At 42.3% G+C, this 207818-nt stretch overlaps 4 protein-coding genes and 1 non-coding gene across 7 annotated transcripts; 3 read left to right on the top strand and 2 right to left on the bottom strand.

Annotated features, from left to right (window-relative positions):
* Positions 1 to 32545: 32545 nt before the first annotated feature.
* ARMH4 (armadillo like helical domain containing 4) lies at positions 32546 to 91539 on the bottom strand. Its single transcript, XM_054400810.1, has 8 exons — positions 90228 to 91539; positions 88622 to 88834; positions 87216 to 87434; positions 73047 to 73286; positions 37676 to 37707; positions 36610 to 36714; positions 33303 to 33437; positions 32546 to 32614 (listed from the first exon to the last, which is right to left on the bottom strand). The coding sequence occupies exons 1-8, from the start codon at positions 91537 to 91539 to the stop codon at positions 32546 to 32548; spliced, it is 2325 nt and encodes a 774-aa protein (XP_054256785.1).
* Positions 91540 to 109769: 18230 nt separating this feature from the next.
* Positions 109770 to 123446, top strand: ACTR10 (actin related protein 10). Its single transcript, XM_054400220.1, has 13 exons — positions 109770 to 109875; positions 112720 to 112792; positions 113285 to 113367; positions 114377 to 114485; positions 116106 to 116213; positions 116587 to 116654; positions 116953 to 117032; positions 117207 to 117242; positions 118772 to 118851; positions 118943 to 119016; positions 120149 to 120230; positions 121698 to 121899; positions 122962 to 123446. The coding sequence occupies exons 1-13, from the start codon at positions 109799 to 109801 to the stop codon at positions 123141 to 123143; spliced, it is 1254 nt and encodes a 417-aa protein (XP_054256195.1). The 5' UTR covers positions 109770 to 109798; the 3' UTR covers positions 123144 to 123446.
* Positions 123447 to 129212: 5766 nt separating this feature from the next.
* On the bottom strand, positions 129213 to 129285 carry TRNAK-CUU (transfer RNA lysine (anticodon CUU)). Its single transcript has one exon. It is a non-coding gene; the product is annotated as a tRNA-Lys (tRNA).
* A 182-nt stretch (positions 129286 to 129467) lies between these two features.
* PSMA3 (proteasome 20S subunit alpha 3) lies at positions 129468 to 142877 on the top strand. Its single transcript, XM_054380661.1, has 11 exons — positions 129468 to 129521; positions 130630 to 130712; positions 131911 to 132034; positions 133706 to 133807; positions 133928 to 134001; positions 134635 to 134707; positions 135365 to 135430; positions 138836 to 138882; positions 141896 to 141963; positions 142111 to 142175; positions 142701 to 142877. The coding sequence occupies exons 1-11, from the start codon at positions 129501 to 129503 to the stop codon at positions 142743 to 142745; spliced, it is 768 nt and encodes a 255-aa protein (XP_054236636.1). The 5' UTR covers positions 129468 to 129500; the 3' UTR covers positions 142746 to 142877.
* Positions 142878 to 154832: 11955 nt separating this feature from the next.
* On the top strand, positions 154833 to 200580 carry ARID4A (AT-rich interaction domain 4A). Of its 3 annotated transcripts, none has more exons than XM_054400821.1 (24): positions 154833 to 154898; positions 156140 to 156250; positions 158749 to 158814; positions 159757 to 159847; positions 169894 to 169973; positions 170085 to 170179; positions 170786 to 170918; positions 172759 to 172838; positions 174477 to 174553; positions 176346 to 176512; positions 184526 to 184598; positions 187062 to 187156; positions 187289 to 187386; positions 188903 to 189131; positions 190970 to 191220; positions 193062 to 193259; positions 194420 to 194504; positions 194689 to 194821; positions 195090 to 195152; positions 196309 to 197439; positions 197615 to 197719; positions 198754 to 198969; positions 199197 to 199343; positions 199788 to 200580. In XM_054400821.1, the coding sequence occupies exons 1-24, from the start codon at positions 154893 to 154895 to the stop codon at positions 199889 to 199891; spliced, it is 3834 nt and encodes a 1277-aa protein (XP_054256796.1). In that variant the 5' UTR covers positions 154833 to 154892; the 3' UTR covers positions 199892 to 200580. The 3 variants fall into 3 exon arrangements, with proteins under 3 accessions (XP_054256796.1, XP_054256794.1, XP_054256795.1); XM_054400819.1 differs by having other exon boundaries at positions 194689 to 194890; XM_054400820.1 differs by lacking the exon at positions 195090 to 195152 and having other exon boundaries at positions 194689 to 194890.
* The last annotated feature ends 7238 nt before the right edge of the window (positions 200581 to 207818 follow it).

Here is a 207818-nt window from a genome sequence, read left to right as displayed (position 1 = left end):
ATCAGAAAAAATTAATTCCATAAAAATATGAACAGCACATGGGTACTGTGCTTTATATCACTCAAGGTGGGCTGAGACCTGTTTTTGTGAAATACTGACCATGCCTTTTGTCTTCCTTCTTTGATGGCTAGAGTTCAGCTGATAGACTGATTTATACCTACTGCTCTACTTTTCCAAATCCTGCTTCTTCAGCGATATCTGAGAATGATGAATGGCCACAATTAGGTTCTTACACTGTTTTCAGTCAGACTGTGACCGTGTACATCAGCAGAAGATCTTTCTTGGGAGCAATGAGTATTGGGGTGAACAAAGTCTGGCTGGGCTTTCAGATTCTAGTCTGACTTCAGTGGTGGGGATAGAGAAAGGAAATCATTACTTGTAGAGAGAAGATGACACTTTTAGGAATAAATCTATGATGGTATTTCCAAAGAACCACCTTCCTGCTAATGCCTGCCCTTCCCGTTCAAGCCAAGATTTGGTCTCCAAACAGTCTTCAGGAGGCATGGAAGAATTTGAGTACCACACTATGACTCAAGATTGAGCTGTCTGGAGACCTACACTTATTGCTTGAGCACCTGGTAAGATTTTGTGTCCCTATCCCTGGATTTGGAGGTTGATGTCATTCGAATGTGAACAGGCTGATGCACTGACATGGAAGTGTCCAGATGACTGATGGTCAGGACAATACTGAGCTCATGATGCACTGTCAGAAATCTCCTCTGTCTTGTGATCATCTATGCTTTTGACATCAGCAGGAAGCTCCATTAGGATCAGCATTCTTAGTAACACACAAGAAATATACAACACTGGATAGCTTTATAAATTAGCTTTCTTGTGGATAATAAAGTCTTGGCTCTTTCAACATGTCTCCACCTAGGAAGTGTCCCTCATGGTGTTTGAAGGTTCATGAAAAACTCAAAAATCTCTACTACCTCCTGGTGGCAGAGATTTGCTCTCTGTGTGCACAGGGAAAAAATGCTGATGGAATGATTCCTGATCATCTGACATCAGAGTAAAAACTTTGGTACCTTCAGATCAGTTCTACAGCCCCTTAAGACTCTCAGTGATACATAAGGGATTACCTGAGCAGCTGCAGTCCACTCAATCCTCAGCCTTTTCTTCCCACACTTCTCTCTGCTTACATCAAATCAATTCCTTGAGGATGCTCCATGCTCTGGCAAGTTAAGGCAAAATGAAAGATCTCCTCCTCTACCTCCTTCCTTTTCATATATCCTATGCTCTTGGAGAAAATTATCTCCTCTCCAGACTCACTCCCAAAAGCATGGAGATCAATGTGACTTAGTCCAAACAACAAAATGAGTGCAGTCCCCTGGCTTTCCTTCAGATTAACGTGCTATAGAAGTATGGAGGTTCAGCTCCTTCTGGTGTCCTAGACTGAATCTGTACCTGGTGTCTAAAGAGAGGAGAATCCTCACTGATCATCTCCTGCTCAGGAATGAGCAGCTGGATGATACAACCATGTGTGCCCCTATGACTCTCCAGTCCCAGCACTTAAGAGAAGAGCTCACACTTACTTGCCAAGGACCCTTTGTGCTCAGTCTTCCATCACACAAGTTGCACTTTCACTCCAGAAGGGTTCTATTAAGAGTGAGTCCTTTAGCCCTTCTTAAAGTGAGCTGGGACTCAGTTAACTGAAGTGAACAACAACAACAACGATCTGGTGTCATTTAAGATGACATGGGGCACCTGAGCACTGGCAGGTCTAACAGAGGAGCTAAGGAGATGGTGTGTTTCTGTGCTTGACAGCTGGAGGCCATGAAATGTTTCACAGCACATCTCACTTGAGATGAAGTTTTGTGCAAAGCAAGCCCTCAATGTCACTACTAAGTAACTGTGTGACTTGTCTGGCAGGGGGGAAGTCATCCTGATGCTCCTGAAAACAGGGATGCTTCATCTGGAGTCACACATACTTTCAGAAGGCAGGAGAGCAGACTGTTGCATTGTTCCAGCATCTGCTGACTGCATGCTCTGAATTATCTGTATTGCACCTGGGAGGGTATAGGGCAGCACAACTCAATAGAGGCCAACAGCAAGCACTCAGATGAGCCATGTGTGTCTGTCTCGCCCCTGAAAACCAGCTGGCCAGTCAGGAAGATAAATTCTGTGCAAAAAGCAAAGGCCTCCCAGGTTTGGGACAGTACCTTTAGCTATGCTCTGCTTTCCCTGCTAGCCTCAGGAGGCTGGCTGCATCACCCATTGGAAAAGTACATCTACAGGCTGAGCCTTTTTGCTTTTGGAAATGAGGTTTTCATGGTGTGAACTGTCTGTGAAGGTGAGGCTGGTTTTTGTCCTTTTCTTTCCATCTGTTTACTGTTCTGGGCTAAGTCAAGCAGATTGCAATTGGTCTTCACTGCCCAGCCTCAGCACAATGATTTTGTCATATTGCCAAGCAGTGTTGATATATCTGACCCCTCTTCAGAAGGGCCTCAAGAATTCAGATTCCCTGGGTTTTCTCCAGTCAGGTTTGTCCTGGTTTTTCACCTTTACCATGAAACAGGTCTGGCTAGAGTTGCACGTGCTCTCCCCCTTGGGCTCATACCTGCCACAGCTGTAGCCCAGCACTGTTAGCTGTTAACTGCCCACAAGGGGACCCACAGGATTTGTGATTTTCTGCTGATGCTGCACATATAGTCCCTGCAGCAGCACTGCATCACACCCAGAAAGTCTGCCAAAGAAACCTAGTCACCTTCCGTCAAAGAGTGATGAGCTTGAGCCAGCCATCTTATCCAGGTCTTACGCCATATTGTAGCTCCATTACCCAAAGTATTCAGTCCTGTTTCTGTAAAAGGCCTCAAATCTGGGGTCTTTCATGACAGGACATTAAGATCGAAACAAGAAGGGTCTAGCCAGTCCCCTAGAAACATAGAATGGTAGGGGTTGGAGCTTTGTGAGCTTTCCCATAATATTTGCTGCAATGCATATTTGGAAACTTCATTTTTGTGCCTTTGCAGCTCCTTCATAGCCATGGGAGAAAACTTACATCAACTAACACTTTCTCTAAAGGGTCAGTGGGTGAAATGTGGTTTTTAACATCCAGTTTCTCACTGGAAAATCTTTGGATTAGATACACATGTAGGAAAAAGAAATCTGGTGTCCCACTCCCTCTGCTGGTACAATTTCTCAGCCTTTACTTTGTACCAAAGAAGATGTTCAGGCAAAGCTGTTTTCCAATGCCTAACCTGGCTCTTCTATTTGGAGATCTATCACTTTGTCCAAGGAGAAAGCTTAGGAAGGACAGCTGATCTCTTTTGCAAACAATTTTCCAATTAAAACCAGGTTGCTCCCAGATGGCACTGCAGGTTTTAAGGCTGTGTCTGAACTGTCAGCTTGAGCTTTGCTGTTTGGAGATTTATTTCCATGTCCTTAGAGACACTTACTGCTACACAATCTTTTCTGCTTCTATTTTGTCCTGCTTCCATAAGCATTTCAAAATTTGCATGCATCACCACATGGTTTTCTTCAAGATCACCTAACCTGCTGCTGGGTTTATTTTCATGCTTCAGCCCTTAAGATGTAGGATCCCACAGGTACACCTCATGTTCCCATTCTCCTTGATATTGTACTTAAAGAGCTTTCCAATTTGCTAACAAGCGCTGGGCAATCCTTTCAGTTTGATATTCTTATTTTATCAAGTACCATGTACCTGTTTAAAATCAAGCAGAAAATGAGGTATGTTGCATGTTACTATGAAGGACAGGCAGAGATGTGTCACCCAGAGACCTGGATCAGGTGTGCATCTCCAGATACTAGCATGCCAAGGGATTATTCCCATCCTCACAAGACCCAGGGATCATGAAACCATTGAAAGCTACACCTGAAACAATCTCAGGCAGTCACTGCAGCCATGGTTGGACAATCAGCTCTACCTGTAGCCACTCTGTTTCTAAAAAGACTCCCACAGCAAAGACTCCCTCCAACATATATCACGATACCCCATTACAGTTCCAGTTACTTCAGTTTTGTTATGCAAGATATAATCAAATATGACCTATAGAATCATAGAATGGTTTGAGTTAGAGGGGACCTTAAAGATAATCTACTTCAAACCCCCTCACCATGGCCAGGGACACCTTCCACTAGACCAGATTGCTCAAGATCCCATACAAACTGGTCTTGAAAAATTTCAGAGAGAGCATCCACAACCTCCCTTGGCAACCTGTTCCAGTGTCTCACTATCCTCACTGTAAAGAGTTTCTTCCTAATATCCAGTCTAAATCTACCCCCTTCCAGCTTCAATCCATTCCCTCTTGTCCTATCACTACAAGCCTTTGTGAAAGTTCCCTCCCCAGCTTTCTTGTAGGCTCCATTCAGGTACTGGAAGGCCACTGTAAGGTCTCTCTGAAGCCTTCTTTTCTCCAGGCTGAAAATCCCCCAACTCTCACAGCCTATACTCACAGGGGAGGTGCTCCAGCCCTCTGGTCATACAGGGACAGAAGGAGCACATCAGTATGGTTCATCCTGTGATAATCCCATACATTGCATTGAAGTCATTTAAACATGGTCCTTGGTGTTTATATGATCAGAGTTTGGCTGAGGCTTGTCAAATACCAGCACAGACCAACATGTTCTGCAGCCACAACAAACTGTCTTATTGAAACACTGACCCAGATAATGTCAAAACTATTTGATATTCATTACATAAGTTATTAAATCTTTCATCAAGGTCAGAGACAGCTCTTAATGTCTTTAGTGAATTATATATTTTTTTTTATTGTGGCATTTTTTTCCCTGATTTTCAAAATGCTGCAACTTGCCACAAACAACATTTTCAGTGTCTGATGGTGATTAAGATTCTGCTGCTCCCTCTTGCACTATTTGAATTCTTATTTTCAGTAAGCCTGGTATTTTTCTTTGCTCAAAAAGAAGATATGCTCAATTCATATCAATTACTGCTGGCAGCGTCCATTTTCAATGACAAAATTGGTACTTGGGATAGCACTGAGACCTACTTGAAAGAGTGCCACAGAGCTCTGCAGAGGGGCTTTTAATTTTGTTTTTATTTTTTGTATGATAGCCCAATGGTATTTGGTAGAAATCATGCTGCAGGGCAGGAAACCTTCTCTGTCACAGCCAGGACAGTGCTGGTTTGCTGTCTGAAGCGTGACATGGAACTGACACATTTGCCAGCATAATCTCTGAAAGAAATAGATTTGCTAATCCCAGGGCTGTGGCTTTTATACAATTGAGATTTAGAGCAGTAATAACCATTTCCTATCGTTTGGTGTGAAGAATAGAGCCTTTCAGTCATATTCCTTTGTAATAAATTACCACCTTGCTAACTATTTGACTGTGGTATAAATCAAACGTTTCCATTTCAAGATGTCATGTGTGTCTGAAACTTCTGTTGCTACCTCTCAATTTATTACATTGAAAACAGAGACCATTACTGTTAAGGTTACAAAGTCAAGCACTAGAAAGTTCAGAAATGCCAAACTAAAGGCTGTCTGTGCTGGATGAATCGTAGAATCATAGAATCATAGAATCAAGAAGGCTGGAAGAGACCTCAAAGATCATCGAGTCCAACCTGAAATCATGAATGAAATCATGCCCCATACCCAAACTGCTGGTTTTGAAATGGCTCTGGCAAGCCTCTCCACAGCAGCCCTATTTCCAAAAGCTGTATCATTCATGCATAGTCCAAATGATGGCTGTTCCTCCCCATCCTCCCCCTACCCCTTGACTTGGACACAGAGCCATCCACATTCTTCCTACCATGCTCATGTCCTCTCACATCCCTAGGACTTGCTAACTAGCATAACATCAAAGCTAGCTTCTACTTATTCCCTTGAATCCAAGCCCATATTCCACAAAATCATAGAATCATAGAATATTTTGGGGTGGAAGGAACCTTTAGAGGCCATCTAGTCCAACCCCAAATGACTGTGTATTATTTTTCCTCAAAGTCTCTTACCTTCTAGAGGTACTGCCACAGTGGGGACACCAAGTCACTATATTTCACACACATTACTGTGTAAGAGCTGAGCCCCTACATTCTGCACAGCACCAAACCTCTGCACAGAATAGAACATGAATAATTCCCTCTGGGACTTTTCTGAGCCACTCATCAGAGAAGAAACTGAGAGTTTTGCAAACAAAGTGCAAAAGTCACTTTTTCAACTTCATTTTCCCAACAGTAACATCAGAAGGCCTTACTGCCCTCATTTTGCTCACAGAGAAGTAGGTGCAGAGACAGACACCAATTTTCCAAATGTTCAGCTGTGGTTTAGCATTTTGTATGTTCAAAACACAGCTCCCAATGGCTTCAGTTGTAGCTGGGAAAGCTCACAGATCAGGCCCAGAGGGTATCTGAGTGGATCTCACATAATAAATCACTGATAACCACTAACCACATGGGGAAGATGTGGGATAAGAAGCTTGCTCATCACTCCCTCCTCCTGATTTGGTTGCTTTGCCATAGCATGCTTGGAAACAACTGGTTGTTGGTTTGGCTCTATCTTAGAAGTCTCTTCCAGCCAAAATGATTCTATGATTCTACAAAGGTTTTGCTCTCTTAGAGCAAATCTCAACCTCCTTTAACAGAATTGCAGCCCGCTGCTTACTGCATGTAGCCTTTGAAAGCATTTGCTCTGTGACAGCATTGCTCAGCAAGACACAGGAGGAAAGCCATAGGCAAAATGATATGCTACAGATGAAGACACATCATGACTGTATTAAAAACCAAAGAAACAAACAAACCAACCAAAACCCCCAAGGCTTGCATTTAAAGCAACTACTTTGGAAAGTAGCCTCCAAATGCAACTTATGTGATTATAAAACCATCAGAACAGACCCAGCTCAATCTGTAATACACAAGATTATCATCATAGCTGATGTAGTTCCCATTCAGTGTAAGCAATGATTGATGCCAGTCATGTGCTGAGGTCTTGAGAGCTCGTGTAGCAAAGGGCTGGACTATCCTCCTGCCCCTTCTGCACTCAGAGCCACCCCATCTTGCCCTGCTCCTTTCTGGATCTGCTTCTTAACTTTTCAGGATACAGACTGCTGTTCCTGCGCTTTTCCAGCACTGAGCCTCAGAAGTTGGCTTTTTGCTGACTTGATCACAAGCTGAGCTTGTACCTGAAAGAATTTATCTTCCTACAAGACTTGCACAAGCCACTTCCAAGGAGAACTTGTCAGAAAGGGTGAGAAGAACTATCACACCTTTCTTTAGCAGTCCAAACATACACATATAGCCTAAACTGAACCTTTATGTTGCTGCTTTAATCAGTGAAGGAAGATAACCAGTTCCAGAGGGTGCTACATCTCATCCTAGTCCAAATGCCTCAGACAGGTGGCAGGACATTTTATCATATGATTGCAAAAAGGCCTCTTCTTCCCTGATTTTTTTGAATGCCTGTGGACTTTTCTATAAACAATGTCTTATAACAACAAGTTTCATGCATTAAAATTTGTGTTTTGTGAATTCAAAATCTCCCACTTGATTTGTTAGTGCCATTTAGTCTCTTCATTGTGAGATACACTGTTTAACCATTCCCATAAATCTCCATTCTACAGCTGATTTGACAAATGTCCATCATATCCTCTCCCTGTTCATCTCTGTTCTAGGCTGAAGGTTCTTTTTATTTCACTTGTCCTTGTACAGAGTTGTTCCATATTTTTAGCTATCTATGATATCCTTCACTGTGTTTCTCTAGTCCTGCCTTTCTTATTTGAGATGGAGAAGCAACACTGCAGACACACTGTGGATCTGCAGAAAAAGCAAAGTGATAGTTTCTGTTTTGTTATTTGTTCCTACTTAATAACCCCTTCCATATTCTTTTCCTTTTTGGCCACTGTGGAGTCTGGAAATGTTTTCAAAGGTATTGCCACATTTGAAGATGTCTTTTCTGGATGGTAGCAGCTAACTTAGAGTTTCTCCTTATGAACGTTTGGTATCAATATCTACAACTGTATTTATCACCTTTGAAGGTAATTTAACATTTAGCACCTCATTAGAAAATAAATGAAAATAAAGGAAAATAAAGCTACTAACTGTACTTGCTCAGCATTTTTACCACTCTGAAGAGAAGGAGCCTTGATAACACCCCTAGCAGATGCCTACCCTCTAGGATTATATCCTAAAAGGTAGTTAAAGGAAAATTAAACAAAAACCCCCAAAACAACAAACAAACTTTGCAAACAAAAATCTCTGAAAGCAAAACAATTTCCATGATATGTTACTCAATGGAAGCATCTGGCTGCCAGTGTGACTTTAGGGCAAACATCAATTCTCTTGCCTCAGGCTTCCTCAGCTGTCAAAAAGATACATTTATAGTGCATGGTAGGGGACAGAAGAGTTCCCCCAGCCATTTCCACCTGCAGCCTCACAGGCTGCTAGAGTTCAAGTATGTTCTTAGATTGACACCCTGCCTACCTGAGATTTCTCCTGATGGAGGATACCAAAGTGACTTTTCCAAATAAATAGGTACTCTTACCATGGAGGGAGGAAAAAAATAAAATTAAATAAATAAATTTTAAAAAAAATATATAAATCATCAGTTTATAAAGTACCTTAAAACTTTATTCACGTCTGTAAGTAGCTTATAGGTCTACTAAGCCCTTTAAATGCTCTGAAGGACAGCCCAGTGAAGGTTAGCCAGGTTTTCTTGTAGGCAAATACTCCCTCCAGCCTGATCCACAACACCCTACATGTGATACAAATACAAAGCATCACTTCTAGCTACCTGTAAAAAAAATAATCATTCCACATTTCCTCTATAAATATGTCCAATATTTTTTATCCAGAGCCTCCTCAAGAGTTATCTCTTCACTTGTGAACCCTCTATTCATAGCCCAATCCTACAAGAAAGCAAATCCCTACCACTACAGTTTGGGTGCTAGACAGCAGAGATTACCAGTTGTATGGGCAGAGAATGATTTATATCCATTACAGGTTTTCATTTTAGATCTACAAGGAGTAAGCTGCTTACTCCAACAGCCTGGACAGCAAAGGGTGATGCTGTATGAACAAGGTGGGGGATGTGAAAGCAGAGAAGACCACTGCATCTCCAGGCCAGCTCCAGTATCTAGCTGACACTTTCTCTTGCCCAAGAAGACATTTTTTTGTGCCAGCCACCACCGAGGCTCCTAGCAGCTGAAGCAGCAGTAAAAGGAGCAGCCAGAAACTGTCAGTTCCAGTCTGCTGGCCACAGGATGTGCCCCAAGAGTAGCAGGTGAACAGCAGCATAAAGTGATCAAAATCATCATCTGAAGGCATAAAAGCCTCAACTGCTAGACAGTCACAGCCTTAGTGAAGACAGTTATCTCTGTGCAGGGGAAGGAGAAGGGGCCCTGGAGTTCCATTTTAACCCTGATTTTGTCCGAGTGATCAAAGCTTCCTTGTCATGCTGCAAGCAGGAACTGTTTTGTCTGCATCAGGTGATATGTAGACAGCAAGGCTCAGATGCAAGGCTGTGCTTCTGACCTGAGAAATGGTGTGATGAAAAGAGGGATGATCACAGGACCATTCCAGAGAGTTCTGACACAACCAGTTTGCTACAACTGGACACTGAGTCTTGCTTCTGCTCCAGAAGCTATCTGGAGTGAGTATGAGGGTGCAGGATCCTCAAAGCTCATCAGTACCTCACTGCTAGCCACACTGCCACCACACAAAGTCCTCATTATGGCATAGAGCTCCAAGGGTCACTACACAGTGCACAGGGAGAGCTGATGTTGAGAGAGGGGATTGCTTAAAAAGCAGGTGTACAGCATGAGGCTGTGCAGAGACTGAGCAAGCTTGGGACTGACACATTAGTTTAGTGCTTTGCCCACCCTAATCAGCCCAACATCATATGGCTGCATCTGTCATCTGACCAAGCTTCACTTAATGCCTTTGCAGTACACTTCTTGTATGGACAACAAAAGGACCTCCATAGGTCAGAAGAGAAAAGGGAAAGAAAAGATTGAATTACAGGGATTAAGCAATGAGCCTGGTCAAAGGTAAAACATAATCCATGTAAGATATCAGGACATGATCTTTTCCTGCCCAGGATTAATCTGTTGCTCCCAACAGAGAGCAATTGCTACACCAAAAGCAGGCAACAAGGTAGTTAATTGATCCTGGACATGAAAATCCTCTCCCCAATTTGCTGTGGGAACTTACACTTCCATCTCCTACATCCAAAGCAGAGCATCCTGACTGCCAGGACAGTGATATGACTCTTGGCCACTCTCATCTCTTGGAACTCTTCTCTACAGGTTAGTAAATGTTTACAGCACTCCAACATTGAGGTGTTTCTGATCTAAAAGACTTTATTTAGAAATAGTTTGTTAATGGACATAAAAAAGGCAACTACTTATTGCAAGCTCCTCCTGGGGAGATCCTCACTGCACACAAGAGAACAATCTGCCATTGGAAAAATCTCCACAGGGATGTGGTGGATTCCCCAACACTAGACACCTTTAAGATTCAACCAGACAAGGTGCTGGGCCATCTTGGCTAGATCATGTGTTTCCCAAGAAAGCTTGAACCAGTTGATTCTTGAGGGGCTTTCCTGCCAGTTTGGTAGTCTATGATTCTAGGATTCCATACAGAGGGCAGCCAACACCAATTTATTCCTTCTCCAACTGTGACTGCACCAAATGAAATCCACCACAGAAATTCTTTACAAACAAAGAATTTAGCATATAACTGAGAGAAAACATCCTAGCACTGACTGGGGAATGGTGGAAAACATAAGTAATAAGAAAGAGCTATACTACAGCATCATTCATGGAGGGAATTTGTGAATCTCTCTGTAATCAGCATCAACATTTCTACTAGCACAAGAAAATGAACCTACTCTGAAATCATTAGTCATAGCTGAATGTTGCCTTACTGGAGGCAACAGGCCGGACACCTCAAGAGGAACCCCAGCACTCTCTTTCTTACCCAGCAGTCATCCAGTCTTTTCTGGGGATTATTATTGGTACATCTTCATCATATCAAACCAGCCACAGCCTATGTCCTGTTTGTTGTTCATATATCAGGAGGGCTTGGCAGAAGCTGTGAATAATATGCTCAGACATTTTGAAATGTACAAAAAAACCCTTCAGTGAAAGTCTAATAGAGGTCTCAAAACTAAATGTTTTAACAAATTGAAGAAATCTCACCCCTACTCCATCACTCCACAGCACAGTTTGACAAAGTCCATCTTTCTAAGCCTTTGTTTTGTGCTGAGGGAGATTTGGGAACAATTGCAGAGACTTTCCCAAACTCACAATTTTTATATTTACAGTTCAGGTACTGATAGCAAATATGACAAAGGCACTAAAACTTTGAGTAACTCAAAATATTGCGGTGCCCAGAGTAAGGCAAACTGAAAGAAAAGCCAGAAGAAACCTTATGCAGACCATGTTATCAGAAGCATTTTAGGAGACTGCATTTATAAAGAAAATTCTTACAGTCAGTTATTAGCCAATAAGTGGAGCAGTTCATTGGCAAAGACACAGTAATACATAGCAGGTTGCTGAAGCTCTTAGGGAAAATACAATTAACTTGGTAACAAAATTAAATATAGTAGATCTATAATAAGTGTGAGCAGCTTATAGTAAACCCAAAGGGAGTATTAAGAATTCAGTCCATCAATCATCACAGCATGTAACCACCCCTGTACAATGTTTCCAAAAACCTGTTTGTAATTTTATGTCTCTTCCAGTTACTGTATGAATAGAGCTAATCCTTGACTGATTTTAACTGCTACAGAGCCTTGAATTTCAGTACAGAAATACTCCTTCACTCTTGTCTATCATTTTGATATTCTTGATATTTATACACATATTAACTGTTGCAAGGTTGTAGTCAGACTACTTCACACTAATCTGTCATTTTTATATTCTTGATATTTATACTCCTCTTAACTGTTGCAGGGTTGTAGCTAGACCACTGGACTATTTCCACCTCTGCCAAATGATCTCTGACAAGATTTTCACCAAAATACAACTCCCTTGACATTAGTAATGACATGGCTTTCCTTTATGCATTGACTGAAGACCTAAGGCTGCTTAATGGAAATGTGTTACTAGTGCTGCAGCCAGCTTTCCTTTTATCTAACTTAATCATGAGGATTGCTACAAACTTGGTGAAGTTATTATGGTAAAATCCCAGCACAAAAGAATACTTTATCTCAAATAATTCCAAAGAAAATAGCATCAAGAATATTACTGTAAAAAAAAAAATTGCTGCTGCTCTTACTATGATAATCAAGTTTGGACTTTGCAGTGGTGGTTTGAAATTACAACATGTCCACTCAACAATTTGTCATTCTTCACAGCCTCCCTTCTCCATTACAGGGACAGAAAACAACTCCCTGCCTCAGCCCATCAAGGAGGAGGGAACTGCTCCCAGCGCATCTCCGACCTTGATAGTGATTTCAAGGCAACCCTGAAATAAATTCAACTGATTTAACTGCTCTCACAGCCATGGATCCATTTGCTTCTCTCACTCTGGGTGAAGCTCAACACTGAGAGTGCTGGTACATGAGTGCTCTGGTACTCCTGCCAGTCCAACCTTTCACAACCCTGGATAATGCATTGTTCCATAAAGTTCCCCTGGAAAATATAATCTTCCCTTCTTTCTGTTCAAGATTGTATTATCCCAGGTATCTTTAAGTGGTGTCTTTAAGTGGAAATCTCATGCTACCCTTCCAAAGGACACTGAAACATCAGTAACTGTTCATTCATAAGATCATTTTGCATGTCCAAAGACCCTCCTGGAGTATGTAGCTGTAGTGTGTGCTGTCTCCCTTGCCCCAAAGAATCATGGAATCACAGAATTATTGAGGCTTGAAGAGACCTCTGAGATCAAGTCCAGCCTATGACCTAACATCACCACGTCGACTAGACCATGCCACTAAGTGCCACATCCAATCTTCCCTTAAAAACCTCAGGGATGGCAACTCCACCACCTCCCTGGGCAGTCCATTCCAGTGTCTAATTGCCCTTTCTGTGAGAAAGTGCTTCCTAACATCCAACCTAAACCTCCCCTGGTGCAGCTTCAGGTCATGCCCTCTCGTCTTGTCACAAGTTGCCTGGGAGAAGAGCCCGACCCCCACCTTACTACAACTTTCCCTCAGGTAGGTGTAGAGTGAGATAAGGTCCCCCCTGAGTCTCCACTTCCCCAGGCTAAACAGCCCCAGCTCCCTCAGCCTCTCCTCATAAGACTTTCCCTCCAGTCCCTTCACCAGTCTCATCGCTCTCCTCTGGACCTGCTCCAGCTCTTCAAGCTGTTTCTTGAAGGGGCTCAGAACTGCACACAGTACTTGAAGTGACTCCTCACCAGTGCACAGTACAGGGCAGAATTCCATCCCTAGACCTGCTGGCCACATTCCTGATACAAGTCAAGATGCCAGTAGCCTTCCATGCCACCTGGGCACTGCTGGCTCATGTTCAGCCGTTCTCAACCAGCACTCCCAGGTCCCTCTCTGCCAGGCCACTCCCCAGCCACTCATGCCCCAGCCTGTAGCTCTGCATGGGGTTATTGTGGCCAAAGGGCAGGACCCCGCACTTGGCCTTGTTAGATATCATACTGTTGGCCTCAGCCCAGGGACCCAGCCTGTCCAGGTCTCTCTGAAGTGTCTTCCTATCTTCCAGCAGATCAACACTCTCATCCAATTTGGTGTCATCCACCAACCCAGGACCTGCAAAGCTGCAGAAAGCAAGAGTGTGCACTTGACAGCAGAGGAACACTGGTTTGAGATATCAGCCAGTGAAACACCTGGTGTGAGCCCTGTCTGAAAAGTTCTCAAAGCCTGCCTCTCAAATAAAAATGCTGCTTCCAGCTGGAGTGAAGTTAGTGCTGGTAGATGCAGTGAGGGCAGGCAAGGAGTGTCTGTCACATGTAGCTCTTTGAAATAGAATTATAGAATCCATTTAGGTTGGAACAGACCTCTAAATCATTGAATCCAAACATTAACTGAGCACTGCCAAGTCCACCACTAAACCATGTCACTAAGCAACACATCTACACGCCTTTTACCCATCTCCAGGGATGAGGACTCTACCACTTCCCTGAGCAGCCTGACAACCTTTTCAGTGAAGAAATTTTTCCTAACATCCAACTGACACCTACCCTGGTGCAACTTGGGGCCATTTCCTCTTGTCCTATCTTTTGTCACTTGGTAGAAGAGATGGAGTCCTACCTCACTACAACCTCCTTTCACGCAGAGAGAAACAGGGTCTGCCTTGATCTTTCTTTTCTTCAGGCTAAACAACACCGTTATTCCCCATACAAAGTAGACAGGGAATAGCTCTTGTTATGGGCAAATATGGTTTAGTGGCCATGGTGGTGTCAGGTCAATGGTTGGACTCAACAATCTTAGAGGTCTTTTCCAAACAATTCTATGGTTCTACGTATGCTGATGCCGACACTGCCATGTCCCTGGCAGCTTCCAAGCTTCTCACCACAAGCTGTGTCTGTTCCAGGGAGCAGCAAATCTGTCTGACACAGAGTGAGAGGAGACTCTGAGGACAAGGACACAGCAGCCTCTCACTATGCCCAGAGCCCTGTGGGGCAGCCATGGTCTGAGAGCAGGTTTGAACTTCTTTTCTTATCCATCTCCATTCATAAATCAGGGAAGATACTAAAGCAAAAATTCCCACAGTCAGAGCATTTTAAACTCAATCTCCACCCAAAGCAATTACAGAGAGTAGCTGTTTTCACCAGCAGACAGTCTAACCTTTGAGAACTGTGTGATGAGAATTTGAGGAGCTGGAGTGAAAGTGTTTGCCTGAAATATTTTGGTTTCAGCACTACATTTCCTTTGGAAATACCAAAGATCCACCTCCCCGTAGTCTTCTCTCTAAGTCTATTCAGCAACTATCCAGAGAAAAAGAATAATCTCCATATCCCACTAACCATTACTATTATGAAACCTTATTCAGAGAGAAAGTCGGCACCAGTTTCTTCTCTAGAGAGATGAACCAAATATTTCTAGTCTTCATGCCCTGTGCATTTGGAAAATGGATGTGTTGACTAAGCTCTGTGCAAAGACCAGGGGCTGCTTGTGTCTCAAACCAGGGCACAGAGTGAACAGGGCTGCTATGGGTAAACCTCCATCAAGACTCTCTAGCACTAGGAGCATGGTACAGATCAGTGGTGAGAGCAATAGGGGAAAGCATGGACCTCGAACAAGAAGTATGTTTACAACCCACAGGATGAGGCTCCAACTCAGGGATTGCAGAATGTCCTCCAGGACAGCCCAGAGTAGTCCTTATTCACCTGAATTGTCCTGTGGAATCAAACCCTATCCTTAGTGGAATCAAATACTACCCTTCCTCCCTTCCCTTTTCCTTCTGCTGTCACCCTCAACACTCAGTCCAAGGATCAGCAATAGATCCAAGGCAAGGGGAGAAACCTGCAAGCACAATTTTCTCAGGTTGTCTGATGGCTTACTTCTTACCCTAATCCAAACACAGCAGCCGAGGGGCCATTACTGCTGTTTGAGGCACTCAACAGAGACTTGTTGGCTGGTGGTGTTGAAGGTGATCCACCCTTTACAGGAAAAAACAGACCCTGGAAGCTGTGCAGATGATACAAAACCTGGAGTAAAGTGAATTGAAGCATTCCCAGGCACCACAGACCTTCCTTGATCCCAAGATGGCCACTGCCATGGTGGGTATGGAGATATTCACAAGCAGTCTGATCACAAGCAAGGAAGGTCTTTACTGAAACACAATATTTACTTCAGGAAATGGAAGCAACTCCATTTTTCTGCCTCTCTAAGCAATGCTTATTCCAAGGGGCAGAGAGAGTGGCACGTGCCATGAACAGTAATAGCAGGAGGATGGATAATGATGCAGAGCCTGAGTGAAACAGCAATTTGTCACCTGGGACTGTTCTTCAGAGTTCAGCTCAGGTAAAATCTTTGAGCAGAGCAGCCTTCAATGTTTAACAGAAATAGTATCTTAATCACCAAGGAGCCCCTGGGCCTCACGCATGAGACATTCTGATTTGAACTGCAGCAACTGAGCGCTGCACCTCGCTACTGAGGTTTATAGGGGACCTTCCTCTTACTGCCAGCCATAAACACTTGAGCCAGTGGCCACTTGGAGGTGCCACCAGAGATGATTCTTGTGCACATGAGAGAGGAGGTGACACGGATTCAAGCAGTGGATCATCCCCTCACTACACCTAGTTAAGCTGGCTGTTCTATTGGGTCCCTTTGCCAGCACAGGTATGCATGGATTGTGACATCTTAGGAGACATTAATTTTTGATGTGGAGCTGCAGCTTCACTGATGGAGCACCACCTGTAACACTTAGCAGTGTTGCCATGTCACAGCCACCCCAGTAATGTCTCACCAGCTATCACAAATAACCTTTCTGATTAGGAACTTGCATGTTTGGTGAATTATTCATCTACCCGCAGAGCAGTGCCAGCAACCTGGGTAGTGACAACCATGGGCATTCAGTCAATATGGCAGGAGCTGAAACCAAGAGCTACTTGTCCTGTCACATGTTATGGGTCTCTTCATTGTTTGTTGCTGGCAAGTTTGCGTGTGCCTAGTGCAAAATTCTCAATCCTACACTAACAAGACATTTAAAAGCAAGGAGCAAACTTCTCATTAAAACTGTGGTTACTTGCATAGCCAAAAAGTTCTTTCATAGCCCAACAATCGCTGCCTTTTCAGTGTTTCTCCAATGTATTCTCTATAGGCTGCCCCAAAATTATAGAAAATCATGCCCCAAAAAGTTCTGGAAAGCTGTGTGGATCCTCTTTGGCACAAAGGTGTTTCATAGATAAATAAAGTCATGAAACATTGCTACTTACGAGCTTCATTGCTGCTCAGAGTATTGTGGTGTCTCTCCTGATACTTGGCAGGCTTCTGAGATCAGTGACTCCAACAGTCCTGAGAACACCATCTGATTTCAGTGCCTTCTCAGAGATGTCTCTTGTGCTTGTTGGAAGAGCTGGAACTCATGACAGAAGCAAACAGTAGCTCAGAGTAAAATTAAGAGATGTTCCTCTTCTGAGTTTATCAACAAAACTACAGTATAGCTCAAGGCATGGCCATCAATGTGTGGTTGTTGCCCAAGCTGAGCATCATAGCCTTCTTTGCCCTGGTAGCCAGGATGGTGCTGTGATGCTCTGCCACAGCACAGATCCAGAGGAGCATACACACAACACATGTCATGAAGCATCTCCAGACTTTCATGAGGTAATGTTTGTATTTTAAATACAATGGCAAGTTCCTGTGTTAAAACCCATCCTTCACCCAGGGTGCACTAGAATCACCTCTAGACCAGTTCCCCTCCCAGGCCACAGCTGCCACCATATCTCTTTTTTTTCTCCCTTTAATTCCAGCCCTGCTCTGCAACCAGATCAAACAGAACTATATTTATTCTTTGCCAGAGTGGAGATACAGAGATCGGTTTGTGAAGAACTTACCACAGGCTTACAAATGGGGCTTAACAAAAATCCCCCTCTATTTTGCCTGGAAACCAGGTGTTCAGCTCTAAAATCCTCTTCATGAAGGAATAGGCACTGACCATTACCCACAAGGTCACACACTCCCGTAAGCATCCCCTTGCTCGCTTTGCTCTAAGCAAAAACTGATGAAACCCTTTTCCATAAGAAGCTTTCATCATCTATGAACTTTTCTGTGGCAGAAGAGACATGATGGTATACCGTCAAACTACACTTCCTTACCCCACCTCACTGCATAAATAGCCCAGCTGGAAGTAAACAGACAACTCAGAGGGTAATGGGCTTGCTGGCATGAAGGCAGAACCATCTGCCCATAGTGCATTTGGGACAATAATACCCACTTGAATCTTTGCTGGTGTGAATTGGGCCAGATCCATCACAGCTGATGAAGCTGTGACAATTAACAAGGTGTGAAGAGATTGAGAATTCTTAGTTCATAGAATCATGGAATCATAGAAGTGGTTTGGTTGGAAAAGACCTCTAAGACCATCAAGTCCAAACACTTTCTAACTCTAGCAAGACTGGTGCTAAACCATGTTCCTCAGCACCACATTTCTGCAATTTTTAAACACCTCCAGGGATGGGGATTCAACCACTTCCCTGTGGAGCCTGCTCCATTGCTTGAGAACACTTTCAGGGCAGACGTTTCTACAGGCAGACGTTTCTTCTAATATTCAACCTAAACCTCCCCTGGTGCAATTTGTGGGCATTTCCTCTCATCCTATCACTTGTTACTAGGGAGAAGAGACTGACACCCACCATGTTACAGCCTCATTTCAGGTAGTTGTAGAGAGCTAGTAGCTGTGTTGTAGAGCTGTAGTTGTGGATAAATTGCTGGGGTAGAAGATAAATCCTAGACTGGAAAGGCTGAGATTGCTCAATAGCTACCATGCCTTCTAGGCTCCAATTACCTTCCTCACTGCTTTCAGTATCAAAGTAAAGGAAAAGAAAACCCCAGAAAACAATTACTTCCTTCATGCTAAATGAACCACAAACTGGAGCCAGATGGGCAAAGAGACTCAGAGAAATTATCACACGCCAACCCCCTTATTTTCTCCTGGCACCTTTTCCTCTTCCTTGCATCCCACAGATCCTCTCAAACAGACATCACCACTTTCTAGTTATGATCATCATTTGAACATGTCAGTATGACTAGGCTTCCATCCCCCTTTGGGGGAAGGCCAGTAACTGCAGCAGAAGGTGGCTTGAGCAGTTTGCCCTCCAGTTGTTTTCAGCCGAGAAAGGCTTCTTGAAGGAAGATGGAAAACCATTGACTGACTAGCTCCCATGTCCTGTGCAAAGCACTTAGCTTCAGGGATGTCTCCCTGTTGGGTGATGGTTAGCAGCAAAAAAGTCAGCTGAGACTCAATTTATTCACTGAATCTGGTGAATTTATCCACCAATTTACCAACTCAGATCTAGATGATTTTCACCTGCATTCAGCCAAGACCTCTCCATTTTCACCTCCCCCAGGACACCTTCTGAAGGATAACATGTTACCACCCAAAGCTGTTTCATGAAAGAAACCCATCAAGCACCTGTGGCAACCACTTTCTCACTGCCTCCACACCAAAATGGATCCTGTATCTGCCCCATTTGCAGTGGAGTGGAAGATGCTCAATGTGCCAGGCTGAGAAGCAAGAGGCAGATCTGCTCTACCTGCTCCTCAGGTGAGACTCAGCAAGTCTGTGACTTGCACTTCCAACGCTGAGCAAAGGAAAGGGTCTTGCTTGCCTTGAAGCAGTGGGAGTTTGGGTTATATACAGCCCCTCTTTTTCTCTTGAAAAGCATCTGCTAATAGAGAGGAGTTGGAGGGGAGCATCAGACAAAGAGACATCACAAGTACAATCCTCCCTGTCAGTTGAACTGCCACTTGCCAGGAGAGTTTCTCATGCAGCCTACACCTGTGATGTGCTATTATAGTTCATGAAAAGAAGGAAAAATGTCAAGTTTAGAATGTGTCAGCTATTTCCAGAGGATTAATGCTATTATGGCTCTGAGATGACATGCAGTGGAGACTGCTCTCTGCTCCCAAGCAGCAATTCAGGGTCCAGATCTTTTGGCTCAATTCGAGCCAAAGTAAAACTGATTCTAGACTAAGGCAGGAATTCCTCATTTGGCTCATTTTGTCCATCAAGGCTCTCCAGATCTCACCTTGAAGTGTCAGTCATTTATCAGGGCATGCTTTGTTCTCTATGGACCAGGAAGGGATGGTGAAGGGCTTGGATCTTGTGTGATAGTTCCCAGACTCTGGCATCACAAATTCAACACACCACAGGGCAGCCTCCTTCCCTGTGACCTGAGCTGAATCCCCATGGAGCCCTTTCAGAGACAGCAGCTTCTCGCTGGCTCATGCTGCCTGCACTGTGCTGTTCCTTGGGCAGGTGTGTTTAATCATGGAGCTCTTTTGCATGCAACACCTGCCCTAGGTGATCATCCTAGGGCTCTACCTCAACTCAAGCCACCACCTAATCTACTGAATTTGTTCTCCTTGTTGAACCTCTCATTTTGCTGTTGCAGCTGCAGTAATGTGAAGAACTGAAGCCTTATCTCCTGCATCCTAAATCAGTCCTCAGCTACTGAATCATCATTCCCCCTCAAAAGGAGCTTAAAAAAGATCCATTAAACCATTTGCTTTGTGGTCCTTTATTAGACACTCCAAGCTTCCAGTTCAGTGTCCTATTTCACAGGGCACCAGCACTGCAACAATTCCCTTCTCTTCAGGGATATTACTTTAAAAGGCAGGATAATCAAACATCAGACACAGGTTTTTCCTTGAAGCATTTGAAAAGATAGTCCCTGAGATATGACACAACCTGATCAGGTACAGGGCAGCAGGGAAAGGAAATCAAAGAGATTTTGCTTTCATGTGGCTGCAAGATAAATCATCCTCCAGGACAATGGGTAGTAATTGTAACTCCTCGTTGAGCTTTACCATACATCACAGATCTGGAAAGGCTGAGATTGCTCAATAGCTACCATGCCTTCCAGGCTCCAATTACCTTCCTCACTGCTATCAGTATCAAAGTCAAGGCAAAAAACCAAAAACAAACAAACAAAAAAATTACTTCCTTCATGCTAAATGAACCACAAGCTGGAGCCAGATGGGCAAAGGGACTTGGAGAAATTATCACAGGCTCTGCTGTGCCCGGGTCTCATTTATTTCTTTTAGCTCCTTCCAGAGGAGGAAAGGTTGTGTGGAAGGTGTGGGACTGAGGTGCTGCTTTCTGCACCTTGTGCTTTCTGTGATCAGTTGGTTATTGGCTTCGGGGGAAAAAAAAAAAATCTGTGCTCAATTTGTTCATTGGACACTTCAGTACATCAGCGAGGAAGACCCAAACTGCAGAGAAAAACCTTTTTGTCTCCTCACACTGCAGTTTCACTTAGGAGAATCATCTGCCCCTGCAACAGTGTCTGCCATCAGCAGATGGCCTTGCACATTTCCACAGAGACACTTGGCCTCTTTACAAGGGGAAACCAAAGCTGATGAATTTTGATAGTGGATCACCCAGCAACCTTGCTTCATGTGAACTTCAGTCTCTGTTGTCCCAGCCAGGGCTCAGTCCATCGCGGCCTGCAGAAGCTGAGGCACCCATTTGCCTGCATCCTGAAATGGGTTCTCCTCCTCCCACGCAGCACAAGACCTGCCAGAATGCTGGGCCATGAAGCAAGTCACTGCCAAGCACCTGTACTATCAAAGCCACATCCTCCCCCTCTATTAAATCCACATACAATAACTTTGGGCACAAGCTGGCTTGGCCCAAGCCAGGTTTTAGCTCTACTACACACTTACACAGCCATGCAAATAGCAGTCTGCTACATCATGCTGTGCTTCAAGCACTTGGTACTTGTAGTGCCCCATGTAGTTACATGGTTGTGCAAGTGCTTCCATCGCTGCCTAAAATGCTGCAGGTCCAGCCAGCTCCATTATAATGTCCTGGGTTTTGCTGGTTGCAAGCTTCAATTAATCAGCAGGATTGGGCAATATTTTCAGGCTCGAGTTCACTTGCAAAATCTACACAATTTCCCTGCTCCATTGTGCCAGTTCTTGATGACATCTGTAATTATTTACTGTTCACTGGATCCAAAATCACATATCAGATTTCTCTTACAAGCCATGGCCACTGGTGTTTCACCTCAAGGACAGTCAGGCAAGCAAGGGCCCTTCCTTCAACTTCACCATTCTTCAGATCAGATGTTCAGTCTATAAAATAGCAGCAACTTTTCATTTCCATAGTTTCAGCTGAGGTCCCTCTTCTGCAGAAAATTTCTAAACTGTGGTTTTCTCGTGTGCAGCTCTGTGAGCATGAGCATTAGGACTCAGGGTTTGCTATGGCAGTGGAGATCACACACGATCCACTTTAAGATTGAGCTCCAGATTTCTTCAGAATGAGGTATGTAGAAGAAAGTTTCTGTGCAGACTCTCAGGGTCTAGCAGTGCTTGGCCCATACGAATTTCACAAAATCACAGAATACTGGGGGCTGGTAGGGACCTCTGCAGATCATCTAGACCAGCCCCCTGCTAAAGCAGGGTCACCACAGCAGGTTGCCCAGGATCTCAATGTCCAGGCAGGTTTAGAAAGTCTCCAGAGGAGACTCCACAACCTCTCTGGGCAGCCTGTTCCAGTTATCTGTCACCTTCACAGGAAAGAAGTTTTTCCTCATGTGTAGATGGAAGTTCCTGTGTTCCGGCTTGCGCCCATTGCCTCTTGTTCTGTTGCTGGGCACCACTGAGAAGAATCTGGCCCCATCCTCTTGACACCTGCCCTTTAGACATCAATAAGATTTGAGAAGATCCTCTGTCAGCCTGCTCTTCTGCAGGCTAAAGGCTCCCAGGTCTGTCAGCCTTTCCTCAGAAGAGAGATGCTCCAGACCACTCAACATCTTCGTAGCCCTCCATTGGACTCTCTGCAGTAGTTCCACAACTCTCTTGAACTGGGGAGACCAGAACTAGACCCAACACTCTAGATGTGACCTCACTAGGGCAGAGTAGAGGGGAAAGAGAGCCTTCCTCAACCTGTTGGTCAAACTCTTCTTTATGCACCCCATTTCCCACCCCCGAATTTCCCAAACCACACATGCTTAAAATCCTCTTTGGACATTTGCAGATTTGACCCTACACTTCCAGTGGTCTGAGCCACCAGTGCCCATGGATGTTACCCAGCACTGCAAGCCCCAGCGTGGCTTGGGGCACTTGGCTTTGCTATAAGGTCAATGTTAAATAATAAGCTGTTTTTCTTCTTTCTTCTCTCCTCAAAGTCTGTACTCTGCCACCCAAAATCTGGATCTTCTGGCTTAGTATCTTCTGGCTTAGTATTTCCCCAGCCTTATCTCCTGTCTGCACCCAGGTATGATCATTTAAATGTTTCAGGGCAGTAGCATGAATTTTTAAGCCCAGCAGGCAGACTGCAAAACAAACATCCAATTAAATACTCATTTTTAATAGATGCTGTACAGCTTGCATGCAGCCAAGTCCCTTTATTGGCCTTTTATTTTTAATGCTATTAAACCACACTGTTCAGCTTCAGTTTGGAGGAATGTCTCCTCTAGCATTCACTCATCCACTGCTGCTGAGACTTTAACAATCCACTGCCCTGTTTCCTGCTTTGCTGTAAATAAGGATGGACTCGAGCTATTCCTGTTGGATTTTCATTTTACAGGAGACAAATTCAATTAGAAATTATGAAAGTCACCTTTGACTTGGAGCTAGACATGCAAAGTCACCCCTACATATCCCAGAGTTGTTATTTTGTCAAACCATCTGGAGAAGTTAAAAGCACAGCATCCTCTGTGCCTCTAAGAAAACATGGTCTTCACACATGAGCCAGCCTCCACCCATGCAGCATCAGGGTCATCACCAGGTCCCTCACTGAAAGACCTCACTGATGCCTCACTGCTCATTTTATGAAGGTTACAAGATGATGAAGGTGACACTCATGTGATGACACCTCCTATGGCATCACGATAGATGAATTCACTTTTCCTGAGGTAGTTTCCCCTCCCTAGGTGGGCCTTACCTGTGCCTTCCCATCAAAGCTGGCAAAACTTCAGGGATCATCACCATGTCACAGAGCAGTTTTGGAAACTGTCATTTACAGGAAGAACAAAACACTCTGACAACTCTCCATCACTGTTTTTATTACAATTAATCTACAGGTATGGTCCAGAGGAGCTGGAGACCCGACACCCTCCTGCCCATGAATGCTTGTCACGTAGCCAGCAGTAACACACAGCGCAGTGTTCTCTCATTCCAGCTCTGATTCAGTGATGCGTTTTACTGCCTCTCTCCTTTTCATTTTACACCCAAGACCAGAGTAATTTTTACACTGGTCTCCTTGCCCACGGTTGTGCCTTGAATATAATATTGATCTTCTCTCTAGTTAGCTCTTCATGCCCAACTGTGCTAAAGTGGTGGCAGCTCCAACGTCCCCTGGGACCCAGGAACCAAGGTTGCTGGCATGTTATTTACTGTCATAGACTCACAGTCACAGAATGGTGTGAGCTGGAAAGGACCTTTAAAGGTCATCTAGTTGAACCCCACTGCACTCAGCAGGGACATCGACTAGACCAGGTTGCTCAGAGCCCCAATCCAACCTGAGCTTGAATGTTTCCAGGGATGGGGCATCTACCAGCACCCTGCCAGTGTCTCACCATCCTCAGCATAAAAAACGTCTTCCTTCTCTGTAGTCTAAACATCTCCTCTCTTAGTTTAAAACCATTACTCCTTCACACAGGCCCTGATAAAAAGATTGTCTCCATCTTTCTTATAGGCTCTTTAAAGTACTGAAAGGCCACCACTAAGATCTCAGACCTCACAAATGACAATCCCACAGCCCCTTGTGTCCGTAGGCAAGGTTTTGTCACTGCAAACCGTTCTTGAAGTTATGGCAAGAAATAAAAGCACAACACCATGGGCAAACAATCTCCAAAGGCAAATCAATAAGTTTTAAAGGGCATATTGACCAGTAAGGACTAATCTTGGGAAAATGGCTAAAAATAATTAAAAAAAAAATAGTTATTTGACCAGTAATTTAAAATAAGGATCTTCAGCTTCCTGATATGAAGTATCAAATCCAGTAATTTAACTTATTTTGACTGCAAAATCCTAGGTGAAATTACAGCCTGATGCTGGCAAATTATTTCACTATCTAGACTTTGCTTGTGGAATAGCAAATGCATTAATTTTACTGCAGAAATTCTTCATTTATTGCTGAATATCCTTTTCTATGACTAAGCTCACATTTTTGCAGGGATTTTCTTTTCTTTTTTTTTTTTTTACAACATTACCAATTTGTTCTCTATTACAGGAAAAGAAAGAAGATTGAAACTGAAATGCAGTGAACCTCTGTTAATATCAGCCTTTTTCTTGTCACCCAGTTCCTTTTCCTCTGCTTCAGATGAAATTAATTAATTAGTGGAGAGCCTCAGTGACTGCAGTTTAGCCTTCAAGTCATTTTGTATGTAAGGTTTGAAAAAATTCATCTTGCTTGAGTGAACTCCTGCTTGGTTTGGGTGATGCAGTAGTGCCCAAGCAGCCTTGCCAACAACCACACCAGTCCCTTTCTCACCCACTACTGGAGATTTAATTCCTGTCAAACCCACGGGTTTCACAACAAGGATGCTGTGACCAAGAGCTGGGAACACTTTTGCAAAGGATCAAATGAGCTTGTCACACCAAACTGGTATCCTTCCCCAAAGTGTCATGTATGTCCCAAGCACTGAATTTGGAGCAAAACCTTTATTGCTTTCCCTCCAGTGCCTTCATTATCCATCATACTGGAATCAGTACTTTGCCAGGAGTCCCTGGAAACCTGGGGTAGGGTGGGTAAGCTTCCATTCCTGAATGCTGGTTCCAACATAGAGGTTAACATTTCTCTTCTTGCCCAACATGCAGGATCCAGGATGCTTCTGTGGACATTTTTGGAAAGGGGCATTCAAAAGCTGCTCTTAACTCCCTCTGTGTCCCTCCACGGAACCCTGCATCAGTAGCTGAACAATGCCAATGGTTGTTTAGGCCTCTGGGGTAAAATCTGCAGGAAATCAGACTGAGAAGAGACAGAAGACAAAGAGACTTAATCAAAATGACCCCACTGTAGCTAGCAGGTGGAGAGTCTTGTGTTGCAAATATCACATGGTTCTGTGTATAACTCACTGTATGTGTATGTTAAACTTCTCTCTCTGCATACACCTTCGTATATATGCATGCTAATAATGTCATGTGCTCACATTTGGTCATCAGTACAGTGGACCACAGGGTGCCCAGCAGTTACCATTAAGAAGGGACTCAGGGTTGGAATTGTTTTTCTAGTGGGAAACGTCACCACCATCTCTGCCAACTCCCCACTGCTGTCTCAGGCCCAGACCCTTTCCTTTGCAAGAAAGGGCTGTCCTGCTCCTGGGAGAGCACTGCTGTTGGGGAAAAAATAAGGAGAAAACCAGTGTGTGCAACATTTCAAGCCCTGAGTGCATAACACCCTTTGCACTATATTTTTACCCACTGAGGTCCAACATCACAGTATTTATAACCCCCACATCCACTGGAGGTTGCACAGGTGGAGGGTAAGATGTGCCCCAAAGTAAAGGAGCTTTTCATGCCTCCTGGTAAAGCCACCCAAACACAGACCCTGGTGGGCTCAGAGACAGCAGCAACACCACCTTTGGGTAGTTTTATCATCAGAGCAAGTAGAGAATGCCTTTTGGTTTGTCCTTCCAAAACATGTTGATGAAAACAAGCCCAAGCTGGGCTGTCTGCGTGGCTCTGCACGGATCGATGCCTCACAGCTGATGGCCTGCTTGTAATTGAATCAGTCCAAGCCTTGTGACAGACCCATCTCATGCTTTGCTCAGCCCCAGGGAACCCAATCAGCAACCCTGATGGGTATCTGGGGCATCCAGCTTGTCCCTCCATCAGGGCATTTATGATCTTTGTTTACATGGGTTTTCTGTGGTGTCAGAACATCTCCACACATGATTTTCTTGTAGGGGTTTAAAATGAGCTCTCCCCTCTCCCTCGTTCTCACTAACCCAGGGCTTGGCTGGCAGAGTCAGGGACGTTAGGAGGAGAATGGTTGATGGACAGAGACTCTTAGCAAGGCAGCGTGATCCCAGAGAGTCATTTCCTTGAACCAATGGAAAAAAACCCACTGTCATTGTTTATCTTCTTTCAGCAGGTTTTGTTTTGTCATTGGAAAAATTCAGCAATGCAGCAGACAGCTTCAGGAATATACAGATTGGTTTTGGCAACTACCAATTAGCAAAGAATGTGTTCATGCAATTCCCAAATGGCCTTTTCCCTAAGAATTTCTTGTTTTGAACAAGACATTTCTTATCAGAGTAAACACACACTTGGACACCGCAGACAAAGAGTTCTTGCTGGAACTTACAACTTAAGGAAGCCTGAAGAGGGGCAGGAAACCACTGCCATGGCCCAGCTGTGTGCCCCACCAGCTCACAGCCCTGCACCAGGACCTCCAGCTACAGACAATACAGCAAAGGGGCATGGCCCCAGCCAGTGTATCACAGAATCACAGACTGGTTAGGGTTGGAAGGGAGCTTTAAAGGACATCCAGTCAAACCCCCCTGCACTCAGCAGGGACATCTTCAACTAAATCAGGTTGCTCAGAGCCCAGTCCAACCTGAACTTGAATGTTTCCAGAGATGGGGCTTCTACCACCTCTCATGGCCTCCTGGGCCAGTGTCTCACCACCCTCAGTGTAAAAAATGCCTCCCTTCTGTTTAGTCTGAATCTTCCCTCTTTTAGTTTAAACCCATCACTGCTTGTCCTGTCACTACATGCCCTTGTAAAAAGTCCCTCATACATCATGGTATGCACAAAGAAACAACTGGCTATACGTAAAGGTCAGTGGTATGGGTTCATTCCAGCTACTTGAAACCCAGCCAAGGAAATTTGGGGTGTTACTCACCACAGCCTACAGCTGACACCTACCTCCAGGTAAATCCCACCCCAAAAGTCCATGTTCCTTGCTGCTTGTATCACCCTGGCAAACCCAGGCTGAGTTATTGCACCAATCGCACAGCACGGAGACAGAAATGCAACACTCAAGTCTGCCATGTCATCACTTCATGACTTTACCTCAGAGACAGTGAATGCCATGAACCACAGATCAAGAAGATGAGGCACTTCAAGTCAGATATGATGGACAGCTTTTTATTTCCCAATGTTTTCATTTAACAAAGTGCTACATTCCATAGTTACAGTATGAGAAGTTGTTCTTGTCTGAAATTGAAAACCACAAGGAAAGCACAAGGACTGCTAATAGCACTCTATGGAAGCAGTGCAGTCCAGAGAAACCTCACCTAGGATGGACATCTGGCAAAGGAGACACCTTAAAAAAATCAGCAGCTGTATAGTGCAGAAGATTTCATCTGGCCAAGAGCTGCACATCAGGCAGGCTGGGTCCTCCCACTGGAAATGGGGCTGTAGATGCCAAAGATCTTGTGTGATGCCTACAATAATTTCCAGCTTGTGCTATCAGGAAAATCCAAACTAGAGGCAAGCAACTTGTCTTGTGCCAAGTTGAGAAATTATTATCGCTGCAGCAAAGTGGCCATCACAGCCATGCCTGTGCATGGGGCCACAGCTCCATTAGACTAAATTAGACATCCTGCTCAGGATGCCCACCTCTGCATCCAGGGAATTGTGGTTCACCTAGCATGGAGGATGCAGAGGGCATTTCTCAACTGCTTTTCTCATCCTGTCTCTGTCATAGGAATCTGCTTGTTTAGCACTGCAGAGGTATAGATTAAATGAGCAGAGCATTAAGAGACTGAAGGCTTCGGCTCCTGCCTGCAAATCTCCTCCTCCAGGGGCCTGCAATCTTACCACTTCAAGCAAATTAATCAAACTCCAGAAGTTGTAGAGAAAACATTTTTAAGAACCCAATCCAAAGTCTACTGGTCTTGGATGAGAAGGGAAAAACCTCAATGATGCTTGTGCTTGAAGGGCTTCCGGAAATCACACTGATATCAGGGGCACTGCAGCAAACTGCCTGTGGCTCCAAAGGCTCCTACAAGCTTCACTGTGCCCAACGGCTGTTTTGACTCTCCATCTTACCTCCACACTATGAACAGATAACCTGGAGACATGGGGAGCCTCCAGGTTCTGAGGCAGGTGCCAACTATTCAATAAATACCACTTCAAATCAATACTGTCTGGGATCTCTCTGCACTGCTGAGCAGCTCAGAAAGTTGGCCAACAGTAGTCTCCTGCCAACGAGCAGCTCACAACAAAGGCACCTTGGTTGATGGTGCTCAGAGCCAGAGGCAGGCTTAGTAGTGAAGATGGACCACAAGCAAAAATTTCTGGGCAACCCTTCTAGCCTGCAAGTCTGTTTCCAGCACAGACCAGAGAGCCAACACAGAACTACACATGCAGCTGGACCTCCCTTTTGGCCACAACTCTCCTGCTTGCCTAGTTTGTCCCACCATACCTGCCACATAACCACTCCAGTATTTGCAATCCTTTGTCAACCTTGCTTGCAGCGCCAGCGATTTCCAGCATCCCAGCTACCCATGCCATGTCCTTGCCAAGTGAAACCTGGCTCTTGAGGACACCAGGACACCCAGATGATGCACATCACCATTCTGACTGGCAGCACGGCCTTTTGTCAGTTCATTGTGCTGGGGAGGTGGAAGAGAGTGCGCAACAGTAGAAACTCAGTGTCTCCCAAACTGTGGCTCTGTCAGCACAACGAAGGGCCACGGCACCTCCCCACAAGCCTTCCCAATCCACCAAACAGATGACCCAATCATAAAGCTCCTCCTGTGCTGCCAGAACTGGGGTACTCACACTCAGACCAGCAGCCTTGCTCAGCCATCCCCTTTCTCATCCTCCCGACCAGCCCAGGAGCTGTGTTTTCTCAGTTACTTAACTTACATTGTTACCACAGACTGCCCAGGCTCAGGACCATAACTGGGAAGCAAGAGGAGCCTGTCCCTCACAGACTGTTAGTGCACAAAACCCTGCTCATCCCCAGCTGCTTGGGTCCTGCTGGCATCTCTGCTCTGTTCTGCAGTACCACCACAGCTCCTCTTCTCCAGTGCTATTTCAGGTCTCTCTTCCAGGTTGCAGGCAAAGGACTCAGCCAGCCCAGCTACCAACCTTTCTGCTCCAAGACAGACTCCCTCTTGCAGGGAGGCCAACAGCCTTTGTCACTGCTTATTCTCCATGTCTCCCTGGGTAGGCCAGGGTAAAGCATTTCATGAACACCTTGCAGCTGCCTGTATAGTCCTATTTCCAGCCTGCCTGGTGCTGTAGCCAAAAGATGACCCTTTCTGGGGGTGATCTTCAGCAAACTGAACTGGAGGAGAAGTCATTCCACCCTGCAATCTCTATCACACCTTGCCAGGAACAAATAATCAAAGAGCCTAAGGGACAGCAGTTTCTGATTCTCAAAACTGCAAGACAGCCAGCAAAGCTCAGCTGGACCATTAACACCTCCCAAAGCAGCTACAAGAGACTTAGAAATGAAAAGGAAATAGTAAGAGATCACTATGGAAGGAAAACTCATCTTTAACTAATGATGTATAACAGAAGAAAGAGACTCATTTTGGGTAGGGGCATCCAAGAGTGGACTGCCAGATGGATGCTGGCAGTTTTTAGCAAGGCAAACTTCTCCTGGTCAGAGTTTCAGGACTGAAAGGAGAAGCACTTGAAAGCCAGGATGGTAAAGCCTCTCTGAGAGGGATAGGAGTATGAAGACTCCCCAACACATTGATGGATGAGGTTTTACTGTGTCTCCCCCAACCTGCTCAGCATGATGAAGGTGTGAGGGACCAGCCAGCTATTCGACTGGAAGACTAGCAACAGTAGCAGCATTTTGAAAACAGGTTGTTCCACCTGTCTTCTCCAGGTGATTCAGTAGATGTGTGGGTAAAACCTACAACAAAGTGTCTGGGCTCTGAAGAGCACTGCTTAGAGTTGAATGTCACATCTGATAACTTAGTGTTCAGAGGAGGCCCTGACCATCTTAAGAAAGAACTCAGCTTCAGGAGGGTCTTCTGAATGTTCTCTCTACCTTGCAAACACACTCACATACCCTTGAGGTATGTGCTTACCATCACTGACATCTACCCTTCACCTTCACAAAGAATGAAATCCTTCATCTGCCCCTCCTCAAACTTCCACTTCTTTGAAGCCTCAGTGGGATTTAACCTCAGCAGATGTGCAGTCTGGCCATATTTGTCTAATCAGGTCTTCTCTGGCAACAGTCGCTGTTCCCTATATGAAGGATGATTCCCACCTCAGAAACACAGATGCTTTGCATACATGTCAGATCAACATAATGTCATAACCAGAAGCAGAGATGAACACAGCTCTTTTTCTAGCTATTTTGACAGCATTTTCGTGCCAAGCAACATTACTTTCCCCATGTCGGTTCCCAGAACATTTCAGACACTGGCTGTCCTAAGCAACCCGGTGCTAGCAGCCCAAGCAGCACTGCACCTTGTCTTCACCTCGTGACACCCTTGGTCTTCATCTTCACAACCCTCTGCATCCATCAGTCCTAGTGCTTCACATTTTCCCACATAGTCACGAGTTCCCTATGTGACCATTTCACCTCCCCACAGCAGACATCTTCCAAGCTATGACTGTTGCTGCTTTCCAACTATAAGCCACAAATCCCTCTACACTGACAGCAACCCATTCCACAACCCTTAGTGCCTTTCTGCATTTGGTAGTCTGGAGACAAGACACATCCAAATTCCCCAAAGGTGCTGCTATTCATGCAGCTTTCAGTGAAAATGCAATGTCCAATGAGTAAGGGAGACAAAAGCTCTGCTTTCATCTTTGTGGGAATCATAGAATTGTTTAGGTTGGAAAATCCAATCATTACCCTAGCACTGCCAACTTCACACTAAACCATGTTCCTCGGCATCACATCTATGCTTCTTTTAAATACCTCCAGGGATGCTGACTCCATTATTTCCCTGGGCAGTCTGTTCCAAGGCTTGACAATCCTTTCCATGAGGCAGTTTTTCCTAATGTCCTACCTAAACTTCCCCCAGCACAACTTGAGGCCATATCCTCTTGTCCTATCACTTGTTCCTTGGGAGAAGAGACCAACCCCCACCTTGCTACAATTTCATTTCAGGTGGTTATAGAGAAGCTCTCCCCTGAGCCTTCTCTTCTCCAGACTAAACAGCTCTGGCTCCCTCAGTTGCTCCTCATAAGACTTGTTCTCTGGACCCTTCACCAGCTTATTGCCCTTCTTTGGACACATGCCAGCACCTCAATGTCTTTTTCATAGTGAGGAGCTCAAAACTGAATGCAGTCTTGTGAGACATGAGCCAATAACTAGTGTCATTCAAATGGGCAGCAGAAGCAGAAAGAAACACTTGACCTGCCTCTTTCTCTTGCCTACTTGCACACCAAACAAAAGCTTAGAGATCCATGCAAGACTACCCATCAGCAGGTGAGTGCTAGCATTTATTGTGCTGTAACACACAGTGCTGATTGAAAACGGAGCAGGATTTTTAGTGTTGAGGCCATTCCTGTGTGTCTCCAAGAAGCGTGGAGCAGAGCTGATGGAAGAAAGAAGGGGTGAGAGTTGGGGAACCAAGTACAGAAATGTGCTTCAAATTGTTATCAACAACACTGTACATGGGTACTTCTCAGGTGGCAAGGGATACAGTCCAAGTGTCTAACTCATTAATTAAGCAGAGCAGTTAATCTCAGCACTAATGAACTCTAGCTCAGGTAATGTAACATTTAAAATTAATTGGACAGAAGTCATTCACAGTAAAGATTTCCATTCCCAGGTTAGGTGAGAGCTATTGTTATGGTTAGATTACTGCCAGCCAGGACCAAAACAGTACTCCAGGGTACCAGGAAAAGAATTGTCTGTATGGATAAGCTCCAGCTGTGGATCTCAATGAGGTGCTGGGTGGGAATGTGAAATCTCACTAGGGCATCAAAACAAACATCACTGCGCAGGACACATAGAGCAGAGCATGCCGTTTGGCCGGGCTGGTACCGACCGCTGCTCGGTGGCTTGGGGTGGTAGAGAGCAGCAATGCAGCAGAAAGTTTCTTGTTCTTTTCTCTCCCCCTCCGTTCTTTTAAAAGTCACAGGCTGTCACAAGGGCACTGCAGTTTGACTCAAAATTCATCTTCAGAGCTGTCGGCTAAGAGCATGACTCGGTCTTGCATGCTGTTAAATTCCCTCTGCTAGGGGAAGAAAAGAAACATGAAAGAGCTCCACATGCAAAAAAGACTCTAAGAACATTTAGATACCTTCCCATACTCTAACTGAGAGGAGGTCCCAGGCACTTCAATCCAGACAAACCACAATCAGAACCAGGCTGCACTCACTCTACAGCCAAAATCATAGAATCAATAGAATGCCAGTGGCTGGAAGGGACCTCTAGAGATCATTGAGTCCAACCCCCCTAGAGCAGCATCACCTACAGCAGGCCACACAGGAACATATCCAAGGTGGGCTTTGAAAGTCTCCAGAGAAGGAAACTCCACAACCTCTCTGGGTAGCCTGTTCCAGTGCTCTGTTGCCCTCATAGTACAGAAGACTCTCCTTATGTTGAGGTGGAACTTCCTATGTTCCAGCTTATACCCATTGTTCCTTCTCCTATTACTGGGCACCACTGAAAAGAGACTGTCACCTTCATCTTGACACCTACCCCTCTGATATTTATAGATATTAGTAAGATTCCCCCTTGAGCTTTCTCTTCTCCAGACTAAACAGCCCCAGTTCTCTCAGTCTTTCTTCACAAGAGAGATGTTCGAGTCCCTTAATCATGCTCATAGCTCTCCATTGGACTCTCCAGTAGGTCCCTGTCTCTCTTGAATTGGTTACCAGGAGAGTGGGTGGGATTGGGTTTTTCCTTTGCTGTTGCCATACCTTTCTTTTGTGTCTCTTTGAGCCATTTCTCCTTCTGCGATTCATGATCTTAATGCTGTAGAGTGCTCCTAGGATAAAGAGGGCTCCAGCTATTCCGACTCCTACAGGAACCAGCATCCCAGACATGTATCCTGCCTAGGAGGAAAAGAGAGAAGCAGAGCAGCACTCACAAGACCATCCTGTCAGAGTAATTTTTCACCACTCTAGGACTGTGACATATCCCTACACTGCTTTCATCAGAATTCACTGTATTTGGGTCCTTATCACCTGTCTGCATAGGATGAGCTCTATTCCAGGACTGCTCCACAAGCCCCCAGCCAGCCCCATGCCAGGACCAAGCTGGTAACTACTGCAGCTCACTCACCATCAGCTTTTGCTAACAAGACCTCCTTATGACAGCTGAGGCACTGCAGTATTTGTTCATCTTTAGGAGAGGGAACAATTCTGGTGCAGAGCTGCCAGTGCTGGGTGAAGTGTCTGTTAATATGGGTGCATGTGTGAAGGAAAACCTCAACCACCAAGGCAAGCAATCCCGAGCCACAACAAAGACCTGTGACCATCCAAAGCTTCATGCTTCACAGCTGCATGCTGTGTAGAGCAGGCTGAGTGCTTCTCTGACCTCCCCAGGTACCACCTGCACAAATCAAGGCACAAGTGTATGTCTGGCCATGTTCAAGGGAGCTCAATGCAGACAGCCCAGAGCTGGTGCTAGGCTTTTCATCATGAATTTGGACTAGCAGCAGACTAGGACCAACATCCTCCTGGCCAGCTCTGATTGCTGGAGTGTGTCTTACCGTGGCCAAACTGCTAAATACACCTCCTGTAAAGAGCACTACACAGCTCCCATACTTCCCAGAGACACACTGGCTTGGGGAAACAAGTGTTCAGGGACACTGTCATATCTCAGCACAGGGAGAGCAGAAGTTGCTCCCAGCACCCACAGCTGGGTCTCTGAAGGACCTAAGTGCAAAGCCAGGTCATGCTCAACTGCAGGAAGAAGCAGTTTGCCCTCTCCCTGGCCAGCCCAGCCTGAGCCTCTTTGACTTTGTACTCAAAATATTTGAACCACTTTCACTTAGCATGGAAAGGGTCATTTGGATGAGCAGGACAATGATGCAGAGGGAGGTCATACAGACCTTCAGCTGGCTTTAAGGGAAGCACAGCAAATATAAATTAGCTTTAAATTCAACTGCTGTGATCTCTGTATGTTTGCACTGCCCATCAAAAGAAGATATAGATAGCATGACTAATTTAAAATTACACATCTAAACATTTAAAGTCCTTTTGAAAATATTCCCAAGTGCTTGCTATTTGATATTTTATTGATTGTAATTAACAAACTAAGTTTTGAAGTGCCAGATTGCTTCAGCATCTTCACCTAAATCAGGCTGGGGGGCTCAGTGGAGTAAGAGAGGTAGGTATGGCCTGGTTCCTCCACCATCAGTGATGCCTTTGCTTTTTCCTTCCTACAGGGTTCTATAGCTTTACCCTTTGACATTTATATTCCCTTAAACAGATTTTTTATACCTGCCAAGGGACTTATGCACAATTCCAAGGACTATCAGACAGCTCTTAGCAAGCCTCAGTCCATTGTTTACAACCACACATCTTCATCTACATTCACGACCTGCAACACAGCTTAAAAAGACATGCTTACACCATAACTGCTTTTCTTCCATAATCCCACAGAGTGTGCAGGCAGTGGGGGGAACCTATTCAGCATGTGCTGCCCTGGCTTCATGCACTTAGCTGGAGAATTAAAGCAACTGCTTTCATCTAAGGCAGATACAACACTAGCAAGGGCTGGTTTGCTCTCCTAAACCCCTCCAGATCCTGCTCAGTGCTTTAAATAGCAACATCTTTGTGCTTAGATCCCAAGGCCTGAGAGATCTGTGGCTGCATTGTGCAGGTTCCCTGAACACCATCCCAGAAAGCCCAGCCCTGCTCAGCACAGGCACTTGGAGAGGGGCTGTGTGTCTGCACCCCAGTTCCCAAAAAAGCTAAGAGATTGTATCTTTGTGAGGCAATTAAGGTGTCTTAATTGGGTGACCTAATTACTGCAGCGTGGGTTTTACTATTTCTGGAACTTTGCCGCTGGCACAGGCGGTAATGGGGGACTGGAAATGGCTTTTTAGCTGCTGCCCAGCTGCGTTTCCATATCAGAAATCGCTAATTTTAACATGATGAACTCCCTGGCCTGTCTGTAAGCCTTTATTATACCCAGCCAGCCCATGCCCTTTACAGGCTTCCCCCAACAGCCAGACCAATGGTTTTTACCCCAAAAGTCTACAATGTGAAGCAGACCCAGAATTGTTCTCCTAGCCCTTCTGTCACACAGCCCAACTCATGAGGGCTTCTGCATTTGCTTGATAAAAAAAACCTATTTCACAGGCAGCTCTGGAGCCATGTTTTTACCCTTTGCCCAAGGGGAAGATGCAGCTTCTTCACAGATCCTAGGAATGCTTTTAAGATACCAAATCCATGATCATGACCTTCCTGGCTCCACTGGACTTTTAGGTAACAGCAACACAGGACTTCAGAGGAACCTCATCTCCATTATTCAGCACACAAAATGCAACATTTGCTCAGTGCTTGCAGGAGATCAGACATAAACCCGTCCCACACTCCCGCCATCTTCTGTCTCCCAGCAGGGCAGTCCCTGACATAGAAGGACACACCTCTCAGAGATGGGGCCATCATCTGCCAGGATCCTCTTCTAGAGGGATTTTAGAATTGAGAGCACAGGGCTCTGCCAACAGGAAATGAGAGGAGCACACCATTGGTGTGGATAAACTCAACAAGGAAGAGGAGGAAATGGGCTGAGCAGATTTATTTGCAAGTGACTTGCTACATCAGCAACTGGTTGGGAGTAGGGGAATGTTTTTCTAAGGGAAAAATGTGTGTGAGATGAAAGATCTGCCTCCACACATCTGTCATTCCCCAGAGGAGGAGATGGCTCAGGGCCAAGTCTCTCTTCTAAGCAGACACTAGCAGGTCCTCAGCTAGTCCCCTGCTTGTGCTGGGCACTGCCACGAAGTCCAACATCTACCTGCAAGAGGTTCAGACTCTACAGAACAACTTTCATGAAGACTGGAACACACTCCCCTCCTCTGCAGTGGGGAAGGACAGAGGTAGTCAACAAGGTGCCCAGAGGAAAGAAGTGAAAGCTACAGCTTCAGTGAGAAGACAGCTGATGCCACCAAGCTTGTGTTGTGATGGCTGGGGTAGGTGTGGCAAACTTAGGTGACCCATGCATACTACATTCACTCCAGGCACTCAACCAGTCTTGGTGTCTGCTTTTTTTTACCTTTGTTGAGAAAACCATTCTCTGTCCCTTCATCATTCGCTCTGGCTGAATGCCCGGCCAAGGTGCTCTGCTATGAGCATAGATCGCACTAGACACGCCTCCTTCCTATCACAGGCAGAAAAGCAACTCAACAAGGGCTGGGCAGAAACCCATCTCAATCCCCTCCACTCCCTAGTCCTGGAAAACAGAGAGCCAGACCTCATCTCTGTTCAGCCTTGATAGCAAGCTGCTGCTGAAATTTGACGAAGATCATGTGAAAAAGCTGGACTCACTGGGTGACAATCTGCTTAAGCTTAGAGAGGTGTTTTCAGGGGCTGGAGTTTCCTACTGGGTCTTTATTCCTTTTGGTGTATTTTGTTTGGTTTCTTTAATCTGTTAACTCTGATCCTGTTCAAGAATTTTCAAGCCCTGTTGAGTTAAAAAATGTTCTTGTCTTAAAACACTGTCATCTCATTTCTGAGATGCCATCATCAACAAAACAGTCCTCTCAAAATGTTAATATTTGCTCTAGGCACAGCTCTTGATTCCATGCACCACCACCCTGTAACACCAGGCAGAAAAGATCAGGATCTGTTATCTTTTCAGTCTTCTTGTGTTTGCTCTTCTTCCTTCCAGGAACTTGCAGCTCTCCTTGCATGTGCAGGCAGGAAAGGTCTTGTCCAGAGGTGGTCGCATGGCATACAGCCTCTCACCAGAGAGGATCACCAGATCCTCTTGATTTGGCTTGAAAACCAAGCTTTGGACTTACAGAAAAACGGTGGAGGTAAGTTAAAAGGCAATAGAAATGTAACCTGGGTAGTCTGAAAAGAAGGTGCCCTAGCACAAACACTATCAAATATCCCTGTCCCTCCTTCTGCTCTAAGTTACCACCCACCAGGGATGAACTGTGGATTTACACCACCACCACACACAACAGCAGCCATCAGGTTTATTTGCCTCCCAGAGAATATTTTAAGCCCTTTCTCAGTTTTCTTTGTAGAGATAAAGAACTACACTTTCAAGAGTATTTATTCCTGCAAGTAAAACATTTTTGCATTTAAAGTAATTGAAACACTGAGCCTCCTACCTTATCTTTCAGCTTCTCCATCCAGCTTCTCACTGAAAAATAAGACAAAAAAGCTGTAATCATGTTACTTATATTAATTAGTAACAAAACAGTAGTATTAAAATAGATACTAATTAACTTGACAAGCTGATAACACTTTTCATTAGATTTCCTCTCTTCTCATTCATGAAAAAAAGAGCAAATGCAGCAAATCAACTTGAGAGACATTTCAAGTGAGCTGGTAGGCAAGACCCTGGCTTTCATCAGTGCAATGCAAATCTTCACAGTGATTTGAAAAAGATGATGAAAAACACCATTTCAGGTTGTGAGCTTTCAAGCAGCACTTCTCATACACATTGGGATGTCTGAGAAGGAGAAAACAAAACAGCATAGCTATCCCCTTCCATTGGCCTCATCCACAGGAGTATTCTTCCCTTTATTTGGCCTAGCCTGTAACAATGCTTACAAAAGTGTTATTCCCTGTCTTTTATTCCCCTGCTTTTCTGGAAGCATCCATTGCCTGCTCTGCGAAGTCACCAGAGAAATGGGATAGCATTGTAGGTGCTAAATTACTAAACCAAGTGAATTTATACTGTTCTCACAGAGGTCTTAATTTCCTAACAGTTAATGTAAGTCCCATGCAATATGATAGCTGAGAATTAAAATCCTTTTACAGGATGTGCTTTGGGATGAAGCACTCAGCTCATCTCAAAGCTGCAAGCACTTAGCAGTAGGCTCACAACTCATTAACTGCACAGGTGACTGGATTTGCCTGCACTGCACCAGAGACAGCCCTTCAGAGACACCCAAATACTTAACAAAATCCTGCTCAGAGGTAAGAGGCAAAGAAACAGATAATTGTTGGAGGTTTTTCAGGTTTTGACAACTGTGTTTTAAGCCTTGAACAACTCCCATTTCTCCAGGAGGACAATGCTACACACACAAGGGAACAGGTACAATGGGATGCACCGATGTTCTTCTGAGAGAGATTTCTGCCAGGATGCATCAAATCCCAAATGAAACACACCATTTATGGAGCAAGACCTTATTTCCAAGCCTGCTTTCTCAGAGAAACTCACATCAAAGCTCATGTTCATAGAGTTACAGATTCATAGAATGGTTTCAGTTAGAAGGGAACTTGAAGATCATCTAGTTCCAACCCCTCTGCCATGGGCAAGAACACCTTCCAGTAGACCAGGTTATTCAAGACCTTCAGTATCTCACTACCCTCGCTGTAAAGAATTTCTTCCTAACATCCAGTCTAAATCTGCCCTTTTCAAGCCTCAATCCATTCCCTCTCACCCTTATCACTACAAGCCCTTGTAAAAAGTCCCTTCCTGGCTTTCTTGTAGGCCCCGGTAAGGTACTGGAATGCTGCTATAACCCTTCTCTTCTCCAGACTCAACGGCCCCAGCTTTCACAGCCTGTCCCCACAGGGGAGGTGCTCCAGCCCTCTGATCATCTTTGTAGCCCTCCTCTGGACCCACTCCAGCAATTTGATGTCTTTGTTATGCTGGGGGCACCAGAACTGTATGCAGTACTCCAGGTGGGGTCTCATAAGAGCAGAGCAGAGGGGAGGATCACCTCCCTCATCCTGCGGGTCACACTTCTTTGGATGCAGCACAGGATACAGTTAACAATATTAGAGTCTGCACATGCACATACACCACTCAGGGCAATCATCCTTCTGGAATGACAGCCTGTGAGCAAGGAGGGTGCATCAGCAGAAACAGCAATTTCATCTCTCAGACACAATAGAGAGAAGCACAGCAGCTAGGAAGGATCTCAAGTTACCCAGATGTGAAAAAGTGTGAAACAGGCATAAGTGCACACACACAAATTCACTTACCTCTGACAGGTAGCTATGAACAAAAATGAGTTATTCAGGAGACAGACACCCACAGTACTAGAAGAGGACAAGGGGGCTACCATAATCAACTCTTCCTTATTTCTGACCTTCATGGACTAAGTTATAGTAAACTTAATTTATGAAGGTGACATCATAAATTGTGATGGTCATTGGTGAATATAAGGTGACAGGTGAAAATAAGGAAAAACTTCTTTACTTTGAGAGTGACAGAGAACTGGAACAGGCTGCCCAAAGTAGTTCTCGAGTTTCCTTCTCTGAAGACTTTCAAAACCCACCTGGATGTGATCCTGTGCTACCTGCTCTAGGTGCCTTTGTGTTTTGAGTGTCCTTCCCAGTGGAAGAGCTGAGAGGAAGGAAATAAACAGCTTCCCTGGGCTAGATTTCTCTGCTTGGTTTCCAGATGTTACACTAACTAGACTTTCAAGGAGAGCTCCTATGCTCTTGTCTTGCTGACAGGCATGGGAGAGACCAGACACTGAGAAAATTCTGCTTAAAACACAAATATTGCAAAACAAACCAATTCATCCCAAATTCTTGAAGGGAACCTACAGGAAGGTTGGAGAGGGACTTTTCCACCTCGTCTTGTCTAGTGACAGGACAAGGGGGAATGGTTTGAAGCTGAGGAAGAGTAGGTTTAGACTAGGTCTTAGGAAGAAGTTCTTCAGTACGAGGGTGGTGAGACTCTGGAAGAGGTTGCCCAGGGAGGTTGTGGATGGCCCCCTCCCTGGAGGTGTTCAAGGCCAGGCTGTATGGAACCGTGAACAACCAGGTCTAATTGAGAGGCATCCCTGTCCATGGCAGGGAGGTTGGAGTAGAAGATCTCTAAGGTCCCTTCCAACCTAAGCCATTCTATCATTCTTACCAAAAAGATGACTTCTGACTGTCATGGTTAGAGACACTATTGTGTTTTATCCCAAGCTTCCAAGAGGAGTGGTGATACAGCAACAGCCACAGCTTCAGAACCTCAGCACATACTTTGAACTGTTGGACTGTTGTGCACATTCAAACAGCTACTTGTGTGTACACAGTGTGTGAACATCTCTTGGCCCTAACTCAGGCTAAGCACAAAGCCTATTTTCCACATTTTTCACAATAATTATATGGGATCAGAAATCTTATCAATAGTTGACCCACTTTCTTGTGGCTGAACAATGATGCCTCTACAGCAGCAACTAACTCCAGAGTGTTTCTGACAAGCAAAGCCAATCTAATAATATTCTACTACCTATTTCCAACACACACAAATTCTGGCTTCACTCCCCTCTGCTCCACAAGACAACAACAACATGTCTGTTGGGACCCTACAGTACAAATCTTTATTTGCTATTTATAAATTGCTTATTATTAAACCCAACCTGGTTTTCAGCCATGTAAACACATGTCAGACGCCTTTGTGCATCAACCCAAGCCATGGGAAAAACAACACAGTGGGATTCCTCCCAGACTGTCACCTCTCTGAGAGATGCTCTAACAACCACAAGCTGGCTGGCTGGCTGCGTGACAGCCTCTGACCTGCGGTAGAGGGAAATAAAGGTCCCAAATTTGGGAGGTCAAAAACCTGGCTGGCTCTTCAATGTCCTGGAAGGACTGCAGTGGTGTGTGAAGCAGCAGGTCCAGCTCTCCTAGAGAGGAGAGTGTGGAGCAGCCAAAAATGCAATCCTGGACACTGTAGCTAGGCAGCTGGTCAAGCTGGGTCATGATAAATCAATCAGCACTGGATTACAAAAATTCAGAGTCACATAATGGTAGGAGTTGTAAGGGACCTCTAGAACTCATCTAGTCCCAACTTCCCGTTAAAGCAGGGTCACCTAGAGCAGGATGCACAGGATTGTGTCCAGAGTTTTGAAGGAGACTCCACAACCCTTCTGAGCAGTACTCTGTCATCCTCAAAGAATTTTTTTCCTTACATTATAATAGAATGATTTGGGTTGAAAGGGACCTTCAAGATCATCTGGTTGCAACCTCCCTGCCATGGGAACAGGTTGCTCAAGGCCTTGTCCAATCCAGCCTCAAACACCTCCAGGAAGGGTGCATCCACAACTTCCCTGGGCAACCTGTTCCAGTATCTCACTACCCTTACTGTAAAGAATTTCTTTCTAATATCCAGTTTAAATCTACTTTCCTCAAGCTTCAAACCATTCCCTCTTGTCCTATCATAAGAAGCCCTTGTAAAAATTCCCTCCCCAGTACCATCATGTTCACCTATCACTGTCATAATTCATGATGCCACCTTCATAAACTGAGTTTACTACGGCTTAGTCCACACAGGTCAGGACTAATGGTGGGAAGATGTTTAGATGAAACTTCCTGTGTTCCAGTTTGTGCCTGTTGCCCCTTGTCCTGATGCTAGGAACCTCTGAGAAGAGTCTGGCCCCATTCTTTTGCCCCCCACCATTTAGACAGCTACAAGCATTACCATGAATTGCATTTTGACATTACTACTGTACAGAATAGTTTTAACACCTTTGAGGGAAGGACAAACCCCTGTGTCATTAAAACCGAGCGCTTACTGCTCCAACTGTTCACCCTAATGTGGACACTATGGGCTGCTGGGTAGTAGATAAAGCACTTTATCACCATAGAATCTGTATCTATACTACATGGTTACCATCAATTAATTCTGGACTTCAGATGCTAATTATGCATCATTATCTATAATTAATATTATGAACTTGATCTTAGAAGAGAAACACTGTGGATGGCACCTCCTTATAAAAATGCAACAGTCTGAGAACACCAGGTGACTTCCCAGTCAGGCCTAGCAACTAATTAGTAACAAATACTCTATTCTATCTATTTTTCATCATCCCATTTTTAGTTCTTTCCCTGATCACTGAACGTCCTGAACAAATGACAGTAGTCTAGGGGCATGAAATTCCTAACGAATGCCTGCAGTGCTGGCTCATCTTCCATGGCATTTCAATGATGGTGACTAGTCCAAACTCTCTGCCTCAGCTTCATTTTCATCCCTTGGTTTCATGGGGAGTGTGGGGCACTCCTGAAAATTACATACATAATCTGACATTTCCCCAGTGATTTATATAATATCTGCTTCTCCGCAAATTAATTTAAATAACACATAGCTTAAGATTAAGCAGGCAAGAGCACAGAGGAGGAGCATGGTTGTCTGGAATCAGAGCAGCCCAGGATGAAATCAGACAGTTACAGATGCACTGTGCTATTTTTAGCCATGTTAACCCAGCTTTCCCTTTCTCAATGTGCAGCCAGCTATTAAGAAGCCATAGTATCAACTACAGAAGTTGAGCTAATTTGCAGAGGTAAGTAGCAGCCTGAGGGACCTGCCTGGTCCTTCTTTGAAGAAACCTGGTCCAAAAAGACAGTCAAAATGCCCCATGAGGAAAACCTCTCGAAAAGTTCAGGTTCTGCCAGATGCAGGCTGAAAGCTCAGGAGAGGGGCAATAGGTGACATTTGAGGGTCTGCAGTATATAGCACTGGAAGGCCCAACATCTCCTTTCACCACTGAACTCTTGAAGGCTATAAATCCAAACTAACCCTGGTGGAAAATGACTTGTTCTCATCCCTCTCTTTTCCACTGTGTCCTACAGCTGTGCATCCCCACAAGAGCAGATTCAGCAGCTTACCCAAGCTGCTCATTTGGTTTTTGGTGGAGCTTCTCGTTACCAAGGGAGTGATCAAATATAATTTACTATGGAAGACTGAAGAGAAACAGGTTTGGAAACTGCTTCCAAGTTCAGCTGGAAAAGTATCTGACAAGCAAATATTTGCATGATTTAAATCGGAGAAAAAAGCAGCATTTGTCACTTCTGACCAAAGAAAATTAAATTAATGTAGCATGACAGAGCATATTCACTACTAGCCTAAACCACGGTCTGACATTTTCCTCCTAGGGAAGAATCTGACCTCTTGATGCTTTGCTCAGGGACCTCACAGCACCCTCAGCTCATGGCCATGCAAAGTCTTGCTACAAATCACTCACCTGAAAGGAGACGGGTTGTTAACCGAGGACAAAGATTTGGAAGCAGTATATAGAACATTTACTGTGCAGTAATTCCCATGGCTACTGTGCATCCCCACCACAATAAAAAAGTGGGGCCACCATGCACTGTTATTAGAATCACAGAATGTAGAATAACTCAGGTTGGAAGGGACCCACATAAGGATCATTGAATTCAACACCCTGTGCTTGCCTTCCCTACACCCTTATCCGTGGCCTTCACTCATAATCTAACTTCTTACTGCTGTTTCAAGGACAGTCCATCTTCAAACAAGTTCTTTTTTATTAGTCAGATCTCTTGGACTCCCTTTTGTTCGGGAAGCTGCAGGGTGCTGGATGCCAGAGCCAGGCTCTGCCTTTAAGCCTCACCATAATACATTATCAAATCTCTCACCAAAGGCCTTTCCCTTCTTCCCTCACTACCCACCTCTGAAATCAGAAGCACAAGTCATCTGGGCTTCATGCTTTGCCAACTTTTAGTAATCTTAATTGCCTAATTATCCACTCAAATGCAATGATAAAGTTGCTTAATAATTCTGTTCTCTTCTCATTCTTTCTCTCTCTTCCCAGATAAGAAAATGTGGAGCCTTTACCTTCTGGTGGAGATTTCAATCAATAATTCATGCCCTCCTGCAATCAGTTTCATCTCCCCCTTCCCCTCTTGGATGCTTTGCTGCTTTATCTTGTTGCTTTAGTTTCATCTTATCAGCTCGTTTTAATCATATTCCCTTTTTAAATCATCATCTAAAATAATTCTATTTTTTTCATGGCAAAACAAGACTCTTCTCTGTGCATCTCACTGTATTTTCAAATCCATCCTTTACATCTTCATTCCAGAAGTTAATTTTAGCACTGATGAAGCATCTTTTCTTTTAATAATTCTCCACCATAACTACCAGACCAGTGGTAAAAATGTGGCCCCCAAGCTCCTATACACTCTCCAAAGGGCAGAGAAAAGAATTGAAGAATGGTTTTATGGTTAAGATCTAACCTGAAGCTCAGGTAACCTGACTCAACCACTACATCTGCAATTCCTTAAATGCAAGAGCTGACAGAGCTGCACCAAGCTTCACTCTCAGAAATCAGAAAATATCAGTCACCCCAATATGCTAAGAGCATGACAAGATTTTCATCCAACAGATACTGTTAATCACTTTCACATCTCTCTGAAATCAAACATCTTTATCTCAGGAACCAGAGAAGCTGTTTAAGGATAAGGCCTCTGCTGCAGCAGATGACAGCCCCCACTACAAGCAATCTCTGCATCAGATAAGACACAGGAGGCAAAGGTGGATGCAGCAAAGAGAGCAGCTCTCTCTGAACACTGGCAATGCCTGCTGTGGACATTGGGTTTGCACTGCCTTCCTCTGGCCAGGACAAGGTCTTTGTCCCACTCACAGCTATGGCTGTTGTAAGTAAAGAAGAGGTTGGCTTGGCATATTTCCAAGTGTGGAAACTATAATTGCATAGTGAGGAGCTTTTGTGAAGGTCATAGTACCACGAAACATAACTGCATCTTGCAGCTGATGCGGATCCATCCACCCCTTCCATGCCTGTCCGCTGCCCAGGTCTTCCCATTTCCTGACATGAAATGGCTGGGGTTTGGTGCTGCTTCTGCTCAGGGCTTACAACTGGTGGTAGTCTAGAGGAGTAAATTTTGTCCTTGATGTCTCTGCTTTGGCAGAGACTGCACTGCCAGGGCAGCTACTTGTGTAAGCCTCTGCAGTGAGAAGATGGGATGTCATTGTCCTCTATATCACCTGTTCAATCTCCCTTACAGACATCAGACCAAGACATTTGCTACAGTTAGGTTTCCTCTTCCCTCATTTACACACACAATTTCCAAGCTCCATTCCTTGTTACAGCAAAGGAGAGCTGGTTAAGGTGTAAAAACTAACCAAAAGATCAATTACTTTAAATCAGTCTATACAGACCAGGCAATCTGCCCTCTTACATTACAGATCTCACCCCTTCTCCTGCAGGTGAGACTTCCATTTCAAGGAGACTAGAGACAACAACCCTGCAGAAATGCTCCATGCTTCACCTCCTCAGCCCTGATGAGTTAATGGCACAAGGCTGCACAAACTCCTTTTCCTTAAAAAACACAATTGCCAGTTTACTCACTGGCACAAATAAATAATAGAGAAAATGGCATTTGGCTGGAAGGCAGCATATTTTTTAATTCTAGAAGAAAAACCATACTGACTTCACGGGAATTTTGATGAATGCATGTCCCCAGCATGCTCAACTGAAGCAGACCTGAACAGCCAGATAATCAAACAAATGTCAAACTGACAATTACCATTTAGTTTTCAGAACAAAATTTTGGTTGGTTGAACTTTGAATTAAGGAAGTGAACTTTAATAGTTACCATGTAACTGTCTGGTTTATTAACTGTACCAACTACAACCTTTTCTTTGCTACTACTCGAGCCCAGTTGCACACCATTGCCTGCCATAACCTACCCAAACCTCTTCATGAAGAAAGGGAGAAGGAGTACAACTCACCACACTCATCCAGAAAACAGAAGCTGAAAGGGGCTTCCTAACTCCTTTCTTGACCTTACCAATCCTTTTCGCACTGCCTTCCCCACAGCATTAGGTCAGGTTTCTCTTTTTTCCCTTTTCCCTGCACATTTTAAGCTGTTTTACACTTTGATTTGCACACACCCAAGCAGCCACTTGCTGAGGCTGGCAAAGGCACTGCCTTTCTGCCTTTGCATTTCCCTGTAAACTCAGTTCTTCTGTGGTGCCTTCAGAACACGTGTTGGCATAGACAAAGTATTTGTTTCTCCCTGAGTGATCAAGATGTTAAAACAAAGCCAAAGTAGAAAACCTCTTGGTATCCTAAGAGTAAAAGGCATCAGTAGGACATTGCTGTGAACTGGCTGTCACATTTTATGGTAGAATTAAATATTTACTGGATCACACCTTGTCCAAAAGCTGTGTGTGCTCTGGGAGAGGAAATGCAAACCTTGCATCTGGAAATGCCAATGCCTCCACACTGGACCAGCTTCTCCATCGCTCTGGCAGAACTCCTAAAGCAACACACAGACTTACAGCAGCAAGAGTTCACCCTGCTTTGGCTAATGGGTTTTTATGAAAATGTTCATGCTCACCAGCTTTCAGTCATGACGTAGTCACAGTGTCCATGTTGGGAATATAAAACATTCCTAAAAGTTGAATAGGGATGCCTTAGCTGCCAACTGGCTATGCTACTTGTAGCTAGCCCTCCTTCACTGCCAAATGCATGTCATCGCCTGAAAGGCATAGACTGCAAGACTTAAGATACATTCCATCAAACTTCACGTGTTTATTTGAGACACCCAAATGAACTGTCTATCTAACATCAACTCCCAGAATCACCAAGAGAGAGACAACAACCTGCACAATGTTACTCACTCCACTCCAGATGTGATTTTTTCCTCTGAAGAAGCCTTTCTCTTCTGCTGGATACAGGCATATGATGCCTCACTTCGAGAGGAGGCTCCTGCACCAAACTACCTGGATGTTTTCAGACAGAAAGTTTCACTTGGGAGAAGTGCAAAGCAGAGAGACAAGATGGGCGAGGGTGAAGGAGGAAGCACAAAGGTGGTGAAGCCAGAGGACCTGGAACAGAGCACACATGATGCTACTACTGACACGTATTGATTTATTGCACACAGAAGGTGCCCTATTCCTTCTCTGATTGTGATATTATCTTCTGTTCCTCTCTGTACTACAGCCTTTTTACTATTAGTCTTACTGAACCAAATACAGAAAGAGAAATACCCCAAAAACTCTTAAAAATACCTGAAATACAACAGCCAGTCTACAAAACAAATGTGCCACGGCTGCAAGATCTAATATCCTGAGGCTAAAAGCAAACAAAGTATGGTCTCATAGGCAATGGCGAAAATCTCCATTCAAAAATCCAGACCCTGGGTTCCTTGCTGAAACATGACAAACAGCAAACGCTGATTTGGGTCTCAAGGACTTCCAAGCCTGCTAAAAGGTCTTCATTCTACATTTCTTCTTCAGCTCCTCTCTGAGAGAAACAGCATGAATGAAGTAGGGTAGAACTTTCACATCAGTTTTGAGTTCTTCCTGTTGCTCTTTGGGGATTTATAAGCCATTGTCTAGGTTATACAGGGTTCCAGGTTAATAAAACTCATCTGGTCCTTACAGTGAACAAGAAATACACTTAGAATCTTAGATTATTTTGGGTTGGAAGGGACCTTTAAAGGTCATCTAGTCCACAGCCCCTGCAGTGAGCAAGGACATTTGCAACTGGAACAGGTTGCTCAAAGCCCCATCCAACCTCACCTTGAATCTTTCCACGGATGAGGCAACTACCACCTCCCTGTAAACCTGTGTCACTGTTTCACCAATCTCATTGTAAAAACCTTCCTTATATCTAGTGTAAATCTACCCTCTTTTGCACAAGTCTACTGCAACCCAGCGCGTGTTTGGGCTGGGACAGTGGGAGCTGCAGAGCGACTTCTGCTGGGTGGCAGAGTAGAACATTTTATGGCAAAATTTTACAAGAATTCAGAGTGCAAAGTTTAGCACAAGCTCTGGAAGAGATATATTAATGCCCTGAAAAAAAAAATAAAATCAAACTGAAAGAGCCCATGAAATCTTCTTTTCATAGGACACATGGGTCTTCATTTGCTGCTTTGATGTAGCAATATTTAGATAGAGGTATGTAAATAAATGGCACACAAAAGCTATCTTAAAAAGATTATCAAAACTGAAAAGGCAAGACTCATGAGCAAAGAAACACCCCCTTTTGCATGCTCAGCAGGATACTACCTCTAATTGCCCATTATTTTATTCTCAGAGGTTGCCAGTCAAACAATTATTGATGGTTTATTTTTCTTCTCTCTTCATACACTGCAGCAGGTGACCTCCTTTAGCCAAACGTTAGCCAAACTTTTCATTAAAAGTCTGGGGAAACACCATGGAAAAATTTCAGTCCAAAGAGCTAAAATTCCATAAAATTACCAAGATCTAGAATACAATGGAATATAAATGCAACAAATTTAATGATTGGCCTGGCTATTATTGCCAGGCATGCCCCACACATGTGCAGACTCATAGGGCAATGCCTTACAGGGGAAGCATTACCACTCCACAGTAAGCACATCTCAGCCTTAAGGACAGATGTGTTAAAAAGCTTTAAGGTACATCGAGGTTCTTAGTTGGCTGTTTCCTGATTTAGAGCAGCTGAGAACATACATGGCCCTAGAACATAAATTCTTCCTACCATCAACAGGGCCTGTGTTGTGTCTGCAACCTGTTCAAATCACCTTGGGGCTGAGAAAAAAATGAAGTGTGATAAATAAGGCCCTTTGTGGTGGTTGGGAAGCTGTGCCATCTGATACCACCAACAATGAGAAATCTTTAGGCTCTTTTTGGCACCCAGTCCCTCTGAGATCACTGGTGGTTTTGCCTGAGCTACAACTGTAGGCTTTGACCCTGCATATTTGTAGAAAAAAACACCACAGAATGGAAACCGGTCCCCTGCTAGCTTTTCATGCACTTTATTCAACAAGGCTATTTTCTGCTCCATAACCCAGCACCTTTTTCATAATCTGGGAAAGACAGATATGTTTTTGCAAAACAAAACTAAATGTCAAATCACTGTGATGGGAGGAGTGAAAACACCAGAGAGAGACTGCAGATGGAGAGTGCCTCTGCAGGACAGCAGCAAAACAGTTGCTGTTATTTGACTAAGTACCTTCCAAATCTCCAGCTGAAGCTATGTGCTTTACCACTCTACAGAGAGCAGAGTACATTTCTCCATGCTGCTACTCAACCCACTGATTTATCCCTCTCTAGATGCAAGCCACACAGACTTCCCTGTCCTCCTGACAGAGCCCACATCCTTATCTAAAGGATCAAGAGCTACAGTGGAAAATCTATTTCTGTACTTTGGTTAATGTCTGCTATTAATCAGGTTCAAAAAAGATTCTTGGTTTGCTTTTTTTCCTTCCATAAAGAGCAAATGTAATTTTAACAATCATTTTTCCTGGGGACACTTGTATGAAGGATTTGCCTGCAGCAAGCAAAACCGAAATGGAGTATTCTCCGTTTTTGTATTTAGGAAAAATAACCTATTTTTTCTTCTTTCATGTTTCGGCCTTTATTTCAGCTGGCAAGATGCAGCACTCTTCATGAAATGACATAAAGATCAATAAAGTACTAAATGGTTGGAAATGAAAATTATGGAGCCAACCTTTAAAGGAAAAAACAGATATTGAACTATGTTTTCAGCAAACAATTATTCTAGTAATTAAGCCACAAAGCCCTGAGCATCGATTAGATGCTAGAAATAAAATCTGATTATCTCAGAGGCTCATTTTCATGCAAATATTTATAAACATGAGCAGTGCCCAGTGTCAGAGGCAGGAGGAAAATGCACTTGCTTCTATTTGCTAACAGAAAAAGCCTGATCCCACATTCCTCTTGCAAGAACTGAACATCGATTCCCACTGTGATTGAATGCTTGTGATGAAACGCCAAAATGAGGACTTAAGGTTCCTGACACTGCTTCAATAGCTTTGCAATTGACTTCTTGTACAACCACAGGCAAATAAATTCATCTCTGTTATTCCATTTCCCATCCCTACCGTGGGAGTATTAAGGGTATAATATATAATATTTAGTAGGGTTTTTCTGTTTCTGTTGCAAGGTGATTGTGTCAGAGCCTCTTCATACATAATTTAATAGCCCCTGTTGTAACACCTCCATCTGGATCTGATGTTCTAGAAGCTAACAGAGTACAAATATTAAATCACATAAAAAGGTCTTATTCAGAAACAAATGCTCTTTAGGAGGCCATTATTTTAAGCATCAAAGTATCCAGAGTGCTAAGGAAAACAAATATATTCTCTTTTCCCTACCCTCATTAGCATCCACTCAGCCTGTGTTACCTCTTCTTGAAGAGAGAACATGCAGAAAAAAATCTTAATGAATGCTTGCAAGGTAAAGCAAATTGTCCAATAAATATAAGACCAAAGAGGGAAGAACTCTACTGCCTAGAAAGCTGCTCTGAGCATGTATCTGTGACAGAAACCAAACTTAATCTTACTCCTGCTCCATGAAGGAAGATGAAACACTAGACAACAGATCAAACTCCCCCTTTCCCTTCATGATGAAACTCCACTAGCTTCAGCCGTTGCATAATTTTCACCAACGAATGTGCCTTGCCCAGGTATGCTGCCACATTACACACCTGTACTATCATTGATACCTTCAATAACATCAGGAAAATTTTGTGTGCTGTCAAGAGAAGCCCAGCTCCAGGAAGGTGATACCTAACTGCTACCCATAAACCTGTGCCTGCCTGAACTGAGCCCTCAGTACTAATGACGGTGAAAAGATGCAGTTTTATTTAATTGACATAATTCCTTACCTACTGTCCACTAAGGTCAGCATGAACCTGGCCAAAAACTTAGACACACCATAGATTAAATCCAAAACGACCAATACCCATCCCCACTTATGGTAAAATCCACAACTCTGAAGGCTGAAAATCTGTGGAGCAAAACATTCTAACCCCAGCTAGTGAAGCAGGTGAAACAGGGAAGATGAATTAATTAGTTTCATTGAGTAAGTGAAGAAGGTGAATGCATTTTCCCCAACTTCTCCTAACTACCTGTAATATTCACAGCAGACCTGTGGGAATGGACCCTAGGGAAATCACAAAGAGGGGAAAGGGAATCAGCAAAGGGCAAATGAGCTGGGAGAGAACATGGAAATGGTAAGAGCTTACTAGCAGCACAGCGATTTGCCAGGGTGCTTACATTTCCCAGTGATTTATTCCTGCTGTCTACAAATGGCCTCTGTCACTGGCAGATTTTATCCCCTAAAACCAGAAAAAACTCCAGAAATTATGGCACTCTTTAGAAGACAGGTCACTGAGAAGGTCACAGGAGAGCCAGGTACCAGAAGACTGCTGATTAGACTCTGAGCTCCAGGAAAGTGACGGCCCAAAAATACTTGATGCCTGGAAGGGAGGCAGACAGGGAGGTAATGACACTCAGCATCACGCCAAGGCAGTTTGAATGATGCCTTCTACTTGCTGTAAAGCATCTGGAATGAACACTACCACCCTAAATTTACAGCATATGAAGTGGGGGAGGGAAATCTTCTGTGTACATCTCATGAAGTCATGTAAGACCAAGCTGACCTAGAAACCGAGCAACAGGATCTGATGCCTCAGAAAGTGTTACTACAGCACTGATTAAAATGAAATACAAATTATTCTCATTGTACCAGACTGTTTGGTGCTTACAGGAACCAGAGAGACCATCCACCTACAGGTGCCTACAGGAACCAAAGAGACCATCCATCCACAGGAACTGGGGTAGTAGGTCCATTCATATGAGCAATCAGCCCCTCCAGTGGAAACGTGCTCCACTCCCTGCTGCTGGTAAGCCACATGGAATCTGGTGAGGGGGCTTGTATCCCTTGTTTGGTAGCCCAGGTGAAGTGACTCAGGATAAGAAAAGTTTTCAAGCAATTTTGGAGTTGAACAGCCACCTCCTGGATGAAGGGTCTGTGCCTCTCTGTATGCTGTGCCCAACACTGCAGCAGCCTGAATGCCAGAGCAGCATCCCTATGACAGGATGAAGGTCAGCACTACAAGACTTTTTTTTTTTTTTTGGACATTGTGACATCTTGTAGCTCTTTTGTTACTGGGGACTGCTGTCTCCATGGGAAACTATGCTCTTTGGTCTTTTGTCACAACATGGCCTTCACATGAACGTGAGCTTATCCCATGCCAGTGCTGTGGTGTCAGATCAGATGCTGCACAGCCTCCCCTAGTCAGAAAGCTCTGTCTTCTGATTTACAACTCCAGACCCTGGAAATTGTGCAAGGGAAAAGGCAGCTCCTGGGACAGCAGAGGTCTGAATTGCCTGAAGAGTCTGTGCTTGGCAACAGTAAAAGCCATTTATAAAGTGCCACCCCATTGTAACAACAATCACATCACTGCTCCAACATACCAAGGCACAGAACATTATCGTGGGAGGATGCTGAAAGGCTGGCTAAGCCAATTTTAAAGCCAACTTTAGCTGCCTCATTCACACCAAAAATCACAAAATTGTTTAAGTTGGAAAAGACCTACAAGATCATCAAGTCCAACTGTTAACCCAGCACAGCCAAGTCCACCATTAAACCATACCCCTCACCACCACATCTGCTTGTCTTTCAAATACCTCCCAGGATGGTAACTTCACCACTACTGTGGGCAGCCTGTTCCCAGGCTTGACAACACTTTCAGGAAAGAAATTGTTCCTAATGTCCAACCTAAACCTCCCCTGAGGCAACTTGAGACCATTTCCTCTTATCTTATGCTTGTTACCTGTGAGAAAAGACCAACCTCTGCCTCACTCCAACCTCCTTTCAGGTAGTTGTAGAGAGCAAGAAAGTCTCCCCTCAGCCTCCTTTACTCCAGGCTAAACAACCCCAGTTCCCTCAGCCACTCCTCATTAAGTCTTGTTCTCTAGACTCACCAGCTTTGTTGTCCTTCTTTGGACACACTCCAGCACTTCAATGCCTTTCCTGCAGAGAGTGGCCCCAAGCTGAACACAGTATCTGAGGTGCAGCTTCACCAGTGCCGAGTAGAGTGCAACAAGCACTTGCATCATTCATGTCATATCTACATCAGCTTCCCTTTAGAAGGTTTCTTTGGGCCAGAGGAGGGTTGCAGACAAGACTCTTGAGCTACCTGAGGCACATCACAGTGTACTCAGGGAGATGCATGACCAGCCAGTTGTCTGGTCCACCCAACCAGACCTCAGCAAGCCACTGGATGGACAGTCCTTCTGGGCATGCACATATTCTCTGAGCTCCAACACATATCCAGAACAGGTCATCCACTGCAAATAAAGCAGTTTTGCTTCCCAGCACCCTGATCCAAATCTTAGCCCAAGGCACCCAGTCAAGTATGATGAACCACACTTGTCATCCACATTGTAAGGCTGGAGTTAAACAAAGGGATTTGTAGTGAAGTGAGAGCAAATCCTGATTTGATCCACCACCCACTTTCCCCTGAGATGTACAAGTTCAGAACAAGCAGCAGGTACATCTCCCACTCCTCAGCAGTAAGCGTGCAATTAGTTTGCCAGCTGTCTGGCTGATGCTACAATCCAGGAACAGTGAAGCAGAGGCATGCTGTGGGGTGGTGTTTCAGACACAGCAGTGTCTACCTTTGCTTCTTCTGCACTATATTTTTTATTGCTGTCCTTTGGCCGAGTGCTTGAAAACATAAAATTGATATGCTGCATCACTACAGGCTCAGGAATATGCACTCCCCTCCCATTTCTCAGGCTCACAAGAGCCATGGCCAGCAGTGGAGTGAGCATAAAGAAAAGTGGTCAGAACTCCTCGATCAAGGCTATGTTGTGGTTTGCTGGTGAATGTAAATTCATAGCTGTACCAAGACAATGATGCAAGGAAGAACTGGCAACAGGGGAAAAAAACAGCACAAAGGTCTCTGGGGACATGGTGCAGAGAGGGAAGAGGCTGCTCTGATTGTCCTCAAGCACTCATATGGTGAGATTCCACTCTCAAATGGCTCCTAGGTGCCACCATACTAAGAAAGAGTAAAACGGAAGAAGATTTTTTTCCTGTCCTTTTCTAGGCTGGCCTGGACATAGGACAGGTCTCCTCGACAGTCAAGTCCACTGAGGTACTTAGGGATCTTCCCATCCAACCATAGATAGTAAGGAAAGATATGGTTCCAGAAAAGCTGAAAAGCTGCTGGTAAGACCTAAACATTGCCTTTCTAAGCTTGTTTCTGAGACAAGGTGCAGTTGCTCTGGCACTGCAAATGCACACTTACACCAATATAAGGTCACTTACACCAATATAGGCTGAGCAGGAATCACTGCATTATTTGAATGGCAGGAATTTATCACATCTCACACCACAGAAAACAGGGTCAAGCTAGGCAAGTCCCTCTTGCCTCAATGCTTCACCTCTGTGAGCCATTCCTTCCTGAAGATTTCATCACAAGAAGCTGAAGACTCACAACCAGGTGACAGAAGAACATCACTATAAGAACACAACAGAGAGAGCAAATTCTTCCCTACTGCTGTCCCAAAGTCTCTCTGAAGTTTATGCTGAGCTCTTAGGGACCCTTACATAGTACAGTTCTCTGTTGTCAGCCCTCTTCCTCCAGGAGCTTGCAAGTACAAACAAACAACTTTGCCCAAGATTTGACAAGTGCCAACCACTGCATGCATCTCTTCCCACTGGCCCACCTTATACCTACCATGGGTATCTAGATCTGCAAGACAGGGAAACCATGGATGTCAAGGACAGACACTCTCTATTAACCCCTCTCTTTTCCCAAAGGAGAAGAAAAGGGAATAAGAGAGAGACACTGATGGGATGGAAAAGCAAACTAAACCAGCTTTATGTGTTCATGACCCTCAACAATGGTATTACTCCATGGGGCAGTGTTTTTCTTACCACAGTGAAATGAGTGGCAACACCACTTTCAATTTCAATTGCTGGCTTGAAACTAGCAGCCCAGGTACCTCATGTTTGAAAAGGCTAAAGTGGCTCTACTGCAGAAGCTGCTGAAGGATCTCACTGATGGCATGCTGGCAGAAGTGCACTTCAGAGCTCTCTTTCAGCTCCCTCCCCTGCATGCAGCCTCTCTGTATGAGGGCAGCTGGAGCTGTATCAGGCAGTACAGGCCTGCAGGGATGGTGACTTGTGACAGGCACTCTGCTGATGCCTGCCTGCAGGTCAGCTTTACTGCTCTGGCAGCTCTCACACTTGCTCAGTCCTGCCACGTCTCACTGGCTGCCTGGTGCAGTGAATAAGCCTGGGTTGGGATAACTGAAAGCAGTGCCACTGGTTTATTCCACTTCCATTTCATGTCATCTCCTGGGCCCTGAGCCTGCTCTACAAGAGGGAAGAACTTAGAATAGGGAGAGGAGTGAAAAAGAAACAGTCTGTTCTATTTTGAGGTGTTGGAGGGAGGTGAATCTCTAACTCATGATAATATCCTAACACAGAGGATCATATCTTCATTCTCAGCACTGGAACATCTGTCTAGCCCTGAAGCTTAGCACATGCCTCTGGCCCATACTACTTATCAGACCCTTAAGAACTTTGCAAACCATCTCACTGTTGCTGGTGTCCCAACATTTTTCTCTATGTTGCATCCACCTGCCCTAAGGAGTAATGAAAAGCCAGATATAGGAGTTGTTCATAAGAGATGTGCTCAGACCATCTCAGTGGTAGGATGCAAACCCAGAACCTATCTTAAAAGGAAAAGCCAAAGAAGCTTGGTTCATTCAGCTACTGCAAAGGCTGAATAGGTGCAGCATCATGCCCTGTAAGCACATCCTAGTGTGCAAGCACCAGGAAGAACTCAGGAGATGAGGTAAATAACCATATTCTCCAGGGCCAAAGGGACCATGAATACTTGAGTTTGGAAAACCAAAGGCTTCTCATTATCAGAGCAATAAAGCTCCTCTCATAACACTGGCCAAACATCTACGTAGCTCTGATAGAGCCAGCAGGTAGAGGAGGTGCTGCCATCACAGAGAAGCAATGGGTGTCAATGTGCCAAGACCTCTCCCTCCTACTGCTATGCATCAGAGCTTCTCAGAATTGCCTTTTGCCACCCCATGAAGAGAAGCCCAGGTTGTGCTGTACCTGATATTGGACAGGGCAGAACAACAACAGGAATGTAGCTGAAACACAGGTTCATCAGGAACTATCTTGCTTACCAATGCAATGGAAATCCACAACCATGGTGGGCACAGGAACTCACAAATATACAGTACTTTGTACCAGAAAAGCAGTTATGGCTTCCTAAAATACCAGGACTTTCCAGGCCTTAGATGAGATACTCTCAGAACCCCATGAAACTCTCCCATCATCACCAATGGGAGTCAAACCCAGCCTTAATCAAGCAAAATCTCTGCAATATGCCAGTAAATGCAGCTTGAGAATCATCTCCCTGACTGTGATAACTGGTATAAACTGGGAAACTTAGTGCCCAAAAAACAGTGGTTCTGGCCACATTCTACACTGTGAGAACAATGAAGATGCTGTACTGAAGGGATCCAGGAATCAGGAGCACTGCTGAGTGCCATGGGGAAGTTACTTCATGGCTCTGAGTCTCAGGTCCCCAAATGCAGACAAGAGTTAATGAGCTCATCCACCTTTGAGAAGCATCTTGCAAAAGAACTGTTCTGCAGAGGGAGCTGGACACTATTATTTATAGAGCCCTCCCTGGAGCAACACAACCAGGGCAATTATTCAGCTCTTCTCTTTCTAAAGAAGCCAGTGCTTCGCATGCGTGGGAAAATGATGTGTTGGTTGCCATAAATGCAGTAATTATAACTAAAACTCTTCATTAACATGGAAATGACAAATAACAAATTAGAATCAAGCATCTACAATTAAGCTAAAAAGCCAAGGCAATTTGTTACTCCTTGCAAGAAATCATTTTTCACATCATTTGCTGTGAATGAGGTCTCATTATGTAATGATAGTTAGCTCTTCCACTACTTTTCAGCTTTGGAGCTTTATTAATTGCACTCACACCAAGTTCTCTCATGTAAGCAAGCAGTGTCATCTATCAACTGGGAATCAAACCTGAAAGCACCAACAGGATGTATTTACAGCCAAATAGAGGCAGGAAGACACAAAGCCAGTGAAAAAAAGCAAGAATAAAATCTGCAGATTATCTCCAGGACAGATATAATTCTGTTCCAGCTGAGCAGAATAATTTTCATTTCATCACAAAGAGGTTCAGACCAGCACTGGGTTCTGCCAACTTCACCCAAAGTCCTATTTTACTGTCATAACAAAAAAATTATCTCAATGACACTTCCCACTCAGTTAATAGCAAAGCTGCTTCTTGAAAGTTGGGCCATGAGGCAATGAGTATTCAAAGCCAGTGGGTATTTCTCAGTAATAATGACTTCAGACATCTGATGACAATCAAACCAAAATGATTTCACCCACTGGCTGAGGGCAAAGTGAGTTTAAGAGGCAAAAACTCTCCTAGGAGGCAAAACATGACAATTTGATGCTGGGCTATCCAAATGAAAGGAGGCACAAATACATTTGGTAGGCAAAAAATGGAGAAGACAGCTCCCTTTGTAGCTCACAAAGGGGGACGCAGCTGATCTCAAACAGTTCAGCACTGGAAAGTCTGAAGGGAAACAATTTGAGGAAGAGGAGGAATTTTGGTTGCTGGCAACATTGGCAACTTCAGGCTATTCACCCTGGTAGGACTTGGCTTTTTTTTGTTCTCCATGAGGCCAAATGCAAACCTCAAGGGACTCAGCAGTGTGCAGCAAACCAATACAGCACCTGGCTATCACCTGGCCCCTACAACTCCTCATTCCTGCTCAGACTCTTCCTACACCAAAGACAGGTGGAGAAAGTAAACTCCAAACCAAGCACCAGCCCTACCTCCACATCCCTTTGGCCTTTTGTCTTCAACCTAGGTCCTCATCTATTAAGTTTAATTGATGTGGATTGGCTATTCCAGGGGCTGAAGAGAAGCAAAACTTCCCTTTTCTCTGTAGCATCTGTTAACACTTATGAGTGAGACTTTGCAGACGAATACTCCAAAATTTTGTTGAAGTTTGCTGCCACCCACTGAATCTTGTAAAATCATCAGTGCCTCTCAGCTCTGCATGGTGCTGCAAATGAAAGAGTTAATTTACCCTCAAATTGTCTGTTCTCTGCATTTTCCATTTATTTCATAGAGTAGAATCACAGAATAGTTTGGGTTGGAAAAGACCTTTAAAGAATGTCTAGTTCCTGCACTCAGCAGGGACATCTGCAACTAGATTAGGTTGCTCAGGGTCCTGTCCAACCTGACCTTGAAAGTTTCCAGGGATGGGGCATCCCCCAACTCTCTGGACAATGCATTCCAGTGTTTTACTACCCTCATGGTAAAAAATTTCTTCCTTCCATGCCACAAAGTAGCAGCAAACGTTCATTATCTCAATGCTCAATGAGTACCACTCATAGTGCTCAGCTTCTGAAGTGCACAGTATGGACCAGAAAGTTTTCTGTCACATTGTGTCCTCTACAAAGATAAACTCTGTAGAGACAGGCATATAAAAAAGGCACTGACAAGGCCCAAGGAAGGAATAAGCACAGGACACCTTTTAAACTCACTTTTGTAGTGGCCTGATAGCACCCTGGTTTTAAAGGGGCAGCAAATACACCAAAGAACTGATTTCACATCTACTGGCTTTTCAAACACACACAACCCGTTTTCTTCTTGACAACCACCTTCCCAGCTTGACTTCATAGAATCCTAAAATGTTTTGGGTTGTAAGGGACCTATAAAGGTCATCTAGTCCAACCCCACATGCAACAGAGTCAGAGTTCAAACAGAGCCTTCCTCAAGGCCATGTCCAGTTGTGGGGCGGCCACCTCTCCTGAGACTTCCATGTTCTTGTCAAGTGATGGGATATGTGAGGCTACATGCTCCATCTTGCTTGTATCCCAAGCAAATGGGGAGATGGGAGATCTTAGTCCAAAATCACTGCAAGCAGCTCTCACCTTCAGTCTGGAAGGTCTGTAGCATCACCCATGAAGTAAGAGAGGATGCAAAGGTCAAAAAAGATAGAAGCAGCAGAAGGCACAATGAAATATTCGGAGACCTTTACCAGGTTATATCTCCTGGTGTGCAGGTAAATCTGCACACTACATGCTAAAAGTAAAAAGCCTAAAAAAAGACACAGGCATCCCATCAGAGTTGAAGCAGGGGGGTGATCACTAGTCTTCCAACAGGTCTTGCAAAACCCTGCAAAAAAGTCAGTGAGCAAGGTCTGATCTCAAAGGCAACATTAATAGCTTGTCCTGAGAAGGAAATCATTACTCAACAGCACATTTCAGAAATACACAAAGCCAAGAAAAGGTTGGGAATCAGAAGTTTCTTTTGGCTGTTTTGGAAGTATCACAGTCAGTTGGTCAGGAGATCCCTGTGCCTGAGTAGCTTGCAGGGTTTTGGTTTCTAACTGCAAATATTCTACACAGGGAATTGCCATAGGAGAGGCTCTGCATTTGCCACAGCACAAACAAAACATCTACAGGCAACCCAGGATCTGCAGTTCTTCATAGGTAGAGAAAACAGTGAAACAGCAAAGCACTTCTGAAATTTAGACCTAAATTACTAATTTAGACCTAAAATTACTAATCTTATCCTATAATGTTGTGAAACAGTTAAAATATTTAGGCAATTACTGATCAAACCTAGTTAGAAGTTTGATCAATGGACCAGAAAGACTGTTAACTCAAACCTGTTTCTCACAACATCCAGATGCATAAATTTGTCCCTTGGCTGAAAAATGCTATTTGTCCACATTTACTTGAACTCAAAGGGATATAAGAGCTAAAGCTTCATCTTCAAAGCCCATTTCTAAGAGATAACAGGCAGATCTTCCAAAGCCAAAGGAGCAACAAACCACACATTTCCATAATAGCTGCTGGACCCATAATCCAGGCACAGCTTGGACTGGTTTTAGGGCTATGCCTTTAAAATTTTTCACAGATGTTGAGCAGAAAGTAGTAAGAATGTAAATAAATCACTATTGGAAAATCGTGATTACTCTAAACGATTCCATTGGAGCAATAGCACCCTTTAAGATCTTGTTCCCAAAGTTCAGTCTGGTCTCTTCTGCTGCAGCAGTCTAGCTGGGTGTTTTCTTCTCTTCTTGCTTCCTTTGCTGGGGAAGATAACAAACCTGCGAGCTGACCTTGGCAAATTCTAACAATAATCTCTGCTTCTCTCTCTCTTTCTTTCCTTTGGACAGGGCGGTGGGGAGGCAGAGAGCCAGCTTTCCTGGCTTTGGCCAGGAAGGGTTTTGTGCTGTTTCTGTTAATTGTGAATACCTGTAAATACTGTAAATACTGTATATTTTGTATATATTCATTGCATTCCATTGTAGATTGTAGTGTTGCTTGTAAAATACAGCCTCATTTGCTTCTGAACTGAGCTAGTCTGGTGTAGTTAATGTGGGAGGGGGGAATTTCAACCCACCACACAGCTTTAGGCATTCACAGCCAGTGTGTGCATTTAAGAAAATTTCCATTTCTGTATCTGTGAATAGCAAGCAAGACCCTGTGAAACAGGGCAAAGTAAACCTTGCTGAAAATGCCATTACCTTCTATGCTACTGCACCAGCTTTTCTGCACTGAGAACTTGAGATAAGATCCTCCCTGTGCTGCAAGCGGGAAATTAATTCAGCCCAACAGCAAACAACAACTGCAAGGCAGACTGGCTGCAAAGGAAAACATGCAGAGTCCTCAGCAAAGGAAAGGGCTGATAGACTTACACTGATGTCTGTACTCCACTGCCTGTCTTTGGTTCCCAAGTCAAACTATCAGCAGGGTCACACCTCTGATTTCAGTATATAAATGTCTTATGTGGAGCCTGGTACACCTGAAAGATACCATGCAGATAAGCACCTTGGAAGGTTCCTTTACTTACTGAGTCACATTTCCCTGTTGGTGCACAAAACTGGACAGTTTCTGGGGTTCCTGTTCCTGGCATATGATTAAGGCCTGCAGAGGGAAGCTTCTGTTGAAAGAAGAGAACGTAAGAATGGCTGCACTAGATCAGCTTAGCCCCTGCATCTCATCTCTGAAGGCGGAAGCACACAGAAAAGCATAAAAACCATTCAGATGATGAGCCATAACTTGACTTAAGCCTGTGGCACAAGACCATGAGTCTCCCAGAAAGGCTGCAGTCAGGAACACATTTGCTGGCTACAATAAAGACAGCGAAGAGTACAGATGTAGGAACGAATCACAGAATGGTTGGGGTTGGAAGGGACCTCTGGAAATCACTAGTCCAGCCTCCAGCCTAGATATCACACAGCTGCACTGTTACAGGCAGATGATGTCTATCGGAAGTCTATATCCTTTCCTGACAAATCCCAAAATGTCTTCTAAATCATCAGAATGTTATTTGTACTTGGTAAAGTCTAGCCATCATGAACAGCACTCATAGGAACATGTTCTGGCTCTGGGAAAGCACATGTAACCAGAAAGCACTGCTTCACTATGTCCATTCATTTGGTCTGTTCCTATACCTGACCCTCTACCCAACACCCCCTACAACCTAAAAATAGAAGGAGACTGCATTTTACCAGTTCTTAAGAATACAGAAATCCTCATCAGCCTCTGGAATAATCTCCACAGGGAAGTGGTGGATTCCCCAACATTCAACATATTTAAGATTTATCTGGACAGGGAGGTGGACCGTCTAGGTCATGCTTTTGCCAAGAAAAGTTGGACCAGATGATCCTTAAAATTCCTTCCAACCTGGTATTCTATGAAAATAAAATCTAAGAGGACAATATTTCTGACACAATATTTATACTAAATCCTATATTATTTTCCAGAACTTGCAATGAAAGCTAGAACTGAGCACGGCAAATCAACTTCCCTTATTCACTGGGAGAAATTACCTCTGCTTGGACTGGAAGGGCAGACACCAAGATCTCTCTTCAATCCCAAATCAAACCATATACTCAAACATGTTTTTTGGTTCAGCTTTGTTGAAAGGTGGGGTAGAGAAGGCCCTGGGGAGACCTTCTCATGGTCTTTTAGTACTTAAAATGACCTAGGAGCAAGATGGAGGTCTGCTAGCGGGGCATGTTGCAACATGACAAAGGATGATGGTTTAAACTAAAAGAGAGAAGATTTAGACTAGAAAGAAGGGAGAGGTTTTTTCATGATGAGGGTGGTGAAACGCTGGCCCAGGTTGCCCAGAGAGGTGGTAGATACCCCATGCCTGAAGCCATTCCAAATCAGGTTGTATGAGGCTCTGAGCAGCCTGATCTAGTCAAAGATGTCCCTGCTCACTGAAGGGGGATTGGACTAGATGACCTTTAAAGGTCCCTTCCAACCCAAAACACTCTCATGATTCTGTGATTTCACTGACAACTTGCTAAAAAACAAGCAGAAAACTGAGCATCCACTCCGGCAAACCAGCCTGCAAACACCTGAGCAAGAAAATCATCCTGAGTGGTCAGAGAAGGTGGGGGATGTGAGAAAAGCAGCCTAGGAAAGGAATAAAGCTAGAGAAACTCTTGGCCTCACTTCACATTAATAAAGCCTCAAGCACAGATGGTGTTGCCCACATATTAAAATAAATGATAGTCTACTGGGGAGCAGCTTTACTGAAACCTGTTATTACTTCCCAAGCTTGGATGAGGCAGTGATTAGAGTTAGTCAAAAACAAAGCCAAAAACCCCACCAGAAAGCAAAAGCCTTTAGTCATTCTCACCGTATCAACCCCCCTCTGTGATTAATGCTGATACCCAGCTTTTTTGCAAAACAACAATTGCTGGAGGTTTGAGATAATTATTTTATTGCCAGTCAAAATCTGAGCAATTTAACTTATTTCCAATATATGTTCCTAACTTACTCTCAGGCAGAACAGGACTTGTGTGTATATATCAAGAGAGCATCCTTCCAGGAAGGAACTTTGATCTCCTTTGATCCTCAAGTGGGTCTTAATTTGAGCAAGCACCAGAGGGGAGGTAGGTGTAGCATCAGTCATTTGCAGTCTGCACTGCCCAAGCAGAGAAAAAGCACATCTACATTCTCATTAGAAAGGAATATTTTAAAACTATCTTCACAATAAATTACCCTCTTTCCCTGCTACTCATCACTGTGAGCTCTTTTCCTCTATTTTTCTCTTACCAGCTCTGCAATGGAGCCAACATTTTAACCCAAAAGATTAGCCTCTGACGCAAATCCCCCGAAGGACAGAGACGATTCAAGGCCGATGAACTTTTGCATTCCCTCTCTCCATTTCTGGTTTTTATTTTTTTCTTTGGAGGTCTGAAATGCCATGAAATTTCAGACAGATCATTTGCACCATAGTATAGATCACTGTTAGAAAATAAATGTGATTTCTCCAACATAAGGACAAGTCTTTTTTTCACAAGGCAAAGGCCACCCAGACTAGCACAGAAAGGAAAAATTAATAACTCTCACCCTGGGAAAGCTGCTGCCCTGCCTGTGTTCTTCAATCAAACTAAGTGACTGCTAAAACCCAAAAGGGAAAGATGGCTGTAAACCATCTCCTCTAAATGAAGCCAAATTTTCTGATACGTACAAACTGAAGGAAAGAATCAGAGAATGGTTTCAGTTGGAACGAACCTTTACAAGTCACCCATTTCAACGCCCCTCCAGGGAGCAGGGACATTTTCAACTAGATCAGGTTGCTCAGAGCTTGTCCAACCTGACCTGGAATGGTTCCAGGGATGGGGCAGCCACCAACTGTTTGGGAAAAATGAGCCAGTGTTTCACAACCCTCACTGAAGAACAGGCAAAGCACACAGAGATATGATACATATAGAGCATACTGAAACTTGAGACATGAGGGGGGAAACAAGAGTAAAAGCAGAGCAAAGACACTACAAATTTATATTACACTAGGGCTGACAGACAAGGGGACAGACAGTGCCAAGGCAGCTGACAGTCTAGAAGGATGACTTCCTCATCGTGCTGTGCAGGAACCCAGATGGTGCTTGGTTAACAGATGCAGACCAGCCTTTGCAGCATGATGCTCTGCACAGGCTAATGGACCCCATCCTTTAATCCAGGAAAAAAAAAAAAAAAACAAGATAAATTACTTGGAGCAGCAAACATCAAGCTGTGCTCCAAGGCAGACACATCCTAACTCTAAAGGCTATAGCAAAAGGATGGATAGAACCAGACAGGTGAAGAAGGTCAGAAACACTCAGTCATGTGCTTGAGTTTTCCAGCTTTGTTTTCTTGGTCCAACAAGGGCAACCAGGGTGCAGGTAGAAAGTCTGGTAAGAATCCTCCTGGGCTAGGGAGCTTGCAGGCTCCCCAGCAAGCTGAAAACAGTAAATTTGCTCTGCTATGGTCTGCCAGGCAAATTATAGGCAACCAGTGGCCCAGGCTTCAGTTCCCTTCAGTAAAGTTTCCCTAACACTCTCCACACAAAATCACCCAAGGTTCCTCTGCCCCAAGCTGAGGAGACTCACCCCTTTCTTCTACAGAAGGTGTTGCTCCGTCGCAGGTATTTCAGGACATTTTTGCATGGCAGAGTAGCATGAGTAACAGTAGCCCTCAGGCTTGGATTCATCCATGCCTTCCACCATCCATTAGAAATGTTCCCTGGTCAGCCAGACCTCAGCTGGGACCTCTCATACCAATCATATCTGCCACAGTGACAAACGTCCTCTCTCTCCTCTCATGGAACCAACAGACAATTTCACATTGTCTCACTCCAAACTGAAGAAAAAGAGGCAGAAATGCTGTGGATGGACAGGACCTCTTCATTCCCTCCCCCAGCCAGAGTCAGTAACTCCAGATCTTATCTGATTGGATTCCATCTTCTTAACAGGCAGGGAGAAGGAAGGCAGAGCCCAAACCAAGCAAACACCTCTCCATCTGCCCCCAGCCCCTGGAGGCAGCACTTAAGGGCTGGTAACAAATGGGCTTGGCCAGTCTTCTTCTGACACAGGTTTAACTAGATGCATAAACCTTATGTAAGAGCTGCTGTTTCAAACTAATATATCTGAGGATGTTATAGTGCTGCTGCTTCTCAATATACTCCATCAAAAATGTCAGGCTAAAATATTAGTCCAAGTTTCCCACTGCAGGTTTCCATGTAGAAAGGTCCCTGTTGTCTTCCCTTTCTTATGGCAACCTGCAAACACCCACGTATATTTTATCTCAAGCAACAGCTTTATTACACCTATTTCTGACAGCTGCTTGTTTTCAGCGCTGGGAATCACCAGAATACTCTCCAACCTTCTGTTTTACTCATCTCTGTTCCCTTCTCTTGGTCTTGATTTCTGCTTTGAGGACAAAAGTTGTGGTGCTTCCAAGAGGAAGGAAGTGGCCCCAAGACATTAGTGGTTCATACTCTCTGGCTAGAAACTCGTTATCCCAGTTCACAGCTGAACAGACATATTATCAGTTTTTCCCACTTGAAATGGGAACCAGCCTGGTCAGGGCCTTGAGCAATCTGGTATAGTAGGAGGTGTCCCCACCTATAGCAGGGAAAGTTGGAATTAGTTGATCTTTAAGGTCCCTTTCAAGCCAAGCCACTCTGTGATTCTATGATAAATGCATGGGTCTCATTTGCAAGAGCACAGCAGTCTTGTGCTAGATGGGAAAAGAGAAGGGCAGGGTGGTAAGTCATAGAATCATAGAATAGAATCATAGAATCAGTCAGGGTTGGAAGGGACCACAAGGATCATCTAGTTCCAACCCCCTGCCATGGGCAGGGACACCTCACACTACATCAGGCTGTCCAGAGCCTCATCCAGCCTGGCCTTAAACACCTCCAGGGATCGGGCCCCAACCACCTCCCTGGACAACCCACTCCAGGCTCTCACCACTCTCATGCTGAAGAACTTCTTCCTCACGTCCAGCCTGAATCTCCCCACTTCCAGCTTTATTCCATTTCCCCCTAGTCCTATCACTACCTGAGATCCTAAAAAGTCCCTCCCCCCAGCTTTCCTGTAGGCCCCCTTCAGATATTGAAAGGCCACATAAGGTCACCTCGGAGCCTTCTCTTCTCCAGACTGAGCAGCCCCAACTCTTTCAGTCTCTCCTCATAGGAGAGGTGCTCAGTCAGCATCATGGGACTCAAGACTCATCAAGTTTTGTATCTCTTGGAAAATCCCATTGTCCAAGGTACTAGTGACAGGCTGCTTCTCACCATACCACCAAGCACAACACACTGTAGAACAAGAGCAGGACTGTTCTGTGAGGCTTGTTGTATCAGCTGGCTTCCAGAGCAGAAGTAGGAACAAGTCAGGTCAAAGAACAAAGCAATATTGAAGAGGGAAAAGGGGCACAGTCTCCAAAACACCTTGGAATAAAGTCTGATGAAAAGAAAAAGCCATCTCTGATGTGAACTGTTCCCTTCTGGGAGCTGCTCTGTCACTACAGCAGCGCAGGTCACACCAAGCTAGCAGAGATGATTGTTGTTGACAGGGATGCAAATGAAAAATTTCTTCCAACAAGGTAAACTGACTAAATATGAGCCTTCCCCAATATTAAGACATAGCAATGAGCAATTTTTAAAAAGAAGTCATTCCACGCAGAGTGCACATCCCTCATGAGGAACAGAAACTTGACTTAGGCACAGATTGATGATGGGAGCTTTATTACTGCTTGGGAGAGAGAAGGGGAACTAGCAAGGGAACATATGGAACTGTATAAATTATTTGGAGCACCCAGGAAGACAGGAAAAATAATCATCTCTATTTCTGAGGCTGCTCATTTCAGTCTGCAGCTGTCTGGAACACAGACCTCATGTGGCCAACACGTTGTGCACCAAAACTCCCATGAACACATACAGGGCAAAGCTGCAGAGGGCAGGACTGCTGCAGGCAGCAGCACTGAGAAGAAAAATTTGCTGGCTCTTCTCCTGCTAGCCTCTCTCACCTGGGTTTTCTATGGTCTCAGTCCCTTCTGTTGGGATGGTGACTTTGTATGTGATTCTTTGCTCCTTTTGCAGGGAGAATTGCAAGTGTGCATGTCTTCCTTCCATCACAAAAAAGGAAATGCCCAAGTGCTCATTTAATTACTCTCATTCAAATCCCTGCTCTGCTAAAGGCTCTCTCATGAAACCAGGGGGCTCACTTTGCCTCTCTTTTTGCTTACCACTGTAAAACATGGATGCTCTTTCCAAGGTAATTAAGAAGATAAATACATTAAAGATTAAAAGGCACTCTGATGTTCCAATAACATGCTGTAAGAGTACTTAAAATAGATCCATTTTGGGTAGCAATTAAAGAACATACCACTAACTTCTGAGTCTCAGCTTTTGCCTTCCTAATGCTGGTTATTTTTGCCCACAAAAGCATTAATCCTATCTTCCTGTAAAAATGACACTTCAAATATTCATCACCTTCCACTACTCTGCCTCTGCTGCTCTGCCTCACCATTATTAACCAGTGGCAGCTGTTTATGGTTTACGGAGCGTAATTTGTGACCACAGAGCTGCCATACAGCTAGAGCTATTTTCCCTGTAAGTAACAACTCAGAGCTGCAAATATTTTCTATCTGTTAAAAAAATAATCACATTCCAAAAGTGTGTTTATTATGCAAGTCATTACCTCAGTGAAAAAGTGGTATGACCTTGCATTACTGCAAGAACTAAGATCCTACACACAAAAATACACAAAACAGACATGGTATATATCTTGGAAACTAAATGTTGAAAATTACATTGTTGCACTTCAAAACACCTTTCTAAACTGCCATTTTACATTTATTTTATCTTTAAGTCCCATCTATAGGGATGGTCCAAACTCCACAGTGTACAATATCTCCATGGCTAGATGGAACTCTATAGTGAATGATGTGGAACAAGGTAATTCAGGTGACTTCTTACAAGCTATAATGTAATCATGTAGCCCTGTATTATGATACTCCATTGCCCTGAACAGGTGGCTATCAACAACACACCAAAGGACAGTTGAAGAAATGCAGACATGGATAAAAATGGGTTTAGGGTAAACAAGAGAACAAAAAGCAGTTTCAAACATACATTAAAGCCACCACCTTTAAGTAAATTCAGATGTAAAATGGAAGTGTGGATGAATGAAGAAAGAGCAAGGTGTGAAAGTGTGCTGCTAGAGAACATACAAAAATTACTTCAAATGAACTCTAAAGTGAGAAAGAAGGAACCATCAATGTGAACATTTTAGTAACCCTTGCAAAGGAGTCCAGATCTTGATGAGTTACCCTGATAAACTCTTCACAAACGCCTGAATGAAACCACCAGCCTCAGGACCCAGAGAAGCAAGAGAAGGACAAACGTAACACCAGGATAAAACACAGAAACTAAGAAGTATGTGTGTATGTAACAAACCAAGCTGTATTATTATTTCTTTTAATAATTAGATCTGGAATAATAATGATTAGAGTGTTCAGATTTCAATTATATTAGCAAGAAATTCTTGAGTTTATCAATATATGAGATGTGCATCCTCTTTGCCCGTAAAACAAGACTTTGAGCCTAACGATGGAGTTCCTTCTGCTAAGGTTTAAGGTTCAAATCAGTCTCTCCTCTACTGCTGTTATCATATTAGTGTTGGCCTACAATAAGCAGCTGGTGGTTTCAGCCAACATCTTAGAGAACCAAAGTCTACCATAACAACCTCTGCTTAGAGAACTGGAGCCACACATTCAAAACATCACAACCCTACATGACTCAAGATTAAAATGTCATTGTCACTCCAAATAGCTCCATATGTTACAAATGCACAAAGCAAAGTACTGCACGCTCCAAAGCAGCAAAATTGAAGGCTTGGTAAATTGCCCTGGAACTCCTGCTGCTACTGTGGATAGCAGAAGCTCTTCATCTTGGGATGAGGAAGATAGCCAAGGCACTATGGCATTAACAAATAGCTTGGGAACCTGGGGACATTTTGGTGCTCTACCACAAAGTTCCCACACCAGTTCAAGCTAAGTTGCTGTGAATCAGCTCAAGGTTTGTAAAATAAGGATTCTCCCAGACACTGGGAAAATTAAGACACCTAAGAAATGGGAGCAGAGCGCACACACAGCATCCACCACCAAAAGAGAAGTGGAGAGGGCCTTGATCTCTGCAGAGGTGTACAAGACCTTTAATATTCATGAGGAAACTGGTCATTTGGTTTGGACCCATCTAAAACAACTGCAGTTCTCCTTGTGATGCATAAACAAACACAAAAGATGAAGATATCGGGGGAAAATTATGTATTTTTATTAATTCCCAGAAAGCCCAAGTTTCCTACCCCTGTGATGCTCTCCAAACAGTTAGTGTTTACCTACCACACACCACCTACATACAGATCAAGAAACAAGCAGATTAAGGTCCAAGTTTTCTCATACACAATGCAGAAAGGTCCCAAAGTACTGCTTTGTCCTCTACTTGTAATCTCTGAAGATATCTGGACAGGACACCAAAAGAGATCCCAAAGCATATTCAGACTTTCCTTCTCCAAAGTTGCAGGCCATCAGAATGGCTTTTAGAGGATCAAATTCTGTTTCATAAAGACATGTAATCTTCTGCTTTAATTTCTGTCTAAATATTGCTGGTTACAGAGTCAGCTGATGAACTGTAAAACTGACAGCCTTGTTACTGGCGCTTATAAATTGTTTTTGCCCAGCTGGAGTTAACGTAGGACCATCTGACTTCCCAGAATTGATATTTTTAATGATTCTGTTTCTCCAGCACTTTCTCATTGACCACCACAAAAAATCCAAATTGTCTTTTGCTCTGCTGAGCTGTTTGCAGATCAAGTTACTCGTTCTTTAGGGATCTGCAGTGTGTCAGCCATCAGACCAAGCAAACTCAGTAATAACCGACTTAAGAATAGCTCAAACACTTCTGGGCTCTTCTGTACCATAGATTGTACATTAAACGTCAAAATTCTGAAGGCCAGAGGACAGATGCATCCCCAGGCAATGGACTTATGTGCTAAGTATTACAAAAATGGAAAATGCCAACTGTAAAAGCTTTGTGCTTAGCTGGTGTACCATTGCCTTTCTTCTGGTCTTCCTTTCCTATGCCACGTCCCAGGTCAAGCAGAATAACACCACCTTCTTAAACCACATTTCACTGACACAAGAGGGGAAATTCTTTACATCTCAGCACTATTTGGTGAAAGAATGGAAGTGCAGAGCTCTACCCTGGGATGCCCAATGACACAAGCTGTGGGCTGAGTCAGGCAGGAGCACAGCACCCCTGACCCAGCTGCATTCAGAACTGCAGCTCCTCCGACCCAGGGGTTGTGTCTGGGGACATCCAGCAGTTATGAACTCATCTTCAAATTAAAGTCAAGTTAATTTTAGCTTCAGAGGAAAAGCACTTAAAGAAAATGGATTTCAAAGAGGCAGCTTTAGATGAAAAGCACTTAGAGAAAAAGAGTTTCAAAGATAAACAGTCCATGCACATGTCCAGCAGATGCCCATCTAAAGCTTTACAAGCCCTTCACAGTGAGTCTGTTCTCTCCAGGCACTCCAGCAGAACAATGTGGGCAGCTCTTCTGGCCTCCTGCCAGATTTGGTGGATTTCTTCTCTTCTTAAGGCTCCACTTTCTGCTGACACTAGCTATACACTTTTGCAGTCCTTCCTGTTCTGCCCATGTGGCTGTTGCAACAGGACCAGGGGTTACGATTTTAAACTAGAAGAGGAGAGATTCAGACTACATAGAAGAAAGGATTTTATGATGAGGGTAGTGAGACATAGGCACAGGTTGACCAGACAGGTGGTAGATGCCCCATCCCTGGAAAAATTCAAATTCAAGTTGGACAGGGATCTGAGCAACCTGATCTACTTGAAAGTGTCCCTGCTTATTGCAGGGGGGTTGGGCTAGATGACCTTTAAAGGTCCCTTCCAAACCAAACCATTCTGTAATGTTATGATTCTATTTCTACAAATTAAATGCTCTTAGAGCACTGTGGGCATCAGCACATTGCAGATGAGGAAGGAAGCAATACTAGAGAGCCAGTAAGGTTGTCTAGACAAAAAAAGACTAAATAGCTCTTTACATACTGTTTACCTGGTGGAATAAGAGGAGTGAGTCACAAGTAGAGAGACTGATTCCACTACATGTCCTCTTTTCTTGACTACAACACCCCTGCATGGAACTTCCACCCAACTCCTAAAGATGAACTCAGCTTAGCCAGAGCCTCATCCTTCCCCTCACTGCTGCTTGCACTGATTGAAACAGCTTAAAAATAAAAAGCATTCCAAACCAATTGAATCTGGTGACACATTACCCAACCAGGCACCTCCAGAGAACACTGAAATTCATGTCTGCCCAGTCCTTCAAGTGCCTGGACTCAGTGCTCTGCAGCTGACCCAACTTCACAGGGAGCTCCTCCAAATTGAATGAGGGTCAATAAAACATAAGTTAAGTGAAAAATCCTACCTTTTTCCACATAGTCAATTTATACCATGTCTGAAATATCTTGAAAGATGGCCTTTCCAAGGTACAGGAACAAGAGAAGGTGACAGAGGATGAAAGCTGCAGGATGGTGCAATATTAAACATCAGAAACTGAACTACACCCATATGTTTAGAAGCAGATGTCTGGAAGAGATGCTGCAAAATGCATCCTCCAGCATGGGTCTGTGCTAGAGCAAGGATCCCTCATAAGAAATGCTATTACACAAGGAGTGTTAAAGCTCCCTATTTTTTTCATAGCCCAGGCCTACTTATTACAGCCTCTCCAGCCAGAGAAGTTTACTGCACACTGGAGACTGCTTTCCCACGTGCCTAATTTACCAACACATCTGACAGGCATCTCCCACCCTGAGCCTCTTCTTCCAGTAGCAAAGGGCTGGAAACACAGCCATGACTCCAGTTCAGACCTGCATCAGCTATGAACACAGCTGTGCCTGAAGAGTTATGCAGAACAATCCCCTCCATAGTCCCAAAGTTCCTGGCAACAGCCTATGTCATATACAGCAGAATTTTCAGCAGTCTCTAGACACCCTTCTACAGAAACTACGCACTGCCAAGCACCCTCTTCTAGGAACAAGACTCCTACTAGAGCCCTCCAGGGACATTGTATCAGCCAAGATGCTTAAGTGAACCAAGATCCTTGAAGAGCTATCAGTGCCATCTTCCTCTGTGCTGCAGATGATGTCTGGTGTGTGGGGACACACCTGGGAGTCTGAAAAATGATGCTTCTCTTGAACACATCACAAAGCACTGGCACCCTGAGCCAGGAATGAATGATTCAGAGACACAGCTCTGGCAAGCCACTCCCTGTGGTACTTAAGATACTGAACCTGGCAAACAGCTTCAGATGATTAATGGAATCATAGAATGCTAGGGTTTGGAAGGGAATCTCCAGAGACTGAGTCCAGCCTCCCAGAAAAGCAGGGCAGGTCATACAGGAATGCATCCAGGCAGGTTTTGAAGATCTCTAGAGAAAGAGACTCACAAATTATTTGCAGGTGGAATACATTAGTTCAGACATTAAACACAGGGCCTATATGTACAGGAGGAATAAACTGTATAAAACTTTATAGAGACTTTGTAGGCTTTTTTTGTCTTGCTTTACACCATCAGCAAAGGGTCCCATGGCTAGACCACACACCTCTTAAAAATGCCAGAAAAGTGTCACTTATAAAAATGCTGCAGAAGTAGCAAATGGATTGAAGAGCAACTACCCAAATAGCCTACTCACTTTGTCCTCACAGGGCATATATCCTTGCACCAACCTATTTCAGGCAAAGGGAATTGAAATTTCAAGAAGTTATGCATCAGTCTACCCTTGGAGCAAGATAATACTAAGCTCTAGGAACACAGGACGAGGTCTGGAGTCTTCAGAGCAGCTCTCCCCAGAATGAAAACTAAGGTCACACTGCCTAAGTTCCATCCTAGTTCAACCAGTTGTCACTGTGGATGGGGTTTCCTCAGAAAAGAACCTGCACTGTCTAGCTTGAGAGTCAGCCTGGGAGACTTCACAGCAGGAGGGACTATCCCATGCAAAATGAAGAGCAGGGGACGTGGTCTCTGTAAGGCTAAAGAAAAAGGCACTTTTTCCTCTTACCCAGACCCTGGTTCTGTTGCTCCCACTCAATGGTATCAGGAACCTGGTAGGACACTCCAGCCAGCTGGGCCACAGGGTTTTCCAGGCCAGCTATGGGCTCCTGGGAAGTCTCGCCTGGAAGCGTGAAACCTGGCAGCTCCGTGTCACCCTCCATACTTTCATCCATCAAATCCATGTCTTTGTCCTCCTCGTCTTCCTCCTCCTCCTCTTCTTCTTCCTCCTCCTCCTCTTCCTCACCCTCTGGCCAGGGAGACACAAAAGCAACATAAGTAAAGATCCCACAAGACAGTAGGTTCACACATCTCTCCAGGTGAGCACCAAGACAGACAGTTGATACTACTTCTCCAAAGGCAGCCCAGCCGAATGAACCTGGGCCTGTTTTCTAGGAGGTAAGGCAACCAAAGGGAAGAGTTCACCACCATTTGAAGTTGCTAAGTAACAATGAGATGTTGTCTTAGGCTGTCAAATGCATTAGCAGGAAATACTGTTCTTTTGCTTCCTAACAGCAGAATGCAGACAAGCAGGTGTACAAATACCTGAGTATATATAACTACAGCACTCTGCTCAACTAATTTCAGCTCAAGTGAGGCCCATCTCCCTGATTTCCAATCTTGGAGGCAGCAATAAGTTGGTTCTATTCTTAACATCTATTAAGCCATTCACAGCTCTGGAGAGGATGCTGCTTTCCAGCCCAGTTAGACTGATACAGCCCTCCTCCAGAAAAAGCATCTTGCTTTGATGTGCGCTGGCAGATGGCTCATGGGTGAGGGAAAAGAGTAGTGATGGTAGTGATCCTCAGCAGGTTTATAACAGTGCTCCTGTCACAATGGATTTACACCAAAGCTATGACCAAGGAAAGATTAACTCAGTACTGGAAAGAAGGCAGCACAGCCAGCACTTCACATGAGAGCACATAAACGTGGCACTGAAGAAATTATAGTCATAGAAAAGTTTGGGTTGGAGGGGACCTTTAAAGAATATCTAGTCCAAACCCCCCTGAAATGACCAGGCTGCTCAGAGTATGACCCTAAATGTTTCCCAGGATGAGGCATCCACCACCTCTCTGGGCAACCTAGGCCAGTGTCTCATTACTCAGTGCAAAAAAAAAAAAAAAAAAAAAAACAAAAAAACAAAAACCACCAAAAAAAACCACCCCAACCAACCAAACAAAAAAAACCTCTTCCCTCTTCCTTCTATCCTGACTCCCTCTTTTAGTTTAAAACCATCACCTTTTGCCCTGTAACAACAGGCCCTGCTAAAACGATTGTTCCCATCTTTCTTCTAGAGCCCTGTTAAGCACTGAAGGTCTCCCCAGAGCCTTCTCTTCTCCAGGCTGAACAAGCCTAACTCTCATCCTTTCCTCACAGGAAAATTCTTTGCAGGGCTATTTCTGTGGCCTCAGCTAGACGTGCTCCAACAGGGCCATCAATCTAATCTTATCCCAAAGCTGATGGAACTGTCAACATATATAGAGAGAAATATTTAAGCCATATTTCATTGCTGGAATCTAAAATGGCAACACAAGAATGACTGTATTGGATCATATCAAAGACCCTTTCTGCTCTCATCCTATTTCTGACCACAACTAGCCACAGATGCTGAAGAACGGCTAGAACACGACACACAGAGCCAGCCTTCCCACAGTCTCTCTTTCCATCTTTTAGTTCTTAAAGACCCAAAGACTTCCTGATCCAGAATTTGTATGTGAGTTATCTAAAAGCAACAAATGGAGCCACCCATATGAAAAGACAGCACCAGGAATAACGACATGTTCTGAATTTCTGATGGTTAGTTTTTCAGAGTTGAAAACTACAACACAGTATGTATGCACTTTCTGTAATTCACATGAAGCTCTGCTCAGCCCTGTACAAAAATCTCTCCCCTGATGTACACAGACTGTGAGCACCTGTCACCCTGCATCTGACCAACTAGTTTAACCAGGGGCCTAAGACCACGTTAAAAATTAATGATCCAGCCAAACCAACATTTGTCATTTAGGTATCCCTTTATCTCTGTTGGAGTTGTACCACACACAGGTTAGATGTTGCAATACGATGGAGCAGCTGGAACAGGACACCTCATATCACACCCGCTGTAAGTAAAGCAGGTGATGCTTCACTCTTCTCCTTTCAGCTGTGGGATGCAATGGCACTCCAGCACAATCTTTCCACTGTAACACCTGGGAAACAAACTGGGGAACTTGAGGGAAACTATTTAGTTGGTGGTTATCTGCCTTAAATTAACTGGGAAGAGCTAGCCTCCTTCCTTTGGCCTCTACGTCACAGATAGGAACACCTAGAGAAATCAGTGCACATTATAAAGCCACAGTGATCACTGTGCTGTTACACTGCATCTCCTTCCATTCCAATTCAGGAATTTGCTTTCAAACCTTGCATGTTTTTCCCAGCTCACCAGATGAGACACTCCCACTTACCACCTCTCAAATTCTAGTCCTGCATTTCCTCCAAACAAGTTGCTGTTTGAATTTAGCTGCATCACCCTGCTACAGCCTGGCTTTAGGTACCTGGAAAGGAGTGATCACTCCTGCAGAAAATGATACCTCACAGAGCATCTAACAGAGCTTACAGGGATGCAGTTAGTCCTTTACGTTCCCATTACATTTTATGGGCAGTTTCTGTCTTATAATTGTGCTCGTCATCTCAAATCAACATAAGAATTTTCCCTATCAAACTGCATGTTTTCATACAAAATGCACAGCTTCTGTTAATTGAGAATGGCACCTGGAGAGTGCTTGCAGGAAACCTGCAAAGACAAGTTAGTGCAGGCTTTTGCCTGTATTGCCTCTACTGAGAGCAACACAGATATAAACGTTTCCAGACTTTAATAGCAAAGATACTAAACAGCTAAGCACGCAGGAGAAAAGGAACGTGAACAGATATTTTCCCTACATGGAAAGGGTGAAAAAACAGCCAAGATTAAACAGGGATCAGATTTTTATCTCTGAAAAACTAGTTTGAGACAAGGTCTTTAGAAGCTTCTTATGATTTTAGCAAACCAAATCCAAGACACCTGCCAGGATCTAGTTTTGCAACAGCAGATAGCTATCTCTGCATCTCCCAAGTCTAGCAGGCAGCCAAGCTGAACACCCAAATTCAAAGTGCCAAGGCTACTTATCACATCTGATTATCACCAAGGTACATCAATCACCACATTTTTCTGCTGTGGCTGCATGAATAACGTGGTCCTTGCAGCACAACCACTACAAAGAGAAATGAAAGGGCTCTTAGCTTGTTTCATCCTCCTCTCCAGCAAGTTGCTACTTCTGAAAAGAGCTTTGTAACCCCCCCATCCCAACAGCTTGCCTTGCTGCAAGGTACAGTGCAGAGCACCACTTGGTGGTCACAAGGAGGAATCTACATTTTGAAAAAATTCACAGACTTCACAGATGTTGGATTTCGGAAGCAAATGTGCAACAGGAGCCCAACAGCTCCTGGGCAGGCTGTGCAAACAGAGATGTGAATCTATCCAAATCAGGCATTCACCTGGAACCCAGCTGTAGGAACACTTTCGAAGATCTGACAGTGGTCAAAAGAGCCCCTTGCTCACTGAAGCAGACATCAGCACCCACAGCAGTTTCTGCTGTGAACCATCCTTTTTCTATAGATCTTCATACTTTACACATAAGCAGATCCTGTTACTATGTCTGCATGCACCATGGATGGAGCAAGGAGGGATGGTATCCTGTCTGCTCTCCTGGGGACACCAGGAGATTTCAGCACTGAAACAGCTGCAGTCCAAGCAAGTGCTCATATTTTTTTACTGCATTAGGGTAACACAAGAGTATTCTAAGCACAGTTAAAGCCTAAACAGTGAAGAAATCCAAAATCTGCCACTCTGATAGACAAAATAAGCACTGTCCTCTCTCAAGCTAGCTCTGCTTTGCCTTCACTGAAACAGGAAAGCCAACAGCTAGCTCCCTGCTGTGACAACCATATAACCTAAGAAAAAATGCAAGCAGCAGGAAGCCCCAGGAAAATGAGATTCTTAGTTCACCTATCAAAGATTTTAGTTTTGAATGACTTGACAGCCTTGTAACAGGCATGAAAACTTGCAGGTTTGGAGAAGCTGTACGAGAGCACCAAAAAAACAATTCTGAGACAAAATAACAAATTTTTAATGTAATTTAGGGAGGTTCACAGCTTTATTAATAGTCATCAGAAAGAGCAATGGTTGGGTTTTGTCATAGGACTCTGTATTGATCCATTAGCAACACTGGTGATAGCCATAGATTTGTCATTTTGGGGTAACAAAAGCTCCCTAAGTTTGCTTAAAAGAAAAGGTTTTCCACTACAAAACTGTATATATGCATAACGACTTTGGTGGCTTTGAAGAGAGAAATAAGCTCAGCTCACCTCTCCTTCATGAGGCATTTCCCTGACCCAGCAAGAATACACAAACAGCAGTGTCTGAAGCAGCTGGACAACAGCCAGCACCTTGCAGATAAAAGCTTCAGCCCATGATGACAGCCAGGCCCTCACAAATCAACTGCAACAAGAGACCTTAGCTCCTTCAGACTGTCCCGTGATGCAGAGAAGAGGAACACAGGCCCAGCTTTTTCTCCTGAAAACTCAAAGCACCAATTGCTCCTCACAGATGGCTTCAGTCATGTTTCACACAGCTGTAGAACTCTGCACCCCTGAATCCACAGAATCACAGAATTGCATTGCAATGGTTGAAGGCAAGAAGTCAGAATCTAGAGAACATCTTGTGAGGAGCTAGGGTTGTTTAGTCTGGAGAAAAGAAGGCTGAGGGGAGACTTTACTGCTCTCCAAAATTACCTGAAAGGAGAGTGTAGTGAGGTGGGTGTTGGTCTCTTCCAAGTAACAAGTGATAGAACAAGTATAACTCAGGTTACACCATAGGAGGTTTACGGTGGGTATTAGGAGAAAAATCCTTCCCTGAAAGAGCAGTCAGGCATTGGAACAGGCTGCCCTGGGAAGTGGTGGAGTCACCATCCCCAGAGGTCTTAAAAAAAAAAATGTGTGGACATGGCACTTCAGGACATGGGGTCAGGGTAGTGTTGGGCTGACAGGTGGACTTCATGATCTTAGAGGTATTTTCCAATCTTAATGATTGTATGGTATGTTAGAGCGGGGCCTCTGGCATTTTTTGTTGCTTTGATCTCTGCACCAGCCCCACAGACACCAAACTAGCCCTCTAAGAGGTACTGTTACGCTGCCTCTCAAGGCAAGGGTTTGGTCAAAGCCATCCTCTTCTTTTCATATACAGGTCTTGCCCTGCAGCAGAGCAAGGGGATGCGTGTTAAATTACAGACTTCAAAAGGCTGGACAGAGTGAGCAACAGGAGCAGTCAGGTATTAACTTATGTTCCAACTACAACCATTCTGCAGTATGAAATCAGGAATGATGTGAAGTAAGTCCCACCCTCACCCAGAGCTACTGCACCAGGGTGAGAACAACAACATTCATCTGACAGATGGGCTATGCATCTAACTTCTCTTCCTCATTGAATGTAGTGGAGCCATTCACAGAGGAACAGGAGAGCAGGGGCAGAGTGAAGTGTCTCACCCAGCATGCACCCCCTAGCTTATCTCTACATCCATACAGCAGCACTGGGTCTCAGTCACCCATGCCTGTATAGTGTCAAGGGAGCCATGGAACAAATAAGAATACAATTGGGAAGCGAGCTCTAGACCTACCTCCTCCTGCCAGAACTGGAGGAAGAGGCATTGAGAAGCCTGGCTAATGCTTTCTTCCAGCAAGGAACAGTTTCTGCTTCGTTTTTACAATCACAGCTGACTGTCAAGGCAGGAAGGCCTTCCTAGGACAACTCTTATTATTAATCTGCTGCTTCCACATGATCAGTGATAACTTCACCATCCAACATCTCCAAAACACTGCCAAGAACAATCACTCGTGACAGCCTGGAAGGAGATGGCTGGTAGGAACGTAGATGGGCTCTTACCATACAGACAGCTTTATGGGCCAAGTACTATACCATGGCGTGTTGAGATACCCAAGGAAGCCATGGATTCAGAAGCTATGCAAAATCATCATGGTAAAACCTCCACACTGATGAGATCAGCTAAACCCAACCATGCTCACTGCAAAGCTCTCCAGGGTATTTGCAGAACTTGCTGTATGAACATAGTCTTAAATGATTTGCTCTGGAAGGGAAGCCAAATCCAGCCTGGCCTTTTATGGGAAGTATCAGCACCTGGTGTACTGCAGAGCCAAGAAAAAGGACTACACAACACAAGGTAACTTAACCATGTAAGTTTCAAGAGAAGAGAAAATTACATCTCCAAAGCTTTTTTACAATAGAAGAAAATCCTTGCTACATCTAAAAGAGGGAGAATGGGAACATATCCCTGGTAGCTGAGTTGAGCTGCTGTTTGAGCTGCAGAAAGCCTTCAGCCTTTGCTTACTAAAGCCCAAGCACTGCAGAAGCCACTTCCCAGCAAAGGGCTCTTCAACATTGCAAAGACAATACAAGGAGAGATTTGGATTCTGATCCTATCCTACTTCTCCCCACTAAATCTGAGGGGATTCACACTTGCTTTTTCAGTCCTGGCTCATCACTTGTTACAGAGGATCTGACACACTGAAGAGCTTTGTGTGGGGGAGAAAAACAGATATTCCAGTAGGGACCACAGATTTGCTTCTGAATTAAGATCAGAAATAATCATTCTTAAGAGCTGCATGTCCAGTAGTATTCACCACAAAATTGCTTTCACACTGAGTCAAGCTAGAGAGAGTTGGTTGAGCATCACAAGCCTATTTTAAATAGAAGGGAAAATAAAACAAACAAAAAACCCACACAAAAACCAACCAAAAAACCCACAAAACAGAATGGTGCAGAATATACAGCATTGACTTTAAAGTCTCATTCCTAGTGTGCTGCAGAACTGCTCTTCTAACCTGAGATAGGCACATGAACGAATCAGTGTAAAAATCAAGACAAGAAATACGATCGAGTAAAGGCATTTAAATCAGTTCAGATTTATGTACCATGACCTGCAAGAGAACAGGGCAGATGAAAGTAAATACAGAACTTACTCCTCCCAACAAAATTATTTTGTATGGAAAAGAGCTGGGGGCATTGTTACTTTTTTCCAGTCACAAAAAAATAAGCCCCAGAGACATCAGTTTCATTTTCTCTTGCAAAAAGCTGTTTGAAGTGTCTCTTAAAAGTATCCAGTTCAACAACACTGCCCAAGAAAGAAATGACCAGCGGCCGAGGAAGTAAGAAAACATTTGATTCAAGCTTCATTTTCTAGACAAACCCAGCATGGATCCATCACAGATGGCACAGATTAGGAGGTGGATCTGTTCTGGGTAGCAGGCTCCATGGTACTAAGGTTTTAGTTCAGGTCCTGTCAGGAGCCAGAACAGATGATGACTGCAAGCCCACTCAGCTCACTTCTAGTCACAGCTTCTTCTTTACAAGTCCTTGATCATCCTCCTGCAGCCTTCACTGTTTTTTGTCAAGATAGTGTTCCTCTCCAGGTTAATTTCATTAAGAAATTCAGAATGACACTGCTTGTCCTTGCACCTGTCCAGCCTGAAGTGTTGATATCAGCCAGGAAGAAGCACTATGAGATCTCCTTACCACTTAAAGATGCTCATTATTAAAAATAATTTAAAAGACCCTATAGCACTTCCCAGAAGACAAAGAAAGCAGCCAGTGCTCTAGTCACTGCATCCTGTGTCAGACTGACAGGAGGTACAGCATCCCACCTGCACAGGGCAAAAAGCAAAAATGAAAGAGCTAAACCAATCTGCTGGGGGATTCGTCCCAGTCCCAATGCCCAGAGCTTCCCAGAGCAGCCCAGTGAGGCACACTACTCCCATATGCTGGGCAACCCCAGCCACCAGCAGCTCTAGAGGACAATGTTCCTTGCAGAGCCTTCAGCAGAAACTGCCACATAGGAAAGTGGATTCAGACAAGCAGCTAACACCTCAAGGGTGAACTACTTAAATCCCTAGAGCAAAATAAAAACTCATTAAAAACTTTCACCTGCGCACTCCCATTCCCTTTTAATAGCAACTCCATTTCAAGAGAAACCAAGATTTCTCTTGGTTTTAAGTTTGAGGATAAGCATGGGAAAGCTATGATATTAAAGTGATATTTAAGTGAAATCTAATTTTGAGGGACAAATGAGAAATTGGATACAGTTAAAAATTCATGCATAACTTAGTCTGACCTACCCTGGCTGCTGTTCTGGCTAAGAAATGTCATCTAACCTGCTGAAGGCAGAACAGTGCCAGAATATCACAAAGAACAAGATTTAATGAAGCTTTATTCTCATTTCAAAAAACAGAACAGCTGCACAGCTCACCCAGAGCAGCTGGACAAGCAAGCAACACTTCTCAGACACCTAGGAAAGACAATGCAATGATGCTTTAAACCACTCCCAGATATTCTTGTAGGAGCTGCTGGTGGGAGACCATAAAACACAGCAGATATGGTATTTGAGTGGGAAAGCTCAGGAGTGCATCACCAGGCACAGCCAGCCACTGGAGAGTAATTTGAGTTAAGAGCTGCTACCATTTCCACAGCAGAGCAGCCAGACCACCTTTTGTCCCACTTCATAAGCAAGCATGGACAAGGCTGAGCTCAGCACACTGGCTGCATACAGCAGGAGTTTCCTCATCATTGGTGATACTTTAATTAGCCTAGCACCCTCTTAGCTGTTCACTCACAAGCTCCTAACTCATGATCACCTTCCCCCCTCCTCAACTCTCAGATGGATTTCATAAACCAAAACAAAACACCACCAGATTCAGCAGCAACAGAGATGTTGTCTGGTCAAACATTTTCAGGAATAGGAAAAAAAGCTTGGTCTTGATGCACAATTCTGTCACACATTCTTTTTACAATTTTCTGCTACAAAGGAGGAGAACCAGAGATGAACTACCACCTACTGTGAAGAACATGAAGGTCAACCTGCACCAGAGGGAAAGCAGTTCCCATTTCAGTGGTAGCAATAAACTGGAAGGAAGACAAAAGTGTTTACCAGGAACATTTAATAATCCATTCATTTTGCATGTGCTTTAAATCTTCTGTTCCTTGCCAATTTAGTCAATATCCAAAGAGCTGGTGAGAAATTACAGTATCAGGCTAGTTAACCACATTGGGCTAAGTGCCTGTCATCTTTACACCCCTGCAACCTCATTTAAATTTTTAATGGAGTTTTAGAGATTTAATTTAATCCATACAGCCAGGGTCTAAACAGCAATCCCAGTCGGAGCCTTGATTTCCAGCAAAAATACTCCTCACATCTAAAAAAAGGCAGTTCCTTGTACTGTGACACAGCTCAGAAGAAAAATGTAATAAGTTGAAAGGTCTTTTATAAAATTATGTAAATGGCTACAAGTCCTGAAATATTTTGAGGGAAAAAAAAAAAGGCAGCCACTGCCTTCATTTCTAAAGTCTGACATGTAGCTTAGATGACTGTACAAGAGCAAGAAGCAGGCAAATGGACAGAGAATGGGGAACACGGAATTATTGAGGCTGGATTAGATCTGAGATCATCAAGTCCAACTTATGAATTCACACCACCAGCATGACTTCTTCCCACTGAAATTAAGATAGTTTCCTCAGAAGGGTAAACCTGAGTGTGCAGGTCAGCAAAGAATGGGTTTCAACAGTTCCTGTTAAACACCAGTAAGTAGTAAAATATCATTAAAAACATTAGGTCAGAGAGCTTAAAGCTTCATACTGGCACTGTTCCGGAACAGCCTTTAACACAGTAGACAGAGCAAAGGCAGTGAAGCCCACAGCCAAGGTTCAGAAGGGAGGTGCCTCATGTCTGCAAAAACTGGATCTGATGATCCCAAGGATGGTGCCAGCTGTGTTTCAGCATCACTGATGGGTTTCTCTGCAGCCAAACACTGCATTAGATGGGGACACCAGCTTACCAGGGTAAGCACTGGAAATAGCACTGTACTGGCCCAGGCAGATGTCTGATACTGTTTTTCCAACCCCTGGATGACTCCTCCACCCTGATAACTATCATTCTGCCAGCTGCATGTTGAGAGCCAGCCTGATTAATCAGAAACACTTCACATTCAAGAGCTGCTATATGGCTAAGGTCTCCCTCTAGAGCAGCTGAGTTTAAGCTACCCATTTTCAGAGCTATTGAGTGTTCCTGACACCAAATAACAGGTAGATCAGCTCCTGCTTTTACAAAAGTAATATGAACCCTCCACATCCAGCAGCCCATGTGACAGCTCACCCCCAGCAACAGCTTGAAGCAAGCCAAATGAATGAACATGAACCAGCCTTAGGACTTACACAGCTGGAGTAGTTTCAGATTTTGGAGGGCATAAAGGGTTCACACATGAAAAACAAAAGGATATGCACAAACACTAATGTATAACATTTTAGTTCTCTTCAAAACATCTAATGGGAGAGTAGCAACAGCCAGATTATTCATTCATCCTTCCATATAAGAAATAACCACAGGTAAACAGTCTCTAAATCACAAGGTAATGCTGAAATGGGTCCAGCTGGAGCTTACTGGGGTGCAGGAATGGGTAGCTTTGAGCTTAAACTGTTTTCTTGATGAGCTTGGATGCAGCAAGGACAGCATGTGGGAGTCTAACATCTGAAGGGCTTCTATGGACTTACGTTGAAATGGGTACACCAAGAGGCAGCCACTACTGATGCAAGTGGGCAGCCTTGGAAGACAATACTGACATCAGCCCTGCACATCAAGGAAAACTGTAGCATGATGTGATGAACATTGAGACATCTTCCTATTCTCCATCTCATGTGTTTGCTCCACAGTTACCACCTCCAGACTTTTCATGTGAATTTTTGCCATCCAGGCAGAGAAACCCAAAACCTTGAGTCTGCATTAACAGATACAGACCCACTCTAACCAACAGCCACAGGCAACAGTGTTGTAAGCTGTTTACACTGAACTGCCTCGTGATGCAGCTGTGATGGATCAGGCAACACTCTTGGCAGCAAGCTAGTCCTGTACTAACCACTGGTTTAGGGTTATCTTGTAAGGATGATATGACCTTCAAGATTGTCATAAGGAGGTGCATCAACTGGCACCCTGCTTCACCTCAGCGCATCCCTGAATCACATCCTGTATGGAACAGCAACAGCAGCTGCTTACAGGAGAGCCAAGAGGAGCCAGGTGCTGTTTGCTATGTCCACCAGGTTTCAGCTAAACACTGCAAGGGTCTCAGAGAAGAGGGAATGTGACAGACTGCCTGACACTTTGAAAAGTTACACCTGCCAAATATTGCCACGCTTAAGGACAGCTGCCACCTCTAGCCCATACCTACCATGGCAAATATGCCAGCAAAAGAATCTAGTCCAAAAAGAACATGGTTTCTTTTAAAAGAGACTTCTCAGAAGGCATTGGGAAGCTTCCACAGCAGTCCCAAGTGGGCAAGCTGAGCTGAACTAAACTATCTCTCTTCGGATCCTAGAAGCCCTGAAGAGAAAGCTGCAGTGTTTTAACTTGTTAGAGACAAAATCTGGGCACAGGAACAAAATACATGAAGTAAGTCTCCCCAACAAGTAAGTTTCATCCTCTGCTGGGTCCTGTCCCCATATCCTATAATCCTTTTATAGGATTTCTCTGGCTGGGAAGGGCAAGTAGAACCAGTATCACCAGAGTCAAGGTAAGAGGATATTTGTTACCCAGCTAATCTCTCCAGAGTCTGCTACAGAGGATAAGCTCATTTAGGAGACACATTCAAAGCACATGTTTGCCTGTGCAATTTGATTTTTAAGAGTTCTGCATCCTAGTGAGATAGGTGAATATACTGATGCAATTAACTGCAGGCAGCTTGGCACAGATGGCCCCCAAGAAACAGAGCTAGCTGAACAGCAGGGGTTTATATTTAATGATGAGCCAGGCCCTCCGTGAGGCAAGTCAGCAAGGCCTCACTGAAGGCAACGGAGACCAGCCAAACTCACTCAGCTCCTTACGCTTCTTTTACTGGTGAGCAAAGGGCAAGATCCTTCATCAGGCACTCCAGCATATGCCTGCAACAGTGGTGTATGACCTTGTATCTCCTACAAGCTTGAGCACCCTGGAAAGGAGCTCAGTGTAGCTTTAAAGGAAAGTATATATAAGCATATCCAACATCTAGATGCTGAGACTAAGCACTAGGAGCTACAGTTTTGGGGGAACAGAAACCAAGCTTCCCAAATGCCAGTTCACCATGTAGTACCTCCTAACTGCCAGTACAAAGAAAAGATATGAGAACATCACAGCTCAAAAGCTTTTGAGTTTAAATAGAGCAGTAGCAACCCCAGACAGAAACCCTGTCCCCAAGTAGTACTTGTCCCATTTTACAAAACGTGGATTGGTGATCCCCAACATCAGGAAAAAGTCTGGCTCACTGCACTAAGGTCTAGGTGGATCAGAAGAAATTCAGTCCACAAAAGCTGTGCCAGTTGTCAAACACACAGCACACTGGACAACACCATGTCCCTTGGACAACAGGCACCAAGAGAGCCAAGAAACCCACAGCCTTCTAGTTGAGTCATCCGCATTTGGGATAACTAAGCTTAGCTAAAGCCCACATTTGCCCTTAGAGGAGTTCAGAGAAGAGAAAACAGCCCTGTGGTTCTGAAAGAGACTTCAGTAGGAACCCAAGAAAGTTGCAGCAGTCCTATATCAGAGCAGAAAGGATTTTTTTTTTTCAAATGCCTATGCAGAAAGTCATTAAACAGTGAAACCAAGGCTCAGCTGAAACAGAAATCCCTCTTATCTTCCTGTGCAGGAAACCAGACCTCTAAAGGAGATCCCAGAGGGCTCAGAAATATTTAGCCTCCTGAATAACACTGCTCTTGCTAAGTAAAGACCTTATTTCCCAGCTTGAAAGATTAGGCTTCCCCACACATAACATGCCCTTCTTCCCCTGCTGCCACTCTCCCATCACCAGCACCATATCCTTGCGTTGTCAGATACATGCAAGATTCATCCCAGCAAGGGCTGAGGGCTGTAGCTGGGGACCCACAGAGCTCATGGCAGGCTTCAAAGCAAGCAGCAAGCCTGACTGTAGGCAGGAGCTGCAGCACCTCACACACAGTGGGAAAGGCTCCCAGCTTCTGCCACCCTCTAAAAACTTAACAGGAATGAGAGTTACTGCTTCATGCAGAGATAAGATGCTGATTAGCTGTTGTCTATGGCACCCCACCTCTAAGCAGAGGAGAAATACCATCTGGCATGCCACCCTTGGAGGGCTGCCAACCTTTGCAGTAAAACACAAATGCAAGAGAAGGTCAAGATGAAGAAAGGGAAGCAAAAGAGGCAGAAAGATTAATCCCTGCCAGGTGGTGTCAGCCCAGACACTGGAGGTACAAAACTGGATGGATCAGCAAGCATAGCAGAGTTTAAGTAGGAGAAAGAACAAGAAGCAACAGTGAAACAGTTCTTTGCAAAAAAATCATGGATCAGCTGAAGAGATAAATCTGAGCTGAACACAAACTCCAGAGTAGGATCTATGTCAGTTAAACATCTCCAGTTGGGTGTCTGCATCACTGAGTTGCAAATGTCTGAAGACAATCAGGGAGCAGAGACTCCAAGACTGGCAGTGGGCAAAAGCATTAAAAGAGCAGCCCAGGGGTTGAGGCAGGACTGAAGAAGCCAGCAATAGGACAGCAGCTTTGCAGGTAGCTTTGAGTTGGAAGACCATCTCAAAGGGGATGCCTCTCCCAGCAGTGTTGCATACTGAGTGTAAATAAGGCTTCACTTGTTCTGGCAAGGTTTCAGCCAGCTGGACACTGGAGGTAGCTATCCTCCTGCATTACACGTGGTGAGGATTTCAGCAGTATGGTAGCAAGGGCTCTCCAGCTGCCTAAACATGCTCCCATCACTGCTACCTGGTAGAGACACACTGCAACAGATGCACACACCAGCAGCTACAGGTGCCCAGCACCAGACTCTACTGCAACAGCAATACTACTGCTGCTCCCTCTCCAAGAAGGAAACCCTTATCCCTTCTACCACAGCCACTTGAACTTCAGACATCCTCCACAACACTGTTCACTGCTTGCTTCCTGGAAGGGGACAGGGTCTTCAACAACTTTATTAGGAACAATATATGCACACAACTGTGTATCAAACAGACAAACTGGGGACTTGGTGTCAAGGCAAGCATGCCACTCCACAGGAAGCTGCCTGCCTCTTAGCCTTGGGATCAGTAGTACCTTCTGACTCCAGGCGGTCCAGCCCATAGGTAACAGCTGTACTGATCTTCCTCACAGACGGCAGAGCTGTCCTTCTGACAGAGGATGCCATTGATGCTGGAGTTACCAGGACCATAGTTCTGCCGGATGGTTCCTCTGTCTGTCCAAACTGAGTAGCAGACAACTCACCAGGAGCCAGAACAGCCTTCTCACTGGTGACCAGGACCACATCTGTGAGATCTACAGAAGACAAAGCAGCAGCAGTATGACACAATATTAAAAACCTCACCATTTAAGAAGGAACTTAATGAAAACTTCACTCAGGCTGAAAGAAATTATTAAACTCTTGCCTCTTTCAAAGATGTGCAAACAACTCTGCTGTAACAAAAACTTCTCCTCCAGGACAACCAGCACAGGAGGTTCCCCTTAATGAGAACTCATCTAGGTTTTACTTTCATTGCTTTGAGGACTGGTAGTCACCACCCCACAGCAAGATCAGAGCACTGAGACACTGGTTGAGATTCAAACCAAGTGACAGATCCAATTTTAGAGTGCAAAGAACAAAATTAGTTGAATTTATAATTAAATCCCAGAAGCAAATTAATTAGTGGAAACTGCTGGAAGAGCCTTCTCTCCTCTACAAAAAGAGCTTAATTTAAGACATAAAAGAAAACAGCTCTTTGCATTGTGATGCCCTGCAAGATACAAATTACCAGAAAAGCTGCCCAGCAGCAGTTTCATTACAGTTGTACCTTACTAAGTACAACAGAAATACACTCCAGCTCAAAGTCAGCTTTGTGCTGAGGGAATCCTTGCTGCACTCCCATCAAGGAGGCAGGCTCCTACACATACATACCAAGGTGACATCAACCAGAAGACAGCAGCTAGATGAACACAACTGCCTAAAGCATTTCTGTGTGAGCTACATCGACCTGATAAGAACTCACTTTTCCTCAAAGTAAGTGAATCAGTGCAGGCTTCAACATTCTTGCAAGAGGGTGTTACTTCCTCACCACTGCTCCCTTGTTAGTCTGAAACACCTTCATCCTTTGGAATGATTAACAGTAATCTGTGACTGCCTTTGGCTGCAGAAGTAAAAGCTTCCCCTCCATAAATAACTAGTTTATATGTTTAAGACTGAAAGTTGCTAGCAAGGATGGGTGTGGGGAGTTACATTTGGTTTGGGGTGATCTTTTTTGATCTCTACTCCACTGTTACACAGGACAAAAAACATGCTGACATATTTCAACATGGTGAGTCTGGTAGCATAGGCAGAAATGGGCTACAGCAAGCCAGCAGAAGGCTAGAAAACACTTCAAATCAGATGCTGTGTTGAAAATTCAGTGTTCAAGCACTGACACTGATTTCAGATGTATCATCTCCTCTTGAGGGGAAATGAACCTGCAGTCCTCAAAGCCGTACCCTACCTTCGATATCCGGAGTGTTTGCCAGTGATGAAGTACCAGCTGCCACCAGCACCTGGGTGGCACTGGGAGCAGTTGGCATCTGTGTGTCCTCCCCACTGTTTTCCTGTGGAAGACTTGCAGCTCCTGTTCCCTGGGTAGCACCAGGATCCAGTGTCACAACTGATAGAGCAGCATCAGCCTCCTGGGCAACTGTTATCCCCTCCTGAGTAACACCTGAGTAACAGCAAGCACACACATCAGTACCAACTCAGATCAGCTGACTGCAACAGAACAGAGGTCTGAAGGAATATAACTTCATGCACCACTATTTCCAGAGCCACAGCACAGGGAGCATGTCCAGCCATCATGAGGGTAGTGCTTTGTAAAGACCAGTGTGAGAAGAATGGAAGCTGCAAAATCAGTTCTCATTTTCTTAATTGCCCCTTAGGGACACATGGACCCATGGGGAGCAACACCATGGGAGTACAGCACTGCAGGCTTCTGGTGTAAAACACCATCTGAGGCACATGAGGCTGACAAAGTGACCAACTCTCATGACTATGAGACTTCAGCCTTGCAGAAGGGTTTATTTTTCTTGCACAAGTCTATTGACAATGTTGTTTCCCCAACATCTGGGAAACAGAAAGGGAACACACTGACAAGCCAAGTGCTTATAAATTAATTTAGGAATTAATCAGTCAATTTTCAGCAGCAGCATGCAAATAACTTCCCTTCTTTCACAGCTACAGCTCAATCTTTTGGATGTAGTGAGGGAAAGTTGTCCTTTCGCCTCTGTAGCCTAAGAGCAATTAAAACAAAGTCCTAAATCCCAGCTTACATTACTCAGCCTAGGAATGTGTCATCACCCAACACCTGATCAGACTTCTTTTTCAGCATTCCCTCTATTTTAAACAGAGTAGAAAGTCTTTAGGCTGAAGGTGCCATCTCTGCGGGCAAGTACAATCCAGGGTGACACCATCAGCTGTCTAGGAGTAAGCTATCTGCCTGCTGGCATTACAGAGCTGGCACAAACTCCGGGCAATCACAGCCTGGCTGCATCTTCACACTAGGTTGGGAAGGCAACAGCAGGAATTTTTGTTAAAGGACAGAACAGAACTCTAGACAAGATCTTTTGATCCAAGCACCCTTGTAAAGTCATGGAAGTATCTGTAACTCACAGGTTAAAAGTACAGCACACATATTCCTTGATTTAGGATACATTTACAGCTTTAATAGATTGCAAAGAGGAGGTGGCTGCCCTTCAACTCCACTCTGTTCCCACAGCCTTTCAGTCTCAGCTTTTGTTTATTACAACCACCTCCTCAGCCTGAGGAGCCAAGGAGGCAGTTCAACCCAGTTCACAGGACATTACCACCCAACAGACCATGCATACTTGTCCACAGGGAGATCACATCCAGGAACAACCAAAGCTCAGCAGTAGTTTATGGATGTGAATGACCTGTGCTGTTACCCCTCCAACAGTCCACAGCCCTTCCTGGGTGGGAAAAGGTCTCCAGTCTCTATTGCAGGTATCAAGATCACACCTTTATCTCCCCAAAAATAAGCACAGATTCCCAGGGACATCCCTCCTACAGTCCACACTTAAGTTTCTACTGGAAAGTTTTACCTTTCCATGAGCTTTCTGGAGTAGGAGAGAGATCAGAGTCTGTATCTGTCACCACAGCAGCTTCTGGTTGCGATGGCAGGATGCTTTTCCCCTCTGCTGTGACTGTGTTTATGTTTTTCAGTGAGTTGAGATCAGCTGTGTCTGTACCTGTCACATTCACAGTGTGGAGAACATCACTGTTGCCTCTGAAAGCTGCTGGTAACTTCTCCCCTTGCACTGGTACTGTGCAGTTGGTCTCCCTGGCAAGCTCGGGAGTTGGAGGGGACGCTGGGGATGGCAGCAGTCTTGTTGCATCCTCTTCCTCTCCAATGTTTCCCTGTGAGGTCTGGGGTGGTTCTGTTGCCTCCAGGTTCTTTGTCACCTCCTCATGAGATGTGCTTCCCCCTTGACTTATGTCCCCCATTTTTGTGTCATCCCAGTCAGGTGGCACAGTGTCCACAGCATGGATGGTGACAGTGTCAGTTGTGACAGGCAGCTCTCCTTGCCTGATACTTGTCCCCATTTCCAAAGAGTGAGAGGCCTCAGTCACTGTGGTTAGATGTTTCACAGCAACAGATGCTTGCACAGCCAGGGACTTCAGAGGGCTCCCTGTATGAGCTCCAGGCATTCCCACCTCAGAGGTCATGCCATGATGCTGGGGAGCTGGGATGACAAGGTGCTCACCTGCTGTTTCCCAGCTGGGAATGCTGGGGTACAGTTTGGGCTGGGGGGCAGCTGAGGGATGCGAGTTACTTTCCAACTCCACAGCTGTCCCAGAAAGGGGCTTTGCCAAGAGGCCAGCAGAGCTGTGCTCTACTTCAACACCACCCTCCACAACAGTCTCACTAACAGGGCCACCAACAGACGTCTCCTGGACAGGATTCAGCGTGGTAACAGCTGTGGTCAGCATAGCCTTGAATGCACCATCCTCATCCAGCTCTGACTTCATGGGACCCAACTCCTCCTCATCAACAGCTGCCATTGCAATAGGAGAGGTGTGAGCTCCCAGGCCCTGGCTACCTGGGATAGCATTGCTTGGGCTTACAGGTGTTTCTCCTGCTATGAAAGCTTCATTTGAGGGTGTTTCAGATGGCTTTGCTGACACACCACGTGGCTCTTCAGAAACAGTCTGCTCAGAGGGACCAAGGCTATTTTTCAAGTTCAGCATACTTGTTGTTTCATCTTCTAACCCATTCCCTGTCCAGGGTCCATATTGAACCTTTGTCGTATCTTCCTCCTCCAGTGGCCGAGATGCAAGGCATGGTGGACTGGAGGATAAGAACAGGATGCTGCAGGTGACCACACAGATGTTAAATTCTATTGATCTCCTCATAGCTGAGAGGAGATGTGCCCAGAAGTCTGCAAGTCTGACAGGTCCAGAGTGCAAGGTACAAGACCTAGGAAGGGAAAAAGGAACCAAGATTACACATACCCATAACAACTTATTGACTCGGCCTTAAATAACTGGCTGGTAAATTCTAAGCATGCTAGCCTATGGCCAGTTCTGAATAGACTCCTCCTGCATATTGCAAGCATTAAATCACTTCATCTATTTTATTGTTCCTGTCTTACCTAATCATAAGTCTTATGCCAGACAAAAATCTTGATCTGAAGCCCAAGACAGACCTTGCTAAGCTCTCACCACCAGTGGTAGAATGCTATCCTCTACCCAGCAAGAATCTGACTTACAAGCATATGAGGATCAACCACCTTGTCCTTTACCAGGTTCAGGACTGATGCTTGTCAAGGTGAATCAGACTGAATTCTCAAGCTTATCGCAAGCCCTGTTCTGTGCATTGACATGGAAAGATACCATGGAACTTGCACAGAGAACAAGGTGGGTCTATAGGGTGCAACACAGGACCAGAGCCAACAGAGGGATGGAGGGCTGCATTAATATCAGACTCTGGAAGGGCTCCTTGGCCCCACAGAGAAAGGCTACAGCCCAGAGAGCAACACTGCTGCATTAGCACAGTGTTTATGCTGCACTGCACCATGGAGGCACTTCCAGAAAGTTTCATGTGTATAATCATTGTGTGCTTCAAGAGACTCCAACAGAGCAATGAACCAGTAGCCCAGCAGTGATCCAGCCAGCTGACAGCCTGCTCTTGGCAGGCTCTGTCAGCCTAAGCTGTGTTACTGGAGGCAACAGAGGGAGAACCTTGCAGCAGCAGTCTGATCCCAGCCACCTCCCTCCACACAGGAGTCTCAGTCCTGAGCTTGCTATGCCACAACAACAGATGACCATTCTATCCAAGGCCCCATTCATCACATGCATGACAGCTGGTCACACAAACCTCATGCACACAGCAAATAGTCCTCTGTCACATGGCAGATCTGGTAAACTCCTCCCTCCACTTCTACAAGGCAGCTTGTCAGCAGCACAGTCAAGCCCTACTGCAAGGAGCCTTGAGTTATCAGCAGCTTCACTTGTTTTGGTTGGTATGTTCTTAGTTTCACAAGTGAACTGCTCTTGCCTTCAACCCAGAAGACTAATAATTATTAGCAGGGAAAGGTTGGAGCTGTCAGAACCATCCCTCAGTCTTCCAAAGAAGAACAAAATTGACCCTCTGCAGTCTTGCTCACAGGCACTAAGATCAGTCCATTAGGATGAGTACAGTGTTGGACTCAATCTCAGAGGTCTTTTCCAACCAAAATAATTCTATGATTACAAGAAGCTTCTTCCCTGAAAGGGTTCTCAAACAGGCTTCCCAGGGAGATGGTTGAATCCCTATCCCTAGAGCTATTTTAAAAGCCACAGGGATGTGGTGCTGACCAAACTTGGAGACTTTAAAAGGTCTTTCCCAACCAAAATAATTCTACAGTTCAATGATCTGCAGGACTGTCTGTAGCACAGAAGACAAACTCAGCATTTACCAGCTTAGACATACACTGGTCAGAGCCAATCACTGCAGGCTCCATTATCTGAACCTTCAGGGCACATGAAGTCACCTTTTTCCCCTTTCCCTCCAGCCCCAGCCCTCAGCAGTTTGAGCTGCTAGACTAACTCCCTATCACAGGCCACACACATGCACCAGGTGTCTTGTTTGTCCCTGAGCACCAAGAAGCTGTTCAGCTGCATAGGTATCTTTCATTTTACTTTCTACCATTTCCTCTCTCAGAAGGATGGGTGGCTTCCCATCTATCTCCCTTACCCTCCCTGCCAAAAATAGCTGAAATCTGACAGCACTGAGCTATTCTTCCAGACTAACCCTTTATGCCCTTTTGTAATTAAAAAGCACTAGGAGTATATCTCACAAGCTAGATTGATAGTGCCCAATGACATGCACCTGCCTTGCCATGCTGACAAATATAAATTATAGTCACTTTACACCCCTTTAGCAAGTGCCAAACATAGTGAAACATCAAGAGGTTGTTTGGTTGGGGTTTTTTTTTCAGAGAACAGTTTGGATCCAAATACAGTTTCTCTAGATGTCAGGGGTCTTTTTAGTTTATGCAAGTAGGTTTAGCAGGGGTTAAACCTAATCAGCTTCAGCTACACTTGAAAGACAGCCACAGCATTCATCTTGCAGTCCTATACATTAAGCATGGATATATACACATATAGAATAGTTGGGGTTGGAAGGGACCTTCAAAGATCATCTAGTCCAATCCCCATGCTCCAAGCTGGGACATGTTCCAGGTTGCTCAGAGCCTCATCCAACTTGACCAGGAATGTTTCCAAGAATGGGGCATCCAACCATATCTCTGGGCAACCTAGGCCAGCATTTCACCACCCTCTAAATTCATCCTTTAGTTTCAGACCATCACACCTTGTCTTGTCACAACAGGCCCTCCTAAAACATCTGTCCCTTGCTTTCTTACAGGCCTGTAAGTACTGGAAGGTCACGGTAAGGTCTCCCAATGTATATATATATATGTAGGTTCCTAGCTTTAGGTTCTCAAATCACCCAAGACATTCAGGAGGTAGTTAGCAGAAGTAACAAAAGATTAATCTCCCCAGCAATCTTACTTCGTCTTTACTAGGATCAGGACTATGAGTGAATGAGGAAAAGCTGCTCCCTAAGATGTTGGCTTCTAGAGATCTATTGATTAAAATGTTTGGAAATGTAGCATTAAGAGCCTCTTCTTTTTTGTGGCTAGTAGATTACATGGGTTGTCAGTACTAGCTCCATACAAGGGTAGTCAGTGCTCTTTGGGCAGGTTCATACTGTTTTCCTAGCCCAGAAAGCACAGCTGGCCACAGTCCTACATTTGTAGAGGGCAACAGTAGTGTTGAAGAGTTATTTGCTCAGGAAATCCACAACAACTAAACCTAAGCTAACCTAGACTTCTACATTTAATGAAAGCTGGAGATAGCAGCATGGCACTTGCTGCATGATAATGGCACAAGTTTACACCTGAAAGATTAGTCAGAGCTTAAGATCTACTTAGCTTTTGGAAGAGACTGGATTAGGCAATGTATAAACAGCATTGACCTGGGGATCTTTTTAAGCAGAGTTTGACACCTTGCTGTAGCACTTCCACTTAATGCAAAAGCAATCCAGGTTTTAGCACATCACTGGCTGCAGAGCATTTTGTTACTCAAGCTGCATTGGGCTAGACATTTATCCTCCCATCTGGATGGTTTTATAGTCAGTCTGCTCTATAGCCTCAGCCAAGCGATAAGAGCAAGCTGGAACGTGCTGCTCTGACCAAGCACCTCTGTAGTAAACGTCAGCTTTTTCATTACTAGCTTGAAGCTGTGTAAGTCAGTACCCCACACCACAGGAACTCTTCATGCCCAGATTTCACCTGGCATTCTTCAAGCTGAAGCCCTGGAGGACAACTGCTACACACTGGCTGGCTTTGTAGAAAACTAATCCTTGCTTCGAACGGGAAGCACAAAAGGGCAAGAGACAACACCAGCCACCTCCCCTGCACTTAATAACAAATCCCAAGAGACACAGTTTCTCCCAGCTGCAAAGGCAGCACAGATGCAGACAGCCAAGGAGCTTTATCTTCAGTATGGAAAAAAGTTTTCTTTTAACACCTAGAAACACAGGTTTCTAGGCTACAAACAGGTGCCAAAACCAGGCATCTCCAGAAGCTGCCCATCAACATAAGAACCATCCACTACTGTGGACAAGTCACTAAGTTGAGGGACAATAGAGACAAATTGGACACCAGCTGAAACAGTCTTGCAGACCCAGCTGGATCTTTCTGAATAAGGCTGCTTCCTTGCTCCATACAATAAGCACTAGAAATAACTATTAAAGCATTAACCCCCTCTGAATTTTAGACTTGTTTGAAGAGTCAGCTCTCAGAAACTGATGAAAGGAATCCCAAAAGGAATCCCACCCTTAAGCAAGTTCTGGCTGTGTTTTTTTCCTGAACTGTTGAAACAGAAAAAAGCATCAAGCTTTTAACTCATTTGAATTAACAGCCCTGTCCCAACAATCCCCTTCCCACAGAGAACACTTGTGCTCCACAGCTGAAGTGGCTGTGTGCATCATATAGCAAAGAGCAGAGGAAATTAACAGGTCAGCTTCAGACAAACCACTGTCTAGCCTTTGCAGACCACAGCTTTTCACACCTCCAAGTACAAACTTGATTATGCCACTTTTGACTGGCTTAACAGTCCTGGACATGCTCAGCTCTACAATTCATCCACTGATTGATAAGCAAAATGGACAAAAAATACTGCAAAATCTTTTAATGTGAAGATTTAGCCAAAACATACAAGTCGAGCAACTGCCAGCAATCAAATGCTATGTTACCAGAGTGCTAATGTAGGCTACCCAAGCCTTATTACTTGTGCTGAATACAAAAGCCAGCAGATAACACACTGCAGAGCTCCAACTCCTACTTTTGCATACAAGCTGAGAAAAATGCCTTCATTTCATCTTACCTTACGTCCTCACCTAGTTCAACCAAGTGGATTGTAGAGCTGATGTTCTTACAGCACATACTTCAGATAAACCTCAACTAGTTCAGCCATCTCCAACAGCTCACAGTGAATTCCCAACAGAGAGACAACTCTACACAAGCCAGCAACATAGCCCAAAAGTCAGATGAGAAAAAAAACTGCGTAGACAACGACCACACATCAGAGGGGAACATCTTCCTTTGCCTTTGAAGACAACTCCTTACAAGCAGGCAAATGAGGTATTAACATTCTGTAAGGACAGCTTCCTACCAGTCCTAGTAAGGCACCTTAATACATAATACATCACCTCCACTTCCAGCATTGGTGTTCCAGCAGTAGTTCTTTGAGCAGCAAGAGACACGACATGTTTTAGGCATTATTCCCCCAACCAGCAAGAGACTGCTTGCTTTGTTCAGAAGGGCACAGACCACCTATGGAAATCCCTACTCAGATTTGCAGGAAGAGCCACATAGTTCCTCATGGCTTCCGACCCACACCAGGTCCCCCAGCACCACACAAGTCAGAGGTCTACCAAATTCCTGAGGGATTAAAAAGATTGGGAGGAGGGGGTTCAAGAATGAGGCCAACGGGTGCAGCAGTTTCCAAACACCAGAAGAATGGAAATGTTGATCTCCAGATTCACTGGGAACAGAGAGGTAGCATTTGGACTCCAATCAGCAAGAGACACTTTGAAATTTTTGTGCCTCACCTAACGCAGACAGCAACACCACACAGCAGATCTGGAGATTTCCACAGGTGAAGGTTTAACATGCTGTTAGATACACTTTGTCTGGCCCTTTTAGCTTGGGCAGAACCTGCTGGTTGGCCAGGGAATAGGATTAAAGAGAGCTCAATACTTGATTACACCCAGTACACCCGCTTGCAGGGCACAGATCCATCTCCCTGTCCTCCTTAGTCATATTTACAGGTGAGTTTAAAGCCCCAAGAAGTCCATTCTTCCCCCACAGCCCTCCACCACGCCAGAAGACCAAGTGCAATCAATGACCCGGGGCTTTCCCTAGCCGAGGCCCGCAGCAGGACAGAAGGACAGCAGTGCCGTCCCCCCCCCCCCCCCCCCCCCATCCCTGGGAGAAGAAAACACCCTCAGGATGCTCCAAGGGACCAACTTCATCCCCGCAGGACGGCATTCCTTCACTTTCCTCCCCACCCCCCCCCCACCCCCCTCCGCTTCCATCCCTCGGGACTGCAGGGACCAGCCCCGCTCGCCGGGAACAAAGAGCCGCGGCGAGGATGCGCTGCCCCGCGGGCAGCCGAGCATCATCACCAGGGGGAAAAAAAATAAATAAAAAAAAAAAGAGAAAACCCGGGAGGGGAGGGGGTGTGCAGAGGAAGAGGGTGTTGGTGGTGTTTCCCCTTCCCTTCCCGGCCTCACCTGCCTCCCGCCGCCTCCGCCCGCTACCTCGGCGCCGAGCTCGCCCCCAGCGCCCCGCGGCCGCACGGGCGGAGCGGGCCGGCCCCTGACACCGCCCCGCCGGGGGCCGGCTCCGCTCCGCCCGTTCCCGCCTTCCCAGGGTGGGTTCCCTACTTCCAGCAACCTTCGCTACAACGCCCATCGCGTGGGAGGGGTGGGCTGCGGTCGGATTCGGTCGCTCGCGTTCCCGAAGGAAGTTTTAGCGGGAGAGACGGAGCCTCAGGCCAGGCACCCAACTCCGCCTCTGAGGCCAGCCCAATTTAGAATCACAGAATCCCTTCGGTTGGAAAAGAGCTTTAGGAACACCAAGTCCAACCATTATCGACTGTAAAAATCTGGTGCTAAACCACGTCCCCAGGACCACCCTACATCTCTGCTCTTTGATCACAGGAAAATGCAGAAGTGAGGCCTAGGGAACCCTTAGTAGATTTCCATCTGTTACAGATTCTTCTCCAGCAATTTCAGCTGGAGAGGTCACCTTCCTCTCACACTTCCTCTACAAAAGAGGTGTCCCTAAAGAGTATCCCATACATGTTAGGAGACTACTTTTCAGTTGCCCCCTTTTTAATTGAGAAAAACATTACTCCTTATTTCCTTCTACCCTTTTTAGAGAATTGATTTGGTTGAACAGGATCTTTAAGATCAAGTCCATTAGCCCAGCACTGCCAAGACCCTCCTAAACCATGTCCCTCAGCACCATATCTACATGTCTTTTAAATCCCTCCAGCAATGGTGACTCCACTTCCTTGGGCAGGCTGTTCCAGGGCTTGACAATCCCTTCTGTGAAGAAATTTTTCCTAATGTCCAACCTAAGTCTCCCCCAGGGCAACCTCAGGCCATTTCCTCTGATCCTGTCCCTTGTTACTTGGGAAAGCAGACCAACCCACTCCTCACTACAAACTTTCAGGAAGTTGTAGAGAGCAAGAAAGTCCCCCCTGAGCCTCCTTTTCTCCAGGCTAAACAACCCCAGTACCCTCAGCCACTCCTTGTTAAGACTTGTGCTCTGGACCCTTCAGTAGCTTCACTGAACTTCTTTGGGCATGCTCCTTCAGGAGCCCCACAGCTAGTCTAACACAAAATCTTTACACAATCAGGTCCTGGAGTACATATCAACTCATCTCATTAAAAGGCAGCTCAGAATCCCACACCTTACCCCCAAAACTAAAGATGAGACCAGCTTAGTTGCCTCTTACCTCCTTTTCAGTCAGGTGTCAGAGACAACACAAGCTCTGCATACAGGATTTTATACCCTTGTCTTGGGCAATGACTCATTCAAAGCAGTGCTGCAGCAGGTGCAAAGTGTTTGTATTGGGCAGGGATGGGTGAGAAAAGACCCAAAATAATGCTCTTTCACAAGAGGAAAAGGCTGGGGTGGAGGTAATTGGAGAGGGCTGTGGAATTGCTAGAAGTTAATAGAGGAATGATGTGGGAGAGTCAAAATCTTGATTGTGCTATGAACTATGAATTAGTTCTACAATTGAAGCAAATCAGTGACTCCTTATGTACTTCCAGTTACAAAAATCTGTAAAATGAGGCTCTCTGTTTTTTTTTTTTTTTCATAAGATTTTATCTGCTACCAGTCAGATACTGGGCTTGCTAAATAAGCTATCAACAACAAGGGGTGGTGCTCATAAACTACAAGAGGGGAGATTCAGACTAGACATAAGGAAAAAATTTATGATAAAGGGTTGTGAGACAGTGGTCCAGGTTGCCCATAGAGGTGGTAGATGCCCCATCCCTGGAAACATTTCAGGTCAGGTTGGATGAGGCCCTGAGCAACCTGATCTAGTTGAAGATGTGTTTGCTTACTGCCTCAAGGATGGGTTAGATGACCTTTGAAGGCCCCTTCCAACCCAAACCATTCTATGAACATAAAAGAACTGAGTGAGGAAAACTGAGTTACTCCTCATCAAGAAACTGTTCTTTGTCTGTTTGTTGTGCTACTGGAAATAACATTTACATTAGTGGTTTGTTCTCTTCATGAGACTCACCCCATTGTTATAACTGTCTAACTTTAGAGAAGTTAGAGTGTGTTCTACTGGTTTTCAAGCAAACTGGAATCAACCCAATTCATTTTGGTAACATTCTGCATCCAACATTAAAATTTTTAAAAGATGGATTTGTGGTAGGTCAGGGCAATTTCTTTCAGGGCAATATTGCTAACCTCTGCGTAAATTGAAAATAAAGTGTACAAATGCCTGTATCAGCAATAAGGACAGACGTTGGCAAAAGACATCAGAAAGAACTTCAGAGTTAGGCTTGGCAGAGTAAACAGGCAAAACGGTGGGAATAGTCCCTTCTGGCTTTGCATCTATGAATTGTAAAATCTGGAAAGTTATTAATGAATCACTATTTCTAGTGCAGCAGCATCTTTCTAAAAAATAAATACAAACATGTGAAAAGGATGTCTACCCTCTTCTCTAAGGGAGACAGAGAGGCAGGAAGAAGGAAGAGATAAGAGCTGCATTTTTATGGGTGTTTTAAACGCTATAAATTCCTGGAGTAGGGACCCAAAACTCACTGTAGGTTCATTTTCTGTTCCACTCATTTTGTTTCTGAAATTAACAGAGTAGCCAGATTTTACAGCAAAACAAAATCGATAAGGGCTTATTTTTCAATGCAGTGCTGCATGTTGTAGCAGGTCAGGGACTGACTCCCAGGCTGCTCAGTCATCCATGTGCAGGGAGAGAGGCAGAACAACAGAGGACCCACACGCACACACCAGAAATGAGAACCATCAGCAGTGAGTCTACCTGGTTTAAACCAGAGACTTGGCTTCAGTTCACCCCTAACATCTGTGATTCAGAATTAAGGATATTGTTTTCAACCCTTTTTCTAACATTTGAAATTATCAGGAAAGTTATTTAAAATGTGAAGCATGTGTAACTGATGCTCTACTTTTCTCTAAGTCATGCAGAGAGCTTGACAGATTGAAGAGGTTTTCGCTTTCCCCATGTCTTTGACTCTGGACTTGCCTTGGCACTGTGCCCTCTCAAAGTTCAATATTTCACTGATAATCACTGTATCCAAAATAGATGGTTATCTATGTTTTCTTCCCTGCCTGAAACTGAAAATTCCCCATACAATGCAAGTTTCTGTACCCCGCATAACCTGCCAAAATCACAGGCTTCTGCATTATCAACAAAAATCTGCAAAGTGAAAGAAGGAGGCATGATGAAAGAGGCAGAAATCAGAAATCAGCAGAGAGCACTTTTGTTGTTAATTTCTATGTTGTATTAATTGGAAATAATAATTTTTAACTGTGTGCTGCACAGCATATACAAAATCAAGCAAAACAGATCCCACTTCCACAGCATGTTAAGAAACATCCAGTTCTTTCTCTTTTCACCAGTGCTCTGTTTTGAGACATGCTAGGTCCTGCACCTGGGTTGGGGCAATCCCCTGCATCAGTACAGGCTGAGAACAAAGGGATGCAGAGCAGCCCTGTGGACAAGACCTGGGGATGCTGCTGGATGAAAAGTGGACATGAGCTGGCAATGGGTGGTCACAGCCCAGAAGGCCAAATGTACCCTGGTCTCCATCCAAAGCAGCGTGGGCAGCAGGTGGAGGGAGGGGATTCTGCTCCTCTGCTCTGCTGAGACCCCACCTACAGTGGTGAGTTCAGCTTGGCAGTCCTCATAACAGGAGAGACATGGACCTGTTGGAGTGGTGAAATTTAGAGATTTAGATTCAGATATAAGTTGGTTTATTCTTCCATGCAGGTAGCATAGCTGGTAAAGAGCATGGAATGTCCTGTTCCTAGCTCTGACTTGTGAGATGACTTTCAAAGCAGAACTTCACTGCTCTCTGCCTTCATCTTTTCTTCTGTAAAATGGAAATAACAATACCTAATTTTTGTAAGAGTCCCTTACAGGATCTGTGTATCATTGTAACAGCAAACTCTATTGTATAAAGTAATAGTATAATACAGTGGATTACTTCAAAAGGTGACATTCCTATTGTAGCCTTATTAGTCAAGCCAGGAAGTATCAGTAATATGTCCTCATTAACAGACTTGGGTCACTTAAAAATTTATATGAAGACACATTTTGTATGTGAAAAATGAACTAAAAAATATCATTGTCCTGACTTCAGAATGCTGCATCTTATGATACTGCTCCTGGTATCAGTAATGAGATGTTATCAGCTATCCTAAGTATGTCAGGACATGCCACAGAAGGTAAAGGCAATTTTAAAATAGTTAACATTAATTTCTCTGCTGAATCACTTTCCCAAATTGACTATTTGGGACATCCAGCACATAAATCAGTGCACATCTCCATCACACAATTCACCTTTACATCAGCTGGTAGCATCTGTTTTAAGGGGACCTGCTCTTGCCATTAAAGAGCAGTTACTGAAATGAAGCAGCAATGAATCTCAATCAGGGAAAGTGAGAACAGCATCCCCCCTTACACAGGGGGATATATGTTTAAAATGAGCCCACTTGGAAAAAGGTATCAGGAAATTTATTGCAAATTAATTATTTCATATGTAATCACATTACAGATTAACAGATTTATTTTTCATTACATTTACAGACCAAATAAATGTCATCTGCAATTAAAACTCAATCAAGAAAATTAAGTTGGATTCCTTTCTTCCATGTTTTTCACTGCTGGCACCAGCAGAAAAGCTGTGCAAAGCCAAGTGATGCCAGTGCAGCCCTATTGCTGGCTGTGATTTATAGTAATTAGTCTTACAAGGAGGCACAGGCTCCAGCTTCTGCTTTCACAGCTCTCGTGATTCTGCAGTGTTCACAGAGTAGGAAAGCCATAAAACCTTATTTTTGCCACTGAAGTCAGCAGATGTGACTTGGAGAGCACACAGAGGCCAGATCTGCTGAGTATGACAGTGCCATTTTTACACAGTCACTCTTCAGAGTAGAACCAGGCTCTCGCTGACTGGTCCAAGGTCATGGGAATCAGTGGCAGTTACTCTGGAATACAGCCCAGGAGGACCAATGTTCACCTCCATAACTGAATCATGGTAAAGCCCTTGCTCTTCTCCATAGCCTTTAACACAATCAATGCAGTTGATAGCAAAGCACACCACATATTACAACTTTCCCAGAAATAAAGTGCTGAGGAATCCATCCCCATGCATACTGGAGTCACAGCTAGAACGTGAACCATCTGTCAGTTCCCTCACCTCCCTCGTCCTACACACTCTGCTACAAAATTAGGCTGACAGTAAAAAGCACTTGACGCACCAGCCCAAAGCAAGCTAATGCTAAGCACTGTTTTGACATGAAACCCTCAGCTTCTCGAACATCTTAAACAGAGTCACTCAAATAGTACCCAGAGAGACTCTGAAACTTCAACTTTATCTTTCTTCTCAGAACTTGAGGTTATACCAAACCCCAGAATCCACAGGTTTTACAGAAGTGCAGTTTCAACACTGCCACTCCATCGCTCACAGGATAGCCCTTTAGTAAACTAGCACAGAGGGGCTGAAAGCCCCCACCACAGAATCACAGGATGGTTTGGGTACAGGAATGAATGGGGTCTTCAGCATGGATAACACAAGGTATCGGGACACCTGGGTGGGAGGCGAACTGTGCTTTAGTGTGAAACAGTAATCCAGACATCACCAGTGTTTTCATTATTCCCCTCTGGGGGGATTTTTAGGGCAGGATAGACAGCTTTTTGGAGAGTTATGAGCAAAGAAATGCTCATTTTTATGCTGAAATTATTCAAAGCAATTAAGATGAAATCCTACAGCAGGAACCAGGTCCAGCTGTCAACAGAACCCCAAGACACAGAAAGACTATGGTCTTTCCTCCTCTTTCCCTTTCTGAGCTGGTAAGTGGACCCCCTTGAATTCATGTGCTGGCAAAGGTGAGGAGACACCCTGCATGGTCTAGAAGCTACAACAGAGCAATTGCTCTTTTATTGTGTCTAAAGCTTGCTCTAAATATGCAAGTATCCGATTTTCTGAGAAAAAACAGGTACATGCCTCAGTTTGTCTGTATGTAGGGATTAAGGAGGCTTAAAAGTGAATACACAGACAAAGCCATCCAAGCAGGGACACAAAGGACTGACTGTTTACTTTATGTCCAAGAAAAAAAATCATAATTCTTTGCTGTTGAAATATGCAGAGGGTTCAGCTGAAATCTGAGGCTCTGCAGGGGTCCAGAGAGGCATTTTGGCATTAAAGGGGAGAGAGTATTAGCTGGCTACACTGCCTCCTTGCCCTGCCCATTCGAGCCTGCAGTGTTTATGCTGCAGGATACATTCTTTTACGTTTTCAATGTTTGCAAGTGCAGTGAGGGGATTAATTCAACTGAGAGCCTCTGTATTTCAGGACTTGTACAGAAAAAAATAATTTTCTTTATGAAAAAAGTTCCCTTTTAACCCTCTGGGATAGTTCTGTAGCTTGCCACCTCGAGGCACCAGCATCGCTTTCTCTGCCACTCCTTGCAGATGAGTGCACATTGCTGCTCTGTGACAATAATCTCTGCATGAGACTCTAAAAGATTCTTTGCTGCCAGTGGCTTGAATACCAACAGGGTCTTGGAAAAAAAAAAAAAAAGGAAAGAATAAAGGACTGCATTAGGCAAAAGGAATTGGCCCACAAATTGATATAAATCAGAGAGTTTTGACTGGTTTCAATGAGCTAATGTTAATTTCTTATATTTTTATCACAAAATCATAGAATAGTTTTGGTTGAAGAAGACCTTTAAGTTCATTGAGTCCAGCTGTTAACCCAGCATTACCAGGTCACCACTAAACCATGTCCCTCAGCACCACATCTACACAACTTTTACATCCCTCCAGGGATGGTGACTTCACCACTTCCCTGGTCAACCTGTTCCAGGGCTTGACAACGCTTTCTGTGAAGAAACTTTTCCTAATATCCAACCCAAACCTCCCCTGGTGCAACTTGAGGCCATTTTGTCTTTTCTTATCATTTGTAACTTGGGAGAACAGTCTTACTACATCTCCCATCTCACTACAACCTCCTTTCAGTGATAGGGTTCCCCTTGAGACCTTTGTATTTCTATGTGGCCTCTTCCTTGCTTGTCAGAAGATACCACCACTCCCACAAGTTGCAGGAACTGGCTGCTTTCAGGGAATCATTTTTTATTGTTAGGGAGATCCAGCTTTTTACTCCACTCAACTTTCCGCTTACTAGCTGGCTTAATTGTCCTACAATCTCCTTAGACTGTGAGTAATTATCTTCATTTATATTGTTATCTTGAATGTATTTGTAGCCTGATTCTTACGGGCTAGCATCACCATCTGTTTTTCAACAGCTACATGTTTGGGAGCACGTGAATGCTTTCCACATTATGCGAGCAGCTGCCTTGATTGAACCAGCACAGCGTGGATGGATTTTGTTATGAAACCCTGGCACATTTCTAAGTCTCTGGCTTCTCTTATCAATAACTGCTAGGCTCTGGAAAGACCATCCATTAAATTAAGCCACTTTTAAGCTGAAGCTTGCATTTCAGAACTCATGTTAACTGTGACTGATTAATGTAATTTAAGAAAAGATTTCCAATGGGTTATCAAGATGGTGATATGATTATCAGTAAACTCTGACCTTTCCTAACACAGTGATAATACATTTAGGAGGCAGTGATGGGCTGTGTATTTGAAGCAGAGCCCATGAAGGTAGTGGAACACTGGAACACATTGCCCAGGGAGGTGGTTGCAGCCCCATCCTTGGTGACGTTCAAGGTCAGGCTCGATGGGGCTCTGGGCAACCTGATCTAATGGAGGATGTCCCTGTTCACTGAAGGGGGGTTGGACTAGATGACCTTTGGAAGTCCCTTCCAACCCAAACCATTCTATGATTCTATGGATCTATGATTTTTGTAAAACATATCTAAGTCATTATTTTTACACAGAACATTGAATTTTAAACATACACATAGGGCTGTAAACATGTAATTATGATGTGGTAAGATACCATAAACAGGTGAGATTTGGGGATGAAGCGTTGTGCTTGGACTTTAAATTAATCATATATTACCTAAACATTTACTCCAATTTTCAGACGTAAGTATTTCAAGAGCAACAACATTCAGTGTTAGTTCTGGTTTGAGTTAGAACAGAACTAATTTTGTTTAGTAATTTTACTTTTCAGCTCAGTCTCTTCTTAGTGATGACACTTTCTGCAGTTAACGACATGTTTTAACAGACAGTGGTTACTTCTGGTAGTGATAAGGCTTGATGTTTCAAGTTAGTACCAAGGATTTGGGTGCAGACCAAAGTCATTGCTAAATCTTGTGTCCTATGCTGGGCTGTAGAGTAAAAGGTCACACCTTCAGGGAGGACCAGACAGTTCAGGTGACCCTAAATTTATCAACAAGAGATTCCATTCCATACATGTAATTCAGTATAAAGCTGAGGGATCATAAGGGTCAAACCTCCTCTTCAGCGGCCAGGAGGACTTCTGCCTTTGATCCAAAACTGAATCCAGTTCTAAAATCCAGCTCCCGAATCTGGTTCCTGTCTGCCACTGAGTTCAGACTGGGACTTCTGCCACAGCATCAGTGGTGGCAGTAACACGGGGGTTGGATTCAATATCAATTTTATATGCATTTGTGTATATTTTATTTTATTATTTTCATTAAAGTAGTTTCAGTTTTAGTTTCTGATCCATCAGTTTCTCTCCCTTACTCCCTTTCTTCTTCCTTTTGGGAAGGGAGAGGGGTTAACAAAGAGCACCTGTCACTGTTTAGTGGCGAGCCCAGCCCTAACCCCTGACAGTATGCTATATCATGTCTTTATAAGCCCCCTATCACAGGAGCATTTAATAGAATTTAAATACACAGATCAGAAAGAGCATATTCTCACCAGGCACAGTAACCATGCAGCTGTCCTCCTGCTGTCCTTGAAAGAACCAGTGATGGCAGATAGCACTCCAGGTAGCAACTTGGGAAATTCAGGACCATTTCCCTGACAGAAAGCCCAAACAGAGCAAAACTGCTTGAACATTAATTCCTAGCTCAAGTCAGGTGTAATTATAACTGAACACATATTCTCGGTACACTGGGGTATTGCTCAAACATGGCAGAGTTAAGGTTCTGCTGTTGGATGACATTTAAACATATTTTTGAGCATCGTTGCTTTCATGTGCTTTAAAGTTCATCTGTACTTCCATATTCTGGAAGGGCATAAAATACTAACCATAAAAAAGTAATTAAAAAAACATTAAAAACATGAACCCACACAAAATCATAGGGCAATTTGAACTCTTTGTCAGAATGTGAAATTGCTACAGGCTTTTGTTTGGTTGTTTTTTTAATGTGTTGGCATCCTCTGATGCTGCCTTGGCAACGTTTTCTCCTCCTCCAGAACCCACTGGTTGCATGCTTGTCCCATCACTGTTTCTACATCTCACACCACCACTACAGCCTTATTCTTGCTCCTTGGTTTTGACCTTCAAGGAGAGGTAGTCAATAGGATGGGAAGCTGGAGATGGGTCACATGAAAAGCGTGTGGGCTCATATTGAGAGGTGGGATGGCATCTGAAGGACGTGAGGGCTTTGCGAGGAGTTGTCTCCTGACTCTGTCACTGCAGAGTTCCCCTTATTCACACCTTTCTTGCATTCCCTCTGCACTGATGGGGTTCATAATGCCCTCCGTATATATAAAGCCCTTCCAGGATGCCCTATATGCTGCAGCTCCCCCCAGTCTGTACTCCTGATCCACACACACATGGATGTTCTCTTCTGAGCTCCACAGTCCTTACCCCACTTTGTGACCTTTGGGGAGACCAGAAGAGTGGCAGGTGACAAGGCTGTGACAGGAACAGAAGAGAAAGTGGGTTTGTAAAGCCCCTAGTCCTAACAATGGGCCAGTGCAGAGGTTTGCTGAGACAACCGAGCAGATGGTGACAGCAACAGCTGTTGGTGTCTCACATGATTCCCACTCATTGTTCAACTCTCCCACACACCTCCACCTCCAGAGATGTTAAACAGAAAGTGTGGATGTGGGACAAACAAGCACTTCTGCAGAGTACATGAAAAGCACAGCATTTACAAACTGCTGCAGCAGCTCACAGGGAGTTTGGGTGCAGCAGCAACAGAACACATCAGTGTCACTACTGAAGAGAGTCCAGCAGAGGGCTGTGAAGGTGATGAGGGGACTGGAGCATCTCTTATGAGGAAAGGTTGAGAAACCCAGGGTTGTTTAGGCTGGAGAAGACTGAGAGGGGATCTTATCAATGTCAATCAATATCTAAAGGGCAGGTGTCAAGAGGATGGGACCAGACTCTTTTCAGAGGTGCCCTGTGATAGGATGAGGGGCAGCAGACAAACTAGAACGCAAGAAGTTTCACCTCAACACGAGGAAAAGCTTCTTTACCACAAGGTGCTGAAGCCCTGAAACAGGCTTCTTAGAAAGGCTGTGGAGTCTCCTTCTCTAGACATTTTCAAGGTCTGGATGCCTTCCTCTGTGACCTGCCTTAGGTGATCTTGCTTTGGCAGGGGGGTTGGAGGTCTCAATGGTCTCTGGAGGTTCCTTCCAACCCCTACCGTTCTATGATTCTATGATTTACCCCAGAACAGAGGCTCATACTGATGTGTCAATGGCTTCTAAGTGGGTGTTTGTCAAGGCCCTCAATGGGTGCCATGTTTCATCCAGTGTACAGATAATCCTCTGGTCTCTGTCAGCATAGTGCAGCCACCTTTGGAAGCAGTCAGTTAAGACAACCCATTGCTCATGCTGTTAGCCTTGCACTGATGCGGCAAACTCTTGGTATCCTATTTCCAGCAGATTCAGCAGGATTGCTGTTCTGTGGAGCTTATTAATTCTTGGGGAGCTTTCATGTGCTGCATTGTGGCATGTACTTTTCCTGCCTTCAGTCTGTTTCCATCAACACCCTGAGGTTCTTGTAGAACCCATTCCCACAAACTCATGCTAAGGGGCTTTCATGAACTGCTATTACAGACCAGAGATATCAATACCATCTAAGCATGTAGTTCCCACACTTCGAATAACTCACTTGTAAACAAGTGGTGGCTGACCTCATCCTTAGCAGAGCAGGTATTTAGCTATAATGTAGACATTAAGGTTATTTAGGAAAACTTAACAGTTTCCAATTTTGATGGGGTTAAAACCTCAGCACTGAGTCCAACTTTTTTATTGTAGCATGTGGGCACATACACTCTTTCATACAAATGTAGGGTTTTTTTTTTGCTCTGAAACTGAGTAAAATCTTGGTTTCAATGGCCTGTTGTATTCTGATAGAAGATAGCATAGAATCATAGAATCGTTTTGTTTGGAAGAGACCTTCAGAATCACGAAGTCTGTTAATCCAGCACTGACACTGCTAAACCATGTCCCTCAGCACATCTGTGTGTCTTTTAAGCCCTCCATGGTGGGGTTTATCACGTATATCCTGACTGTATTTGGAAGCTCCTGCCTTTACTCACCACATCACCACTCTCTTGGAGCTGTGATGAGATGGGGCTTTTTTGCCCCAAGACATTTTATTTCTGAGAGGACAAGGGGCAACGGGTGGAATTTGAGGCATAGAAGTTCAGTGTAAACAGGAAAATTTTTTTCACTGTGAGGGTGACAGAACACTGGAACAGGCTGCCCAGGGCGGTTGTGGTGTCTCCATCTCTGGAGATACTCAAAACCTGCCTGGATGCGTTCCTGTGTGATCTGGTGTAGGTGATCCTGTTCTGGCAGAGGGGCTGTACTAGATCATCTTTCGAGGTCTCCTCCAACCCCTAACATTCTGTGATTCTGTGGCTATCCCTAAGGGTACCTATGCATTCAGCCTTGTATTAAATGTCTCTCACGTTAAACGTCGCAGCAGCCATAGCACGCACCGCAAGGCCCTTGGTGGGTTTAAGCTTTCATGAGGGATATAGGAGGGCAGATAGTGATAGACATGAATACACCCCCACGGCACGGCTGCTTCAGTGTAACTTTACACTCGTCTAGTTCTCGGCACCAAGTCGCTGCTGCCATTTCGCTCGGGCAGGCCAAGCCCCTGGGCCGGGGCGAGGCCACCCTCACAACCCTCCCCGCGATGCGCCAGCCTGACCGCCCTGCCGCGCCTAGAAGGTTTCAACCAATCCTTCTCCTTCACAGAAGCCCTGTCCGCCGCCGTGGGCGGAGCTAAGGGAAGGCCGCATTGTTCCGCGTCCTGGCAGCACCAGAGCGCCGCAGGGCGGAGGGGAGCAGGCGCTGTACGGACAGGCGCCGCAGGCAGCCCGGCGCGCCGGGGAGGAGGAAGGCCCCGTCGTATCGCGCCCAGCTTGAGGAAGGCCCCTTCGCGCCGGGGAGGAGGAAGGCCTTGCCGCTTGAAGGGGAGGAGGCCGCGATGCCGCTCTACGAGGGTCTGGGCAGCGGCGGGGAGAAGACCGCTGTGGTAATAGACCTTGGCGAGGCCTTCACCAAGTGAGTGGCGTCGCGCTCCCTGCCTTGTCTGCCCGCGTTCTGTCGCGACACGCTTCGCCGTGGAGCTAGTGTCGGGGCTGCGGGGCGGGCCTGCTGTCGGCGTGAATAATTGTGTGGGCTTTTTTCTCCTCTTCCCCTTTGTGTGGTGATCTGCGTGCTGCAAACAGACAACAGCAGCCTTTGCAGCCCGGAAGGCCAAACATCGTGGGCTGCATGCCTAGCAGCGTGGGCAGCAGGTGGAGGGAGGGGGTTTTGCCTCTCTGCTCCGTTGAGACCCCACCTGCAGTACTGGGTCCGGCTCTGGAGTCCTCAGCACAGGAGAGACATAGATCTATTGGAGCAGGTCCAGAGGAGGCCACAACAATGATACTAGGGCTGGATCCTGTCTGCTCTGAGGCGAGGCTAAGCAAGTTGGAGCTGTTCAGCCTAGAGAAGAGAATGCTCCAAAGAGACCTTTTTGTGGCCTTTCAGTACTTAAGGGGAATTAGGGGGCCTTTCAGTACTTAAGAATATCCCTGGAAGTGTTCAAGGCTGGGTTGGATGGGTCTTTGAGCAGCCTGGTCTAGTGGGAGGTGCCCTGCCCATGGCAGGGATGTTTGAACTAGATGATCTTTGAGGTCCTGTCCAACCCCTGCAACATTCTATGATGTTTCTGTAAGAAAGATACGGATAATCTTTTCAGCAGGGCCTATTGTGACAGGACAAGGAGAAGTTTACACTAGGTGTCAGGATTGCCAGATAACAATCCTGTCTGCTGGTCTGCTGTTACGCAGTCTTCTAAAACAAATCAAGTACAGCTTAGTACAAAACCAAGTTTCATAGAAATACAAATGGAAACCCAACAACTCTTGCCTCTTTAGAGAAGCAGAGACAGTGTCAAGGTGTCAAGAAGGCATTGTCAAGGTGTCAAGAAGGCAAATTCATCCACGTGGAAAAAATCAGAGATATGGGCCTAGCCTAAAGCCAACAGCATTTGTGTGAAAGCTGCCTCTCCAGCTCTGAAACTTGGGAAGCATTTCTAGAGTATTTTAACACTGAATGTGGGGCCAGATTGCTTCAACAGTCTCTTTTCCCAGAGGGCTGCATGTACCTGGGACATGAGTGTGTAGGGAGTTGATGGTTTCTAACACTACGAGGTATTTTTGATTTGTGGTGGGCAGAGGTATAGTTACATTTTTGGCCTATGACATAAATCACTAGATATTGAGCATATCTCCTTCCCCCTTGAGTTGCACTACTTTCAGTGTAAAACACAAAAATGAAAAATAGAATCATAGAATCACAGAATGGCTGAATTAGAAGGGACCTTTAAAGGCCATCTACTCCAACCCCTTGCAGTCAGCAAGGACATCTTCAACTAGGTCGGGTTGCTCAGAGCCCAATCCAACCTGACCTGGAATGTTTCCAGGGATCTGGTGTCTACCACCGTAACCTGTGACATCCAGTACTCAAAGTCCAGCAGCTGTACAGTTTTCTACTAGTATCTTCTACTGTTAGCTTTCATCTGAGGCTTTTACTTAATGTGGGTGGCAGTGGTGAATGTCAAACGCTTACGTTTTTTAAAATCAAATCTTGAATTTCTTTTGTTTTTTATTTGGCTTCTTCAGCCCATTTCTGTCTTTTAAGGTACAGTTGCTTTATGAAAACCAGATGCGTTTCTGAAAAGTTTGTTTCAATGTTGCTGCTAATTTCATTATGTTGCATCTAAGTTGGATGTGGAGCCCTCTTCTTCTTGTCAGGAAGCCTGAAGTAGTAAGCAGTCATCTTGAGGCAGTAATTATAGAATCATAGAATGGTAAGGGTTGGAAGGGACATCTGGAGATCTTCAAGTCCAACCCCCTGCCAAAGCAGGACCACTCAGGGCAGGTCACACAGGAACATATCCAGGTGGGTTTTGAAAGTCTCCAGAAACCTCTCAGGGCAGCCTGTTCTAGTGCTCTGACATGCTTACAGTAAAAAAGTTTTTCCTCGTGTTTAGGTGGAACTTTCTGTGTTACAGTTTGTGTCCATTGCCCCTCATCCTATCACAGTGTACCTCTGAAAAGAGTCTGGCCCCTTGACACTCACCCTTCAGGTATTTGTAAGCATTAATAAGATGCCCTCTCAGTCTTCTCCAGACTAAACAGCCCCAGGTTTTTTAGCCTTTCCTCATAAAACAGATGACTTAATCCTCCTTGCAGCTCTCTGTTGAACTCTCCCTAGTATTTCCCAATTCCTCTTGAACTGGGGAGCCCAGAACTAGACATAGTACTCCAGATCTGGCCTCACCAAGACAGTGTGGACGGGGAGGAGAACCCAGGATGCTTGTGAAGGGGTTGCATTTCAAAGTTAGAAACAGGGAATTAAAAAAAAAAAGAAGTCTGTGGAACAGTGCTGATGAGCAGTGAAATAGGCCACAGGACCTGCATGATGATCATCATGATTTTGTCTTTTGTTTCCTATAAATAAGTGCAACACAAAATGAGGATTTAAAGAGGACATAATAACTTAATCTTGCCTGTGTTTACTGAGAGTTTCAGTCAAGGACTGAAATTTCTCTGGAAATTTAATAGGCTGAAAGGAAGGATGCAGGGAGATGACTGTAAAGAGAAAACTCTGCTCGGTGGAAAGTAAGAGGTGCATCAGAACTGAATATAACAGTCCTTAAGTGAAGAAAACTTGTTGAATGCAGCTGAGAGGGAATCAATAAAACCATACTAAATCTGTCTCATTCAAGATGGCTGTGTGCAAAACACCTCTTTGCAGTCAGTGAAGTATCCCTAATCAGTGCCTCTGATGGTTCCTAGGCCTAGTATGTTAAATAATGATTTCAAATTATTTAAGTTTTTCAACATTGTCTTTTAGGTGTGGGTTTGCAGGAGAAACTGGACCAAGATGCATTATTCCCAGTGAAATAAAGAAACCTGATGTCTCAAAGGTAAACTATTTTACTTTTACAGTATTTGATGTGTTATGGTACAGAAAGAGTTTGCAGATATCTTTTCTCTCAATTATAAGCTGGGTTTCATTATCTTACAACTGCTGCTGTTAATGGATTGTAACTAGATACAACTAAGTGTGCTATGAGTTAATGGAAACTCATTACCAATGTAGCTTACGTTTGGGGCATTAATTGAGACATTTTTTGGCCTGGCTCTGTTTATTTGTTTTAGTAGAGAATGGCAACTTTGGAAAACTAATGTTGAGATAATTTTTCATATTGGTAACTTATCTTGAATAAACTCTGGAGTTTAATTAGAAGGTGAGTTTATGAAATGCTTTGTGAGCAGGAGTGAGTATTTCTTTATATGTATCAGATTATATATGTTCAGATATAATGTATTATCATATATATATTTCTTTATGCACCATATCTATTTATATGTAATCCCTGCCTAGTACATAAGCTGTGGATATTCTTACTTTACAGCCTGTCAGAGTTGTTCAGTACAACATTAATACAGAAGAGCTCTATTCGTATCTGAAAGAATTTATCCACATGCTGTATTTCAGGTAAGAAATACTTGGATATTAGTTATTCATGCCTTTTGTGGCTCTTTTTCTGAGCGTGGTGAGAGGTGTTAGAAATGTGAAGAAAAGAGAAGATTTTGCAAGTAGCTGCCTGGCTGTGTTTTTGCAGGAGGAATTTTGTGGTGCTGAGATTCAGGTTACATTACAAAGTGTTAGTGTCCTGCAGCATCAGAAATAAGAAATACTTAATGAGTTGCCATTTAACTGTGGCACTCATAAAGAACTTGATAGGGGAAGATCATTACCTAAGTTAGACTGATTTTGGCAAAGCTGAACCTCATCATTTATCAATGCAGAGCTCTCTCCATGTGACAGTGGTCTGGAAGGAGGAATCTTAATCTGTGGAATATTTTTGCCTCAGTAATACATCTTTTTATTGTATTTTTAGTACCATTAGTGAATCATGAAGTTGAACTTATTCTATCTTTACTTCCAATCCTTAATTTCACACAGTAAAAATTATCACAGGGAAACCAGTACTTAATTTCTGTGCCTGGGATGATCTGGTGTGGGTTGGGTTTTTTCTTTCCTTTTCCTTGGTCATAGTGTTGTAATTGAAATCAGGACAGTTCCATCCTTTTCCACTGAAATCAGGACATTTGTATCATCATTCTTCCTCTTTTATGGGCACACTGACGCTGAACAAGCCATTAATGGCTATTATCTGTGCCTTTTTTTACATTTCTTTATATTGATTTTGAAATGTGTAATGGATATTCGGAACTGCAGACTGCTGGCAGATAGCTCTAGAACTCGTTTTCTGTAACTCTGTTTTCTGAACTCGTTTTCTGTAACTCTGTTTCCTAACTTTCTTATAGGAAAGTGTTGGGTTTTAAAGTTTGGGAAAAAGATTTCAGGCTCTGCTGTAGAAAATGCTATCTAAATGCAAATTGTTAGGATTTTGGAGGAGAATGAAGTATGAGAAATGATAAGTCTTGTGATATGTGCATAAAGCTACCAGTTTTGTTTTACACATCTTGCATTTTTTTAGACATCTGCTGGTGAATCCCAGAGACCGTCGTGTTGTGATCATAGAATCTGTCCTGTGCCCTTCACACTTTAGAGACACTCTCACAAGGGTCCTTTTCAAGCACTTTGAGGTAAATATTATGTGTAACTACGTTATATGCTTAGTGTAGCCCTAGCTGGTAGATATTTTACTTATAATCACTAGTGGACATGAAGAAGACAAATTAAAATAACCCCAAAAGGAGAGAGGCAGAAAGAACGTGAAAAACAGCTGATAGTTCTTTGGGGATGTAGGGCTTGGAAAGTGGACTAAAAGTTGAGTTTGTTTCGTTCTGTCTCTGAGGACATGAAGCAGGAGCTGTTAACAAGACTCCAAAGAGTTTCTCTGGCTTGTACAAAATACAGCTCACATTGTGCTGTTACAGACAGATCCAATAATCCCCATCCAGCACTGCCTGAAGCCAGAATTTATATTTAAACACTTGTTAGTGCTCTGTCAGCAACTCTTATGACTTCTACCAGAGTCAATATCTTTGTCTAGCACGTGATCTAATCTTTGGCTGTACTCATTTAGGGAAGGGATTAACTGAAATTTAGTATTATCTCTGCTTAATCAGTCTTCTAGAAGAGAAGTCTGAACCTAATTCCTGCTTAGTTCTGTCAGAAAACATTTCAGAAGGTGAATCCATATTTCTTCATTTCAGAAAGAAGAAAGGTTAAGTGTCTTCTGTAAGAAGTGGTGACCTACTAGTTTGTGTGCAGAACTTCTTCACTGTGCTTCCACAGTACACTTTAGCAGCTAGTCTTCTGCATAATCCTTTCCTGGTCCTGATGAAATTTTTGGATTTCTTGAAACTGCTGAAAGATTTGAATGACTTGGGTTCTTTTTCTTAGTCCCCTTACAGGAAAAAAATACATCTCAGATAAAACACTCGCATGCAAAACTGGTTGTTGAAAAGGACTCATCACTTGGAAAGTCATATTTTAATGAAGACTCTTTGTCACTTGTTAAGAATCTAGCTAATAGTGATGTGAGGATAATTCTCTGTGGCTCATATTTGCATTCAGTGCTAAGAGTAAGAGTTAATGTTTATACAGCGCTGATAGTACAACTTGGATCTCTGGCCTAGATATCAGTAATGCTGCCCTTCTGTGCAGGATTTACTGAAATTAGTCATGTAACTCACGCTTCAGGATGTTCCATTAAAGGAACTGTTGCTATGTAGAAAGACTGAATTATAGAATTTTGTGAAAAAGAAGAGTTTCTTCCATAATTTCGTCTTGAGTTTCCACATTGGTTTGCGGAGAGTGTTTTAAATAGCCTCTCCTGTGAGGCTGTGTGCAAGTGTGTTGTCATAAGGCATACTTTTATGGGTTTTCTGGTGCATTTGTTTGCATCTTGAAGTCTTTATACAACATTTCAAGTAGTTGTGATTTAGTTTCTGTACTTTTTTGACCATGACAATAAGAAACCTGATTGATGACTTAAGATGAGCTCTATAGTTAACTCTTGCTTTTTTTACAAGCCCATGCAAGATTCCTTATTACTGAAGTCACTGGTATGTCCCACAGATAAGATGAATGTAGAATTTAGGATCCTGTTTTATTTTGTTCATTACTACACTGCTTAAAAACCTCAAGACACAAGTGTTTGGGTTTTGCTCTTAATATGACATTCAAGCATCTGTGCTTTGGGTGGTTTGTTTCTTTTTCTCTCCTCCTGCTAATTGTCCTTTTGTTTTTCTTGTTAGGTACCTTCTGTTTTGTTTGCTCCAAGTCATCTAATGTCTCTGCTGACACTTGGGATCAATTCTGCCATGGTGCTAGACTGTGGATATGCAGAAAGCTTGGTGCTGCCTGTATCCTTTAATAATACAGAGACGACATTTTCACCATTAAGGCTGTCATGACAAGATGATATCTTTATAGACTTCAGGTGTGCTAAAAAGTGATAGGAACAGATCAGACAGTCTGGCTTTTAACTCTAAGATACCATGATTTGGGGAATCTCTTCACAGCTGACATGCTAAATCTGTGTTGCCTTAAAACTTGGTGTAATGGTTCATAACTTCAAAAATTGGGAAGCGTGGTTCATAACTTCGGCCTTTATATGCTAGAAATGAATGTTGGAAAAAAGCAGTTTTCAGGGATTTGTTGAGGGAAAAAGGCATTTAGTTCCACCAGACTGAAAACTCTAAAACCAAAAAGGAGCTTTTCCTGATCTTCATGTAGATATATGAGGGAATTCCAATTCTGAGCTGCTGGGGTGCTCTTCCTCTGGGAGGAAAGGCTATCCACAAGTAAGTTCACAGTTATACCTTCCAACTTACTGATGATTTATTCATGAAAACTCATCTTTGACGAATGAGTAAAGGTTCCTGTTGAGCATGACTTAAATCATAACTTCTGCTGTCACAGCATCTGATTTTCAAAGTTAGCACTCTGGTTTTTGCTGATGTAAAAGCTGTGGAAACTAGATATGCTTCAGTTTAGATTTAGAAGAATATAACTGAAAAGAGTAAGTACTGTCCCTAAAGCATGATGCTGAGTATCAGCCTGAGTCAAGAGCTGTCTTTAACTGAATGTGCCATGTTTCAGGGAGCTGGAGTATCAGTTGTTGGAGCAGTGCACAGTTGATACAGGATTAGCCAAAGGACAAAGCCTTCCATCTGTGATGGGTAAGGTCTGTTTGATGTAGCATGTGTGCTGTGAACTTGCACTGGGGGAAGTGAATTAATACCATCAGTGAATAAAATAATTTTCCTATTCACTGCATCTTATGTGACCTATTTTCATGATTTCTTTCTCTTAAGTTCTCCTTCTACTTAAAAAGCTTTTTTTTTTAATTTCAGGCTCAGTTCCAGAAGACATAGTAGAGGATATAAAAGGTAAAATTTTCTGCTTCACAAAACTCTAGGTTATTAAATTATGCAGTGATACTAACAAGCATGCAATACTTCAAAGTTAGGAATTTATTTTATCTTCTCTGTTTACCATATTACTGTAAGAACTTGCAGTGTTCTTCATCTGAAATCTACAACTAAAACCATGCTGAATTCCTCTTTCAGGCCCAGCCTATGGTGGTCAAGGTGTAGGTTGTAGATACATATGGTAGACAAGTTCAGAAAGGGTATTACACTATTGTATGTCTCCTGTAATCAGCTTGCCAGCTTAACTTGCTGCTGCATATTTCAAGTACTGATATTTTGCTTGCTGCCTGTGAGTATGTACAGTGTGTGCTCTGTGGGACAGAGTTAGTAGATCTCATGTTCAAAACCTGGTATCAGAGATCCATTTTAGTTGCAAGTGCAACATTTAAATAGTCCTAACATCAGGACATAAGAATACTTTAAGGTGATTTTGTTTATAAATTAACTAAGGAGGCTCAGTTTGCTTTAAAGTAAATTCTTCCAAAAAAAAATTGTAGAAGGCATTTTGACATGTTAATGGGATAGGCAAGATGAGTCAAGGACTCCATTTACACCAGAAAAAAATAGAGGGCATCTTTGAGTGGAATTTGGATGAATTCCTGTGTGACACTTCATGTGTCATATGTATAAAAATACAGATAATTACAGAAGTTAGCAACTAGAATATCTCTCTTGGTCCAAATTGGGAAGAACTCCATCAGTCAAATGCAAAATAAATTAAATGAAACTGGAATTCATTAAATGGAAGTTGCTTCTCGTAATTCCTAGATGTGAACACAATTTTCTAATCACTTCTGGTTTTATGCAGTCTTTTGGAACCAGATATAGTAGGGTTGACATTATGATTGCCTGTGTATGGAAGGGTTGTTTCTGTGAGATCCATTTGTGAAGATACCTCATGTGTGCCAGATACAAATAAATGTACACTAACAGCTGAGATACAAATGAAGTTGGGTTCTTGTCAGTGTTGCTAAACACTGGAGTTAAAAATGTCCCTGCTCATTGCAGGGGGTTTGAACTAGATGAAAGGTCCCCTCCAACCCAAACCATTCTGTGATTTTGAGAGTGCTGCAGGAAATATATTGCATGGTTACAGCTTGTTTGAAAAATTAGCAGTGTCTCCTTTGAAGCCATGGCAAGACCCACAGTGGTGTGTTTGACAGCAGAAAACAACCTGGCACCTTGTAACCGAAGGCATGATTAATAACATCCTTCTCTTTAAATCTTACATAGCTTGTCTGAGAAAGAAATCTTACCTTGGCTAGCACAGTTTTGGTGTCAGCTTCCTTTAACTCATGGTCTAGATAACATCTGAACTCTGCTGAAGCACAGAGACCGTTTTTCTTTACATTTATTTGATAATGGCTTTGATCAGCAAGGGTCTGAAGTGTGTGTTCTGCTATAAATTAAGCAAAATTATTGCCTTTATTGCTGATGAAAGGATCCAACAAAGTCTCTCTTCTGCCCCTTTCTGTTCTTTTATGAAGTGCGCACCTGTTTTGTGAGTGACCTCCAGCGTGGACTGAAAATCCAAGCAGCCAAGTTCAACATTGATGGCAGTGCTGAGGTGAGTGGAGAGTGGAACCTATGTTAATCTTTTGAAGTGGCTGTAGCCTTTTTGGCCTCTTAAAATAATGCCCATATGTTTTTATTTCTAGCGTCCTTCACCTCCTCCAGATGTGGACTATCCACTAGATGGAGAAAAGATTCTCCATGTAGTTGGCCCCATCAGGTGAGTAATGCCGTAGCAGAGGAGTTATCTTTACGAGGATGTATTTTCAACTCTAAAAGGACATACATTTTTGTAAAATTGCATTTCAGTGAAACTCTTGCATGGCTTGGGGCAAAGTGGCTGGAAGATTGCCCAGCAGATAAAGACCTGAGGGTGTTGGTTGACAGCCAGATGAATGAGCCAATGCATACTTGGTGGCCAAGAGCCCAACAGCATCCTGACCTGTATCAGCAATAGTGCAGCCAGCAGGACTAGGGTAGGGCTTGTCCTCCTGTACTTCGTATTGGTGAGCCTACACCTTGAGTAATAGGTTCAGTTTTGGGCCCCTCACTGCAGGAAAGACATTGAGGTGCAGGAGCATGTCCAGAAGAGGGCAACAAAGCTGGTGAAGGGTTGGAGAGCAAATCCTTATGGGGAGCAGCTGAGGGAAATGGGGTTGTTTAGTTTGGAGAAAAGGAGGCTAAGGGAAGAGCTTCTTGCTCTTTATGACTACTTGAAAGGAGGTTGTAGTGAGAGATGGCTGTCAGTCTCTTCACCTAAATAACAAGTGATAGGACAAGAGGAAATGGCCTCAAGTTGTCCCAGAGGAGGTTTAGATTGGATATTAGAAGAAACTTCTTAGCTGAAAGGGTTCTCAAGTGCTGAAACAGGTTCCCCATGGAGGTGGTTGAATCACTGGAGGTGTTTAAAAGACATGGAGATGTGGTGCTGAGGGATATGGTTTAGCACCAGATTTGGTAGAGTTAGATGATGCTTGTACTCGATGATCCTGTAGGTCTTCTCCAACCAAAACAATGCTATGATTCTATATGCTTGTAATGTCTTGTAGCTGAAGGCTTTGTGCAGGGGCACAGTGCATGCCTATGGAGGAGTCAGCATCACTGGAGAGCTCACAGAGACAGATGAGAGCAAACAGATGGGAGAGATGAGAGAAACAAACAGAGTATTAAATCATGATGATGAGACAGCTTCAGTGGAGTGAGCAGGACATTGTCTCCTCCCTGTTGGCACTGCCTGGTGCATGAGTTGTCAGCAGGAAGTCTGTAGTTATTTCCAGTTCTGCAGTTGGGGAGTGTGAGCTCACAGTGTAGTGTTGCTTCTCATTAACACTCATTTCCTGTCTTTTCAACAGAGACTCTGTTGTGGAAATACTGTTTGAACAGGATAATGAAGAGACATCTGTTGCCACTTTGATCTTAGATTCACTCATTCAGGTATCTTTATATTGAAAACAATTTACTGAATGCCTCCAGCTTTAGAGAACCTGGGGTTACAAACGACTCCACCTAGAGTTACACCCTTCTGACTGCGGGTCACCATTGGTTGGAGAAGTTGAGCACAGGATGACTCCTGGGGTTCTGCCACATGATGAGTTTCTGAGGGGTGGCAAGTCGCCATATGTCATCCACTCTCTGATTTTTTTTTTTTTTTACTCTTTGGTACACTGCAGCATGTCTAGGAGAGTCTTGTAAGAAAGGCGGTGCTTGCTTCTCAGCCAGAGGAATAAAGCAGCTGGTGTTTATCTAGGGGTGAGGCTCTACATAGAGACAAAGGAGAAGCTAACACTTGGTGTTAAAGGAATGACAGTGCTTGAACTGAGATGACACAGATACTCCCTTTATTCTTTTTTTCAAGGTGTTTTGCTCAAAGTCAGACTTTGAGTCCTGCAGGCTGCTGGCTTTCCTAAAATAAAATTAATTTGGACATCTCAATTACAGGCAGTCTATTAGATTTATTGTGGAAAATTTTTTTTGGCATATCCAGACATTTTATTTCTTGTTATGTTTAGGAAAAAAGGCATTAGAAAACCACTATAAATGGAAATTTTCATTATGTGGTGGTGCATGTGTGTTAATTAAAGTTGACTTCCTGTAGTTACTGATGCCATTTAAATTAGTTTGCTGAGATGTAGCTTATTGGAGAGCCATAGGCTTGGATGACAGGACAAATATTCCTATTAGAATTTGTTATGAAAAGAAGTGGTTTAACAAGATCTGTGCCTGGACTCCTGACCTCTCTATCTCTAGGTGTTTACCTTATATGCTCTTTGGCCAGAGGGAAGACAAGTGTTACATTTGTAAGTGTTAAATAGCATCCAATTACTCCTCTGGACAAGAGAAACATGGCAGCCTGAATTTTTTTCTGAAGAGACAGCACAGGGCTGTTTCATAAGGGGCAGAACTCACTAAGATTGGTCTTCTCATGCCTTTGTGTCATCTAGTTGGATTATCTGATGCCTAAGGCAAGCTCCAGCAGATACCTTTTGTGCCCCTGTGTCTTGTGTAGAACTTCATTTGTACATGCAAGTAAAAAGAGTCAGTCACATGCATAAGTTTTCCCTCTCTGAGAGCACTGGTTGAAGCTTCATCTCTCTCTGGCACACCTCCCAGAACCTGTGGGAATTGCTGTCACTAGTAATTCTCTCCTCTCTTGTTTTGGCCTCTGAGCTGAAGGGCTTTACCAGAACTGAGTTTGTCGATGAAAGCCTCCATTGGGCAATTCCTTATGCCTGGTTTTCTTGGGAAGTCTGGTGGAAAAATTATGTTGGTTATGTTTCATCTAAGTGTGAGAAAACAGCAACTGAAGTGCATAGAAAGTCTGACTGGATATCTAACAGGGCTTTGAATGCCAGTTAAAGTGTTGTTTGTTTGTTTGTTTTTTATTCCTGTTTATTACATTAGTGTCCTATAGACACCAGGAAGCAGTTGGCAGAGAACTTGGTAGTTATTGGTGGCACTGCCATGCTGCCAGGATTCCTTCACAGGCTCATGGCTGAAATCAGATACCTGGTGGAGAAACCCAAGTACAAAGAAGTCCTTGCCACCAAAACCTTCAGAATTCACACTCCACCTGCCAAACCCAACTGTGTGGCCTGGCTGGGAGGTAAGAATGAAAACAACTGTTGAGCAAAGATACAACATGAAAAAACAAATCTTCCAAGTAGGCTTTGGAATGCATCAGTAGCAATGAGAGTGAGGTGAGCTATTGAAATCAAGCTGTCTTGGAGCTGTGTGGAGTTTCCTCCTGCAGGAAACTGTGGAGGAAAGCTCCCTCAGCGACGTTTGGAGGGCAGAAAGGCACTGCAGGTTGCGGGAGCTTTAACCGGGTGATGATGTGATGAAGTTGGCTCAAGTGCAGTGCAGGGCTGGCGCCATATGGTGGCACCAGAGGGACCTGCTGCCAGTGGGAAAATCTGCTTGTTGGTAGCAGAAGTATGGTCAGTGGCAGGAGCTGTGAGCTGTGGAGAGCCCACAGGCTATCCTACCTTCTGTGCTGATCGCCAAGTGCAGTAAATACAGCAGCTCTGCCATGGATCTTGAATGCTGTTAGGGGAAGAGAAGGGCTTTCTCTTGCTGTCTTTTAAGGAAGGTTCTGTGGCTGATAAGAATTGATGCTTTTCTAAACTTTCAGTTATTCAACAGGGTCCATCTGGTGGGTATGAGGAACTAACTTTTATTTCCATACACTTTAAAATGCAAATGTTTGTAAAATTTTAGTCTTTCGAGTCTACTTTTAGGATTAGAAACAAGAACAAATTTCCATGTACCAAGTTCTCTGATGCTTTTCTTCACTGGCAGTGCTAGTGAGTATCGTGTAACACTTTTTGGAGAGAGATTTCCTTAAACACTAGTTTTGTGTGAAGTGCTTAAAAATCAAAACTTCTAGGAAACTTGGACTAAGAAGCAGGTCAGCTAGGCCAGTTTTCTTCTCAGCAGAGACTAGGTGATTCTTTGTTTTCAGTTACTTTCAATGAACATAAATGGAAGCAATTTGTAAGTAGCTTGGGCTACTGAAAAGGAATGTGGTGAGATCCTGTCATTTCTTTAATTCTTGGGAATGGAAAAAGGATGGTTTTGATTCTTGATGGGAAGAAGTAGAAAAGGGCATTCAATACATCAAATTAAAGCAATATTTTGTTATTTTTTTCCCCCCTTATTAATGTAGGAGCCATTTTTGGAGCGCTTCAGGACATACTTGGGAGCCGATCTGTGTCCAAAGAATACTACAGCCAGACAGGCCGCATACCTGACTGGTGCTGTCTTAATAATCCTCCACTGGAAATGATGTTTGATATTGGAAAAGCACCCCCACCACTGATGAAGAGGGCTTTTTCTACTGAGAAATAAGTCCCTGAATGCTAGGCAAGGATTTTCCTCATCTATTTCAAGTAGATATCCCTGCATTGGCACCTTTAGGTTTTTGTATTAAGTAATATGCGTGTAACATTGTTAAATATCAACCATGTGGATGTTTGGGGGGAGTATGGGGGTAGTTACTAATGCTGTTTAAAATCACATCCAGTTCTACCTAAAAAATTTAACTCTGGCAACTACTATGCTGTTTTGTCCACTTCTGAAGAAATTCTGTACTGTCACTAGTTGCAGCCTATTGAGTTGTTTGTTATTTATCTGTACAGTAAATGATGTTGTTGAGAGAATTTGGTTTAAGACATTTTGATTTTGGATATGGTTAGAAGAATGAAGGATGGATTACTGCAGGAAACATTGGTGGAAGCTTTTCTGCCAAATTCCATATTAGAATATTCCACCCATGCATCACATGTGAAGAAATTATTTGGGACTGTTTAGCAAAAGTGCTGGAGCGGTGTTCCCCTGTGTACTGGTTTGAGGCCAGACAGATCCTCTCTTGCCCTGAGAGGGACAAAAGAATGACACTCACACAAACGGACTGAAGAGTGATGGAAAGTTTAAATGGAAAAGCAATTGGTGAAACTACAAAAAGATACAAACAGAGTGGCAAAGAATCCCAAAAGCATACAGAATCCCTTACACAACACCCAAAGGCCTCCCAGCTCTTCCCTTCTCTCCACTTGAGGGTATACCCAAAACCCCAGGGCTTTTTCTCCCCACCCCCTTCCAGGCTAGTCTGAGACTGTGCCCCCCCACACCCCTTTCTCCTCCTGGCATTAGGCCTAGACAGGCCCAAGAGGCCTTGAGATACTCCCCCACTGTTACCCGATAAGAGAGCATCTCCCACGGGAGCAGAGGGGGAAGAAAGAGAGAATGACTTTGCAGATGGATTTATAAGGGCGCAGGATTTATGGATAGGAATACATCGTTTCCTGTGTCCACCTGATTGGGTTGGACACTTGGGACACCGGAGGTGTAACTCATGTGGCAGTAACAGGAGGCACCCAGCCTGAACTGCCACAGCCCTGGACACAGTCTTCCTTGGAGAGTTTTGGCGGAGAGCTCCTCTGCATGTAATTCTCACATAATGGTAACAACTCTTACAGTATCTCTCTTCCAAGAAGTAATTCAATTGTGGTTGAATCCCTCTTCCTGCAGGTGTTTAGAAGACACAGAGATGTGGTGCTGAGGGACCAGACTTGGTAGATTTAGGTAGTGGTTGAACTTGACGATCTTAAAGCTCTTTTCCACCCAAATGATTCTATGTAAGAGCTATAAACAGGGGTGGAAAGAAGTCTGGAACCTCTTACTGAAATAGCAAGCTCAAAAGCCACTCCTTTGCTGTCCTTCTCCTATCAGAAATATTAAACTTCGTTGTCCCACAACAATATGTATTAAATGAAACTGCAATTTCACTGCTTAAGGAAAACAAAATGTACATTTGGATGTTAACACTGTATTTAGGAATTGCTGGCTAGTTAATAGGCTTTTAGCAATGCTGTAACTTCACAAACTGAAGGAGAAGGAGCACTCCCATGGGAAAACAAACACAATTCCATTCTGCTGCTAGTGCTGCTGCTTTTGGTTTGTCATCATTCTCATTATACTTCCTGATACTGCTGTGAAGTCACTTTGCACATGGAGCTGTGACTCCGTCTGAGTGCTCCAAGCAGTGCCAGGGCATCCCAGCAGCATCCTCTCTTGGAAGAGGGGTTTTCCTTGGCCTGAAATGCTGCTGGACTTGCCACCAGTGTGCCATACTTGACTCACTGGCTAAATGGTGACTCTGCTGGTATCTGTTGGTTGCTGAAGTTTAAATCCTGCTCTGAGGAGTAATTACTTATCTTAGATTTGGGGAGACACATTGTAGTAGTTTGAAAATTATTTGACGTGGTGGAGTTTTCTATTTCTACATCCTTTTTGTGACTGATTTCCCTGTGTTGTTTACTAACTACCTGCTGTGGTTCCTGAAGAACGTTTTTTGAAGTTAAGCCTGTATTTGAACTGTGGAGAAAGTTCACACAGGATAGCATGCTCCAGCATTTAATTGAGCTTCTGCACAATTTTTGTCATTCTCTTTCATATATGCATTACCTTAATGTGTGCTGGTAGTTGGCACATGGTAGGAGAATACTCCCTTTTTATCTTAATGCTTTTCAGGTTAAAAGCTACAAAAAAAACAGGAGGTATTGCTTGAAGTGTGAAGTCTGTCATAGGTGAGACTTTGTTGATTGGTAGCATTGGTCTGACAGTACTTACACAGATTATTTCTCTCCAGAGCTGCTGGCTGGTGTATTTTTTAATTGCCTTCCTCCTACTTCAAATGAGCTGTGTGGCTGTAATGTAGAAAGCACAGAAAACCAGACAGACACAGCTGTGAGTGGTTGTTAATGGTTCTTTTATAGTCCTGGGATGAGATTGGTCTTTTAGAGACTATTTCATAAATCACAGATTCATTTAAGTTGGAAAAAAACCTTTCAGATTGTTGAGTCCAACCATGAACCCAGCACTGCCAAGTCACTAAGCACCACATCTACACAGCTTTTAAATACCTCCAGGCATGGTGACTGCATCATTGCCCTGGGCAGTCTGTTGCAGGGCTTGACAACCCTTTTGGGGAAGGAATTTTTCTCAATACTCAACCTAAATCTCCCTTTGTACAACTTGAGGCTGCTTCCTCTTATCCTATCACCTGTTACTTGGGAGAAGAGACCAATCCCTACCTCACTACAGCCTCCTTTCAGGGAGTTGCAGAGGGCAAGAAGGTCTCCCCGGAGCCTCATTTTCTCCAGGTTAAACAACCCCAGTTCCCTCAGCCACACCTTGTAAGATTTGTGCTCTAAAATGTTCAACAGCTTCATTACTCTATGTGGACACACTCCAGCAAGTTCTTAGACCTCAAAGCACAGTGAGGCCTGGACAATGTTGCTTTGCAGTGATGTGAGAGTCTCCAGTCCAAGCACTTTCTGGATTTCAAGGTCAAAAAATTTCATATTGCTATGCACAAAAGCTTTCCTGCAGCACCCTGAGGAGAATGATGTACTGTGACAGAAAAAAACAGGTTCCTCAACACATACTGTGTTGTGTTCTATCTGTCAGGTCTGGACTTGGAAAAATGGATTAAGCATTATATCTGGACACCTCTGTAAATGTTGTATCTGGTATTTTGAGTTCTTTAACGTCTTGGGGTTCTTCTCTTGCTTGACTGCTTCTGTAAGTATACAGTTACTGGTTTCATTTCCTTCGTGGTGTCCATTTCCCAGCAGATTCCTCAAAAAACAGCATTTCCCTTGTTTTCTTGAGTGTTCAGGACCTTCATTCTGGTTGCACTTGTTCCCCCTTAACAAACCATAAATTCTGTTTAGCCTGGAGAAAAGAAGAGAAGGAATCTTATGAATGCTTACCAATATCTAAAGAGTGGGGATCAAGAGGATGGGGCCCAGACTCTTTTCAGTGGTGCTCAGCACCAGGACAAGAGGCAGCAGGCACCAATTAAACACAAGAAGTTCCACCTAAACATAAGGTAAAATCTTCTTTCCCATGAGGGTGCAGGAGCACTGGAGCAGGCTGCCCAGAGATGTTGTGGAGTCACCTCTGGAGAGATTCCAAACCTACCTGGTCATTCCAGTCTTGTGCAACCTTCTGTGGGTGACCCTGCTCTAGGATGGGGGTTGGACTAGATGATCTGCAGAGGTCCCTTCCAACTCCCACCATACTGGGACTCTGATTCTGTAACTATGGGCTTACATGAGGGGTGAGAGCATCCCCTCCAGTAGGGCCCTGCTATGGGGTGTGCTGCTTAGCTGCACTGCTCCACCATCACCTGTCTTCTAAGGATCCAACTGCTTCTGGCAAAGAAACCTGTGGGTTAGTTCTGGTTCTCCTTACAGGGCTGAGGAGTGATGGAATCTTAATAGTTAGTGTATGAGGTAGACCTGTCTGGAGCGATCTTTGGCAAGGATCAGGGATATTGATAGTTTTCTAAGTGACTTCAGGATTTATTTATCATTGCAACAATTATGATTAATAAACCAAAATGGATAAAACTGCAGTTTTTGGAGACAAGGCTGCTACGTCCCTGTTCTTAACATGTTCCCAACCTGTGATGCAATGACAAGCTTGCTAAATGGATTCTACTTCCATTGCAAGGCATGGAGAGCCGTCCTTAGGCCTGGGAAAGAACAGTCAGACCCAAGATTTGCTCATTTTCCTTTATAATATGAATAATTGAGAGGCAGCTCAGTGACCCAGATTGTGTCTTGCCACAGTAAGAACTGAGGCAGAGCCTACTGAGGCTGCCCCTGAAAGAAGAGTTTGCCATCAGCACAAGTCCCATGGAGCTGGAAGGGATTACTCATGTCTGTAAGGATCCACATGGGAGACTGAACTCCTGCAGAGCTTGTGCTCATGGTGGTGCAGTGATGTCATTTTCCAGAACTGCAGCAGACTGCAGCTGAGGAAATTCAGAATATTCTTAACCCTTCCCATTTCAGGGGTGTTTCTGTATGGCTGTACATGTGTACTCCGTGAATTTCACAAGCCTGGCATGTTCTGCCACCTCTACTTCATTCTGCCCACTCTTCTCCTGTGGGGTCTCTGCCTCAGTGAACAGCTTCAACAGCTGCTGTTTCATACCGCACAACCAGAAATCCCAACTCTTCTGTAACTGGCAGGTTTAAGTACAGAATCTCATGATCTGTTAAGGACAAAAACAGGATTCTTATTTCATCACATGGGTGAGGAAAGAATATTATCTGCTTTGCAGAACAACTAACCCTGGAAAGCCCTGAGACATAACACCTTAAATGTGTTACTGTGTTAAAAGGGATTTGGCTTGTTTGTTCATAAGTTTTTTATAAAACAACCCCCCAAAACATGAATGTTGTATTTCTTCCTTCACTGGCATGGCAGGGATCCATGGATCCTCACAGCGGACACATTCATGGTGAACTCAAATGTTTTATCAGGAATGACAGGACACAAGCCCCTGCAGTAAGTGGAGAAAACAGAGCTCAAGGTAGGGCTGTAGCAGTGCAGTGTGGAGTGTGCAGTCATCTCCCTTGACTGGCTAGCAATGCTGTACTTGATGCACTTCAGGCTATGGTTGGCCCTTTTGGCTGCCAAGGCTCACTGTTGATTCCTATTCAACTTGCCATCAGTCCAAACCCCCAGAGCTCTTTCTGTGGGGCTGCTGTCTAGTCTTTCATTCCCCAGTGCGGGTGTATAACTCTATCCCAGGTGTAGAATCCCACAGTTTCTTCTTAAATTCCATGCAGTTGGTAATTTCCCATCTAGTCTAGGACCCCACATCTCCTGCTTTATTAATGTGCATTTGTTTCCTGCATCCAAGTCACAGAATCATAGAAACATTTTGGTTGGAGAAGACCTTTAAGATCATCTAGTCCAACCATTATGCAACTCTACCAAGGCAGGCGCTAAACCATGTCACTCAGCACCACACCTCTGTGTGTTTTAAGCACCTAATGGGATATGGATTCAACTACCTCCCTGGGAGCCTGTGCCAAATGCTTGAGAACCCTTTGATTGAAAAATTTTTTTCTAATATTCAACCTAAACCTCCCTGGTGTAACTTGAGGCCATTTCCTCCCATCCTATGACTTGCTACTAGGGTGCAGAAACCAACCTCCACCTGTCTCCACCTCCTTTCAGGGAGTTGTAGAGAGTGGTGTTTAAATATTTTGGGTTAGAAAGGCCTTTTAAAAGTCCTCTAATCCAACATTGCTGTAGTAAGCAGGGACGTTTTCAACTGCATCACGTTGCCTCAGAGATCTACTGATCTGGCAGCCTCTGTCAGGCCTTCAGGACTGTATGTGCCTTTATATTTGTATTCCAGCACCATTTATAAAGTCTCTCTTTTAATCTCTACTTCATAAAGTCATTATGAAAATTATCCATGCAATAGTTGCAAGAGGGACATTGGCTTCAGGATGTAGGTGGTGATGAATTCCCTCCAGAATTGCTGAGGTAGTTGGCGGTTGAGTGGCGTTCTCCCGACAAGAGACGTCAAAAAGCACAAAACACTCACGCCCAACGTGGGGCTCGAACCCACGACCCTGGGATTAAGAGTCCCATGCTCTACCGACTGAGCTAGCCGGGCGCTCTCTAAGCACTTTCTACCACGTGCTGTTCACCATATGAGCACAGATGTCAACGCCCCACTGCGGAAACTGAAGGATTGCGTCTTGTTCTCGGCCAGTGACGATTGGGAGATGTGGAAACCAATGGGAGCGCGTGTTGTTAGGTTGGGCGGAGCGTGAGCGAGGCAGGGCGGTAGGGGGGCTCTGTCCCGCTGTGGCTGAGCGCACCGCCGCCATGAGCTCCATCGGTACCGGGGTGAGTGTGGCCCGGCCGCCTCGGCGGGTCCTGGCGGCAGCGCAGCCAGCCAGTCTTGCTAGACTCAGCGTGAGGGTCCAGTTTGCGCCGGCGGGGAAGCAGGGAGCGGGGAACGGCCCGGGGCAAGCAGGAGCCCCTAGTGCGCGCTCCGCCAGGGAGCGCCGCTACCGCGGAGGCTGGCGGAGCAGGGGCGGCCTGTCAGCTCGGCCGCAGCGGGGTTCGAGCCGGAGCCGCTGCTGAGTCACTGCGGCCCGTTAGGCCGAGGAAGCCAAAGGCAGGAGGCGGGGCCGCTGCCAGGGACCTGGGGGACGATGGGAGGCGGGAGCTGCGTGGGGGTCCCAAGGTGGCCCCCGGAGGGACTGTACCGCCGCGTCCCGCCAGGGGCACGGCCTGGGCGGGGATCGGGTGTTCCCTGACCGGGTGGTGCCGGGGTGAAGCCGTCCCGAAGGGATCTACAGCCGCTGAAGCGGCCCCGGGGCGAGCCTGTACTCTGGGCGGGCGACCGTGGAGAGGCCGCTTTGTTCTGCACCCCGAGTGGGGGGGGTCTGCCGAAGGTGGCCCTCGAGCCGACTATCATCTACGGCTAATCGAAGGTGGCCGCCGAGCCACGGGTGCGGGCTGCCAGCATGAGTAGTGGAGGGCTGTGCTCTCTTGCCTTTGGTGCCAACCCAGAGCCCTGTGCCCAGGTGGTACTCGGCCAGTGAGCCTGCTTCTGTGCGTGGTACAATTAAACACTATAAATATACCCCTGTTAATAAATACGTATGGTTTAAAATCCCATAAAATAAATTTAGAAGGCACTGAGAAAGTTCTCACAGGTTTTAAGTGTTGCACAATGCATGGTGATTTCAGTCCTGTGCAACGTCAGGATTGATAGGAGTTTAGGTTTGGGTATATGCAACACTGATGCAAAAACTTAACTGTAGTTGTTAGTGTGTGTTTGCTGCTGTTCATGCATATTATCTAAGGGGGCAGCCTGCGTTTGGTACTTCAAAGCCATCAATGGCATGCAGGTTACAGTCTTGCATTTTTAAACAAATAGGCTTCTTCTGGAAATACTGGGATATAATGTTTTTTTTTTTCCTAAGTGGTGTGTTTTCTTCTTCAGTATGACTTGTCAGCTTCCACGTTCTCTCCGGATGGCAGAGTATTTCAAGTTGAATATGCTATGAAAGCTGTGGAAAATAGTAGGTAAGATACAAATATCTGCCTGTGTGGTTATTGGCCTCTTTTAAAGCACTGTAACTGGACTAGATGAGCATGATGGCATTGCAGATAAAATTATGTTGTTAAAATTACTTCTGAGCAACTGTGCCCTTAGGGTAATTTTAAGAGGTTTCAGATTAACAGTAAAAGTTATATAATCGCTTTTGCTTGCTAGAAGTTACTTTTCATTCTTACTAAGAATTACTTTTGCTTGCTAGAAGCAGATTTGTTGTGGAGAATACAGAGGAAGGCAGTAAACTTACTTGTGTGCTAAGGGCCATGAAAATTCTATGGTTTGGGGAAAAATCTGATTGCAGGTTTTATTTTTTTGAGTAAGGTGCTTAGCTCTTGTGTCAGTAGAGCTGCCGAAGCAGTATATAAAAGCCCATTTTATCGATGTGAATTGAGATGCTGAAAAACTGACATGCTCAGGGCCTCTCAAACTTTAAACAACTTCATACGTATTCCTCAAAAAACTGAGAACATCTGACTTCTGCTAAAGCTACACCAGCCTCTCTGTATCTCTCTTCCCTCAAGTATATACAAAGGAATGCTGTAGAGTCAAAATCCCAACTATGCTCCAGAAGCAAGATGATTGATCAGCAAGACATGGACTAGATCAGTGAAAGCATTTTGTGTAGGACATGGCTTAATGATGCACTGTTTGAGGTTTAGAGAAAGAATCGCAGAGTCAGTTAAGTTGGAAAGGACCTTTTTAAGGTCATTGAGTCCCAACATTAAGCCAGCAAGACCAAGTCCACCACTAAACCATGCTCTTAGGTGTAACAAGAGTTGTCATGTCTCCTGGATCAACAGTGGATTTACCCAAAGGAGAGGTTAAACAGTTTGTGGTTTTCATACTAGTGTCATCGCTCAGCTCACTGATGAGGCAGCAGTTGTGCCATAGCTCCAATCAGTGCCACCAATGCATATAGTCTCTTCAGAGTTATTTGGGTAGGGACTTCAGACAGTCTCCTCCTCCTTTGTTTAAGAAATGTTTGTGGGTTTATTGAGCTTTTTTATCTCCCTTTGTTGTCCTCTGCGCAGTTGTAACAAATCTACTTCTGGGGAAATTAAGTCATTGTTAGTTGTATTTTGTTAATTCTCTGTCACATATTTTACACTACAGTTCTGTTTCTGTGTGAGAAACTTGTATTTATGTTGTATTTATGTTGTCTTCCAGTACAGCAATTGGGATAAGATGCAAAGATGGTGTTGTCTTTGGAGTAGAAAAACTAGTTCTGTCCAAGCTTTACGAAGAGGGTTCCAATAAACGTCTCTTCAATGTCGATCGACATGTTGGAATGGTAAGAGGCTGTTTCATTATACTTTTTCATTAACTGAAAGGGAGTCCTGTCAAAAGTACAAATCTGTGAATCAGAGAATCAGTAAGAATATGAAGAAAATGTTAATGTTTTTGTGTACAGTCAGAAATGCCATTGGACTTTTTAGCGTTTTCTGTAATTTATACGCATATATAAATAAAATCCAAATTAAAAATGGAAGACAGACATATTTTGAGGCTTTTTTTTAATGCTTTTGGCATTCCAGTTGTTTACACCTGAATGTAAATATAAACACAGGTGTTAAAAGTAGTATTCTTTAAACACAGTTAACAGTTAAGATGCAAAGCATAGAATCATAGAATGGTTTGGGTTGAAGGGACCTTAAAGACCATCTAGTTCCAAACCTGCTGCACGGGCAGGGATGCCTCCTACTAGACCAGGTTGCTCAAGGCCACATCCAACCTGGCTTTCAACGCTTCCAGAGTTGGAGCCTCAACCACATGCTGTATACAAGATTCTCTCCTCAGTAGTGTGTCAGTCTGCTGAGTTCTGTGAAGACTGGCCTATAAATTAGTGGCTAATCCATAATAATGATGTCAGGATGATAAGAAATAGGGATTACAACTGCCTGAAACTATCTGCTGGTGACATGGTCAGTATCAGACAAGAGAGTTGGATGTGTTTCTAATTCAAGTAGCCATACAAAAGGAAAAAAAAGTATATTGCTATGGTTGTCTTTTTTGAAGTTTAGATGAAGTATTATAATTAAATGTTATATATAGAGAGAATGTATATATTTTCTGTACATTTTTTAATATTTTATAAAGATACATAAATAAAAATTTTACAAAGGTGGGTAGTGATGGGATGAGGGGTAATGGCTTCAAACTGGAAGAAGCTCCATTCAGATTAGACATTAGAAAAAATTTCCTCACCATGATGGTGGTGTGGCACTGCAACAGGTTGCCCAGAGAAGTTGTGGAGGCACCAGCTCTGGAAGTGTTCAAAGCCAGGTTGGATGGGGCCTTGAGAAACCTGGTCTAGTAGGAGCTGTCCCTGCCCATGGCAGGGGGACTTTGAACTAAGTGGTCTTTAAGGTCCCTTCCAACCCAAATCATTCTGTGATTCTATGACAACAAGCAATACTTCATATATAATATGAATATTTATAATAGATATTGTTTGGGTTAGCATAGTGGGAGCGAATCACAGGATGCTATTTAACATGAAGATGCTTTTAGATACTGATTTTACTAGAGAAAAATTCTATTCATAGAATCACATAATGTTAGGGGTTGGAAGGGACCTCTGGAGATCATAGAGTCTAGCTGCCCTGGCAAAGCAGGATCACCTAGGGCAGGCCACACAGGAACACATCCATGTGGGTATTGAAAGTCTTCAGAGGAGACTCCACAGCCTCCCTGGGCAGCCTGTTCCAGTGCTTCAGCACTCTCACAGTAAAGAAGTTTTTCTTTATGTTGAGGTAGAACTTCCTGTGTTCCAGTTTCTCTATTAATATATAATCACATTGACATGTTTAGAGCTTGCTAGTAAATGGATAGATGATTGAATTCACGTGTATGTAAAATTCAGTAAAGATCTCAGTAGTCATATAATTGAACTTTTTTCCATTAATTTTGTTAAGTTACTGGCAGTTATGTTTGGTCTAGCTAACAACAATTCTCATTTCAGGCAGTAGCAGGACTTCTGGCAGATGCTCGTTCTTTGGCAGACATAGCTAGAGAAGAGGCTTCTAACTTTAGATCTAACTATGGCTATGATATTCCACTGAAGGTAAGAAGCTGGTGCAGTTCACCTGGGATTTTTTTGTTCTTAGTCTTGATATGAAGAATTAAATTTTACTGAGATTTACTTATTTCTATAAATATTGTTTTTTTCTTTTTTTCTGACTAGCATCTTGCAGACAGAGTGGCTATGTATGTGCATGCATACACACTGTACAGTGCTGTCAGACCTTTTGGCTGTAGGTAAGTCTTTCAGACTTAGCCTTATTTGTAAAGGATACTTTGTTTCACAGTTGTTGGAGCTATTTAGATTGTTCTTTTTCTTCAAACTTGGAATTAGCAACTTAGAATTCATCTTACAAACAGATTCTCTTCCCATTCTTTTTTGTGTGCGTAAAGCCTCAGGTGAAGAATTCAGATTTTCATAACAGTATGCCAGGCTTCTATGTAGCTGCCAGTTTGTACCCGATTTTTAAAGCTGAAAAATTGATGCTATTAAGTCTGTGACAGTGATGAAAGCAGAACTTTCCCCTGCAGTCATCCTGCTTGCATCAGTAGCTAAACAGCAGGTTACAACTACTGCGCAATTCTGGTACAAAGGGGCTAATAACTGACCCCTGCTGTCTAGTTCGTGGAATGCTTTGGGTTGGAAGGAACCTTTAAAAGTCTTTTTACAGATAAGTAAAATATTTCTGGTGCCTTGCAGGTAGTGGGCTATGGTGCCAACACTGAACTGTTCAGACAAATTGCTTAACAGAATTTAGCAGGATAATTAGTTATGCTCCAGGAAGAATGCAGGAAGCATGAGCTGGTGTAGTCTGTAATTCTGTGAGTGTTGGTTTGAAGAAACTTTCTAATTTCATCTTTCCCCTCCAGTTTCATGTTGGGGTCCTATGATGAGGATGATGGTGCTCAGTTGTACATGATTGATCCATCAGGAGTTTCATACGTGAGTGTGTCAGAAGTACTTCTGTCTTGGCAAATGTTCACCTTTTACCAGTTCCCAGTTGGGATATTCAGTGCAATTTCAAAAGGGCTGTTCTTCTCTCTCTCTGCATGGGAAGCTCTGCTTGAATCACTGTTTGCTATGAACAGGGATGGGTTTTGTCCATGTTAAACACATGTTGTTTATTTCTTAAAAGCACAGTCTCTCAGAAACTCATTTTAAAACTTGTCTCAGAAATTTGGGAGTTCATTCCATCTGGCTATGTCTAATGAAAAGTCCCATGTGCTGTCCAAAAAGGGCAAGTTTTGTAGAAATATCCCATTGACTAAATACTTCAGGTAAGACAGATAAGAGAACGCTCTAATTTATAGTTTGCTCTTCCATGTACTGTAGAAACAAATTTAAAATCTTCTGTTGCATCAAATGGAGCAGATCAGTTTCTGTCCAGGACCTACTGAGCACTTCTGTTTTCTGTCAATAGTGGCAGCACTGAATCTAGTCAGTCAGTTCTATTCAACAACTTGTCAGAGAACAGTACCTAGGTTTATTTTATTTTCTCACTATGTGAGTAGGGGAGGAGTTATCATATGCAAAGTGACAGGAAGAACTGTAGAGGCCCCAGAATTTAATTAAATTTGCATCTATTTGTTTCCTTTTTAGGGTTATTGGGGGTGTGCCATTGGTAAAGCCAGGCAGGCTGCAAAAACAGAGATCGAGAAACTTCAGGTATGATGTTACAGTTTTGTTGTGCTATTTTGAGACAAAAAATTCTTATGATGTTTCTTTTTGGATACATAAAATATATAAAACACAAGAAAAGCAGCAGATGGAATATTCTCTTGTATGTTTTAGGAGGTATTGTAGCCTCTGCAACAGCAGTATTTCTCTAGTCTTGGACAATGGGTAGTCTGTAGGGAGTGAACATTTAAAACAGGAAGCATGAACACACACTCCTGTGTGTGCCACTGAGCAAAGTACTAGAATGAATGTAAAAGTAACCAAATTTTTGTGAATGAAAACCTTAGGGCATGTCTGATGAGAAGGGCTTTAGTGCTGTGAACACTAGGAAGAAAAGTACAGCTATGCAGCACACCATCACTGATACAAAAAAAAAAAAAAAGCTGATTTTGTCCAGCATTTCATGCTTTCACAAGAGTGTAACTTGTCAGTGTTACAAGGAGATGCTACAAATGCACACCAATAAATTGTTTTGTAGTTTCTGGAGGAGCACACAAACGGTTGTGTAAACCTAGAGATGGAGATGTGCCTTAAGCTGATTCAGAATTAAGTTAAAATCCAAAAATACTTCCTTCTTCCTCTTACGTTTTAATATGACACTCTAGGAATTGGAGACAACTAATGTGGGACAAAATCCTATTCCTGGTCTGTCTCATGTAATACTTGATAGTCTGCTAGCCTCTTATTTATGGTTTCAGGCTGCAGGACATCACAGCTGTTCATGGAAAGGTTTGGAGTTTATATGGTTGTTACACATTAAAGTCTGGTGCTGTAGCATCATAACTGAACAATGGCAGGAAAAATTACAGTATTCCTGAACTTGATTCACTCAGTCTTCAGTCTGGTCAGATGCTTGAATGCTAAATTAGAAGTAAGAAACCTACAAGATGATCTGATCTTGATACTGGGATTGTGGCATCTGGCAAATCGTAATTTCAGTTTCCATGTGTGCAAACTGGCAGAAAGCTAGTAATACGTTGGTAACACATAACCTGCCCCCAAAAAGTAATTTTCTGTGCAGTGCTGAGATTTTCAAAAAGTTCCTAAGAAGAATGTGTATTGCATGGACTTCACAGTAGAGCCTGTAAAATTGAGTACATGAGAACAGTGGTGCGCTGTGTGTTCTAACTGCATTCATTTATTTAATGCCGTGTTTGCAGAACATCTTCAGGAATGCGTATGATCTTGTCACAGCAATGTGCAGCAAGTCCAGTCTTGCGTGCTGATGCTTTTTGTTAAGCATAGACTGGGCAGGTTTCCAGCTCAGAGTTAACTTTGACAAGATGGATTTGTCAAAACTGAAATGGAAAGAAAGGCAGAAGTACAAAAGCTTTTAGGGGATGATACCGCCTACAGTAGACTGTCAGCTAAGGTTTGCTCCTGTCAAAGAGGTAACTACAGGTGGAAAGTAAGAGGCAAGTGGGCAGTCAAAACATTAAACCCACCTGGCAGGTACGGCAGAGCAGATACTGTACTGGGGAGGGGGACACACTATGCAAAACCTTCATAGGTAGCTGACGGTGCAAACTGAAAACACTGATCACATCCATTGCATCTTGGCACCGCTGAGGCCACACCTTGAATACTGGCTTCAGTTTTGGGTGTCTCACTATAAAAAGGACATTGAGGTGCTGGAGCCTGTCCAGAGAAGGGCAGCAAAGCTAGTGAAGGGTCTGGAGCACAGGTCTTAAGAGGAGCATCTGAGGGAACTGGGGTTGTATAGTCTGGAGAAAAAAAGGCTAAGGAGAGATCTTCTTACTCCCTACAACTACCTGAAAGGATGTTGTAGTGAGGTGGGAGTTGGTCTCTTCTCCCAAGTAATAGGATGAGAGGAAATAGCCTCAAGCTGCACCAGGGGAGGGTTACATTGGGTATTAGCAAACATTTCTCCACTGGAAGAGTGGTCAAGCCCTGGAATAGGCTGCCTAGGGAAGTGGTGGAATCACTGTCCCTGAGAGTGTTCAAAAAACATGTAGATGTGGCACGTGGGGACATGACAGCGTGTCCTTACAGACATGAAACCACCAAGTCCAGGTGGTGGACTTGGCAGTGTTAGGTTTTCCAACCTTTATGATTCTATGATGTTATTCCAACTATATGGTATTTTCAGCTGTGGGAAAACTTGTAGTCATATGGAGAGCACTTGGATCTCTTCTACAGTGCTTTTCATGCAGTGCACAACCTTTTTTGATGTATGGACATAATTGTAATTAACTCAATGACAAACTGTTACAGTGTTTCCTCTGATTGTCTGATGAATAACAGGGATGGAAAAAGGATAATGGCAAACACCAAACTTCTGTTTTCTCTCTTGTGAATGTGTGATAGTAGCAGACCTCTGGGTTTTCCTCTTTCATTACAAACTTTATATGCATCAATACGCAGTAATTTAAACGTCTTTGTGACACAAGTTATACTTGTACACAGCAAGTATACAAGCAAGTATAGAGTGCTCTGTTTATGGATTTAGTGTCACAAATATTAAGGGCTGGGACAATGGGTCTTTGTTGAAGAAACTTCTTAGGAAGTGTGATGGCATGTCTGTCTAACCAGATATGGGCACTTCTCCGTCCCACTGCTTCTGTGGTCCTTTACAAAGTGCCACTCAACATGAAGAAAGGAGTGTTGTCACCTTAATTCCATCACCAGTGTCCCAAAACTAGTTTCTATGCTATGGTTTTGAAAATACTTTGAGATTTGGACAGAGATGGTAAACTGCATTACTGGAATCTAATAGAATATTTTAATGCTTCATAGTCCAGAAGAGTTGACTGGCAAGAGATCTGACCTACACAAACATGTCATGGAAATTGGCAAAAGACATTGTTTTAAACTATGTGAAACTGTCACAAGACTTAGAACAGTGAGAAAATACAAGATGAGATGCTGATACCTTGCTCAGGCAGCTGGTAGTTAACACTGGAACAATATTCTCTTAAGACATTAGAACTCAAAATTCCTGGCAGAAAATGTTGGTAATACCAAAAGTATTACTGCACTCCCTAGAAAGAACATGAATATTAAACATGAGAATATGCCTTCCCCCACGTTGTACATGTGATTATTTTATGTCAGTTGATTATAAAGCATCTAAGAACAAGTCAGACTTTCATAGTGCTGCAGTTTATCTGTTCAGCTGCTAAGCTTCCAGCTGGTGAGTGCTTTAAGTTGGGGGAAGGTTTCCACATAACAGTGTTTTCAGTGGCAAAATTCTTCACTCACATGTAGCAGGCAGGAAGACTCATCACAGTGAATAAATTTGGTTCTGGTCTTAGCCTTTTGTCACTCTTCTCACTGCTGAACAGTAACCTCATTAGGCATATGCACAGCCACTTCTGTTCTGGCCTTGTGGAAACAGTATCTTTTCTTCATCTGTGTAATTTTTGTCTACAGATGAAGGAGATGACCTGCCGTGATGTTGTTAAAGAGGTTGCAAAAATGTAAGTCTCCAACTTCTTTTTCCAACTCAACAAAAATCTGTACTGGTGAGTTAGCTGTGGTTTCAAACTGAAGCTGTTAAATTTGGTACCACATTTCACTTATACTAGATGAGTCCTCATGCTGACTGTAGTATCTTCTGCTACTAGTATTTTTTCCCTTGTTGTGAGATGAGATATGCAACTCAGTACTGAAAAATGCCAAAGAATGTGAAAAATAGGCGTTTTGATCTCATCTGCTACTTTTTATAGATGCAACTTGTAACACCAGTGGATTAAAGGTTAAACTCTCTGAATGTAGTCACTGGTTTAAAAATACATAAACCAGATGACACAGGAAACATCTTAGTGTCCTGATTCTGAAGAAAGAGCTGTGCACTTTAGCTATGCAGATTGAACTGATGCTTTAGAAGTGAAGTAGCACTCCATAAATGGAGCTGAGATCTTTGACACAGCCTTCCTATATGCCTAAAAAAGACTGAAGTGCTTAGGAAAGAAGCAAAGTGTAAGTCCTTGTTTAAGTATATGTATAGGGTATAGCTGGTCTCATATAAGTGAGATACCACATGGAAAGACTAGAAATATTTGGTTTTCTATTGATTGATGCAGTTTAGGTCAACACATCAGTAACATAGTCACCTGTAGTCACTAACAATAGCCCACAAACTCTATGTGAGGACAGTATTTACAGGGGAAAAAGGTACTATTCAGTAAGCCATGTACTAGCTGAGGGGGAAAAAGATACCAGGAAGAGAGGTTTTTTGCTAGGCAGAGTGTGAATTGGCCAGTAATAAACTATCTTGAAAATACTTGTCCATTAATATTTCTTCAACACACACAAGTATCCTTTCAGGTATCTGCACGTTTTGTGCTTGTCAGATTTAATAACCTGCAGCTACAAAATGGTAATCGCCAACGTTTTGTGGCTTATGACCACCTTGCTTAGAAAGTTATAAAGAAGTAATAAATTTGCTTCTGTGATTGGTGTTGAAGCACTTGAGCTTATTTGACAGTTTGTGTCTGAGGCTGTCATGGCAGCAGGTAGAGGAATGTGTGGGATCTAGGTTCTTGAAATCTAGCAAGGACTAGCAGTTCTAAACCGCATAGATAAGGCATGGAGTTTCAAATAATGAAAAGACTTCCATTCTGCCTCAGCTCAAAACTTAGCTATAGATGCAGTTCTGTTTTTTCAGCTCAAGTTCAGCTTCTTAGTAGCATTTAGTAAGATAGCAAAGATTTTAATCGCTTCTTTTAACAAGAGTCCAGAGTAATAATTTTTTCTGGAGCTTGTAATGGTGCTTGTAACCATCTGAACACATAGAAAGGCCTATAGATCATCTTAGACAGTGACCAGTAAGTCCAGTCTAAAGGTGACAAGAGTGTCAGAAGAGCATAAGGATGTAGTGTCATTTTCTAGGACACCAGCATTAACTTTGTATTTGTTTCACAATACTTTTATCAAATTTTAATTGAAAGTACTTAGGTGCATCGTTTAATAGTGGACTTAGTAGTTAATGGTTGGACCTGATGACATTAAAGGTCTTTCCCAGCCTGATCAATTTTAGTGTGGTGCTAAAGGCATCTTTCCTTCCTTCACAGTCTCCAGGCTGCCTGTGTTAGCTATAAATAGCTTCTGACTTAACCATGCTTTCTGAAACAAACTCAGGAATACAACCTTCTCAACAAGTGAAGCCACAGGTGGTTATAAGTTCTGCTGCTGTTTTGAGTGTCTGGCTCAACTCAGAGGTGTTACAGTTTGTCTGCATGCTCTGCAGCTGAGGACTGAATACTATGGTGCAGAATTGCTATTACAGTGTAACATTTTTTTATCCACAGACTGAGGAGTGATTTCATTAGGCCAGATGGTACTGCCTATGCGGTAATACCACTGGTGGTCTACATTCTGATCACCATCATGTATGCCATAAATAAGCATGGCAGTCTGTATGGAGATCTATGTACAGGCTTCTAATTAGATAATCTGGTGTTGGAATTTATTCTTAAGTATAAACTGAAGTAAGATGCACAGAAGAGTTCAGGAGAGACAGGGAACTACTGGAGAGAGTCCAGTGGAAGCTACAAAGATGATGAGGGGACTGAGCATCTTTCTGATGAGGAAAAGCTGAGAGATCTGGGACTCTTTAGCCCGGAGAAGAGCAGACTGAGAAGGGCTCTTATCAATGCTGATTGATATATAAAGGGTGGGTGTCAAGAGGATGGGGCTGGCCAGAGGCAACAGGCACAAATCAGAACACAGGAAGTTCTACGTAGGCATAAGGAAAAAAACTTCCTTCAAAAGTGCCAGAGCACTGGAACAGGCTGCCCAGAGAGGTTGTGGAGTCTCCCTTTCTAGAGACTTTCAAAATCCACCTGGACATGATCCTGGGCAACCTGTTCTGGGTGACCCTGCTTTAGCAGGGAAGTTGGACTAAATGATTCCCAAAGGTCCCTTCCAACCCCCACCATTCTGTGATTCTGTATTCTAACTAATCTAGCAGAAGCAGGCAATGATGATGTAGCCTTGGTTCTGCAGTATGCTACAAGTTACCTGTGGGAAGATTCCAATTAGACACAAGGAAAATGTTTCCAAATGAGAATAACCAGCCATTGGAATAATCTCCCCAGAGAAGAGGTGGAGTCACCAACACTGACCACTTTCAAGATTCCTTTGGGCAGGGTGCTGGGCCTAGACCATGCTTTTGCCAAGAAAAATTGGACCATGTGGTCCTTGAGGCCCCTTCCAACCTGGTATTCTATGAGTAGCTGAAACTTAATGTTAAGTTCTGATTTAGATAACTTGAACATCTTAGTTATAATCACTTCATGCATTGTACTTGCAGTCAAGCCTCAAAAGTATCACGTGGGGCTTTTTTTTGTGGGTCTAGGCAGGGGAGAAAGCATGGGGAGAGCTTCTGTTAGCCATAAGAAAAGTACTAAAAGCAGAAATCGATGAAAGGAAGTATATTTAGCCTATTGATTAAACTGTTCTAATTTGTACTTTCTCTGTTCCTTCCAGAATCTACATAGTTCATGATGAAGTAAAGGATAAAGCTTTTGAGCTGGAACTCAGCTGGGTTGGAGAAAGTAATGCATTTTTGTAATTTCTATAAACAATAGGGGGGAAAAAATAACTTTATGTAACTAAAGTAAAACATTGCTTTTAAGATTCACTCTGTGTGAAGATCTTTGTGTGAATTTTACTTAAGATGCGATTTTTTTTTTTATTGGCAGTAACCAATGGAAAACATGAAATTGTTCCCAAAGACATCAGAGAAGAAGCAGAAAAATATGCCAAGGTAAGGTCTGACTTCAGTATCATCTCAGTCTGGTGTAGAAGGAAGTAATTGAAAATCAGGTTTCTAATGTAGCAAGGGCTAGGAAATGTAGTTACAGCACACATCAATTCAGCATTAGCTGCTGTTATTCCATGGAGAGAATAGTGACATTTACAGTGTAATCCAGGGTTAGTTCTTACTGTCAAAACCAGTGTGAGAGGGCTTGCACAAGTGGCATATTTCTCTTTCCAGAATAAATGTATTAACTCTTCAGCCGTGGTGTCAGTGGGAAGGGGTGGTAAGTCTTGTTGCCTAGAAAAGTTAAAGATAACCAGCTGGAGAAGTTTAAAGTTCCAGCATTTAACAGCTTTGCATTTGCTCTAAAAGTAATGTTGGTGCTTAGTATTACCTCCTAACATACAAACAAGTCTGCTGAACACAAAGCTTTGGACAGGTTGAAAGGGTTGTGAAGCTACAGCAAAACTTGTTTTGCTTATTATATGCCAAACTATATTTTTTGTAATTAAACTTTTTTTTTTTTAATAGGAATCTTTGAAAGAGGAAGATGAGTCAGACGATGACAACATGTAACATATTGTTACTACAAGACAAGTCGAACTTTTCTTAATTTACAGCAGGTTTGTTTATAATGTATTAAGCATGGGACACTTATGTACTTGTTGGGAGAAACTGAGCGACCAACTTGCACTAATAAATTTTCCATTTTACTGTCTGTTAGCTTTTATTTCAAAAGAGCAAAAGGCCAGCATCATCAAGAATCAACTGTACTCTGTATCACAACAGACATTAAGAAGGAAAGGTATCAGGAAGGTGTTGCAGCTTCTTACTACAGCACTCTGACCCACCATAAGTACAGAAAAAACAATCTGCCTAGAAATGGGACAAGTCTCTTGTCTGCTCTACAGTTTAATAGTAAAAACTATTACTTGATTATTCCTTGATTAACTAGTGCCACAGTCTGCAGTTCATTCATATGGAAGTCTGTGATTGCTTTTGGCAGAAATAACATACCTAACCTGTCACCAGATGGTTTACAGTTAAGTGACAATTCCAAATTCTGTAACGAGCAATAGTTCAGGAAAAGGAATTTTAATTGGAAATATTAAGCCTGGGCTTATCTGAACAGTAGGAGAAACTGAAAAGTAATTCAATTTAAGATAGTGCTTAAGTTCTATTAAGCAGTACAACTGCAATTAATGCTTAAAAACCTTAATTATTTTTTAACAGCTTCATTCAGATGTAGTTTCTTAAATCACTTCTGAACAAGCTTTATCATTGGCTGACCCTCTCAGGAATTAGAAACAAGCTCTCCTGCTTTCTTTCTCTACTTCCTAGGAAAACTTCTAGTCACTTAGAAGTCTTGAAAGACAAGATAACAAACTTCTGTTCACCACCTTAAAAACACAGTTAAAACTGAAGTCCGGTTTGTACATGCAATTAAAATACTAATGATCATCTTAATCTAAAATGCATACTTCTTTAATGAATCAAACTCCTCAGCTTTAGTGCTACACACCAATGATCACCAGCCCTTAAAGACTCTCCCTTGCAGGTTTGGGTTTATTTTTTTAACCTGTAGAAAACACCTAGCCACCTACTTCCTCTTTTCTAATGGGATTACAAGGTACTACTTCCTTTTTGTGACAAGGGAAAGTCAGGAGAGAGAGATGGGTCTCTCTCAGTGATTCTCAGGCTTAAGCCTTCAGGTAGCTTGACTCCAGCTAACTCTTCCATCTTCAGCAGAGAAGCTTTCAAAGGCTGCTGGAACTCCTGATCAGGCCTGCCTGAGCCAACATTCATCATGAACATGACAGCCTGTCTCCTTCAGTGTTTCTTCCTGAGGCAATAGTATAGCAGTTGCACTGAGTCAGCCTTTTGTCCTGTGTTGCATTTCTCCAAACTGAATTTACTACTTAAGTTTACTGCTCATTCAGCTGTTTGATTCATTAGCAAGTGCTAGTCAGGAAACTCTCATCAGCACTCTAAAGCATTAGCTGAGGATTGAGTTTTCACTCACTGGATGTGACAACAGAGAGTCTACTTGATTCTCTTTGTCTTCATTCTGTACCTAAAATGTTGCTGTCAAACTGCTAAGTGGAAATTGAAAGCCAGTGACAGCCATTCAGAACTGGGGACAGAAGTATAACAACAATTACAGAAGTCAGGTTTCAGTGAGACGAGCAAGATCACTCATGTATAGTTACATGCTAAAGTAGAAGGGAGATGTTCCACAGCCCAAGAGATGTAGGGTAGAGAAGTACCTAGTTGCTTATTCAAAATTTATAAACAGCTCTTACTACAGAACATGGCAATCTAAAAAGCTCCTTTGATGAACCTTGCTCTAATCTGTGTTGTGGAAAATTATATTAGAAAGTCCAAGGAGAAGCAATTTAAAAGTCTGTGGGCAGTCATACATACAAAGTGCTGTACAGCAATCTTGCCTGTCATGGCAACATTTTGTTAAACACCCCCAAGGTGACTATTGCTGTCAGGTTCTTTTCCAAATTAAATCACTAAGTTACCAGAGTATAGGCTTAACCTGGTTTTGAGAAGTGACCTTAAATCTATAGTTAGAAAGAGGGAAAAAAAAAAAAAAAAAAAATCAATCTATTACTTCATTTCCATTGATTGCAGAGGGGAAAAGAGAAAAAAAGAACATGCGAAGTGGGGAAAAAAGGTCTGCATGTGTTCCGGAGAGGGAGGTCAATGTTTATAATTGGTTTGAAAATAGCCCAGTATAACTTCAGTGTCACACTGAAATATGGAAGTGCTCTGCAAGGCTAACAGATGGGGCAAGGTAAACATTCCTGAATTGGAGATTTTGAACAACAGGCATTTTTTAATCACCTCATTTTGATTATTTCTGCCCAAAGCACTGGGAAGCTTCAGTTCTAAAGTTATCAGAACAACATAATTAGCCCACACAAGCAGCATTTCTTGCTTTCAGGCTCCACCTGTAACTTAAGTCCGGACTCTGGCCATTTACAGGAATGCATAATAGAGGAGAAAGTTGCATAGCCACTTGGAATGCAGAACTGTAGTTCTTGCAATGCCAAAGAGTTTTAATGGTACATTCTGTTGCTCAAGACCCAAAGCACAGGCTTTAACAGAACACCAGAAAGTAAGACTGTATAGACCAACTTGTCTCTTAAGTCATTCCGCCCCAAAGAGTAGTGAATAAACGCAAATCCAACAGTGACACAAGAGCAGGCTGTACAGCAAGGTGCTTCCTCTCCCTTTAAGTATCATATATCCAGTGACTTACTCAGCACCTGATGAATCACTACTCTGATATTTAATAAGACTGGGTATGTCACATTCCCTGTTATAATTATTTAGTCAGCAACTCCACAGATAAGCATTGTTGAAGATAATCAAAGAAACTGTGATGAACTGCATAGGACAAGAAAATAGGCTACGCTCTGGTTTACTTACATACATCTCTGTGACTGCAATCAAGACAGGCTTTAGAATATCCAACTGGACTAGCAGGCTTTAAAAATCAATTTTGGCCTACTGCATCAGGATAATTAATTTTAGTTGTTTGTACTACACCTTTACATGGTCATAAACATCACTGATTTGAATAACAGCTTCATTACCATTGGCTAGTGTTGCTGCTGAAATTATGCTAAGACAGAGCTGTTAAACCATTCTTCTATGAGCTTCTATGTAAAACTTCCTGTGTGGCAGATACGCACAAGGGTATCTCCAAAAGAAATACTACTAACATGTATTTGGTGCTGACTCTCAGAAAGGAAACATTTAGGACAGAATTTGTCTTGTGCAGATCTGAGTATGCCAAGCATCAGGTCATTTCCTACTTCATTTAGCTTTATGGCCTGAGGTGTAACACCCCACATGCTGAAAGTGTGACTGGCCCTATGGACGTGATACTGCTCGAGATGCTATCTGGCTGTACAATTCAAGACACCATCCCTAAGGAAGGGGATTTGGAATAACTACATATGCTGTTTTTAAAGTCTCTTCTGCAAGATAAAAGTATAACCATAGAAGGGAACACAAATGATTTAATTCAACAATGCAGCTTAAGCATTTATCAGCTGGAAGACAACCATGACCTTAAAATAAAGGGTACAGTGTCAAGATTCTGAAGAGAAAAATAGTGTTAGTTGTCACGACAATTTGGAGACTGTGCTAGCACCAAAAATACAGTAGAGACTGTTCTCTCCCCCTCATTTTCTTCCTTCAGTTGCATATGCCTGTAAGACAAGACTAGTTTTTTTTCCACCCACCAGTTTTTCAAGTTGCATGCAGCAAGGAAATTACTTTCCTTAAGAACTGAGAGCTATTTTGAGACATCAACTGCTCCTGATTTTCCATCATAAAAGATCTTGCTACTTACTAGGTCTTATAATACAGAGTTGCAGAGAACAGGTGGTAGAAGAGGTAAGAGTGTAGCACTACTATCTGTCTAGTAAATATATTCCAGTGTTTGAGAACACAGGATCTACAGCCAAGCTCAAACCAAGTCTATTTCCAGATGCAGGAAGCAACCACTGTGCACTGTTCTTTCATCCTCAGTACATTGCTATTAAAGGACTCTTAAAACGGTTGTTTAAAAACAGTTCTTTCAAGTTGCTGTGCCAACCAAAAATGGACAACTAGAATAAAGCAGGCAGCAGCATCACATAGTTTATAATCCAAACAAGTGCATATATTTGGATACAGGAAAACCAGGAAAATCCTCTGAAGTCTCCTCTAAAGAGAGTGTTAAGAACTGCCCACTGAAAATGCCATTTCAGGTGATGTGGTAATATGAGCCAAGTAACAGTTTAGAAAGAACATGAGGTACTTTACTGCTGCATAAAGTTGGATATCCTTTGGTTAACTAATTCATTTTGGATACGCAAGTAAGATTCCAATTTCAGCAGGTTATTAGTAGATTCAATTACAGTAAATTCACCCAGAAGCCTATACGTTCCAAATGCACACATACAAAAACAAAGCCGAAACCCACCCAAGTGATGCCTAAGTTTTTGGAAGTGAAATTTATCTTGTTTGCAGGACTCTTAGAAAAGCAGGAAATCTGCTAATTTCATTATTTCAGGGAAGGACAGAGACCTATTACATCAGACTGCATTAACAGGTGTCAAGAGCAAGGGAAGCACTAAATGACTTTAACAGAATGCTTACATAAAGCTCCATTTCAGCCCTAATTCTGGGTATTTCTACAGTCTACAGAGCACACCACTTGAAAGGCTGTTTTTTCCCCTCAAAATAGTTTTCTATATGCATCAGGAATAGAAACAAATCTGAAATGCTGTTTTAGGAGGCAGAATCAAAACATCGCTCAACATGTTTCTTTTGTCAGTTTAACAAGCAACTACTTCCCTCAGCCAAATGCTTGTTTCAGCTCATACCAGTTTGTCCCCCGTCGTGATGCTTGTAATGAGGAAATCACTCCCACAGATCTGTCATTGAACCAGAATAATTCAGCTCTCCAAAAAAGGCATGTATTCTGTGCTTCTAGAGTTCTGGATGTGACAGCACAGCTCGTTTCAGCATATTGCTGTAGCTAATGGGATGATGGACTGCACAGAAGCACTGCAGGAGAAAGCATATCCCTGAAGGTACAAAACTCCTACATACAGTACAATCTTGCAATTAACTCACAGGTTTAGTGTGCACTGCACAGTGATTGGCTACCTGGAAGTCAGCTACTTGTAATATCCTGTGCCTGTAGTAATACTTGCGGGCAACAATACACACAAATAAAAGGTATCTTTTGAAAATGGTGGCTAAGTAGGAAAAAATCCAGAATTTAATCACTGGGCAAACTGTAGATCCTCACCACCAGCAGCTACTTACAGCTAAAAAGAATTAATTCAAAAGACTGAGATCATGAATACTTTTAAAAGAGAATCAATACTGACCAACTGCAGTCTTGCTAGCTGAGGCTGAAAAGTAAATTAACCCTAAGTGACTGGAGTAATTTGAACAGCAAAAACCCTAGAAAGAAAGGCCATGTAACCATCTAAAGTGCCTTCACATGCTGCTTTTGCTGAGCAGTCATGCTTTGCTGAAGCAGTGCTTATTCCTTTGTGCTAGGCTGCATACCATTAGTGGCACACATGGCTTTCTGGAGACCAGTTACAAGGAAGGCCCATGCATCTACAGGCCTGGTTCAGTCAGATCATGTTACTCTAAAGCCTGCATTGGCAAGCATCTGGTATTTTAATCACCAGCTTACCAGTGCTGACAAGCTTGAATGACACCTATGCTGGCAGGTGGACCACTTACTAGAACTCACCATTAGAATTAGAACCCTAATTTTATATCTGTGCAAGTACAGAAACATATTTTAGTAAAAACTCAGCAGGCAGCTTACCTGTGTCTGAAAAAGCCTGTGTATGTGAGAACATAGTTTTAAACTGCTTTATTTCCTTCTTGTACTTCTTCACATGGATACTTCTGTTGCAAGAAGTCTCATCAAGGAGAGGGGGAGAAAAAGCCTTTCAAGATACAAACTAGCAACAGCCTAAGTGATGAAGATTCCTACTTCAGGTTTGCCATAACAGATCACTCAAAACTACTTCTGGAAACCAGGGAAACCCAGAATCTACCAACACTGCTACTGATAAATTAATCGCATCCCTTGGCTAGGCAACAAATTTAACATCTGTATTCAGGTAATTTACCAGCATGACAAACTACAAAAACTGTCTTTAGAAACCAATTCTAAGTAAACCCCAGCAATGGGCACCCTTCTCCCATAGTTGCTAAATTAGCTAACGTTAACATTTGATACAAATGTGTTAGTTATCATAACAGAAAATTACATACCAGAAAGAATAAAAATAGTCTCTTACACCACAGCTCTTCTGTCCAAACACACTATTACCAAACAGGTCTTCAAAAAACAGGAACATTTATGTTTGGAATGAAAAGATTGCATGACGCATGCCAAAACTCCCACACACAGTTACCAGGCTAGAAGGAACGCAGCAGTGACATCAGTTGAGAACTAAAACCTCTTCCCTTGCTGTTGGGCTGCTAATAACACATCAGTTAACGCATCGCTGACTTCTGCACACATTTTCTAACACGTGGGATTGTAGTTAAGATCTGTAGCCACAAAGCACAACAAAGTCTGGACATAGTTTATTCAGTAAAAACGGGACTACTCCCTGGAAATTCCTGAAGCCACTCTGACATGCTGAGCATGTAACATCATTTTACCAGTGCTAATAGAAAAGGAAGCTACAAATTGAGGATTATTGTTAGCTGCAGAACTGACAGAAATTCCTATTCTGGAATTTTTCTCACACAAATATTTACACAGTCCATTTTCATGATTATATACATCCAGAAGAGATGCTGCACTGCTGCAAAACAGACCATGCCAGATTCAAGAAACCACTGCTGAACTTCAGTGACTATAATGCACTGATTCAGGCTTGCCAAGAGTGGCTAAATTTGGTGTCTTCTCAAGCAGCAACATTCACAAGGAAATGATGAAAATTAGCATGCATGGTTATGCTTAAGTAGATATCCATTTTCTGAACATGGGGACAGGAATGTGCCAGAGCTGGGGAAACTGTAGGGAAGCATTTAGTATCACCAGGTGGTTTTGTTTTCTTTCACACATACACAGTAATAATAAACATAAAAGAACTTATTGCTGATAGTTAAAAGCAAAGCACAGGTTTTACTACATGACTAGGAAAGGAAGATTGACTTTTCATTTTTTGTAATCCAGCTATTGCTGACAGAACTTACTGTTGTCAACTTCACATTCGTTGGGATATTTTTGTTTATACCTGCAGACTAAGTACTTTGCAACGTTTTAACCATGCTCATCTGAGCAATCTGCAATCACTTAGATAATAAAGCTTTCTGCAAAGCATACAACTGACCTTCACTTGTACAGAGAAACAGCAGTTCCACACAGGCAGAGGTTCTGAACCACAAGGCCGAGGCTTGCTCAACCACCACTGGAAAAACTTTGCCTATTTACTTACGGAATAGAAACAGCGAGAGGAAAAATGTTAAAAGAACCAACCAACCAACCCACTCATCCTCCCTCCCAAAAAAACCCCAAAACACAACATTGCAGACAAATAAAATAGAATTCTCCTGAACATCTGCAGTCTGACACTAGTAGCATAGTATTTCAGTACATACAAAGAAGCTGAGAATCCAAATCAGTATTTTAACTATTTCTAAAATATTTTAGCTGTGACTATGCATGTTCTGACTTCTTTATCTACATGTAAATGCAGTATGTCATGAACAATACGCAACTACTGAACAGATTTAAACCTCTTACGTATTTATCCCAGAAATCTCTCATTGTTTTTCCTACTACTCAACAAAGCCACATGATAAATTCACCAGTTTTATTTGGCTGCTACTTTGCTCTGGTTATAAGTAATACTATGAGATACAGACATTTCCTATACTTACTTTTTTTGTACTGAGCAACATCTGTGGATGACTTTGGGAAAAAATTTGGTATACTCCAACACCAGTACACCAGCCACTTTTAAGTACATTATTTTTTTCCAGTTTCCTTAGAGCCATCACCCAAACTCTAGAATTACATATCACCCAAGACTAGCATTATGTTTAGAGTGGTTTGATGCTTTTGTTTACTGTTTTTGAATTACAAAGCTTCACTACGCTAACGTCCACAAGCCAAGACCAAAATCCCCATCCCTAGGGGAATCTGGTACTACATCTACAAGAACTTTGGTACTGAGCCAACGTAGCACAAGTACTGCTGCTTTGAACAATCACGTCAAACTACAGCATGTCTACTTCAGAGAGATTAGATACCAAAATGATTTACTACAATTGTCTTACTCTAGAGCTTCTAGTGTTGATAGAGTCTTAACTTTATACAGTTTACAGAGTAGCTTATGATAAAGCAGCTCACCACAGCAGTCTGTTGCTCATTTCTTCCACTCATTTCAACTGTTTCCCTATAAGGGATTGTGCTGGGGGATGGGACACAGCTGCAATGATCCAGTATGAACAATCTGTCTTGAAGTCTCAGGGATAGCTGACACTGACAAACATTTAGGATGTAAAATTTCAGTATACTGGCACAGATGAGTCCTGAAATTCACGTTCCAATGAAAAGTTACTTTAACCCCAAATCTGACCCTTTCTCTGGCTTGCGAAAAGCACAGCTTTTTCATTCCATTATACTAGACGTCATCCCTAAGTTGCGTGAAAATATTTGTGCTCTTTGTGAAGCTGCCTAGTTTGGCACTTTTAGCTGCTTTAAATACCATAAAAGAACAAGTCACTTCTCCTGCTGACTGGCTATGCAGGAATAGAGTTCTTTTACTCACAACAGGTAAGTGATGTGCCATGCATTTCTTAATCATGCTGGCTGTAACAGATATATCCAGGTAGCCAGGGGTCTTCTGCTAGAAATCAGAAACAAGACTGGTTAGTTTTGTCACAAAATGTTATTTATTGAATGGTACTAGAGATACAAATTGTGCCTCAAAAAGAGCTTACAATCTAAGTCATGATTTGGCCAATACATTCTACAGAGAGATCAGAAGTCACAATCAAAGCGAATTTTTAGTTTTGTTAACATCTCGGCAAAATTTAATATATTCTAAATAATTTGTTCTTGTTTATTTGCTGCATAAAGTAGAACTACAGTACAGAATCAAAATTCCCTTACCATTAAATGCCTCAAAAACCTATATACATTTTATAGATATCCTCAAAAATATTTGTATTTATGACCCAGATTCACACATCAGACCTCTAAAAGCTACCCTTCCCCCAGGTTAGGCAATTCTGACTCCTTAAACTCCCTAGAGAATCCTTTACTCACTACTTTATAAAACATGAGTTTAGTAAGAATCAAAACAACAAAAAAACACCACCTTTAAAGCAGAACTAATATGGAGACTAGACTTAACCAATCCATTTCTGTCAAACTAGCACAATGGATCTCTTACTACTAACAGGTCCCTCTGCTGTTGTGTTAGATAAAAGCTGAGGTACGACTTGTAGCTAAGAGTGAACACTGTCAAACAGATGCTCGTTACTTTGTGGAATAAAAATGGACTTGCATTAGTCAACAACAGAGCAAATTTTATATAAGCAAAAATGTTAAAATTGACGTTAACAATATAATTTTACTATAGGCTTCAATCAGCCTACAGTAGCGTAAAAGCGAGTCTCTAAGAGGAAATTCTCCTTAGCAGGCTCTTGAAAGGTGCAGATAACGCTGCTTTGTAAAGCAGCGCCTTCAGAGCAGCCATCACAGCTAGGGAAGGACCGGCTCACAATCGCCCCCGACACACGCGGACAACCACTTGGCCCCCCGCAACGCTAGTCTTCCCCGTCCTCGCTGCGTCTTCCGGTGCAGAACTACCTCAGTCGCCTGGCTGGAAACGAGGCCCCCATCACAACTGCCAGCACCATGTACTGAAACGACCGAGCAGCAAGAGATAGTCACGTTCCCCCTCCCGGACTTCACCCCAAATGCGTCATGGGCAGCAGGGGATAACTAATGGTGACATTACAACGCCTTCCTCGAGGGAAGCGGAGTCACCCGTGTCCCGCCCCCAGCTGCTGAGAGACCGACTTGACAGGAAAGCGGCACAGGCGGCGCCTGCAGCCCCTACCTGCAGCCCCGGCGGCGTCTCTGCTGGGGCACTCAGGCCACTTCAGCACCGCCGCTCGATTCCGACGGACTCCACGAAGAGAGCAGCGGGAGACGACCGCGGGCAGGTCCACGCCTCACCGGACCACTGGCCGACAGACTCCTCCGCATCCTCCCGGCAGGCGATTTTTCCGCGTACCGCCAGAGGCGCCGCTGCCGCCCCTCCATGGCTGCCGCTTCACTTCCGGGTTCGGCCAGGCCCCCTCCTACGCCACCGAGCGCGAGAGGGGGCGACGCGGCCGCCAGCACCACCCGACGAGAAAGAAATGAGACGCGGCTTCTTCTGAAGCGCGAAGGAAACTTCCCACCAAGCTCGTTGTTGCTGTCCACAGCTGCCCTCCAAGAGAAGAAACAGCCACTCCCGCTCCCTTCCTCCCGCGGCCTAAAATGGGACAGAGCCTCACACAAAATGGCGCCGGCAGCCTGACCGCAGCGCATGCGCCTGACGTGCCCCGGGCTGCCGCCACCGCAGAACGCCGTCTCCGCCCCTCCACCGCCCCCCTCACTCCCTCTCGTCCCCGCCCCACCGCGTCTCCAAGAAAGAGCTCTCGCCAATCACATCACGCCGTTCCTCTTCCTGGCTCCCCGAAGCGACCAATCAACGTACTTAAAGCTACATCCGGATCCAACTCCTACCAATTATCCATGAGAGAACGCTGACTTCACTTCAACCTCTACCAATCATCTGGCGCGTCAAAGGAAAACCAATCAAAAGTCTCTATGGCTCTACCTGCGTCGATAGCTGGCCAATGCACTCTGTCGCCCACCCTGTGACCAATGAGGGTGCTGTCCGCGGCGCCCAATCCGGGCGGGGCAGAGCCCCCGGGGCGTCACGAGGGGGCCAATGGGAGTTCAGGCAGGACAGATTCTGCTCAACAGCTTGTTATTGGGCTCGTCGCTGGTGATTCGGTGCGAGTCCGGGCTGGAGGGGGTGGAGCGGTGCCGCACTCAGCCGCCGCCGCTCGCGGGGCTGTCGTCGTCTCGGAGGGGGCCGCGGCGCTGGGAGAGCGGCGGGGCCGGGTCGGGCAGCGCGGGGCTGCCCACTTCGCAACGAGTTTCCAGGTAGGAGGTAGCGGAGGCGGCGGGAGCCTTGGTAGCCGCAACTCCGCCGCCGTCCCGGGGGAGGGGGCGCGGAGCGGCGCCGGCAGCTCCCCTTTCCCCCCCCGCCCCCTTCCCTCCTCCGCACCAGCGCGTCCTTCTACCTTGTGAGGGAAGGGAGATGCTCGCCGCTCCTCTCTCGGCGGGGACAGGGACTCCCTTCCTCGCCAAACTCCGCCCCGTGTGCCCTCCGAGCGCCCCTGGCCACATCCCCTCGTCGCCGTTCCCGAGGCTGCCCCGGCGCTTGGCGGTGGAGACCACCCGCCCGCGCCGTCTTCCCTCCATCCTCAGCCCCCTTCAGCAGCGCAGCGCCGGCCTGCCCCCGCTGCAGCCCCTCCTTCTCCCCCTCGTTTGCCCCGGGCCGAAGGCTGCGACGTCGTGGGGATTGCTTGGACGGCCGGCCGCGGCGGTTGTCCGGCGGAGCGGGAGCAAGAAGTCCGCCCGGCCGACCGGCGGGTGAGGGGGACGGGGAGGAGGGGCTCAGCAGCGCGTCTCTCCATGGGCCGCAGAAAGTTGTGAGGGCCGGGTAGGGGCGGAGAAGGCGGCGGCGGGCCCTGCTGCCCCCCCTTCAGAGCCAGTGAGGAGCTGCCCGTGTGGGCCGGAGGGTTTCCCTCCCGGGTGGAACGCGCGACCCGGCCCCTCCGCCCTGAGGCGGGGAGCGGGAGCAATGGCGACGTGACACACCGAGGGGCCGCCGGGCGGGAAGCGGCGGGCGGCGGCCGCGGCCCCGCTGCCTCCGCGGCCCGGCGGGGCTGGGACGGACGGCGGCTCCCTCCCTTCTTCCCGCCCGCCTGCGCTGGGCTCCCCCCGCAGCCCGACCACCCCCTCACAGGGAGACCCACGCTCGCACGGCTTGAGCCTTCAGCCTCTCCCTCCCCCTCTTGTTTTGCAGTGTTTTCCCGTGTGCTGGCGAGGAAGAGAAGTCTTGGGAGCTGGAATCCCTCAAATAACCTTTAAAGATGAAGGTAGGCTAGCTCCGGGGCGGGGAACGGCTCCTTTTCCCCTCTCAGTAGCTGCTCTGATTTCATTTTTAATCGCACATCTCGGCTGAGCAACTGTAGGATCACGCCGGCTAGGGCTTAGGTACATGCTGTAAATCCTGTTTCTGCTCTCCAGCTGAGGTGTGGGTGAGCTTTAAGCTCTTATCATGTTGCAGTAGTAGCATGAAAATTCACAGCGTCTTTGAGTTGTTGTCCTTTGGGCTACTGTCTTTAAATGCTTCCTGTATCAGCAGCTGCTATTGCAAGTTTGCAAAACCGCAGCTTTTGTCCCGCCTTAGCTGGTGCCGGTTTTTTCAGTACAAAAGCTTAACAATTGCTGTATTATTTACAAAACAGAAAAAAACTTTTTTATTTTTTTGCCTTCAGAGTTGAAGAAATAATAACAATATTTTAACGGATGGGGGGGGAAGACAAAGAAAAAACAGTTATTTTGTATTCTGTGCTGATTTCCTGTCTGGTTAGACATGTTCAGTGGGGTAGTTTTATCCTTGTTTATCCTTTGCTTAGAAGCACAGCAAAGTGAAATGTCAAGTAATAAAAGTCCAGATGAAGAAAAATGTGATGAGAGGTATTTTTCTCTTTAAAATGCAGAAGCAATTAAGCTTTGATCAAGGCATTTCAAGAAAGAAAAATATTAATTAACAGCTGTGTGAAAGATGACAATAAATTTCTCTTGAGGTCTCCTTTTAGTCAACAGGGAAGGAATATCTTATTTATAGAATGTTACAGATTTAATTGTAAATATTGGGGATGATATTTATATGATAGGTTTTAAATACGCATGCCTTTGGATTACTAATAGCTGAAAAAAGTACAATTCTTCACTGACTCTTAACATTGAAATACGTTCTTTTGTATGTTGTATAGAAATTACTTGAATTAATAGTTACTTTTCCTTTTTATAACAAGATATTCCAAATACCAGTCTAGTACTCTCAAAGATAGTTCTGAGATAGTAATTAGGCAGACAAAACATAAGAGGTGAGGTAGTCAACATCACTAGTAAAACAAAACTTCCTGTAAGTTGTTTGTTGGTTTCTTTTTTTTTTTCTTCTTCCTTTTAAAGAACAGTCTGATTGCAATTCCAAGTACAGGCACTGTTGATCAGTAGGTTTAGAAGTTTGGCTGTAAAATTAGGTATGTAATGATGTAGCTGTAAAAATAAATACGAAGAACTAAACTTTGTATTTTTTGTTTCTGAACAGGCAGCGGATGAGCCTGCCTACCTGACAGTGGGAACTGATGTCAGTGCCAAGTACCGTGGTGCCTTCTGTGAGGCAAAGATTAAGACAGTGAAAAGGCTTGTGAAAGTCAAGGTAGTATACTGTGGTTGGTGCTGGTATTACTGTGTTGAAAGACTGTCAGAGAATATCCCAGTCCTGAAGACTAAGAAATGTTCATCGTCACCTCACTGTATTAATTTTAGAGAGCACCTGAATGTTGTTTTTCATATTTAAGTGGCTCTTGATTGGTTTTGGGTTGTTTGGGGTTTTTTTTTTTGGTGGGGTTTGGGGGGGGGAGGGGGGGGGCGTGTTTTGATTGTTTCTGGAGTAATGGTGGTGGGTTTTTAAATCTTTCTAGGAGGGTGCTGGAACAAGAATGAGCTTTCAGATTATCTATTCTTGCTAGTTCTTTCTGATCACAGTTGTTTTCTCCTTGTGAGTGCATCAGTTTCACAGAAATCGGTTTTAATGTCATAAATAGAGGATTATGGCTTTACATGAGTAATAAGGAATAAACACAACCTTTTCAGAAGGAAAAGTTCCCATTTCATTCCAACTGACATTTTCAGTTTTAGAGCTTGGAGCTTATGAGGCAATGCCAAAATAAATCAAAACAAACAAAAAAAAAAAAAAGGCAATTAGTTCTTTAGACTAGGCTTTAGGAATGTTCAGGATAACATTTGTTACATTTTGAGAATTTTGCTGCTGCTTCTAAACCAGCGTGCTCTGGCTGTAGCTAAGTTTCCACATGTGCTTAATGCTGGCACATATTTTTCATTAATATTTACAGGTCTTAGGCCAAAAGAACCAAAAAAGCAAGTTGTTATTTTGGTGTTGCAGTCCTGTTGTAAAGGCAGCTATGGGAAAACAAGAAGGAAATAGTTAAATAAGAATCCAAAGTAAATATAGAAATTGGTTTTCTGCTTTGTCAAAATCTTCTCAGTTCCTACTTTCTTGTCTACTGTCCAGGATGTGTAAATAAGGCATTAGTGAGCCATAACCCCCCAACAGATAGAGATGAAAGCTTCTTTTTAGAGCTAGGCATCTTAAGTTTTTGTGTGCTTTAATACTTAGATCAAGCAGAACAAGCTATCAGCCTCTTCAGTTAGTTACACATATACATCGTATCTCTTTATCAGAGAGCTTTTCATCAGTGGAAACAAACCTAACAGTACACATATCGAAGTCTTCCCTTAATGAGTACTTACAGAATTTGTGATACTCTTTGAAATCTGTGTTAATGAGAAGCTTCATAGGAAGCAGCATGCTGTCCTTCCTGGTCTGACATCCTTGATTTTGTATTGGTATCTTTGGTCTAATGAATGATATTTAGTTGTTGAATGATGTTTGTAGGCGTGAGTTTCTTTTTCTTATTAGCATCACATGTTTTAGTTCTCCAAAGTAAGAGTTGAAGTCACTGATTTGGTGGAAATTCCTGTCACTGTATCTCAATTAGAACAATTGAAGTTCTAACAAGCTAAGCATGATACTGTAATGAAGAGCATGTAGGCACACCCTAGCATGTTTGCCAGGAGCGCAGAGAGTCCAAAAAGTCCAGTAATCTTTTCCTGAGTAGCAGGACAACCTGTATTCATCTCAACGGTGATACAAAATGTTGAATAAAAACTGCGTAAAGTGCATTATTAGCCTGACTGTGTGCTAATCCCAGCCCTGTTGGAGCATGCCACTAGTGCTGTATTTATAAATACAACTGCACTGTAGACTCTGATTGTGGAATAACTGAAGGAGCTGGAAAACTTGTAAGTCTTTATAGATGGGAAAGGAAACTCCTGGAACTTTTAATTCCTTTAAAGAAATAGGAATTTTTGATGTTTTTCATTAAAACCCCTCAGATGCTGTAACAACCAGCAGTGAAGCAGTTGTGTGGAGATCTAAATACTCTTGTTTCTAAATGGAGTCTCTGCAAACTCAGGGATTCAAATTGCATAGGCTTACACTCACTCTGTGTCATCAGCATGACCATCTCAGGCGTAGGATTTTAAAGAAAGAAGCGTAGTTTACTTACCCTGAAACCCGTACTTATTTTCATTACACTTGCAGTGATTCACATCTTTACCATAAAAACTTTATTTTGCTGAAGGTGACAGAAATGATGCTGTTGTGGTCACTTTGGTGATGTTTTGATGTATGTGTAATAAAGAGTTTTTTATTTTGGTTATGATTTAGTACTCTTTGTTGTCAATAAAGTGCTACAGTTGAAGTAAAAAAGAGAGGTAAAAAAAACTGCTTAATCTTCTCATCAGGAAGCCCAGTCCTAGGTATGCCCTGGCTTACATCAATATCCAAACTCACATCAAAGCATAGTTTCTTTGCCTTGGAACGGCTGATGTTTGATGTGCCCTGTTTTTTAATTACAATGTTTCAGATTAAATATTAAGTGGGATAGTTGGGGTTTCCTGTCAGTGTAACCATGTATGCCAAGTGCTTCGTGTTCAATGATGTTTGAATCCATTTGACTGATAAAGGTTTTGTTTTCCAAATGATGATGATTATTGTAAATACAGATTCATTTGTTTTTGTGAGCTATTGAAAGCAAGATGCATATTAAAAATTTCATTAATATGTTTCAGGTGGTCTTGAAGGGGGATAATTCTACTCAGTTAGTGCAAGATGACCAAGTGAAAGGACCTCTAAGAGTATGTATATTGCACGCCTTTTCGGTTTTGAAATCACATAATTGATTTGTAAAATTCTGTGTTTTGATACTGTTTAGGTGGGCACCTGTTTTACAGAATTTTCATAAGCAGAAGTTCACTGCTTTAGATCAGCTTGATTCTGAGTAATTAATCTTAACTTTTGTAGATTTTAGAGGTTGTTTACGGTTCTACATATAGTATACATAAGCAGTTTTAAACACAGTGATTTTTTTATAGTTTTATAAGATACAGAACTTCTTAAAAGTAATGAAACTTTGAAACTTGTAAGTAATTGAGAACTTAATTATGAAGTTGAAGGTTCAAGCCTGTTGAACAGTAATAAATACAGTTGCTCTAACTGCCTTTTAAAATATTGGATGTATTTTATATAAAAATACATAGTGATTTGTATTTCTATGATCTGTAACAGTTGTCTGCTAAAATATTTTACTGCATTATTAAACCACTGAATGCAAATAAAGCCTTTTAGAGGAGAGAATCTTTTTTGTGTTTGTCTTTTCTCTGTAGCTGCTGCAGGAACACCAATGCATGTTGTAGTCTGCTACTGAAGTTCTGATGGTATAACAATATACTGCCAGAAGTAGTAGTAATTTCATGCATATCAGTAACAAAGTAGTAATTACTTTAAATGTTTATTTCCAATTAGCCTTCTATTATTTCTTATGATGCTGTAAGTCATGCTGAAATTGGATATTTTGAGTTTCTTACTGTTTTACTGTCTCCTTGCAGTTCAGCTTTCACATTTAAGGACCTTTGTACTTACCATCTAAGTAACTGCATTTTACAAAGTAATATTTAGCTAAACTGAGTCTTTTAAAAAGAATAAATCTAGCTTGCTGGAAGAATTAATTTTTATGTGTATTTTTCCCCCAATATATGTGTCTGAGATTACATTTAACTTTGGAATGTTCTTTTTTGCAGGTTGGTGCAATGGTTGAAACAAAAATGCCTGATGGATCCTTTCAAGAAGCTGTTATCAGCAAATTGACAGATGCTAGTTGGTATACTGTAGGTGAGTAGCCACATGCTTTCATTTGTGGTCTGTAGGTAATAATGTAAGTGATTGTATCTTGTACTTCAAGATCTGAGATTTTGGAGGGGAGTTTTTTGAGGAAAAGGTCTTGTTTCTATTTCTATTTAAAATAGGGTAATAATTATTTGTTGTTCAGGGAGGCTGTTGCACAGGTGATTGTAGGGCGCAACTGATGTCAGTTTCACTGACTGTAATTCAGGCTAAATTTTGCAGATTTTAAGACAGAAGCCTTCTAGCTTGAAAAGCTGTGGCCCTGACTGAAAGGCAAGCCTTCTTTGAACCCTATATGCAGTCTCGCACACAAGAAAAACTCAGGTAGTACCACTATGCATCCTGAAGTCAGTCCTCTGTTTTGTGAAGAGTTGAGGATAGTGTTTTCATGAAACAACAGAAGATGATGAGGAAAGGCAGGGTTACTTTGAAGTGCAGAAAATGTAACATCTACCTGTGTTCAGTACTATGATGTGGCATGCTTCATGAAGGCCTTCATGCTTGACACTGACTTCGAGGTTCACCATTCTGATACAGAAAAGATAGAAGCACAGTCTTGCACTCCTCATTTCATGGTTTCTCTTTGAATCTGGACCAATAAACCAAGCCCAACATACTTGTGCTTCAGTGCTTAAAAAGGCTTTAAACTATCAATTGATAAACATTTAACTTAACATTTGACAGGTGAAATTTAAATCCCCTGTTTTGGGGGTGAGTTTTGTCTGGGATTTTTGTTGTTTTGTGATTTGGGTTTTTTGCTTTGTTTTGTGGGTTGGTTAGTTTGTTTTTGTTTGGGGGGTTTGATTTCTGTTTGGGGGGTTTTGTTTTTTGTTGTTTGGGGGGGTTGTTTGTTTTTCTTCTTTTGAGCATTACCCTTCTGACAATAATCGTTGCTTGATCATTTGAAAAGTGAATACATGCTCTGCCCTGTATTAGTGGATTGTTTAGAATTAACAGGTTGTTGAACTCTCCCCAGTAATAGAAGAGGTAAAGCATCCATGCTGTAGTTTTTACTTTCTATATTTATTAAAATGCAGGTTCACAGAAATGTGAACCAATGGGCTAATTATAGTATTTTTTGACAGGCAGAGTAGGGAAAGTACATCCATGTTCTTCACATAGAAATCTATTAAGATTGCTAGTAAAAATGTGGAACTTGTCATGTGTGGGATATTTAGGTTATGGTATGATAAGTTAACATGCAGTACTGGTATATGGCATGTAGAATATACACACCTATGACAGTACAATTGTAATAAGTTAGAAAGGTATTTAGATTTTTACCAACATACTTAGGAGTTGTATGTGGTGGAGTACTTAGTGGTACTGAAAACACAGGTAATATTTGCAAACAGATTGTAACAGGTTTGTGTCATATAGAAAAGTAGTATTTTATTTTTAAAATTGAGATGGTTTAAGTTGAGCACAGAAACACCAAGGTGAGAAAAATAAGCTTTATCTTTTGCCTGCTGCTTTCATTGTGTCCTTTTTTTGTTTGTGGTGTTGTGAAGCAGAGTTGAACTTGTTTGTTTTTGGTAAGTGATGGGCTGCAATACTCAGCAGTCTCAGTGACTGATTCAGTCAAAGCTAAACAGTTGAGAAGGAAATGGATTAAATAGCCTTCAGATTTCTAGAATTTTTTCCTGAATGTGGTCAGGCTTGAGATGGAAAGTGCAAGGGAAAGCTTGTGTTTCACTGATGATTTTCCTACACTATTTATTTGCTCTGTTACGTAGCGTCTTTCTCTGTGATCTGAAAGTAGACTGATTCAGATAAGGAAAACAGTAGTACATACAAATACTTTCAAAGTATTAAGTACAAATATAATTAAAAAATTCACCAAAACAAACTGTGCCTGTCTAGTTAAAAGTAATTATGCTCACTTTTGCAAATCAGGTTCTGCTTATGACAGGAATCTAAAGAAGAAAAGTCATCTGAAACAACTTTGCTTTGTTCATTAAGACAAACCAGTAGAAATAATGTTGAGGCTGCTGTATTAGGCTGCTTTACCATCAACATAATGAAAGAGCCACAGTGATGCTCAGTTTGTCTGTTTTAAAAGTATCTCCTGTCTGTTAGTGGTGTTCACGTACACAAAACAATTAAGGATTTATTTCTGTTGCGTCTGCCATGGAATCACCCTTTCACATTTTTTTCCCCACATGATAATATTGTTATTATTGTTGCCATTTAGTTGTATTGAGATTTTCAGCTGTGATTTGGGAATACTGAAATTACCCTTTGAAATTCAACTTTTGGGTATAAGTAGGTGAAGACAAGACACTGCTTGGAGTGAAAGTTAGCCAGTCTGGAAAATGTTGTTGCACAAGTCAACCCTCTCATCTGCTCAATTGAAATTCAAGTGAGAGGACAGTAATAGCAGTTTAAGCGCTTTAGATAACAAATGGTTCAGTTGAGTGTTTTAATCTTTCAAATGCAATTATTTAAGATGAATTTACCAATTTATAAATTTTGAAGTGCTGCATTGATGCTTTTGACATGCTTAATATATTGGTAGGTGATAACTGCGTACTGTTAGAATTTTTTGTCAAATCTCATTTCAGCTCAGCCAGGTTTGAATTCTGGCTTATTTAGCATACCATCCACCTGATTTTCTGTTAGCTTGTAAGGGCTTCAGGTAAATAGTGAAATAATGTCTGAAATTACTTCAAAAAATCACCCACAACTCAGACTGTACCTTACAAAGTGCATAGTTGTATTTTCCTTCTTTCACATTCTCTAGAATCTTACAAACGCTGCCAGAATTTCAGAAGACAAATCCTTACCTATCTGTTCTTTAAGGAAACACTTTTGTATTGCTTCTGTACAGAACTAGGAGCAACATAATGTCAATATAAAAGTGAGAAACAGTATTTTAATTCCTCAAGCAGCCAAAGAATTCCTGTTAGAATGTCCTTTTTTATTGCCTCATGAAAATCAGTTTTGCCAAAACTCAGGTCAATATCTCTATCATATCTAGATAAATAAAAGTGTATGTGATTTAACTGTAGCTAGAATTTTAAGCAAAGAAAAGTAAACAGAACAAATACATTGAGCCTTGTTCCTTGTGTTTTGGGAGATAAAATCATGGGTAAGTTTTTCTAAAGAAAGAGAAAGCATGTATTAACTTTCAGTAGTTGTTTCTCTGAAATGAGTAGGACATAAGGAGAAAGAACAGTGAGAAGCATTTGCAGTTTCTGACAGACCTTGCTGCCAACAGTAAGGTTTTGTATACTGTTTAGAGTGAAAACGAACATGAATCCTTTTTTTTCTTGCTTTTGAGAATTAAGGCTTTTAGGCTTTATCAGTACTTCTATGTAAGAGAAAGATACATCTTTTCTTCTTTTAAACAGTTTCATGAAGTAGCAGAATATTTTAACATAAATGGCAAAGAATTTGTTTTTCTCACTCTTTTCAACACTGCATGAGGCTGCAAAGCCAACAGAGTTTTTCCTTTTTGGCTCTGGTATGGTGGTGTACATCAGCGTGGCCCAACTTTGGCACTGCTGTAAGCCAGGCACCACTCTGACACACTTCTGTGAGGAGGGCAGGTGACAGAACTGAAAGGTACTAACTATTCAGTTCCAGTCTTCTTTCGTGTTGCTTGGAGTTTGAAAATTCCAGTTCATAATGCTGAGAATATTTATCAGAAAATGAACTGACAGTGGTATCCTGGGATTGTCAGGAGCAGGGTTGCTAATGAGCTATTTGTAGTTGCATTTTCCAATTTAAATAAAGTTTTCCTCTTCTGATGTTTTGTGGATATATCTATGCTAACAGGAAAAATTTACTTATTTCTGGCTCTTTTACAACTTTAAGGTTCTAACATCTTCTTGCTGTATGAAGGGTGATTAAAATCTCCTCAGTGCCACCAGTTAGTTGATTTAATTCATGATAGAGTTTCTAACATTTGTGTGGCTGATTTGACCAGTTCTTCCCCATGTCCTGTTGAGTTCTACATCCCAGAAGCATCATTTCATCTTCAGTCCGTGTCATTCAGGAGCCTAAACCCAAAAGCGTGGCAGAGGAACTGTCCAGTTGTTCCAACGCAGCTGGTGCTCTGTACCACCTTCACCTATCAAATTTGCTCTTTTCAAAGTGTTACTTGAGTGGATTTTGAGGAAACCCTGTAGTTGCCTGGAGTCCTTTCATGGGATATACTGTTGTTTAAATGCACTTGTGACACAGAAACAGCGCAGTAGCTGCGTGGGTTGCTTTCTGAAGAGTGTCGAAACAAAGAATAGCACCACATTTAGCACTTGGGTGTGTTTAGGGAACCTGCAGGTAGGGAAGTAGACTTGATGCTGAAAAGGTATGTTAACTAAACCTTGTTACAAATCAAGTGGATAGATCCCTTGTTATGTATCCACCTTTGTTACAATGTAGACTGAGTTTTAACTAAAAAATTGTATACAAACAGTAAGGTAGGGAAAGCAAAGTGGTAGAATGTTTTTTCTGATCTCTTTATGTGCAATAGTAAGATTACTGTGACATCTCCAAAAAAATGAGTTTCAAACAGGGTTTTGTTTGTAAGGTGACAGTGGTCTATGAGTAGACTTGAAGGTCTCAAGTCTGTGTTTTCAGTGATATTTCTGAGGAACTGAAGCTCTTGTAAAATGAATGTTGTTTTCTAAATGTAGTTCAGTAGCCTCTCCAGTAGCACAATACGTTGTAGTATCTTGCTCTTAAGCCCTCTTACAGTGATGAATCAGTTAGTACAGTCCTTGTCTACAAGGTCATTCAACAAGTGTTACATGACTCTTAGTACTTTCTGTATTGTTTCCACAGCTGAAAAAAAAAAAAAACAGTCTGCAAAACTTGCACTCATTGATCTAGACAATCATTCATAGACAGCATCACTGGTAGTTCACAGATGACTGCTTTGTCAGGCAGCCAGTGAAAATAGCTAAGTATGTATAATGACACTGTAGCAGTTTCTACTTCTTGGTACACATTCTTCTTGTCGCAGTAAATTTGAAAGAGGGTTTGGGGAGTAAGGAAAAAAATGTTTACTCGCTGTGCAATGTAGAATCTCTCTTCCTTTGGGCAACAGCAGTACCATAACATAGTTGGACCAGATCATCTCCAGAGATCGCTTCCAATCCCTACCATTTTGTGGTTCTGTGATGATGACTTGAATCTGAAGTTAGCAAGCAGATGCAGCCTGGAGGGTTGTTTTTCCTATTCACTTCCCTATTACAGGACTGCCTTGTTCTGGTAACACTGATTGCTCTGTGTATAAGTAATATAGCTATTATGAGGATGTTATTGCTCATATTTGGCTATGTTCTTCTTTTTCTTGCCTTTTTTTAAAACATCTTAGGGATATTTATGAAGAAGATACAATTAAACTGATTCACAGTATTTTGTGGCAAATTTCTTCACAGTTCATAAAAATTATTTTGGGCCAGCTTGTTAATATTGCTTATATAAATAAATGCAAGCCAGTGTTTGCAGTGTTTTTGTGAGCATAAGGTTCCTATTATTTTTGTTAATGTCATATATGTGCCTGCCACAGACAGGGAAGGGATGATACCTGCTCATCCTAGTTGAAAGTTACATCATTTGGTACACTTTTGAAGTATTCAGCTTTCAATCAATATTTTTTTTTCTGACTTTTTGGAAGTATTGCACTGATTCCCAATGGAAAGTTTTGGTTTTCTGTCTTGGCTTTGGCTTGCCTAAGCTTCCACAAAGAAAAAAAAAAAAACATTCTGTTTCTTCCCTGTTATTAGCAGCAAGGTTGGGATGCAGCACAGTTCTGAACATTCCTGTTTTATTCTTGTTGTTTAAATATGCTCCATACTTTGAATTTCATTCTTGGGACTAGAACAAGCATTGTAACAGAGCCTGCTTCTCCAGGCTGTGCTGCGTAGTCATCTTTTTTTCCCCTTCTGTCAGTGTGGGTCATTAATGAACATATTTGAACGAAAGGGCCAGCAGAAACATTGCTTTTCTTTCTGTCATTCCTACTATATTAACTTCTAAACAGCAGTATATAGGATCCTGGCTAGGGTATGTCATTATTCTTCCAGAAGCAGTTACTGAAGTGGTCAGTTGGTACTCTCTTGTTTCCCCAGGAAGTAGATGCCCATTAAAAGATGTGGCATTGGGAGTAGTTAAAGGGCTTCTGCTTTTTCATGCTAGTTTCTTTGGAAAGACAGGCTTGGAGTTCTCCTTCTAAGAAAAATATTGTGGCACTGTCTGTGACACACATCTTTTGACTACGTTACATGTGCATGAGGAAATCTGTCTGTCTTCCTCTTTCCTTCCCTCATTAATAAAACTGATACTGTTCAGTAAATTCCAACCTCTGGAATTTCTGCTGTTGGAAAATCTGGAGTTGTATCAATAACCTGTTTAAGGAATGATTAATTAATACAATTTATTCAACATTAACAGGCTTTAGTTTCTGTTTGTTAGTATTAGGCATCTTACCTAGAGTTAAATAGTCCTCTGGATGAGATTAAAAGTAGGAATGAATTTGCAGCTTAGAAAGTTTTAAGTTCTTGTAACATTACTTCAGTTGTATTATCAAAGTATCACATTGCCACAAAGTTTGCTATCTGCCCTATATTTATTTATGAAATCCTTAATAGACGATCCTGTACATTGAAAAAATGTTAATGCTAGTATTAGAATGTCATGCATAGACACAGACCATAGTAATATGAATGGTACTTCGGTGATGTAGATGCTCTTAAAAGCGAGATGGAAATTGAGGGCCTGCTTAGTTTAAGAAAGGTGCTGAGACTAGCACTGTGTGTTTCTGATCACCCTTTCAGAAAGGTTTAACAAAGTGTTTTCCCTAGTAGTGAAGGAAGTTTAACATAGCTACAATTAAATAGTTCATGTGTTGTGGTTAATTTTTACTTGACACCAGTCTAGAAATTAAAATTGATATTTTTGTATGAAAAATGGTGCTATTCTTTCTCCACTGACACTTTATAAAGTGATAACTAATTTTGCTAAGGAATCTTTCTTTTGTTGCTGCTTTGTTACACACTTTGCTGTTTTACAAAGATGGTTTGTTTAAAATTGTGCAGCTCTGCTGTTAGTCACAGGTGCACATGTCCACCACATAAATTGCTGTAGATTGAGCAGACAATTTCTTCTACTTGTAAAAACCGTTACAGGGTCAAAGTATCAGTTTGTCCTTGAAGCAATTAAATGACTTTCAAATACCAAAAATATTATAGTGCCTTCTGTTTCTGCATTCATGGTCCTTCTGCCTCTACAGGTCCCCATCAAGATGGAAAATTAAATGTAACTGTTAGTTTGCTATTAATAATTTTTAAAAGGCCAAGTCATTGAAGTAGTGATAATGCTGTGGTATTTCTTTATAATACCATACCACGTTGTTTTCATTATTGAGAATGCTATTGTCTAAAAGCGTTCTCTGTAGTGAGCTGATGATGTCTGTTGGGTAAGCACACACAGACTGAATAAAAACTTTAGTAATTTCTGTATGTCTATGTATATTTACATACATTTATATGAGACTCTTGGCTGTTGGATATGTTGACACTCTCCACTCTTTTAACCTGAATGAGGGGTGAGGGTAAGAGAAACTTCAGTTCTGGAAGAAAATTACCTAGGTGAAATGGAACATACTGGATTGGATTACTTTGAAGGAATCACACACTCTTACATTCTTAGCGTGAATTTCCTTTTCTCCCAGGCAGGACACTCACATGGCTGCAGAACTGAGATATTTTTCTATGCTTTCATTTAACAGTCACACCAATTGCTTGCCCTGCTGAAATTCAGGAAGGAGGCCTGAGAATTTCTGCTCTCCACCTTCCTTTCCTGAAATTGTGTGATAACTGCTTCTCGTATGAAAGGAAGTACTGAATCCTATTGGAAAGAGTGGCTTTCCTTTCAGGGGTGAAAGAGGGGTTTCAGAAAGGGCTTTGAGGTTTTTTGTTTACTTTTTTTGAGGCCAAGTCTAGTTGAGAAGTATCTCTGCCCATGGTGGGGAAGTTGGAGTAGATGATCTCTAGAGTCCCTTCTATGATTCAGTGAAAACACGGTGGCCTGGCAAGGGACAAGCAGTTGTTGTAGAATAGGCCAGTTTTGTACCTTCAATTAGGGAAAATAAAAATAGCAGGAAAATTCATGTAGGGAGAGGCATGGGGTAAACTTGCTTCCATTCAGGTATGAAACTAGGAATAGGACTGAGAGCATGACTGCCCAGCTCTGAAAGCATATTCAGCAGTCATTGTCTGTGGGTCTGAGGGCTGATCAGGAATACTTAATTATTCAGCATTTATCTTTTTGTTTTATCCATGGAAGTGAAACATAAATTTATAAAGTTGACACCTCTGCAATGGCAATTATGTTTTTCAGTCTAGAATTACCTTGTATTAGTCAGGAATATCTATCTAGATGAGTTTCAAAGTTCTAAGTTAGCTTGCATGTTTGTTGTAATTGAGGAAATCAGGATATCTCACACAGTTCTTAATTGTCTTAATTTCCTTATGGATCCTAATTTAAGTAGAGTCTAGTGAGGTTTTTTTTGCTGATCTGTTTTACTTGAAATTCAGTATTTATAGGATTTTTATCTTTTAGAGATGAAAAAATGGTGTATGTCATCTGGTTTATGAATGGTTTACTCGATTATTTTTGGTTTTGTGGTTTTTTTGGTCAAGTGTGGAGTTGCTGGCTGTTTTCATAAAGTTACCTGTTGCTCACAGAAAACCCCTTTTGAAAGGGGAAAAGATAATTAACTTTGTGTGTACAAGTATTACAACGTAAGCCATTATGACAGTGCAGTAGCAGCTCATATGACAGCGGTATCTCCTCTGAAGATGAAGAACCTTAAAGCTTATCTTATCAAGCTTTACTAAATTTGTCTTCATACCTTTTTATATAGTTACTATTGCAGTCTATTGTTTTAAGCTAAGATTATGAGAATGAGTGTTTTACTTAGTTACTTGATAAATAAGTGCTTGTCCTGCTGCAATCAATCTGCGTTTTTGCTAGCAATGCACATGTATTTGATATTCATGCTAGCTCAAGAGGTTATTTATTTTTATAGAAGTGTACCAAGATTATCACACAGATATACACAACACTTGAATCTTTCCCCCCCCCCCCCCCAAATAAAATTCCCTACTGGACAAAGCACAATTCAAGCAGTTTAACTGTAGAGTAGTGTTCTGCACTTTGACCCCACACAAATAAACTTCTACCTTGCTGGAATGCCAGACTGCAGCCACCTAGTCTCTGCTCTTTGAAAAAGGCCTGTTAACATGGTTTAGACAGTGGGATGTGATCCAGAGCAGAAAGGGAACTAGTAACCTTTCTTCCTCTGCAAGGAAATTTTCATTATAAGATTTTACGTAAACTGTAGATTTTCTCAGGCAAAACTTGCAGTAACCTCATAGCATTCTAGTCTTCTTCAGCTGTGTATCGATGGAAATTGATGGAACTTGACTTTACTTAAGAGTTTTAAGAGGACAAGATGTCTACTATGTGTTCTTTATAAATTTGTCAATATGCTTCCAGTACCCAGTCTTTGGTGACACAGTATTGACAGCAAAAGTAGACACACACCTGCTTTTAATTCCCATTCTTTTGTCTTTTTTGGGGGGTGGTTTGTAGCAAGAAAGAGGATTAAAAGGTAGAATAAGTAAGGAATAAGTGGATAGGGTGGAAAAAACAAGAACAACCAACCATAAACCAAAACTGAACAAACCCCAGGATTGTTAGATAATGATCAGTGGTATGCAGCCAGTAGCTATGGTTTGAAACGTGCAGTGTGCTGCTAAGAAGAATGTCTAAATTAGACTGAGACTATTACCCCCAAAAGCTGACTTGAGTCTCTGTGTGAAAATGTTCTGTTCTTAGGCTGAATCTTGAATATCACCCATCGTTTTGCTTGTTAACTAAAGAAACATTTATATAGAGGTCTTGAAACTCATGTTTAGAGAATACTCTGGGTGGTGAGATAAATACTAGAGTGGTTTTGTCAGCTTGGAAAAGAGATCTAATCATCTTGTATCCACGTGGGTTTTTTGCCTTCATGCTAGTTTTTGATGATGGTGATGAAAGGACACTGAGACGAACTTCATTATGCTTGAAGGGAGAAAGGCACTTCGCAGAAAGTGAGGTAAGACAACCATGGATTGGCAGTGAAAAAAACCTAACTCATAAATTTATATATATATAAAATAAAAATAAGAAATAGCAAACTAATTTTGTTTCCTGTTTTTCTATGTAGACACTTGATCAACTGCCACTAACCAACCCAGAGCACTTTGGAACTCCAGTTATTGGGAAGAAATCTAATAGAGGGAGAAGATCTTCTCTCCCTGTGTGAGTTTAGATAGTACTCTCTTTCTTTCCTCCTCCCTGTCCTCCGTTGTCCTGAGATGAAATAATACCGTTGAAGCTGGTTCTGGTCTGAATGTTCTCTTATCATGTGGTTTGTGTGCACAGCCTATGGACTTCAGTAATTCAGTTCATGGAGATGTGTTCATTTCTTAGCAGTATTATGATGGGGTTTTTGCTTGTAACCATGATGTTTATGTTCCTTTCATATAACTGGAACTCAATGCAGGAAATAGGAGGGTTTCACCACCTTTATATGGCACAAAACAGGGAAAAAAAAGTGTTTTAAAATTTCTGGGTTAGAGACCATTTCTCTGTTTAGTGGCTGCGAGCAATGAATCCTGATTTGTGCCTCCAATTCCAATATGATACTATCGTAAAATACTACTGGTTGGAAATAATTTCTACAAAACTCCTCTTAGTAAGTGCACTTAACATTTCAGTGTATTTCAAGCTATTTCAGCTCTTAAAATTCTATCTTTATTACTGAAGCTTTGCTTCAGGAAAAAAAAAGTGATAGTAAGCTGTATTTGCTTTTGAATATTAACTTCAGACAACAGCTTTAAAATACTGTATGTTTTAATCATTTAGTACTGAGGATGAAAAGGAAGAAGAAAGCAGTGAAGAGGAGGATGAAGATAAAAGGCGTCTCAATGATGAATTGCTTGGCAAAGTTGTGAGTGTGACTTGTAATGCTGAGAAGGCAGACTGGTATCCAGCTTTGGTAAGTTGCTCAAGATGTCTAACCTCTCTAGTGTTATGCTACTGCTAGCTTTTTAGATGAGAGTGTCATCTGAATTATGTTGTTCAAATAGTGGTTTTCCTAGGTAGGATGGTTTCCAAACAACTTTCACTGCAAAGTTGCACATGTACTCAGGCCAAGCGCTGCAGCCCATATTTGTAAAAACGTAATTTTTCAACAGTATCTGTGAAGAGTAGAAGAGCAAAAATCAATATTTGTGTATGTTATAATTTAGTGGGTCTTAAATTTTTCAAAACTGCACATAAAATGTATGTAACAATATTTTTCTTTTCAAAATAACCTATGTTAGGACTTCCAGGCAATTTAGGAACAACTGAATTTATGAATTTTAATTGCAGTGAAATTTTTATCTTTAATGATTGCCTTTTTCAATTTTAGGAAATACTAGTTCCTTTCATGTTTTCATTTATATAAGTGGCCAGTTACACCAGCAGTCGATATTGATTTTTTTTTTTTTTTTTTTGACTGTCAATAGAGGCTACAGCTGTTCATTGCCATTGCTCCTAATATATATTACATAAATTCAAGTACAAATAGATTTGTACCGTAAAGATAAACACTTTGCAGATTCTTTATGCACACAGACAAGTTTACGGATGCCTTATAAAAGTTATTTTCTTGAATAAATTTTTTTATGATGTCAGGGAAGCTCAGAGATATGTTCTTTAAAAAAAAATCCAAACATAATTACTTGGAGCATTAAAATACAGGCTTGATTCAGTAGTTTTTGCAGACTTTAGTTAACTAACTGTATTTTCTGAAGTACTTTATTTTGGATCTTCACAGTGAGCTGGAATGAGCTCAACTGTTACAATCTTCTTAGTTTAAGATTTTGTTTTGCTACATGAATGTAGGATCAAAAGGTAACTAACCACTCAGACCTCTGTTCCTTAAAAGATCATTATAATATAATGTAGGGTGAATAATTGACACTGATGTATCCAGCTGTATGCATCTCAGTTTAAAATGTGAAGTGTGATATTATTATACATGTTCTGATTGTTCTATAACCCTTCATAAATGACAGATTTTAGTTTAACGGAGCTCTGACTAAGGGATTAAGTTACTGGAGGCCCTGTAGCTGTTCTGTTCTCAGCTACCTGAGAAACAGGAATGTCTTATCTTGATTTAGGAGTAAAACCTCTGACTTGTCTGAATGGGGTGGCACGGCTTCCATTGAGTCCTGGTAGACTGAGAAATTAATTTGTATTTGATATTTTCTATCTGTATAAGCTCTAGAGCAAAGTGCAAACTTGTTCTGTCTGTGGTAATACAAATACTGCAAGTGCGTTTTTACCACGTTTTTAGACTTAAGAAGTGATGCTGCTGTGGAAGTACACACTGGATTTGACACTGGGCTTGTATTATCGACACCTTATGAAGGAAAACAAACTACTAAAAAAATGCAAACGAAACCCAACAACAGAAAACGATCAGAGGCTGACATAAAATAAGTGTATTTGTGACTTCTTAAAAAGATGCTTTATATGGGTTTTCTGTGAGCAAAAGAACAAGACAGAGTGAATGCACAGGATCCATGTTGTCATCCCAGAAGAGGAGTTTTGAGTTTACAGATGGAATAGCAAACTTCTCTGACTTGTGCATAACAAATAAAGTTGATAGATTGAGGTTGGTTGAAGTTTTCCTCATTGGCTTGGAGTAGATTTCTTTTCTCAGAACTGGAAATTGCATTGGAAGAAACAGGAAAATAGATGTTTTCTGCTGTCCTTCTTTCCTTTCAAGATCAGTTTATTGGTTTTGTTTTTTTCTTCTTAAAAAATCGTTTTGTTTGAAACTTCAGGTTGTGTCTCCCAGCTGTAATGATGATGTCACTGTGAAAAAGGACCAGTGTTTAGTTCGATCATTTGCAGATTCCAAATTGTAAGTAACAGCTTATTTTCATTATATGTATGTGGGAGAAAAACGCAGAACTGATTACATGCTGCTTCTGAAGAACTTGGCTGTGCACATTTGTCATTCATAGTCCATTTCCAGCAAACTACTGCTGTGCTTACTTGCCCACCTTTCCACGGTAAAGTGGATTAGTAAAGTTTCTGCTGTTTCTTCATTTAAAAAAAAACAAGTTGGAAAAAAACAGGTGTGAACACTTGATTTGCCTTCTTTGAAGTGTGAGTTTTGTTCTAATTATTTCCCTTTATGTCTTAATTATTATGTCTTTATGAATGCTTGTAGTTTGGATATCTGACTCATTATCTTCAGTGCTCAGATGTCCGTCGCTTTTTAAATAGCAAAGTTTAAAAGTACTTAATCTACTTTTTCGTTAAAAGAAGTGAATGTAATGTGATTGCTTAATCTAAAATTTTACAGAATCTGAACCAAGGTTCCTCTGAAAAGTAAGAAAGGTCTTCTTAGTCCATCACCCCTCTGAAGGGATGGGGGGAGCAGAGACAGGGAAATATGTGTCTTACCTAAGGAATAATATGTTCAAGAGTACAAAGACTGCATTTTAAACCTTTATTTCTCTTTATCCTTATTTCTAATGCGTCTGTCTCGATATGTAACGAAAAACTTCCTTGCCAAAGGCTGGCTGTCACTTCTCTCTCCTTCTTAAAAAGTGAAAAATTTGTGATTTTTTTTTTTTTTTTTTGGAGTAAGGTCCAACTACTTGGTAACTGAAACATACTTCAAATAACTGAAGATTTCATTGGTTTTTGGATTTTTAATGTAGATACGTATCATCAGCCTTCTAGAAAAGTCTAATTCTTTATATGCTGAAAGTAGATTATTACTGAAAGTACCTGCAGACTTGGCTCTGGTTTATTTATTCCTCCCCCCCCACAGTATATGCTTTAACTTCAGAAAATGGCAGACCCCAATTCCTGAGGTTTTATTTTGTTTTTGCTGAAATAATGATTATCTTACTATAACAAGTCACCCGTAAGGCTTTACTTACAGGTTGGTTAGCATTTCTATTGTAGTAATTCAGTAACTGAATATTCAGTCTCACTTCAGAGTGGAGCAGCTTCTATATATTTTGCTGTGAGAATGCTTCTTTTATAATTTAAAAATAGAAATCAGTTATTTATCAATGCAGAGATTTAAATTTGGCTTAGCTTTTCTTCTGTGCTAGTAGAAATGCATTTTGTGAACAGAGAGCTTGTTTCTTTCATTTGACTAGATTGCAGTTTTGGGTAGCAACCATTGATTTGTGTGAATATTTGAAATTTATAAACTGCTTTTTGCCGACAGTGTTTTACCTTTGCAGACGTGTGCAAGTTAAACATGTAAAATGAAGTTCTACAAACTTTGGTTAATTATTTAATTACAAGTGGGGTTTTTTAATGCCTTGAGTTTTAAAGAAAGATTGGTAACTTACTCTGATTTTTGACTCTTGTATATTAGGACCTACAATAACAAATGCCTTATGCGTTTAGTTGTTAAAAAGGGCCTTGAAAGTGAATCATGAATCTTAAACATTTCAGAAATATTTTTTTTTCTCAGTCAAATGCTTACTTTACCATGATTTATAAATAATAACAAAACCTCATTCTTTTTCAGTTACTCAGTAGCAAGAAAAGACATTAAAGAACTAGATGTTCAAAACTTACCAAAATCCGAGTCCTCTCCTAAAAAAGGTAAATGTGAATAAATTCCAGGTGTTCAGCAAGTAATCTTGTCCAACAGTACTTTTAATTTTTACAGATAAACAGCCTGATTATTTCTGATAATTGCTCTTGGATTTTTGCAAACAATATTAAATGTGATAGATTAAGGAAACTTTGGATATAACTGCCTTTTCATTAAAATAACCCGTTAGAAGGTTTATTTGATTTTCAATTTTTAACTTTGTAGATTTGTATAATTTGTAGATTTATTTGATGTTTATTTCCTTCTTTTGATCCACTCCAAATTCATGGAAAGTAAATACAGTATTTTTAACATATTGTATTTTAAATTACATTGGAATACAAATAGTCAGCTCTCCTAACACAAAAGTTTTGTGCTACTGATGAAAACTCTTGGTCTGTGCATTAAAAACACCCAGACACCAAGGTGTAAACTTTAGAGCAGCCTTCCTGTGATTGATGCTTGACTTAAAAGTATGATTACAGAACTTGATTTTCTGGGTGGATTACGTGACTACAATAATTCATATTTTTAGTGAGATTGTAAAAGGCCAGATTCTCGCTTTTATATAAATAATTCTTAAACTTTTAGTGTTGTTTCCCAAGTCAGATCTCAAACCACACAATTTGCTAAGCGGAAATATTTAAAATATGTAATAACAGAAAACCTAACAACAACAAAAAAATCCCACTCAACAACAATTCCTCTAGTTCAAATAAAGGTGTGGAACAGCTCTTTTATAAGTAAAGACTTAGAATGATACTCACAAAGGAAGAGATTAAGGTGATTTCGATCTGTGTAATTCTTAGTGATTTCTTATATACTTGTAAAATTATCTACAGTGCAAGAACTTTTAGAACAAACAAAAAAAAGATCAAATGTGAGATTTAAAATAAATTGGAGAAAAGGAGGTTTTTTTCCATGCAGAACATAATAGGGTTGTGACATCAATTGTCAAGAAGAAATGTTGGGGAACCAAAGCTACTAATAGTTTAAAAAAAAAAACCTTACAGATATCAGGAGGTGGCTCTATCAGCTATTAAAAATACTTGCCTTTTTCTTCTCCAGAGATATTGTGCATAGTTCATTGCAATATGTCCCTCTTTTGGGGTATTTCAATTCACCTATATTAAAGGGTTTTTTTTGTGTGTCTGGGCAGCATATTTTTTGATGATCTGGATTAGCTTTGTTTTCCCCCTTGGAGCAGCTCTTTAAGGAAGAGAATTTGAGGTATTCCCATTGTACAAGTGGGACCTTCTGCCTGTCCCATTGCTCCCTTACTAGTGTACTTTTCCTGTTCCAAACATTAATGTAACATCTCTTCAGGCAGTGCTCTTCAACAAAACTTTTTTTTTTTCAATCTAAACGTTAAGAGATGAAGGTATTTCAGAAAGAATGAAGTAAGTCAAGGTGGTTGATGTGACTGTGATGAGTTGACTTTCTTAAATAGCTTTGCTACAGTGTTTATCTCTTTCATACAGAAACAGCAGTTCATAGCTGTGCAGACAGTATGTGGATAAGTATAAGTGCCTCTCATTGCTAATGTTCACACTCATTAGTGTTAATCGGGACCTATACCTATTAAAACACTGGGTGCTGTGCTGTGTGGATGGACGTTCTCACCTATAAATTCGTGGAGTTACTGATACTGAGTGTTTAAAGCTGAAGTATCGAACTTGTTAATGCCATTTTGTATTTAACTTGGCATTACGATTTACAAGAACATGAAAAGGTAATTTAAAATGCTTTGTGACAGTGAATGCTGCAGTTAAGGTAAAACCAGAGCCCTTTCTTCTGTAGGGCTGCAGGAGGCAAACACATTTCTCAGGACAAAGGGTGTTCCTCGGAACTGGAAAATGGACATAAGCGAAATTCTGGAGTCCTCTAGCAGTGATGAGGAAGATGGAGCTGCTGCAGAAACTGATGAAGAAGAAGAAAAGAAAGAAGAGAAAACAGAAGAAGTAGTGGTAAGTCTGGGCAATTCCAGTCATTCTTCAATGATAATTTAATTACTTGCATGCCTGATGGTCTTGCACTTTTCATCATCTAATTCTCACATGTAGTTTACTCCCTTCAGTGTCTTTTCAGACCTCTTCTTTGCTACCACCATCTCCACTGGGGCTTGTGAGCAGTGGCAGATTGCCTTCTGTTATCCAGTGCTAACACTGGAGACAAATGTCAGAATTTAAGAATTTTAGAATTCAAGGCAAAAGTAACTTGTTTTCACAGTGGTTTGATTACAAAACCCAACAAACTAAACTATTAAAGCAAAGTAGTAAGCTGACTGAAAGTATGAGCTAATGTGCAGTGCCTGCTAAAGCTGTTTGGGCCCTAAGATGTTATTTAACAGCAGTACAGTGGTTCCCTTTGTAAGAGGTTTTTGAAAACGACTGTTACAGGTTGGGAATCATAGAATTGTGTTACATACAACATGGATGGACTTTCTGTCTAATATTTATGGCAAAATATTTTTTTGTGTTGTGAAACTCCTGAGTGGCTCTTGTTCCACAGAATGCGCCAGTCTTTTCATGTCATCAAAACTGCAGTGACAGAATTTCCTTTTATTTCAGCCTAGTTTTACTCCTGATGTGTTCAGAAAAGGAGGGGGTTGTGATTGTAAGGTTTATTTGTTGGTTCTTTTATCTCGTCATATGATTTTTCAGGGAAACATTCCTTTAAATGGGAAACTCGAGTGCCGTGTATCTCCGGCGGAAGGTCACCCGGCCTTCCCCTGTGTGTGTCGTGTGGTCCCCGTCCCCACCCCCGCCCCGCGGTGTTGTCACCCTGGCACGGAATGGCCGGTGGGACTCGGAGGCGGCCTACAGCGTTACCGCGGCAACCGGGTGCCGGCGGGCAGCGCGCATGCGCCGAGGGGGAGCGGGCGCTGGAGCGGAGGCTTGGCCGCCGGCCAGGGGAGGCTGGCCAGATGCTTTGAGATGGGCTGGCCCTTTTCTTTGCCTTTCATGTAATGTCTGATATTTTTTATTACTATTTTAATTTTTTTTTAATTTTTTTTTTATATGGAAGAGAATGTAAGTAATGCCGTGTAACTGCGGATGCCGTGCAGGGAGGGAGAAAGCGAGCAAATATTTGGAAGTCAGGCTGAAATATGTTCAGGCAGTGGGCAGATTAGATAGAGAGGAAGCAAACCATTTTACATTTGAAAGAATGCAGCTCTTAGGTAAGGATTTTGTTTTTAATCTGTGGTGTTAATGTGGCTGTTAAGAACGTGGGTTTGACATAGATTTCTGAGGTGGGAACTGTCTGGTGGAGCATGCAGCTAGGGTAGATCTTTCCAGGTAAAAAAAAAATAAAATACAATAAGAACCTATTTTTAGGTCTTAATTTTATGCCTTGATAACAGTATTCTGGAAAATGGAGTAGATGTCTGTATGAGAATAATGGTATGATTAGATAAATGTAAGGATAAATGTGTGCAGGATGTAAAATCCTCTGGGGTTTTTCCTCTGTTTGCAGTGAAAAGGACTGAATAGGCCACATTTTGCAGGGTGTGAACTGTTGCAGTCTGTATTGCTCTGTTTGTATTAACGTTGGTTAAAATTGCAGAGTATCAGTCACTAAAAACCAAGGATTGCTGTACTAGTTTTCTAGTATCCATTTTTAATATTATTTTTCATGGCTATTGCATAAAAGTGCTCTGTGTTTTAAACAAAGAAGGGGGAGGGGGAGCTTGGTGGTTTTAACAGAAAAGGGGAGAGGGGAAAAAAAAAGCCATTGCTGTAAAAGAAATATAGGTTATTTTTAAAGAATAATCTAAACGTGGAGTAGTGAAGCAAAAGGTTCCAGACAGCTAGATGTGATTGTAGGAGAAGCTGTAGAATCCATTCTTTCCAGGTGACAAGTAGGCATGTAAAAATAAGGTGAGCATGTTCATGCTGTAGCTGTGTAGCAGAAGATAAATATTGATCGTTTTAGATTGTCAGAGAAGAACTGTTACCGTGGCCCATTAAATCAAATTCCTGATTCAACCATTACAATACATGTTTGTATTTTAATTGTGGGCTGTGCTAGATATTGCAGTTACACAGCATTTAAGGAATTTATCATCGTAATACTAGTTGCAGAGAGAATTGACAAGTGAATGAATTTTTTTCCACCCCCTTATTTCACTACAGATGTTGAATTGCTTAAATTTTGAAATTATATCTTTGTAGAGTCACTCCTTTGTTAATCAAGGTCAAACATGACTTCTGTCTATCCTCTCGGAGAATATTCTCAGTGGATTTTTTTGTTTAGAACTGCAAATTGTCATAGGACTAGAGAGGATAGAGATTTTTAGAATTATCTTCTTCTTTCCTCATCTTCTGAAATGCACAGCACCTTTGCTGTCAAGTCCTGGCCAGCTGCTGATCAGCCATGATAGGCTTTCGTTAAATCAATCAAATGGACACAGACCTATTTAATATATAATGAGGGGATAAAGTCAGTCAGAAGAGTTAATTCTGGGGATGGAAAGGCTTCCATTTTTCTGAAGCAGGATCTTTTATAATGGTAATGAAGCAGAGAGGTCTACTGTAGCTGGTGATATTGGATCCTACCATTTTGCCAGTAGCTGGGTTAAAATCTGTAACTTTGTTTTGACAGAGACTGTCTTTCTTACTATGCTGCTCTTCATGGCATCTGAAGGAGTATGATACAGTTGGTGCAACAAGGTTTCCAGCCTCTGTGGTGGTTGGTTGTAAGCTAAGGAGTGGGAATCAATATGGTGGTGGTGGTGAGGTGCTAATCCTCTTCACTGGTAACTGATTTGTGTAGTCCAGAGTTGACTGCAAAGGAGGGCAACATGGAAATTGTTCATCTTTGCCTTTAATGAAGATTGTGTTACATGGAACTGCTCAGCACATTCAAATTACTGGATTTTTGGCAATAATTGCAATAAATGGTGCAACTCTGGATTACATTTAATTCACAATGTGAGGCCTGAATAACAGAATGCACTTGTGTCATAAAAAGTGAAAAATATGGAGGTACTGTAGGAAAAATATTTATTGAGTAAGAATTTAAAGTAACTCAGTTGGAATGCAGATAAAAATCTGGATATTGCTTTTGATTCTTACCCAGTTTTCAGCATGTGAGAATAAGAGAAGTAGCTGAGAAGTATTTGGCAGTCAAAGAATGCACTGCAGCTAAATGGAAAATCTAAACTCCAGTATTTCCCCATAGAAATCTTTTTGGAATATTACCTGATATTTTTGTTAAAAAATGGAATATATTTGCTACTTTATTTGCTTGTATTTAAGTTGTTCTGTGAGGAAAGAAATCATACCTATTTTCTTTCTCAGGGTTAAATAATCTAATGCTCCTGATTTTACAAGGAAACATGTAGGCAACATTTGTTTTTTCCTCTCAGTCTCCCTGTGGGCTATTCTGATTCCAAAAGAATCAAGATTTTAACATGCAGTTACTTGAAATATATTTTTTCAGTATGTGTTCTTAATAGCTACGTTCGCATAAGATCAGAGTAAAAATAAGGAATTTGTTCTTTAGAGTTTGAGTTTTGCAAGTCTCAAAAAGGCATCTCTTTTACTACCAAGAGCTGGAAAAGGGGATTTCTGTCTGACCGGTAGAGTTGGTTATAACGCCACCTTTTAGAGAACTTACATATGTCACTTTAATAGCAGTTTCTTGTTCTTGCTCTTCTTTCTCCTTAAGGGAACATGCAAAAAAAAAGTGCAGAATAATATCTTAGCTAGCTGCTTCACATGCCTTTTACCGAAGAAAGGGTTGTAGCACCTCCAGGTGCTTGTGTAGAGAGTTTTCTCTTAGTCTTCATTTTGACAGTTGCCAGATGTGTAGTGTGTTGCATAGTGCGCATTCGTATAGGATTTTTAGGGTTCTGGCATCCCAACAGCATCAAGAAACACTGGTCACAATTGCTGTACATTGAGAAGGAGAAATACCAGAAAGGTTTTTCAGTGTTCCTATTCTGCAAATATGCAAGAATTCCAGTTCTCATGATAAGTCACTACCATATATTTTATTAGCCCTCAGCTCATAAAGGAAGGATGAGTATTTGAAGTCCATGATGCATTTTAGGAGGCTGCAGATTCCTACAAATTAGCACTACTCATCTATTAAAAACATTTACATTTTGATTCCGAGTAGTTCTTGTTTCCATGTTGTCTTTTCTCAGAGTGGCTATGGGGAGACCACATCAGATGATACCTGGATCGTCCATTTTTCTTGTAGCCACTGTGAATTTTAAGATAACATTGAAACAGGTGACTCTAAAAGTAACATGCAAGAATACAGTAATTTCAAAGTTAATGAAGTATGATATCCAGAAACAAGTGGTTTGTGTGTGTGTATGTGTGTATATATATATATATATATATTAAAAAATATATATAAAAACAACAAAACACCTGTGATGTGTAAACACAGAATAGCCTGTAAAAATTTTCTAAACATTTAATAGCTGATCATCCTTTTCATCCATGCGTGTATTTGTGTAGGGGCTTTGGTTACTGTGAAGCATGGCCTGCATCAGACCATGCATAAATGTTCTTTGCAAAGACTTTCTTGATCACAGTTTCATGTGAACAAGCATACTTAGAATACACCTCGAAGAGTAAAGAAGCTGCAAACTGAGGTGCAGCTCTAGTGCAAAACATTGCTGAGGAAGGTTGAATTTCTGGTTCTTGCTGGTGGCAATAAACATTGTAAGACAGCTCTCAACTCCACATGCTGTAAAGCTGTTAACTTGTTGCAATCAATTTAATTCTTTTCATTCCTTTAATTAGTGTTCAAGCTTGGCATCAGAAAGCAAATGTGCAAGTGATGAAAACATGTGTAAGTACTCTGAAGAAACAGAATTGCTCTAAGTCTTGGTTCTGGCAGCTCGTCTTGATCGTATACTCTGCTGAACTCCAAATCCTGCACTCGTTGTTCTTCCTTTTAGCTTACATTAATTTCACAGAAGAGTTTATGGTCTTGTCAGTCTATTAATAACATAAAAGACAGATTTGTCCCTGGTACCGTAGGCTTCTATTGATTGAGTAGGCATGTGCTTCTAAGTAGAGACTTTTGTGTAGAGGAAACTATTTCATCCTTTGCTCTCCTACTCAGCTCTACAGGTTAGCATCCACAGAGGCTTTAGCGTCTTTCTGTAGAGTAAACAATGACTCAAGATAACAGATCTATGTTCTTGTTCCAAAATCATGCTAAAGAGAGAGACAAAACTCGTGGTAAATAAAGCAGCTTGAAAGCAAATGAAGCAAAGCCAGTTACAAGTTTTCTACAAGTTTCTGTGGGGTTTGTGTTGTGCTTATTTGGTGGCTGTTATTCTCAAAAGAATTTTACCTAATACTTGAACATTGTTAGAATTACTTAGAAGGCAGTAAGAAATAGAATTGGGAAAGGACTATGTCCCTTTACACAGATTCTGTGTTCAATGTTAATTTCATTGTTTTACTGTTTACAATGTTCTGCAACTAAGGTGACCTGCTACCCAGAAAGGAGGAGAAAAATGTCATACCTATAAAATTTCAAATTTTAATTATAAACAAATAAAGGACATCTTGGAGATTTCCCCTCCTCCACCTTTTTTTTTTTTTTCTTACATGAAATTCATTTCACCCTGAAACAAAGTTTTTTATGTTGCATTCAGTTATGGGTAGTGGATGAGCAGAAAGGTCTCAATTTTGAACTTGTCCCACTTATGAAATTTCAGATTGTCTTGCCATTCTCTTGGACTTATCTTTGGCTTCAGTCTCACTTTTTGTACCATCTGTATAGGAATAAAATGGGGAGAGAGAACTGATGGGAGAACTGGTATTGAACAAATGCTACTGTGAACTTGATTATTCTCCATCTAAAATGAGTGTGTCTGGATAGAAGTGAGCTTTAAAGGGCAGCAGTGTCAGATAACTGATGAAAATTGACCTCTTATAAAACTCCATGTATCTCAATGTTGCAATAAGCATATCTGTGAAAGGTTGGTCTTCCTCATTTTAGCTAGTAGCAGACAAAGGCTGTGAAAGAGCTGATACATGATTTATTCCTTGGTGACAGTTGTTCAGGTCTTAATCAAATCACACTGCAAAAGGATTTGGCTTCCACTCTGGAATTGATAATAGTCATGCTTCAGACTCTCTCAAGGGATGCCAACCTAGCTCATATGCCAACAGAGAACCAGATACAGGATTCAGGATGTCTTTCATAGGTGGATGAGTATTGCAATTGGATTTTATTCTCTCATGCTATATGTAAAAGCTTTTCCTCTTTCCTTATTGCTTTTTCTTCAGAGGAAAATATTTGGTATCAGTGAAATGGTTAACCTTCAGTCTGCAGAAGAGCTATTTCTAACATACGTTTTTGTTGTTCTGGTTTGGACTTATGCCCCCATAAAAAAAAAAGGTTTGAATTCAACTATTCAAAAGTATTTCTGAATGTCTACTGTTACTTAGATGTATTTAGTTTGCATAGTTTGAGTTGTATGGCCTTTAATTGGTAAACATTACAGTAGATGGTAGAAATTTCTCGATCGTGATGTTGGTTTGCAGTCTAGATGGAGAGAAAAAAAGCTGTGGTTTCTATAGCAATAATTCATTTGTTAACCTGGAAGAACAAACTAGTTCTGTAGTCAACTGTTTCTCTTTATGGAATCCCTCTAGTATGCAGTATAAGCAAATGGTAACCGATACTGCACAGTACTGCATTTACACATTTAATTTCCTCCAATTCTTTCCCAAGGTGGGGAAAAAAGGAACAATAAGAAACAGGTATTGTCTCTGCCTGATTGTAGGTGATCCTTGATGGGTTTTGAAGCTCAGGATTCACTGGGGGAAGGCAGGGCTAAAATTCATTCTAATGCTGGGCAGATGGCTTTCTGGTTAACAAGGCAGTAGCACGTACATTTACATTTCACTGCCTGTCTTCCTGCCTCGAAGCTTAAAGTTTACAGAATACAGACATGACTGAAATTGAAATTACTCTTCTGGTTTCCTTCTGGAACTACTTGTGACTTTTGTGTTATTTTTAATAATGAGATGATAAGAATTTTTTTTGACACGTACTGTACATCTTTCCTCTGAGACAGCTGCAGTCTTCCTTGTGCTGCTTACCAGCAATCCCTGTGATTGCCAGGCTGGCAGGAAGAAAGTGGCATGCGTGAAGTGTTGCAGGGGAAAGCTTTTTTTTTTTTTTTAAATAATTTCACTTACTTGCTTTTTTTCCCCTCCCTCTTGGTCTCTGCTAGCATCTCAGCATTCCATGAAGTATATGTAGATATGTAGATGCTATTTCCTCTCCCACCTAATAATTGTACTTTATTTTCCTGATTTCTACTTGAATGAAATAAAACCTTTATTTCACACTGTGGACTGCTTACCATAAGGTTTGTAAGTGTTCATTTCTTTGAGGATGTAAGTTGTAATGATAAAACTAAGGGATTTATATTAATAAATTATGGGAATATGTGTTCAGGGAATTGTGGAAGGGACTGTAAAAGCATTTCCAAATACAAGCTGAAGTGGAGCCTTGGAGCTTAATCATGAAATGAATGCTGTCTGGAGCATCAAAACTAGGAACTGCTGGAGAAGGAATTGTTCTGCAGCCTTAGCTAGAGCTGGGGTAGGGAAGATGAGTTAAACACAAAACCCACAAACAAAAAAGCCCCAAATCCTAGAGTTCCTGTGAACTGTTTCAGTCTTGTAAATAGTGGTCTTTTCTGTATTACAGTATTATGTTAAGTGGAGTAGTGTTTTCATTTTGAGGGTCACATTTATATTGTTCCTGTTACAGCTTAAGGCTTTCCCTGACCTGAGTTTTCTTTTTCTCTTCCTGAGATGTGTTCTTCGGTCTGAGTGAATTTTGTTTTCTGCATGTTTCACCATTCCGTGAGTGCAAGGCCAAATGGGAAGTGGTTTGAATTTGATTGTTGCTGTCAGGCTTTTGCACAAATGAATTGTTACTTCACTTATTTAGTGTTTTCATTATGACTGCATTTATTTTCACAGCCTGAGGAAGAGCTTGATCCTGAAGAGAGGGACAACTTCCTCCAACAGCTTTACAAGTTTATGGAAGACAGAGGTAACACTCAGTTCTTACTAATTTTAAAACCCAGTAATTTTTGCTTAATCTCTATCCCACTTATTAAAATGGCTTTTAATAATTGCTTTTACATGCAATAGATGTTTTTATGAGTGTATTCTTCTGTCAGTGAAAAAAAGGTAATAGCTAGTCGGATGCAAAGAAAAACACCTTTACCCATTTTTGCATGTGGCAGGTTTGCTTCCAGTACTTAGAAGCACAGTGCACAAAGGAAACTCAAACCCTCCCTGAGGTGTTTTGCTTTTCTTTTGCTTTCACAGAACCTTTATGTCAACAATCCTTGTTAAATAAGCTCTTGGTTGAATTCTTGTTGTGACAGCCATGGCTGGGAGCTCTGCTGCTGTTAATCTCAGGCTGGTACCTGAGGAGGCTGTTGATGGATGGTGAAATTCAACCAGCAGAGAATGGAAGAAGGGCCATCTTGAAGTCTCGCAGAACTGTCACAGTCATGCGCAGATGTATGAGCGCTAATCACCTCAAGAGACAACTTAAAAGATTCTACTTTGTCCTGTAGCTAGAACATGAAAATAGCATATTTTAAATGTCTGTCTTTACAGAATTAGGTGAGACTGTAATAAATAGGAGCAATTAATGTCCTAGCATAAATCGTACGTGGGAAATGTATGCACAATGTGTAGAAGCATATACCTTCTGACTTGAGAAAACCGTTGCATAACCCATTCACATCTACAGTTGTGATGAGACAGACTCTAAATTGGAAAGTTTTCTCTTCCTTGACTGTACACACACTCTTCCTCGTTTCAAAGCATGTTTAAGCCTGGAAAGAGTTTTATCTTTTTTAAGTGTATTTGTTTTATTAATTTTCCTCATGAACTTGCCATTTCAATTCAAATACTGTGTCAATTCTGCAGTATCACTGGTGGAGGTAAATTACAAATGTAACTGCTCCCTTTTTCCTTTACCTAAATAATATTTCTGTGGCAGGATATAGTACAGCAAATGCTGATGTACTTGAGTTTGAAATAACCAGAGTAAGAACAAAATGTCAAGTGCACATTGTATCTGAATATTTCTACATTTCTTTTTACCTTGTGTTTTAAAATTGGGAAGAAGTCAAGTTACCTTTGTAAAAGAGGCTTTGCATCCCTATTAATGAGGTGTGTTGTAGACCACAGAATGATAAACATTAGTTCCAACTCCATTTGGTTTTGGCATTTTGTTCCCGCGTGTAGAAATCGATTGTGTATTATAGCGAAGTGTAAGGGAGTTAATCTAATATAATTTTTAGGCCTCCTGTATGTAACCGTTGTTTCTGGAGGCCTTGGGGAAATAAGAGGCTATATCCGGGGGGGGAAAAACATATCCCTATGCTGCTGGACTAATCCACAATTTCCTTTCTTTTCTAGTAGCCTGATTCTTCCCCCTCTTACATTTTCTTCCTCACTCCTTTCTTAAGCACTTTTAGATTATAAACCAAGTAGGGATCCTGTCAGGGGCTTCTAGGGGCAAAAGAAGAAAGCAGTTGTGCACTGATTTTTCTGGACTGAGTCTTCAAATTATCTTTCAAGCTCGTATGTTAACTGAGCAATGTACCGGACTCTTGAGGTTTGGGTTTTTTCCCCTGTCTGTCTACTTCTCTCTGTAAGATTTTTGTTTCTGCCATATCTGTTCTAGATTCTCTTTGAGTATGAATGTTTTGATTCACATAATCGTGACAGTATCCCCAAAATCCTTTAAAATTATTTTAATGATTCCAAATACAATTGCATGAGATGAGAAGCAGCAGGGAAGAGGTTTGATAGCCTTACTTGCTGGGAGGAATACCGTCAACATATGCAGTCGCTTGCCCCAAGTCACTCTGGATTCTCCGTTAGCAGTTAATTATTGTTCTGTGTGTTGTTGCCACTCATCTGATTTGAGTTCTTTCACATTCCCAGAACTGTCCCAAATATTTGTGTCCTGTTAGGACTTTCCTCTTTCACATTCTGACTGTTTGCCTGCACATCTCTTTCTAATCTGACGTTTCTGCTTCTTCCAAATTCCTTTCAGACCACAGTGTTTTGAGTTAATCTTTTTGCCCATTGCTGTATTCGAGCATTCGTCAGGTGACCTGTGGAGCTTACTGCAGTTCTGGCTGTTCCCCCCCCTGCTCCAAGAGGAACAGTAGGATGTGACCAGTTGGATGGGGGTTATGGCACAGAGCTGAAAAGGAGGTTGAGAAACCGCAGTTATTAAGCAGCTGCTGCCAGTGTGCTAATAAACTACCTAGAAATTAGGGATGCATTTAAAAGAGCATGAAGTGTTAACTGGTGGTTGGAAACCACTGACTTGTGACCTACTTAGAATTGTTAAATACAAATTTCAAAAGGTAGAAAGATATTAGCAATCAGATGTAACTAGTAATCAGATTAGTAATCAGAATGGAAGAAGCAGTTGGTGTTCTTTGTACTAACTTTTTATTTCTGGTTTTGTTTTCTGCAGGTACTCCCATCAATAAACCACCTGTTCTGGGCTACAAGGACCTTAATCTATTCAAACTTTTTAGACTGGTTTATCAGCAGGGTGGGTGTGACAATGTAAGTGTTGGATGCTTTCTCAGCTAAAAATTGTTAAAGGCCATGGCTTGTGGCTGTGTTAGATAACTTTCCTTAATGTACTTAGTTAACAAAACCTGAAAACTTTCTTCCTTTTTTTTTTATTTCCCAAAGATTGAGAGTGGTGCTGTATGGAAGCAAATTTATATGGACCTTGGCATTCCTATTTTGAACTCGGCTGCTTCCTACAATGTGAAAACTGCTTATAGAAAGTAAGTTCTCCTGTTGTGTAATGATGATACTGTTACTCCTGGGGTTTTACTTCAGTAGCATGTGAAATATTCAGGCAATTTTTTGGTTGTTTATGAAGCACTAGTTGACATTCAATAGGTAATGAGCAGTTCTGAGCCTTTTCCGGTGCCAAGGATTGAAACAGTTGAGGAAAAGAGGGAGTGCTCAGGGCTGCGTAAGCTCCTGTTGCTCTAATACATTGTAATTCCAGTCATTTTCTTGTCAGAAATCATTCATTTTCCACGTGTGATGATACCATTTCAGAACACAGCAGTGAAATTTGTATTAAAAGCTTTGGCAAATTCAGCTTTGAGTTTTCAGTGATTAACAAAAACACCCTGTCCACAGCTGCATGTTAAGTGAAGTCTGTCAGTGCTGCCTGCAGCGAGGAGAATTTTATACCAGTTTCTTTAACTTCCTGAAAAATGTTGCTATACATGTTTCAGCTTCTGTATTTAAATGTTATCTTTTTGGAATCTGGTTAGAAAAATGGGTTTAGGGCATGACTGTGTACATTGCTGTGGTGGATGTGAAGAGTATTGAATAGGAAAGTCAATGCTGTAATAATGCATAACCCTTTTTATTCTGATCCCTGGTTTTAAATTGTGTGTTATCTTTTGAAATGGAAACCTTTTAGGAATGACACTTTGCAAGCTCATTTTCTAAATAAAGATTATTTTTATTATTTATTCTCCTGGAAGTTTAACAAGAAACAATTGGGCTTTTTGAGTACAAGGGAAGAATGAGGTTCTCTTGACTCGAACCTAAGGAAATTTGGCTGGTTGAATAGGGATGACTATTGACTCAACTCACGTTAATGTTGATGAAGATGAAAATATTCAGACTGTCTTCAGTGGGATTTGAACTGGGCCCATATTTAAGGTCTGTATTTTACAGAGAAGAGTATCATAAAAAGTGTAATTGGTAAATATGTAGTAGATTGCTATTACAATGGAAATAATTACGTTGTTTGGACACATAATAGAATGTTGTAAATGGTAGGAGTTCTTTGTATTCTTTGATGAATAAGCTAGTTCATATTTCTCTCACTTCTGAGTGGATTAGAGCGTGCACGCATGCGGTTACCAGAGAACAAACCGGTGCAACTTGTTACCCTTGTTGTAACTTGCTGTAAGTCCATATCCTAGCCCAGGCTGTTCGGAGCTGTCACTCTGCGCTTGCAGACCAGTGTACGATTCTTAGGCTTTATGGTCATGAAGTGTTAACTGCATGAGAATAAAGTTAACTTGGTGGGAAGCACCTGTGTGTATTCTTTCTCACCATTCAACTTGTGTGCATAATTGGTTTGCTTCAAAATCCTCTCTAGCTTTGTATTTTTTATTTTTTTTTATTTATTTGGGGTTGTTCTCTTGGTTTGTTCGTTCCTGAAGTTACAGTTACTCTTGCTTTTTTGTGAGTAGGAAGATAAGTTTTATGCACTTCAATAAGCAGAAAAGAAAACATGAAATATAAACGGAACTTTCTTTGTATCTGTAGGTATCTTTATGGTTTTGAAGAATACTGCCGTTCTGCAAACATTCAGTTTAGGACCATCCATCACAATGAACCAAAAGTGGTAGAGGACATACAGAAACACGTGGAACCAATGGAGGAGAGTGTAAAAGAGGAACAAAAAATGCCCCCAACAGAAGTTAAAAAAGAAGCAGAAGATAATTATTCCAGCAGTGAGAGTGAAAAGGAAGAAACAGAACTGAGATCCCCAAGGGTAAGTGGTTGGAACTGATTTTTGTTTAGTGCTTAACAAAACCCACTTTGTATAATGAACAGTTTACATAATGAGTTTTCTCTTGTGGAGCAATTGTACTTTTCAATTGGTGTATTTGTAGAAGTCTGGGACAGGGCTCTGTTAAGGCAGAATTGGTGTTAACTGTTAATTCTGTTCTATCTGTGAACAGAATCAGTTTTGATTATTTCTTCATGTTCTAAACCATCCATGGAACTTGCTCAAGCTGTGTTGGGTGTCCGATATGTTTCAATTCAGGGATGGCTTGAGAGCTACCAAGAGCTGTATATCATCTGATCAGGGGAACTCAGCAGGACAGGCTTGATTGTGGGAGAGGATTTTCACTGGCAGATGGAATCTGGAGGAATATCAAGGGACTGCCACAGCTTTAAGAATCATAGGAAGACCCATTTCTCTTGAGTTGTTTATCCCAGTATCTCTTCCTTTATTAAAAGAAACACTGCAGGTTTACAGTATGTGGACTACAAAAGTAGAGGGAGGAACACTTAAGTTTTGTTTCACTTTGAATGCTGTAGAGGTGAGAGTTGTATTAGTAGTCACACAGGTAAGATCACTGACCCCTCAGCTCGTGGGTACTGAACCTGATGGAGAATACAAGAATACTTTTAACGTGTTTGAATAGGACTCTGAGGAACTCCTGTTAATTGTGTTATAGGGACATTTTCTGTTCCTTAACAGGGCATGATTACTGAAGGACAATTAATTGATGCTTTTAAAATTTTTCAAGTTGTAAGGACTGTGTTCAACTAAAATGTAAATCTATGAAAGTACTTCTCGCAAACCAGCTTTTCAAGCATGTAAATGGCCTTTAAAATTAATAGATGAAAAGACAAGGTTAGATTTGCATTATGTATTGTATTTCTGTCTGACTGCAAGTGGTTTTCTAAGCTGTGTCAGCCTTAATGAACTTCCTGGCATGATATCAGCTTTGTTGTTACTTCGTTCAGTTATTTTTTTTTTTTAATGTTTTGGAGAAAGCTGATGAGAGGATAAAGAAACGGAAGAATTTTTTTGTCATCTTACTGATTGTTGGTGTTAATTTTGTTAGTAATTAAATGTTATTTGGTTATGAATGCTATTCCTTTATTAATCCAATCACTAGCTATTTATGAATTACTATTTTCCAAAGTATTTACCATTATACTGCAGTCAATTTTTATTATTGTAATGCCTTCATTACTGTTGTCTGTGAATGGTCTCCAGATAATCTTGCATTCATAATGTATTTTAAATGTTCTGATTGCAAATGACCTCACCGAGAGACTGATAATAGTAAAATGATAAACCTGTACTATGGCCCCAACAACCAGTTGCAGGTAGTCCCAGACAATTTTCTGGCTACTAAAACACCTTTGAAATATGTGATACTCACTTCTAAAGAAGACAATTTCTTGCCCCGTGAAATCAACAGGTGGTTGTCAGAACTGAGGGTGCTTAAGGAAGATGCCTTCTCTCAGTAGTCCTATACATTAATGTAATTTAATGCTATGGCTTTGATTGAGCAAGGCACTTTTGGCTGTTTCTGTCAGGGCAGCAGATTTTAAAAATGTCCTCAAGTCCTCCAGAAGTTAACCAGAAGCTTGTTTGCTGTATTCCAAACCAACCAGAATGGAGTTGTTTTGCCCTTTTTTACCTCTATAACAGGGCTTCAAGCTATTATTTTAAGGTACTATAATTTTCTGGTGTTCTCTCCAGCCTTTCTTTTGTACAGGAACAGTGTGTTTGACTTCTTGCTGAGATTTGGAGGGGCTTTACAGAGGGCAATTGACAAGAGTCATTAAACTGTGTCTCTGTTCTAGGGACGGAGACGACTTGCCCGTGATGCAACCCCTGCAAAAAAAGACGGTGAAGAGGATAAAATACAAGACAAATTAAAAGACAGTAACAAAGAAAACAAAGATGTAGAGGAAACACCTGAGAATTCAGAAAAGAAAGAAAATGAAACTCCACTAGGGAGAAAAACTACACCAAAGCAAAAAGAGAAAAAAATCAAAAAACAGGAGGATTCTGATAAAGAGTCAGATGAAGAGGAAGAAAGGCAGAGGGAAAGGTAAATATTATCTTGTATCACCTCCCTATGAATATGTCTGTGTCATGATTGAGCTGTTCTCTAAGCAGGGGTTGGAGATCTTACAGCTAACATGTGAAACCAGGGATGTAATTCACACAGTGAAACTGGAATGGAAAAATTTTATTTCCAGCTTGCAGAGTCTGCTGTACTTTATGGAAACACCTTTTTGTGGTAGTAAAAAGACAGCATTTTTCACTTGCATTTTCTTGAAGGTCTTGCCAAGGTTGTGTTGGTGTTTTATGACACTAGTATGTACAGACACCAAGTAGACCAGGTGCTGTACAGATAGGGAGAAGCTGCTTGGGCATATTGTTCTGGGCAGTTGAAATAAAACTAGAAAAGAGAGACCCTCTTCTCTTGCACTTTTGTTGAAGTGTTTAGTGAAGGCTGGTGAACCTACAGCTTGCTTGTTTTGTTACTTTATATAGGGAGGCAGAAAGGGAATCAGCTAATAAAGGAAAGGCGATGGAAAAGAGAGTTCAAATGAAGCATAGAGGTAGCTTGAAGAGGAGAAGAGGGAGACAAATGGAAGGGCAAAGGGAAAACAGCATCTAGAGACTAAGCTTGGCATGTTAAATTGCAGTTATAGTCCTGGTCACAAACAAGTTGTGACCAGGCAACTAATTTATTTCCAGAGTAGACCTGCTCTTAGCAAGTTTGGCTGTGGCCAAGGGCAATGTCTTGCTTAAGTTGGCTTTCCTACCTTGTTTTTCTTGCCCATGTGGCTAAGTGTTGTGGACACAAGTTGATATGCAATACTCTTATCAAGCTGTATTTAGTATTTTCTTCTAAAGGAGTGAGACAAACACAGCTATTTTAAAGGAAGTATCTCTCTGCAGTCAATAAAATACTCTTGTAGTGCAGAAATGCTTCAAATGAAAGTACAGGATGGGCAAAAAGCAGGTCCTGGAGGGATGAAGTTATCAAAGACATTCCTTTAGATGGTGCAGGTGATACTTATTCTGTCTCTTTTACACAGGAGACCAGCAAATAATATTCCATTAAATGCCATTACATTTTTTTTCCAGTATTTTCTTGCTTGGTGACTTTTTTGTAGTTTGACTTCTACTATAACAAATTTAACTTTCATTTTTAACTTTATTATGCTAAATTCATTCTTAAATAGGGAGAGAAGTATAGGTAAAAAGTAGGTTAGTTGCAATGCTTGCAAATACGTTTGAGTAGAATGTTTAAATATTAGATATAGGTATAATAAGATGCAGATACAGCTAGTGAGAGCTGTGTAGACACTTTTGAACTTGGTTAAACACTGTAAGAAACTTTTTTTTTTTCCAAATAGAATGGTGTTTGCCTCCATGAGAGGATCACTGTGATGGCAGTTCAGACTTATGTGCACTGTTAGTAAGCTGTAGCCTATTAAGCAAAGTGTAGAAGAAAGACTCTTTCTTAAATAGTCTGTCAAAACCAAGTCTATTTTAAAAACTGAAGCTTTTTGTCCCTGCCTTACGTAGGAGCCAAACACTGAATTAACTTATTTTTGTATTATCAAAATACTCATTTAAAAATGATCTTTAGGCTTTGAGGGAGTTGTACACATACTAAATTGTGTTGATATTATAATTTTTCTGGATTTTTTTGACACTTACCCCTATTCTCTCCAAGTCCTTTTCTTGATTGAAAAAGCTATGTCCAAACTAGTTTTCAGAGGCAGTGCAGGGTGCAGAAAATTGGGGGTGGGGGAATTTTTTTTTAAGAATTTTTGCATCCTTTTTCTTTTGTAGTAGCTTGGCCATACTAGTTAAATGTTAAAGTATTGATTTTCACTAACTAGTGGGCATTTTAAATGCACCTTACTGCAGGGAGGAAATTGAGAACAAAGGAGAATCAGAAGGTGAAGAGGATGAGGAGGATGCAGAACCCTGCCTGACTGGAACCAAAGTGAAAGTAAAGTATGGCCGTGGAAAGACTCAAAAAATTTATGAAGCCAGTATTAAAAGCACAGAAATTGATGATGGAGAAGTTTTATATTTAGTTCATTACTACGGTTGGAATGTAAGGTGAGGATCAGAAATTGTCTTTCCTGTCTTTCTTTGTTAAAAAGATTATTTTCAAAATAATCTTTGTTTTTTAAAAAAAGAGACATCAGTGGCTTGGCTCCAAAATGAATTATCAATTTGGTAACAGGATCTGACTCTATTACACTTTTCAGTGGTAGTGATTTTGTTCATAGTATGACATTATTGGACTGAAATCTTAGTATACACTTAACTTTTCCATCCAGCTCGAAGTGAGTTATCCTGGGTCATCCTCACAGGAGCATCCCTGTAATGTATTTTGTCAGCAGGTGTTACCACTCTCAGACTTCTTTATTTAAGGGAACCATTGGTAATGGTGGAGATGTCTACAATTAAGCGTATAAAGCACTGAAATTTCTGTGGAATGTTAACTGTGATTTCTAAAGAATGGCTGATGAGTGTAAAGAGGGCAGTAGAAGGCTAAGCAAGCACAAACTACAGGAAAAAAAAAAAACCAAATGCTCTCTTGACAAACTTGCTTTATAGTCAGCACTGCTGCAGAAATGGCTTTTTTGATGTCATTAAGAGCATTGTGATTATGTAGACAAAATGATCTCAGAATTGATATTTAAAAACAGAACGCTTCTGGTATATAACTTGAGATGTTACAAATCCATACATTTCTAAGTAAACAAAGGAGATTTCTTTGTGGCAACATAAAGTTTGTGTGTGAAATTATGCATCAAATGCTTACATGTGTCCCTTTACCTTATTAATAACTCATAAGATTTTGGTGAGCACTAGCAGCATTTGTGCTTTTCAAAATCTCATCCAATTTGTTGCTATAATATAAAAACCACATTTAAAGGGAAAAAAGTGTATTTCACTGCTGAGGCATAGGGTCCTGCAAACTGCCTTCTGTGTATGATGTGAATTTATTGACAGACTTTACAGCTGACCCAGTCTTGAGTTCCACTTTTTTTCTGGCAAGAGACAGCGAAGTCTGCACCTCCATTCCCCAGCTCTATAATTATTTTTGGAGCTACATCTGTGATTTATCTTTCTAATGCCAGAAACTGCATGGCTTTGTAAATCTATGCTGTGATTTCTTACTTCTTCATAATAAGTATTTTCTGTAACTCTTTTAATCTAAACAACTCTTTTACATCTAGTGCTCACAGTACTTTGTTACTCACTTCTAGATACGATGAATGGGTGAAAGCTGATCGGATTATCTGGCCTGTGGAAAAAGGAGGACCAAAGAGAAAACAGAAGAAAAAAACAAAAGTAATGGTTATTTCAATAAGTTCCTCATAGCACAAAACTTTGATGTCTCTTACTGTTCTTTTGTTAAAAAAGAAGTTAATCAATCCACTGTCTAGTTTTTTAATAGAAGCATAGAGCAAAAGGAAGGAAGGTTTGATGATCAACAGTGAAAGATAATAATAAAAATTCATCCTTTTCCCCTCAGAATAAAGAAGACAGTGAAAAGGATGAGAAGAGGGACGAGGAGAAACACAAATCAAAGCGTGGGCGACCCCCTCTGAAATCTACTCTTCCATCAAACACATTGTGCAGTTTATCCAAAACGCCCAATAGTGAAGGTAAATCAGGAGCCAGGAGTGCACGGAACAACTTGTCAGATTCCTCACCATTACCAAATGGAACAGAAGGTACATCTGGTGCACTGCTGTTCTGGCATGGAAGTGCATGTAAACAGTGATGTAATTAATATGGCATCGTCAGCGAACACAGTGCTGTCAGCAGCTTTAAAGTCCTGCTTAACCAGTCAGTGTATGAGCAGTGTAACAAAACACAGCTTTGCTGCAGATTTTACTCTCTAAAAATTAATACTTTTGATTTTGATTTTAGCAACACCTCGCAGGCAGACAAGACGTAGCTCAGGAATGTTTGATTCTGATAGAGGATCAAACGGTGAGTGATCTCAGTCCTGTGTATGCTTTCAGGTTTTTCAGTACTTTTTGGAAAAGACATTTGATTTTTATTTCTGACCTTTGGTTTTTTTCCTTACTGCCTTTTTTTTTTCTCCCTGTGAATTTTATTGAGGAAGCAGTTGAGCTGACACTGCTGAGGAGCACAGTTTGCTCACAGAAGAGCTATAGAATGGAAATGTCTGTGCAAGTTGTTCCATATTTAGCCAAGACCTTTCAGTTCTAATCTTGAACAGATCAAATCTAGTGGTATAATGATAGTCTTTGTTGTGGTAATTAAGTCCTCAACATCGGTACTACACTATCCAGCAGAGTTGTTAATTATATACAAATGGCAACAATATTTTTGGTGTTTCTAAGTCTCTGTGAACAAGAACAGAAGTGAAATCACCATCTGCTTTTAGTACAGGTTCCAAAATAATCTTCTGGTAATGTAATAACACTTGTGTGAATCATGCACCACAGACAAAACAATAGTTTAGCAAAGAAATATTTGTATTGTTGAATGGAAGGGTTTGGAGGAGTTTTGTTTGCTTGTTTGGGTTTTGGTTGGTGTTTGTTTACTTGTTTGGGTTTTGTTTGGTTGTTTTGGATTTTTTTCTATTTGACGATGCATGGAGGAGTCTTGTTTTTAATCTTTGTGGTGTCAGGTGGAGGAGGCAATGCCCACAAGTGGGGAGACACCATATCATGGGAGTCACCAAACTATTTTTGCTACTATAAACTGTACTTTGTTTATATTGGCTTATTTGGGAAACACTAGCAGTAGAATTACAGAATATTTTAATTTGGAAGGGACCCATAAGTATCATGGAGTCTGACTCCCTGCTCCTCACAGGACTGCCTAAAAGTAAACTGTATGACTAAGAACATTGTCCAAATGTTACTTGAACTCTGATGGTACTATTCCTACTATTGTAGTTTCCTAGACATTTTGAGTAAAAATAAGATGTGCAGTAAGTGTGTTGAATAATGCCAGATTTTTAAAGCTTGGAATAATTTATTGCAAACAGATATGAATACCATGAAACACGGCGGGGTGGGGGGGGGGAAATTGTAGTTATTAAAAAAAATAATAAAATCATGCCATAACTGATGATTTAGGGTGCTGTGTCCTTTTTTTATGTATTTTTTTTTAGATTCTGGTTCATCTGACAGTGAAGCAGATGAGTCATCTGAAAAGAATTTGAATGAAGAATTTTCTCCAGAAACTTCAGAACTAGAAAAAAGCGAAAAACTACATGATGAGAAGCTAGATGAAGAAAACCCAAAGATTCCTCATGCATTAAAAGAAAATGACAGGACTGAAGTACAGACACTAGAAGCACTGAAACTGGAAGTTGAAGAAAGTGAACAAATTGTTCAGATTTTTGGAAATAAAACAGAACAAATAGAAGAAATCAAAAGAGAGGCTGAAAAATCACCTAAAGGAAAAGGGAGAAGGAGCAAGACAAAAGATGCCTCTCTAGAGAATGTAAAGATTTCACCAGGAAGCCAAGAAGAGGTGGCAAATGAATCTCTAACAGAACCTGAAAGATTAGATGTGTCTTCCTTGGACTGTAAAGACATTTCCAGCACTACTGAAAGTGAAACAGAACCTTTTACAAAAGACAAGAAACTTTTGAAAAGGAAAACTTTGGAACAGGCATCGCCTGAGAAGAGAAATCGACTAGAGAGTGAGATGGAAGTGCCAAATATTGTATCTGAAGAGAGGACCAATGAATGTACCGGAGCAGAAGAATGTAGAGGGGTGAATGCTGAAGAGTCCCTCAGAACTGAAAATGAAGAAATGCCATCACTGGTGGCAGAATCTGTTCAGCGCAGTCAAGAGCCAAGGCATGAGAACTTCGAACGTCCATCTGAGGAAAATGAGAACGTTCCCTTAAAGGATGAGGATGATGCAATGCCTCAGATTGGTCCCGAAACTTTGCTGTGCCATGAAGTAGACTTGGATGACTTGGATGAAAAGGAGAAGAGCGGCAGTGAAGACACAGTATCAGAAAAGCCGGAGCCAAATGCTTCGAATTCAAATCCATCTGCCTTACCTGCAGCTGTCCAGCCGAGTTTCTCAGTGGCCTCACCACTTATGCTAAGTCAGGATGAGTCGCGCAGTATCAAGAGTGAAAGTGACATGACTATTGAAGTGGACAGCGTAGCAGAAGAGTCTCAAGAGGGTCTCTGTGAAAGTGAGTCTGCTAATGGATTTGAAGCCAGTACGACCTCAAGCAATTGTAGCATAGCTGTGCAGGAGAGGGATATCGGGGAGAAAGGTGAGTGCCACCTGCGCACAGTCGTTCTCTGCTCTATGTCATCTTAAGTCTGGTGTCACTTAGCTAGAAATGGCTGTCTTGTTTTGCCTTCTGATTTTAAACTCGTTTGTTCCTCATAAAAAACAGCTTGTTGTTAGAAGACATGCTTGATGCATCACTTTTTCTTCTCATTTAGGTCAAAAAAGGCCCAGCGACAGCAATAGTGGAACACTGGCAAAAAAACAAAAGCGTACTCCAAAGCGAACAAGTGCTGCAGCCAAAAATGAAAAGAATGGAACAGGTACATTCCTGGAGGGAGAGAGGGGGAAGGTTGTCCTGGCCTATCAGCATGTACAAGGGCCCACTGTTCTTGGTATCAGCAGTTACTAAATATTTACCATTATGTTGATTTTTATATATAGGTTTGGTTATGAATTTGGGATAGGGGAGCTTGTTCTGAGAATAAACGAGTTCTAGGACAGGTGTTTCTCATGGGAAAAAGTGCATTTATCAAGTATGGAGGGAAAAGATGTTTGATGCTAAAAATAATTTTTCAGCCGAAGGAACCTTGTGTGGGTGACTTTGTTTTAACTTGCTACAGAAACATTGATTTTTGTGTAGCTCAATTTTTAGTGATCGTTGCATTGAATGAGTTGATATCTTTAGGCCCTGTGGCATAATTGTTGTAATTTTACAATATTAACCTAAAATATTACTTCTCTGACATGCAATATTCAGACGTATTTTACACACCTCTGTTAAACTCTGCAATTGTTGTGGAAATCTAAAATATTTGCATATATCAGCTTAAAATTTGCTGTTACATGTTAAAGCTTTTATGATTTTAGTCGTGTTGAAAACTGTTCCTCTTAGATGGAGAAAGCAATTTGGTAAATACAATCATGTGCTACCTAGCCATATTAATACAGTATTAATTTTTTAAGAATGAGATTCTAGTGTCTGCCTGATATAAAAAACCCCAAATACGTGACTTTTAGAGCACTGATAAGCTGCCTTGGCTTACTTTAATAAGTTTCTTTATTGCTGCTTTTAAAAAACCCTGACTACTGCCCAGTCAGCCCTTGACTTCTCCTGCATTAACAGTCAGCACTCTTGAGAGTTCAGTGTGTGTTGTGCCTGATAAGGTTACACATCGAATCTGAAATAGCTCTTCCTTGTGTGCATTCTTCAATCTTCTGAGCAAGAAGGAACCTTTTTTCTTAATTTTTTTTTTGTGTGTGTGTGACTATAACTACTTTTTTCTTTTTTTTTTTTCTTTTTTTTTTAATGTCAATGTTGTTTTCTTGAAGTCCAAATACCTTTCTCTTACTGCAGGACAAAGCAGTGACAGTGAAGACCTTCCTGTCCTAGACAGTTCCAGTAAATGTACTCCTGTGAAACATGTAAATGCATCCAAATCACAGAAGATTTCTCGATCACCTGCAAGAGTGATTTCACCTCATATCAAAGATGGAGAGAAGGATAAACACAAAGAGAAACACCACCACCAGAATGCTTCGCCTAGAGTGTACAAATGGAGTTTTCAGCTCAGTAAGATTTTTTTTTTTTTTTAGTGATTTGATTGTAGGCCATCTAAAAAGAAATTTGCACAATTTTTCTTTCAGAACAAATTTTGGGAATCCAAATTGGGTATAGGCCTTTTATGGTGTAATTATGGAAGTGTGCGATACTCCATGCTGCATCTTGTCTACTCTCGAGAACTGCATTTGATGAAATTCACCTTGATAAAGGTTTTTTTCTTTCTTGCCACTTTTCAGATGAACTAGACAATATGAGCAGCACTGAAAGGATCTCCTTCTTACAAGAAAAGCTACAGGAAATACGGAAATACTACATGTCCTTGAAGTCGGAAGTAGCGACCATAGACAGGAGAAGAAAACGATTAAAAAAGAAAGATAGAGAAGGTAACTTTCAGATTTACGATTCCCCTGAGAGAGGTTTCATTTGCTTGAAAACACATAATTCAGAGTTTACTTGAGAGTATTTTTTGAAAAATTAAGTGTTCTAATGTTTACCTTGTTTTCATGTGTACACATTTAGAGTATTTGTGGCTTTCCAGGAACAAAAACGTTCACTATTTTGTAAATGTGTATCAGAAACTTGGTCTTCTTACTGCATCCTTGGTCTGAGTTCCCAATCAGTGTAATGACTGATCTGATTGATCTTTTCAGTTGGTCTGTGGTGCAGGAAGGGTGAGGCTACAGCTCCAGTGTGTGTGAATATACCAGGGAAAGCAACTGATAAAAACTTCCCGACCAGTTTTCTGTGACTCTGCTAGTAACAAGGAAACCTTTATCCTGATATGTGCTTTGATAACCTGATACTGATCTATTGTTATTTGTATTCAGTGTCACATACAGGAGCCTCCATGTCATCTGCTTCATCAGACACTGGAATGAGTCCATCGTCATCTTCTCCTCCTCAAAACGTGCTTGCTGTAGAATGCAGGTGATAGACGTTTCTTTGCCTTGCCAGCAACTTGCTGTCATGGACATAAATCCTGAAATTCAACCACAGAAAGCACTCAACAGGTTTGACATTGCCAAGTATATTCTGTACACACTTCCACTGATGGACTGTACCTGTTCTCCCCTCCTACCCTCTTCTTTGGTTTAATTTACTGTTCAGAGAATTTAAGCTCATTGGTAACTGAAGGTTTGTAGGCACAATGTGACATGCTTGTCATTGTGTTTGTCTTTGTTTTGTTTTTGTTTTTTTAATTAATGCAGAGAAAGGGCACTTATCAAATTTAAGAAGTTATGTCCAATGAAGCATTCAGGTGTTCTAGGGAGATCTTAGACAAGCAAGTGCACCAAGCAGACATCAGAGTATTATCAAAAGACTTGAGTAATTGCTGCACTTTCACCAAGCTGTACAGTAACTCTTGGTGAGTAGTTCCTCTTTATGGAAGCACTTGCTATACAGAACTGCCAAAGTATGTGTTCAGCAGTGTGCCCAGTTTTAAAGGTGTAAATGGGACAAAATAAATTGTGAAAGGAAGTGTAGTTGACTGAAAACTACAGTTGTAATAAGTCTTCCACTTTTTATAGGATTTTTGAGCACACAATTATGCAAATATTTTAATGTTTATTAATGTTTACAGTGGAATTGTGAATAGGTTTTCAGTGGACTATCTTATCCCTTGACAAAAATATTTTGTCTTTTTTCTATGTAATTTCAGAGTTTTTATTTTGTTACAAAAAAAGACGAAAAATGAAATATATAACAACAGTGAAGTTATTTAACAAGATTTCTAAAGCTGAAATTTTTGTGTAAAATAAGGTATCTTGCAACTTGTTAAATATATTTATTCAGACATTGGATGTTGTATTTTTATGTATTTTTTAAAATATTAATAAAATTGGAAAAAAAAAAAATAAAAATTCTAGGTTAGTTCACTCTTTCAATTAAAAACCTCCAACCAGTGATGGGCTCGCAGGGAGGTGTTACCCAGTAGCCACACCTGTATTTCACATGGGTCTGTCCACGCGTCCTCTGCACCCCCAGTATGGAAGCTGGCATCTGGGTTAAACTACGGCTTTATGTGGAAACTTTGGCAGTCCTAGTACTCTTGTTTTGAGGAACAACATTTATTGGGTTGCCTTTGAGATACTTTGTCACAAGCTCTTTAATGTTTGCTGTACTGCCGAATGAATTTCTATCTCCCAAAGCTGAGATGCAACCATAAAGTAAAGCAACTGTGTGTGCTTTGTCCGTGGATTGTCCCATGGATGGATACAGTTTGTAAATAACTCCTCCAAGACCATGTATTTAAATCAGTTTGCATATACATGATGTATAAAAAGTGATTTTTTTTTTATCAATTTTTTTATCCATGTTTGTACATTGAAGGGGGTTCTTTGCCTCTTTTTCTGTGTTTAATATGCTGTAGAGTAATAACCTAGATGCTCTAGACTGTATAGCAAGATATTCTGGTTCACATGGCATAAAGGCAGAAGGAAACACTAGTGACGGCGTAGCATTACTACAATGGATGTTTCTGGAAATCTCATTTTGCAGCATTTGTCAACTTGTGGTTCCAATTCCTTCCATTTTCGCAGAAAATTAAAGAAAAAGTACTCTTGTAAATGCACTTTTTCTGTCTTTTCTTAAGCAAAGCAGAACTATTTCAATGTAAGATAAATATGGAGCTCACAAGACAGCATTAATAAAGGCCATGTTTTAAACATAGGCTTTATATTTTATTTTTACTTAAGTGGTTGTTCTTGTAAATGTCAGGGTTGGAAGGGACCACAAGTATCACCTAGTTCCAACCCCCCTGCCCTGGGCAGGGCCACCTCACGCTAGATCACACTGCCTAGAGCCTCATCCAGCCTGGCCTTAAACACCTCCAGGGATGAGGCCTCAACCACCTCCCTGGACAACGCATTCCAGGCTCTCACCACTCTCATGGGCAAGAACTTCTTCCTCATGTCCAGTCTGAATCTCCCCACTTCCAGCTTTATTCCATTCCCCCCAGTCCTGTCACTACCTGATATCCTAAAAAGTCCCTCCCCAGCTTTCTTGTAGGCCCCCTTCAGATACTGGAAGGCCACAATAAGGTCACCTTGGAGCCTTCTCTTCTCCAGACTGAACAGCCCCAACTCTATGTCTTTCCTCATAGGAGAGGTGCTCCAGCCCTCTGATCATCCTTCTCTGGACACGTTCCAGCATGTTGATATCCCTCTTGTAATAGGGGCTCCAGAACTGGATGCAGTATTCCACAGTTGGGAGTCTCACCAGAGCAGAATGGAGGGGGAGAATCACTTCCCTCGACCTGCTGGCCACACTTCTCTTGATGCAGCCCAGGCTCTGGTTGGCTTTCTGGGCTGCAAGTGCACATTGACAGCTCATGTTGGGCTTCTCGTCCACCAGCACCCCCAAGTCCCTCTCCTCAGGGCTGCCTTCCAGCCACTCACTGCCCAGCCTATATTGGTGCTTGGGATTGCCTCGACCCAGATGCAGAACCTTGCACTTGGTCTTGTTGAACCTCAGGAGTTTGGCTTGTGCCCACCTCTCCAGCCTGTCAAGGTCTCTCTGGATGGCATCCCTTCCCTCCAGCGTGTCTGCTGCACCACACAGCTTGGTGTCATCAGCAAACTTGCTGAGGGCGCACTTAATGCCACTGTCCATGTCACCCACAAAAATGATAAACAAGACTGGTCCCAGGACTGATCTCTGAGTGACTCCACTTGTCACTCATCTCTACTGTAAAGGCTTTTTCCAGAGATAACTTCTACTGTTCATCTTATAATAGCTATGAAGAAAAAGCAATACTCATTCAAAAGGAAATAACATGGGGCACATTTTCTCAGATTATCTTCCATGGTAATATTTGTCATATTCCAGGATATTTGCAGAAGTGATCTTTAAACTCAGTGGAACTGTAGGATGAATTACATCTCTTGCACATACCTAACCTCTGTCTACAGTCTGCGTGAGATCTTAGGTACAGCATGCAGAGATGATGAATGAGTACTTCAGTGTAGATGGTCAGTGTGTACTTCCCCTTCTCTTAGGAAGGTCCAAAGTATCCCATGGAAGAGAGAAGGTGTGGTGTCATAAACAGGGAAGCCCATTATAACAGGTGATTGCTCCTTGGCACAGAGAACTTCCTTACTTCCTCTCTTTACCTGTGTACCTTGCACTAGTACTCATGAACAGACACTCACACTCCCCCTTCCCAGAAACAACCAGCATCACTGTTCTGGCAGGACACTAAATCTGCAAGTTCAGAGGCAAAGCCTCCAGTGTGTTACTGACTTCCTGATTTTCTTTCTGGCAAGCAGCTTATCAGTCAGCCAGGTGATTTCAGTAGATGTTTCAAGTTGTTTCTTATGACATTTAAAACCACCACAGGAAAAAGATTAACTAAATAATATGGGACTGTGTAGTACCAAAGGTGAAATCAAAAAGAAACCCCAACAGTTTTTTTTACTTCTCGCTTTGCTATAATTCTGCTCTGTTGACATAAAATAAATTCCAAAGTGTGTTCCCCTGCTTTGATTGAAAGTTTATGCTGTTGAGAATGCGCTAATTCTGACTCTACTCAATTGGGAATTTTTTTTTCCTCAATAAGAGCTTAAGCCTCATGTTTGCAAGAGCAATCAAAAATAAAGCACCCTCTTGGCAGGCTTCCCGCTGTTCTCTTCCCTTCTAATATTTCACAGTTTTTTCTCAAAATGATAGCTGTCATTTCAAGCTTAGTTAGAAGGTAAGACAAAAAACACCACAATTCGGATTCACAGAATCACAGAATCAACCAGGTTGGAAAAGACCTGAGAGATCATCAAGTCCAACCTATTACCTAATTACCTAACATCTCCTGACAAATAAACCATGGCTCGAAGTGCCAAATCCAATCTTTTTTTGAACACCTCCAGGGAGGGTGACTCTACCACCTCCCTGGGCAGCCGATTCCCCTGGCCAATTACTCGTTCTGTGAAGAACTTTCTCCTCACCTCCAGCCCGAACTTCCCCTGGTGCAGCTTGAAACTGTGTCCTCTTGTTCTGTTGCTGGTTGCCAGCATCCAAGACTGCTAGAACTGTTAAAAGAACAGGGCTGCAAGAGAATTTAGCCTTCCCCCCCACCTCCTGCAGCTGATACAAGGAATTGTCAGATTTCTGGCAGATTATTATTTTTTATGGGAATATATCTGAAGCTTGAAAAATACTCAAAACGTTTGCATGCAAGGACATAAAGTAAGGAAAGTTAATTTTCTTGCTTGTTTTACTTCCTTTCCATGAAGTAAACCAGCTGCAATTTATACTGAGTCAGTTTGACAAGACCCAGTTAAATATCCACTTGTTTCTGGCTTGTCCATCAGAGTGCTGGTATGTGAGAAACCACCTCTTGCTTCATCAGTCTGAAAGATCAGCAGAAGTGTCAGAACAATAAAAACAAGCCATTATTTCAACAGAGATTAGACAGAGTTGCAGTAGTAATTAGTAGCAAAAGGAAAGCAGAACAAGGTCAAATCAAAGTGTGTATCCTTACAAAGCAGAATGTATCTGACCTTCACAGAGAGCAGCAAAGACCTTTAATTTGAAGGACAGCAGAAGAGAAAAATCACTCTTCATTGTGGTGTTTCGCACAAGTTCCACTTTTTAAAGGTGCAGTACTGGAATAATCTGGGCAGAATTTTTTTTTAATGGATACATATTCTCATTTTACTTGTAGGGAGCCACATAGAGATGGCTACCAAAATTACCCAGGATGGCTTTGATAGAAAATCTGAATCTTAGGACTGTCATTTCCCTGCTTATCAGACTATCCACTCCTGAGAGTACCTTCTCTTTCCAGACAAGCTTGTCAACCAGATGGAATCTTGCATTAAATAACTTAATATTCTTATAAAATGTTCCTTTTCTGTATTAAAAGTATTCTTGGCTAGGTGAGGCAGCCAAGTGGGTTTTCTGGGCAGCATTTACTGGATTTTTTTTTTAGTTCAGCAATAAGTAAGAAACTGTTGTTTTCGAGAAAAGAGCATGCTTGGTTTGATGACTTCAAACAGATCTGAGGTATGAGGCAGAAGACAGAAGCTGAAACAAAAGCTGAATGTGTTAACAAAAGTGTGTCGAGCTGTTTACTTCACTGTGCCCTTGCATCACTGTGAAGTAAATTCTTGGTTATTTTTACTTCTCTGTACTTCTCTGTACTCTGGGATTTTATTATTGGCTACAATGTGCAGGATAATTCTACCTCTGGAGATGTAAAGAACATAACAAAGCAATAGAACCAATGGGGATGATGCCAGAGACTGACTCACTGTAATTCCAGGGCTTAGGAAAAAAAGACATTTTATAATTAGCTCATGCTATTTATCCAGCTATTGCCTTCAGATTTTGAGAAAATCTGTCATTCTGCCATATTCTCTGCCACCAAATAGAATTATTTGCATAAGAGGTCTCTGGGAGAGTTTAAAATTTTTCACCTTTATTAGTTACTACTAAGTAGATATCATTTATTAGGCAGATTTTTGTTTGTTTTGAAAAACTGAGTCCCTGAAATTCCACAAGCATTAGTTAGTCTCATCTACTGCTTTGGAGGAATATGTAAATTAGTTCAGGCTTTTTTTTTCGTATTACTGGTCTGAATTTAGATGAGAGATTAGGAAGAAATTCTTCAACATGAGCGTGGTTGGGTACTGGAACAGGTTGACTAGAGAAGTTGTGGAGGTTCCAACCCCAGAAGTGTTCAAAGCCAGGCTGGATGGGGCCTTGAGTAACCTGGTCTAGTGGAAGGTGTCCCTGCCCATGGCAGAGGGGTTGGAACTGGATATTTAAGATCCCTCCCAACCCAAACCATTCTGTCATTCTATGACTATGTGCCTGTTTTAATGCCACTGAGCGGTGGATTTTGTGATGAGTCACAGCCTGATGACAACTACTTCTCTGTCATTTAAGGAAAACAGATAAGGCAGTCTTAATTGTGAAAGCAGGCTGTTTCTCACTCTTTCTAAGAATAGAGTTTTCCTAGCTTCCTCTTTGTTTGGAATTATCTCAATGCTATTTATGTTGCTATTCCTTTTCCTTCCCAGTTTCAAAGAAATCCTCTTTCTGTTTTGGAGCAGGGCTGTGCTGGTTGGTTCTCCTCCAGGTCTGCAGCTACCTGCTGTTTATAATATTTAGCACCCTTATACTGGTTTTGTCTTATACCAATAGTTTTCAAAGGTGAAACCCATCTGTTTTGTGACACTTGGTTTTAATTCACCAGTACAGCTCACTCTCTGTGAAAAAAAAAACACCACAGAAACATTATGACACATAATTTCTGTTTCATTCCTTGCCAGCAATCAGCACTAGAGCTCCATTACAGCTGTGAGAACCTGCAGGTTGTTTATCAAGTAGAGTGTTTACTTAACTCTCACTGAGCCTTGCTCCTGAAGGACAGTTACATGTTACTGGTGACCTCTCTCTCTTTCCCTGCTCTTCAGAATAATCCTACATTTATATTCCAGTCCTGTCAATGTCTTCAGCTATTTCTAAACTACTCCTCTAATCCCTCATCTGGGTACAGCTTGACCTAATTTGCCGTGATCCTGCCAGCTATGCCAGTTATGTAAGGAGGGTAAGATGTGGAATTTGTATGAAATACTTTGTTATAATGCACAAGGGTGTTATGTTGTTGGGTGTCTTTTTTTGTTTGTTCTTTTTGCTTGTTTTTTTATTTTTTTTTCCCTAACAAGCCACTTGTTTACATGTATGCACAGCTTAAAACCTGATCTCTTGATGCTCATTCATGTCCTGAAAAATATTCCCCTTAGGAATGGGTAAGTTTTAAATCTATTGTTGCTGTAACCACTGGCCCCATTCCAGCAGGTCCATGTCTGTGCTGGCCCCAGCACTGTAGGTGGGGTCTTAGCAGAGCAGAGGGACAGAATCCCATCCCTGCCCCTGTTACTAGGGATCAGCCCAGAACCACCTCCCCTTTTCCACTGTATCTGTCCTTTTTTCCCCCTCAAATCCCAGAGTACCTGGACTCTGTTGGAGTCTCCTCCCACCCCAGGTGTAGCCACTTTCCCTCTCTCCCCACTCCCCTTGTTAATCCCCCCAGCTCCTCCCACCCCAGGTGTGGCCACTTTCCCTCCCCACCCACTCCCCTTTTTAATCCCACCTAGGAAAGGGAGAAGCCCCAAGCTGAGCCCATCTGGGCTGGAGGATCCTTTGCTTCTCATCACTGGTGAGTCCCTATGGTGCACACCATGTGACTGGGGGGAGAGGGACGGGATGGGACAGGCTGGGGAGGAAGGAAGGAAGGAAGGAAGGAAGGAAGGAGATTGATGACTACTCCAGTATCATCCATGGGTACTAGAGGCTGGGGTTGAGCTCCTCTTTGTGGTATCTTAGCTGATTGAAGGTCTTGCCCTAGGCTCTGTGATGGGTGCAAGAATGGTGGTGGTGGAGTAGGAGCTGTTTAGGCAGGGTGGAGGATGGTGTAGAGGGAGTAGGGGCTGCTTTGGGAAGATGAAGCAGGGTGGTGGTGGGGGAGCTACAGCTGCTGTAAGATGTAAGTAAATAAGTAAATGTACATAAGTAAATGTAAGACATTTCCTTATGAGGCACAAATAATATGCTTCTGGCTCAGATATCTGTATTATTGTTACATCAAAGCAGTATGCACTGAAGGACAAAGGACTTCTAATTAAAAGTATCTGAGATATCTTTAATTTACTTGCCCTATGAAAATTAGAAGGAGTTGTATAAAATTACATTGGTTTTATCCAATACTTGTTAGAAGAATGGAGAATGTATTGCTAGATCTGGTTTTAAGTAATAAAATAGGTGCAGGGAGGAACTTATAATCATGAAAGTTGCTACGGGATGGGTAAACCTTCTATGGGTTAAGTGTGTTATGAAAGAGATTGTTTAAGCTAAAT

The sequence above is a fragment of the Indicator indicator genome, chromosome 4 (assembly GCF_027791375.1).
Source record: "Indicator indicator isolate 239-I01 chromosome 4, UM_Iind_1.1, whole genome shotgun sequence".
In the NCBI taxonomy this organism is placed as follows: domain Eukaryota; kingdom Metazoa; phylum Chordata; class Aves; order Piciformes; family Indicatoridae; genus Indicator; species Indicator indicator.
This window is presented reverse-complemented; position numbering and strand designations above follow the sequence as displayed.

Bases quoted from the DNA above. Each gene is read 5' to 3' on its own strand.
- PSMA3 (XM_054380661.1), top strand. From the start codon at position 129,501: ATGAGCTCCATCGGTACCGGG. The intron at 130,713-131,910 runs GTAAGATACAAA...GTTGTCTTCCAG, and splicing joins AAAGCTGTGGAAAATAGTAG to TACAGCAATTGGGATAAGAT. The intron at 142,176-142,700 runs GTAAGGTCTGAC...TTTTTTTAATAG, and splicing joins AAGCAGAAAAATATGCCAAG to GAATCTTTGAAAGAGGAAGA.
- ARMH4 (XM_054400810.1), bottom strand. From the start codon at position 91,539: ATGAGGAGATCAATAGAATTTAACATCTGTGTGGTCACCTGCAGCATC. The intron at 36,715-37,675 runs GTAGGAGGCTCA...TGCCTGTGATAG, and splicing joins TGGAGAAGCTGAAAGATAAG to GAAGGAGGCGTGTCTAGTGC. The intron at 33,438-36,609 runs GTAAAAAAAAGC...TTTTCCTCCTAG, and splicing joins GAATGGTTTTCTCAACAAAG to GCAGGATACATGTCTGGGAT.
- ACTR10 (XM_054400220.1), top strand. From the start codon at position 109,799: ATGCCGCTCTACGAGGGTCTGGGCAGCGGCGGGGAGAAGACCGCTGTG. The intron at 112,793-113,284 runs GTAAACTATTTT...CTTACTTTACAG, and splicing joins AGAAACCTGATGTCTCAAAG to CCTGTCAGAGTTGTTCAGTA. The intron at 114,486-116,105 runs GTAAATATTATG...TTTTCTTGTTAG, and splicing joins TCCTTTTCAAGCACTTTGAG to GTACCTTCTGTTTTGTTTGC.
- ARID4A (XM_054400819.1), top strand. The intron at 172,839-174,476 runs GTAAGTAACAGC...ATTCTTTTTCAG, and splicing joins TCATTTGCAGATTCCAAATT to TTACTCAGTAGCAAGAAAAG. The intron at 193,260-194,419 runs GTGAGGATCAGA...ACTCACTTCTAG, and splicing joins TACTACGGTTGGAATGTAAG to ATACGATGAATGGGTGAAAG.